This window comes from Rhinatrema bivittatum, chromosome 8, assembly GCF_901001135.1.
Source record: "Rhinatrema bivittatum chromosome 8, aRhiBiv1.1, whole genome shotgun sequence".
NCBI lineage: Eukaryota > Metazoa > Chordata > Amphibia > Gymnophiona > Rhinatrematidae > Rhinatrema > Rhinatrema bivittatum.
In genome coordinates, this window is record NC_042622.1 from 64,858,632 (window position 1) to 65,102,424 (window position 243,793).

General features: G+C 43.5%; 1 protein-coding gene across 1 annotated transcript; it reads right to left on the minus strand.

Annotated features, from left to right (window-relative positions):
• Positions 1-134,329: 134,329 nt before the first annotated feature.
• Positions 134,330-242,120, minus strand: CHMP4B (charged multivesicular body protein 4B). Its single transcript, XM_029613990.1, has 5 exons — positions 241,722-242,120; positions 167,712-167,889; positions 160,440-160,554; positions 155,750-155,876; positions 134,330-135,949 (listed from the first exon to the last, which is right to left on the minus strand). Exons 1-5 carry the CDS (start codon positions 241,900-241,902, stop codon positions 135,885-135,887), a joined length of 666 nt encoding a protein of 221 aa, XP_029469850.1. The 5' UTR covers positions 241,903-242,120; the 3' UTR covers positions 134,330-135,884.
• Positions 242,121-243,793: the final 1,673 nt, after the last annotated feature.

Genomic DNA, 243,793 nt, shown 5'->3' on the forward strand with positions numbered 1-243,793 from the left:
GTATGTATTTGCTTTTAAATTTTTAATGTATCAATATTGGCATGGAAGTACTCAATATCATAACACTGCAATTATGTAGAAAAGAATCACCCCCTATATTGTTGGTGACCTTTAGCCAATCATCGTTGTTGCCACCCCAATACCCTACCAATTAATATTTTAATTTTTCAATTTCACCAAATAGATTAAAAACCTTCTTAGCAAACATATATTTCCTCAAATACCCAATAGTATGTTCACTACCCAAGAAAAGGTTTATATTTTATTAAATTACCAACAAGGGGCCTTTGTTTCACCCTATAGGCTTCCTCGGGGTTTATTTATTCTCTTATTCCATCAATACCTAAGGGCATAAATGTAAACACAATACTTATCTCACTCATCATTCCAATGATATCACAATACCAGTCTCACTCATCATTTCAATGATGTAATCAATGAGTATTTTATCAAAGACAATTTCTTCCCAGCATTCAACGTTTCATATACATGTCATTCTCACAGGACAAGCAGGATGGTAGTCCTCACATATGGGTGACATCACAGGATGGAGCCCAATCATGGAACACTTTTGTCAAAGTTTCTAGAACTTTGACTGGCACCTACTGGGCATGCCCAGCATGGCACTAAACCTGCAGCCAGCAGGAGTCCCTCTTCAGTCTTCTTTTTTCTGCGCAGCAGCAGCCACACGGGATAAGGAGCTCCACAGAGATTCCTGACAGGAATTTTCCTCACGGAATTACTAAAAACTTTCATACCCCACAGGTACTCCGGTAAGTTTTTTACCCAGTTTCGATCGATTTCCGTCGAGTTTGGCCCTCGTGGCCTACTGGCCGTCGTCCATACCGCGGCTAAATTTTTCAAAGGCCATGGCGTCGGGGTTCCGTCGGTGCCCGAACTGTACTCACACCATGTCCATTACAGACCCGCATAAAGTCTGTGTAATGTGTCTCGGGTGTGAGCATGATGTCCTGACTTACACCAAATGTGCCTTAATGACACCAAAAGATCACAAGGCCAGAATGGAGAAAATGGAACATCTCTTCCATTCTCAAACTCCGACGCCGTCTATTGCATCAACGTCATCTGAACCGGCACCGTCCACTTCCCACCAGTATTGGCCACCGGCCGGTGACTGTCCAGCATCGACGACTTCTCGGCCTTCAACTACCTCTGCTCCCCCTCAGGACCGAGGAGATCATAGAGAGAAACATCGGCATTGACACCGCAAGTCTTAGACCATCGAGGAAGGAAAATCTTCGACCTCGCCATCGTCTTAACCACCATCAAAGAACCCCATCCAGAAAAGGCACCGACCCTTTCTGCGACAGGGTCACCGAAGCAACCCTCACCTGGACGGGTATCAGGAGCCGTGACTCTGCCTGTAATGGTGGTCCCTCTGGCTATGCCTCTGCCTCCTTCCTCCCTTCCGGAGCCGGGGCTGCTTGCTCCAGGTCTCCGTGAAGAACTAGACCGGATGGTTCAGGAGGACATCAATAAGGGCGATGCACAGACTCCAAGTTCCTCTGACACCGAAATCAATGCCGATTGTGGAACTGACCACCGATCCGATTCCGGCAGCACTGGCCACCGCTGCTCTCGAAGATGGAAGCATTATAGCCACTTTTCCACCGATGGATCTGGGTCACCGATGGCTCCGGTGCCCTCCCCGCTTACCCTGTCATCGGGAGGGGAAACACCATTCCGCATTCCTCCATCGGGAGTTCTTCCGATGCCGCAACCATCAATGTCGATGCTCCCATCAGCGACACCGATCCATCCATCGATGCCCTCGATGCCTGCACCGGTGCCTCCAGCACTTCCCTCAATGCCTTCGGAACCTAGACCAGGATCTTCAGGAATACTATTGTCTCATCCTTCTCAGGCTCCTAGAAGGGCAGGTCCTGATCCCTATGACACCTGGATCGACGATTCTTCTCAAGACACCGATGACTTGCCATCACCACCTTCTCTTACTGAAAAGCAGGAAGCGTTCTCCCTCCAGAGGACCTATCCTTCAAAATTTTGTGAAGGAAATGTCTGAATTGGTTCCCTTCCAATTGCAGACTGAACAAAATGATAGACATCAAATGATGGAGCTGTTACAATTCCTGGATGCTCCCAAGGAAATAACCTCCATCCCTATTCACCAGGTTCTTTTGATCTCCTCAAAAAGAACTGGGAAACCCTGGTTCTGTTGCTCCAGTCAACGGGAAAAGCTGATACCACTTATTTGGTCCAGTCAGGCCCCAAGTTTCCAGAAACCTCAGCTGGATCCACCAATCTGTGGTTGTAGAATCTGCCACAAAAAAGGGCAAAAAGATTAAAACTCCACTCTTCCTCTCCCCCTGGTAAGGAACAGAAATTCCTGGATGCCATTGGCTGGTGTGTTTTCCAGGGATTGATGCTTATCTCTCGGATCGCCTCCTATCAGCTATATAGACCCAGTACAACAGGGTCTTATTCAAGCAGATACAGGACTTTGCAGAGTCCCTACCTCAGCAATTCCAAGAATAACTTCTAACCCTAGTGCACAAGGGTTTTGAGGCAGGGAAGCATGAAATAAGATCTTCTTATGATATCTTTGACACCACTTCCAGGGTATCTGCAACTGCTATTTCGGCAAGAAGATAGGCCTGGCTTAAGTCTTCGGACTTGCGCCCTGAAATACAAGACAGATTATCTGATCTGCCCTGCATAGGAGACAATCTGTTTGGGGAACAGATTCAGCGGACGGGTGGCGGAACTCAAGGACCATCATGAGACCTTCACCAGCTCTCTTTGATGCCCTCTGAGTATTCCTCCAAACAGCCTTTCAGGAAGGATACTAAAAAGTCAATCTTCCGCCCAAAGAAGTCCTATCCACCACAGTCCAGGACTCGTTCCACGAGACCTTTCCAAAAAGGCCCAGTCTCGTCAACCTCGTAAACAAAATCCACAAGCAGCTCCTCAGCTAGCCCTGCTTCCGGTTTTTGACTCCTGCATAGAGAGCAGCAGCCAGTTTCCACTGCCTCAAATACCAGTGGGAGGTTGATTGTGCCATTTCAACAACAGGTGGCACACAATCACCTCAGACCAGTGGGTCCTTACCATAATCTCTCAAGGTTATCGCCTGAACTTTCTCTCCATTCCACCGGACTCCCCACCTCTACTGGCGTGGAGCACATCCGACCACTCACTACTCCTGGAGCAGGAAGTCTCCCTCCTCCTCCAGTCCAGAGCAATAGAACCAGTACCTTACTCTCAACAAGGCCTAGGATTCTATTCCCAGTACTTTCTAATCCCCAAAAAATCGGGAGGCGTTCGTCCAATTCTGGACCTATGTGCCCTCAGCAAGTACCTCCGACAAGAAAAGTTCAAGATGGTAACCTTGGGTTCCCTCCTTCCTCTTCTGCAAAGAGAAAACTGGCTCTGCTCTCTTGATCTCCAAGATGCATACACGCACACTGCGATAAATCCATCTCATTGCATGTTCCTGAGATTTCTAGTAGGCCCCAAGCACTATCAATACCGAGTGATCCCATTCAGCCTGGCATCTGCACTACGAGTCTTCACCAAGTGCCTTGTAGCAGCCTTTCTCAGGACTCAAGGTGTTCATGTCTACCCCTATCTAGATGATTGGTTGAACAGGGCTCCCACTCAGCAAGCTGCTCTGTCGTCCCTACGTCTTAATTTACACACTCTGATTTCGCTAGGATTTCTCATCAACTACGCAAAATCCTGCTTAGTCCCATCTCAAACTTTATCATTCATAGGGGCAGACTTGGACACCTTGCAGGCAAAGGCATTTCTGCCTCGACAGCGAGCTCTCACTCTCATCTCTCTCACACACCAGCCACAGTCTCAGCAACGCACGACTGCACACCACTTCCTCATCCTTCTGGGACACATGGCGTCCTCAGTACAGGTTACCCCAATGGCCCGCTTGGCCATGAGAGTCATGCAGTGGACTCTAAGGTCACAATGGACTCAGTCCGTCCAACCTCTATCAACCACTGTCCACATCACCGACTCACTCCGTCAGTCTTTAGCCTAGTGGAAAAAATCAGATCAATCTCCTCCAAGGCCTGCCCTTCCAGGCTCCAAACCCTCAAATAATTCTCACCACCGATGCTTCCAAGCTCGGCTGGGGAGCCCAATTGGCCGATTTGCAAACACAAGGAACTTGGTTTCCAGAGGAAGCCAAACACCAAATCAATTTCCTGGAGCTTCGAACAATCAGATGTGCTCTCAGGGTATTTCAGGATTGCCTTTCCAATCAGGTCATCCTGATTCAGACAGACAACCAGGTGGCCATGTGGTACATCAACAGGGAGGGATGGGCTCCTTCATACTTGTGTCAGAAAGCTGCACAGATATGTGCGAGGCCTTCTCCCACTTGATGTACCTCAGAGCCACCTATTTGCCGAGAGTGGACAATGTGTTGGTGGACAACCTAAGTTGCGCTTTCCATCCGCACGAGTGGTCCCTCAACCCTCAGTAGTGGATGCAATATTCCAACGTTGGTGTCATCCTCGCATAGACCTCTTTGCGTTCACCTCAAAACCGCAAGGTAGAGAACTTTTGCTCTCTCACTCGCAGCCAACACTCACAGCCAAGAGATGCGTTCTCCCTCTCATGGGCAAACCAGTCTCTTATATGCATTCCCTCCACTTCCACTTCTCTCGAAGACTCTCGTGAAGTTACATCAGGACAAAGGGTGCATGATCCTAATAGCACCCCACTGGCCTCGCCAAGTGTGGTATCCAATACTTCAGGATCTTTCCATTCGCAGGCACATTCCCTTGGGAATAGACCTGCTTCTGATCACTCAGAATGGCGGGTGCCTACGCCACCCCAATCTTCAAGCTTTGTCCCTGACGGCCTAGATGTTGAAAGGTTAATTCTTCAGCCACTTAACCTTCCAGAGCCAGTTTCCCGTGTCCTGATTGCTTCACAGAAGCCTTCCACGAGAAAATCTTATCTTTACAAATGAAACAGGTTTACATCATGGTGTTCTTCTCAATCCCTTGATCCCTTTACCTGTTCCTTCACGAAGTTTCTAGACTATCCCTGGCACTTGTCAGAATCAGGTCTAAAAACGTCCTCCATCAGAATGCATGTCAGTGTGGTGGCCGCCTTCCATAAAGATGTCAGGGATGTTCCTATTTCAGTACAACCCCTCGTAACACATTTTCTGAAAGGCTTGCTTCACCTCAAGCCTCCACTACACCCTCCGGCCCCTTCTTGGGACCTTAATCTGGTTTTAGGAAGGCTCATGAAACCACCATTCGAGCCTCTCCAATCCTGTGATCTTTGCTATCTCACATGGAAAGTGATTTTTCTTTTGGCAATCACATCTGCTCGCAGAATTAGTGAGTTACAGGCCCTAGTTACCTATCCGCCTTACACTAAACTTCTGCAGCACCAGGCAGTACTCCACACTCACCCTAAGTTCTTACCTAAGGTAGTATCGGAGTTTCACATTAATCAATCCATTATACTACCTACCTTCTTTCCCAGGCCTCACTCCAATCAAGGAGAATAGGCTCTGCATACCCTTGACTGCAAACAGGCACTAGTATTCTATCTAGACCATACAGATGCCCACAGGAAAAGCACTCAATTGTTTGTCTCTTTCCGTTCCACCAAATTGGGGCAGCCTGTGGATAAGCCAACTCTCTCCTCCCTGGTTAGCGGACCTGCATATCCTTTTGCTATCAGCAAGCAGGCATTCCACTTCAAGACCGTGATAAGGCACACTCTGTGAGGGCCATGGTGACTTCAGTAGCACACTTACGCTCGGTGCCACTTCCTGACATTTGCAGGGCTGCTACCTGGAGTTCTCTCCATACCTTTACAGCCCATTATTGCTTAGATAAGGCCGGTTGACAAGATTCCATCTTTGGCCAGTCTGTCTTGTGAAACCTTTTTACAACTTGATGTACCAACACCCTTTCGCCTGCCCATTAGGGTTCAGGATGCCCTCTACCAAATTCCTCCCCAATACTTGTGACTATTGCACATCTTGGGTACATTTGGTGCATTTCTTGGACATCCTCAGCTCGGTACTCACCCATATGTGAAGACTTCCATCCTGCTTGTCCTGTGAGAAAGCAAATGTTGCTTACCTGTAACAGGTGTTCTTACAGGACAGCAGGATGTTAGTCCTCTCAAAATCCACCCACTACCCCGCGGTATTGGGTTCGTTACGTTTCTTATTTTATTTTTCGGCACTGCCTGTAGCTTTAAACAAGACTGAAGAGGGACCCCTGCTGGCTGCAGGTTTAGTGCCATGCTGGGCATGCCCAGTAGGTGCCAGTCAAAGTTCTAGAAACTTTGACAAAAGTGTTCCGTGATTGGGCTCCATCCTGTGATGTCACCCATATGTGAGGACTAACATCCTGCTGTCCTGTGAGAACACCTGTTACAGGTAAGCAACATTTGCTTTCTCCAACCGTTTGGTCCAGAACACCTTTAATGGACTTGACTCTAAATATTATTCTCACCTCTGTCTTCATCAGGTTAATGCTCACCCAATTTGCCGTCCATTGCCACATTCCCAAGTTGTTACCACTTTGTCAGTATAGAGTATAGGGAGTAAAGTTTGTCTGTGCATGAAACAAGGGCAGGAACTGAGGGTATCTGACGATCTCATGTTGGCCAAACAGGTAGAAAAAGTGACAGCAAAAGCTAGAATGAATCTTGGGTGAACAGGGAGAGGAATAGCCAGCAGAAAAAAGGAAGTAATATTGCCTTTGTATAAGTTTCTGGTGACACCTCGTTTGAATTACTGTGTACAATTTTAAGTAACTGTTATGTCTCTCCCAATGCACCCTAGCATTCCTCTGGCACTGGCCACCACCTTATCACATTCCTTCACTATTTCAAGGTCATCAAATTATCACCCTGAGGTCTGTCTTTTAATTGATGCACATCAGTATCTCACTCCCGATCACATACTACTCCCTTGAATTTGTGTACCCCAAATGCATAAGAGATTTATTTTCTTTTAGCACTGAATCTTAACTGCCATGCACTCAACCATTTTTCAATCTTTCTTAGATAATTTCTTATTCTATCTAGTCCCTCAGGGGTGTTCATGCTGTTGCAGATCTTGGTGTCATTTGCAAAAAAGACAAACTTTTCCTTCTAAATACTCTGCTATATCATTCAAAAACAAAGATATTGAACAAGCCACCCCAGATAGATCTCTAAGAAACTCCATTAATCACCTTTCTTTCTTCAGAATGAATTCCATCACTACTCTCTGTTGTCTATCACCCAACCAGTATGTTATCCAATCTACCACTTTGGAACCCAAATCCAGGCTGCTCAGTTTATTTATGAGCCTTTTATGTGGGACAATATCAAAAGTTCTGCTGGAATCCATGTACACCACATCCAATATGCATCCTTAGTTCAATTTGCTAGTCACCCAATCAAAGAAATCAATCCATTTATTTGACACAGTTTCCTTCTGGTAAATCCATACTGCCTTGTCTCTTGCAACCTGCTAGATTCTAGATACGTTACTATCCTTGCCTTCAGCAGAGTCTCCATTAATTTTCCTACCATTGTGGTAAAACTAACTAGCCTGTAATTTCCAACCTCCTCTCTATCACCACTTCAACTCCCATTGAACTACTCCAGTTTATAAAAATCTATAGAACAGATCCTTCAACAAACTCACCAGAACCTCTCTAATAGGGTCATTTATCAAATTGCTATAAGGCGTTTTCTCATGTGTTAAGGTGTTTTCGCATGCGTTAAGCCCCTTTAACGCCTGTGAAAGCACCATAACGCATGGTGCGATGCAAATCTGAAAAAAGGGAGGAATTTGGGGTGTGATTTGTGACCAAGTGGGCTGGATTCACAATTTTCGAAGCTGTATCGCATGGCTTTAATGTATATTTTAATTATACCTTTTTCATTTGCGTAAAGCCGTGTGATAGGGCTTTATTGCACTTTGTGGTTTTTTTGCAGATGCCGTTTTTACCTCCTGGAGAGCCAGCCTACCTATCAGGGCCCTTCTACAACCATGGGGGGGTGGGGGAGGAGAGAGAGAGAGTGCCTAGCCATAATGCCCTCACACTAGATAGGTATTTATATCTCTATGGGAGGCCCACCTAGCAACTCGAGGAGAGGTTTAGGTATTAGTGTAGGGGTTAGGGGCCACTTTGACATTCAAAGTGAGAAGTACGAACAGAACAGTGCTCTCTTGTGAAGATTTGATGACCTTCGGAGTGAGGAAACTCACCCAAAGATGAGATTTTTGCAATGTTCTCTCTCAGGAAGGCCCTGATAGCAAAGTGGGAAAAAGTTATCACAATTTGTGCTAAGATAGTGCTTCAGATAGGTATTAGCGCAAATTGTGATAAACTGCCTATTACCATAAAACACACCCCTTTTCCTATCGCATGCGATATTTAGTGCATTTTGATAAATCCAGGCCTAAGTTCCCTTAATATCCTATACATATTTATCCCATCTCATCATTAATTAATGAGGGATTTATGTTGTAAAACAGTATTTTTGTACAGAAGTGCACACCTGATATGTGGGTAAACTTGTGTGTGTATGTCATGCTTGTGTATGAGTTTACCCAGACTAAATGGAAACATTCCTGGGAGAAGGTTTATAGTGGGGTTTGGATTTAAACAATTCTTTCTTTTTTTAAAAAGTATGCACATAAATTTCCTAAAACAAAAATATGTGTGCACATAACAGTAGGTGCTACTTGTGCAAGGTAGCTTGGTGAGAACATTCGTATATTTAATGCATGTTTTTGCCAACTTTCTTATGCGGGTTGGTTGAAAATTATCCTTCCTGGGTATAAGCCTTAAATTTGGCATAAAAGCTAAATTCCTTGTCAACACCAAGCATTTATTTTTGCATATTTTGGAGGTAGTTTGGCCAAGTCCTTCTATTTAGTCATTTGTCTTCATACCATTACCTGTTTTCATCAACCTAGCACCTAGCGAGAATTTGAAAAGAAGCTTGCTGTAGAGGCAAAGGCTCATAATAAAAACTTTTGCAAATACATCCTGAGCTTAAAGTCTGTGAGGGAGTTAGTTGGATTGTTAAATGATCAAGGAATAAAAGAAGCACTTAGGGAAGATAAGGCCATAGCAGAAAGACTAAATTAATTATTTGTGTCGATGTTTACTGAGAAGGATGTTGGGGATATACCCTGCCAGAAATGGTATTTAATGGTGATGATTCAGAGGAACAAACAAATCATGGTGAACTTGGTAGATGAAATAGGGCAAATTGATAAACTAAAGAATAGAAAATCACCTGGACCAGATGGTTCACTCCCCATGGGTTCTGAAAGAACTAAAATTTGAAATTGCAGACCTATTACTAGTAATTTTAAGCTATCAATAAAATTATCTGTTGTACCTGAAGATTAGAGGATGGCCAATCTAACACCAATCTTTAAAAAGGGTTTCAGGGGGTGATCTGATAAACTATAGAGCAGTGAGCCTGATGTCAGTGCCATGAAAAATAATAGAAACTTTTTATTTATTTATTGGTTTTTAGATACCAGTGTTCAATATAGAATATTGAATATATTGAATATAGAAACTATTCGAAACAACAAAATTACAGAACATATAGATATAGCTTAATGGGACACAGCCAACCTGGATTTTCTCACAGGAAGTCTTGTCTCACTAATCTGCTACTTTTTTTTTAAAGAGATTAATAACGTAGATAATGGTGATCAAGCTAAAAGGTTCTGCTTGAAATCTCTCCTTCTCACGCAGGTACTTACTTTCTGCTTGTTTCAACTGCTCTCCAAGCCAGGATCCAGGGCTTGGAAGGAGCTTGCCCCTTGGTGCGCCCTTTTGTGCGCCCTTTTTGTACAACCCTCTCCGCAGAAGCCTTCAGACCTACTTGCATCTCCGATGATTGACTCCAGGACCTCAACCTTTCTCTGTGCACCACTCACAACCATGACTCATTGGAATCCTCCCCATCTTCCTCTGCCCACAGCAAGAACTGTTTCACTCTTCTAACAAGTAACATACAATTGTCACCACTTTCTGAATGAACTCTCCACTGTACCCTTTGCTGCATTAATCACCGGTATTTATTACTACTTTGACACTTAGTTTGGTTATCTTTGTTATCTGAGTATTTAGTGCAGTCCTTTCACTTATATTTAGCCCAATAATAGCTCTGCCCTTTTATATTTTAATAAGTTCTGTGATATGCTTATTTAGGCGCAGCCTTCAATTAGTTGTAATCTCCTGCACTGTTTTTCCTGTAATATTGCCAATTCTGTTACTCACTTATTTAATTGCCTCTCCGCATTTCCTGCAGATTTCTCGCACCCCTCCCACCTTGTTAACTAAAATGTGTCACCTGACTATACCTATCTGGCACCAGCATTGTAGCAACATTTGCTGTTAACCTCTATCTCTTCTTATCCCTCGCCAATTTGCACTATACTATAATGTACCCTCTCTCCATCCCACGTTTACATCACCCCCCCCCACATACCCTTACCCCGCCCCATATCCCCACTCCCCAACTCACAGCAAACACCTCATACCTATCATGGTATCTCCCTTTGCACAATTCTTAGGCCTCTTTACCATAGCAATACTTCTCTTTAATGCTCAATCGATTTCAAAAAAAGCTCCGATTCTATTTGACCTGCTTACCGACACCAACCCAGGCATCTGTGCCATCACTGAATCCTGGCTTAAGGATACTGACCAAGTCTTCATCAATCAGCTACCTACCCAGTCCTACAATATTTTCTCAATTCCGAGACCCAAAAAAAGAGGTGGAGGCCTCATCCTCGCTGCAAAAAAACATCTCAACCTTAAACCTCAAAAGATTACTGCCCCCCATAAACTTGAAATTGGCCTCTTCAAAGACAAAGAGCTACAAGTTTGCCTCATATCCCCCCCCCCCCCCCCGAGGGCAGCTTGATCAGAATCCGTCCCCCCTCATCAAATTTTTATCAGACAACATCACTATAGACACCCCTTCCATAATTCTAGGAGATTTCAACCTCCACGTAGTTGCCCTCCATCTCTCCCCATCTTGTGAACTCTTCCTAAACACCCTTCAAGCTATAGGCTTCAGACAACTGATCACAACCCCCACACACAAAGCAGGTCATACCCTTGATCTTATATTCATTAATGCTAGCATTCAATCTTACCATACCCCTTCTACAATCCCGGTCCCATGGTCCGACCACTCCCTTATAAATGTCTCCTACCATAACCCCCCCACCCCTCAACCTACCCTCCCCTATAGCACTATCTCCTGCTGTAAACCCTGCTCTACTGAAACTCTCATTACAACATTCGAAGAAAAATCACTGAGCATTGACCTTACCAATCCTGATACCTCACTATCATCTTGGAACAATCTCACTGCCACTATAGCCAATGAATTCTGCCCTATAGTGAAAAAGAAAATTTCCCACAACAAGTCAGTAAAAAAACATTGGTTCAATACTGAATTAAAAAAGCTAAAAAATGAATTGAGAAATAAAGAAAGAGCCTGGCAAAAGACTCCATCCCCAGCTCACGCAGCTGCCTACAAATCTTCTCTTCACTCATACAGACAATCCACCCTAAAAGCAAAACGAGACTACCATTCCACCAAAATACATGATTACCAATTCAATTCCAATACTCTCTTTTCTTATGTCACTGAACTAACCACCCCCTCCCCCCCCCTCCCTCCACTGAAGAAAATGCCAGCACTAAATGTGAGGAACTTGCCAAGTTTTTTAGAAACAAAATCTCTAATGTCTTCCAGTGTTTCCCTGTTAATCCCTCCCCTGTCAACCCCCTCCCCACAAATTCAAGCGCTAACCTTGAGTCCCTTGAACTCACCTCTCCTAAACAGATCGAACGAATCCTCCTAAAGGCTAAACCCGCCACACATTCATCCGATACAATCCCCACTAAGACTCTTCTTTCCATCCCCGGCACCATTTCAAAATTCCTGGCTGACATAATAAAATGCTCCCTCTCACATGGCAAAGTACCCGACCCCCTTAAACATGCAGTAGTCAAACCCCTCCTAAAAAAAACCTAACCTCGACCCCAGTATCCCAGCTAACTATCGCCCTATTTTTAATTTGCCTTTTATAGCAAAAATAATGGAGAAAATAGTCAATATCCAGCTTACCGAATTCCTTGAAGAGCACAACACCCTTCACCCGGCTCAATTTGGTTTTCGTAAAGCCCGTAACACTGAAAGCCTCCTTCTTACCCTTTCTGACACTATACTCAAGGGATTGGACCACGGTCAATCATACATACTGGCCCTACTTGACATATCTGCTGCCTTTGACACCGTCAATCATACCATACTCCTCACCCGCCTTGCTGAAATCGGTTTCATAGGTTCTGCGTTGCAATGGTTCTCTTTTATCTCAACAATAGAAATTACACTGTAAAAATAGCCAATTGCGAATCATCCCACATTCCCCTCACACAGGGCGTCCCGCAGGACTCCTCCCTCTCTTCCACGCTCTTCAATATCTATCTCCTTCCCCTCTGCTATCTCCTCTCTGATCTTGGCCTAAAGTTCTTCATGTATGCTGATAACGTTCAAATCCTCATCCCGCTTCAAGAATCCCTCCCCAAAACTTTACAATTCTGGGATTCTTGCCTTACTTCAATCAACACCCTCCTCTCAAACCTACATCTCACTTTAAATGTAACAAAAATGGAGCTCCTCACAATCTCCAATCCCCCAGCTCACTTTTTCCCTGCCTGAAGCAACACCAACCCTCCACCCGACGCATTCACCTACAATGTGAGAGATCTCGTTGTCTATCTTGACCAACATTTAAATTTCAAATCTCACATCTACAACACCATAAAAACTAGGGATGTGAATCGTATTTCTGACAATTGAAAATATCGTACGATATTTTCAAAGTCATCAGAAATCGGGGGCTCCCCGAAACCGATAGGAAAACCCCACAAAATTGTTCGTGGGGTTCTCTTATCGTTTTGGGAGGAGGGTGGGAAAAATGGCACACTAAAACAACTCCTAAACCCACCCCGACCCTTTAAAACTGCCCCCTTAGCATCCCCCACCCTCCCGATCCCCCCCAAAATGTTTTAAAATTACCTGTGGTCAAGTGGTGGTCCCGGGAGCGATCTCCCACTCTCGGGCCGTCGGCTGCCACTAATAAAAATGGCGCCGATAGCCCTTTGCCCTTACCATGTAACAGGGTATCCGTGCCATTGGCCGGCCCCTGTCACATGGTCATCCAGTGCTCCTACCATGTGACAGGGGCCGGCCAATGGCATGGATACCCTGTCACACGGTAAGGGCAAAGAGCCATCAGCGCCATTTTTATTAGTGGCAGCCGACGGCCCGAGAGCAGGAGATCGCTCCCGGGACCACCACTGGACCACCAGGTAATTTTAAAACGTTTTGGGAGGGGGGATCGGGAGCATGGAAGAAGCTAAGGGGGCGGTTTTAAAGGGTCGGGGTGGGTTTTTTGTTTATCGGCTCGGACACAGCCGATAAAAAAAAAAACGATGGGACCGAACGAAAAAAAATCCACGATGTGAATCGGACCCGGAATCGGAACCGATTCCGGTTCCGATTCACATCTCTAATAAAAACAGATTTTTTCAAATTGCACATCCTAAAGAAACAAACCCCTGCTTTATACCCAAGACCTCCACATAGTCCTACAGGCAACTATCTTAACTAAACTGGACTATTGCAATTCTTTATTTCTGGGCCTCCCCATCTCCACTATCAAACCCCTCCAACTATTACAGAATGCCATGGCCAGAATTCTCACAAACACACATAAATCTGATCACATTACCCCTATCCTAAAAGACCTCCACTGGTTACCCATAGCCTCCCGCATAAAATACAAAACACTCACCATTCTCCACAATCTATTGTACAATCAAAATCACACTTGGCTCGAGAATGCACCACTTTTCTGATCATCAACCCACCCCTCCAGATCCAACCTTGCTGGAACTCTACACACCCCCCTCCCTAAAAACTGCTCACCATACCTCAACCAGAGAAAGGGCCTTCTCCATTGCCGGCCCTTCCCTATGGAACACCCTGCCCACGGCCCTCCGTCTAGAATCTAACCTGTCTAAATTTTAAAAAGGGCTCAAAACCTGGCTCTTTACATTAGCGTATCCAGATGTTGACCAAACTTAGCTTTCACTCTAACCTCTTAGCCCACTCACTCTCCTCTCCTCCTATCTGCCACTCTGCTTTCTCCCCTATTCTTCCCCCTAGCAAAGACTCCGAAATACAGTGCTTCTTCCCCCCCAAGCAAAGACTCCTAATTACTGTGTTATAAGTTCCCCCCCTCCACTTAAGCTTATTTACCCTGTTCCCTCCCCCACCCCCCACCCCCCCCCCCCCCACCCCCCCCCCCCCCCCCCCCCCCCCCCCCCCCCCCCCCCCACCTCTCCCTTTCACTGCCATCAATGGTCTGGTACCTACCAGCCCACCTGTACATATTGTCTATTGTTAATTTATATTCTTCAAATGTTCCTATCAAATTTCTCCCTTTCCCTATCTTTCCTACTGCTGTCCTCCCTCCTCCTTCATTGCTGTTCCCCTCTTCCCCATCCCTGTTTATTGTATTTCTCTCTCTTGTTAATTTGTTACAATGTAAACCGGCATGATGTTCCGATGAATGTCGGTATATAAAAATCAACAAATAAATAAAATAAATAAATCTGGTGGATCTAGTATATTTGGATTTTCAAAAGGCACTTGACAAAGTCCCTCATGAGAGAATCCTAAGGAAATTATAAAGTCATGGGATGGGAGCAATGTCCTTGTGGATTTCAAACTGGTTAAAAGATAGGAAACAGAGGATAGGATTAAATGACATTGTGGTAAAGGCAGTTAGCATAAGTTGTTAAAAAAAGGTTGGACAAGTTCCTGGAGGAATAATCTATAACCCTGTTATTATCTGTTGTGGTAGTAAACCCTAAAGTCGAGGCGAGGTTGGCACCATCTGCAGGGAGGAACCCTGCAGATCCTCAACATTGTCAGGCGGACCGGGCTGGAGCAGAGACCCAATGGGACCTTTACCAATACCAGCCCATGTTCCCCACAGGTTGAGCCCTTGGGTGCTGGGGCTAGCTGGTCTTAGGAGTAGGCCTCTGGATGGCGAAGAATCCGATGAAAGCTGGAGATCCACAAGAAGAGTTGTCTATACGGACTATAGTTGGATAGGCGGTAGGCGGAGTCAAGGACATACCCGAGGTCAAGGCAGGTGGCAAGCAGCAACGTTGAAGGTGAGCCAGAGATCGGGGCAGGTGGAAGATAAGCAAAGTCCAAAGGAGGTCTGAGGTCAGTCAGGAATCAATCCGAGAAGAGGGCGAAGTCAGGAGCAATCCAAGGTCCAAGCCAAAGAGACGATCCAAGGGATGAAAGGTGAAGAGTCAGGAGCCAAGGAATCAGGAGCCAAGGAGACAACTAGTCTGGGAGAAAGACCTGTTGCTGAGGTGTCTGATAATGGCCAGGTCCTGGTTTAAATACCCGTGCTCTGCTGACATCATGGGGGGGGGGGGGGACACCGCAGAGGTTTTCCTGCCACAGTTCCTTTAAATCTGTTTGCTGCACATGTACACCTAGGAGCACCCCCCTGCACAGAACAGCATCTGCAGTGTGGTTGGGCCCATGCGGCGGCCTGCCGCATCTTTGCTGTGGCATTGAGGAAAACTTCAACCAGAAGAGGTGAGAACAACCAGCTGTGAGACGAGCCCACAGCCAGCCAAATGTAACAGTACCCCTTCCTTTAGGGTCTCCCTCCGGAGGTTTGTATTTTCTGGGTTGAGCTGTGTGGAATGCCCTTGAAATACCCTTGTCCAGAGTGCTCAAGATGGGTTCCCAAGTGTACTCTTCTGGGCCATAGTCCTCCCAGGAAATCAGGTACTCCCACTTGCGATTCCTTCTGCATATGTCCAGCACCTCCCTGACCTGATAAACTTGGTTCTCCTCAGAGGATAGATCTGACGGTTTCAGCAGTCTTTAGGAGGGCCAAGAGAGAACTAAGGGTTCAAACTATGACACATGGAACACATTGTGAATCTTCAGAGAAGTGGGTAATCACAACCGGTAAGAGATAGAACCAACTTGATGCGTAATGGGATAAGATCCGATGTAACATGGTGCAAGTCTCATGGAGGGTACCTGGAGCTGGATGTAGCAGGTGTTTAGCCAGATTCTATCTCCCAGTTTAAATTGGGGAGCTGGTCGTTGATGAACGTCCACTGTCCTTTTGGCTCGTTGGCTGCCTTACAGATCATCTCCTCAGTTTGTAGCCAGAGGTAGTGTAGTTCCTTGGCCATCAGTTGGGCTGCAGGTGATGAGAAAGAGAGCAGGACTGGAAGAGAAGGAACTGGCTGTCTCCCATACATGATCAAGAATGGGGAGGAACCTATGGCAGCATTACCATGGGAGCTGTGAGAGAACTCAGCATGTGGGGGTAAAGTAGCCCAATTATCTTGCCATGCATTAATAAATGCTCTCAAAAAGGTCTTCAGGATACGGTTGGTGTGTTCCACCTGACCATTAGCCTGTGGGTGATAGGCAGTAGTGAATTTGAGCATAATATTGAACTTCTAGCAGAGTGAGTGCCAAAATTTGGCTGTGAACTGGATGCCTCGGTCAGAGACTATATGCTACAGGAGAAGTGCAGACAAAATGTGTGAGAAGTGAAGAGACGTGCCAATTCGGGTGCTGAGGGAAGGCCCGTGAGTGCCACAAAGTGAGCCATCTTAGAAAATTGTCGACTATGACCCATATAGTATGGCAGCCGTTAGAAAGAGGGAGGTCCACCACAAAAGTCGGTAGACAAATGGGTCCAGGGTTGCTTGGGGGCTGGCAACAGCTTTAACAGCCCCCAAAGTCATCCTACCACAGGTTTTTGCTAAATGCAGGTAGGACATGAGTCCAAATGAGCATCAACATCACCCTTCATCTGAGGCCACCAATAATACTGTTGGAGTAGTGCCAAGGTTCGAGCCCGCCCAGGATGTCCTGCGACATGAGAATCATAAGGCCACGCCAGAACTTTCTGATGGAGTCAGCTCAGGATGACCGTCTTTCCTGGGGGAACGGTCAGGGAGGTGGTCAAGATGATTCGAGTTGGTTCAATGATATGCTCCGGGGGATCGGGGAATGTCCTCTGCCAAGAAGGACCGGAATAAGTCATCCACACAGATATTCTTGTCTGCTGGCCGGTATCTCAGTTCAAAATCAAATATGAGCAAAAAACAGGGACAACAGTGCTTGGTGGGAGTTCAGATGTTGGCTTGGTGAAGATGCTCCAAGTTCTTATGATCAGTGTATATTGTAATTCAGTGTTGCACACCCTCCAACAAGTGTCGCCATTCCTTGAGTGCCAGTTTTATGGCTAGTAGCTCCTTATCCCCAATGCTGTAATTTCACTTGGCAGAAGAAAGTTTTGGGGAAAAGAATGAGCAGGGTTGGAGAACCCCCAAGCCCGCATGCTGACTTAACACAGCTCCCAAGCCCAGAGAGGAAGCATAAACCTCTAGAAGAAAAGGACATTTGGTGCCGGGTGGTGGAGATTGGGGTCCTGGAGAAAGGCCTGTTTTAGCTTATGGAAGGCCATGACTGCTTCAGGTCTTGGTATTGGCTCCTTTCTTGGTGAGTGCCATGAAAGGGGCAGCAATCCGAGAATAATTGGGAATAATGTGTAGATAGAAATTTTAAATCCTAAGAACCTCTGTAAGGCTCGGAGGCTGGAGAGTTGCGCCCAATCTTGAATATACATACTTTCTCCAGGTCCATGCAAAAGCCACTTCAAGAAATTATATACCTCAAGAAGGGTAGGCTCTTTCTTAAAGGAGCACTTTTCAAGCTTGGCATATGGCTTATGAGCCCGTAAATGCTGAAGAAACTGGCGAACATCCCGACAATAGGATTGAAGATCCTTTGAGAAGACGAGAATGTCATCGATGTATACTACTACCGAGATGTACAGAAGGTCCCTAAAGATCTTGTTCATCATGTTTTGAAACATTGCGGGGGCATTGCAGAGCCCATACAGCATTACCAGATATTCATAATGACTGTCCTGTGTTGAAGGCTGTTTTCCATATGTCACCTGGCTTGATGCAAATGAGGTTATGCACTTCGCGTAAGTCCAATTTGGTAAATATTCTGGTGCCCTGAAATAGGTCAAGAAGTTATGGGATGAGAGGCAAGAGGTACCAATCCTTTTTTGTTTTAGCGTTGAGCCCTCAATAATCAATGCAGGGGCATAGCATTGCATTCTTCTTGGACACAAAAAAGGACCCCACCCCTGCTGACAAAGTGGAGGGTCTGATGAATCCCTTGTCAAGGTTTTCTTGAATGTATTGAGACATGGCCGTAGTCTCCAGAAGAGCATGGGATACACCCTACCCCTTGGCGGGAAAGCCCCCAGCAGGAGATTAATGGCACAGTTGAAAGGCCAGTGTTCCGGTAAGACTGCCTCCTTTCTCTTGGAGAGCGCATCCACCAAGTCTGCATACTACAGGAGTGGGCCCACTGAGGTCGTGGCCACAGGAACAACTGTTGGGTGTCTAATGTGAGGAAGGCATGAGTCATGACAGCGGGGACCCCAATGAGTAACCTATAGTGTCTCCCAGTCGAATCAGGGTGAGTGATGCTGCAACCAAGGTAATCCCAAAACCATTGGGTGCACCGCCTTGTTGATGATATAAAATGTTATCTGTTCCACATGCAGAAGACCAGAGCGAAGATGCAGTGGAACAGTCGTCGTGGTGATTTGGCTGGGAAGTGGTTCTCCATGGTTGGAGGAAATGATAAGAGGCGTCTCCCAAGGAACCGTTGGTAGCTTCAGATGATCGGCCAGAGCTTTCATGAAGAAGTTTCCTCCCGCGCCAGAATCCACCAGTGCCATAGTGGAAAATTTGTGGTTCCCCATAGAGATTGTTACCGGAAGGGTGAGCTAGGGAGCTGAATTAGTACAGCCTAGGATTGTCTCCCCACTGGCTCCTAGGCTTGTTCGTTTCCTGACCTCAAGGGACAAAGGTCCAGAAGGTGCCCCTTCCCGGCACAGTAGAAACACTGGCCCAGCCTCAGGCGGTGGAGCCTCTCTTCTGCAGTAAATCAAATCTGACCCAACTACATGGGTTCCTGGAACTGGGCCAGAGCTGAGGTGGCCATAGCTGGTGGAACGAGGGGATGGGAAAACGTCGGGGCAATGGCACTTGCCTACGGGGACCCGTAACTCCCGAAGCCCGCTGCTGAGGACACCAGTCATCCTTCCGGCCAAATCAATGAGGGCATCAAGGGACTCGGGGGAGTTCTCTTGCCGCAAGTTCATCCTTTATCCATGAGGATAGTCCTTCAAGAAAGATACTGTGCAGGCTGTCCTCCGGCCAGTTCAGCTCTGTGGGCCCATGGTACGGAATTCAATGGCATAATCCATCAATGGCTGCGAACCCTGCCGAAAGCACAGCAGATCGGAGCCAAGGGAGGCCAATCTGCCAGGTTCATCAAATACTTGCTTGAAAGCCTGGAGGAACTGTTGTACATCTTGAAGCAGTGCATCTCCACATTCCCCAAATGGAGGAAGCCCAGCCCAGGGCTTTGCCATCCATAGAGAGGATGATTGAATGTGGTCTTAATAGAACTGCACTGGTTGGAGTGAGAAGTGTATCAAACACTGATTCACATATCCTTGACAGAGTTTAGGGTCCCTCGCATACAGGGGTGGCACCGGGAGGTGCGCTAAGGGAGACTGCCGTGGGAGCTGGAACAACCAGTGTCATGGTATTAGTCATGGTGGTGAGCGTGTCGGGATAGGTGCTGAGAGGATCCACGCCTGCTACTACTTCCAAACATTATTACTGCTGCTGAATCTTCTGTGCGAGGCCAGGTATAGCCTGCAGGCCAGAGAGATCTGCCACATCCATGGCCTTAGCAAACTGTTGAGGTAGTGGACCCTTAGTTCGAGGGCTAGGTTGGCACCCCCTGCAGGTCTCTGCCTCCAGTCCTGCAGGTCCTCACCGTCAACAGGCAGACCAGGCTGGAGCAGTGACCCAATGGGACCTTCACCAATACCAGCCCACATTCCCTGCAGGTTGAGCCCTTGGATGTCAGGGCTGGCTGGACATAGGAGGGTGCCTCTGGATGGCGAAGAATCTGATGAAAGCTGGAAATCCGCAAGAAGAGCGATCCGTACGGGTTAAGGTTGGATAGGCGGTAGGCGAAGTCAAGGACAATCCAGAGGTCAGGGCAGATGGCAAGCAGCAACGTCAAAGACAAGCCAGATGGGGCAGGTGGAAGATGAGCAAAGTCCAGAGGAAGTATGAGGTCAGTCAGGAGTCAATCTGAGAAGAGGACGAAGTCAGGAGCAATACAAGGTCCAAGCCGAACAGACGATCTGAGGGATGAAAGGCAAAGAGTCAGGAGCCAAGGAGTCAGGAGCCAAGGAGACAACTAATCTGGGAGAAAGACCTGTTGCTGAGGCGTCTGATGATGGCCAGGTCTGGGTTTAAATACCCGCATGCTGCTGACGTCATGGGGGGGGGGGGGCACTGCGGAGGTTTTCCTCCGGCTGCATTTTGTAATAATTGCAATGACTTAATTGTTATTGCTGGAAGACCAATGTATATTGAACTGCAATAATTGAGTGTTGGTAGGATTGTTTCTTGAACAAAAGTCAACTTTGTATAGATGATGCTTTAAGCTGCAAGGTACTCTCCATTTGTAAAAACTAGTCTTAATCATAGATTTAACATGATCGCGATGTAGATGAGGATCAATCATTACAGCAAGATTCTTTATGCTTGAACATACTGGAAATGTAATATCATCAATAACAATTGAAGTCTGTTGAATTTTAAAATGTGATCACTGTCTTAAATAAATTGCATCCTCATAAGATTTAGAAACAGTTTATAACCTGTGCATGTCGTTTAAGTGCAGGTTATAAAATCCTGCAGCAACTTTGCTGTACACTGGGTATATGGGCACTAGCGAGTAGCTTTGAAAGTTATCGTCCCTGTATTTTGTTTCGTTTTATGTATTTTAGTGTGAATGTTGTGATTGTAATCCACCTTGTACCTAAGACATGGAAGAGGCGGAATTTAAAATGTTTTTTAATAAAATAAATAAATACAAATAAATAATGGTTACTTGCGATAAGGAAACTTCAGTTCAGCAGTATTTTACTAAATGGTGCCTCGCTAGGGATATGGGCTCAGAGGTAGACTTTGTGACAGAGTAGTTAGCATTGGATTGTGGTCTACATAGCAAGGCATCAAAGGCCATAATGCAGTAGGGATGTGCAGAGGAGCCGCATACGTTTCATTCGGCATTCGTATTCGTCGGGGCCAGATACGTTGTACCCGTTCAAAGGAGCCCCCCGATCCGTTGATACGTGCCATTCTTATTCGTTTCCCTTTTAATTTAATTAACTATAATCCCCACCCTCCTGCCCCCCCCCCCCCAAGACTTTCCTAAATTCCCTGGCGGTCCAGCGGGGTCCAGGAGCGATCTCCTGCACTCGGGCCGTCGGCTGCCAGTAATCAAAATGGCGCCGATAGCCTTTGCCCTTACTATGTCACAGGGGCTACCGCTGCCATTGGTCGGCCCCTGTCACATGGTAAAAGCACAAGATGGCGCCGGAAGCCGATGGAGGGAGGGCAGGAGACACTCCGGGAACCCTGCTGGACCACCAGGGAATTTGGGAAAGTCTTGGGGGGGGTCAGGAAGGTGGGGGGGGTTTAAAATTGCCATTTCGATGGCGGAATGATTCGGCCGCGATTCGTTGTATTTGTGGGAAATCGCAATATGTTTCGCAAAACAACGAATACAACGAATCCGGCCATATACATGGCGGATTCGCAATACGTTGCAAACGAATGCACACCCCTATAATGCAGCACATAGTGTATGGGTGTTTCTAGGATGGGGTTATACTGTATACGTTCAGTGTTTAGAAATTTAGGAGTAAGTTCTAACACCCTGAAGTCAGCAAGGCCTGAGGGTGCATTACAAGTAATGCTTCATGACAGTGCTGCTCATGACCCAGAGATATGCTAAGGTCAAAGTATTTAGCATGAAGATTTGTTAAAGCTCAGATCAGAGACAGGGTCTTGCTGAGTGATAGGCCAATAATGTGGGCAGTGATGGAAACAGGACATAGACGACCATGTCAAATTCTCTCTAATGTCCATATCTTGAACTTGCCTCTGGCTCCATCCTGCTTGGCATGCTGCCAGTCCAGCCATATCTGATGCTTCCAGCGCAGCTCCTGGGCTACCTTCTTTAGGTCCCTAATCTATACAGAGAAATAGGAATACAAAGGTTAGCATGCACTATAGCAGTTGTTGTGACTTCTGTACTGGTATGTATCTATGTTTTCTACTGTCATTTGGAGTGAGTAACATGGCTCTTTGCACTCCCTTAGTGCACCTGGAAGTGGTGTGCTGCCACAAGGGCCGAAAGTACACCAGAACAGGGATATTCCATGAACTACCATGGTAACTCTTTTCATGAGGGAGCAAGCTAGACAGTCCAGCCAGTGGGGAATATCCTTTTCAGGTAATTGCTAATTAAAAGGAGCAAAACTAATTATAAACAAAAAACCATCCCACTAAGTGAACAATAACTGTATTCGTAGAGGTCACTTGGAATGGAACCAATTCTCAATGCTATTTAGGAAATAATATATAAATGTGGAGAAAATTGCTCATAAAACAGTTTACCGACAGTAGTGCCACAATCTCATCATTGTACCCCTCCACATATATACATATGGTCATCTGAAATTTATTTTTTTGTTATGCAAATAAAAACTTGAACTTAAATAGCAGTGTGTGCCTCCAATGAGTGTTTCAAATACTGTTTCTTCAGGAGTGTGCAAATTTCCAATCACTCTGCTCTCTCATGGACGCCACACAAAGTCATTGGTTGGCTCATGTGCAATTCTTTTAAAGTTATCCTCATGGTATGACTGCACAAAGAGCAAGGTAAGAGGGCTCTAAAACAGTATTAGGTATTCTTGAGGCAGCATTTTTAAATGTACTACACACAGGGACAGTAACTTTTAAACAGGCGCATGGGTGCACATGGATGCAGCCATTTTATAACACATGCGTGTGTACTAGTGCATGTTATAAAATAGCCTGAATGCGTACACACGTGCATGCAATTTTAAGTGGACATGCACCTATGCATGCAAATGCCACTTCTACCGCATAAGTGGGGGAATTCTAAAAGACACGCGCACTGACACCATTACCAGTTTTACAAGTTTGGTTCCAGTTCAGCCAGTTAAGGATTAGGACTTCAAACTCCCCCCCCCCCCCCCCAAATAGCCTCCCTTCTCCCCTGTTAGCCCCAACCCTTAAAACCCCACTGATCTGTCTATAAGTCTTTGTTTTATTACTTGCATGTCATCCGTAGCAGAAGTAAAGTTACGCAGCAGAGGACTCTAGCACGTGCCTGTGCACATAAGTATTTACACGCTAATCTCAATGTGAAATCCATGAACGCCATCTCCTGCCCAAATCATGCCCATGCCTCGCCCCCTTTTTTTTTTTTTTTTGGAACTTTTTATTTGTGTGCATAGTAGCACATAAACGCCGTATTCGGGTGGCTTTTAAAATCCGCTCAGCACGTGCCGGCCCAACTTGTGTGCGTATCTCCTGGTTTTGGCATGTGCCAGGCTTTTGAAATTCACCTTTTCGGTTGGCGGGTGTTGAAAAGCCATTTTAGATGCAAACTAGAATGGGCTTTCAGTTTTACACACTCACTGTTCAGTAGTCCATAGACCCTGTAAATTAGATGTCCCATGTCCAATTCCTGTAAACCTGGTGCATGTCGTATACATTTGTTCCTAAGCATCAGCCTGAATTCCAGTTTAAAACAGGTAAAGAGACTAATCGCCTCAACAGGAATGGAAAAAGGCTTCCTTTCACATTAATTTAAATCCAATAGCATTTTGAGAACTCGCAAGAAGATGAATGCTCCAGTTGAATGAAACAAAAATATTATTCTAGCTTTAATGGAAAGTAGATATTTAATTTGGATCCATATACTCTAATACAGCATTAAAGAACATTATTCTGTCATTGAGATTCCTGAGCATCTAATATTATCAAATATTAAGTAGGAAAAAGATTTAGTACCTTTCCAATTGAATCTATTTGCAGCCACTCAGCAATTTTATTGCATTTTGAGTTAGTTTAAGACTTGCCAGGAATATTCTGAAAATGTGTTGACACTGGACTGTCAGTATAGTGCCAGTACCTCCGAGTCATTAGCAAGTACCATTCCAGCATTTTAATTTGCAGTTTCTCCCAAAACTGAAAGATTCATACTCAAGGTCAGGTTCTTCATTTGTAAGGGAAAACAGGAGAGAATATAGGGAAGAATTTAATTGGATGACTCTAGATTAAATTCAAGTCAGGTAAGAGTTGTGGCACAGTTTGATGAAGTTCAGACTTTCCAAAATTTGAGCAACACTCATTGGAGAAGTACAGAAGTGGCCCCTGATTCAGGTTTTTACTTCATGTTTCACTGCTATAAAGGCGATGGAATAGCTCCCCTATGAGAAAAGGCTAAAGAGGTTAGGGCTGTTCAGCTTGGAAAAGAGACAACTGAGGGGGGATATGATAGAGGTCTTTTAAAATCATGACAGGTCTAGAACAGGTAAATGTGAATCGGTTATTTACTCTTTTGGATAATAGAAGGACTCCATGAAGTTAGCATGTGGCACAGTTAAAACTAATTGGAGAAAATTCATTTTCACTCTGCGCACAATTAAGCTTTGGAATTTGTTGCCAGAGGATGTGGTTAATGCAGTTATTTATTTATTTATTTATTTATTATTTTTATCTACCGACATTCGATCTGATATATCACATTGGTTTACATTCAGGTACTGTAGGTATTTCCCTATCCCCAGAGGGCTTACAATCTAAGTTTTGTTAGTGTAGCTGGGTTTAAAAACAGTTTGGATAAGTTCTTGGAGGAGAAGTCCATTAACTACTATTAATCGAATTGACTTAATAGCCACTGCTATTTCTGGCATTAGTAGATTGGGATCTATTTAGTTTTTGGGTACTTGCCAGGTTTTTATGGCCTGGATTGGCCACTGTTGGAAACAGAATGCTGGGCTTGATGGACCCTTAGTCTGACCCAGTATGGCAATGTCTTATATTTTTATTGGTGCCAAATAAAGATGTATATCAACTGGAAAAGCTAGAGGAGATGGAGGGTTATGTAAATCAAGTATGCTAAGAAAAAGCAACTTAAATTAGGAGCTCCCACACTCCATATATGTGCACATTTGTCTAAACCCCTCTGGAGTAGAATAGACATTGGTGATACTCACTACTGTCTAACAGCTCCTTTACTTCTGGTAACCACTAAGGTACAGGATCTCTTATTGTGAAAAGTTCACTCTGTTTCACATAAGTGTCTGAACTGTTCACAAACATCTGCAGGAACCTGTCCCTTTAGGAAATCACATAAAGGAGAGCACCTGATGAATTCAGCCCCGATTGTGGTACCTGAATAGAACTAGTAGAAATCAAATGGATTTAGGGTCCTATGCACTAAAGCTTAGCTTGAATGTGGCTAAGACCATGTAGAATGCACAAACAAAATGGTGTGCTATGCACATGATAAAGTGATCTAAAAGTGCATTGCCGTGTACATGCTAAAATTAGCATAAAGGAACATCAGAACATAAAGGAACTAATTTGCATCAGATGCAAATTAGGCTTTAACAAACATTTATTATTTATTTATTTTTCTATGACGATATTCGATTTGACATATCACACCGGTTTACATACAACAGAATGTCTAAGGCAAGTCTTATAATGACATGATACAGTATAACAGATTAACTGAGTACATATAACTTGCTTTACATAATAACTTTTCTAACAGTAATATGTTCTGATTTAACTTATTATGTACAGTGGCAGAGAGGGGAACTGGCAGTGCCAGGGGAGGGGTAGCAGAAATTACCTATCTGGAGGGAATGCTTTCCGAAAGAGCCAGGTTTTGAAATTCTTTCGGAAGGACGGAGATAAATAGCATGGCATGCTCTCCCCCAACTTAGCTTGCTAAGGCCTTGCTAAGACTTAATATTCACTCTATCTCCTTGGGCAAAGTATCACTCCTTTCACATCCGTTCAGTTTATGGATGTGAAAGGAGTGATACTTTAGGTGAGGAGGTAGAGTGAATAAGAGCCTGATGATAAACCCTGTCGGGTTGAGAATAATCGATCCATACTTTGATGAATTGATCAGTGAATATAGGCGTTGGTCGGCATTCAAACCGCTGATGACAGTTGCAGCTGGATGCTGTATGTCCCCTGATGAAGCCATACAGGAGAAACAAGGGCCTCTTGTAGGGTGATTTGTGAATATCATACAGGGAGATTTGTGAATCTTTGCTATCTGGAAATGTAAAGAGGCTTCAGCACTGACCACGATGACACAAAGTAAATATTAATTAAGGCCACCGTACAAAGCAAGCGTGAATCAAGATCACCGTAAAGATTAGGATTTATGGAGAAAATGGCTATCAATTAATAACTGAGGACATAATGGTGACCAAGAGTTTTTTTCAATTATTTTCTCTATTGAGATTTGTAAATGGCATAACTGCCATAGGAGTGTGTAATGGAATTATTAATGTCATATAGAATATATTGGGTTATTCTATGTGCTGTCTTGTACAATAGTGCTTACTAATAAGTGTTATATTGTAATTTTTTTATATTGAAGAATGAATGTGTATAAGTGTGAGTGAATCCATGCTATTTATATTTTTCATTGTAAATGCTATGTAAATTTTGATAATAAAGTTTGTACACTCTCATTCATGTGTATGCTTTAATGTGATGGATGTGCCAGGATTGACTGAAGCATCTTTTGATGTCAGTCCTTCTTCTCCTTAAAACATCTTAAACATGTTCATTGGTCTGATGTTTCTTCGTATTCACCTCTTCTCCTAGGGCCCATATGCTCTCTCGTTTCTGCATCAGCACTGGCAACCAGATGTATCTCATAGGCTTTCTGTTATACAGATTACTGGGCAGACTGGATGGATCAATTGGTCTTTTTCTGATGTCATATAAAATGAGAAGCTTGGTAGTGGGTGCCAAGGTAGTAGCATGGATTGCAAACTGGTTGATTGACATGAGACAGCATGTAATGGTAAATAGAATGTACTCTGAAGAAAGAACAGTGTTAAATGGAGTGCCACAGGGATTGGTTTTGGAACCGGTTCTGTTCAATATCTTTGTGAGTGACCTGGCGGAAGGGATAGAAGATAAAGTTTTTCTATTTGCGGATGATGCTAAGATCTGCAACAGAGTGGGCACACCTGAAGGAGTAGAGAGAATGAAAAGTGATTTAAAAAAGCTTGAAGAGTGGTTGAAGCTTTGGCAGCTGGGATTCAATGCATAGAAGTGCAGAGTCATGCATCTGGGGTGCAGCAATCCAAAAGAGCTGTATGTGATGGGCAGTGAAAGACTAATGTGCACAGACTGGGAGAGGGACCATGGGGTGATAGTGTCTGGTGATCTGAAGATGGCAAAGCAATGTGACAAGGTGATAGCTAAAGCTAGAAGAATGCTGGGCTGCATAGAGAGAGGAATAATCAGTAAGAAAAAGAGGTGATAATGCCCTTGGTGAGGCCTCACCTGGAGTACTGTGTTTCAGTACTGGTGCCTGTATCTCAAAAAGGATAAAGAAAGGATAGAGGCAGACCAAAGAAGAGCGTCCAAATTGGTGAGGGGTCAGCATTGGAAGACCTATGAGGAGAGGCTGAAGGATCTGGAAGAGAGGAGGTGCAGGGGAGATATGATACAGACCTTCAGACACCTGAAAAGGTTTTTAATGATGCACAATCATCAAACTTTTTCCATTGGAAAAAAATCAGTAGAACTAGGGGTCACGAAATGAAACTTCATGGAGGACGACTCAGAACCAGTGTCAGGAAATATTTCTTCACGGAGAGAGTGGTGAATGCCTGGAATGCCCTTCCGGAGGAGATGGTGAAGACGAAAACAGTGAAGGATTTCAAAGGGACATAGGATCCCTAAAGGCTACAGGATGGAATTAAAGAAAAGAGTGCATGGGGGTAACTGGGGGTAACTTGCTGGTGTGGCAGTTGCGACACTTAACAAATAACAGTATCAAGGCTTAATGCAACTCCACCATTGCTCTCTGATTCAATGGCAGTGGGAAAAATGGAATTGGTTTTAGACAACAACCATTGAGGGCCCCAACTTTTATGGTTTGGGGAACAAATAAACATGGGGTAACTTGCTGATGCAGCTTTTATTACCCTTAATCATTAAGCCTGTTACTTTTGATGCGGCTCCATCACTGCTCTCTGCTTCCACAGCAGGGGTTAGGGAAAATTGGATTCAGACATCATCTGAGGCCCTGATTTTTACGGTCTGGGAAACTAATAAGCATGAGGGTAACTTGCACAGTGCAGCAGATACTGGCATAAGCTTGCTGGGCAGACTGGGTGGATCATTTGGTCCTTTTCTGCCGTCATTTCTATGTTTCTGTGTTACAATATAATCCTGGCATTGTGCTACCAAAGTACAAAAAAGTAGCAACATGAGACCTGTAATGTTCCAGCATCAGCTAAGAAACAAGATCTGAAATGGATGGGTAGACCATGGATCTTAGCAGGTGTCACCTCCCAAAAGTTCCCAGCATGTGAGGGACTCCAGGATTTGCCTATTTTAGTAATACAAAGAGGATTCCCTGGACTTTCTTTTCTCTAGATGACCTTTTTCAAAGCCTAGTGAATCCTCTTTCCTAATGTGTTGAAATGCTCAAAAGAAACTACTAAAACTCTAGGGTCTAGCAACTTGGATATTACATTTTAGCTGCATTGTTGAGACTGTATTATAGGTACTATATCTAATAGGTACAACACCTTGTAATCCTTTACTTATCAGACCATCAGGACTGGGGATGCCGTGAAGGTAGTGTTCACACTCTTGCCAGCCCCATGAAGGACGATGGGGAGGAAATCCAAGCCATCTTACAATAGTGCCATTTATGGTTGGGATTCCAGATGCATGTGTACCAGATTGTAAAGTGAGTCACAGACTATTACCCAGGCCCCACCCCCATGAAGGTCTGTCCCTAAAGTATGAAGAGATTGAAGCTTATTTGGTATGGGAGGGGGAGGAATTCTGTTGGCTGTGAATGAAAGTCTATAATTACCTCAACTCTGAAACACCTCTCGTCAACATCCACCAGCCAGAAATAGTTGGAGCAGGTTTAGAGTGGGCTAGAAGCTGACTTGTGGAATAAGAAAGTTTGGACAAAAAACAAGGAGCTCACAGTCTTCCTGTTTTTTCTTGCAAAGAATATGAATAACAAAATCAATGATTATGATTCAACTATTGTCAGTCATGCATTACTCAAGAGATTAGAAACCGTATGTGCGTAGCTCTAGAAGAGATAGTCCCTATACATTCACACTGTAGTCATTATGTATTAAACGCTGTCCCAACGCTGTTGTAGTTGCTGAATACGATTTACCCAAACATTCCTTCCCTCACATAGAGGACTGGACAATATTGCCTGTCGCTCTAAAGGAAAGTTGCAAACTCTATTAACTTTGTACAGAAGCACAGTTATTAAGTAGCTTTCAGACTAAATGTAGGATTTTATATTTTAAGCCTTAGATCATACACCTTGAATGTTTCTTTGGTCCAAGCTCCACCAGTGGGTATCAGCCCTGCTTGAGAAAGTAATTGCATTCAGCTTTTTCTCCACAGCACCTCTGGCAATACAGCCTTCTCTGGAGACTAGGCATGCTGCCTCCTCTGATGTCTGGCATGTTTAAAAATGTATAAGACATCTCTAAGGCAAAGTTATGATGAAATCAGTAACCTGCTTCCTGGCATTATCTTTTCATTTGGAGCTTATTACACCAATTTGTCCAGATCAAAAGGAACATGTAATTGAGTCAGCATCAGAGGAATGTAACCATACATTATTTTTTCTTCACTCCATGTTTGATATTTAACAACAAAAAGCCCTGCAATTGTCATTGGATTCACTTAAATTTCAGTGCACGTGTGGAAAAATTACACTGGTAGGTTTGCTTTTCTGTTCTGCAATCAACTATCTTAACAGCAACCCATTTCTAATCTTTACCATGTAATACTTTTTTCTCCCCAAAACATTCTGTAATCTTACCTGGCCATTAGGGGAGTATAACAATGATTGCAAATGAGTGAAATAACATCCGATATTTCAATGTTGTCAGTTGTTTGATAGTTCCATCACTCTGCAGTTGTTCCATAGGAATCAAGTTTACTGTAAGATATCACAGATTGCCAGAGCTCTTTATTTATAAATTCTATCAGCATGTCAGGGAGAATTATAACTTTTCAGAGCAATACATTTCATCAGTTGTCACATCAAAGGACTGAAAGTATATCACTTTTTAATTTTAATACCATGTTTGATCTTCAGTAACCATTTGGCCTACGCAGTCTGCCCAGTTGCCTTTTCCTATGCTCTGGTGTTCCTTGCCTTTACTACTATAATCTTCTGCACTGAAGTAGATCTTTCAGCAGTCAAACATGTAAGCTCATGTCTGCAGGAAGATCCTCTATATCCTTCTGGCTGTTAGCAGGGTAAAGCAGCCAAGTTTGCACCTCATGTTAATCAGGCTGCCATTTCCCACAAGTATATCTGAGAGTCTACCAAACTCTACCACCGCTTCATTCCGATACTGCTGCCCACCAAACTTCTCATACCTTCATAAATCAAGGTAAGGGCAAAGAGGAGGAGGATTAGCTGTTTTCTTTAAACCCCACCTGAAATTCTCTATGCTTGATGTCTATATTCCTTCTCCATATGAGTTATGATGTCTGAAATCTCAACATATTAATCTGTTTGTCCTACTGCCCACCAGGCCTACTTGCCTATGACTCCTCCCCACTTTGTGAATCGATCTTTAATCTCAATTTAAATCTCGCTACGACCATTATTTTAGGAAACCTTCACCTTCACCTTCCGACCTCCTCACCCTCATCCCCCACCCAAACACTGTTTGATACCCTATCTTGTAGCTGGAAGCAGATCATTTCCTCTCCCACCCATAGTAAAGGCAATTGCTTAAATATGGTATTTATTAACCCCTCAGGCTTCCATGTAAATGAAGTTAATATCTCCATCATTGAAATTCCTTGGAGTGACCACTTCCTCATCTCCTTCACACTCATACACAAATCTCCTAAACAAGTTCCCCATAGAAATAGTACCACTTGCATTAAATGAGGCCATTAAGATCCTCAGACCCTGGCATCTAACCTTATACCTATACTAGACAGTAATTCCTGTAAGTCGCCTGAAGAATTCTTAGAATTCTGGAGTACCTCCTTAATGCCTATCCTTGATAAACTTGCTCCTTTAAAACCTTTCTCAAACAAAAGAACTAACTCAGCCCCACGGGTCAATAATACACTTCAAACCATAAAATGCGAGCTGAGGAGATACGAGAAAAAGTGGTGAAAAGACCCCACCCAAACAAACTACTCTATGATTGTAAACTTGCATCCTATCAAGATGCCATCACCTCTACTGTGAAAACATATATTTACATGAAACTGGCATTTATGCTAAACAGAGAATTATTTTCCTCTGTAAAGAAAATCATTATCCCCAATTCAGTTCCATCTACTCTATCATCCATGCTCCCTGAGATGAATATCGTGGAGACATTTGCATCATACTTTAGTATTAAGACGGAAACCGTAAACAATACCGTCAATAACTCCCTTACCGATGATGCAGATGACTTGAATGCTGATGGTCCAATCTGGGAACGTTTCAATAAAATCTCAACATCTGATACCACTGATCAAAAATATGAAACCATTGTTTAATCCTCTTAACCCATGTCATACCACATTACTCAAACGGATTAAATTTGTCATCACTCTTTTTATCACTAAATTCATTAATTCTTCTCTACAACATGGTATCATTCCCAACCTACTAAAACAAGCCTCAGTCCAGCCCACAATCAAAAAACCATCAGCTGACCCAACTTTTATCTCCAACTATTGCCTAATCTCTTCTTTATCATTCATGGCTAAAAGCATAGAAATAGCAGTTCTTCACCCATTGTGCAACTTTATTGACTCTAATAATATCCTTAATCAATACCAATTTGCATTTAGGAAACATCATAAAACTGAACTGCTGTTACTTTCCAACTTTGACACAGTGAGATGAGGATTCAACCAGCATTCAGCTTTCTTTCTATGTCTCCTGGATATCTCCTCAGCATTTGACAGAGTAAACCATCTCCCTTGGTATAACCGGATCTGTTCTGTCATGGTTCTCTTTATATCTCAACAACAGGACCCAACAAGTCCATATTGATTCCTCTACCTCTTCCATGATGTCATTTAACTCTGGGGTACCCAAAGGGTCTGCTCTCTCTCTCTCTGCTGCCTTATTTAACATCTATTTAACACCATTATGCAGCACCCTTGCTGGCCTTGGAGTTCTCTATAAGATCTATGCTGATGATATCCAATGCTTCTTCCCTCTGAAGGATACATGTGCCCTTACAGAATCGTTCTTTACCCACTGTCTCATAACCATCCAAAAATGTCTCCAATGCAGTAAACTAGCTCTCAACATATCTAAAATAGAAATCATTGTCCTATCACAATCCCCTATTGAAAACATACCCAACAATTTCTTATTCGACACTCATTCCATCACTGTCTCCCAATCAGTTCAAAACCTGGGTGTCACCATCGACCCCTCTCTCTCACTGCATGACCATATAAGAACCATTACCAACTTATCCTTCTACATGCTACATCTACTCCTTCACCTCAAGCCACTTCTTGAATACTCCGATTTCTATTATTCTCTGGTATTGATTATTGTAACTCTCTCCTAATAGGTCTCCCACTATTTTCTATCCTCCCATTGCAGATGATACAAAACTCAGCAGCAAGACTTTTAATTGGCAATCCTATCCATGAACACATCACCCCTATCCTCAAAACACCCCTATCCTCAAAACATTGCACTAGCTCCCAATTGCACACCGCATACAATACAAGCTCACCATGATCATACACTCAACTATTTACAACTTACACTCCCCCTGGATTTCCTTGATACTAAAAATCCACACTCCCTCAAGGTTCCTCAGGTCAGCAAACCTAATGCTATTAGATGTCCCATCTCCAAAGCTCATCCACCTTGATGAAACCAGAGCGCGTGCTTTCTTTTCTGCAGGTCATCTCCTATGGAACAGCTAAGCAAAGGAAGTCAGATGCCTCCTGGAAAGAACATTCTTTTAAAAAGCACTAAAAACTTTCCTCTTCAGAAAAGCATTCCCAAATCTAAGTGAGAATGGATAGCTCCCGGCATCTCGCTACTTCAGCAAATCCTTGATATCCTACTTTAGGCCCCCAATTAACTCTTCTGTTTTGCTGAAATTAACATCTATGTTTTTAATATGTTATCATTTGATTGGCTATGTTCTCTTGTTCAAGAATTTGTAATGTGTTATTTGATCTTGTTCTTCCCATCTATGTATGTTCATAATGTACCCCACCCTGAACGTATGAATAGTGGGTAAAAATATATTTTAAATAAATAAATAAATACAGGTTGACCTTGCTGCTTATGTTTGGGAGCTAGATCTTTATCTTTATCTTTATTCGGATTTATAAATCTCCTAAAACAGTACTCCAGGAGATGTACAAATAAAACAAACATAAAAAATACAAATAACAAACAAACACAAGAACAGATAAATTCAAATCATGAAATTCAGAGGAGTACCAGGGGCATTAATAAAGATAGCAATTATTCAGAGTCCTAAAAAGGCTAAAAATATGCCTGTTTAACCAGATTTTCAACAAAGTTTTGAAAGCTTTGACTTCATCAGCCAGGCGCAATGCCTCAGGAAAGGGGTTCCAGAGAATAGGTGCTGCAACAGAGAGTGCACAGTCTCTAGAACTGCTCAGTCTGGCATGAGGCAAAGAAGGTACATCCAAAAGTCCCCTTTGTGATGATCGCAGTTGGAGCATCAGACAGTACATATGCAGCAGGGCATTGCACCATGATGTATCAAAGGATGAGATCAATTTAAATACAATGACTGCTGTTTTGTACTGGATGCATTCGATAATTGGAAGCCAATGGAAATCTATTAACACAGGTGTAATATGATCCCTTCTTTTACAACCTGAAATCAGACAGGCAGCTGTGTCTAACAAAAGCTGGAGAGGTTTTAAAGTCACAGTTGGTAAGCCGATCGATGAAGAAGGCATTACAGTAGTTGACTAATGGCAGGATTGAGGCCTGTTCGACTATCCGAAAATCTAGCTTGTCTAAAAGATGTTTAAGACCATACTAAACCCTTAGCTTATAGAAGCCGGACTTTAGCACACTTCTTATGTGGGGACGGAAAGAGAGCAAAGGATCGATTAGAACACCAAGATTCCGTATACAAGAATTCAGTGGAAAAATGGTATTCTCAATTACAATTGTTGTATATTGAATTTTGGAGAATGGTCGCTGGATCAAAACACATTGTGTTTTGGCAAGATTCAAAGACAATTTATTAAAGAATAGCCATTTCTGAATGGTAGAAAGACATAAGTTCACAAGTTCTACAGTATCCTTCCAGGATGGCCGAACAAGTATGAAGAACTGGATGTCATCAGCATAAAGTTTGTACCCATCACATAGGCCGGCCAAGACCTAGCCAAACCACTGTCCTGTATAAGTTTGATTCTCTTCCCTTTGAGCCCACTACCATTTTAGGTTCATTGATATATTGGGGCAGATTTTCAAAAGGTGATGCGCGCCGGGCCTATTTTCAAAAGGCCTGGCAATGCGCGTAAAGCCCTGGGACGTGTGTAAATCCCGGGGCTTGCAAAAAGGGGAAGGGAAAGGGCGGGGAGGGGGCAAGGCGGGGTGGTCTGGGGTCAGAGGCTCCAGGTACAGTGGCCATTTGCTGCTGTGCTGGGGATCGCATGCCGGCAGTCGGCCGGCGTGCACAACTTACTTCAGCCCCAGGGCTGAAGTAAGTTTTAAAACAAAAGAAAAAAGAAAAAGGTAGGGGGAAAGGGCGGGGGAGGTAGAGGAAGGGAAGGTGGGGTTCGGGGGGGTTCGGAAGTTCCCTCCGAGGCCGTTCTGATTTCAGAGAGGCCTGGGAGGGAACAGGGGAAGGCAGCGCAGCTCGGCGCGGGCTCGGAACGCACAAGGTGCACAATTGTGCACCCCCTTGCACTCACCGACCCCTGATTTTATAACATGCGCGCGCCTGCACACGCATGTTATAAAATCGCACGTCCATGTGTACACGCCAGGTAGCACATGCATGGACGCACTCGTGCAAGGTTTAAAATCTACCCCATTGTGTTTTCATAACTAAACACCACCACCTCCACCTCCCTTCTTCCCTATTTCTTTACACTGCCTTTCTCTTCCCTTACCTCCACTCCCAGCCTTACTATCTGCCCGCTGTATCTGCCCCAAGCTCGCCTGAATTCTGTCATAATTAAACTGTTTTTATGTTGAACTTCTACAGTTAAAACAAGTTTCAAGCAATTTATCTTAACAAATCTGTGATATGCTGTAACATTAGCCTGGTTGCAGGCTTAACATATTGTTATTCACTTTTATTATGTTCATTTGTACCATAATGTACATGAAATGCCTACCATATATTGCCTTGTAGAAGAAACAGTAGATGTAACAAATACATGATTGTCTCCATTGTAACCAATTTGTCATTGTTCATTTTTTACTTGTAATTGTCCTAACTGTTAGATACTTTACAGCAGAAAAAAAATTGACTATCCTCTTTAACAAAACTAAATAAATGAACCAGCAGATCCACGCATATCTCTTTCTTCAATTTTCACACAAATTGTTCCCCAGAGAGGTGCTATATATCAAATATTTCCAGAGTATGACTTACTTCAATTTATATTCCATTTATTATTTCTGGTTCCATCCATTTCCTTTGTGTGGATTCTATCCTAAAGAATTTCATTGTAATTGTCCACTGTGCAAACCATACATTCTTGGATATTGCTAATGATATGTTGTCTTCGATGGTTAGATTCAAACCCTTGCCCACCTCTCTTGTATAGCAAAAGTTATATTTTACACTTATTTGTTAGCAATGTCAAAAATAAGTTTAAAAAAAAAAGAGCCTGAGAGTCCCAATAATTAAAACATATTAAACTATTTTTCACTGGATTTTTTCATTGCATGTAGAAAAGGTTGCAATATCCCAATAGTGACAACTGAAATGAATCCAAAAACATCTTTCCAGCCATTTATGAGAGTGAAAATAAAATCAGTTCAAACAATCCTAATGTCCAACTCAAGCCCAGTCCAACATCAGCCATTGTTTCAAATGAATGCCTCGTCGGAGCATGAAAAGAGAAAATATACTTATCTGAGAATGTTGTGGATAAGTGGGGGGAGGGGGGTCACTCAATTATCTACAGGTCAGTGAATGAGACATAGGTAAATCTGAATGACTGAACTGAGCATCCCTGACACCAAATTAAGGGCCTCATTTTCTAAAGTATCGCAGGCCTGCGGTACTTTAGAAAAATGTGGTAATGAGGGGCAGGGGGCCGAAACGGGGGGGCAGTCCTACGCTAGCCGGCAGTGATCGTGCCTTCTATGGTGTAGTTATTGGGCGTGAAATAGGCAGCGAAAAGGCCCTTACCTTTTGCTGTCCGCGCCGTCCTCGCAGAGTCGGCCCCGGTGACGCCCCGACTCCTCCTCTTCCGGGGCCAACTCCGCCCCGATGTAGGTAGCGCAAGCCTGCGATAGCCTTAGAAAGGGCCTTAAAGATCTCTTCAACGTCGATGAACCCCAGAATCCCAGGAATTCCGCGTGTGATGCAGTGGCAGAGACACTCATAGGACCAGGGTGTTGATAGCATCCTGGGAACTGTGTGGCTCCTTCATTCAGTCTACTCAAAACAAAAGGGGGGGGGGGGAAAGAGTTACAAAAGAGAATCCCCTCCTCTCTTTCCTAAAGTAGTCATTCTAATATAGAACCAGGATCAAACCAATAGAGCTCATTCCAATGGGAATTGACCAAGGAAACAGTATATTTCTATTGTTACTGACCAGGACTGGTTCAAGGGTATTAAGCACCCAAGGTGAACCTTCAGCCTTGTGGCCCCCCTCATCCCCACCTACCCATATACACAATGCAGCTCCAGCACAACATCTGCTATGCTCTCTCACCCTTCACCCTCTTTCTAAACCCCTCATCCACATACACACTTCTGAGCAACATCTGTTCTGCCGTAGCATCCCACTTCTTTCTCTCCCACCACTCTAGCTCCCACAGCAGCATCCAGATTCCCCTCACTCTCGCTCCCCACACCCACAACAGCACCATCCTCCATCCTCCCCACTACCTCAACCCCAGCAGCATTGAAACCCTCCCCTCCCCCCCCCCCCCCCCCCCCCCCCCCCACACACACACACACACACACACACACATATCTCTCTCACCACTTCCTACTGAGGGTGATCCATCACAAAAAGCTGAACTGCACAGCTCCTCTCTTTCTCTGCTGGGGAGTCCAGACACAGCAACTGAGCTGAAATGTTTCCAGCTCTTAGAAGGCAATGCTCACTCAGTGCAAGTGTGAGCTGGCTCAAGGCTCCTACAGAGTGTGTAAGCAATGTGCTCCTCTTTTTCCTGTCCCATGCTGCCAACTCTCTGTCCTGCTGTCCCATGCTGCCAACTATCTGCACCTCACCCTCTCCAGAGGAAGAGCATCAGGTTCTGGCCGCAAGCACAACATGATGCCATGGATAGTTACCCCGTTCTCCCCTCCCCCGCCCCTCTTCCCCCCCCCCCCCCCCCCCCATTTCCTGCCATCTCTGTCCTGGGTTGGCAGTCAATACTAGCTAATGGACTGACAATAGTCAAGCATGTGTCGGTCCTGTCCCTGCCACTGTCGCCCCATAAATTGTGGCACTCCAGTTCACTGCCTAGTTCATCTAGTCCTCATGGCCCTGCTTTTACCTTACATAAGCCCTCATTTAGAGAGGACTAAATATTTAGAAGGAAACAGCAAGTCTCTATGTTTCTTTAAGTAGTCCCTGTTTATTTATTTATTTAAAACATTTTTAGCCCGCCCTTCCCACGTTCAGAGCAGGTTACAATATAACATTCACAGTTTTTTTAAAAACAGAACATCAGAGTGTCTCATACAATCCTCCCTGAATAACAACAAGTAATCAAAATATTTTGGGCATGAAATTAATCATTAAATGCTAGCTTAAATAAAAAGGGTTTTAGTGCTTTTTTTAAAAAACCTAGGATCTTTCAGATTTCTCAGTTCATTTGGTAACGAATTCCAGAAAACTGGACCTGCTATTGATAGTGCCCTTTCCCTTGTTTCAACAAGACATGCTATTTTTGGGGAGGGAATATCCAACAGGTTCTGATTTGTTGAGCAGAGTGATCTCACTGGGGAGTGTATTTTCATGATGGCGTTTATCTATGGGGATTGTACATTATTGATAAGGGAATGAATAATTGTGGCAAGTTTATATTGAATTTGGAATGTTATTGGTAGCCAGTGAAGTTGCTGTAATACTGGGTCAATGTGCTCACAAATTGGTGTGCTAGTCAATAAATGAGCTGCTGAATTTTGAATGATCTGTAGTGGTCGGAGGATATATTTGGGTAAACCAATGAAGAGAGAATTACAATAGTCTATGCTAGAGAACAGCAATGCCTGTAAAACAGTACTGAAATAAGTGGAGTCAAGAAATGGTTTAAGATGACGTAATAACTTTAATTTGTGATATGATGACTGAATCAAACTTTTAATTTGAGCATTCATATTTAGTGATTGATCAGTTTGAATACCAAGATTTCGTACAGTTTTTGTCATTTGAATAAATTGTCCATTGAGAGTAAGATTAGAGGGAGCATTACTTAATGGAAATCTTGCTAGGTGTATTATTTCAGTTTTTTTAATATTAAGTGCTAATTTGTTTTGAGATAACCAGTTTTGGATATTGGTAAGAAAATTAGACAGGGCTTGTTCAGTTTGCGCCCATGTCAATTAAGGGGTAGATTTTCCACCATGCGCTCGCGTGCATACATGGACATGCCGATTTTCTACCATGTGTGTGCCGACATGCACATGGTGGAAAATCCATGGGCCATGAAATCATGCGCACTGGATTTTATAATCCATGCACGTGTGTGCAGGTGGCACATGCAAGGGGAAGACTTCTGCAATTTCAGTGTGGCGACGCATTCCGGCTTCCCCAGTTCCCTACCTAACTTAACTTCCCCTTCCCCTATCCTCCGCACCCCCTAAACCCTACCTTTTTTCTTCAGCTCCTGAGCTGAAGTAAGTTGTGCATGCTGGCAGCCAGGTCTCCAGGACAGCGAACAATGGCAATGTCCCAGCCCACCCCCCACCCAGAACATGCCCCCTGGCTCACCCTTTCGAAGAGGCCTGGCACTTATTCATGTACCGGCATTTATGCGCGTGGCCGGGCCTCTTCAAAAATTGGCCCATGCGTGCAAGGCCCGGCCACGCCAGGATTTTCACACACGGGCAGTTTAAAATCCACCCATTAATTGGAAAAAAAAATTGTATATCATCTGCATATAATCTATAATGTAGGCCAAGTTTTGCAAGTATTTAGCATAAAGGTGTTGTATAAATTTTGAATAACACGACTAATAACAGGGAGCTTTGAGGTACTCCAGACGTTACTGTCTGCCAGGACGAGATATATGACTCAGTCTTGACGTGTAGAGATCGATTTGACAGAAACAAAGTAAACCAAGCTAATACATGGTCTGTTAATCCTAATCTCTGGGCTGAGGTCCTCACTGAGGATTCCATGGGCCACTCTCAAATCCACAGGCTTAAGTTAATTACACTTCCCATACAATCCTCTTCTCTCTGTCTCTTTGAGTTCCAGGATTCCCTGTCAATGGGGAAATTATCCCCAAGGCTCTGAGCATTGTTAAGACAGTCTTTGAATACAGCAATAATAATCATGCTGAAAGTTGATTGTGGTTTCCAATTTAACTTTACTGACAATGGTTGGTGGAATAATGAAAATGACTGTTGCATCAGAGGTGGACCCTTGGGCTGAGGTGGGGTTGACGCAACCCATAGGTGAGGATTTACGGGTCCCCACCATCAGCAGGTGGAGTGGGCTGAAGCTAGAGGCTGCTGGAGCTTCACCTATACCAGCCCTCGTTCCCCTCGGGTTGAACCTTTGGGTGCCGGGGCCGGCAGGACTTAGGTGGGCCTCGAGGTTAGCGAGAGATGAGTAGCTGTACAGCCCAGAAACAGCAGTCGGTAGATGGCGTAGTTCTATCCTGGACTGGATTCAGTACAAGAGCTCAGATGCCAAAGGAACAATAGGGAACTGAAGGCACCTGAGCAAAGGAAGGCCTGAGCCTAGAAAGTCCACATCCAGAGGAATGAAGGCAAGGAGAGGCATCACTGACAGGATGGATTCGGAGCCGGCTGTGAATGGTAGTTGTGGCAAGCAATGAAGAACTCTGGACAAAGAAGAGTCTGTAGCATAGTCGTGCAAAGCAAGGGTCAGGGCATGGAGAAGGCAGGTATAGTCAGTCCAAGCAATAGTCATGATATGGAGCAGGCAAACATAGTCAGGCAAGGCAGTGGTCAGGGCACGGAGAAGACAGGTGTGGTCAGGCAAAGCAGAGGTCTGGGGCTGGAGAGAAGCTGAAGAGTAGTCAGGCATAGCGGAGGTCCGGGGCTGGAGAGAAGATGAAGAGTAGTCAGGTGTAGCGGAGGTCTGGGGCTGGAGAGAAGCTGAAGAGTAGTCAGGCATAGCGAAGGTCAAGTCCAGGGAGTCAACCCAACACATAGACAAACAAGAACTAGGAAAACAGGAACCGGGAACCACAGGAAGACAGGAACACACAATGAGATGATCCAAGGAAAAGCAACAAGTACAAGGAGTACAAGGAGACCTGTTGCAAAGGCAACGCTATGGAGCGAGGCCTGAGCTTTTACACGCTGAAGGTTCTGACGTCAGCATCCGGGTCCACGGCCAGGTTCCCACCACAGGCCCTTTAAAAGAATCACTGACGTGCGCGTGCGCGCCTAGGAAGGGGTGCAGCGCTGGTGGTGGTGTCTCTCCGCGGGCCACGCGGAAAGGCCTGACGAGCAGGGACATCCTGGTCGGCAACACTGGGCAACATGGCAGGGCCAGAGGCACCGGAGGGAACCTGAGGTCGGAGCTGGCGGCCCACTGCCGCCAGCGAAGAGGAGACAGCAGCTGGAGTCCGTCTGAAGAGGTGAGAGGGCCACGCCGCAGGCGTGTAACAATGACTATTTACAACTCTTCATGCAATCCAATCCATTTACATGTTTGGCTCTTCAATAAATCTGTGACTTTGTAACTCAGTCTTTATGCATCTTTTAATCCTTTCTCCCTGAGCCTTGGCCAATTGTAAAGGTAATTTAGAAGTTCCACCTGAATGTTAGTATTCAGTTTTCTCTTATCCAATTAAGTTGACACACTTTAGAATCCCATAAGGCATACCTTCGTCCAGATGAATAGAATGTACTTCTTACTTCCCAATTCAATCTCCTCACTGTCATTGTTGATACCTGACAAGTATCTATCCACTCTTCTCTTCACTATCCAGGTGACAGAATATTGGTTAACAGCAGATGGGTGTAACTGGTCTTCGCCAACGTCCAACTTCTCCTTTTCCCAAGAATGAATAAGGATTCACTTCTTCAGTGACCTCTAAAGATCAAAGGATCTCTCAGGGTGAGAAGCTCCTACACTCCTTTTAGATAGTAAACCTGAGTCTCTGGATTCAAAAGGAACTCAGGCAGAGGGTAAAAGTAAACTAGTTTCCAAAAGGTAACCCAAAATGAGGAAAGAAGGGTAATAGTACTTTTTCCTCCAAATAAAGGGGTTAAAAGCTGGAATTCTTAAAATGTGAGAGAGGCACCTTTTCTTCTGGTCCATACCCCAAATGTCTTTCCAAGAAACCTAAAGATCCTTTTCCCAAAAAAAACAAACATAAGTGAAAAGCAAGCATGAAAGCTTCTAAGAAGGGCAACTCAAAATCCACACCTACAAAATGGTGCTTTGGGATTTTGTAGGCAAGGATTCTACAATTAAATTCTCCCACATGGGGGAGTACAATCTAACTAAACCTATTCTTTTCTCTATCCCTTAGTTCATGGGTATGTTCTTTTAGCAGAGACTCAGTAGAGCTCTCTATACTTATGTTGCTACTCAATCTACCCCTGGAAAATAAATTCATGACTCCTTGGACTAGAAATTCCTTTCTGCTGAAAAGAATTCCTTGCTTCTTGTTCATTCTACCTTTGATGAACAATTTTGAAAGCCGATAGGTTTTGATTAATTTTACAGGGCCAACACAAAAGATGCTATAGTTCTCAAGCTTTCGAGACCAGCCCAGTCCCTACTTCAGACATGACCTCCAGGACCAGTGCAACTAATAGAAATTTAGACTTCAGGAATAAGCCATAAATATCACTTTCCCATTTGATAGACTGAGATACAATACATACCACAGTCTGTAATCATTGACACAGCAAGTACTCAATTAGTTTCAAGTCTTTGGGCCGAGTAAACAGCTGGTCAGTAAAAATCTTTTCACATATATCAGTCATTCCTGCAAGCTGTTAGCTTTTGATGCACAAGTGCCTAAAGGAGAAGAGAAGAATTCATCAGCTGGGTATAAGACAGAAGAGAATAAATGAGACTGCTAAAGAGGTAGAACAACAAGACAAGGACAGAATGATAGCAGATGTGGCCAAGTATACATATTATATGACACACCTAGAAATACTACTCAAAGAGTATGCAAGCTGCTGATACAAAATATTTTCACTTTAAATGATCAACACAGACAAAGAACACTCTTTTAATAAAGCACCAACTGCTACTCCAGTCCTGTGTAATGCCTAGGCCCAAGCCAATAAATGTTCCCCAACTATACATTGTCACTGTAAGAAAATCACCCCTTTTCTCCATATCTTGGTGCATGGACCTCAGAGGTATCCAACATATGAATACCAGCAGTGGCTCATTATTTCTATAATATTTCATCTTTGTGTTGGAATCTTCTCAAACTAATCTTTCTCCCTTCTCTTGTGCCAACATCCAAAAGGGTCTTGCAAGAAACTCAGCAGATTTGGAAACGAGTCTGCTTCTGTTGAAGGCACACTCCTTTCCTATGTGGATGTTCTATGGAAACTGTACTACTCTGTATACAGTGAAAGCTGGAAGACAAGCATGACTGTACTTTCATCACATGTGCAAACTCCTCGCACAAATACAAACACAATTGCACATTCTAGTTATTCATGTACAAACAGATACAAATACAGATAGAGGTTCAACCATGAATAGAAGTATACACACCCATACAGAACATACATGTGAATACATGATACACACAAGCATTTATATGCACGTACACACACACACATACACACACTCACAACATTCTTTCCCATAGACTGTACATTTTGACTAGACTACCTATCACATCACTTACCATTATCTTGTGCTGTATTAATTAAGGTGCATTGTGGAAAAAAGAGCCCAAATGTTGGAACAAGTCAACATTAATCAAAAGTGATTCTTTTGATGCAAGTTAAGAAAGAAATTATCATATTCAAAAGTATTTATTATAAGGGAAAATGTATTTGGCTCCCTGAGACACCCAGAAATAGTGCCTAAAGGACTGAAAAAATGTTACCTTAGGAGCTTCAGCAGCTCATTGTTTTATAAATGTCATATCATTAGGGAATCTTTGTTGACTTAATCTGAAATGTCATCTGCCAAAAAAGTATTCCATAATTGATGCTGGGCTTGGTGTACAATAAATTCACAAACTCCTGCTGTTTTATTTATGCTTAAAATGGGGTCCAAGGCCTGCCTGATGGTAATACTGCTATATGAAGGACCACAGTTACATTCCAAAGTGAGTTCTTACATTCCCTGGATTGGACAAGGCTGGGGGTACTGCACAGGCAGTGTTCACAACTCTTTAAGCGAGGGAATCCCAAGTGTGAAACTGGTCCCAGCATGTCCATACTTAAACTCTATCTGAGGATTGCTTATCCTCTATGCAGAGAACAATGATCTATATTTGTTCATACGGTAGAGTGGAAATAGAAGGTTTATGCCTTTCAACGGTCCGAGCGCAGGAGGTCGCTCCCGGACCCGCGCTGGACTTTTGGCAAGTCTTGTGGGGGTCAGGAGGGTCCCCCAAGACTTGCCAAAAGCCCCTGGTGGTCCAGCGGGGGTCCGGGAGCGATCTCCTGCCCTCGGGCCATCGGCTGCCAGTAATCAAAATGGCGCCGATAGCCTTTGCCCTTACTATGTCACAGGGACTACCGGTGCCATTGGTCAGCCCCCGCCACATGGCAGGAGCACAAGATGGCGCGGGCCATCCAGTGCTCCTACCATGTGACAGGGTCCGGCCAATGGCATGGATACCCTGTCACATGGTAAGGGCAAAGGGCCATCGGCGCCATTTTGATTAGTGGCAGCCGACGGCCCGGGAGTGGGAGATCACTCCAGGGACCCCCCACTGGACCACCAGGTACCTGTAAAAAGTTTTTTTGGGGGTAGGGAGGGTGGGGGAAGCTAAGGGATTAGTTTTAAAGGGTCGGGGTGGGTTTTTTGTTTATCGGCTCGGGCGCAGCCGATAAACAAAACCGCGATCGGGCCCGATGAAAAAAAAACCACATGTGAATCGGAACCGGAATCCGAACCGATTCCGGTTCCGATTCACATCTCTAATGTCTGATAGACGAGAAAGGAGGAGGTTGTGGTTTATAGTGTCAAACTCTGAGGAGATGTCAAGGAGGGCGAGGATATAAGCCTAGGCCTTTGAGAAGAGTGTCCGTGAGAGCGAGTAAGAGGATTTCCATGTTGAAATGCTTACAGAAACCAAATTGGGACTGGTGAAGAATATTATGGGTGTCAAGGTAATCCGTGAGTTGGGAATTAACTACCTTTTCCATGATTTTAGCTATAAAGGGAAGGTTAGAGATAGGACGGTAGTTGGATGGATCCTTAGGGTCAAGTGTGGGTTTTTTAAGGAGGGGTTTGACTACTGCGTGCTTTAGAGTGTCAGGGACATTGCTCTGGGTGAGGGAGCAGTTAATTATATAGTAATAGCTACTGGGTATAAATTATAATTATATAATTATTAATTATATAGTAATATCTACTGGGTATAAAAGGTAAGACTTGCAGTGAGTGAGTGTCTTTTTCTCAGTCCATTTTATCTGTGTTTTTTGTCAGCTAATAGCAGGTCAGCTGTTTGCTGTTCCTTTGCTCCTTGCTGCAGAAACCAATGGAGGGGAAACTTTTTCTCATGGAGGAAATAAATGAATTACTCTTCTCCTAGGCTTAAAGCTTAGCTTCTCTTTGAAAGAGCCCCTGGGAGGAATCAAGGATACAATAGAAGAAGGAGCAGTCTGCCTCACAGAAGTTTCTTCATTTATCTCAAGTGAAGAATAAGGAACTGAGTGAGTGATTTGTGCTGCTAATAGGGGAACTGCATCTGGCTTCATTGCCTTGTCTGATTCAAGAGTTTGTAATGGAATGTTTTCTTTCTGCAGATGATATACAAACTGTTGCTCATATTGATGGAAAACAGAACAGCTATTGGAAAGTTCAATAACTGTTTAAAAGCAGAATTGGAGTGGTTGCAGCAAGCTAGATTAATAATCAGCCCAAGTAAATCATAGGCCCTATAGATCAGCACATGAAGGAGAGAGATATCAGTTCTACTATCACTATGAGGGGTAGATCTTGTCCCTAGAGACACAGTAAAGAGTTTGGGAGTTCAAACAGATGTGCAAACAACCCTTTATTTACCTATTCCATCCCACTAATAGCCTGTCTAATCTCTGTTAGCATTTTACAATCTCTCTTTTCATCCTGGCCAAATGAATAGAAATATATCCCCACTGCTACTCTTCCATCACACATAGAATTTCTATTCATAAGGATTCCAGAGTTCAAATTGTTTCCTGCAGAACCTTTATCTTTCTTGACTCTTTGCCATCCTTAACATATAGTATCTCACCTCCACTAGTTTTGTCTACCTTCTCACTTTCATATAGTTTGTAGTCTGGAATTTCAGTGTGCCATTGTTATCCCCTTTCCACTAGGTTCTCTGAATGATGGCTTAAGCTCAGAGGGTGAGACAGTGTACTGGGAAAATCTATCATGGGTACGAAGGTCTCATGCATAGTAGTGACACTATAAATATACTCCAGAGGTAATATAGTGTGAATTATTTCATGTAACATACTGTACATGTCTCATGCATAGTCCTAGTACTACAAATTACGCTTTCTGATGTATGTTTGGGTGTGGGTTTGAGTTATAAGAAGCCCTATCCATTATGTTTAGCTCCTAGGATACCTTAAATATTCATCTCTCCCACACAGATGGAACAGGAGGAGCATGCCCACAGTAGCTTCAAGTATTTTTCCCTTCTCTGTGTGAACAGAAAGAGCTCTGGTATCACGCCAGATATTTTTTTCTCCTGGCTGTGTCAGATAAAATTTTGTTGTCCTAATTGGGGACAATTTGCAAACTCTCCATGTTGAGTCATAAGTCCACAGGTATCTTTTTACCTAGAGACCTTGTACCAATGTTCAAAGAGAAAGTGCATACGTACTTTCATTTTGAAACTTCCTGTGGATATAAAGTACCCATGGACATTTGCATCTTCTTTCTATGCAGGTAGATTTTCTTCTTAACACTTGAAAATGCAATCTGCACATGTCATTTTACTCCTTTTAGCTAAACATGCCTCCAGAAATGCCTCCTCTAAATGTAGATAAAATTATACTTATTGTAAAACAATTGTAAAGACCCATAGGAGTAGCACCACAAGGCAATGGAGAGGCCTCTCACCTTAATGGAAAAAAAAAGCATTATGGGTTCTTTTCCATTTTTCTTTTTCAGAGTGGAGAGTTTCCCCTTGTTCAGGAAAGATAGCTCATTCCTTCATGGATTTTTTTCCAGAGAGAGAACACCTGGCACACTGTTTCCTTGAATCGTGTTGCCTGGAAGCCTGCTAGGAACCTGCAACAATCTGCTACACCAAACTTTCTTGTGCAGAGGGAGTTAATGGGCCTGCCTGGAACTGAAGTCAAGGAGGGGTAAGGAGACAGTGCCCCATCCACTACTATCACTGAAGAGAAGTAGAGAAGTGATGCAACCCCTGGGCTGATATCCTCCCTTGGAATCCAAGGGCATTCCTCATATGTCTGGGATTTAATCTGTTATCCATTGTTTTCATTAAACTGTAACTCCTTTCACGATTCCCTGTAGAGGAGAGATTTCTCTCCCAGGCCCTGGGTATTGTCAAAGTTTATTGATTTCATTGATAATTTCTTAGTAAAAATAAAAAAATCATTTTGGAGGCCATGATGAGGTTCCAACACAACTTTACTGATAGTTCAATAAAAATTAATTATATCTTGATGTTACAAGTTCAATCTTCATACAATCTTTTACATAAAATTTACTTCATTTGGGTAAATCTGTGACTGTGTTAGTCTTTCAGATAGTTAATTTACCAATCCAGAATCCTTTCCAATTTTAGTGGCAATTTTGAACCTTCCTTCCAAACTTGGATGCACTTCTGGGTAGGCTAGATGATATACTTCAATTCCCAATTGGTCATATCTTAGTCAAGATGCCTTGGATAGACTTCTTACAGCTTCTCCAACCTTTTCCATTCCCTAGATAGTACCTCCCAGCTCCTGTCCTGAATATCTTGGTGATTTTTCAAGTGGCTAACTATCAAAGATATCGTGGCTTGGCAAACCAGGATCATCCCAGAGGGGAAGGTTCATACCTGAAGAGTAGAGGCCCAGGGGTTAGTTGGTGAAGAAGAAACAAAGGAATTTTACAGTGTATGAACACTTGAACAAGATAACTCTTCAGGAATACTAGAACAAGATGATAAAACAGAGCACTGGAAACTGATTAGAAGGTAGGAACATATTTGTAGATAGGCACAGTGAATCACAATTACCAGGCAGGAATATTGAACAGGGTTATCTCACAGGATCTCAGAAACAAGGTCATAGGCTGGGCAGGTAGCACTTCCACAGGATAGACACCAAGAAAGCTGTTGGACTGGTACTGTGTCTTCTTGGTATGCTTTAAATACTGATGTTAATTTGGGGCACAGCCAGTGTTTGTCCATTTGGGGTGGTGAAGAGGTGTGTCTATCTCTCCTAGGAATACAAGCTAAAAATGCTAGGTCTGCCAGGAAAGCCAGTAGTCTCCACAGCCCTGTCACATGTCCACAGCCTGCAAGCCCCAGGGTCATGCATTCAAACTCCATTGACCCTGACAGTATCAAGTAGATGCTACTATTCCCTTGTACTTCTCCTTTTCTCTTCAGGGACATTATTGGATGTCCCAGTCTCTAAAACGTCTGCAAATTGTGAGAGCTGAATTCCTCTGGTAAGTGGAATCCAGATGGCATACAAAAAAATAGTACAAGTTCTCAAAAATACAAAGAAATGGAAAAATGGATAAAACCTACTTTAAAAAAAATTGGAACTATTATTCTTTAACAAGTAGGAAGAACACCTTTTCTACTCTTTTCTGACTCCCAGAATTTGAGAATTATGTTTCTTCTTTCTCAAAATTAAAGGAAAAGGAGAAAAGAAACAGGAACTAAAATAAAAGCTGTTTCCTCAATAAAAGCTCCTGCTTCCTTCAAAAGTGAAATTAAAAATCTACAACTAACACAGGAGACTCTACTTTCTATAGCATAAGAACATAAGAACATGCCATACTGGGTCAGACCAAGGGTCCATCAAGCCCAGCATCCTGTTTCCAACAGTGGCCAATCCAGGCCATAAGAACCTGGCAGGTACCCAAAAACTAAGTCTATTCCATGTTACCATTGCTAATGGCAGTGGCTATTCTCTAGGTGAACTTAATAGCAGGTAATGGACTTCTCCTCCAAAAAATTATCCAATCCTTTTTTAAACACAGCTATACTAACTGCACTAACCACATCCTCTGGCAACAAATTCCAGAGTTTAATTATCATTTACTCCCATGAAAGCTGAGTGCAGTGCCCCTCCTTTGATGGAAAACCTGCAGTCCCACTCTCCACAATTCGATTGGGGATCGCTTCAGTTAATGAGCTGGGGAGCTCGTTGTCATGATGCATGTCTACTACGAATCAAGCTCCCAACAATTGTTCACTTGGCTACAACCTTGGTGGGACTGTCGCCTCAGTATGCGGATTATGCAGATATGTTCTCCAAAAGTAAGGCGGAGATGCTGCCCGCTCTATGTGCATTCAATTGCACCATTAACCTGGTACCTGGCACCAACCCTTCACAGGGAAGAGTATATCTGTGATTCAGTATATCAAGAAATAACTTGACCAGGGCTTCATCAGACTCCTGAAGTGGTCGCTGCCTTCCTAGAATTGAAGCAGGCCTTTCTCCATGAACCATGCCTCCACCATCCGGACCCTACATCCTAGAAGTTGATGCCTCCTCCTTGGGTGTAGGTGCCATGCTGAGCCAATGCTCCAGTACAGGAGTCCTCCACCCCTGCTCCTTCTTCTCCTGCAAGTTCTCCCCGCCAAGTAGAATTATGGAATTGGAGACAGGGAGTTGCTAGCCATTAAGATGGCTCTAGAAGAGTGGCGACAGTAGTTGGAAGGTATGCAACAGCAAATTACTATATATATATACCGGCCATAAGAATTTGTTACATCTCCTCTATGCCCAATGTCGGAATGCGTGCCAAGCCCCAGTGGTCTCTGTTCTTTGCGTGTTTTGATTTTGAGGTAAAGAATCGACCTGCTACCAAGAACGCTCGGGCGGATGCCCTCTCTTGATCCTTTGAGGAAGAAGTCATGCCGGATTCCCCCAGGCACATTATCAATCCAGCCCAGATTCTCTTGTCCTCTTCTGTGACCATCCCCCCAGGAAAGATGATCATTCCACGCCACCTCCGGTAGAAGGTATTAGAATGGTCCCACAACTCCCATGTAGCAAATCACCCTGGGCAGGCCCAGACTCTCACCTTGCTCCAGCCATATTACTGGTAGCCACAGATGCAAAGAGATGTCAGGGTCTATGTGGTCTCTTGTCCTACCTATGTTCAGAAAAAAACACTGGTGGGACAACCTTGGGGACTATTGCAGCCATTGCCAGACCCCAGGGAACCCTGGACCCTTTTGTCCACAGACTTTGTAGTGGACTTTCCCCTCTCTAATGGTTGCAGCACTATTTGGGTCATGATCCACCGATTCTCAAAAATGGCTCACTTTGATCCTCTCCTGGGCCTTCCCTCAGCACCTGAACTGGCCCAGTTGTTTACCACACATATTTTTTACCTGCATGTCTTGCCCAAGCATATTGTTTCAGATTGAGTGACCCAGTTTACTGCCAGATACTATTTATTTATTTATTTATTTATTGGTTTTTATATACCGCCGCTCATCAGAGATATCACGTCGGTGTACATAGAACAAAATCCGCAATTGCGTTTTACATAAAACAGTAAGAAAACAACTGAGAAAACTTTACATTAAAACGGTTAAATGCAATAACAGCAAAACAATTTATAAAATATAAATAGATATATAATGATAGTATTATATAATGTAGTTATAACATTACAATTTATAACAGAGTCAAGGGAGAATAAAGAGGGGCAAGGGAAGGAGAGAATAAAAACTTTGAGTAGGGGAGGAAGAGAGAAAGGTGTGAGGGGAAGGGATTATATACAAGTGGGGCTGCAAATGAGCAAATTCTTCAGTTTTATAAATGGAAAGGAAGGAGCTAGGGTGAAAAAGGTAGGAAAGAGCCTAGTGTTGGCTATTGTAAAGAGGAGGTGTGAGAGGTTAGAGGAAAAAGGGGGTGTCATCTTCAGAGTCTAAACTTAATGGAAAGGAGAGAGAGGAGGTAGAGGTAGAGAGGAGAGGGAAAAGGGGGTAAAGCAAGAACATGTGCAGATCATGTGTAGGCTTTTGTGAATAGCCATGTCTTGAGCCTTTGTTTAAAGGTTTTTGGAGACAGTTCCAGGCGTAAGTCAGTAGGCATGGAATTCCATAGCATAGGGCCAGCTAGGGATATGGCACGAGCTTTGGTGGATGCATGTTTGAAGAGTTTTGGTGAGGGGGTTTGCAGGGTGGCTATGTAAGGTTTTCTAGTAGGCCTGCTGGAGTTCTTGAATTGAAAGGAATTAGAGGGCCAGTTCTTGAGTTGAAAGGAATTGGAGGGCCAGTTCATTTCTGGGTTATGGAGGGATTTGTGGATAAGTGATAATATCTTGTACTGTATACGATAATGGATAGGGAGCCAGTGTAGCTCTTTAAGTATAGGAGTGATGTGTTCTTTGATGGGCGTATTCGTGAGGATACGAGCTGCAGTATTTTGTAAGATTTGTAGTGGGTGTATGGCATTTTTAGGCAGGCCCACTAGCAAAGCATTACAATAATCAATTTTAGAAAAAACCATGGCTTGTAACACAGTACGAAAATCGGAGAAGTGTAGTAGTGGTTTAAGTTTTTTGAGTGTATGGATCTTGAAAAAACACTCCTTGAGGGTAGCATTAATAAATTTTTTGAGAGACATTTGATCATCTAATACAACTCCAAGATCACGGACTTGTTGGGTGAAGTGTGTGTGTGATGGTATAGTGAGTGATGTAGGTATAGCCTGTGGGGGTGTAGGGGGTGAGATAACCATGAGTTCAGTTTTTGTAGCGTTAAGGGCAAGCTGAATAGAATTTAAGAGGTTGTTTATTGAGGTAAGAGTAGTGTGCCAGATATCCAGGGTTTTTGGAATAGATTCTGTGATGGGAATAAGAATTTGTACGTCATCAGCATACAAATAGTGTGGTAGCTTGAGGTTAGAAAGGAGTTGGCAGAGGGGTAGGAGGTAGACATTGAAAAGTGTAGATGAAAGTGAGGAGCCTTGAGGTACTCCCTGCCCAAGGGGGATTTCCTTAGATTCATGGTTACCAAATTTAACTCTGTAATGTCTGTCGCTGAGGTAGGAACTGAACCATTTGTGGGCGCGGTCGGTTATACCTATATCGGAGAGATGCTGGAGGAGAATCTGATGACTTACAGTGTCAAACGCAGCCGAGATATCAAGTATAACTAGTAGATGGGAAAATCCTTTATCTAAACTTTGCAATACGTAATCAGAGAGTGAGAGAAGAAGTGTTTCTGTACTGTGTAATTTGCGGAAACCAAATTGGGATGGAGAGAGGATTTGTTGCTCATCTAAGTAGTTACTAAGTTGACGGTTAATAGTTCTCTCTCTTAATAGTGCTCTCTGTGCCAGAAATTTAACATCACTTCGGATTATATTACTGCCTACCACCCTCAAGCCAAAGGCCAGGCAGAACGAACAAGTCAGACTTGAAAACCTTCCTAAGGGCTTATGCCAATGAATGCCAAGACAATTGGGCAAACCTCCATCCATGGGCATAATTCTCCCACAATTTCCACATTTGCTCCACTACAGTTCTTCCCCATTTTAGATTGTGTACAAGAAACAACTTTCCCCGCCACAGCCAGTTCCATTATTCATCCCCTCACCAGAAGTACAAGAGCTCCAGGAACTTTGGATTCATATTGAGGACATGCTGCAGAAGGCCGCACAGAGAGCCAAAAGGGCGATGGACACGCAACGGCGACCGGCGCCACAATTCAAACTGGGGGACAAGATGTGGTTAAGCACTCACCACATCCAGCTCAGAATGCTCTCCATAAGGCTCATCCCTCGCTACATTGGGCCTTTCCCCATTTTGAGGCAGGTAGGGCCCATGACCTACCAGCTGCAGCTTCCTGCCTCCCTGGGGATCCACAATGTGTTCCATATCTCCCTCCTCAAGGAGGGGGTACTGTTGCATTTGGCCAGCTGCAGGTCTGTCCCACGACCGGCCACTTTTACCTGCAACCCCAGATCAGGAGGGGCTACCCAGTGTGCCAACCAGAAAAAATGCAGCCAACTGCCACACAGGCTCAACACGGCCAGCAAGGAATACTGCTCAGTTAAGCAAGCATCTCTAGGTACACACATACGTGCGGCTGAGCCAGCTTTAAAGGTCCTACGGTTGGAAAAGTCCCGCAGCGCCTCCAAATGACATCACAGCCCTGCCACTATTTAAGGCCTGCTCTGCCCTATGTCAGACACCTCAGCAATAGGTCAAACTCCTGCGAGTAGCTGATTGCCATGCTGTTCCTGGTTCCTACTCCTGCTTACATTCCTGTGTCCTTTCTTTGATTCCTAGTTCCTGCTCCTGTGTCTTCGGTGGCCCTGTGTTCTCATCTGGTGATTCCTTGTCCGTCTTCCCTCCTTGCTGTCCCGCCTTGCCTTACTCCCTCTGGATTGACTCCTCAGCTTTGGACCTTGGTTCGGACTCTGGCTTCATCTTTGTTTTGGATTCTCGGCTGACCTTGGACCTCCTTTTGACTTCGTTGGATCGCTGTCCAGCCAGCTCTGCCTACCGATGGTGAGGACCTGCAAGACTCCTCCCTGTGGGTACTGCGCTAACCTCACCTTGGTCCAAGGGTCCACGCTTGCAACAGATCTGAAGAATCATTTCAGGAGGAACAATATAAGAATCATTGGGTTTCCTGCGGATTGTAAGGGAAACTCCCTCAGAATGCCTTAAAGGGCTGGCCATTCCTATCTGGCCCGGTCCGCCTTAAGAACCAACCGAGGGATTCAGGGCTGCAGGAGTCTCCCCTCACTACAGGAGAAGAAGCCAACACCAAGAAGAATTAGAGAGGCCCCAGGGAGAAGGCAGAAAGCCAGCCTATGCAAGAATTACCTATATTTGAGAGTTCTGGACTGATGCAAGAGACTGCTGAGGCAAGCAGTCTTAATGCTGTATTTTTTCCACACATGTAAATAAACTGTTGTTTGTGTTGTACCAGCCAGAGTTTGCTTAGTGGCAAACAGGAAAACTTTAGTTTTTGAAATGAGTCATTTATTTATTTTAGTTATTTATATGCCACCTAGCCCAGATGTCCTAGGTGGCCCACAAAATCAACATATATATCTTTAAACCAAGATTAGACAAAGGAAACAAATAGAACAAGCTTCCAATGCTCATGAATGGCTATAGTGCAAATTTGAGGGGCTTACTCTTTCACAGACTTGAAACCATGTACATGTACCAACTCAAATGATAGACCTATAAAAATGCCAATTAGATAAAGAATGTCTAGACATTCATGGATATACTGCACCATATAGAATTGATGGATAGTAATGCAAGAAGCGAACATCGCCCCCAGACTGCCCAGCCACACCCCCGGACCGCCCCACCACGCCCCCATCCCATTTGCCCTGCCCCCGTTCCACCCCGCCCCCTGCCCACCCATTCAGAAAAGCCCTGGGAAATATGCAGGTCCCGGGGCTTTGCGCGCGCTGCTGGGCCTTTTGAAAATAGGCCCGACACGTGTATCCCCCCTACACACGTAAATCCTCCTGGATTTACGCACATAGGTCTTTGAAAATCTGCCCCACTGTGTTTTGTTTTCAACTAAAAAAAAAAAGAGAGACAAACTGGGATAGGCTGGTTGAAAAAGTGCTTGCAAGTGATTGGTTCTGCTCCTTTCCCCTTCTGCCACTGGCTCCAGGCTGTCTGAGACAAAGTAAAACAAAACTGCATTGCTTATGCTTCCTCCATGGATTTTGGTGGCAATGAACAATTTTTTTATACAGTACTATTTTATGTCATTGACAGTGAAGGAAAATGAAAAATATTTGTCATGTTTTTCATTTTGTTTTGAAACAAATACAATCCCTACAGTCTTGTTGTTTTGGGTTCAGATTAATGTCTCATAGTCCAGAGCTATAATTAAATGTTTGACTATGGCATTGTGGCTGCTAACACTTGTTAAGTAACAAGTTTACTTGGCAGCTATTAAGCTTTAACTCTCTGTGGTAAAATATTGATATTTCTTAATGATGATATCAATTCATTATTAGACCTAAAGTAAGATCTAAATGTCTACTTTTTAAAAGGGAAACATATTCTGAAAACCAGTGCTAATTAATTATCCCCCTGCATTCAATAAATATATCAGGGTTTCACCTGCTATGTAGCCTCCCTGTGCCATGGTTCAGTCTGCGATGCAGCCTCCACTCTACCATGGGTCCTCAGCAAGCCCTGCTTTCAGCAGCATAAGTTACCTCCTCACTGATCTTCTGATGCCTCAGCCCCAGCCTTACTTAACCCAAGCTCTCCAGTCCCTCAGTGCCTCTTCATGGAGTCATTTTGGTTCTTTGACCTGGCCAGCCTTGCTACTCCTTGTCTTGTGGCCTACCCAGGCCTCCTATCTTGCCTTATGCCCTACTCAGCCTTTCTGCCTTGCCTAGAGGCCTGCTCAGGCCTCCTCTTTTGCCTTGTGGCCTATCTGGGCCTCCTGCCTTACTCTATAGCCTATCTTGTCTCCCTATCTTGCTCTATAGCCTTCTAGGTATACCTGGGAACTTTTGACTTCCAGTCATCCTGAGATTACCATGGACTGGGGTGGGGGAGGGGGCAACTGCACAGTGGGACTGGATGCTCACAAATTTGCTCTCATACACATTAACATTCTTACATGTTTACACTTACTTTCACTGCTCATTCTCTCACATTCTCACATGCTCATTTACACCTTTTCTTCTCCCATTCTCCCATCTACACATATACTCACTCACGTCTCTCCCTCTTCCATATACACATGCCCACTCACTTTCACACCCATGCACACTTGCACTCAGTTCTTTCCTACTCACCAACATACACTCTCAGTTCTCTTCTTCCTACACAAATACATACTCACTCTCACAGACATGCTCATGCATTCTCTCTCTCCCCCTTTCAAAACACACTTGCAACAGCAGCCTCTAACTTGGGTTCCTAGAGCAGCAGCAGCAGCCTCTTTCTTCAGGCTGACTCCTTTCCTCCTCCTCTTGTGCTGAGGAATTGGACGCTGCTAGTTTCTCACTCCTCATTTGGTGCACGGGCGGGAAATCGTATTGTCAATTGGCCAAGTTAAACAGGATGGCGCAGGCAAGTGGCTGGTAACATTGCATGAGACGGCTGTAAAGGCTGTGCAGGAGCAGGTGGTGAATGTCAAGAGGAAGCGAAGTTGAGAGTTAAAAAGGGGCTGGAGATGGTAGAAATCACTGTCGAGTTCCACCTTTTTCAGCTGCACAAAATCAATGACGCTCCTTTCTTCTTCCCAGGAACAGGCAGATTGCTTTTGCTGCAGCACCCAGAGTTTTCTGGTATTGGTCTGGAGACGCAGTAATTCTTTTAGAATTCTGGGCCTACTAGGATTACCTTGCCCAGTCTTGTGCCCTGTTGGCTTTCTTATTTCCTGCTGCCTGTCTAGTCCTTGTCCAATCCTGTCTTTGATCAGTCCTGTCCTTGCCCTGTCAAGTCCAGTTCAGTCCCTTATCTATTTCCTAGGCCAGTGATGGCGAACTCCAGTCCTCGAGTGCCACAAACAGGCCAGGTTTGTATGCAAATCTATCTCATGCATATTCATTGTGGATATCCTGAAAACCTGGCCTGTTTGTGGCACTCGAGGACTGGAGTTCGCCATCACTGTCCTAGGCCTTACCCTTGTCCTTGGTTTGAGCCCAGCCAGTACCTGTGTCCAGCCCCAAGCCAGTACCTGTATCCAGCTCCCAATCATGATGTTCGTCAGAAGGAAAGTCCTGCGGGGGAAGGAACTGATTAAGGCAGAAGACCAGCCCTAGTCCTGCCTTGCAACTCTGTGCTACATCTGTGGGGTTGCTCCCTGAGTCCAGCCTGCCAGACCATGACAAAATACATAGCAGAGAATAGCCCAACCAACTCCCAGACACATTACTGTGGCTTATAATTAATGCAACGAAGAACATTTTGTCTCCATTAGTTGATAATTAGGTTTTTGACTGTGTGCCAAGTCCCTGTTCTTTCCATTTTCAAATCTCATCTTTGAATTCCCAAACATGGGTTATTTGGCTCCCTCATTCCTGCAACATTTTGCTTGTCTTTCCTTCCCTATATGTATTGAATATCAATATTGTCTTCCCTTCAGGGTGTGAACTCGATGGTAGAGTCCTATAATCTGTGCTTTTTGTCTTTTCATTGCTTATGTTGTGAAACTTATTGACTTTATTTAAATCTCATGTTAAACATTTTAGATATGGGCAGTACTATGTACATTAATGCTAATTTTGTCTGGCTAACTTTGCAAGCTGCCAGTGGTTGAATATTACCCCAAAGTTTAGTACAGTCAATGTTAATTTCCAGTGTAATGGCGTGACAAAAATAGGAAAAAGCAAGCAATAAAGAGAGCTGTAAAATAATCACAAATCCAGCTGTTTTAATTGTTCCCTAGATTGCACTTGTAATATGGGGATTTCCTGGAAAAGGCCCTGGGAGTATCCTCCTCCTCTAGGATAAATCTCTTTTCCCTTAAATCCTTTACTGTTCCAGTGAAGCTCTTTTCCTCTCTTGAGTGGTGCATGGCAGAAACTGTTCCTTTGCCTTTCTTCACTGTACCAGGCCAGTACTATAGCAAATCTCCTCCTTAAAACCAATACAAATCTTCTGTAGAGGCTTTTTATAACCACAAGAAGCCTCTGAAAGATCCCTGCAGCCAAACAGACTATGGTTTTGACCTGCAGCCCACTGCAGGTCTGGAAAGGAAAAGAAAGCTTCCATCCCCTCTAAACTCCAGTTCCCTGCTCCATCAAAAAAAATGTGGATGGAAAACCCCAAGATTAGCGTCAAAAATAGGATATATTGTTTCCCTCAATGACTACAAAGGAAACAAAACAAACAACTTAACTTGTGAAACAAAATGAACAATACAATGCAAAAAGGCAAACCAAATGAAATCATGGGAAAAAAATCATTTCGTGTCATTAGCACCCCCTACAAGATTGCAGATCTGCTATATAAGTAAAAAATCAAGGAGAACATTACGTCAGCGAGTATTTTACTCATGAATGATCAAGTCACAGAACAAAGGAAAAATATTTTAATTCCTACACTATTGTGATTCATCGATGAACAATCAGTTCTACAGCAGGAGCCTGTGCTTTATTCACCAACAGTTCACTAATTAAAACTTATGAGTCCATTCTCATGGTGGCAAGGATCACCTAAGAATAAAATACATGCCAGCGACTTGAAATATAAAATGGAACTTCAGTACAAACACTTCCTCCCACAAAAGAAAATAGTTAATCTTCTGAAGTCAGAATTTTCTCTACAATTAGTGTCTCATCACCTTCTTTTTCTTCTAATATAAGCCATAATTGACTTCCGGTAATGACATCACGGTAGTAGGAAGCATTTTGCATTTACTCCCTAGGAGCTAGGGATAAGATAAAATAATTGTTATAAACTTGAGTCTGGACAAAAGTACTCACTGAAAATCAAAGTTAAGAACAAGGACAATTTCGTCATTAAACACCTGAGAGATATGGCAAATCAATCAAAAAGCACCGGAATGGATAAAAGTGTGCCTGTAGCAGAGGAGAAAATGGTGCTAGAGGTAGGCTCAAGCTTGGAGGGTGTCTCTGAAGTGATGATAAAAGAACTTATCAAGGCTGTCACAGCGGCGATCACAGATCAACGTAAAAAATTACAATCATTGGTAGATGAGTTATGAGAAAAATTTGAGATCTTCAATGCGTAAATCACAGAACTGGGAGAGCGTGTCACTGTACATGATATGTGTTTTGAAAGTACGGACATTACATTCACAGAGCTGAAAGCAAAAAACAAGAGCATGGAAGACAAAAATCGATGATCTCTAAAACAGAAGTAGACATAATAACCTGTATAAACTCAGTGTATCAGAAACACTACAAAATGAGGGGTTGTTAGAATTTTGTGGAACATGGCTACCAGAATCGCTTGGGCAATGCATTTAGGACAGAAAGATATTGGCAGAGAGAGCCCATTATGTGGGCCCAGCTGGCCAGCCCTCTGATAAACCAAGACCGATAATGGTAAAATACCTTAATTATATGGATAAAATGAGAATATTGACCGCCTTCAGAAAACATAATGATCTCACATTTGAAGGTAGAAAACCATTAATATTCCAAAATTTCTCTAGCAAAGTGATGGCAGCATGAAGAGAGTTTACACCCTACTGTACACAATTGTACCAAAGAGGCATACAGTTTTCTCTACAGTTCCCCGCCAGACTCTGTTATCTTCCATCAAGAAGCAATAAAAGTGCTCACTACTTGTAAAGGAGCACAAGACTTTATTGCTCAACATTCGAACTGATGGAATTGTCATATAAAAAGAATGGTTATTTGTATATTACAAGCTGAGTACTTCTTTTTCTATTATCACTGGAAAATAATTAAGTCAGAGTGTCGATTTTTGAATCTCATGCGACATGATATGTTTTCAACCGAAAAAGTATAAGTTGTAATGGTTCCTGACAGGGTGAAAACTGAGCTTGCATAAAGTGGGGTTGGAGATCTTCGAAGATTGTCTACAAAGTGGACAAGCACAAAGAACGAGCTCTACCTTTCTTTTGATTCGCTGGCTTTTAGGAAATAATTTTAGCCCTAACATCCGAGCTGATCATTAACAAAATACTGCAATAAAGAAGAGATCGGCCAGATTTACTGGCACGGACAGATGTAAAGCCAGGCAGAGATTCATATCTGCTTGTTGAAACGATTATAGTTCCAAATAGATGTTCTCTTTAAAGTTAAGATCATGCGCTTTTTTTCTTTCTTCTTATTGACAATTGAGCTAATAGGAATATCAGTTTTTTGTACTTAATGTGATGTGCCATGCTCTCAATTGGAAAGTTACAATCTGAATCAGATCTTGTCAGAGAGATCACTGTACACACAAAAAGTAATGTCTGTTGCTTCTGTGAACACCTGTAGCTCTGTATAATGTATGGACTGGATATTATTTCTTTTATTATGTCATCTTATATCTTGCTGTTTAATGCCCTCACATCTGAGTTGCTCTCATGCGAACTACTGCAGTAACAAAGTAACTTGTCTCTTGTATTGACATGGATGAAGTATAACTGGACATGGACTCAACATTAATAATAGATTTTTGCTGGCTCTCAGAGATATCTTGGATTGGGCGGAAGAGAGACCCACACATTTGGGGAAGAAAACACCCTGTGGATGCGGTGTCTTGTCTTCACCAGATTTTGGGGAGTAAAGTGCTTGAAGTGGGTGGGTGGGAGAAATTTTGTAGGGTTAAGGGATGGGATATAATGTTGGTATGAATGGATATGTGTGTGTGCGACCGAGGAGTTATAGGAAGTTTTCTTTATTCACCTCTTATTTTCCCATTGCTGCTTGCATTTGGCTGTCTGTTTCTGGGCTGGGGAGCCTAAGCTGGAGGACCTTCTTGTCTGCAACACATTTAATTATTTTTTGCAACAAAATCTTTATTATCTTGATTTATGGCTTCAGTACATATCTATTCATTTGATGTAGATGGATTATATTCCCCTGTTAAATGAAAAAAAGTAATAATGGGTTTTAAAAAATTAAAAATTAATATAGCATTTCTCCAAGAAACTCATGTAGATGATTCTGAACACATTAAATTGCATAGAGAGCAGGTCGAACAATGCTATTACTCCTCATTTTCTGATAGGCAGAGAGGGGTAGTCATTTTAGTCCACAAACAGCTACCATTTAGTTTGAAAATCAATTGATGGATGTTAGTGGGTGTTATATTATTGTCCTTGGGACTTTATTTGGTGTTAAATTAATATTGGTGAACGTATACGCACCAAATAAATATTCTCATGGCTTTTTTTTTTTTTTTACCTGGTGGCTAAATTATCCCCATGGTCACCATACACATGTATATATGGAGGAGATTTCAATATTACCAACAATCCCATTGTAGTTTGCAAGCCAGCTAAGCAACAAAAAGCCAATAGATATAGGTGTAGGATTTTTATCTCAGGAAATTTGTCATATAGATTCTTGGCATTTCATGCATGTAAATGATCAAGAATATTCTTATTACTCTAATGCACATACAGGCCGATACAATATCGGTGTGAGGAAAACAGGCGCTCATGACTGAGCGCTCACTCTCCTAACACGTACTGATCGACCTCTCTGGGGCACCCAATGCAATACGCAAATGGGTTGAGGCAGTAAAAAGGAGGAGCTAGGGGAAATTATGTGCCCCTAGCACCTCCTCGGCAGTGGTCATCCAGGAGAGGTGGTGTCAGTGGGTTAGGAAAATGGATGTTCAATTTTACAAGTGTCCGTTTTCCTAAACTGTGCATAGCTACAGGTCAGGAAAATGGACACTCATTAATTAAGCGTCCTTTTTCCTAACCTGACCACTGGCACACTTTTTTTTTTTTTTGGACAGCTCTTATTTTTTAGTTCCTCCGACGTAATATCACCACCATACTAAGCTGGAGAACATAAGATATGCCATTCTGGGTCAGATCAAGAGTCCATCAAGCCCAATATCCTGTTTCCAACAGTGGCCAATCCAAGTCACAAGTACCTGGCAAGTACCTAAACATTAGATAAATCACAAGCTACTATTGCTTATTAATTACCATAATAGCAGTTTATGGATTTTTCCTCTAGGAACTTATCCAAACCTTTTTTAAACCAGTTACACTAAATGCTGTAATCACATCCTCTGGCAATGAATTCCAGAGCTTAACTATGCACTGAATGAAAAAGAATTTTCTTCGATTTGCTTTAAATGAGCTACTTGCTAACTTCATGGAGTGCCCCCTCTTCCTTCAATTATCTGAGAGATTAAATAACCGATTTACATTAACTTGTTCAAGTCTTTCATGATTTTGTAGACTTCTATCATATCCCCCTCAGTTGTCTCTTCTTCAAACTGAACAGCCCTAACTTCTTTAGCCTTTCCTCATAGGGCAGCTGTTCTATGCCCCTTATCATTTTGCTTGCCCTTCTCTGCACTTTTGCAGCTATATCCTTTTTGAGATGCAGTGGCCAGAATTGCACACAGTTGGGTAGATTTTAAAAACATACGCTCGCGCGCACAGGGACACATGCATGCTCCGGCACGTGCATGTTATAAAATCTGGGGCACCATGTGCAAAGGGGGGGTTGAAAAATGCAATTTTCACATGGTAACGCATCGCAGCCTTTCCCAGTTCCCTCCCAGTCTTCTCCAATTAAGGAGCGGTGCGCAAGGCCCGGCAGCATGCATAACCCCTGTTTTTTACACGCGCCGGCCATTTAAAATCTAGCCAAGTATTTTCTGCTTTTCTGTACACTTTTTGGGCTCCTCAAAAATTAACACCTGCTCTGGGGCAGGCATTAATTTTGGAGAGTAAAAATGTGCATGTCGGGTGCACATTTTTTTTTTTTTTTTTTTGCAATGGGGGGAGTAGCTAATAGCCTCATCAATATGAATTTACATGTGATGAGCACTATTAGCTAAGCACGCGATTGGACACGCATTTTGGATGTGCTAACCTCAGTTTTACATTGGGAGTTATAGATACACATCGAATCACGTGTTGATCTATGCGCTGCCCACAATGCACAGTATTGCATCAGCCCAATAATGTGTATTATTGGATAGATTATATAATATTGTCTGAAAATTGATTTGCTAAAATTATAGCAAGTGACATGATAGAATGATCCAAGTATGGAACACCTATCATCTGTCTCAAGTTAACAATTTGTAGAGGTCAAGACTAAGAGGGTAGCATGGCGAATGTCACCATTGTTGTACTATAATAAAGATTTTCTTCAGTTTTTGAAAAATAAATGCAAGACTAGATACAGGATAATGAAACCTCTGATGTTAATGTCCCCATACTTTGCAATGCAGCCAAGGCTGTATTTTGTGGCAACATTATTTTGGTAAGAAAAAGCAACAAAAATAAAATATTCGATCTTATTAAAAAGCTTGCTGAAATGAAGCAGATTCATATTCATGAGCTTACAGCAAAAAGCAAGCAAAACATGGTAAAAATTAATAAAGAATTGGATGCTTTGATGGAAATAAATGCTTTATCAATATAAGCTTTTTTAGTAGGGAAAAAAGTCTGGAAGGCTGTTAGCTAACTTGTTTAAAATGACTAAACCAAAGTATATAGTGACAAGATTAAGGATCAAATGATAAAATGGTTTCCACAACTTTTGAAATATTACTAGCTTTTCAATCCTTTTACTCCAAATTGTATTCCCAAGAACATGTTGATGCTCAGATTATGGGGAAATATTTCTTAACATTACATCTCCCGCAGCTTTCCAAGGAACAAGCAGTAGCATTGGAAACTCCAATTCAAGATTTTGAAGTTAGATGTGCAATTAAACAATTTAAATTAGGGAAAGCACCTGGACCAGATAACTATGGACTTGAGCTGTATAAAATTTTGGGGGAACACTTCTTACTATCTTTAAAAGTAATGTATTTTTTGTGAGAGACAGAGAATTTTTTGAAACAGAACATAATTTGGCCACAACAGTGTTATTGCCTAAACTGAATAAAGATTTACTTATGCCAGAATTAAAGCAGCTGATATCCCTATTAAACGAAGATATTAAAATACTAGCATCAATCATGGCAAACAGGCTAAATGGGAGTTATGCAATCTATTGTTTCAGCTGACCAACACGGGTATATTAAAGGTTGACATTCCTCTTCAAATATACTCAAAACCATATTGGCTTTACATACAAACAAATTGAAATAATCTGACAATATGCTAATCAGTTTAGATTCAGAAAAAGCTTTTGAAAGGGTGGAGTGGCCTTATATGTGGTGGGTGTAAAACAGGTATGGATTTAGAACTAATTTTTTGAGTTGGATAGTTACTTTATGCTATACCTATGGCTCAAATTTTGGTTAATGGGGCATTGTCTCGTAAATTTGAGCTTTCAAGAGGAACTAGGCAAAATTGTCCTTTATCCCCACTGTCATATGTGCTTATTCTAGAATCATTAGCAATAAAGCTCCGAAGTATGGAAATTTTTCAGGGCATTAATATTGGAGGAAAATCTATTAAACTAAGTCTGTTCACAGACAACATGCTATTGTTTATCAACAATCCTTTCTCACGTGGAAGAGGGTGGGCAGTGGAGTGCCTCAGGGATCTATACTGGGACCCCTGCTTTTCAATATATTTATAAATGATCTGGAAAGGAATACAGTGAATGAGGTAATTAAATTTGCAGATGATACAAAATTATTCAGAGTAGTTAAATCACAAGCGGAGTGTGATAAATTGCAGTAAGAACTTGTGAGATGGAAAATTGGGCATCCAAATGGCAGATGAAATTTAATGTGGATAAGTGCAAGGTGATGCATATAGGGAAAAATAACCATTTAATCCTACTCTCTGTTTCCTGTCTTTTAACCAGTTTGTAATCCACGAAAGGACATCACTACCTATCCCATGACATTTTACTTTTCCTAGAAGCCTCTCATGAGGAACTTTGTCAAATGCCTTCCGAAAATCCAAATATACTACATCTGCTGTTTCACCTTTATCTACATGTTTATTAACTCCTTCAAAAAAGTGAAGCAGATTTGTGAGGCAAGACTTCCCTTGGGTAAAGCCATGCTGACTGTGTTCCATTAAACCATGTCTTTCTATATGTTCTGTGATTTTGATATTTAGAACACTTTCCACTATTTTTCCTGGCACTGAAGTCAGGCTAACTGGTCTGTAGTTTCCCGGATCGCCCCTGGAGCCCTTTTTAAATATTGGGGTTACATTAGTCACCCTCCAGTCTTCAGATGCAATGGATGATTTTAATGAAAGTTTACAAATTTTTACTAATAGGTCTGAAATTTCATTTTTGAGTTCCTTCAGAACCTTGGGGTATATACTATCCGGTCCAGGTGATTTACTACTCTTATCTTCTAGAATTATTGCTATTAATTAATTCTTCGGTTCAACCAGATCTACACAGTGCTGTATAAATACACACAAGTCAGTCCCTCCACTGTAGAACTGTTATGTTTCGACTCCTGTGAAGGGAGGAGTTAGCAATCTGTTATGAATCGGCTCCTGTAGAGGGAGGAGTTAGCAATCTGCTATACTCTACTCCTCAAGAAGGGAGGAGTTAGCAATCTATTAGGTTTTACTCCTGCGGAAGGGAGAAGTTAACAATCTGTTATGATCAGCTCCTGTAGAGGGAGTAGTAAACATTCTGTTAGGTTTTAGACTATGGAGTAGCAATCTGTTATGAATCTGTTGCTGAAGACTCCTGATGGGGAAGGAGTAGCAATCTGTTACCAGCAAAGTGCTTGGAGAGGGCACTCAGCTGTAGAGGAATGTAGATGGGTGGATCCTTGGGCCGATGGCAGATGACTGCACCCCCAGGAGGATATCCTGAGAGGGACCACCAGCTAAGCTTGGGTATGGAGACAGACACAGATAATGTATGTATGTATGTATGTATGTATGTATGTATTTATTTATTTATTTATTTAGCATTTTTATATACCGATTTTCCAGTAACAGAATTACTAATCAAGTCAGTTTACATTTTTAACAATAACCTTGACAAAAGTTGTCTTACAGTAAACAGGATGATAGAACTTGGATACAAATAACTGGGGATAACAATATAAAGTAAAAAGTTATGGGGCCTAATGTAGGCTGAATTTAGAAAAGATGTTAGGTTAGGCATGGGTTTTAAGAATGGACTGCATAGAGATAAATAGCAAGAGCGTTCTCTTGGAGGGGTTACCAATGGAAAGGGGTCATTGGTTGGAGTACTAATAGAATGTTAAAGTTAGGAGAATGCTTGGCACCAGAGGTGGCAGAAGTGAGCTGATATGCCCGGCCGGGCTGAAGTCCCTCAGGTACTGGAACAGCGATCCCAGGGTTGCTGAGCTGTAGAGAAATTATAGATAGTGAGTAGACAGGGTATGCTGTGTTCATAGCCAGAACTGGATGACAAAACTCACATACTGTCTTAAGGAAGCTCAGTAGCTGGAAAGGAGCTCGTGCTCCAGCTCGAGCTGGAAAGGAGCTCGAGCTCAAGGAGCGAGTACCTGGTTCCAGGGAAAGCTCTGAGAGAGCGATGGTAACTCACAAAAGTCTGTATCTGCAATAGCTTCCAGGCAGTAGAGAATCTTCAGAGTGTTCAGGAACATGGGCCCCCAAGGTTCGCGCCCTTGCTGGTACATCAATCGGAGCGCGCACCCTATGTCATCAGGCAACATGGCGGATCTGCAGCATCAAGCTGATCCGGGGACGCCGGAGGGAGACGGCAAGAAGGCGCCGTGGCAGCTAACCATCCATCAGACCCAGAGGGAGTTGCCACAGAGGTAAAGAGGGCAGAGTGAGGGCATCTAGCAGCGATGGATGCAACAAGAACTTACATTCTTGTCAAGGTATACAGGCAAAAATAAATGACTTCTGGTTAAACACCCATATGACCATAGTTGTAGAAAACTAGAACCAGGTGGAGTTTTAGATGGTATCAACTATGGGATTGATATTAAAAGTTTTGTCTGGCTAACTTTGTCAGTTAACTGGACAAACCTTGATTAATTTCTGCCCCTTCCCCTTCCCCCACCCCTTTCCCCTACTATCAGCTAAAGTTTGTATGGTCAAATTGTAGTCCCCACAAAATTTAGCTGGACAAAAAGCGGTGTCACTGAGGCCTAATTAAAGTTTGGCTGGTCAGTGCTGGCCAGCCAAAATCCTGCGGTAATGGGGGGGCAGGGGGGGCAAAGTGGGGGGCGGGCCTGTGAAAGCCGGCAGCGATCATACCACCGCGGTGCTATCCCTTCCGGCTTTCACAAATCAATAGCGCCACTGTGAAAGGTGGCGCTATTGCCCGTGTTACTGATGGCGATAAGGCTCCTTACCTTTTCGCCATCAGCGATGTCTTCGCAGCGTCTGCCCCGATGCCACCCCGACTCCTCCCCTTCTGGTGCGGACGCCACCCAGAACCTGCCCCGATCTAAGTATAGTCTTGTTTTTTTAATGATCATGCAGTGTATAAATATTATAAATTAATAAATAAGTGGAAAAAGAAGAAAGCAAGAAAAAAGTATAAAGAAAAAAGCCCCAGAAAAAAAAAAAGAGGCAGAATGCAGCAAAAAGTTGGAAAACTAATTTCTTTAAAATTGCAGTTAATTTAATTCCAGTTCCAGGGCTGGAGAAATGACTGTCCTGTTACCTTAACAAGGCTTACCAACAGTACCACTGCAGTAAGCAAAGGACCAGAAGTTATCTAATCAGAATGCAGAGTTCTCATAGACAGACATCAGTTCCATTTCAGTAATAACAAGGCACAGGTTCATATCAAATCCTGGTGCTAATTAAATAAATCTATATCCTAACTGTTAGCTGCTGATACTTAATAACTACAAGTAGCATGGTATGAGTCTTCTAGCAAACATATTGAAAATGTATTGACAGCAATAAATCATGGTATTCAATATAAGCAGGTGCTTTCCTGTTAATAAGGTGAAGTATGGAAACTTTAATGACCTGTTTTACACACCAATAGGGAACTGATGCTTTTTAAGAGGCACAGTCCAGTCTTGGTATAAATCATCTAAGCAGTTCTTCATGAACATTCTTGCAGGACTTCTTCCCATTTCATTATGTTTAACACATTGTGCCATTAGGAAATGACTGTCAGGTTGGTTATTCTTGTTCAATGATCTTCTTCAAATTGTACAGACAACCAAAGGTTCATTGTTTAGCTTGACTGTTTGATTCTGGTTACAATGGTGCAACAGGTCTTATTCTCACTCTCACAGGCTCTGTCGAACCAGTCCCATCTTAGCACAAACTGCGAATTTGGTGGAGGGTGCTTAAGTTTCTAAATAAAACGTGGGATGATATCTTACCTCTCTCTCCTATATATGGTAATTCACGCTTATCCAGTTGTACCTTTTCTCTGGTGCTTAGGACTTGGACAGTGCAAGGTTTGATCACCATTGCAGTTATGAGGGGATGATGGTATGGAGACTTATCAGATGCTTGTTGAAGACTTTGATCTCTCCCTGGATGGACTTGCTATTTATTTGTAGGTACGACAGGCTTTGTCAGAGCGGATGCACATCTCTGAACTATTATGGACGCTGAATGGATTGGATAGGTTTATTAGTACTCCAGGCATGGAAAAGCAGGGTATGGCTTTATCTTACAAGGGTTTGCTTATGGTAAATATGGGAATCAAACTTTGCAATCTCTTATTGATGCTTGGAACGGCGATCTAAATCTTCAATTGACGGATAGGGATTGGAAGCATATTTGGCGGGATGCGCACCAGAGTTCCATTTGTGTCAAATGGGTTGCCTTAATGGTCCAACTTCTACATAGAGCGTACAGAATTCTGGTGTTTTATGCCAAGGTTTTTCCAGGAGTACATCCTGATTGTTGAAGGGGTTGTGGTGAAACAGGGACCTATTTACATATGTGGTGGCATTGCCAAAGTATTTGTTATTTTTGGGGTGAGGTTATACAAGAGGTTGCTAACATCCTGGGATATGCTCTCCTTATCAGGCCTGCCTTGGGGTTACTGGCTAAATGGTCGGGATCTGGTATTCCTTTGAAAAATCAGAAGTTAGTGGGACATTTTTTATTAGCTTCCAGATTTACCATAGCTACTTGTTGCAAATCTAGTCTACTTTTGAGCTATTGGAGGCAGCAAGTAAGAGACATTGCAGATTTCGAATTGCTGAGGCACAACTTACAGAATACTCATTATAAATACTTAGCGGTGTGGAGTCCCTTTCTCGATTACTCTACGGCTAACTCTGTGTAATGATAACTCTGTGTTGCACAAGTTTTTGTATCTGTGTTTCCTTTTGCTATGCGTCGTGCACATTCTAATGCTTATGGATCCTCATTCCATTTTTGGCTTGTTGTAAGTTTGATGAAAAGTGTTAAATAAAGAGTTATTTAAAAAAATGGTGCAATAGTTGTGTGATCAATCAGATTTCATTTCCGCATATCTTGAAATTGGATATGGATGTAATTTCTGGAATTCCATGTGTTGCAATAACTGGTGCAACATTTGTGATGGGGGCATTTGCAGAATTCAGAATTCAGCAAGGCCAAGACAACTTCTAAACATTTGGATAATGAGTCAGCAATGAGGTACACTTACCCTTGGAACAGTTCTGTGAAAGTTATGTATTCATCATGTTTTCGTATGGGTGTAAACATTACCTCCAATGGTGTATTATGATAAGATTTACACATATTTTATTTCTTCATTCTTTTTCTGATCCTGCAACAACCAAGATTTCAAAGTATAGCTAGAAGTATGACCATAAGGAGTTGAAATATTCCTTGTATAGTTGCTATTCAAACTGTAAGCATGATACATGATAAGGCTTTGTGCATTCTTTCTTGACTTTTAGCTGTAAAGAGTCCTGGCTTAAGTCCACTTTCGGAGAAATTCTCTCTTCTTGAATTTAAGAGTTTTCTTGATCACGACGTTGTAGTCAGAGTTGCATACATCTTTATCTGGTTTTCCCCCACTATCTCTAGCACTAATGAAAAATATATTGCAGAACATTGAAACTAAGATTATAGATGTGTGGTACTGAATCTCATCTTATGTAAGCTTGTGTGTGTGTTTACACTTGACAAGAAGTTCAGGAGAGAAGAGGTACCCAGCCAGCACATGTTATATTGTTATGAAACACCTTTGCATTTCAGATTTCTAGGTGCCTTAAATTGAATGATTTTAAGGGGAAAATATTCCAACTGTCTGTTTTCTGATAAAGTCCTCAGGTTCTTTTTAACCTGCTGACTTTGCACCAAGTTTCAAAGAGAAAGTAGCGTGTGGATTTTCCCTTTGAAAATTGTGAATACATTTTTCCACCTGCTTTTTGTGTGCCTAGATTTCCTATGGAAAATAATATGCACATAGACTTGAAAATTCAATCTACATGTGTTACTTCCAACTCCCCCCCCCCCCCCCAAAAAAAAATGTCCCCAGACCACCTGCTCTCAATACAGTTAAAAGTGCTTTTAGTTGTATTGGGGGGGTGGGGCAAATTTCAGACACCCTAGTAATTTCTTTTGTAGTAGTGTAAATGGCTTTGAAAATGTTCATATATATATACACATACATACATATCCTGCAGAAAGATGCTCTCTCACAGACCAGAAAGGAACGATGCAATTATCAGTGCAATATTTAGTATAAGAAAAAAGGCAGTCTTGTTACTCAATCTGAAATTAAGCCCAGATTAAACAGAGCTACTGTGGTTTGGCAGATATGTTAAGCCTGCATCTAGTCTCTGATAGGAATGTGCATTTGTTTGAAACAAATGGGTAAAGTGCAAAAAAATGAGATCATTTGTGTTTTATTCATGGACCACGAAATGAATGGAAAGTACCCATGAATTTAAACAAAAATATTGTTTTTATTCAATTATATTTCCCATTCAAGTTTATGGCATATTGTAAAGCAGCAGTTGAACATGGGTCAGTCAGTCCTAAGACATAGGCGAGCGCCGTTCGGAAGGGTCGGGCGATGGCCTCCATCGCCCTCAGCCGATCGAAAGGGAGTCAAGTTCAGATCCCCGAACCCGGAGTGGCAGAGACGGGGGCCGCGAGGCTTCCAGTGCAGTATTGCAACCGATCCCGGAGAAGCCAGCGGGAGCCCCGGGGAGAGTTCTCTTTTCTTTGTGAAGGGCAGGGCGCCCTGGAATGGGTTCGCCCTGAGAGAGGGGCCCGAGCCTTGGAAAGTGTCACGGTTCTGGCGGCGTCCGGTGAGCTCTCGCTGGTCCTTGAAAATCTGAGGGAGAGGGTGTAAATCTCGTGCCGGGTCGTACCCATATCCGCAGCAGGACTCCAAGGTGAACAGCCTCTGGCATTCAAGGACTAGCAATGGAACAAGGGGTGGAATATTTGTTAGTGACAATGGATGTATCAGCTTTGTACACTAACATACCCCAACAACAAGCATTTGATACTATACAGCAATGTTTAGCCCACAGAATTGGTCATCAAAAGATACCCACTCGAGTGATTTTGCAATTGTTGGAAACTATACTCTTCAACAATTATTTCATGTTCAGATCTGATATTTATCTACAGATGCATGGGATCCCTATGGGGTCTCCTTTAGCCCCAACAACAGCCAATCTTTATATGGCTCAGTTTGAGGAGGATACTGTATATAAATCTGAATGGAGGAAAGATATCATCGTGTGGAGTTGTTATAGAGACGACTTTTTCATTTGGAAGAGCACGGTTGAAAGGTTGAAGAGTTTTCACAGTTGGATTAATTTGCAGAATGAACATCTTCACTTCACGGTACAATGGTCAGATTCTCAAATACCATTTCTTGATGTTTTGATACATGTATATAATGGTGAGTTAACAACATTCATGTATCGTAAACCTACTGACAAAAATAACCTTTTGAAGTTTCATAGCCACCATCCTTACTCTTTTAAATGTGGGTTACCCACAAGTCAGTTCTTTCGTATTAAACGAATATGTTATAATTCACAGGATTTTGAAGCACAAGTATTAATTTTGTGGGATAGATTCTTGGAAAGGGGGTACCCTAAAAAAGTTGTCAAACAAGCTTATAAACGAGCGAAACATTCTGATAGACAAATGCTACGTCAATACAAATCGAAAAAACAAGATCCCCATCTGGTTTGTGTATTTAGGCAGATGGTGGCAACTGCAACCATTGTGTCTTCTATCTGCCATCATTGGCATATCTTATCCCTACATGATGCCCTTAAAGAACCCCCGTTGATTGTGACGACAAGGGGTCCTAACATCAGGGATAAATTGGTTCATGCACAATCCTGCCCTGAAACACTTAGATCTGCACTTGGTCACCAGAAATGTGGCCAGTGTGCAAACTGCAGTAATAGCTTTGATGGTCCATCATAGACGGTACCATCCACCGGATATAGAATTACACGGAAGACTGAGACTACATGTAATTCAGATTATGTGATTTACGCTCTTGTTTGCCCTTGTTCCAAATTATATATTGGTAGAACGACCTGCAAAATTAGAATCAGACTTAATGAACACAAGTCAAAACTTCATACGGAAACGGTGGCTGCACCGATTGTTTCACATTGCATACAGTATAAACAATCATTTTCTCAGATACATTGGACTATCATTGAACAGATTGCATTGTCACCACGAGGAGGCAATCGCATGGTTATATTGAATCGGTGTTAAGCTTGCTGGATACTCACACTACAGTCGCAAGCCCCAGAGGGTTTAAATGAAGAATTAGATTGGGGTTCGTTGATTTAAAAGAATGCATGATGTCACAGATACGTAGTCCTGGATTGGTTGGTTTTGAGAGACGTTGGAGAGTATATAAGAACTGTCAGCAATGGAATCGAGTAAATGCTGAGAACTATCTGCAGCCTCGGCGAGGAGCTGAGGTGAACGTTTGAGAAAGTCAATGTGAAAGTCGTTTGAGAAAGTCGATGTGAACGTATGAGAAAGCCGATGCAGTTAAAAAGTTGACAGCCGTAAAAACAATTTTTGTGGATTAAAATCCTTGTGAATTAAGAGTGGATGCTGATATACTGACACTGTGAAGGAGCAAACATCCCCTGACGAAAGATCCTTCGGGATCCAAAATGTGGCCACGTTGGGCTACTATTGGAATCAGATAAGTCGGTTCATTTATTTGCTTTGTTGAAATTGAGACATTCACAGTTGTTTATTACAGCGTGGTATTTTGGAGTGCTAGAATATATCAGCTTTGCAGCATCAACTTTGTTGTAGAACTTTTGAATTGGTGAAAATCAGGACATTTACAGCTGTTTCGTTGAAGTGATTTTTAGAAATACAATTGGCTTTGCTGACTACTACATTTTAAAAAACATTTTCACGCAATATAAAAATATTTAAAAAACGGTTGGAGGTGGATCATTAATGATTACATCAGAGTGGATCACCCAGTGTTGGGGATAAAAGATCATAAATATGAAACTTTCCCATCCTTCCTTATAAAAAATTTTTCGGTGCTGATATTTGTTTGAACTATTTTACAAAGATATTAAACGAATGGTTAATTCAGTATTGGATATCCCGACATTGAAGTGATATATTTAGAAATAAGATTGAAGACAATTATTCAAGAGGTGATAATTTTTTGATTCAATATTGTAAAGTGTGCCACTAAGAAAGCTGCAGAAAGACTGGTAACTATAGCAACCAAACATTGCCGGTATGGGGTAACAGCTGGACAAGAGCCAAGGCAAGAGAAGGTGGCAAGTAGACAGGACAGGTAGCAGGGATCAAGATGGTGCCATAAAGAGAGGCTGAATTCAATTCACAGCATCTCCGTCTTTGAGCCAAATTACTTGCAATCTTTTTAGTCTTTACAGCTTGTAACAGTCATTGTCAGAAAAAGAAAGGGAGACCATGAACCTACCCTGTAGTGTCAGTGTCTCCTGTTTATGCTGACCTGATGGACATGTTTGTGGTGCAGAAACCTACTCAGTCTGGACCAGGATTGACAGAGATTGTGGGAGGGGAGTCTGTGCTCATATATCTCCCTGAATTGAACATCTCGCTCAGCCCAGAGCAGAGGCCACCCCCAGAAGATCCTGCTGTGAATCATCTCTCCTTGTTGCATGCAGATGATGTGATTGACTTGAAGATTGAGTGCAAGGAGGATTTCGGCAGGAAGAAGAGGTGCCTTCACTCCTTTGGGCAGTTCATAAAACTATTGTTGGTTCCCTTTGCAATACCCCACCCACACTCTACACCTTGGAGCAAGACATCCCAAACCTGTCCTAGAGACCCCACAGTAAGTCCGGTTTTCAGGATATTCACAATGTATATGCATGAGATAACCATATATTGAGTCTCCATGATATGCAAATTTATCTCATGCATATTCATTATGGATATCCTGATAAAATGACTGGCTGTGGGGTTCCCAGGACCTTGGAGATTTTAATGTCTCTGTGCTGTTTGTGACACCCAACCGACACTCCATGCGTAGGTTGTTTTGATGCGATTCCCCACACTATGGGGTACATTTTAAAAGAGAGCGCAGGCACGAACAAAAGTACGCTGGATTTTATAAGAAACGTACGTAGCCTTAGTACAGAGCAATGTACAGAGCGAGCCTGCGCGAGCTGCCCGTTCCCTCAGAGGCCGCTCCGAAATCGGAGCGGCCTCGGAGGGAACTTTCCTTCCATCCCCCGCACCTTCCCCTCCCTTCCCCTACCTAACCCACCCTCCCGACCCTATCTAGACTCCCCCCCCCCCCCACCTTTATCTGAAAAGTTACTAATGCCTCCGGGCAGTAGTAACTTACGCGCGCCGGTGCAGCAGGCCCCGACACAGGCCTCTGTGTCGGGGCACTCGGCCATGCCCCTGGACTGCCCACATGCCCCCGAACACGCCCCTGATCTGAAACCACGCCCCCTGGCCATGCCCCCGACCGCCCCTTTTTTGCAAGCCCCGGGACTTACGCACATCCCGGGGCTTGCACGCACCGCCGAGCCTATGCAAAATAGGCTCGGCACGCGCAGGTGGTTTTAAAAGGGTTACGCGCGTACCTTATGCGCATAACCCTTTTAAAATCCGGCTCTGTATGCCTTGGGAGGGTTAGATGCCACTCTGTACATTGCTGCCTTGTCTAATCTGCACCTACTATTAACTTCAGAGACAGATTACAGTGAACACCAGCCTGAGCCTTGTCTATATCTTCAATATGGGAAGAATCTAGTCAGAACTTTGAGAACTGAGGAAAAAGGTTTATACTTTCTTCAATATGATTAATTGGAAGGGATATGGAGCTGAATTAACAAGAAATTAGCTATTACAAATTCTGAAGACTGTTACTAAAAGAGTAAGATCACAAACTTATTAATTTCTTCCAAAATATACATCAATTGAATTTAATGTCAAAGAGCTGTAAAAGCAAGTTTGCTTACCGTAAACGGTGTTTCCGTAGATAGCAGGGTGAATTAGCCATGTTTTCTAGGGAGCGTCGACGCGACCAGAGTTTCTCTCTAATAGTGACAGAATTTTTGACTCTGTGTGTCTGCGCAGTCGTCTTCCCGTGCAATTCCATTTTTTCTCCTCAGTCTCTTTGTAACCAAGCAAGATGTATAGCAAAAAAGGTAGGAAGTAGTAGTAGTGGACTGTCTAGGGAGGTGGGAGGGATCACATGGCTAATTCATCCTGCTATCTACGGAAACACCGTTTACGGTAAGCAAACTTGCTTTTTCCTGTTGATAGCAGGCTGAATTAGCCATGCTTTCTGGGAGTCCCAAGCTCCCGGGTTGTGTCTGCACAGGTGTGCTTTTTAAGTTCAGGACGACAACCCATAGGTAGAGTAGACAGTCCTAAGTTTCAGGAAGGTTTGACAAGACTGCCGTGCCCAGTGAAGCATCTGAAGAAGCTTGCTTGTCAATGCAGTAGTGTGCTGTGTAGGTATGTAGAGAAGACCAAGTAGCCACCTTGCAAATGTCCAGTAGCGGAACTTTTCGTAAATGGGCAATTGAAGTAGCGGTGGCCCGTATTTGGTGGGCCTTTGGTTTGCTGCTAAGCATGGTAGAGCCCCTGTGACATAGTGAGGGCAAAGGCTAGTGCCGGCACCATTTTCAGAACTGGCAGCCGCTAGCCTTTGCCCTCACTATGTCACATATGACAAGGCAAAGGCGCCATTTTGCGCAAAATGGCGCCGGCCGTACGGCAACACGATTCAACTGCAGGAGGTCGTTCCGGACCCCCGCTGGACTTTTGGCAAGTCTTGTGGGGGTCAGGAGGCCCCCCCCAAGCTGGCCAAAAGTCCCTGGGGGTCCAGCGGGGGTCCGGGAACGACTTCCTGCACGCGAATCGTTTTTCCGTATGGAAAAACGATTCGCGGTAGGAGATCGCTCCCGGACCCCTGCTGGACTTTTGGCAAGTCTTGTGGGGGTCAGGAGACCCCCCCCAAGCTGGCCAAAAGTCCCTGGGGGTCCAGCGGGGGTCCGGGAGCGATCTCCTATGCTCCTGACGTCGGGGGACAAAAAACAAAATGCTGCCAGCGCTACCTTTGACCTGTCATATGACAAGGCAAAGGTAGCGCTGGCGCCATTTCTACAACGCACCGGAGGTCCGAGAGTAAAAGATCACACCGGGACCCTTCCTCTGGACCCCAGGTAATTTAAGGCATTTTGGGGGGATAGGGAGGGTGGGGGATTTATTTTAAAGGGTCGGGGTGGGTTTTAGGGTTGTTTTAGTGTGCCGGTTTTCCCGCCCTCCCCCTTCCCCTCCCCCCCACTGGACCCCAGGTAATTTAAGGCATTTTGGGGGGGTTCGGGAGGGTGGGGGATTTATTTTAAAGGGTCGGGGTGGGTTTTAGGGATGTTTTAGTGTGCCGGTTTTCGATTTAAACGATTTACACGATATTCACGATATTTAAAAAACCCAAACTGCGACGATCCGATTCCCTCCCCCTCCCAGCCGAAATCGATCGTTAAGACGATCGATCATACGATTCACATCTCTACTACCCTAGAGGGTCTGGAATTCAGCTTTCTACCTAAGAGCCTAAATCACATATAAGAGTCTTTTAATCACATATAATAATTTATTTAGCTTCTCTATGATCTGTCAAAAGGCAATTCATCTATTATGGAGGTAAATGGTCTCCCAACACAGATTGTGTTTTGTAAACCACTGTTTCAGGAGGGACCTTGCATCAAGGCTTCTAAACAGTTTGTTTAGGCAAGGCTGGATAACATCTTTATAGTCAACTCTGACAACTTGCACAATGATGATAACACATCAAAAGCCAGTCCCCAGACCTTACCCCAATCACATGGTTGGGGCGAAGCCAGGTCAGCATCATTTTGGAAAATGGCATACCCGGCCCCGACACAGGATCCATTTGAATTTTCAGGGGGTGTGGAGGATAGGGTAGGGCTTGTACCCTAATTATTGTATTTTCTGGCTTCCGTGGGGAGAGGGGATGGGTATGGGCAGGTGGGGCCAGGACACTATCTTTGACTTGGGGGTGGGAAGGGGAGGCCATGACACTCTTGGTTATTAAGGAGAAGGGGTATAGACTAGCAGGGGGTCTCTAGTATCACTTGGGATGAGGGAGGGAGTCTAGATTATTGGGGGGCTGTCACCATCAATTGGGGGGTCATCAGTTTGACTTGGAGTATGGAGAGGCCAGAGCCTTTATTTTATTGGTAGAATTTGGGGAGCTGGGACACTCACTTCTTTTATTGGACTTGGGGGAGGGGGAGGGGGAAGTGGGCTTGGATGCTATTTTTTGTGAGTTAAGCTCTGGGGGGGGGAGGCATCACGGTGCACCTACATTTTTTTCTTTTACTTTTTAGGGGTGTCGGGGCTGCCTCAACTGGCAGCCCCAGGTTGCGATGGCAGTCAGCACTGACCCCACTCAACCTCCTCATTTGCTGCAACTTATTTTTCAGACCAGTGGCCCTTTAAGGCAATGATGGTCTGTGAGGATGGGGCCACCATTGCGTTAAAGGGTCGCTTGCCGTATTCGTTTGCGCTGCAGTGTTTGGATGTGAGACAAAAGAACACACCATACAGCCATGATGCTTTTTGGGGGGAGGGGCCCCACTATTGTGGCAATACCCCCCCCCCCCTCCCCCTGCGACAGTGGGACCCCCTGCTGTGATAAAACATTGAAGCTTAGTGCATTCAGGGTTTAGTAAATAGAATAATATGTATCTGCTTACATTCTAATCAAAGTTTTCTCCTGACATTTCTCTCAGTGAATGTGTTGAAGTTGTCTAGAACAAGAGAAAGCTCATTCACCAGAATGGTCCCCTAACTGTGGAATACGTTGTCCTCTGCATTAACATCAAAACTCAGTTATGTGGCCTTCCCTAAGAAGCTTAAAACCTAGCTGTTCAATCATCTTAGCCTGATCATGCTAACATCTTTGTTTTTCATATGGGACTATTGGATTGTTCCTGTTCTCTGTTTAAGAATTATTAGAATATGGTATTTTGACTTATATGGCAGTGGCTCATTCTTGCAGGGTGTGGAAAGATTCATTCTAATTTAATATGGTAAAGATGGTGGTGCAGTCGCAGAATCATGGAGAATTTATTTTATTTATTTATTTACAAAATTTCTTTATCACAATCTTACCACTCTAGTATAAAAAGCAGTTTACAATATGTTGTATACAACTTTTCTTAAAAATCACAACCATAAAATAACAGAAACATTTAAAAATACAAGCATTAACATATTATAGGGAAATATTCCTAAAAAAAAGAAGGTTTTCAGGCTAAAACATTTATAATCAGAGATTGAACAAATTTCCAGTGGAAGCTTGTTCCATAAAATAAGAGCTATTTGTGAAAAGGCACGAGCTGAAGTTACTTTTAAATGTGTTTCTTTCTCTCCTGCTATTTTTAGTAACAGTTGGTTGGATGAGCGGAGGTTACGTGATGGGCAATACTCTTACACTAGATCAAGTAAATATCGGGGACACTTGTCATGAAACACTCGATGTAGTAACGCTAACATTTTAAATTGAATTCTATATTGGATCAGGAGCCAATGCAGCTCTTTCAATACTGGAATGATATAGGTTCCTAAATGTACACCTTGTAATCACCCAAGCTGCAGAATTCATTAGCAATTGCAGTGCTTGCAGGTGGTAATTGGGCAGGCTCACATAAAGCCCATTACAATAATCTAGAAATAATAACACAAATGCCTGCATTACTGCTCTAAAATCCCTCCTATTTAACATATGTATATCTCAGTCACCTAATTTTCCTTAGTTTAAAGAAACCTCTCTTTACAACAGCTTGTAACTTGCTGCAAGGTGAACTCTGAGTCTAACAGGACTTTTATGTCATGAACAAGATCTGATTCCTTCGCATTATCCACCCCTACCTGTAGTGACAGTTGATTTGTTTTTTTCCCCCATGTGAATGATATCAATAATGGCAATATCAAATAGGGATTTTGGAGAAGTACAGGTCTTACTGGCTTTAAGATAGTGTCATTTGGAATTTCCCTGTGGTTTGGACCACATTATTGATTAATTTGATGATTTTTTTTTCTTGTTGTATCATTATTATGTTTAGGTGTTATAGAATTGCAATTTGTTTCTGGGGTTTTATGGGGTTCGGTGGGTGGTTTTAATCCTGTCAGTATCCAATAAGAACATGGGACTTCCTGGATAAATGGAATAGAAATTCCAAGTTAAATTAAATTAAATCCAATAATTCAGAATCATTTTCTGAGAAAGTACTCCTTCTGATGACAGAGTCTAATAATCATCTGTGTTTTTTGCCTATTTATTGATCTAACAAGGTTATTGCATAGCTGTTGTATTCTCTTCAACTCAGCAGTACTAGCAAAACTAATTAATTCAGTTGGGAGCCAAGGCACATAAAATCATTAAGATTTCCTTTTTCATACTATTTTCTTTCTGAAGACAAATTTAATATTTAGCATGATTTTAAGGCTTGTCCTATCTAACCACTCCCACCATTATAAAGCTATGTAAATCAGAGCACTACTACACAGACACCACACTGAAACATTTAAAGATCATATAGAGAACAAGTAGCAGAGGCTTGACAGGAAAGAGATTCTTTAGAAATTTAGGAGCAGTGACCGTAATAAAACATGCACACTTTTATTCTAAAAAGTTTAAAAGTAAAACGTCAGGTTCCTCATGAAGACTCAAGAGACATTTAGAGGTTAACTTTCAAACCTGCTTGTGTGCACCCATTTATGCATGTATATGGGTGCATGGTAATTAGCTACTGTATTTTATAACCTGCGCACAAATGATATGCGCAGGTTATAAACACAAGTACATTTGTGTGCACATATGCGCGTGCAAATTCAGACATATCTAGCTAAACGCCGATTTATCCAGCTAAATAACAGCGTATAGCCAGAGAAGTCTGAAAAATGCTGCTTAGGCAGAAAAGTAGCACATTTCAGACTTATCCGGCTAAGGCCTAGATTTTCTAACGTACCGTGACGTCGTGAATCGCACGGTACAGGGGGGGCAAAGTGGGGGGTGGGCCTGCGATCGCTGCTGCTTTCGCACCCAATAGCGCCATTGTAAAAGGTGGTGCTATTGGGCGCAAAATTGGAAGCAAAAAGGCTCCTTACCTTTTCACCGTCCACTCTGTCTTTGCGGCATCCGCCCCAACTCCTCCTCTTCTGGGGCAGACGCCGCCCCGACTCCGCCCCTTTTTAGCTATCGCACGCGAAAAGGGACTGCGAAACGTCCTTTTTCGCATGCGCTAGCTTTAGAAAATGACCCCCTAAATTGGAATATAGCTGGAAAAATGCTGGTACTTATCTGAATAAGTTCAAATTTGTCCATCTAAGTAGGGGGACATGTGCTACTCAGACAAATAAGTTGGAAATTAGTCAGATTAGTGTGCACAACTCATATACCCACATATTTGTACTTCCAATTTACAAGGATATGCATGTAGATTTTAATCATGTTAATGTGATACTTTTACTTCTCAAAAGCTGTCTTTTACATGTGTAAGTCAGGGTATTTGATAACATGCACATGGCAATGAAATACCCAGTTTTACCAACTAGTCTACCAGTTCACACAGTCTATCTGCAGCTCATGTAGTCCCCCCATTGCAACTAGCCCCTCTATTCTGTCACTTTTTCATTTTTACTTGCACCTGATATTGAGCAGAAGTAAATATATGCAATTAAAAGACTCATGCATATCATTTTGATTGGATTTAAAATAGCAACTTTCAGCATATATATGTTGGCCATTCTCCAGAATGCCCCTGGCCCACCCCTTTTTCATATGCACAGTTTTACTCGCAGTCCCTAATGTTTGCGCATATTTTGTTTATAAAATAGCATATACTCATGTGTGTGCCATTGTATGTACACACGGGCTCTTTTTTGCACGTGCATCTTTTGAAAAACTACAGTTTAATGAGTCTCCTTAAAACCTACATAATACATGTCCTGTAGCTACTCCCATTTGCACATCTTATGTGTGCTTTTCCATCTTTGTACTGAGCTTCTAAACTCTGGCAAAGGAGGCTGACTTTCATTTTGCACTTGTATGAATTGGTTTGAGCATTCATTCTGTCCCTGTAGTAACTGATCTGTTTTAATCCTGTACAACACTGCATACCCTACAAGACATGAACAGTAAAACAGGAATAACAGAACCAGAGAACAGCCTTTGAGGCATCCATGTATGAGGCTTTAAATAAGGGCCAACACATTGCTTTGGGTACAGATGTGTGGTACAATTGTGCTTCCTGGTGGTGAGTTTTAATATTGCACAATTAATGGAAAACGAACATTTGTAATCCAGAGAAATAGCTCTTCTTGAATAGGTCTCTGTTTTTGAAGTTGTTTTCTCTGTATTTTTCTGTGTTTTTTACCAGGAAATTTTATGTTAACTTGTTTACTTCTGTTACATTCATTGTATTAAAAAGTCCATGGTTTTGTATATTTAAGAAAATGTTAAGATAGGAGCATTTTTCAGATCTTTGAGTTGAATCCAGAGGCAGGTCAGCAGCTGCCACCCTGACCTGTCATACTTGCAAAGTAGCAGAGAGCCCACAGTTGAAAGGGTCAGAGCACAGGCAGGAGGAAGGAAATACCCCAAACACCAGTCATCAGAGAAAGCAAATGTTGCTTACCTGTAACAGGTGTTCTCACAGGATAGCAGGATGTTAGTCCTCACATATGGGGTGACATCACAGGATGGAGCTCAGTCACAGAACACTTTTGTCAAAGTTTCTAGAACTTTGACTGCCCCTACTGGGCATGCCCAGCATGGCACTAACCCTGCAGCCAGCAGGGGTCCCCCTTCAGTCTTGTTTAAAAAGCTACAGGAAGTGCCGAAAAATAAAATAAGAAACGTAACAAACCCAACACCACGGGGTGGTAGGCGGGTTTCGTGAGGACTAAATCCTGCTGTCCTGTGAGAACACCTGTTACAGGTAAGCAACATTTGCTTTCTCACAGGACAAGCAGGATGGTAGTCCTCACATATGGGTGAGTACCGAGCTGAGGATGTCCGACTGTGTACCAAATGTACCCAAAGACGTGCAACAGGCACAACAACTGGGGTAGAATTTAGTAGAGGGCATCCTGAACCCTAACGGGCAGGTGGAAGGGTGTTGGTACATCAAGTTGTAAAAAGGTTTCACAAGACAGACTGGCCGAAGATGGAATCTGGTCTTCCGGCCTTGTCCAAGCAATAGTGGGCTGTAAAGGTATGGAGAGAACTCCATGTGGCAGCCCTGCAAATCTCAGAAAGCGGCACCGATCATAGGTGTGCTACTGAAGCCGCCATGGCCCACACAGAGTGTGCTTTAACACGGTCTTGAAGTGGAATGCCTGCTTGCTGATAGCAGAAGGATATGCAGTCCGCTAACCAGGAGGAGAGAGTCTGCTTACCCACAGGCTGCCCCAATTTGATGGAATGGAAAGAGACAAACAATTGAGTGCTTTTCCTGTGGGCAGCTGTACGGTCTAGGTAGAACTCTAGAGCCCGTTTACAGTCAAGGGTATGCAGAGCCTGCTCTCCTGGATTGGAATGGGGCCTGGGAAAAAAGGTAGGTAGTATAATGGATTGATTGAGATGAAACTCAGATACTACCTTAGGCAAGAACTTAGGGTGAGTGCGGAGTACTGCCCGATCTTGCAGAAGTTTAGTGTAAGGCAGATAGGTAACTAGGGCCTGTAACTCACTAACTCTGTGAGCCAAGGTGATTGCCAAAAGGAAAATCATTTTCCATGTGAGATAGTGAAGTTCGCAGGATTGGACAGGCTCAAATGGTGGTTTCATGAGCCGACCCAAAACCAGGTTGAGGTCCCAAGAAGGGGCCAGAGGATGCAGTGGAGGCTTGAGGTGAAACAAGCCCTTCAGAAAAAGTGTTACAAGGGGTTGTACTGATATGGGAACATCCCCAACACCTTTATGGAAGGCGGCCACCGCACTAACATGCATTCTGATGGAGGACGTTTTTAGACCTGACTCCGACAAGTGCCAGAGATAGTCCAGAAACTTCGTGATTGGACAGGTAAAGGGGTCATGGGATTGAGAAGAGCACCATGACCGAAACCTGTTCCATTTGTAAGAATAAGATTTTCTCGTGGAAGACTTCCGTGAAGCAATCAGGACCCGGGTAACTGATTCAGAAAGTTTAAGTGGCTGAAGGATTAACCTTTCAACATCCATGCCGTCAGGGACCACGCTTGCAGATTGGGGTGGCGCAGGCACCTGTCGTTTTACGTAATCAGAAGAGGGTCCTTTCCCAAGGGAATGTGCCTGCAAATGGAGAAATCCTGAAGTATTGGAAACCACACTTGGCGAGGCCAGTGAGGTGCTATCAGGATCATGGTTCCCTTGTCCTGACGTAACTTCACGAGAGTCTTTGAGAGAAGTGGAAGTGGAGGGAATGCATATAGGAGATCTGTCACCCACGAGAGGGAGAACGCATCTCTTGGTTATGAGTGTTGGCTGCGAGTGAGAGAGCAAAAGTTCTCTACCTTGCAGTTTTGACATGTCGCAAAGAGATCTATATGAGGGTAACCCCATTGATGGAAGATTCAGTCCACCACTAAGGGGTTGAGAGACCACTCGTGCAGTTGAAAGGCACGACTTAGCTTGTCTGCCAACACATTGTCCACTCCCGGCAAGTAGGTGGCCCTGAGGTACATCGAATGGGAGAGGGCCTCCTCCCATATCTGCGCAGCTTCCTGGCACAGTAGCTAGGAGCCCGTCCCTCCCTGTTTGTTGATGTACCACATGGCCACCTGGTTGTCCATCTGAATCAGGATGACTTGGTTGACGAGGCAATCCTGAAATACCCTGAGAGCATATCTGATTGCTCGCAGCTCCAGGAAATTGATTTGGTGTTTGGCTTCCTCTGGAGACCAATTTCCTTGTGTCTGCAGATTGGCCACATGGGCTCCCCAGCCAAGATTGGAAGCATCGGTGGTGAGAATTATTTGAGGGTCTGGAGCCTGAAAGGGCAAGCCTTGGAGGAGATCTGATTTTCCACCAGGCGAGAGACTGACGAAGTGAGTTGGTGACGTGAACAATGGTCGACAGGGGCTGAATACATTGAGTCCATTGTGACCTTAGAGTCCACTGCATGACTCTCATGGTTAGGCGGGCCATTGTGGTGACCTGAACTGAGGACACCATGGGTCCCAGTAGGACGAGAAAGCGGCGTGCAGTCGTGTAGCACTGAGACTGCAGCTGGTGTGCAAGAGACACAAGAGCGAGAGCTCGTTGTCGAGGTAGAAAAGCTTTTGCCTGTAAGGTGTCCATGTCTGCCCCTATGAATGATAAGGTTTGAAATGGGACTAAGTAGGATTTGTCATAGTTGATGAGAAATGCTAGCGAAATCAGGGTGTGTAAGGTAAGATGCAGGGTCGACAGAGAAGTTTGCTGAATGGGAGCTCTGATCAACCAATCGTCTAGGTAGGGGTAGACGTGAACACCTTGAGTCCTGAGGAAGGCTGCAATTAATATGAGACATTTCGTGAAGACTCATGGTGCAGACACGAGGCCGAATGGAAGCACTCGGTACTGATAGTGCTTGAGGCCAACCAGAAATCTCAGGTATTTGCAATGAGATTGAGTTATCGCAATATCAGTGTATGCGTCCTGGAGGTCTAGAGAGCAGAGCCAGTCTCCTTTTTGCAGAAGAGGAAGAAGGGAACCCAAGGTTACCATCTTGAACTTTTCTCGTTGGAGGTACTTGTTGAGGGAACGTAGGTCCAGATTTGGACGAACGCTGCCTGATTTTTTGGGGATTAGAAAGTACCAGGAACAGAATCCTAGGCCTCGTTGGGAATAGGGTACTGGTTCCATTGCTCTGGACTGGAGAAGGAGAGAGACCTCCTGTTCCAGAAGTGGTGAGGAGTCGGATGTTCCCCACGTCAGCCGAGGTGGGGAGTCCGGTGGGATGGAGAGAAAGTTCAGATGATAACCCTGAGAGATTATGGCGAGGACCCACTGGTCTGAGGTGATTGTGTGCCACTTGTTGTGGAAATGGCACAATCAACTTCCCACTGGTATCTGAGGCAGTGGAAGCTGGCTGCTCTCTCTATGCAGGAGTCAAAAACCAGAAGCAGGGCCTGGCTGAGGAGCTGCTTGCGGCTTTTGTTTTTGTATCTGACGAGACTGGGCCTTTTGGAAAGGTCTCATGGAACGAGTCCTAGACGATGGTGGATAGGACTTCTTTGGATGGAAGAATGACTTTTTAGTATCCTTCCTGAATGGCTGCTTAGAGGCATACTCAGAAGGCATCAGAGAGAGCTGTCTCAGGGTCTCATGATGGTCCTTGAGTTCCACCACTGTTCGTTGAATCTGTTCACCGAACAGATTGTCTCCTACACAGGGCAGGTCGGACAATCTATCCTGCACTTCAGGGCGAAGGTCCGAAGATTTGAGCCAGGCCCATCTTCTCGCCGAGATAGCAGCTGCAGATATCCTGGTAGCAGTGTCAAAGATATCATAAGATGATCTTATCTTATGCTTACCCACCACAAAACCCTTGTTTACTTGGGTTTGGAGCTGATCTTGAAATTGCTGAGGCAGGGAGTCTGTCAAGTCTTGTATCTGCTTAAATAAGACCCTGTTATATTGGGTCATATAGAGCTGATAAGAGGCGATTCGAGAGATGAGCATTGAGCCCTGGAAGACATGGCGACCAATGGCATCTAGAAATTTTTGCTCCTTACCTGGGGGAAAGGAAGTGTGAGGTTTTGATCTCTTTGCCCTCTTTTGGGCCGATTCCATGACAACAGAGTGGTGATCCAATTGAGATTTTTGAAAACCTGGGGCTGACTGTACCAAATAAGTGGTGTCAGCCTTCCTGTTGACTGGAGCAACAGAGCCAGGGTGTTCTCAGTTCTTTTTGAGGAGGTCCAGAAGAACTTGGTGAATAGGGATGAAGGTTATTGGGAGCATCCAGGAATTGCAACAGCTCCATCATTTGGTGTCTGTCATCTTGTTTGGTCTGTAATTGGAAGTGAACCAATTCAGACATCTCCTTCACAAAGTTTATGAAGAAAGGTCTTCTGAAGGAGAACGCTTTCTGCTTCCAGAAGGAGAAGGTGGTGAAGGCAGGTCTTCAGTGTCTGGTGAAGAATCATCTGTCCAGGTGTCATAGGGATCAGCATCTGCCCCTCTAGGAGCCCTAGGGGGATGAGGCGGTGGAATCCCTGAAGGTCCTGGTCTAGGATCCAAAGGAATCAAAGGAATAATTGTAGGCACCGATGAAGGCATCGAGGGCACCGGTGCAGGCATTGAGGGCATCGATGAATGGTTTGGTGGCGCTGGAATTATCAGCATCGATGGACGCATCAGCATCAATGGCTGAGACATCGGTAGGACTCCCGATGGAGGGATGCAGAATGATGTTTCTCCTCCTGATGACAAGGGCACCAGAGACCAGGGATCCATCAGTGGAAAAGCAGCGATGAGCGCTTCCATTTTCGAGAGCAGCAGTGCCAACGCTGCCAGAATCGGGTCAGCAGTCGGTTTCATGATCGGTACCGGTGTCGGAGGAACTTGGAATTGATGCATCACCTTGTTGATGGCCTCCTGAATCAGCCGGTCCAGTTCTTCTCGGAGACCTGGAGCAAGCAACCCCGGCTCCGGAACAGAAATGGGAGACAGAGGCATAGCCGGAGGGACCACCATTAAAGGCAGAGTCGCGGCTCCCAATCCCCTTTTGAGTGAGGGTTGCCTCGGTGACCCGGTCGCCAAAAAGGTCGGTGCCTTTTCTGGACGGGGTTTCTTTGATGGCGGCTCGGATGATGGCAAGGTCAATGATTTCACTCCCTCGATGGTCCGAGACGTCCAATGTCGATGGCGATGTCGTTCTCTACGATCCCCTCGATCCTGAGGGGGAGTAGAGGGAGTTGAAGGCTGAGAAGTTGTCGATGCCGGACGTCACTGGCCGGTGGTCAATACTGGCACGAAGTTGAAGGTGCCGGTTCTGACGACGTCGATGCAATGGATGGCGTCGGGATTTGAGCACGGAAGAGAAGTTCCATCTTCTCCATTCTTGCCTTGTAACCTTTTGGTGTCATTAGGGCACATTTGGTGCAGGTCAGGACATCATGCTCACATCCAAGACACATTACACAGACCTTATGAGGGTCTGTTATGGACATGGTGTGATTGCAGTCCGGGCACAGACGGAACCCCAACGCCATGGCCATGAAAAACTCGAGCCGCGGTACGGTCGATGACCAGTAGGCCGTGAGGGCCAAACTTGACGGGAATCGACCGAAAACAGGTAAAAACGTACCGGAGTACCGCGGAGTCAAAAATTTGAAGGAGGGACCCCTGTGGGGTATAATACTTTGTAATTATATTATAATCATATTATATTATATTATATATATTATATATTAATTATATTATATATATATATATAATATATATATTATATTATATATTATATATATATATATATATGATATATATATATATGATATATATATATTATATATATATATATTATAATCATGTTACCAGTCAACTTTGACTCCATCCTCCCTTGTATATAGTTAATTATCAGTCTCTTGTATATAGTTTACAATCAGATAATAACCTATTGTAAAGCCTGTTACTATATCATTTTATAGTGTGAACCATTATTTATATTCATTGTAAAGCTATTTGCTATGTTATGTTACACTGTGAACCGAGGTGATGTTTTGCTACGTGCCCCGGTATATAAAATTCTTTAAATAAATAAATAAATAAATAATAATTCCGTGAGGAAAATTACTGTCAGGAATCTCTGTGGAGCTCCTTAACCGCGTGGCTACTGCTGCGCAGAAAAAAGAAGACTGAAGGGGGACCCCTGCTGGCTACAGGGTTAGTGCCATGCTGGGCATGCCCAGTAGGGGCCAGTCAAAGTTCTAGAAACTTTGACAAAAGTGTTCCGTGATTGGGCTCCATCCTGTGATATCACCCCATATGTGAGGACTACCATCCTGCTTGTCCTGTGAGAAAAGCATTGCTTCTGTCAGCATTTACCTATTCTTTTCATGTAAACGTAAAAATGGAAGTTTTATAAAATGTTTTACAGATTCCTAAGCCTAAACTACAGGATTTATGTAAAATAAATAAATACAAACAGATTATGTAGAGTAAAAAAAAAATCTCAATGTGATAGAGTGCAGGAATACCCTTACAACAGGCGACACAAAACATAGGACATTTCAAATCACAAAGAAAGCCTAAGGAGCATCACAGTTTACAGTCACAATCCACTGTCTTCAAACCCCATTCAGTAGATTCTTCACTGGGGGTGGGAGGAAGGAGATAACACCTTGGGGATTGAAGGCTATGTCAATTAGGAGTTGGAAGAAGTAAAATTTTTGTTTCATTTTTTGTTTCTTTTTTTTTTTTTTTTAGGGTGGGGGTTCCTTGACAAATTTAGTTTCATTTAATGTTTATTTTGCTTATTTAGTTTAAAAAAACAAAAACAAACTTTTTTTTTTTTTTTTTTAATCCTAAAAAAGAAAAAAGAAATGGGGTCTCCCAAGGCCTCCCATCCCCACCACCCATCTCGCCCACCTGAAAAAATGCCAGGGCCAGGATTCTCCCTGGCCTACATTTACTCAGTCCTGGGGAATCGGACGATGAAGCTGCCCAGGCTCAGGCCGAAGCCTCGGTCTTGAGTAGGCCTAGGCCGCAGTAGGTCGTCGCAACTTTGGCCTAGGCCCTACACAAGGCCCACACTGGAAGGCCTGGCCCCGATGCTGGAGCCTAGGCTTAGTCCAGGGCCCAGGTTGGAGGATGGATCCTGATGCCAGGGTCTGGCCCAGAAGCCGGGTCACGATGTTGGGGCCCAGCCCAGAAGCTGTATCCTGAGGCCCAGACTTGACACTGGAGACTGGGCTGGAGAGCAGGTCCTGATGTCGGGGCTTCAGCCCAGACCTAAGCCTGAATCCAGATGCTTAGGCCTCAGCCTAGGCCCAGGCCCAGAGGGCAGAGTCCAGGCTTCAGTTTATTATCCTCTCTGTCTTCTTCTTGGAAATGAGGGTTTCCTCTGGGGATGCAACTGCCATATACCAAAATGGCGATCTCTACTGAAGAGGAAGGGGCTGGAGTTAGTTAACTCCAGCTTGTCCCAGTGGACATCATCTTTTTCAAGAAGAAGTCAGAAATGGATGATGTATTGAGGCCTGGGCTCTGATCTCTGGCCTGGGCCAGGTCCTGATTATGGAGTATTGTCCCAGGCTTGGCCCAGAAGCCAGGTCCAGAGACCTGGGCCCAGGCCCAACATCAAGGCCCAGTCCAGCGGTCAGATCCCAAAGCTGGGGCCTCAGCCTGGACCCAGATCCGAGGCCAGGTCCCGATACCTGGGCCTTGGTCTAGGCCAAGACCCGGGCCCAGGACCAGAGGTCAGGGCCCACACCTCGGTGTGTCATCCTCTTCTGTCTTCTTCTTGAAAATGACAGCATCCACTGGGGATGTAACTGCTGTACACCAAAATGGTGACCTCTGCAGAAAAGAGAAGCACCAGAATTAACTCCAGCTTCATCCCCACTGGACACCAACATTTTCAAGAAGACAGAAGAGGATGATGCACTGAAATGTGATCTCCAACCTCCAAGCCTGGCCTAGTCTGGGCCTGAGCCTAGGTCAAAGGCTAGGCATCAGGACCTGGCCTCCAGACCGGGTCCCAGCATAGGCTGAGGCCCAGGCATCAGACACAGCTCCAGCCCACATCCCGGTGTCGTGCCTGGGCCCGAATCTTGGCCTAGGCGAAGGCCCTGGCATTGGGCCTGCACTTTGGCCTCGGCATTGGATCCCTGATGGAGCAGGTAAGTGGGGACAATTTTTGGGTGTCACACTCAGGTTTAGTCCCAGACGCAGGGGTTGCCTTTGGGCAATGGCCTAGGCGAGGCCCTGGTCTCGAGCCTAGGCCCAGGCCCACACCCAGGCCTCAAGCCTAGGCATCGCACTCAGGCATAGGCCAAGGCCTCTGCTAAGTGAAGCCGAATATCAGTCTTAGAGTCTCTTGTAAATGGAACCTGATTAATGCAATGGTTCTAGTTGGAAGCTTTTATTTATTTCCACTTCTGTTTCTCTTTTGCACTGGTTAGGTATGTCCTTGACTCTCTGGTGTATACTAGGTAGGTATAAACAGAGTAAGAACCTTGTGGGTATCACCTCTATTCCTTTCTCTGCTTCCTCTAGACATTGGATGAGTATCCTCATCTTCTGCAAGATTAATGCTGTGTGTGCACAGATTTTCTCAGGCTGAGCAAATCAGATGGGAAGTAAATAAATTCCCAAACAGAAAGGTAAAAAGAAAAGTGGAAAACACTTCAAACTGAAATACAAAATTAAAGAGGCTTATCTAACCTTAGAAGATTGTTACATCCCCATTCCCAGAAGGGGGGAGGGAGAAAAAGCATGCTATCCTTAAAAAGAATTATAATAGGAAAAGGCAATGTAACCAGAGAATGTCAGAGCAAGACTGAAAAATAGGTGGGACTCACCTAAAAGGAGCCCACCCTTAACCGTAGCAACGTCCCCAGGCGTGGACGGAGTGGAGGAGGGGGCGCAGGAGTGCACTCCCTCCACAGGTGCATGCGCATCCCTCGGCCCTCTCCTTGGGAGAACAAGCAGCAGCGTCATAGCCCCGCCCAGGGCTATGACGTACGAAGGAAGCGACAGGGAAGGGACTGATGACGTCGCTGGCCCTTTAAAGGGCCGTGTCACCTGGGGGGGGGGGGCGATCCTTTTCGGATCCCTTCCGCCGAGAATGCAGCAGCAGCAGCAGCGGTACAGCGGCGAGCAGGAGTAGGAGAGAGCCTTGCTAGTTCACGGCGAGAGATAAGGTCTCCTAACAAGTAATTGCCGCAACCTCGGCTGTCCCCCCCCGGCCTGACACCTTCCTCCGGTCCGCCTCCAACTCCGTTCGCCGCTGCAATAATATGGCACGGCTTCCAGGAGCGGTTTCACTCCCCACAAACACACCCCCCACCCCCCACCCCGCCCAGCGTAGCCAACGCCGTCCCAGGCCGTGCCTTTAGAACCCACCTGTTCAGTTCCCGATGGGGTGAGACGCACCTCCAAAAATAAATAAATAAATAAATAAATATGGGGCATCTGAGTGCAGCCCCCACCCCCTGATAATTAAAAATAAATAAATAAATGAATGAACAGTGCCGGCACGGCTCTAATGAGCTGGCAGGCCCACTGCCCCAACCCCCCCCCCCCCCCAACGCTGTATGGGGGATTGGCAGGATTGTGGCCTTGCTGCCGCGAGGCTGACTTCAGCTGGGAACTATTAGATGTGAATCTGTGGTTGGCTGCTAATCCCGACTATCGTCTGTGGGGTGCAGATGCGGGAAGGATCAGGGAGGGAAGTTTAAAAAAAAAATAATAATAATAATAATAAGTGGATACCAGCTGGGAGTAAGCTAAGAGGCAGTCCATTACACACACACACACCCCACTCCCAAGTTACATGGGGGGATCCCGACGCGGGTTTTTCCTACCCCGGGCGTGATGGTCTACTGCAAGGCCATCTGGTGTGTGCTTCTATGTGGGCATGTAGGCGAATACCGGTGCGGGGACCTTATGCTTCACCCCCCCCCCCCCCCCTATCATTCCTATGGGGTTTTCCAGTGGGTGGTGATGGGGCCAAAAAAATAACCTACAGGTTAAGGCAGCCCCGCCGAACTGGGATGGTTTAGGTCACTTGGTGGGTCAGTAATGGAGCCCCCGATCACAGGGCCATGGGGGAACAGGCGGCCAAACTACAAGGGAGGGTGAGGTGTGCAGAGAGGGGAAGCCAGAAGCCTACGAGTACTAGTGAAAAACGTTCTGCAAAGCCAGGATATAAAAAAAAAAAAAAAAAGGGGGGGGGGATTCCCTATCATTACTTATATATACATATGAGAGAGGAGGTTATTAACATATTACATATCATTCACAGGATACAGTGATAAATTAATATGTCATCTGGTCACAATAGTATCACTTTAGAACCCGCCAGAGGGAGAGCAGAGCGGACGAATCTGAGACCACACACAGGACATTCAGCAAAAACAGGACAAAAAAGAGGGAAGAATAAAGAAGTGGGACAGACGCACACCAGTGCCAAAAGAAGAACAGCGAGCAGAGCTGACACGAACAGAGAAGAGCTCCAACACAGTGAGAATGCGGATCCCAGAGACAATCAAGAAATACCAGCGGCGCCCGCGCCCAACACGGATGAAGGTACAAGAGCAGATGGAAATACGACAGCAGCACTGCAGCAGCAATCCCTCGCTAATGCTATGACACAGGAAACAGCACATCACAGCACTAACGAAGGCCAACAGCCGCAGGCAGATGGTATCCAGGCACTAGCAGGAAGTAGTAGCCAAATGTGTCCACCTTGGCCGAACACGGACAGCGCCAACTGGTATTCAAGACCACCTTGGGTGCCAGGAGCGCAAGGCCCATACCCTGCATGGAACACCGGGAGGTCATGGGAGAGTGGGCCTTAGGGAGGAATAGGTAACCACCCTTTCTTCCAACCGCCGTGGTGGGCATGGCCGGCTATGCCACAAGGAGCCTACCAAAATCAGGGTGGACAAGCGCAGAACGCACCAATTCAACAAGGTGGACAAGCTCAGAAGGCACCAATTCAGAACAGCGAGAAGAGGCCGGTTATACAGAACGGAGACAATGAAAGTGAGCCAGCTCCTTCCAATGCGAATTCGGCACCCGTGAGAGAGCCGGCGGGCGCGGAAGCACAGAGAGATAAAGAAGAACGACAGGGCAAGCAGAGCATGGATGAGACAGTACAACCCAACCAAGAAGAGAATACACAGCAGATGGGAGACCATAACGCTGGTGAGTGCGGGGACAATAGTGGGGAAAAGGGGCATAAGACACCCGAGAAAGCCAATGCAGCGGGTGACAAGAGGCGCAAGGCGAAGCGCAGGCAAAAGTCGAGCCACAGCTCCGACAGCACCTCTTCCACCTCCATGTCTGACTCAGACACCAATAGCGATACACCAATACCGAACAAGACAGAAGACAAGACGGCCAGAGGTCCACCCGCTTTAACAACATTATCAGAACCATGGGAGGCGGTACCGAGATGCCTGAGAAAGAGAATAATAAAAAGGAAGTACATTGACATTTTCAGCATCTTACAGGGGAGACGCAAAGCGGCTGATAGGAAGAAATCCAAGGAAGGGGCTACATCAAGGGAAAAAGAGCAATGAATCCCCAAGACAGTTGCCAATTGGATCACCACTTTCCTGCACATGATAAGCGTAGTGGGGCGCCGTGACCCGTCACAATATGGACCCATGCTAACTTATGCGGTGAACATCATGCAAGCGTATAAAGATCATGACAACTGGGCATGGCTGAATTACGAAGAGAATTTCAGGGACAAGATGGAAGAAAACAAATTTATGACATGGGGCACCCAGGATGTTAGCTTGTGAATACAACAAATGACCCGAAAAACCACGAATCACCCACGAAGCTCCAGAAGACCATCACCTATCAGATCTCGCAAGACTGCCACAATCACAGGACAACACCTGTTGGAGATATAACAGGGCGACATGTACGTTTCCAGAATGTAAATTCAAACACGTGTGTTCTTTGTGCGCAGCACAGCATCCTTTAACCAGATGCCCCAAGAAGACCGTGTCGGGGAGTAAGCCTAAAGCTAATTGAGAAGAAACACTTCAGGAAAGCGTGCTCGCCCATCAACTTGGAGAAGATGCAGCCCTGGCTAAAAGCCTACCCTAACCGACAAAAAGCTGAGAAGTTAACACAAGGCTTTTGGGATGGATTTATCATACCAATACAAGGTCACATCAAGAACACAAAGAATAACAACGCACAATCAGCAACTAGACACGCGGACTTAGTCCAAGAAAAAGTCGAGAATGAATTGGCACTTGGGAGAATAGCAGGCCCATTCCAGGAACAACCATTCAAGAACATGTGCCTATCACCACTGGCAGTGATCCCCAAAAAAGAAGAAGGAAAATACCGTCTCATCCAAAACTTATCATATCCCCCAGGAACCTCAGTCCAAGGCTGGGGGAATTTTAAAGGCAAGTGGGTTTGAAGCCCAGGTGGATGTGGGTGTAGTAATTTTTTTACAAAGGAGCAGATTTGGAGAGGGAGGAGAGGGACTGGCTCCCCAAGATTTAAAACTTAAAAATATTCTGGATGATGATTACTGTACATATTATTTTATCTGTGTGTTTTACTAAATAAATGATTTAAAAAAATTTTTGAAAATGGGGTTGGCTCTCCGATGGGACATGTGGTCTTACGAGACACCTGGATTTCTTTTCAATCTTTGGGGAGAGGCATCATTCAAACACAGACCCAGGAGTATCAGGATGTGCGTTAGCATCCTGACGCTCCCTGGAGAAGTTAGCTACAACTCCAGAGCTGTGGCTAACTTTCATGAAAATAACAGCTTGTGATTTTACAGACAAATTGCCTTATTTTATTTCCATGAAATTGACTAGTAATGAGCTATTTTGCATGCATTTGCAAAGCATTTACATGCAAAGCAGCTGATTACCATTTTGACTTTATTGGGATCAAAATAATGCATGATATTTAAAATACTGCTTGTTATCGCTCATGCAAGGCATTTACTCCACAGTAAATGCTTAACACAGCTTTTTATATCACTCTCTAAGTTTGTATGTGAGGCAATGGATAGTGAAGTGACTTGCCCAAGCTGTCAAATATCAGTGGGATTTTACTCCTGGCTTCCCTGGTTTACAGCCAGCTGCTCTAATCACTAGGCTACTATATACCTTTCTATAAGATATAAAACTATATATATTTCTACACTATATTAGCGAACATATTTGAGGGTGCTAGTGCCAACAAAATACCACAATATAGAAAAGAAAGAAATCTTATATTCCCCTTGATCCAATATAGTTGTCTTCCCTGTTTTCTTTTTCCCCTCTGTTCCTCAAGTTTTACCCATTTGAAGAAATGCAATGGGGCTGGTGGGTATTGTTGGCCATAAAGACGGGATCTGTTGAATCCAGACTGCAGCTGCCATATCCTATGCTCCACTTCCATTCTATTGCTGGATCCACTCCCTTTCTGCTGGGTCCATGCCCTCCAGGGGGACTAAATTCCATCTTTTGATCTGCCGCTGGGGTCCATGCCCTCCTAAAGCACATAGCTCTAATTTTGATCTTCCAGTGGGGGTATGTGACTTCCTAGTGGACCCAACTCTGCCTTCTTATCTCCTGATTGGGTCCATCCAAACTGATGCTGGGGTCTGTGCCCTCTTGGAGAATCAAGCTCCATTGCTGTCCACACCCTCCTGCAGAGCCCAACTCTACCTCTTAAATCCTTGCCCTCTTGGGGGACTTAATATTGCCTCATGATCAGTCATTGAGTTAGTGTTATCCTAGGAGACCTACTCCACCTCCCAATCAGGTGCTGGAGTTCACATCCTCCTGGGAGACCTATCTTTCTCCTAATCAGTCACTGGGGGTCCATGTCCACTTAGAGGACCCAACTCCGCCTCTTCCGAGTCAATGTCCTGAGGTTTTCTTTCTCTGTGGAAAGAGTTACTATTGCTGGGTCTATAGCTCATCTAGGCTAATGGATTGCTCATTTTTCATAGCCTAGTGATTCTAGTATAGCAGAATCCACAATCTATTTTGTTTCTATCCAGTCAGAGGGTCCACCCCTCTCAACCACAAGACTAAGAGCCAGGCAGGATAATAGAAAGAAAACAAGTGCAAACTCTCACAACTTGCCTGACTTTTTTTCTTTGCTCTGAAAACCAGGTACCCAAAGGTTTTGACTCCCCTTTGCATTCTGGGTGACTATCTGTTTGATAAGACTGTCTCTGAATTAATTTCCCTCAGTTTAGGACTTTGCAATAATTTGTTTGTGACATGATATTTCCCTGTAATTCAGCAGTAATAGTCAAAGTCCTGTCATATGCAATCCTGCAACCTAAAACTGGAATCTTACCTCTTCAATGGGGGATTAATCTCCTTCACAATAGGGGCCTGATAACATAACGCTAGCTGTCATCACTCAATGCTTGCTTTGTCCGTCGAGATACCCCTATACCTTATAATCATCTTGTGTTAGCCTTTTTCCCTGTTTCATAGTAATCACTCTGAAACTGATGTTGGTTGAATAAGGCCGCAGCTTTTATTTTGTACATTTATTTATTTATTTATTTTATAGCTTTTCTATACCGATGGTCCTGTAAAATATACATATCACAACGGTTTACAATGAAACAACAACTTTCGCTCAGGGCGATACAGAGAACATAGGTGTTATTAACAGTAAAACGGGTCATAACATCACATAAACCTAACATTATATCATCAAAAACCCTTCATAGATACCCGGGCCAGTAATCTGTGTCCCCCGCTGCCCGCCGTGGTAACTGAGCAAGGCAGCATTAATCCTTTTGGCCCCCTGCCTTGTCCTCCAGCAAGGGGGCCCCACCCATCAGCACTTTCGACTCCGTCACCTTTTTGTGCTTTCCCAGCGCTAATCGGCTACCCAGCTGTCTTTCGCTACCGCCGGCACCACTTGCCATAGGCCCCAACCGGCCCGGGTTACCGCCAAGGCACAAGGTAGGGAATACCCTTGCCTCGTGTCCCCCCAATTGCTCATTAAGCTGCGGCCTCTGTGTTCTGCCTCTGTTATGACAGGTCTCTATGGCTTCCTGTATTACATTATTAAAAATGTCATAACCAATGTCTGACAGGTGGACCCCATCCTGCCTGAAAAGGCCTGGGCATTCTACTTCGGCCCATCGGTGACTAATCTGTTCTCCCCTCTCCTGTATCCATTTTCCAATTTGCCTATTTACTTTCTTCCTACCCCTATTCCATAATTTTGAGTCTTTCCACTTTGTACAAGGGATTATTTCCGACCAGAATATTGCTGTTTGTGGGAATAGTTCCATAATCATATTCATGTTTTGTTTTGCTGCTTGTATAAGTTGCTTGCATGTGGACGGTCCTAAATCGTTACCCCCAGATATATTACCAGCCCGTCCGGCGCTGCCCGTGAATCGCTCATGTGCCGCAATAGAGGTATTAGTTGCTCCCAACGCATACCTGGTTTACCTATCCAGGTGATGTACCATCCACGTGATGCCAGCCCTAGATGCTGCCCGTATGTTCTTTCTTTTGCCATTTTCGCGGCCCAACGCACATAGGAGTGTCCCATGATCCAGGCCAAGTGCCGTGTCACCCGTAGATCTGTGAAAATACAATACAATCAATGCTCCTGGTTACCCATGTTTACCTTATCTAGCCGGACATATGTGTTAACTGCATTGGAGCGCCACCGTCCAATTCTTTTTATGGTGGACGTTTGTAGCCTGGCTTGCGCTGCACTTGTTACTGCCCCAATTCTAAACGAATGTGTCGTGAATTTTTTAATATCCAGCTTCATTTCTTGTATTGAAGTTTTTAACACTGCCGCAAACTGGTACTTGGTGAGCGGTGTACCATCCTTGTGTATCAGTAAGTGTATGCCTTTGTCGGGCTTCAACTGCAGATACCTCTGCACGTTGTATATAGGACAAGTCTTGCACCCCTCTACCCGTTTTAATAACAGCGTAGCTCCTTTTCCTTCTTGATCTGTTTTTTATTTTTGAATTGTTATGGCTAGTGTGTCTGTCGTCAATGTCACATTCTTTAGCAGTAACCCGCTCTGGCCGTAGTCCTCTTTGTTGGCGGCAACCAGTTCGCTCACTCGCATTGCCCCAAAGAATGCGAGTGAAAATGCCAGGCAAAATAGTTCCCGTTTGAAATCCGAGGAACATATGGAAGAGAGGATCATCCAGAGTGATCGCAACATGTCATGCGTGATGGGATGTCTTCTGTCACTGATATGGCCAACTTTCTTCGCCCATTCTGCCAACATCTTCCTCAACATGAAGGACTTGGTTGGATCCCCCCAGCCCTTCGCCTTAAAGAAGAATGCCATCCCTGCCAAGTGTGTTGATACGGCATATCTCGATACACCTCTTTCTTTCGAAGTGGCTACATACTTGATGATCATGTCATCGCTGACCGGTCCATGCCTCCATCCATTCTCTCTGAGGAATGTAATTATGTTATCGTATCCTCTGCAATACGCCTTCCATGTGGATGGTGCGACTGATCTGCACACTAGGTCCAAGGGGGTCTCCAACCAATCCTCCATAAGTGCGTGGGCATGACTGTCCCTGTTTCCTCTGCAGTTGGTACATGTTTGAAAAACAAATGCCATTTAACTCGAGACAGCGCATCTGCTGCACCATTGCTTGCCCCAGGAACATGCTTAGCTCGCAATGTAATGTTGTCACGTAATGCCATCAGCACCACCTCCCTGAGAAGATTGACCACTCTTGAGCACTTTGTTGACTGTGCATTCAATACTTGGACCTCTGCTTTGTTGTCGCACCAAAAAATAACCTGCTTATTCCGCAGTCTGCCGCTCCATAGAACCAGAGTGACCAGTATGGGGAACAGCTCCAAAAATGTTATGTTCTTTGTGAGGCCACTGTCTCTCCACTCTGTTGGCCACAGTTCCGCACACCATGCCTGCTGGCAGATGGCACCGAAACCCCAGCCTCCCGATGAGTCAGTGTGTATTTCCAAGTCTCTGTTGGACAGCAGAGCTTCTTGAATAACGGACACTCCGTTGAAGTCTTGCAGGAATTCCTTCCAAATCCTTAAGTCTTCTCATATTTCCTTCGATTTTCTGAGGAAATGGTGTGGGTGTCTTATCCCTGCAGTTGCTGATGCCAATCTTCGCATAAATGCTCTTCCCATAGGGATGACCCTACACGCAAAGTTCAACGTTCCCAGCATGGATTGCACCATCCGCAAGGTAATCTTCTTTTTTAACATTGTCTGCTGTATGGCCATGTGCAGTTTTCTTACTTTCTCCTCCAGCAATTTTGCCACCCATTCTGGTGGAGTCCAGCTCAATACCTAGAAATGATAATATAGTTGTCGGACCTTCCGTTTTTTCGTGTGCCAGCGGTACTCCGAATTCCTTAGCGACCGCCTGAAATTCTCTCAGCAAGTAGTGGCATGTATTTGTGCCTTTAGGTCCGACGAATAAGAAGTCGTCCAAATAATGTATCATGTTTTCTGAATTTGTCTTCTGTGCTGTGACCCAGTGCAAGAATGAGCTGAACATTTCGAAGTACGCGCACGATATGGAGCATCCCATTGGCATACACTTATCGAAGTAAATTTTTTCTTTGAATGTGAACCCCAACAGGGGAAAGCTGTCCGGATGCACTGGCAGAATTCTGAAAGCAGATTTGAGGTCAGATTTTGCCATCAATGCGCCCTCTCCACATGTCCTGAGCAGGACCATCGCCGAGTTGAATGACACGTATTGAACTGTGCATTCTGCCTGCGACAGCATATCATTGACTGGGGTTCCCGGGGGATATGATAAGTTTTGGATGAGACGGTATTTTAGGATTAAAGTTAGAATTGAAATTAGGTTTAGAGTTAGTATTGGAGTTAAAGCTAGAGCTACAATTGGGTTTAGATTAGGGTTCAACAGAGGAAGGGCTAGAGATAGAGTTAGGAATAGGGATAAGGTTAGAGTTAGGATTAGGGTTAAATTGAGGGTTAGTAATAGGATTATTGGAAAGATAGAGACAGAATTAGAGGTAGCGTTAATTTCTAGGGTTAGGGTTAGAAGTAGGGTTAGGGTTATGATAACAGTTAAAGATAGATTTAGGGTTAGGATTAGGATCAGAGTTAAGGTTAGAGGTAGAATTAAAGAAAGAGATGGAGTTAGAGTTAGAGTCAGAATCAGAGTTAGGGATTGAATAAGCATTAGAGTTAGAGTTAAGGAAAGGAATGGGTTAAAGTCAGAGTTAAGGTTAAAAATGAGAGTTACTTTTTCAGTCAGGTTTGGGGTTAGGAATTGAATTAGGGTTAGGTTTGAGTTAAAGTTGGAGTTGGAGTTAGTGTTAGAGTTGAGGTTAGGGTTAATGTTGTATTTAAAGATAAAAATAGGGTAAGGATAGACTGTTAGTTAAAGTTAGGGTTAGATTTAGGCTTAGGTTTAGAGTTAGGGTGTAAGTTAGAGTTAGGGCTAGGGATATAGTCAGTATAATGGTTAAAAAAGAGGGTTAAACTTAGGGAGAGAGAGTTAGGTATCAGGTTTGAGTATGGGTAAGGGAAAGGGCTAGAGTTAGAGTTAGGGTTTGAGTAGAGATCGAGTTAAAAATAGGGTTATACTTAGAGTTAGGTTTAGGATTAGGGACAGTGTTAGAGTAAGCTTAGAGATAGTGTTAGGTTTAGAAATAGGATTAGAATTGGGGCTAGAATGAGAGTAAGGGTTTGAGCTGCGGTAAAGGTCAGGGATAGGGGATAAAGGCCTAGATTCGCTATGTTATTGCTGGGGTTGAAGAGAACTCCGCAGAGATAAAGCCGGGAGGCAGCATGGAGCCGGGAGACCAAGCAGAAGCTTCGCCACAGGAAGCCTGCGATCCCCCCGGGAGGAGCCCATGAAGACCTGGACCGCTGGGACTTAGGAGTGGTCTCCAGGAGCAGAAGTCCAGCTGAGTGGAGAACAGTCCGAGGATCTGGACTGGCAGCAGGCAAAGAGAAACAGTATATGAACCAAAATCAAGAACCAGGAAATCAGTCCGATGGCTGGGAAGCTGAAACTGAAGCAGAGGCTGGAACAGGTGAGGAAGCTGGATCAGGAGCAGAGACTGGAACAAGCGAGGAAGCTGGATCAGGAGCGGAGGCTGGAACAGGCAAGGAAGCTGGATCAAGAGCGGAGGCTGGAACAGGCGAGAAAGCTGAATCAGGAGCACAGGACCAAGGACAGCAACAGTCACTCCTTAGAACAGGGGTCGGGAACCTTTTTGGCTGAGAGAGCCATGACGCCACATATTTTAAAATGTAATTCCGTGAGAGCCATACAATATGTTTAAAACTAAATACAAGTAAATGTGTGCATTTTATGTAAGACCGACACTTTTAAAGTACAATAAGTCTCTGAATTCTTTTTAATAACATTGTTATGCTGTTGCTAACCAATGATGAATAAAGTACTTCTTACCATTAATGTGACTTCTGGTGCTGCATGGTTTTGCTGATGGCTTTGTAGTCTGGTTGATACGTGGTGAGGTTAAGCTTCATGCAGGCATTGAGACTTCCATCTGTTAAACGTGATCGTAGGTTGGTCTTAATGTTCTTTAGATGTGAGAAAGACTGCTCACATATATACGTAGAGCCAAACATTGTCAGTACAGCAATACTCACACGCTGCAGTGTGTGGTATGTGACGGGAAGCGCGTTCCAGGTTTTGAAAATCAGCTGGTCCGCGGGTTGAAGTTTTTTCATTTCTCCCCACTTGTGTTTGCTCGCCAACTCTGCTTGCTGTCGCGCAGGTCTTTCCAAATCTTCATTCAGTGACTTGAACTTATTCACCCACATGTCTGAGGCCTTCAGGTCAGAAGCTTGTAGCTCAAAATCTCTGACGGAGACACCGGGGATGTAACTCAGGTCGGCGCTGTCCACTGCACACTCGTGTGGATGGGTGATGAACTTAAAAAGACGAGTGCACTCACGAAATTCTCCAAAGCGCACTTTGAATAATGCAGGAGATTAGATGTGAAGCCCACTAGCTGCTGAAGATCAAGATGTTGAGCAGGGTCACTTGCTGTGCATGCATCTTTAAACTCTCCCAGTTTTTCAAAGTGTGGTAAACGACCTGTTTCAATGTCGGTGATGAAGAGTTTTAGCTTGTTTTCAAATGCAAACACTGCTTGTTGAAGAGATAAGACTGTATTTCCAACGCCTTGCATTTTCACATTGAGCTGGTTCAGATGTTCAGTCATGTCCACGAGATTGTAGAACTTCAGGAGCCACTCAGTGTTAGCTAACTCAGGATGCTTGACATTTTTCATTTCAAGAAAAGTCCGGATTTCACTCAGACAAGCCGCAAAACGGCTGAGCACCTTCCCTCTTGACAACCAATGCACATTGCTGTGCAGAAGCAGACCAGGATAATTATTCCCAACTTCATCCAGCAGTGTTTTAAACTGGCAATCATTTAAAGCTCGGGCAACAATAAAGTTGACCACCCGAATGACCAGTGACATCACCTCACCAAGCTGCTCGCCACACATATGAGCACAAAGCACCTCCTGATGTAGGATGCAGTGAAAACTTAGGATGGATCTTTTTTCATGTTCACGAAGAAGCGCTACGAATCCTCTGTTTTTCCCCACCATGCATGGAGCACCATCAGTACACACCGAAATAAGTTTATCCATCAGTAGATTTTTTTCTTTAGCGAGCTCAGTGAAAGACTTGAATAAATACTCCCCTCTTGTTGTCCCTTTCATAAGCAAAACAGCAAGACTTTCCTCACGTAGTGTGTCACCGACAGCATACCTTGCAATAACGCTGAACTGGGATAAATGGCTTACATCTGTTGACTCATCCAAAGCGAGAGAAAAGAATGGTGCTGCATTTATGTCCTTCACTTGTGTTGCCTCAATTTGATTTGCCATCATGATGGTACGATCGTGAACAGTTCTTGCTGACAGAGGCATGTCTTTTATTCGTTTGATTATCTTGTCTTTATCCGAAAAGTCATCAAAAAGTTCATTGGCAACATCAAGCATGAATGTTTTGGCATACTCCCCATCTGTGAATGGCTTTCCGTTTCTCACAATTGCTAAAGCACCAGCAAAGCTAGCCAAATTCCAGTCACTTTGTTGGGTCCAAACACGGAGTTGCTGCTGACTAGCTTGCACTCTGCACAGTAGCTCTTGACATGCTTTCTTCCTGCTGTCCTCCACAGGATATTTCGATGCAAATGTAGTATGGCGGGTGTCGAAGTGCCGCTTTATATTTGACTGTTTCATCGATGCAATTTTATCATTGCATATTAGACACACTGCAGAACCTGCTCTCTCCACAAAGGCGAATTCCTCTGTCCATTCCTGCTGAAAAGTATGATACTCCTCATCTTTTTTTCTTTTAGCCATCTTCTTCGATAAAAGGGTTTCGGCAATTAGCTAGCTGACTACTTGATTAAAAGGAGGGAAGTTTACTTCCTGACCTCACAACGACCCGTGTACGTTACGCATTATCCAATAAAAATGTGGTGTTGTCCCGGAGGACAGCTGTGATTGGCTCCAGCCACCCGCAACCATGAACATGAGCGGTAGGAAATGAATGGATTGAAATACATAAGAATGTTTTATATTTTTAACATTTTTTTTTTTTTTTAATTAAAGATTTGTCTGCGAGCCAGATGCAGCCATCAAAAGAGCCACATCTGGCTCGCGAGCCATAGGTTCCTGACCCCTGCCTTAGAATGAACTCTGTTGCAAGGCAACGTCTTCAGTCAGACGCCGGTTTTAAATATCCTGCCAGCGTCTGACGTCATCTCGGGGGCCGGCCTCAGTTTCACACCACTGCACCTCCAACCGCCTTCCCCTTGTGTGCATGCAGGTCTAAGGGGGGCGGAGCTCTGAAGCAGAGCTCGGCGGCGTCTCCCGCGTGGTGACGCTGCCATGGAGAGGGCCGAGAAGGCCTGAAAAACGCCGGACCCCATCGCGCATCCCTAGGGCAGAGGAAGGTAAGGACCCAGTCGCAAGTCCAGCGACCAGGACCGCAACACACTAATACTGACAGGCTCTTTGAATCATGCGGTACAGGGGGGCAAGCCGGCTTTCACACCCAATAGCGCCATCATAAAAAGTGGTGCTATTGGGCACGAAATAGACAGCAAAAAGGGTTTTTACCTTTTCGCTGTCCAAGATGTCTTTGCGGCGTCCGCCCTGACTCCTCCTGTTCCGGTCTTGATGCCGCCCTGACTCCGCCCCCATTTAGTGATCGCGTACAAAACGTCCCTTTTCATGTGCAATCGCTTTGGAAAATGACCCCCAAAGTTAGGGTTAAGAGTTAGGGTTAGGATTAGGATTGAGAAAAGGTTAAGGTTGGGTTGGAGTTAGGGTAGAGTTAGGGCTAGCATTAGGGTTAGAGTCATGTTAGAATTTGGGATAGTGCTAGTGTTAGTATTAAGTTAGCATTGGGTGAGGGTTAGGATTAGGTTAGAGTTTGGAAAAATGTTAGCAATAGAGTAGGGTTAGAGTTATGTTAGAGTTTTGGGTAAGGGTTAGGGTTAATGTTAGCATTAGCATTAGGATAGGGATAGGTTTAAAGCTAGGGTTAGTTACGGATAGGTTAGAGTTAGGGTTAGGATGAGTATTAAGATATGGGTTAGCATGAATTATAGTTTAGAGTTAGGGTTAGATTTATGTTTCTAGTTAGGAATATGGTTAGGTTAGAATTAAGATTCAGTTAGATTTCTGGTTAGGTTTATGGTTATAGTTAGGATTAGGGCTAGGATTACAGTCAGAGTTAGAGTTAAGTTTAGGAGAGGTTATAGTTAAGTGGTTCAGTATTATCTTTTCTGCCCACCAACCAGGATGCCCAATGATTGTATCTTCTCGTGAGCCCTCATCAATTCAAGACTGTTGCCAGATTTCATAGAAAAATTTGTCTTCTTGAAAATCAAATCTGTCCTTGCTGAGTTTTCCAGAATTTCCACTTGAGTGGCAAGATGACTAAAAGCACTCTGAGGGTCTTGCTGCTGCTCTGACTAGCTGCTATGCCCCTGACACTACACTTTACTGCTATATCCCTTATGCTATTCCTTGGGGGGCAGATCTTGCTGGCACTCATCCTTGCTGCATAGACACTGTTTAAAATTACCATCCTTGAGGCCTGGATAAAATGTAATTCCATGCATTAAAAAAGATCAAAGGAAAATCAAATGACTGCCAGAATGGTTTACTAGTGAAGTGAAAGAGACAATTACAGCCAAAAGAGCATTATTTTAAAAAGTGAAAATAGATCCAAATGAGGATAATAAGGAAGAACATAAGCACTTATAAATTAGATGTTAAAAAAAAAAAATATTATTAAAATCACAAAAAGAATTTATTTGAAATCTTTTGTATACCGCTTATACAAAATAGAGGTCTAAGTGGTTTACATGTTGTAACATACATAACTGAACAAATTGAGATGAACGACAAAACAAAAAAATATTTAAAACATTCAAAGATTCTATGATCATTAAAGTCTGATATAAGAGGAGAGTGTATCAAAGTACAGAAGTGCAAGAATTTTGAATCTACTGTTCTCTTGTGCGCAATGGGCTTCAGACAGTCTCAGTCAGAAGCACAAAATATCAAATAATTTAAAGCTTGAGAGTTTAAATGACACAGCACAGGAGATAAGTTTTCCTTCTGATATTTTGTGAATTTTTGATAATTATTGAATAAAATAAATTTTAATTATATTTTTTTTTTTTTAGCTTGGAAGTACATAGTGAGGAGTTTGGTAAATAATTGATATTTTGTTCTTCTGACTGACACTGTCTGAAGCCTATGGCAGGCAAGAGCCAGTATTTTAAAAATTCTAGCACTTCTATGCTCTGATACCACTTTCCTCAGACTTGATTGATCATAGAGGTTTTGAATGTTTTTTGTTTTGTTGTTCACCTTTTTTTGTTTTGTGATTTTCATCATTGAGTGGTATTTACTCTTTTCACCTAGTAAAAAAAATAATAATTAAGGAGTCTTAGAGAAAATTTGAAAAGAAGCTTGCACATACAGGTAAAAAAAAAAGTAATAAAATTTTTTTTCGAGTACTTTCAAAGCAAAAAGCCTATGAAGGAGTCAATTAGGCCCCTAGATGACTGAGGGGTAAAAAAAAAGAGGGATCAGGAAGGACAAGGAGGTAGCAGAAAAACTAAATGAATTCTTTGCCTCTGTCTTTACTAAGGAGGATGTTGGGAGTCATACAAATACCAGAAACATTTTTTGATGGTGATGATTCTGAGCGACTAGATGGAATCAGTGTGAAACTGGAGTACATAACAACTCAGATTTACAGGCTAAAGAAAAACAAATCACCAGAACTGGATGGTATTCACCCCAGAGTTCTGAAGGAACTAAAAAATGAAATTGAAGACCCATTTCTGGTGATTTGCAATCTATCATTTAAAACAGCCATGGGGCCAAGAAACATGGAAGGTAGTCAATGAGATGTCAATTTTAAAAAGGGCTCCAGGGGTGATCTAGGAAACTATCAACCGGTAAGCTTGATGTTGATGCTGGACAAAATGGTTTAAGCTAGTTTTAAAAACAAAATTACTGAGCACATAAATAGACATGCTTTAATGGGGGAGAATCAACATGGGTTTTGTAAATATAAGTCTTGCCATACCAATTTACTAGGAATTCCATATGCAGTAAGCCAGCTAGCACTGACATAGCTGGATAAATGCAATCATTTTCATAATGAAAAATTTGTCTGAATAGGTGTAAATATCCAGCTAGCTGGATAAAATTTTAGACAGCTATTTGGCACTCCAAATATCATCAGTTAGTCAGATGTTGCAGGCTATTTAGAAATCTATTATCAGGTACACTCTAATGCATTATTTATTAGAGATGTGAATCGTGTCCTCGATCGTCTTAACGATCGATTTCGGCTGGGAGGGGGAGGGAATCGTATTGTTGCCGTTTGGGTTTTAAAAATATCGTGAAAAATCGTTAAAATCGTGAGCCAACCCCCTAAAACCCACCCCCGACCCTTTAAATTAAATCCCCCACCCTCCCAAATGCTTTAAATTACCTGGTGGTCCAGAACGGCGGCGGTCCGGAACGGCCCCCTCAATTGAATCCTTTTGTCTTCAGCCGGTGCCATTTTGCAAAATGGCCGCCGCAAAATGGCGGCGGCCATAGACAAAAACGATTCGACGCAGGAGGTCGTTCCGGACCCCCGCTGGACTTTTGGCAAGTCTTGTGGGGGTCAGGAGGCCCCCCCAAGCTGGCCAAAAGTTTCTGGGAGTCCAGCGGGATTCAGGAAGCGATTTCTTGCCGCGAATCGTTTTCCGTACGGAAAATGGCGCCGGCAGGAGATCGACTGCAGGAGGTCGTTCAGTGGGGGTTCCGGACCGCCACTGAACGACCTCCTGCAGTCGATCTCCTGCCGGCGCCATTTTCCGTACGGAAAACGATTCGCGGCAAGAAATCGCTTCCTGAACCCCGCTGGACTCCCAGAAACTTTTGGCCAGCTTGGGGGGCCTCCTGACCCCCACAAGACTTGCCAAAAGTCCAGCGGGGGTCCGGAACGACCTCCTGCATCGAATCGTTTTTGTCTATGGCCGCCGCCATTTTGCGGTGGCCATTTTGCAAAATGGCGCCGGCTGAAGACAAAAGGATTCAATTGAGGGGGCCGTTCCGGACCGCCGCCGTTCTGGACCACCGCTGGATCCCCAGGTAATTTAAAGCATTTGGGGGGTTCGGGAGGGTGGGGGATTTAATTTAAAGGGTCAGGGGTGGGTTTTAGGGGGTTTTAGTGTGCCGGTTTTCCTGCCCTCCCCCTTCCCCCGATTTACGATTTTTTAACGATAAATCGGGGGAATTGGTATTGTATCGTGGCCCTAACGATTTTTGACGATTTAAAATATATCGGACGATATTTTAAATCGTCAAAAAACGATTCACATCCCTATTATTTATTGATAAGACTAGGATTCAGACCTGTATGCCTAGTGCCCACCCATGTTAGCCTTGGACCCCTCCAAGGTTCCGATACAAACACCACACCAAAATGGTGTGGTGTTTGTATCGGAAGACTTATGAGGAGAGGCTGAAGGATGTAAATATGTATATTTTGGAAGAGAGAAGTTGCAGGGGAGATATGATACAGACCCTCAGATACCTAAAAGGTTTTAATGTTGCACAAACTGTAGAACTAGGGATCATAAAATGAAACTTCAGGGGGATGACTCAGAACCAACATCAGGAAATATTTCTTCACAGAAAGGGTGGTGGATGCCTGGAATGCCCTTCCAGAAGAGGTGGTGAAGATGAAAACAGCAAATTCAAAAGAGCATGGGCTAAACACTGTGGGTCCTTAAAGGCTAGAGGTTGGAAATGAAGAAAAGGGTGCATGGGAATAACCTGCATGAAGCGGTAGTTACTACCCTTAACAGAAAGCATGGGGATTACTATCCTTAACCAATTAACCTTGATGCTTTTAAAGCAACTGCAACATTGCTCTCTGTTTCAACGGGAGAAAAAGGGAAATTGGTTTCAGACAATAGCCAATGCTGGGCCTTGACGTTTTGCTCCAGGATACTGATATGCAGACTTTAAGAAAAAGCACAGGACTGCTTCTACAGCCCAGTCCAAAAGTAAAGCACATTTAAGCAGCATTGTCTGAATTATCAAGTAGGCTGCTCACCCTGTAAAAATGTTGCAAGCAGTAATTTTGTTTTGGGTTTGACAGTTGCATGGTTTTGATTGAAAATATTACTACCCTTAACATAAAGCTTGGGGTAACCGGCGTGGATTGGCAATTACTACCTTAAGAAACTTGCTGGGCAAACTGGATGGACAATTTGGTCTTTTCTGCTGTCATTATTACCTGCCCTCAGCCATCTCTTCTCCAAGATGAAGAGTCCTAACCTCTTTAGCCTTTCCTCATAGATGAATCATTCATCCCCTTTATCATGTTGGTTGCCCTTCTCCATACGTTTTCTAATTCTGTTATACCATTTTTGAGATATGATGATCAGAACTGAGCACAGGAATCAATTTTAAAACCCGCATGTATACATGGACATGCCGATTTTATAACATGACAATATAAAGAAACCTGATCAATAGCATGACATGAATGAATCAGAACAAAATGAAAAATATTCCGCTATATGCAATAGGCTTATGTTAGATTTATCTAAATGTAAGAACAGTGTCCATCATACAGCGCTCTTTGTTACAAGTAGCTTGTAAGAAAGCTTTTTTTAAGCGCTGGGGCTTTTTAATCATAGGATATGTTCAGTTATTTAAATATTCCCCCGAATGGGAGCTATATGATGCACTGATCTTTGAATATATTGTCCACAATGCAGTGAGTGCTGAATCCTTCCCAATACTGCAACGTTTAGGAGTCTTTTAATTCCTTCTTCAGGGAGCTTTGAACTGAAGACAGCAGTGGATCGATCTGTGCAATGAATGGAAACAAAAGCCTTTAAAAACAGCATTTAGCTTGTTACATAAATGATGGCTGCAGTTGGTAACAGGACAGTTACTTTTTTGAGAAAGTGCGGTCAATTTGCTAATGGATTAAGGTCGCTGAATATAATGTAAGCCATATAAAGCATAGTCAACTCTAAAATATTCTTGGGACATTTTGAAAAAATACCATCTGTGCGGACAGTCAGTGTACTTACTTCATGGTGCCGCTGGCTACCTGACAGCATGCCTCCCCTTCATTGACAAATGGCTTTGAGTAAGACACCGTTTTTAAAGGGAACCCCGTCATCAGTATAGATTGACAGCCAGAAATGATGGGGGTAACCATACCAAATATGGTGAATGACATCAAAAGGTGGCTAACTTTGATCTTGTACAGTCGACATCTAGATGTTTCGGAGACAGGCTCCTTCTTCAAGGGCTGAATATTATCAAGAGAGACTCGTGGAACACTATATATCTGTGTGGTGGTGGCCAGATTCATTTGTCAAAAGTGGACTGTCACGCTATCAATGCGGTCTGAAAAGCTCCGTGTGCTGAAAATGGCTGCTCCTAGGCCAGTAAAAGGAGCCGCTAGGAGCAGCCATTTTCAGCACACGGAGCTTTTCAAACCGCATTGATAGCGTGACAGTCCACTTTTGACAAACGAATCTGGCCACCACCACACAGATATATAGTGTTCCACACGTCTCTCTTGATAATATTCAGCCCTTGAAGGGCTGCTACTCCAAGCCACTCTTGCTACATTTGGACAATTCTGCCTCTGCTCCAGCTATCTGCAAGGTTCTTTTCAAATTCCCTTCCTTTATGATACTTGCCTAATCTTGGTCTTGCCCCGACAATCCAATACTTACCTAGTTATTGTTAATTGTTTCATGCTCTCATGGACTTGTTCTTCAAACTCCCTTCCCTTCATAGTTCTTAAGACTATTGGTTTCATCTGGTATTCAGCTTTCCATGGATTATCCCACAGCAAAAGACAAGGGCAACAGAAGTGCAGCACTCAAAATCAGTATGGCACCCCTCCATTATTAGTGCTTCTCAGGTAATGAAGGCAGTATTTACAAAAAGTGATTCAGAAGAATAATTGCATCCTAGATTCCCTGAATGACAAGGTATTGAACAGCTAATGGCTGAAGAGAATTTGACACCTCTAGTTAGTAGCATCTTAGCCACCAGTGAGGAGGTGGAGGAGGGTAGATGATACTGACAAGGCTATTATATACAGGAAAGGGGAGGATCAACTCCAAGTCTAAACAGCTAGCTGCCTCCCCTAATGATACCATACAAAATTACATCAGACCTCCTCCCAGGATTTCCTCTGGCATTTTCCTGCCTAGGGCTTTGTACCAATTTACCAATTTGGTTGGTGCCCTTTGCCCCTCCATTTGGAGCCTTGGTGTGTCCTTGCCACTATGGATGGCTGCTTTGTGCCTCATGATACTATGAGGTCTTCATGCCACCATTTCTACTGCTTTGTCCCTCTTTTGCTGTTTTCCCCCCCATCATGGTGCCTTTATCTGTTCATGCCACACTTAGTACTGCTTTGGTGCAACCTAGGGGATTCATGCCACTGTTATTAGTGCCCTTGGCTCCACTTTTAGAGCCTTTGAGTTTTCTGGCCACTTTTGCTGCTGCTTTGCTCCTCTGATGGTACTTTAGAGAACTTCTGCTAATGCTGGTAGTTTTTTGCTCCATTTCAGGTCCTTGGGCTATTCAAGCCACTTTTGGTGCCACAGTGACATAGTCTTGATGCATTGGAGTGCCTTCACATTTCTGAGGATTTCTACCTATAAGTTTCATTAGAAATAGACAAGGCCAATTTGGAGGCCTAAAATAGCCTGCACGTTTCCCCCATAGGCTTTAATGGGAAACAAAAACAAATAAAATGATAATTGTGAATTATGAAATGAATAAATAAGTGAAACAAAATGTTTGCCTCTGTACCACCCTACAAGCCAGTTGTGTTTATATGGTACAGGGTTCTGTGGGTCTAATGACAACCACCAAGAGGTAGTCACTTGTGACTTTGGAGAAAGCCCAGAGCCCTTTTTGATGGACTCCCACATTGAGGTACAGTCCAATAAGCTCTGTAGTTTTGTGCCTACAGAAGCATTAGAGATGTATGAATGGATGAACATTAGTGAAAGTTAAACGTCCCATGTCCTGGTTTGTTGCTTGTAGGTCTTCCTAAGCGTGTATGGGTTCACTTAGCTTACTTGGTTAAAGTAATTTGATCAGGAATACCACCCCAATGTTTAAAAAATGGCAGTGTCAAAGTTGGCCATTTTTGCTAAATTGTTAGATTCCATAATTACAGCATAATTTAAGATTTTTCTAGAACGATCAAAAAAGGTAGATCCCACTCAATCAGGCTTCTGCCACCAATTTAGGACAAAGATGGTGTTAGTTTTACTTACTGAGGACATGCAGCTGCTGGCTGCTTACAAGACGGTTCTGGCCTTTTGGTCCTCCTTGACCTTTTATAAGCCTTTGACACTGTTGGACGTCAGTTGGTAAAGCAAGGGGTGGAAGTGAAAGCACTGAAGTGGCTTGCGTTATTTCTAGCTAATAAGAGTTGAATGATTTCAAAATCCTCTTACCTTCAAGTGCCTTCACTCTGAAGTTCCACCCCACCTCTCACTATAACCGTCCTCATGAACTCCACTCATAAGGCAAGTCACTCCTATCCCTACCCTAGTGTCATATCCCGACTCCATGCATTTTGCCTGGATAACTGTATGCTTAGAATAGTCTTCCTGAGTTGATGCACTATAATCCCACTCTTTATTCAAATCCAATCTAAACTCCCAACATTTTGAGGCTGTCTTTAAATCTTAACCTGATTATCCTCCTTATAGCTTTATTGATTTTAACCATTCTCTGAATAAATTAAATTCCAAAAATGTATTTTGCCCTGTAGGTTTGTCTTGATTGGACTGCGTAATTGTCCATTGTATTTTTATACAGCAAGTAGCGCTATAGAAGTGATAAGTAGTAGTAGTAGTAGTAGCAGCAGCAGAAGTAGTAGTAGTAGAAGAAGAGACATGCTCCTCTGATCCTTGGCTTATCATCATTACTCCTTCAGGGCTCACCCATTACATATTTTGTTCAATTTCTACATTTGCCCCCGAACCTTAGAGACTAAGGGGTGAGTGTTTACATCTATGCAGATAATAGTCACATTTTAGGCTCATGGCAGGGTTCCTGGCCAGATTCTATTAGCAAGCTAAATGCTTTAATTGCACAAATTGCAGATTAAAACTCATCCAATCAATTAAATGAGAATAAAACAGAGATGCTAGGACTAGGCACATATGCTTATCTAGAGCAATTTTCAGAATTCTTATTGGGAACTCATTATCTGAGCTTTTCACAAAAATAAAAAGTTTGGGGATTCTTACTGACTCCAAACTTATATTTGAAAGCAGGTGTCAGTAAGTGCAAAAGTCTTCCTTAGCTTACAATTTGTAAATCACCTTTGATCATTCCTGTGCCCTCTGGCTTTGAAAGCAGGGATATAAGCCTCTACTTTCCCATCTGGATTACTGTAACTCAATCTATTTGGGCCTATCATAAAAAAAAATGGGCAGGCTACAACTGGTCCAAAATACTGCTGCAAGAATTTTTTTATTAGTATTAAACTTGACATACAGTAAGTCAGGATACCATTATGGGTGTCAAGTGTGGGAGCAAGCCACACCATTGCTGTTCTATCTTCATTGGTTCCTTTTATCTTTAAGAGTACAATTTGAAATTTCAATTTTGGTTTTGCAGGTGTTATCAGGGATCATGTTTAGGTACCTGATGGAGAAAATATATCAATATACACCAAGACAAACTTTACATTCCAGTCAATAAGTCAGACTAGAGATTCTTTCTAACATCATTATGAAATCCAACACCACCACATATAGCTTTTCAGAATAGTTTACCGGTTTCACTTAGAGATGTGTTATAAGAACATAAGAATATGCGATACTGGGTTAGACCAAGGGTCCATCAAGCCCAGCATCCTGTTTCCAACAGTGGCCAATCCAGGCCATAAGAACCTGGCAAGTACACCAAAAACTAAGTCTATTCCATGTTACCGTTGCTAATGGCAGTGGCTATTCTCTAGGTGAACTTAATAGCAGGTAATGGACTTCTCCTCCAATAACTTATCCAATCCTTTTTTAAACACAGCTATACTAACTGCACTAACCACATCCTCTGGCAACAAATTCCAGAGTTTAATTGTGCATTGAGTAAAAAAGAACTTTATCCGATTAGTTTTAAATGTGCCACATGCTAACTTCATGGAGTGCTCCCTAGTCTATTATCCGTAAGAGTAAATAACCTATTCACATCTACCCGTTCTAGACCTCTCATGATTTTAAACACCTCTATCATGTCCCCCCTCAGCCGTTTCTTCTCCAAGCTGAAAAGTCCTAACCTCTTTAGTCTTTCCTCATAGGGGAGCTGTTCCATTCCCCTTATTTTGGTAGCCCTTCTCTGTACCTTCTCCATCGCAATTATATCTTTTTTGAGATGCGGCGACCAGAATTGTACGCAGTATTCAAATTGCGGTCTCACCATGGAGCGATACAGAGACATTATGACATTTTCTGTTTTGTTCACCATTCCCTTTCTAATAATTCCCAACATTCTGTTTGCTTTTTTGACTGCCGCAGCACACTGAACCGACAATTTCAATGTGTTATCCACTATGATGCCTAGATATCTTTCTTGGGTTGTAGCACCTAATATGGAACCCAACATTGTGTAATTATAACATGAGTTATTTTTCCCTATATGCATCACCTTGCACATATCCACATTAAATTTCATCTGCCATTTGGATGCCCAATTTTCCAGTCTTACAAGGTCTTCCTGCAATTTATCACAATCTGCTTGTGATTTAACTACTCTGAACAATTTTGTGTCATCTGCAAATTTGATTATCTCACTCGAGGTATTTCTTTCCAGATCATTTATAAATATATTAAGAAGTAAGGATTCCAATATAGATCCCTGAGGCACTCCACTGACCACTCCCTTCCACTGAGAAAATTGTCCATTTAATCCTACTCTGTTTCCTGTCTTTTAGCCAGTTTTCAATCCACAAAAGGACATCACCACCTATCCCATGACTTTTTACTTTTCCTAGAAGCCTCTCATGAGGAACTTTGTCAAACGCCTTCTGAAAATCCAAGTATACTACATCTACCGGTTCACCTTTAGCCACATGTTTATTAACTCCTTCAAAAACATGAAGCAGATTTGTGAGGCAAGACTTGTCTTGGGTAAAGACATGCTGACTTTCTTCCATTAAACCACGTCTTTCTATATGTTCTGTGATTTTGATGTTTAGAACACTTTCCATTATTTTTCCTGGCACTGAAGTCAGGCTAATCGGTCTGTAGTTTCCCGGATTGCCCCTGGAGCTCTTTTTAAATATTGGGGTTACATTTGCTATCCTCCAGTCTTCAGGTACAATGGATGATTTTAATGATAGGCTACAAATTTTTACTAATAGGTCTGAAATTTCATTTTTTAGTTCCTTCAGAACTCTGGAGTGTCAAATTATGTTTTATTCAACAGCAGTTAAAAACTTGGGTATTTAGTAAATTAGGGTCAACATAATTAAAATGTAGCAACATCGATCAGTTTTAATAAATGATTATTTTCTAAGTTTGTAAGGAGTAATTGATTGACTGTATATTAAAAAATGTGATTAATATAATAGGTCATTTAGATCAGGGTTGGGGAAATCAGATGAATGGGTATCTGTAGTATTAGATTTTATTGGATTGCATCTTATGTCTTATATTGTGACTTTTTGGATTTTATGCACCAATTGTATCTTAGGCCAGCTAATGGTTTATAATTATTGTAATGTACTTTGAAAGGATCACAATAATAGTTAAAAACCTTGGAAAATGGAAATTTGTAAATTAAATTAAAGCAGCAGAGTTTGAGGGCTGTAGGAAGGGGTGGAGGAGATAATGCAGCATTCACCGTGCATAGGAGCAGCGAAAGACAAAATGTATCAGTCTTTAGAACAGCTACTCGTTTTTCGATTGGGGATGGATTATCATACTAAGGATTATTATCTGACTTGGTCTTTGCTTTGAGAATACTTTTCTCTCATGCTGAACTCCAAATTGTCCTAAGAACATAACATATGCCATGTTGGATCAGACCAAGTTCCAGCAATTGGAGCATCCCATCTCTGACAGTGGCCAGTTTGGGGCACAAGTAACCAGAAGATCCCAAAAACTAGACCTATTTTTTTGCTGCTCATACCCTAGGATAAGCGATGACTTTCCCAAGTCTAGCTGGCTAATAATGGTTTATGGACTTTTCCTGCAGGAATTTATTCAAACCTCATTTAAATTCTGCTATTCTCTTAGCCTTGAACACATCCTCTGGTAACAGATGCCATAGTGAAATTACACACAGAGAAAAAAAAATACTTGCTACAATATTTTAAATGTGCTGGTTGTTAATTAACAAGGAGACACTCCAGGCAACTTAGTTGGAAGGGTAAAGCAGAATTGCTTACCTGGTGTTCTCTAAGGACAGCAGGATGTTAGCCCTCCCACATGGGTGACATCAGCGTCAGATGGAGCCCCGACACAAAACGTATGTCAAAGTTTCTATAATTTTGACTTGCCACACTGAGCATGCCCAGCATGCCCTATACCACACATCTACACAGGGTTCCTCTTTAGTCTTATAACATAGAATTAGACAAATCAAAAAAGAGGAGAAACCTAATTCCGGGGGGTGGTGGGTGGATTTCACAGACACTGACTGGGAGGAAGGAGGGGTGACCAGATCCTCTTCGGAACAGAGAGAATGATCAGTGACTGGCACCTGGACCAATGTAGACTGTCGCAGATCCACGGCACCAATGGAGGACTGCCACTTCGTGCTGCATGGTCATTTCGGGGGCATCAGCATGAGCTGGCGTATTTCATGTCTGGCATGCAATGATGGACACTGCTGCTTCTTTTGCTTCGCTTGATGCTCAGTCTTTTCCTGGTGCCGAGGCCGATGACAAGGAATCCATCATCCTTGGCCTAGAAGAGCCAGATAATGGTACCCCTATCAGCCAATGGCACCAACAGAACCAACTGTCCCAATTATGTCAAAGGTTTGATGTCCAGCACTGCGGTTTGTGGCCCTTCGATGCCGATGCCAGTTGAGAAAAAATGCATATAGCAGAAAAGGGAAAAACTGTGGAAGTTTTCCAGAAATGGGCCAAAAGGGCCAAAAAAGAGCAAGGCACACAAACCACACTGCTGCAGCTCCTTGGGAAAAAAAAAGACTGAAGAGGGACCCCACGTGGGCACGTGGTACAGGGCATGCTCAGTGTGGCAAGTCAAAGTTCTGGAAACTGGAGCTGCCAAGGACTTTAGCCATCTGCCTCCCACAGCCTGCTTTTCTTAAAACATAAGAACATAAGAAAATGTCATACTGGGTCAGACCAAGGGTCAATCAAGCCCAGCATCCTGTTTCCAACAGTGGCCAATCCAGGCCATAAGAACTTGGCAAGTACCCAAAAACTAAGTCTATTCCATGTAAATATTGCTAATGGCAGTGGCTATTCTCTAAGTGAACTTAATAGCAGATAATGGACTTCTCCTCCAAGAACTTATCCAATCCTTTTTTAAACACAGCTATATTAACTGCACTAACCACATCCTCCGGCAACAAATTCCAGAGTCTAATTGTGCGTTGAGTAAAAAAGAACTTTCTCCGATTAGTTTTAAATGTGCCCCATGCTAACTTCATGGAGTGCCCCCTAGTCTTTCTACTATCCGAAAGAGTAAATAACCGATTCACATCTACCCGTTCTAGACCTCTCATGATTTTAAACAACTCTATCATATCCCCCCTCAGTCGTCTCTTCTCCCAGCTGAAAAGTCCTAACCTCTTTAGTCTTTCCTCATAGGGGAGTTGTTCCATTCCCCTTATCATTTTGGTAGCCCTTCTCTGTACCTTCTCCATCGCAATTATATCTTTTTTGAGATGCGGCGACCAGAATTGTACAGTATTCAAGGTGCGGTCTCACCATGGAGCGATACAGAGGCATTATGACATTTTCCGTTTTATTCACCATTCCCTTTCTAATAATTCCCAACATTCTGTTTGCTTTTTTGACTGCCGCAGCACACTGTACCGATTTCAATGTGTTATCCACTATGACACCTAGATCTCTTTCTTGGGTTGTAGCACCTAATATGGAACCCAACATTGTGTAATTATAGCATGAGTTATTTTTCCCTATATGCATCACCTTGCACTTATCCACATTAAATTTCATCTGCCATTTGGATGCCCAATTTTCCAGTCTCACAAGGTCTTCCTGCAATTTATCACAATCTGCTTGTGATTTAACTACTCTGAACAATTTTGTGTCATCTGCAAATTTGATTATCTCACTCGTCGTATTTCTTTCCAGATCATTTATAAATATATTGAAAAGTAAGGGTCCCAATACAGATCCCTGAGGCACTCCACTGTCCACTCTCTTCCACTGAGAAAATTGCCCATTTAATCCTACTCTCTGTTTCCTGTCTTTTAGCCAGTTTGCAATCCAGAAAAGGACATCACCACCTATCCCATGACTTTTTACTTTTCCTAGAAGCCTCTCATGAGGAACTTTGTCAAACGCCTTCTGAAAATCCAAGTATACTATATCTACCGGTTCACCTTTATCCACATGTTTATTAACTCCTTCAAAAAAGTGAAGCAGATTTGTGAGGCAAGACTTGCCCTGGGTAAAGACATGCTGACTTTGTTCCATTAAACCATGTCTTTCTATATGTTCTGTGATTTTGATGTTTAGAAACTTTCCACTATTTTTCCTGGCACTGAAGTCAGGCTAACCGGTCTGTAGTTTCCCGGATCACCCCTGGAGCCCTTTTTAAATATTGGGGTTACATTTGCTATCCTCCAGTCTTCAGGTACAATGGATGATTTTAATGAAAAGTTACAAATTTGTACTAATAGGTCTGAAATTTCATTTTTTAGTTCCTTCAGAACTCTGGGGTGTATACCATCCGGTCCAGGTGATTTACTACTATTCAGTTTGTCAATTAGGCCTACCACATCTTCTAGGTTCACCGTGATTTGATTCAGTCCATCTGAATCATTACCCATGAAAACCTTCTCCATTACGGGTACCTCCCCAACATCCTCTTCAGTAAACACCGAAGCAAAGAAATCATTTAATCTTTCCGTGATGGCCTTATCTTCTCTAAGTGCCCCTTTAACCCCTCGATCATCTAACGGTCCAACTGACTCCCTCACAGGCTTTCTGCTTCGGATATATTTTAAAAAGTATTTACTGTGAGTTTTTGCCTCTACAGCCAACTTCTTTTCAAATTCTCTCTTAGCCTGTCTTATCAATGTCTTACATTTAACTTGCCAATCTTTATGCTTTATCCTATTTTCTTCTGTTGGATCCTTCTTCCAATTTTTGAATGAAGATCTTTTGGCTAAAATAGCTTCTTTCACCTCCCCTTTTAACCATGCCGGTAATTGTTTTGCCTTCTTTCCACTTTTCTTAATGTGTGGAATACATCTGGTCTGTGCTTCTAGAATGGTATTTTTTTTTAACAACGACCACACCTCTTGGATATTTTTTACTTTTGTAGCTGCTCCTTTCAGTTTTTTTCTAACAATTTTTCTCATTTTATCAAAGTTTCCCTTTTGAAAGTTTAGCACGAGAGCCTTGGATTTGCATACTGTTCCTTTTCCAGTCATTAAATCAAATTTGATCATATTATGATCACTATTGCCAAGCGGCCCCACCACCGTTACCTCTCTCACCAAGTCCTGTGCTCCACTGAGAATTAGATCTAAAATTGCTCCCTCTCTCGTCGGTTCCTGAACCAATTGCTCCATAAAGCTATCATTTATTCCATCCAGGAACGTTATCTCTCTAGCGTGACCCGATGATACATTTACCCAGTCTATATTGGGGTAATTGAAGTCTCCTATTATTACTGCACTACCAATTTGGTTAGCTTCCCTAATTTCTCTTAGCATTTCACTGTCCATCTCACCATCTTGACCAGGTGGACGGTAGTATACCCCTATCACTATAGTCTTCCCTGACACACAAGGGATTTCTACCCATAAAGATTCAAATTTTGTATTTAGTCTCATGCAGGATGTTTATCCTGTTGGACTCTATGCCATCCCGGACATAAAGTGCCACACCTCCTCCCGAGTGCTCCTCTCTGTCATTGCGATATAATTCGTACCCCGGTATAGCACTGTCCCATTGGTTATCCTCTTTCCACCATGTCTCTGAGATGCCAATTAAGTCTATGTCATCATTTACTGCTATACATTCTAATTCTTCCATCTTACTTCTTAGACTTCTGGCATTAGCATACAAAAATTTCAAAGTTTGTTTTTGTTTGTATTTTCATTCTGCTTTTTAATTGATAGGGATAAGTTAGAATTTTTTAGCTCAGGTGAGTTTTTAGTTACAGACACTTGGACTACTTTTCTAATTATTGGAACCTCACTGTCGGGATGCCCTAATTCTAATGCATCATTAGTATCCTTTAAAGATACCTCTCTCCAAACCATGCGCTGCTGAGCGACTGTCGGCTTTCCCCTTTGTTCTAGTTTAAAAGCTGCTCTATCTCCTTGATCTCTTGATCATCTGTTGCCATGAAGGTCCCAACTGAGCTGCTTCTGTCGTCACTCTTCTGCACCAGGGCTCCCCTTCAAAATACAGCACTCTGCAGACAGTTGAGCTGCCGAGGACTTTAGCCATCCACGTCCCATGGCTTGCTCTTCCAGATCATCTGTTGCCATGAGGGTCCCAACTACACAGATCCTGACATCACTCTTCTGCACTAGGGCTCCCCTTCAAAATGTGGTGCTCTTCAGAGAGAGGGGAGCTGCCAAGGACTTTAGCCATCCGCCTCCTGGGGCCTGCTCTCCCAGATGATCTGGTGCCATAAGGTTCCCAACTTCACCGATTGTGAAGTCACTCTTTTGCAGAAGGGCTCTTTCAAAACACGGCATCCTGCGGCGTGAGACTGTGCTTGTTGAGCCGGTTTCAGTAGGCCATTCTAAACGTTCATCTGGAGTACCCCATGCTCAGCTGACTCTGCTTTTTGGTTCCTTTTTCTCTTGAGGTTTTTTGTTTATGGGTAAGCGGGAAGGGCGGGGTGGAATATTGTCAGCTCCTCCTCCACCTTCCCAAGGAATCATACCGCAGGGAAGGTGGAGGGGGGGGGGGGGATTTTTTTCAGGGGATTCCCTCGTTGTTGGTGCAGTCACAAGAATCAGACATCCACCAGCCAGAGGATGTTATCTTTTGAGTCCTGAATGCCGTTTTCCCACCACTGGTGCCAGTCTCTAGGAGTTGTTTCATCTCCTGTGCTTTCTTCAGGACAAGAGGTCAGCGGTGTTTGAACCCAGGTTGAAGATCATCTGCAGGAGTTGCCTGTATCCTCTTTGCCTCAGAAGCTGGCCACTATAAATCTGGAGGATGATTGTCTGGCAAGCAATAGTCAACTTGGACAAAATGGTGCATAGTAAGTTTGCTACTATTTCTTCTAAAGTAGAGTTTATGCAGGGTCAAATTTCTACAAATCAGATGACTGGCTGCTCAAAATCGAGACTTCAAGTTTTGGAGTCTCATGGTTTGGCATCTCAAAGGTTTCAAGCAGCTATTATTAAAGATACTGGTGCCATTAACAGGAAATTAGAAATTTTAGAATAAATCTTGTTCTTAAATCTTTGTTTTTAAAATTTTCCTGTCTTCCTTATTTGGGAGGGGGGGGGGGGAGAGAGGGGGAACAAGCTTCCTAATACATATCTGAAAGAGATTTTGTTATCTCTGAGTATTCTCTTCCTGTATTATATTACATACCTTTTGTAAAGAAGGGGAATTCTGTTTCTGGAACTGAGTTTCTCTCTTCTACTAGTCTTAATTTGACCAGTTTTCTAGAGCAATCGGAAGAAAATTTCTGAATGAGCTACCTTGATAATTACTTGTGGATCCGAGGCTGTTAAAAACTTAATTTTTCATATATATTTTGCAACAAGGAAGCTATTTTTTTGTCAAAATATTAGGATTTTTCCCAATATGTGTAGACAGAAACAGATGAGAAGGAAATAATTCCTATCTTTTCATGAAACCTTTATTGAACCAGGGGGGTCTTTTTTCAATGTGATATCCTGCAAAGTGATATTATTAGTATTGATAACAGATATATTTTTTTTTATCCATCTCAATTGAAGTGTCTTTTAGATAGTAGGACTGCTGTTTTGCCTACATCTTCTCTAGTATTGTAAAGTACGGTTCATTAAGAATATTTTTTCCCATATGTAACCTGTGTTCCTTTACATTATTTCGTATTTGATTGTACCTAGAGTCCTTTTTAAGCTCTTTTTTGTGGACTAAGATAGGACTATGTAGAATTAATCAAATTGCTTTATATTTTCGATTGTTGTTTCATAGTCCTTTTTTCTTCTTTTTCAGAGATTGCTTGGATTGTATTATTTTGAAATTGATAAGAGTTTAAAAAAAAAGTTCTAGAAACTGACAAGTGTTCTATGTCGGGGCTCCATCTGATGATGTCACCCACATGCAAGGACTACATCCTCTATTTATTTATTTATTCTAGCCCATTCATGATTTTATAAACATCTATCAATATCAGGAGTTCTCATCTCTAAACTGAAGAACCCTAATCTATTTGGCCTTTCTTGACGAGGGAGTTCTTATTTTTTTTTATTTATATTCTGCTTTTCACACTTTTTTTCAGCACTTCAAAAGTGGAGTACATTCAGGTACTATAGGTATTTCCCTATTCCCAGAGGGCTTAGAGTCATTTTCAAAGGCTTATCGCGTGCAATAACATACTGGGGGCAGAGTCGGGGCAGCAAGGGGGCAGACTCAGCAATGTCTTCGCTGGCGGTGATAAGGTTAGTAACCTTATCGTCGCCATTAGCGCGCCGAATAGCGCCACCTTTCACTGTGGCGCTATTCGGTGCAAAAGCCGGCAGGGAAGACACCGCAGTGGTGCAAAGGCTGCCAGCTTTCAGAGGCCGCTACCCCCCGTTTTCACAGGATTCATCATTCTGCGATAGAATGATGAATCCAGGCCTAAGTTTGTTCCATCTCCTTCATCATTTTTGGTGTCCTCTTCTGTAGTTTTCTAGTTCAACTATGCCTTTTTGAGAAGTGGCACATTTCTTTCCCTGTCTCACCCTTACATTGCACCTTTTCTCACAGCTCAAAAACTGGATTCCAGGAGAAAGTGTGTTCAATACGTGCATTGTAACTTTGGTAAAATTCTCTGTGCTAATTAGGTTGTTGTGGGGGTAACTCACTTGTTTCTCTGATTTGAAATAGTTATAAAAACAAACCAGATTCCGTTGAAGCCATGATACTCTTTGGTGCAGCAATCTAAAAGAAGTCAAAAGATGTAGCACATGAACTAACGAGACCATACAGACCTTTTCTTCTAGACTATGTCATCATTTAAAAAAAACCAACAAAAAACATGGAACCAACCTTCCATCCCCTAGCTCTGGTCCTGCAGCACCAAAATTGAGAGCCCATGCCAGTTTATAAAAGGAGGGTGTTCTCACCCCCTTACAGCAACCACTTTCATTATATTAACACACTGCCTATATCACAAAGCAGCTTAATAATTAGGGAGATGACTGAAATAACTCCCTGACATTTTTCCCTGATGAAATTAAAGAGCATAATGAGGTAGAGTAATAAAATGACAAAAGCAGTCCTTTTCTTCAACATAGTGCTTCTTGCCCTTGGAGGACTCTCTCACAGATTGGTTGCATCATGTATCATTATCATCACACAACTGAGATTAGATTTAATTACTCCTCATCCATATCAAAACTTCCTTCCCTGGAAAGCTAGGGCATTAAATGTAATAAGAAGGTTAATAAGTATTAGACTTATTAAAATAAAGTACTAAGTAATTAACAGTGTAAAAGATCAGAGAATGAAATATACTGTAATATACACCAAATGCAGCAGAGACCTGGCTTTATTGTGAACAAGAACCAAATTGGCATTTAACTGGGTTTGCACTGCTGCCAACAGCATGTACTCTGTAACTCAGATTATCGCATTGTTTGCACAATCTTTACATTAGTTCCTAGACTCTGCATTTGTTAAAAGCTATATCATTTTCAGAAGCCTTTGGCACACCCAAACCACCAGCAGCAGTCCAGGAAACACAAGCACATTTCTGAAAGTTCTTGGATAAATTGCTGCTCTCTGCTCAGCAGGGCTGCCGACCAAAAAAAAAAAAAAGGCATTCACAATCCATATTTATGAAAATATAAACAAATTTCAACTCCACTAAAACTGGAGGTGAAGGGTTCACTTAATGGGATAAGGGTACACAGCTCCCGGTTATAATAGAATGAGCCTCTAAAAATTAGTTATGCAGCAAGTATAAAGAGCAACTGGAATTGTGTATGGGTGGTGGAAGGAAATCACCATCTTCTACTTCAGAAGTTAACAAGAGGGACAACCACAATGCTTGCACACAGGATGGCTGGATAGTTCACAGACTTAACAGAGGGATTCAGAATCTTTCATTTGTAGAAATATAAGGCTCAGAAGAAACAATATAGATACTGAGCTTTCATATTTTTCACTGTGGAAGAGCTCTTAACATCTAGGACCGGATGGATCAGGACACTGGTATAGGGATAGAGGATAAAATAAAAATACTTATTCATATTATTGCTATTGAATATATGATGAGCATTCAAGTATAATAGGTCCCTGCCCCAGGAAGCTTATGATCTAGGTGGGTACAGAGGAAATAGGAGGAGACTTGCTCATGGGCACAAGGAGTGTCAGTGGGAGAAGTATAATGAACAGTGGTTTTCCTGGCTCCCAGCCCATTGCTCTAACCTCTAGGCCACACCTTCTCCTCCCAAACATCACACATCTAAGACGGGTGGCTTAGGGAATAGCATAGGGCCCTCACTTCTAAAATTGATAAGTCTGGGAATAGAAAGCCTCTTAAAATTTAGGTTTACATGACAGATTAGCAATAAAAGCTGCAGGAAGTGCTTTCTCCAGGCTGCTGTTTTTGCTTTCTAGCATTCTTTATGAAACAAAAAGGGCTTATGTTTTCAATCTGTCCATCTCTGAATCTGTTACAAGCAGACATCAGTAGTAGGCAGCAGATAGAGAACAGAAAGGATTCGGGGGGGGGGGGGGGGGGGGGGGGGGGGGCAGGGGATGAATACCTGCTGAAATCGTAATTAAGCAGTACAAATCCTGCCAATCTGCTGCAGACTCAGCAGCACATATTTTTGCCAAGGTTTTCCAAGTCCTGCCAGCCAAAGTTGAATACCACTGAAGCATTACGGCAGGATCTGGTGGCAGCAGAAAGCAAAGTTGATTACCTGCAACATGTGTTCTCCTAGGTCAGCAGGATGTTAGTCCTCACATATGGGTGACATCAGATGGAGCGCAGCACGGAAAACTTCTGTTTCTAGAAACTTTGACTGGCACATTGAGTGTGCCCAGCATGCCACTATCCATGCATCCATGTGTTGGTCTCTCTTCTGTCTGAGTAGATTATGAAAAAAATAAAACAAACCAAGAAAACCCAACTCTGCAAGGTGGGGGGCAGGTTTCCTGAGGACCAACATCCCGCTGTCCTAGGAGAAAACCTGTTATAGGTAAGCAACTTCGCTTTCTCCTAGGACAAGCAGGATGGTAGTCCTCACATATGGGTGAATCCCTAGCTACAGACTGGACCCAAAATCCAATAAGACCAATAGACACCAAACTAGGTGCCAACGGGCACAACAACTGAGGTGCTGGTGGTCACAACAGGGACAGTCTGAACCCAAAAATAGGCCATACGCAGAATAGTTGGGTTCACAGCTGGAAGAGATTCCTGAGGACAGACTGGCCAAACCTGCTATCCAGCGGCTGTCCCTGACCAGACAATAATGAGCTGCGAATGTGTGAAGAGACCTCCATGTCACAGCCTTGCAGATCTCGCCCATTGGGGCTGCACACAGGTAAGCCACTGAGGTCACCATGGCTGTAACTGAATGAGCCATGACGTGGCCCCCAGCTGCAGTCCCGCCTGGTCACAGCAAAAGGAGATGCAGTCCGCTAGGCAGGTGGAAAGAGTCTGCTTAGTCACAGCCACCCCCAGCCTGTTTGAGTCAAAAGAGACAAAGAGGTGGGAAGACTGCCTATGGTCTGCCGTCCGGTCCAGTTAGGTCAATGCTCTCTTACAGTCGAGTGTGTGCAGCACCCTTTCGCCTTGGTTGGAATGAAGCCTAGGGAAGAAAGTAGGCAGGATGATGGATTGGTTAAGATGGAAATCTGTCACCACCTTTGGCAGGAACCTAGGGTGGGTACGCACAACCACCCTGTCAAGGAAAGATCTTGTGCAGGGCAGATAAGACACCAAGGCGTGCAGCTCACTGGCCCTGCACATCAATGTGATTACCACCGAGAATATGACCTTTCAGGTCAAATACTTGAGCGCCGAGAAGCGCAGCGGCTCAAAACGATGGTTTCAGCAGCCACGCCAACACATTAAGGTCCCAGGACATCGCTAGGGTCTGTAGAGGAGGCCACAGTTGAAGTAACCCACACATGAACCACCCCACAATTGGCTGCACCAATATGGGTGAACTATCCACCCCCTGGTGGTAAGACCTTATGGCACTGAGATGCACACAGAGTTGGTTTTAAGCCCAACCTCAGAGAGGTGCAGCAGAAAAACCAGAAGGTCCTGAATCGGGCAGAAGGGGGTCAAGCTTCTTCTGCTCACAGCAGACGTTAAACCTCTTCCATTTCAATGCATAAGACTTCCTCCTGGAAGGCTTTCTTGAAGCTACGTGGACTGGAAATACATCCTCCGAGAGGTCAAGAGGCTGCAAGATAAACCACTCAACATCCATGCCATGAGGGGCAGGGCCTGGAGGTTGGGGGCTGTGTAGCCTGCTCTGATCCTGCATGAGGTCTGGGGCAGTCTTGAAACAGATTAGGTCCAGCCAGGAGAGCTCCTGCAAGAGTGGAAACCAAACCTGTTTCGGCCCAAGGGGGGCTATGAGGATCATGGTCCCTTGGTCCTGGCAAAGCTTCAAAAGAGTCTTCGCTACCAACGGGAGTGGAGAGTACGCATATAGGAGGCCCATGACTCAGTGGAGGGCAAAGTTGTCCATAGCTGGCTGGACGCCTGTTCTGGACAGGAAGCAGTACTGAGGAACTTTTCTGTTGCAGGGGGCAGCAAATAGATCCATGCCCAGGGTTCCCCAGAGAGGGAAGATTTGATCCACCACGTCCTACTTCAGGGACCACTCATGGGGACAGAAGATGCCACTCAGCTTGTATGCCAGCATGTTTTCCACCCTGGCCAAGTACACCACCCAGAACAACATCCCCTAAGCCACAGCCCAGGACCAGATCTGCATCACCTCCTGACAGAGGAGGAAGTATCTGGTGCTGCCTTGCTTGTTAATATACCTCATGGCAACCTGGTTGTCTGTTCCAATGAGGACCACGTGGTTGGTCAGGTGATTCCAGAAGGCCCACAGCACGTACTGGATTGGCCGCAGCTCCAAGAAATTTATCTGACACCGGGCTTCTTGGGTGGTCCAGAGACCCTGGGTGTGGAGGTCAATGATGTGGGCTCCCCAACCTAGGTGAGACATCTGTGGTTAAGAATAATTTGGGTTGGGGGAGTCTGAAATGGTATACCCTGCTCCAGATTGGATGGGGATCTCCACCAAGCCAGGGAATCCGAGAGCGGGGGAAACCTGGATGCGGACGCAGAAATCTTGGATGGAGAATGCAGGAACCACTGGGCTCGGCGCATATGCAGACGGCGGAATGGGGTGACATGGACTGTTGTGGCCATGTGCCCCAGAAGCTGCAACATGTGTTGTGCCAGCACTAGTTGGCTCTCCTGAATCTCCCCTGCCAGGGGATGCATCGTACAGACCTTGTCGTGGAGCAAAAAGGCCTTCGCCTGTGTCGTGTCCAACACGGCTCCTATGAAATCCAGCCGTGACGACGGACAGATGGGATTTTGGGTAATTGATTAAAAACACCAGGTGTGCCAGTACCTGAATGGTCAAGAGTGTTGCTCTTGACCAACCAGTCATCCAGGTATGGAAAGACCTGGATCCCCAGCTGATGTAAACAGACACCCACCACGACTAAGCACTTTGTGAAGATCCTTGGTCAGAAACCAGGCCAAACGGGAGTACGCAATATTGAAAATGCCGGCAGCCCACCACAAAGTGGAGATACTTCTGCTGACTGGGAGAGATCTCGATGTGGGTGTAACATCTTTCAGGTCAAGGGAGCAGAGCCAGTCCCCTCTTTGCAAGAGGGGAATAGGGTGCCTAAGGATACCATCTTGAACTTTTCCCTTTTGAGAAACCTGTTCAAGGCTCACAGATTGAGAATGGGACGGAGACCTCCTGTTTTCTTTGGAATCAAAAAATAACGGTACTAAAACCCCCACCCTGTTGCTCCCAAGGAACAGGTTGTACTGCCCAGCTATTAGAAGGGCAGAGAGCTTCACTACAAGCAAGTCTGGATGTGAGATGGGACCCCAAAGTAGGCTCAGGAGAGACAGTCACGAGACTCAACCTGTAGCCATGCCGGATGATTGACAGTACCCAGTGATCTGACGTCACAGACTGCTACTGGTCCGCAAAGAAGTGGATCCGGCCCCCGACTAGCAGGTCTTCTGGCACTGGTCGATACCACTTGCTCATGTGCCCTTGCAGCCAGTCAAAACCCCATAACAGGGCTAGCCTAGGATGCTGGCTGACAAGATCTGCCCCTAGCGCTTATCTGCTGTGGTTGAGAGCGAGGGGCAGGAGGGTAGTACTCCCATTGTCTGTAGAAGGGCCTCCTCAGCCCAGGCCGGGAAGACCTCTTGGAAACCGATGGAGAGGGTGAGACAGTGGCTGACAACTGCTGGAGGGTCTCATGGTGATCCTTCAGCTGTGCAACTACATCCTTCACCTTGTCACTGAAAAGGTTATCCCTGCTGCAAGGCAGGTCAGCCAGCCGGTCCTGAACCTCAGGGTGAAGGTCTGAGGCACGGAGCCAAGCAAGAGGCCTCACTGAGATGTCTGAGACAGCTACACGGCCCGCTGTCTCAAAGATGTCGTAGACTGCACGCACTTTGTGTTTCCCACACTCAAGGCCCTGGCGGCCAATAGGCATAAAGGCTTCTTGAGGCTGCTGGGCAAGGCCATCCACAGCCTCCTGGACTTACTTCCAGAGATTACAGGTATATTGGATAATGTAAAAGAGGTAGGAAGTGATACGGGCCACCAACATGGAGCCCTGGAACACTCTCCTAGCCATAGCATCCCATGCTCTATTCTCCTTGCCAGGCAGAGCTAAGGCATGAGTCTTCGACCTCTACCACCACAGCCTGGTGGGGAAGCTAGCACTTATCTAAGCCTACAGCTTGCTGCACGAGATACACTCCAGCAGCCTTCCACTTCACTGGGGCCATGAAGAGTGGGTGCTCCCAAAGTCGAAGGAGCAGTTCATAGAGAATCTCATGGACGGGGACCACCACCACTTCCTTCAAGGCCTCCACAAACTGGAGAATCTCCAGCATTTTGTGGCAGGCATCCTCCTCCATCATAGGTTGGAAGGGTATGGCTTCAGCCATAGCCTTGACAAACTCCATGGTCAGGTCCTCCAGTAGGGACTGACCCCGCTCCTCCGGAGAGGATTCTGATGGAAGACCACTGGAATCCCCCTACAAGGTAACAGAGGTATCCCTTCCCCAAGGGTCCTCAGGCTCATCACGGTCATCCAAAGGGGTAGGCTGAGGAGCACTGGGCACATCCTGGGGCAAAAGGGGGACCCGAGGACCAGGCAGCGGCTCCAGCAGCACGGGGAGTTCCAGTGGTGTGGAAGGCACTGACAGTCCCTCGTACCGACAAGGACTGGCTTGGTCACTTTACTCTTCGGTGCCTGCAGGCCACCAAGGAATCTTGGGGTGCCAGCAATAATTGTGTCAGGAGAATACTGAGAAGGATGTCAAGACGATTCAACAATGGTTCCAAGCCGGATACCACAGGCATAGACATTGGCGCAGGCACCAGCATCTGATAACAGTGGAGTCAGGGAAGGCATCGGTGGCAGGAGCACCATCTCCTTGTTGTGCAAAGCGCATTCCACCACCAGGCGCACCTGACGCTCCAGTTCTGCCTCAAAAGCCTCCGCTGAAAAGGCAGGCTGAAGGGAGACACCAGCTCCTTCTCAGGATGCTGAGGAGGGTCAATGCCTGACACTGGGATTAGTGAGGATGGCCTTGGGCCACCAGACTCTAGGAAGGATGGGGCCTCCTCTCACCAGGGCCACTTCAGGGGCAAGGCGGCAAGCACCAAGGCCAGCTCAAGTCTGGCACCGTGTGAGGACGGAGACCATTGGTGATGTTTCTGAGACTTCCAATGGTACTCACCCCAGTCTTTCCCCAGAGCCAAGGACAAGGATGATGATCCAGAAGTCCGAGACTTTGAGGAGACTGACATGGGTTGATCCCCAGAGCCTTTCTTCCCCGAAAATCTCTGGGAAGGAGTGGCCACCAAAGGATCGATGATGAAGGGTTCTCCCTGGTACTTGGGCATTAATGGCATTGATGCTGTGGAGGAGGAGTCATACTTAACTGAATCGAAAACCTTCTCCATCTTAACCAGCTTGGCCCGATAGCCCTTTGAATTCATCTGTGCGCACTGATCACAGCCCCGAACATCGTGTGATGCCCCCAGGCACAGGATGCACACTTCGAGAGGATCCGTCAAGAACAGAGTCCGGGGGCACCGACAGAAGCCCGACACCACCAGGAGACGCACTTAAGACCACAAGGGCATGACGACCAGCAATCACTGGAGACAAAAAACTCACGACTAACGAGAAAAACCAACAGGGAACCAGAGACACCCAGTGCAGAGCAAAAATGAACTTGATGGAACTTTTTGCACAAAAAAGAGCAAGAGCTCCACCACCGTGAGGCAGTAGCTCCGTGGAAAAGAAGAGACTGAACAGAGACCCCATGTGGACAGTGGCATGCTGGGCATGCTCAGTGTGCCAGTCAAAGTTTCTAGAAATGCATTCCACCACTAGAAACTGACAGAAGTTTTCTGTGCTGGGCTCCATCTGATATCACCTATATGCGAGGGCTACCATCCTGCTTGTCCTAGCAGAAATGCACTCTTTTCCAATCTCCTTTCCCTGGGTCACAACCATCTTGTGCTCAGCTGCAGCAGCAATAGACTCAACAGAAGCCATCACAGCCTTATGGAATCTCAGCTATGGATCTAAAACCACAGAACATTGTGCTAAGCCCCAGTACCAAAGTATATGTAGCTTACTGACTGCATTGACTTCATTCAGGAAACATTTTGCATCTAAGCTCCTAATGAAAACCGCTCAGTTTGTATTACTGCCCCACTTTGCTTTTACTTTCTTCATTAATAGACTAGATGTTTTATAGAGATGTAGTGCCATAACCTCTTTGTGTCTTGCTCATGCTCCTACAGTTTGGGAAGCAGGTGTGATCTAGTATTTAGCACACAGAACTGTCAATCAAGAGATCTCCTGGCACATTTTTACTTTCAATGCCTGCCCACCCATTAGCTGTGGAACACATTTTTCTCCCTTTACTACAGTTAATTCAATGGCTATTTTACTCCTTCTCTTAAAGGAAGTGAAATGCAGAGTTCAAAGGAACCTGTAATACAATATCTACTAGACAACAGTGGCTTTAAGAGAAGAAACTGTGGATTAGAAATTCACATACTGCAAGATAAACTTGTACACTGTGTACAATGCACAAACACTAAACATTAACATTTACTGTTTAATTATTTCTGCCAAGTCTTTCCCTCAACCCAGCCCCAATTTTTCCCATTTTAATCTCCACCCTCCCCAGCTGAGGACTGGAGGAGGAAGTATCCTCTGGCACTAGCCCTTAACACTGCTCTTGTACCAGCAGGTGTCACTACAGCAGCAGCTGCCTTCCCTTGTACTCATGGTCATTATTTTTAAAAACATTTTCAATTTCTTCTCTATCATTGCTCAAGAATTCTTGAGAGAAGTCCTGCTAGAAGTCTCTCACATTATCACATCTGACACATGACCAGACTGGTGCATACAGAATGTGCTAGCACCAGTAATAGAATTGCCAATATCCACAAAATGGATCCAGTACAGAAATTGTAGGAAAACTGAAAAAAAAAGTTCAAGGTGGGGAATTTGAGCTCTGACAGAAGCTAAAAAATGACTCCTGTGTACTAGACAAGCCAGACAACCCAGAGCACCAGCCATAGAAGCAAATTGAGATGATGTACTCAGGGAAAATACTTAAGCATTCCACTAGCTGGTCCAAGGGTGACCCCTGCTGGAAAAGAATCAAACAAATCAATCATGGAGATTTTGCCTCCAGGGCACAGATTTGAAGCACTTTAAGAGATCATGGGAGACCAAGCAACTTAGAGCTTAAAGGAATGAGCAGGAAATTAGGACACTCGAATTAAAGTCAGGCTCCTGTGTCACTCACAGTAACTTTGGACTGTTGCTTTATTTCCTGTTGCATCAGGTATACAGGCAGACTTAAGTTCTATTGGGCCAGGGATTCATTGTCTCTATGTAACTTCTTATAAAATACTCCAATTTGGAGAACCACATAAAAAAAAAATCCTAAAGAAAATACAAAAAGCAGGGGTAAAGCACATGCAGAAAAAAATTTCTCATGCTTAGTACACATATTAGGGCTTTATAATATGGCTTTTGTATCAATACCTCATAAAAAGGAAGCTACATTGTCTGTTAATATTTCAGTATTAGCTGAATGCTGTAACATACTGACTTAAAACATAATTCTAATTTGCATAACAGATGGAGATTGTTTCCTCCTGTGAAGGAAAGTCGGAAAAGAGACCCTTTCCTGCGAGTGGGCCTCTAACCATGTTGATACACACTCGTCCCATATTTATGGACAGCTGAAAAATGCAAAACAGCACGGTAAACAAAATATACAAAATTTTCACTCTTTAGAGCAAAGCTGGACACTGTCAGCAGCAGTATGAATGTACCATGCTCCCAGTGGCCTTGCCTGCTTAGGAGGGGAAAGGAGGTAGGCCTGGGATTTTCATATTAGTGATAAGGGAGAGAGTGTCCTTGGGCCGCTATGGCCAGCACCTTCTTTTCATTCTTTTATGAGGGAGAGGGCATGGCTGTCAGGCATTATGCTCTAATTTTTACTTCTTTTGAAGCATGTAGGATTGGGTGCACTAGCCTAGAAATGTTTAATGTTGAACTATTACATATTTAATATAATCTACCTTATAAATGGACTCTGACTGACGGCCCGCAAATGCGCAGTAGAGAGCAGCTCTACCGCGCATGCGCGGGCGAGCACTTCTGTCAGAGCGGAGCGTGTCTGAAAAAAATGGCGCTGGGAGGAGCAGGAGCGGCGGCGAGGAGCAGTAGCAGCGGCGGCGCACGTGAGGGAGGGAGGGACCCCCCCTGGAGATTTTCCGTCTGCCAGTTGTGGATGAGCTGAAAGGGGAGGGGATTGAGAGAGGGGGAGTGACGGGAAGGGGGAGGGAGTGAAGGGGAGGGGATGGGGGAGGTGAGAGGGAGGAGACTAGAGGGAGGAGGTGAGAGGGAGGGAGGGAGAATGAGGGGGAGGGAGTGGGAAGGAGAATGAGTGGGAAGGAAATGGACTGAAAATTTTTTTTTAAATGTAGCCCGTTGTTACGGGCTTAACGGCTAGTTAATTATATGTTGAATACTGCAAGTTTAAAAATAATCTGGATATATGCACCCAGGTAACTTTAGGAGTGCTCCGAGGCAGTTCTAAACTTATCTGGATAATGCTGAATACTGGTGTCATTCAGCTAACTTTAAATTGCACTAGCTAAATTGTTAGCTGGCAGACAACTTAGCTGGATAACTTGAGGGCAGTAAATCAGGCTGGAATCAGGCAGTAAATCAGGCTGGAAATTTAGAATGCTGGGATTTGTCCATCTAAAAGTGCCAATTTAGCCTTTGGGTATAGGCTTCCATATTCTCTGGGTGAGCGAATATACTAAGAGGATATAGAATGAATGCATCTGGTTTTATGTGCTGATTCTTTAATAAATGGAACTTTGTGCACTAACAATAATCCTGTATTCTAGAAAAACATAGCAGCTGAATCCCAAGTATTTTCTGAGAACCCACAGTAGCTGTAACAGGGCTTCCGAGTCAACCAAATAATATTTCTTCACTATGGGAGAAACTGGATAATTGGAAAACCAAAATTTGCTATGTTTTAAAGAAACATTGTCCATGGAAAATATACACCTGAAGTTTATACAATGTCACAAAGTATTCAATTGATTAATAGATGAGCAGTGTGTAATGTTCTACTCAAGAAAAGGAAAAGGAAATCTATCAGAAGCCTTGGGTGTAATTCCATAATGCATAACAAATAGTATTTGCTGAAACACTAGCCAATGCTGGATATTCAAAGGATACTCATGCCAGTGAAGTGAGCACTGAATTACATACTGTTACCAGTTGCTGTTCATACAGCTCAACCACCTTTTTGTAGAAAGTTGGATTATTATGAATTGTTGCTTGGAGAATAGTCCTTTCACAATATTTTGACAAAGATAAGCAAAAAATATATGGATGACTAACTCAGTACATCTGTGGTTACTTTGACAGCCATCAGGTCAGTGAAGAGACAGCCCAATTATACTGGGTTTAAATAGTACAGAGTCAGCTATGCATTACAGAGAAGAACAAAGTGACAGCGCAGTAGGCAAACATTTCTTTAAAGAAGATCACTCTCTTAAGGACTTCAGAATTAGACAAGAATGGAGAACACGTGCAATTATCAAATACTTTACAGTCAACACAAACTGACTTAAGATCTTCACCTTTTCACCCATTATCAGTTGAAGTTTGCCCACTTTGATTTAAAGCCAGTGTAACTCTGATGCAAGCTTAGCAGTTCTCAAAAGCTTCTCACCGATGCACTGAGTTAGTCCAATAAAATGGTATTATATACGGCTTGTTTGTTGACCCTTATTTCTATGTGAAAGAGCAAAACAGTACATAAAAACAGACAAAATATGAAAAATCAACATTTAATGGAAAGTGCAAACCAGTTTTCATTTGATTAAACTAATGTATGGATCGCAAGTCATCACTGATAGCAATGGGCACTGCAGCTCTAGGTTTCAAAAAACCCAAAGAACACATTTCACACCTATAACTAAAACAAAAACCTTTCCTTATCTGCCAAGCATCATTTGTCAATTTCAAATTTGTTTTTACCAGCTTAAAAAGAGTTGACATTAAACAGGAACATTTATAGTGAGGACCAAAATGGGCCCTCATTCAAGCTTAAATGGAAAACAATTCATAATATACAGACAAACGAGAAAGCACAACTTCTCCTTCCTAGATCAGGGGAAGCCTACAGCTCCATGTTTTCAAACGCACAACAATTTTTTGAGAAATGTGGTATTTTATATGAATTAAAAGAAAGTGTGCTCTGTGCAAAGAACAACGGACAAGTAATTATATGGTGCCAGCAAGAAATCAGAGCTTCTTACCTGCAACAGGGGTTCTCTGAGGATACAAGGATGTCTATCCTCACAAATGGCTTGTCACCACTAAAAACAGTTTTTGCCCACTGGCATTGTTTGGGGGCGTTTTCCCCATTTTTTGTCCAGGGCAGTCTGTATCTAGGGATTCCCCATGTGTGAGGACAGCAGAAAGTCAGCCTTCACAAAACCTGCTTCCCCCCCTTGGATTGAAGGGGGCACTGCATGGATACAGTAGTATAACATGCTTCATATGCTCAGTAAGACATGCTCAAAGTTTCTAGAAACTCTGAAATCAAATTTCCAGCACTGGCTCCATCTAATGATGCCACCCATGTGTGAGAACTGCCATCCTGCTTGTCCTCTGAGAAGAATCTTACCATTAAAATAAAATTAAGCAGCTCTTCCTGGATTCTTGGAAGCAGCCATGCCAGAGAGCAACACAACTTATCTCTCAGTCAACACAGGTCAATTGGACCCAGTGGGTAGGTCATCACAAATGATCTCACTAGGTTAACAACACAGCCTGGATTCTGAGTCAGATAATGGGTATTATGACCATAACCAAACCTGTTCCCAGGTATTTGGTAGGAAACAATTTAAAGAATTTCAAAAACAATGAATCAACAGTAATATTTTCAAATGGTGGAGGGAGAACATTTTGTTTGAATGAACTTTTGAAATATTGATGTTAATACACAAAGAATACAACTTTCTTTTAAAATTGGGGAAAAAAACATCTATAAGTTGTAGGCTAGTGTGACCACACGAAAAAAATCCCAAGTGCCAAGACAAAAAAGGGTTTTTTAAATACCTAGCTTCTTCCTCTTTATATTTTTTTTTATTTTTTACAAAGTCAGCATTAAAAATTGCAGTCAGACGTCCTTTGTTTTATTTTTAGTAGACCATGCTATACAGTATTCAGCAATGCAGCCCCACTGCTCTGGACTAAGATTAAGAGAAAAATATTTTGCTTAACGCTTTCCTCCCTCCCCCACCACACACCATATGTACATCCACAGCAACAAGTGACAAAAGTCTGTGTTTCTATACACAAGCCAAGAGTTGTTCTGGTGGTTACATTGAAGCCCAGTTTTCCAGCTCCTTCATATCATCATCCTCCTCCTCTTGTTTTTTCTTGGCTATAAAAAAAAATAAATAAATAAATTGCAATTTAAGAAACAGAAAAATTATCACCATTTGTAATGAATTTGTTTTAACAAAGCCGTCAAAATCATAACCTTGCTAACTATGAAAAACACACACTACAGAGCATGTAAAAGCCAAAAAAGAGAAAAAGGTGTTCTTACTAGCTAAGAACTCCATATTATATTATTGGAGACCCAGCAACTCTTCATCTGTAACTCAGTAGAGAAATATTTTGCATAATTTCCTAATCATATTACAATTTGCTGGGAGAGAGGGGTCTTTTAAGAAGAAAAAGGCAGTCAGATACAGTTGTGATCACAAGTTTACATACCCCTGGCAGAATTTGTAAGATGTGTAGCATTAAAAAAAAAAGTGCTCAGAAAAAAAACATTTATTTTTAATGTTTTTCAAATTAAACTACTATGCGTTACAGAATAGCACAATCAATAAACAAACCATAGCAATAAAGGAAATAAAATGGTCCTGTTCAAAAGTTTGCATACCCTTGAACGTTTGGGCTGATTATATACACTCAAACTGACACACACAGGTTGAATGGCAATGAAAGGTAAGTATCCACACCTGTACCTTGTCTGATTGTAATTAGTGTCTGTATATCAATAGTCAATGAGTTTCTTAGCTCTCGAGAAACCCTTGTGCATTTCATTCAGGGCTGCACTGACACTGGTGGTTACTTAAGTATGGGGCAAGCAAAAAAATTGTGAAAAGATCTGCAACAAAAGTAGTGCAACTTTATAAATAATGAAAAGGATATAAAAAGATATCCAAAGATTTGAAAATGCCAATCAGTACTGTTCAACTCTGATCAAGAAATGGAAAACTATGGGTTCTGTTAATACCAAGCCACAGTCAGGTTGACCAAGAAAGATTTCAGATACAACTGCCAGGAAAATGTGTTGGGATGCAAAGAAAAACTCACAAGCAATTTCTACTGAATACAGGCTTCTCTGAAACAAAGCAGTGAGGGTGTTTCTACATGCACAATCAGGAGATACTTGAACAAAAATGGGCTGCATGGTACAGATGTCAGAAAACTGACATTGCTGCACCAACACCACAAAAGAGCCCACTTACAATATGCCAAACAGCACCTACAAAAGCCTCAAAACCTCTGGAACAAAATAATTTGGAGTGATGAGACCAAAATTGAACTTTATGGCGACAACCATAAACACTTTGTTTAGAGAGGAGTCAACAAGGCCTAGGAAGAAGAGCACACCATCCCTACCATGAAACATGGAGTTGAATCTCTGCTGTTTTGGGGGTGGGTAAGCTACAGTGGCAAAACTGGTAACATTAAGTGTCGGTTGTCTGACCCATTGACAGCCACCACTTCCGTTAATAAGGAGGTGCTAGGGACACGCTAGTGTCCCTATCGCCTCCATATTAGCGCGCAGCCTCATTTGAATACAAAATTGCGCGCCCAGAGAGCAGGTGCTCGACTCACAGTGCTGGCTCTCCCGCACCTCTTATTGCCTCGGCTGCAACAAGACTTTCCAATATCACAATGATCTTAAACGATAAGGCCAAGTCAAATCTTCATTGGCTGTAGCAGAAGAAAGTGAAGGTTCTGGAGTGGCTATCAGAGTCTCCTGACCTCAGCATCATTGAGCCACTTTGGGGAAAACTCAAACATGCAGTTCATGCTAGACAACCAAAGAATTTACAGGATCTGGAGGCTTTTTGCCAAGAGGAATGGGCAGGTTTACCACATGAGAAAATAAAGGGCCTCATTCACAACTATCACAAAAGACTACAAGCCATCATTAATGAAAAAAGTGGGAAATTCACAATATTAAGAACTAAGGGTATGCAAACTTTTGAACAGGATCATTTTATTATTTCCTTTATTGCTATGGTTTGTTTACTAATTGTGCTATTCTGTGATGCATAATAGTTTAATTTGAAACATTAAAAACAGAAATATGTTTTGTCTGATCACTCATTTTCTTAAAATGGTACATATCTTACAAATTCTGCCAGTGGTATTTAAGCTTATGAGCACAACTGTATATAGCAGCAATATATTCAAGCTCTCTCTCATGCTGCTAAAAGTTAGTCCTCCTTTGGTATCTATCAGGCCGATACAGTAAGGAGCTGTAGGAAGAGGTGCGTTACGGCCGGGCGCACCCGCGTTTGCCGCACGCACAGTTCGGATCACCTACCGCTCGATACTGTATTTAAATAGCTTGCAAATGCAAGCCGCGTCCATGAAGCGTTAGGCCCGCGCAATCCATTTTACTGTATAGAGCGCTATACAGCGCCTATACAGTATCCTGGGTGCGTTGGTACTTGTCATTTCAAATGTCATTTCAAATGACGTGTGAAATGACAGGTACCAGGGGGGTTTGCGAGTCCTCTCCCCCACTCCCAAAGCAAGGCAGCGTGAAAATTAAAACAAAAGTGAATAAAGTGTAATAAGAGTAATAAAAGTAAACTTACTGCATGTGAATTTTCTTTGAACAGTCCTCTCTCTCTCTCCTTCCCCGGGCGGGCGAAAGCGTACGGGTGAAAGTGAATGAATGCAATTTGGGCGCTCAAGGCAGTGCATTAGCGAACGCCAACGTCACACGCCTTGAGCGACCAAATTGCACGCACAGGCACACATTCATTCACCTTCGCCGGCGGGGGCTGCTGGAAGCCACTTTCGCCGCCGGCTCCCTCCGCTGGATGGATGCATGCACGCCCGCCGGCGAAGGTGGGTGAGTGAATGAATGCACGCCGGCTCCCACCGAGTACGGGCGTGCATTCATTCGCTTTCGCCGCTGGCTGCCCCCGGGAGGCAGGGGAGCCGCAGTACGCGCCTCGGGAGGAGGAAGAGAGAGAGAGAGGACTGTTCAAAGAAAATTCACATGCAGTAAGTTTACTTTTATTATACTTTATTTACTTTTGTTTTAATGACATGTCAATTTTCGCCCTGCTTCGGGAGGGGGGGGGGGATTTTGACCGGAGCCTGCCTATTGCTGTCACACCACACTAACGCCAGGGTAAGGGTCCCGGGGGGTGAGGGAGTCGTTTGCCCATGAAATTTCGTCTCTCTGACCAGACGCTCCACACCAACGCAGGGGTAAGGGTAGGCAGTAAGTTAGCAGGTTAAATGTGCGGCAAAACTACAGGTTAAAAAGGAGATAATCGGGGCGCACATTGCTGTATGGGAGGGAATAGCTAATTGGAGCGTTTACATCTCATATACATGTTGCGGGCGGAAAGGGTTACCAGTTGATTTAAAGAAGCAGTAAGGATGAGTTTAAAGGGGTACTGAATCGCGGGTTGGACTTACGCAGCCAAATTGTGAGTTAGAAGCGGGTTAGAAGCAGGGTAACCGCGGCCGCGCTTTACTGTATCGGCCTGTATGATAGGAAAGAGGGTGGGTTATTTCATTCCCCCCCCCCCCTTCTTGGATCTAGGATTATAATGTATGCTGAACATTTAGCCATAGATAAGATGGGAAGGGGGATAGTGCTAAAAGTATGAATATTGTTTTACCATCATTTTGTTTCTCAATATGTGAAAAATGGTGTGTGTCATTGGCTGTTACTCATTGGATATTTCATTGTTCATAATAATAAAAAAAAGGTTTAAATCTAAAATAGTATTTTACCTGCAGAAATCAGGGCTTTGATTATTGCCCAAACTGTATTGTTCAATAATTTGTGTACTTTTATCTGAAGTCAGCAGAGGCAAGATTTGAGGCAAGGAGAGATGGGCCAGTGAACAAAGCACATAATTTTATATAATCAAAACTGTGCGTCATCTCTGAGGGGAACATTATGTGCAGAGAAAGCAGATGCAATCTAGGTGCAATATTTTCCCCTGAGGACAATTGTTAAAGTAGAAGCCTGTGCAGACTTTTGCTTTAATGTGCAAACCCCGCAGGTAAAAGTACCTGCGGGGTTTGCACATTGTGAGGTGTGAGGGTTCGAGTCCTGCTGTCGCTCCTTGTGACCTTGGGCAAGTCACTTTACCCTCCATTGCCTCAGATACAAATTTAAGATTGTAAACCAAGTGCAAAAAGTGGAATATAAACCTAAATAAATACATTATTGACCCCAAATCATGTTCTTCTTGAAACCAGGTTCCTTACTCAACTGGTCTTTCCAATGATGGACCTCGGGTGTATCTTACTGTTCAGATTAAACAGAGAAATATGACAGCACAAAGATCGAATGTCCTATCCAGTCTGCCCATCCGCCCAACTAATTTAGCTTTGCAATTCTCATCAATCCCTCAGAGATCCCCTATGTTTATCCCATGTTTTCTTGAATCCAGACATTGTTTTTGTCTCCACCACCTCCACTACACTCTCTAAAGAAATATTTTCTAAGATTACTCCTGAGCTTACCCTCTTGATCTAGAACTTCCTTTCCATTGAAAAAGGCTTGCATCTTGTGCAGGGAAACACTGGAAGTATTTGTCTATATCATATCCTCCCTATCTTGTCTTTCCTCCAGAGAAAGTCATGTAGCCATGCTTTTCTATCTTTGCGGCACATAGTACAGCTATACACATAAATAAACTCTAATCCCAAAATTTCAGTGTTTAGGGCCAAATTTATGCAAAGGACACACAGTACCAGGGCTAAGTCCCACTTCACAAGCACTCTGTTCTTTCAACACTGGGGCATGGATTCTTTGAGCAAGGAGGAGAGGGGGTTGAACCTGCAGGGCCAAAGGTGTACAGAGGAAAAAGTCTCTCTTGCTCACCCTCCAAAAAAAAAAAACGAAAAAAAAAACAACACACACACACACACACACAACTCCAAGCTATTATCATCATCCTGCATTTTTAGGTTTCCAGTTCAATAAGAACCAGCTTCAGTTTACCTGGATTTTCCCTTTATTTATTAACCCTTCCCCATAATGATGGTTCATAAGTCATAAGCAGCAAATCCAGCCCTGATAAGCAGAAGCCATATAACAGGGTGGCCAACTCTGGTTCTCGAGAGCCACAAACAGGCCAGATTTTCAGGATATCCACAATGAATATTCATGAGAGTGCATGCAAATCTCTCTTATTTCCAATGTCCCTACCCATTCCTTCCCTTCCCCCCCCCCCCCCCCCGCCGATAACAAGAAGGGAGAGCAAGAAAAACAAATGTTACAACAATAGGTTCACCGCTAAGTGATCAACAAATAGTGGCCCCTAGATGGTCAGTATATTTGAGGAAACCCCCTAAAACCCTATAGTCTGAAGTTGTCTTAGGTCCTATGTCATTAGATTGGAGCTGAGTGTCTCCAGGCCAAGTAGGGGTCCCAAATTGAAGAGAATCTGTCGAGTCTGTGGTTCTTGGCCGCCGTGAGTCTATTCATGGTGCAAACTATCTAGGCGGAACGCCACGTCTTGGCTCATGGGGGCATATTTCTCCTTCCACTTTGACACAATCTCCATTCATGTTGCGATGCATATTTGCTGAATCAGATGTTGGGTAGTTGAATTTACATCTGGAGCCAGAACGTTCAAAGCAGCTGTTTCCTTTGGCAGATTGATTGTGCTTTTCAAAATTTTATGTATTATGGTAGACCCCTGCTGCCATAAACACTGTACAAACTGACATTCCCACCACATATGGAGAAATGATCCTGAAGAGGAGCAACCCCACCAACATAAGTCAGTCAATTGGGGGGAAATCTTGTGGAGCTTTTCTGGAGTGTAGTACCATCTGAACAGCAGCTTATAGCTGTTTTCAACCAACAAGGAGGATATCGAGGATGCTTTAATTGATTGAAAAATAGTTAGCTACTCCTCAGTTGAGGGCAACTTTCCTAAATCCTGTTCCCATGCTCTTATGTGGGCAGGTTTGACCCTTGGGTTACCATTCAATAGTATATAAATCTTAGAAATTATGCCTCTTATATGGTCAGCCTGTGAACAATAACCTTCAAAAAGGGATTTAGCATGTGCTAGATCTGATTTTGCTTGTATGTCCATTATAAAGTGTTTGATCTGAAGGTAAGATACAAATTCTGAATGTGGACGCTAATATGTGGATTGTAGGTCACTAAAGGAGATCTTTCCATTTAAATATACATGTTCAGTAAGAGTCAGCCCTCCAAACTTTAAAGGCTTGGTCAGGTATACTGGGGGTAAAATGGATGTGGAAAAGATGAGTGGAAATATGACGCAGAACCCACAAGCTGGCGTTTCCAATTAGACCAAATTTTTAAAGTGTGTCATGTGGTGGGTGCCATTGCAGAGCATGGGCGCCAAGAGCGGCGCAGCTGCCATATTTATTTATTTTATTTATTTATTAACTTTTACTATACCAATGTTCGTGGACACACAACACACCGGTTTACAAAAAACTGAAGCAGGCAGAAAATTACAATGAACAGGGAGGGGTAGAAGGAGCAGGTAAGAAAAGGGTGAGATGGGGGAGGAGAAAGAGCAGCGAGAAGGAGAGAGGGTACACGAGAGCAAATTGATAGGAATAAACAATAATTGAACAGTGAGAGATAACAAAAAAGAAAAACTTTGATAAGGTTGCTTGAAGAGGCATGTCTTCCATCCAAAACTGCTCTAATTGGACCCAGCGTTTCACTGTTCTGGTATTATACCAGTCTATAATCTGTTGTCTTTAGGCTATGTAATACCATAATAAATTAGGTACACCTAGTCCTCCATTTGATTTGGATTGGTAAAAGACCGACTGAGCTACTCTGGGTGGTCTCTGTTTTCATATAAAACATACATTTCTTTTGCCAGATTCTTAGCTTAGAGTTGGGAAGCCATATAGGGAGGGTCTGAAACAGGTAGAGGAACCTCAGTAAAATATTCATTTTAATTGTGGATATTCTGCCCAAACAAGTTAGAGGGAGGTGCTCCCATCTATCCAGGTCCCATTGAATTTTGTGAATAAGGGATTGTAGTTTCGTGAGTAGAGTAGAGTTAATTTAAGTTTTTATCTATATGGCCACCCAGGTACTTAATTTTATGTGGGGCCCATTTGAAGGGGTGTTGCGATTTTAAGTGGGATTCTAGCTGTGCATTGCAGGTGACATTAAGAAGTTCTGATTTGTCCCAGTTGATTTTGAAGCCAGACACCGAGCTAAGTATGTCCAAGTTGGATTCAATGGCTAACAGTGAAATATGTGGCTTGGTGATAGTGAATAAGATGTTGTCTGCAAATAGGAATAATTTAAAGGACTGGTTGCCAAATTGAAATCCAGATACAAGCGGATCCTCTGATGGTAATGACAAGTGGTTCCAGAAATAGGGCAAATAAAAGGGGTGAAAGGGGGCAGCCTTGCTTAGTTCTCCTCTGTACTTCAAAAGCATCAGAGTAGCCTCCATTAATTTTGTGAGAAGCTGTAGGCTTGTGATAGAGAGATATAAGCCAATTTTGGAAGAATACGCCAAAGTCCATTTTATCTAACACACGGGCCGATACAGCAAACTGCACGCACAGTTCGGATCACCTACCGCTCGATACTGTATTTAAATGGCATGCAAATGCAAGCCGCGTCCATCCCGCGTCCATGAAGCACAATCCATTTTACTGTATAGGCGCTATACGGCGAAGGATGAATACGTGCACGCCTGTACGTCCAATATGGGCACCCAAGGCAGCGAAGGCGCATGCGCACATGCCGTGACCGGCTGGACGTCGGAGGTCACGGCATGTGTGCATGCGCCTTCGCTGCCTTGGGCGCTGATATTGGACCTACAGGCGTGCACGTATTCATCCTTCGCCGGCGGGGCTGCTGAAGCCGCTCTCTCTCCACGTCCTTCTACTTCTACTGCTGCTGCTGGGGGCTTGCGTGGCCGCGGCCAGGGCAGGTGAGTGCGGGCTGGGGGAAAGTTTGGGACTGTGAAATTTCGTCTCTCTCTGCTTGGGCTTGGATTGGGTTGGTTTGGTTTGGGACTGGGCGGCTAAGTGCGAGAAGCATTTTTTTTCTGTGGATTGGGTTGGTTTGGGACTGGGCGGCTAAGTGCGAGAAGCATTTTTTTTCTGAGGATTGGGTTGGTTTGGGACTGGGCGGCTAAGTGCAAGAAGCATTTTTTTTTTCTGTGGATTGGGTTGGTTTGGGACTGGGCGGCTTTTGGTGGTAGAATCAGATAATTACATTCTTGTGAATACAGACAGTGCAATGGAATGTATGGGATCATGCTGAGCAACCAGTGAACCACACTAATGCAAGGGTCAGGGTAGGCGGTAAATTAGTAGGTTAGAGACGCAGCAAGATAGCAGGTTAAAAAGGCGATAGTCGGAGCGCACTTTACTGTATGGGAGGGAATAGCTAATCGGATCGTTTACATACATATACATGCCGCGGGCGGAAAGGGATACGTGTCGAGTTAAAGAAGCGGTAAGGATCGGTAAAAACAGATAGTGAATCGCGGGTTAGACTTACGCAGCGAAATTGTGAGTACACAGCGGGTTAGAAACGGGGTAACTGCGGCTGCGCTTTACGGTATCGGCCTGACAGATGGCCAATGGACCATATCAAACACCTTTTCGGCATCTATGGCGAGTTGTAGGGTTTCAGTCTGGTCTCTGTGGGCTCCCCAAATAATATTAAGGATTTTTCGCACATTGTCACTAGCTTTTCTGCCTGGAATAAATCCAGCTTGGTCTTGGTGAATGAGCTGGGCGGTCAGCTAGTATTTTCACTAGCAATTTTATATCTAGATTTATCAGTGATATGGGCCTATAAGAACCACAGATGGTAGGGTCCTGTCCTGGTTTAGCAATAATTGTTATAACGGCTTTATTGGAATCTGGTAGTAGGGAGTCTCCACTACGTAAGAAGTTAAATACTCTGTAGATGTGATACTAGAAATGGGGCTAACTGCTTGTAAAATTTGGCTGTCAGGCCATCGGGTCCAAGGGATTTACCTAATTTGAGATTCTTAATAGCCAACAAGATTTCAGGAGTAGATATTTCACAGTCTACAGCTTCCTCTGTCAAGGATGTTTAAGCTACCTTGTTCAGGTATTTTGTTATTGCTTCCTTAGAGATAGTGGGATATGAGCTATATAATTTCTGGTAGAATTTAAGAAACTGTTTCCTAATATCAGTGTTTGTAGTGAGCATTTGGCCTGCTTCGTTTTTAACCTTTAGTATATGGTTTTGGGAGGTAGCCTCTCTCTCAATTTATTTGCTAGCATCTTTCTAGCTTTTTCCCCTCCTTCTAAATATTTATGTTTAGCCAATTCCATTTGAAAAGCTATATGTTCAGTTTCTAAATGCCATGATCCTCTCTAGCTCTGAGGGAGGAGGAATAGTCTAGTGGTTAGAGCAGTGGGCTATGAACCAGGAGACCAGGGTTTGAGTCCTGCTGTCGCTCCTTGTGACCTTGGGCAAGTCACTTTATCCTCCCCTGTACCTCAGGTACAAAACTTAGATTGTAAGCCCTCTGGGGATAGAGAAATACCTACAGTACCTGAATGTAAACCGATGTGATATCTCAGATCGAATGGCTGTATATAAAAATAATTAATAAATAAATATTAAGCTGTGCTAGGCTTTTTTTGGACCTATGCGTGGAGGGCTGTCTGGTGAGGTATTGTATTTCCTGGAGGAGTTTAGTTTTAGCCTCCTGAAAAAACACCCCCCCTAATGGTAGCTTTGAAACAGTGCCAAATTATAAGTGGGGAGGATACTGAGCTCTGATTGTTAAGGAAGAACTCCTGAATGATGGAGGTAGTAGCTTTGGTATAGGTCGGCTCCTGTAAGAGCGAATCATTAAGGCGCCAGAATCTTTTCCCTTTATCATACTGGTCGAAGTGCATATCTAAGGATATTGGGGCATGTTTGGACCATGAAATAATTCCCACCTCCGCCTTTAAGTTATGAGTCAAGGATTTATCTATTGGCAGGTAATCTATTCTTGAGTATGAGTCGGGTGCTGCCGAATAGCATATATAACAGCGTGACTTTGGATATCAGGAGCGCCATATATCTATTAATTGGAAATCTTCCATGAAATATCTTAAAGCTGCCGTCTGAGTTTTATCCAAGTAAGAGGTGCCTTTAGATGTATCAAGGCTACTCGTTAGGACTACATTGAGATCGCCACCCATTATTAAAAATCCAGAGCTGTGCGTGAGGAGTGTTTGGTGTAGTTTTTGGAAAAAGGTTGCCTGATCTTTGTTAGGAACAAACATTTACTAGTGTTTAGATTTGGCCATTAATCAATAACCTTTCTTGTGGGTCTGGTATACACAGGGTACATTCACAGATAAAATCTTTGGATAGCAATATACACATCCCTGTATTCTTGGCAGAGATTCTACGGGGTGTAAAAAATTGATAGGGAAAACTAGGGGATTGGAGCAGATGTTTGTAACGGCGGGATAGGTGTTTTTCCTGGATGAATATAATGTCAGCTTTGTTGAATTCAAGCTCACGAAACAGCTTCCTCTTTTGTGGGGAGTTAAGCCCCTTGGCATTAATGGAGAGGAAACGGCATGACATCATCTGGTCAAGTTTTGGTTCTTGGCAAATGGTACAAATCTACCACCTTTCTCATCCAGTAAAAATAATGCTGTTACCCCATGAGCTCGCCTTCCGTTGAGAAATAAACCTAGATATGACCCGAGAGTGGGTTGTAAACGGGATAAAGTTAGGATTAACCATATATAGGTCACACACACTTTAGCGGTTGCAAATTCTACTTTTGTTAATAGGGGAAAAAAATATTACAGCAGCATTCACCCCTCCCTGAATAACCCTCCTTCCCCTGGCCTGAATCTGGTCCACAGTCACCTCCACACGGGCCATTACCACGCCCTGCTGTGGAGGAATTGCAGACATCACTGGAGCAATGTCCCAATTTCTCCCATATGAAGATAAGAATCATATCTACCTTTTTAAATACAAAATATTATGATTAGTAACTCAAATGCCAAATGTAATTGGAAGTCATAATTCTCGCGTATTAATGCCCTTCATTTAGTGGGGTACCTGTAGGTACCTAGTGAAGTTACAGGGTCCAAGTGTCTGGTATCAGGTTGTTCCTTGGCTGGATACTGAACCTCCTGAGTGCCTGCATAGCCTGCTGTTGCACTTCCCTGTTCTCTGCCAAGCTGGAGGTGTGTTTCTTAAGTTAGTCTTGGGTGGTGCCCGGGTACTGATGAAACCCTTGGATGTTAAGATTGGTAGTGCCTCCTTGGGGGCTTGTAGCTTGTATGCAATTCCATCTATCAAGGAGGAGATCCCAAATGGATGTAATCACCTATAACGGGTGTTTTCTTTCCTTAAAAAAGTGATCTTCCTAAAATCTTGCTGGTTTTGAAGGGTGGCCTGAGAGAGATCCGTGAAGATAGAGATTTCTTGGCCCTCCCATTGCCAGATTGCTTGTTTCCTTGCTGCTTGTGCCACCATTTCTTTCATGCTGTATTCGAGGAAGCAGACCACGATATCTCTGCTTTGGTTGGGAATAGGAGCACGCAGGGCTCGGTGGGCTCTATCGAGTTTTATATCAGGTAAAGCTGGTATTTCTTCTGTATTTGACGGTGTGAGAAGGAAGAGACAAAAATCGGGTGATTAGCATTCTACAGTCCTCATTTCCCTCTGGCTCTTTGAACCCCCGAAAACGTAAATTGATTCTTCGGGTTCTATTTTCTAAATCAGCAAGCTTAGCTTTAAGGATCTTGTTGTCTGTTTGGAGATCGGTGCACGTTGTATTGAGGGTTTTGGTAGTCTCAATCTGGCAGTCCAAACGTGTGTCTATGTCATCCGCTTGATGGCCCAGGGACGCCATCTCTTCCCGCATCTCATCCATGTGCTCAAGCATTTCTTGGTGGTACATTTTTATATCTTTTCTCAAGCTTGCAAACCATTCACGAAACTCTGCTCTGGTAGGCATGTCCGAGGAGATAGGCGCCTCCGGGTCAGAGTTGGATGTTTCCTCTTCAGGTGGTTTCATAGATCCACCATCTTGTGTGATGCATATTTCATTGTCGGGGCCTTCGATTTCAGCTTCTCCTTCATTGCAATACGAGAATCGACGAAAGTCGATATTTACACGTTTAGAGGACATAGCGCTGGTTTCTGCGTGCAAGTCCAGCTGGAATATATAAGGGCAAGTGCAAGATCGGCTTCGATGGAGGTAAATAGTTGTTTTGGGAGCAGCAGCTCTCGGTTTAAGCTGCCATCTCCAATGATGTCACTTTACCCTGGTTTAGACTTTTTAACCTGGTTTTATATCTTTGAGATAAAGCTTTTTATCTTCTACCCACCCTAGAGCCTGTGCAACCTTTCCTGTTTTGCTTGGTATTTCTTGGAGAGACATCTTTAGCAGAAAGATGCCTGACCCTATTTTAGTCCTAGTGTGCACAAGGACTTGTTCCTAGCTTCAAGGATCTGTGATTATGGCCTTTCAAAGTGATATATGGGAAGCCTAACGTGAAGACTTTGGTTCACTCAGCTTCCCAGAACCCGTTGCTGTCTCTGGCCTAACCAACTCTGGCATGAAGACCTCAGACTGACCCTAGCTTTGAAAGACTCTGGGAGACATCTGGAATGCATTTGGAGCTGTTCCAATATGATGGAGGGACATGAGGTCACAAAGCCCACATGGACGAGGCCACATTCTCACAGAAATACCGTCTCGACTGAGGGGCCCCAGTGAAATTAGAGAGTCCTGGAGATCCCCCTGAGCTTAAGAGAATGAAAGACTGACAGGACAAAGAACTAACAGAAGATTGACAGTAAGCAGCAGACACGTGGGTCTCAACTAGGATCTCAAGGTGGTAGGAGAGACAGGCTACGTAGATTTAGTTTGTCTTATTTGGACACAAGACACGTGGTATGTGATGCTCCCATTCATGGATTCCTATTAGGGATTATTGTATGTTTTATCTATAAAAAGCCAGCACTCACTGACATACGGTAAGACACACAGGAATAGCTCTAAAAAGATGGAGCTATTACTCCGTGCCTTCCAGAGGTCCCATAATTGCCTTTTGATATGCAATAATAAACTTAAATTTGTTCCTGCTAAATTTGGTGTAGTACCTCTGTATTCATGGGGCAGCCCAGTTAAGCTGATTTTAAAACTCTACAAAAGAGGAGCATTTAACTGAGAAATTTCTTTTCTCTCTTATGAATAACTGTGACACGAATACCAATATGAAAGTAATGTTTTTAGTTTTAATTTTCTTCACTTATAAAGTTTTATAGTTATGAAGAGCTCCTAATATCACCAGCACTTGAATAGAACCTGCAGATGAAGGCCTGCTGCTTTTAACATGTTTCTATTTAAGAGTCAGACATCAATCTGATAGAGAGCCCACAGTTAAGCACTATAAAAACTATTTAAAATTGCAAATGCAAACTACATTTAGTATTTGAAATACCCCCTTCAAATTCATGGACTGCCATCTTGCTTGCGCTCAGAGAAAAAGATTTTTCTATTATGCATTACTACTCACCTACAGTCACTATATATTATACTACACAGATGTCTTGTATCAGTTTAACTAATCAAATCTTCCAGCCAATAACCATAGGTTCCTATGTGTAGTATCTGCAAATTATATGTATGTGTCTGATGTTTCTACAATACTGTTTCCAAGGTACCTAACAAGCAACAAGATAATCAGCATTTACTTTTCCTTATACAAATAACTAGATATAGACCTGTACTTATTTTATTTGTTTTTTATATACCGATATTCAACTAGAGTCATCACATCGGTGTACATAAAGTTAGAAATGTTACATTGTAATAATCATAACAGTGAGAAGACTAAATGTAAAGAGAAGAAAAAATAAAAAGTGTGAAAAAAGTAATGAGAAATAGTTAAAATGAGATTAGAAGACGAATACGATTTATCATGTTGAGTATGCTTTTTGAAAAAGCCATATTTTCAGTTCTTTTTTAAAAGATTGTGAAGAAGGCTCAAGTCTTAAATCAACTGATATAGGTTATCTAAAGGTTATCTATGGATATCCACAAACACACATAACCCAACAAGGATGGCTTTTATTACTATGTCAAATAAGTGGTCTCTAAGCATCAGCTTCTGCACGATAGTCTCTCTGAATCACCACCTTTTCATCCTAGCTGTTATTTAGGGTGGAATTTAAGAAGTCACACTGTACATCAAGTCGCTGTCAAAATAAAAACAGCTGTCCAAAAATCCATTGCCCTGTACAGAAAAAAAAACTGTGCTCTGATATATACTATTCACCGAGGGCCAGATAACCTCATGACTATTTATAGTTTGGTTTCAGTGTTCTCCACAAATGTATAAGGAGACACTATTTTGGTGCCACTTTGCTTTCTAACTTTTAAAGTCATATAAATTAAGCTAGTTCAGTACACATTATGCTGGGTGTAAAGACAAATGAAAGCTAATGCTTTTTATAAAAGAACAAGTGGAGAGGGTAGATAGACTTCTAACTTTCATTTAAATATATGACAAAAGTTCATGGGAAATCAGATACTTAGACTGCCAATTCTCTGTCTATGGGAAAAGGCCTTGATGAATCAGGCCCTCAGTCATAGTTTTTGCACACTTCTGTTATAGTTTAATCTACATTGATAGTTTACATAACGCAGGGTTTATTCTGGACATACACTTTATTTTTACACTAAAACCAGAAAAAGAAAAAGAGGATGGGGAAGAGGATTTTTTTCTTTTTGTTTGTTTTTAAATACTGTTCTAAAATGTAATAAAATAGCCACATGGGCCTCTACTCTTCAACATTGCCTAAAGCCACAACATTTGACTGTGCTAGCTGCTAAATGGAGTAGAGATCTGGGGAACCAGATGAAGGAAAAGGATATTATCGCAATCATTCTCACAAGTGTACACATATATCAGCAGCCAATATGAGAGAAATAACGTTTAAGTTGCTTCACAGGAGCTATGTGACAAGGGAAAGGGAGTTAAAATGAAGCTCTGGGATACTGATATTTATGTAAAATGTGGTATAGACAGTGGAACACTGTCATATGTTTACTGGTTGTAGCCAATTACAAGAGTTTTGGCAGAAGGTGTGTGATTATACAGAAAAAATAATCGCCTGTACTAGGGGTGTGCATTCGTTTTCGCCGTATTGGCGATCCACAACGTATATTGCACTATTCGTAGTATTCGTGGGGAAGCGAAACGTATCGCAATTCCTCACGAATACACGAATCTTCGCCAAATTATATGGCCACCTAAATAAAAATTTAAACAAACCCCCCACCCTCCTGAACCCCCCCAAGACTTACCAGAACTCCCTGGAGGTCCAGCAGGGGGTCCGGGAGCCATCCCCTGCGCACTCACCCTCGGTGCCGGTTTCATCATGGCACTGACAGCCTTTGTCACAGGGGCTACCGGTGCCATTGGTCAGCCCCTGTCACATGGCCATCGGCGCCATCTTGTGCTCCTACCACGTGACAGGGGCTGACCAAATGCACCGGTAGCCTCTGTGAGATAATATGGGCAAAGGCTATCGGCGCCATTTTGAGTACTGGCATCGGACGGCCGGCGTGCAGGAGGTCGCTCCGGGACCCCCGTTGGACCCCCAGGGACTTTTGGCCAGTTTGGGGGGGGGGCCTCCTGAACCCCACAAGACTTGCCAAAAGTCCAGCGGGGGTCTGGGAGTGACCTCCTGCACGCCGGCCGTCCGATACCAATACTCAAAATGGCGCCGATCGCCTTTGCCCTCACTATGTCACAGGTACCGACCGTCGACCCCTGTGATATAGTGAGGGCAAAGGCGATCGGCTGCCAGTAATCAAAATGGAGACCAGGGTTCGAGTTCCATTGTCGCTCCATGTGACCCTGGGCAAGTCACTTTACCCTCCATTGCCTCAGGTACAAACGTACAGGTCAATACAGTAAAGTGCGGCCGCGGTTACCCTGCTTCTAACCCGCTTTCTACTCACTTTTCGGCCGTGTTAGTCCAACCCGCGATACATTATCCCCTTTAACCCATTCTTACCGCCTCTTTAAATCACCAGGTAACCCCTTCCGCCCGCCGCATGTATATTAGATGTAAACGATCGAATTAGCTATTCCCTCCCATACAGTAACACGCGCCCCGACTCGCTTTTTTAACCTGCAGTTTTGCCGCGCGTTTAACCTGCTAACTTACTGCCTACCCTTACCCCTGCGTTAGAGGCAGGGGTAAGGGCAGGCGGCAAACTTTCCCCCAGCCCCCGCTCACCTGCCCCTGGCCGTGTCCATGGGTGCTGGTCCCCGGGGCAGCCCCAGTCCTCTCTCCCCTCCTCCCGAAACAACAAAAGCGGAAAAATCAAAAAAGCGAAAAAAAAAAAAAAAAAAGTAGTAACGAAGCGACTTACTTTTCTTGCAGCCCTCCTCCGGAGACTGACCGTGGCTCCCCTGCCTCCCGGAAGGGAAGCATTTGTGGTTTTTGGAAAAACGTGTTTGCCAGGGCCACCGGGGTTGGCTTAAACTGTGCCTCTTCACAGACGCTACATGTGGTAAACTTATTTCTGCCAGGGCTGGTACTACCCCCGTGTCACTAACCATGCTCCCATGAGGTCTGGGCTGCCATCGCCGTACCAGCTGTTCTTGGTGGTCCCAGTAATATATGAGGGGACACACTGGGGTCTGGGTCCGAAAGCCAAGGCTGGATCCAGTGCCTTTTGCTCAACATTCAACTCACCTTGCTGGGGTGAGTGATTCTCTACACCATTAAGCTGCTTAGGCTTTAAGGCTCATCTCTAGGTATTTCCTGGCAGTGTCTCCCATCGTACGTTCTAAATTTCAGGAAGACATGGCGGTAGGGAGGAAGAGGACAACAAATACATTCACTGCTGCCAGCGTAAAGCACCCCTTGTTAGCTCAAACAAGGCCCCATGCAGGTCCAGCCCTCTGTAAAAGGACTCTGATTGCAAGCAAATCAACGAGTCTCCAGCGATCACGGATCCTCCGGAGACGGACCACGGCTCCCCTGCCTCCCGGAGGCAGCTGCCGGCGAAGATGGATGCCTGCACGGGCAAAAGCAGCCCCTGTGCGTGCAATTTGGCCGCTCAAGGCGTGACGTCACGACGTTTGGCGTCACGGCATGTGACGTCACGCCTTGAGCGGCCAAATTGCACGCACAGGGGCCGCTTTCGCCCGTGCAGGCATCCATCTTCGCCGGCGGGGCCGCTTTCGCCGCCGACTGCCCCCCCCGGGAGGCAAGGGAGCTGCGGTCCGTCTCTGGAGGAGGGCTGCAAGAAAAGTAAGTCGCTTTGTTGCTTTACACTTTACATGTAGTTTCACCAGTCCTCTCTCCCCAACTCCCTGCGCCTTGCTTTAGGAGGAGGGGAGAGAGGACTGGCAATCCCGAGCGTAGGAGAACCGTCCTCTTCCTGGTACCTGGTTGAAATGACAGATACCAGCGTGTCTGTGAAGCGTTAGGCCAGCGCACCTAGGATACTGTATAGCGCTCTATACAGTGAAATGGGTTGCGCGGGCCTAACGCTTCACGGACGCTTCTTGGACGCAGCTTGCATTTGCATGACATTTCAATACGGTATCGAGCGGTAGGTGAGCCGGACTGTGCGTGCGGCAACCGCGGGTGCGCCCGGCACTAACGCAGCTCTTCCTACCGCTCCTTACTGTATCGGCCTGTTAGATTGTAAGCTCTCTAGGGATAGGAAAAAACCTAGAGTACCTGAATGTAATCCACTTTGAAGTGCTGAAAAGAGTGCAAAAAGCGGAATATAAATCTAAAAAAAAAAAAAAAGTGATGCAGCGTATCATCCCTGAGCTAGGCAATGAGAACAAGAGGATATTAACTATGGTACAAGATATATGAGACTGCAATTATAGTTTTGGGATGTACCAATTAACACATTCTGTTACTATGCCATATACTTTCTGAGAAACAGGTGCTCAATACAAAAGGCACTTTGTAAAATGGTGTATGGATGTACGTATGGGAAGAGGGGAAAAAAAGAGAAAGAGCATATGAGTTAAAGTAACAGGTGTTAAGTTTACTGTTGGACTGTGCTGAATATTACTACTGGATATTGCGTATAATCAAATCTCAAATAAACAAAATAAAGCTATATAAAAAAAAAAGACAGAAAAAAAAAGCAGCACTCATCACACTGCCAAGTTTAAGGACACTGTGTCAGAGTTGGCAAAGTGGGAATTTCAAAATGTTTAAATGATTCTTAATATCCCAGTGTTACCTGTTATCAACCCTACAGTCTTTTCAGCTGATGTCTTTTGTCACAAAGAGGATAAAGGTATTTCAGGTCCACATGTGCCACACAGAGTTGTCTCTTTCTACTGCTGTACCATGACTTGAAAAACTAGAGCAAACGAGACCCAGCAGTTCAGCAAGATAGGCTGATCCTGTTTTTATCTAGCATGTATTTCCTGCTATACGTTTGTCAACAAATTTTTAGAGATTTTTAAATTCTCATTTCACCAGCTCTGGCAGTATCCTTCTACAATGCAAGTTTTTTTTTTCAGATGGTGACAATGATTAGCCACAATCCATTCCAATTAGAGGTATTGTTTTCCATTTATTTCTTACAGGCAGGAAGTCTCTGTGGAGGGACACATCTGTGCTACACTCCTTGGGAACAATGAACTTTACTTAAAAATCGGCCATGCAGAGTGAACTATATTTCCAGTGCATAGCCAAAAGACTACTGCAAAGACAGCTGAGGTACCTCAGCTTGCGCATCTTCAGCATTTCAACATTTTCAGAACAAACCTTAAATAATATGGTTAGTACTATAATATGTATCTCAAACTCTGCTCATTTCTAGGGTTTTGTCAATATTGCTTCCGAAAAGTACATCAGATACAGATTACTGGTTATTTTTCAAGCTAAGCAATATCAAATAGCATTAAAGAAGTGTAAAATCTTCACAAATACGTCATTAAGTTCCCAGAGCTGCACCCCACCTCACAATCCCTTACCAAGCCCCAGGCACTGAATTAAAATAAACTAGGTAGGAAATTTAGCCTATTTAGTTTCTGATGCTTGCAGGAAGAGACAGAAAATGTTGAATGTAAAAAAAAAAAAAAAAAAAAGAAAACATTTAATAAATGTATATGGAACAGTGATACAACATAAAAGATGGACCCATAGCTCACAAAATGGTCAGACTGTAGTAATAAAGGACTATATTCATAAGGATATAGTACCACCACAAAATACATTAGAAAGGAAGAGACACAGATGGAACATGTTACTGTTGTAGGCCACACATGGGAACCTTTTTCTCCATGTACAGTTATCAAACATTCTGAGACAAAATTATAAAAGTTTTAAACAGAATATATGCATCAGGACTACTAAACCTACACCATAGTTTTCTTTGGCTTCCCCCTGCCCTGGTACAGTTCACATATTTTGGGTTCTATTGTGCACACTCATACTCAATTATCCCTGTCTAAGCAGGGGAGATGGGTTAATGGCACACCATTAGCCCATGTGATGTGATGAAACCTCATCCCAGCTAACGTGCACCACATCCTTCATCTACTTTATTAGAGACTGGATACAGGAGTTAGAAAAAAATGCTACTACTTGAAAAGCAGGTAACAGAGAGAGTTGTGAACATTTACAAAATACTAGATATTTTCTTTAAATATATGCACTTCTAGATGTTACGGAATAGAAGATGTACCCAGGTGTCTCTGTTAAAAACTTTGAGGTTCAAATTGCTGACTGTTCAAAGGATAATATGAATATACGGCTGAAAATAGTTTGCTTCAACTTTAAAGGATTTTTAAAATAAAGTTAATTAAAATACTGGATAGCTCACCAAAGTCTCTTTAAATGAAACCAAATTTAGAAGTTATCAGATCACAGGAACTCATCACTTGTTTAAGAGCACATTATTTTGCTTACTTGGCTTGGTGGGTAGTGATACAGAGGGGACACTTGGTAAAGGTACAGTTTCTGGACCCTGAATCTCCAACAAATTCTTGTCCAGTTCCTCTTGTTCTAGTTCTTCTAGCTCTGCCATGAGGTCATCCTAATATCAGAAGAGAAAGCCCATGTGTGAGACTACATACATTTCCAAAACCAGATAAAAGCAAGAAGCTGGTTTTAACCATTTTCCATAATAAATGAAACTCATAAGAACATAAGAAACTGCCATGCTGGGTCAGACTAAGGATCCCTCAAGCCCAGCATCCTGTTTCCAACAGAGGCCATACCAGGCAATCACCCAATAACCAAGAAGATCCCATGCTACTGATGCAATTAATACCAGTGGCTATTCCCTAAGTAAACTTGATTAATAGCCGTTAATGGACTTCTCCTCCAAGTATCTTACTGGCCTGTTTGCTTTGAAAAGATTGTAAGTTATACAGAAGAGAGACCATCTCTAATGTATATCTGTATAGCATTACTTAAGTCTAATAACACTATAGAGAAATGTAGTAGTAGAAAGACATTCCAACGAGGAGATATTTTACTTCCCATTCATGTCAGGAAAAACGTCAGGTCCTATTGCTCACTGCTAGCCGATTTTATTGCTGGGCAAATGAAATTTCATGTTTAGTCCATTGGCACAGGAAAGCAGAGTTACTTACCTGTAACAGGTGATCTCCCAGGACAGCAGGATGTTAGTCCTCACAGATGGGTGACATCTTCAGATAGAGCCACATCACGGAACACTTTTGTCAAAGTTTCTAGAACTTTGACTGGCACACTGAGCATGCCACCAACCACGTGGCCACACAGGGTCCCCCTTCAGTCTCGTTTCAAAGCAGAAAAAATACAAGAGAAAAATAAAACAAAAAAACACAGACGAACCCAACTCAGCGGGGTGGTTTCGTGAGGACTAACATCCGGCTGTCCTGGAAAAACACCTGCTACAGGTAAGCAACTCTGCTTTCTCCCAGGACAAGCAGGATGATAATCCTCACAGATGGCTGCAGGCTACCTCCGGAACATATTAGGCCAACAGGCATGCAATAACATGCAACAGGCACAACAACAGGGGTGCTGCTGGCAACAACGGGGGCAGTCTGAACCTCATACTGGGCCCTAGGTAGGAAGAGTTGGGTTTTCACACTGGAAATAGGTTTCGAAGGACAGACTGGCCAAAGCTGCTCTCCTGTCGACTGACCTTGTCCAGACAGTAATGGGCTGTGAAGGTGTGGAGGGAACTCCACGTCGTGGCCTTACAGATGTCAGCAATGGGGACTGCCCGGAAGTGTGCCACTGTCGCTGCCATGGCCCTTACTGAGTGTGCTTTCACTCTGTACCCGAGTGGAAGGCCTGCTTGCTGGTAGCAGAAAGCAATACAGTCCGCCAACCAATTGGACAGGGTCTGCTTGCCCACTGCAACTCCAAGTCTATTTTTGTCAAAGGAGACAGAGTTGGGTGGACTGCCCGTGGGCAGCGATGCGCTCTAAATAAAAGGTGAGCGCACGTTTGCAGTCCAAGGTATGCAGAGTCCGCTCACCTGGATGAAAGTGTGGCCTCAGGAAAAAGGTGGGCAACACTATGGACTGATTCAGGTGAAAGTCAGTCACTACCTTAGGCAGGAATTTAAGGTGAGTGCGTAGCACCAACCTGTCGTGGAGGAACCTCGTGTAAGGCAGATAGATCACGAGGGCCTGCAGCTCACTGACTCTGTAAGCAGAAGTAACCACCACTAGAAAGACCTTCCAGGTGAGGTGCTTCAACTCGCAGGAGCACAGGGGCTCAAACAGAGACCGCATGAGCCACACCAGCACTATGTTGAGGTCCCAAGCCACAACAGGGGGACGTAGTAAGAGGCTCCAGTTGAAGTAAGCCTCTCATGAAGCACCCCACTAAGGGCTGCACAGAGACCGGAGTCTCGCCCATTCCACGGTGGTAGACGCTGATGGCACTCAGATGCACCCGGATTGAGGAAGTCTGAAGTCCAGACTCCGAAAGGCGCCAGAGGTAGTTCAAAAGCCTAGGTGTGGGGTAAATGAAGGGGTCAAGACCCTCCTCTGTGCACCAGGATGAGAATCTCCTCCACTTTGGTAGGTCTTCCGTGTGGAAGGCTTACGTGAAGCTACAAGGACTTGCAAGACATTGTCCGAAAGTACTAGCCTTTCAATATCAAGGCCGTGAGAGCCAACAATCAGAAGTTCGGGTGGTTTAGCCTGCCCTGATCCTGCATGATGAGGTCGATCGAGGTGCCCAGGTGAATGGACTCCTGGACAGACAGGTCGCGGAGTATCAGAAACCAGACCTGACGTAGCCAATACGGGGCTATGAGGATCATGGAGCCTCGGGTCCTGTTGTAACTTCACAGGAGTCTTGCTTATTAGCGGAATCGGAGGGTATGCATACAAGAGACCCGCACTCCAGGAGTGGGCGAAGGCATCCACGGCTGGTTTCTGTCCTTCCTTCTACAGGGAGCAGAAGCGGTCCACCTTGTGGTTCTGCGAGGAATTGAGGAGATCTTTGCCTGGTTGACCCCACCGACGGAAGACAGTGTCTGCCACCGAGAGGTTTAGGGACCACTCGTGTGGGTGGAAGGTCCGACTGAGGCGGTCTGCCACTACATACTTGGTCCCTGCCTGGTAGATGGCCTGTAGGAGCATGGAATGTGACAGGGCCCAGGCTCAAATCTGCGCCGCCTCTTGACAGAGGAGATAAGAGCTTGTGCCCCTGTTTGTTCACATACCACATAGCCACTTGGTTGTCCGTCTGGATCAAGATGACCCTGTTGGACAGGCAGTCCTGGAAAGTGTAGAGTGCATACCGCATCACTCGGAGTTCCAGGAAGTTTATCTGGCATCTCGCCTCAGGCTTCGACCAAACCCCTTGTGTGGGGAGGCCATTGACATGGGGCCCCCAGCCTAGGTTGAAGGCATCCATGGTCAGGATCACCTGAGCAGCAGGGGGCTGAAAAGGAAGTCCCTTGCTGAGGTTGGATTCCTGCACCCACCAGGCGAAGGAGAGCTGGAGTGGTTTGGTTATCTGGACCAGTGTGGAGAGTTCTTGAGAGGCTTGGTGCCAATGGGACAGTAGGGCCCATTGTGTGACCCTCATGGCCAGGTGGGCCATTGGGGTGATGTGAACCGATGCCATGTGACCCAGCAACTTCAGGAGCAGGCGGGCCGTGGCCATCCGCCGGCGACGAAGGGACCTGACAAGCCCAGTCAGGATTGCTATGCGTTCGCTGGGAAGGAACGCCTTGGCTACTGTTGTGTCCAGATCAGCGCCGATGAAGTTGAGTCAGCTGGGATTTAGGGTAGTTTACAAGGAACCCAGTGATTGGAGGCGGCTAATTGTCACGTGCAGGGACTGAAGAGCTCCCCACTTTTGAAGAACTCTTGATGAGTCAATCATTCAGATATGGGAACATGTGCACCCCGTTCCGGCGCAAATGTGCTCCCATCACTGCCAGGCACTTTGTGAAGACCCGGGGTGTGGAGGCTAGCCCGAAGGGAAGAACCCTGTATTAGAAGTACTGGTGGCCTACTACGAAGTTAAGATACTTGCAAAGAGGTCAAAAGATGGCAATGTGCGTGTAGGCATCCTGTAGATCCAATCAGATACCAATCAGAGCAAATATCCCCGACTACCTGTTGCTTTCTACTTTCAAGATAGGACTGAAACCATTTTAACACCACCCCAGCAATCCCGATCTCCTTGAGATGGCAGAGGAGGTTCTTGTGATTGATTGTGTCAAATACTGAGAAAATATTCAGAATGATAAGGACTTATGTTTAACCACTATCAAGACCTCTCCTTAAAGAATCAAGGAGAGAAATTAATAAGTTTCTGTACTTAAAGATTTTCAGAAGCCGAATTGAAACTGGTGTTACTTCTGATGGTCATTTACAAAATAGGCAAGTTGTTTCAGCACAGCAGATTTTATTACTTTTGCCACAAAGAACAATGATAATATTGGCCTATAGCTAGCCAATTCGACTGAGTTTAAGTTGGCTTCTTCAAAAGTGGACAAACCGCTGCAGTTTTTAGAGTGTCTGGCATTTCTTCATTTTAGTTTTCAGTTATTGCTGCTGATCTAATTAAAATATTTTGCTCTGGATTTGCTACTTAATTTGACTTTAAATAGCCTGTTACCCTGCTCAAGGCTCCCCATCCCTTCTAGAAAGTGCACGGAGGCGTTGTGACCTATACTGGGTCACAACGCCTGGGTCACACTATTCAGAGGGGCAGCATCTCTGCTCTAGTGGTTATTTAAACAGGCCTTTCCATAAACCTCAGAGCCCCCCCAGCTGTTACGAACGATCACTCAACAATTTGTAAATAATTGATACATTTATCTAGTTACTGTCTGCTATGTCTTCCTCTTCCCAGTTCCGTCACCCCTATTCATTGTAACTTTTGTCTTCTCTATCCCATGTTAATAGTTAGTTAGGTTACAACCCCTGTTTTCTGTAAACCGACATAGGATATGATATGTATCATGAATGCCGGTATAAAAAAGCACTAAATAAATAAATAGTGTGGCAAAAAGGCTATTCAACATATCAGGGTGACACACCAATAACACAGTGAGGACTGTCTGGAATTGTTAAAATTGATATTAAATCCTAAGAAAACATAACACAACACAAGAATATGAACTCCTTACTTCATCAAAATCCTCGCCAAATCCTACGGGTTTGGAAATGACTTCCGAGATCTCCTGTGCCAGATCTTGCTGATCTGCAATATCTTGCATAAGCTCATCTACTTTATCAATGTCCCTAGAAATAGAAAAAGCAGATATCACAATTCCAAATTCAGTAGAAAATTGAGGGGGGTTAATGTAAAATTTAACCTTACCTGTTTCTTTCTTTTTCTCGAATCCTGCTAGACCAGTCTACACTAGAGGGATATCCATATTCTATAGCTGCAGTGATAGAGGACAACCCTGATTATAAGGGAGGTGTGGTCCTAGGCAGTTGCAGAAGCTTTTTGTCAGAGTAGTTAGACAATCACCAAACCCAATTTTCAGGAAACTAATTTAAAATGAAACCCAAGAAAGGGGATTTTCTCTAATTCTTATCTGTATATGCCTGCCTAATCAGTTTGAAGGGAGGGCCTATTAGGGCTTCCAGTACCAGGTTGAGGCTCCACTGAGGGTCTACCGGGGGAAGGGGCATGGATACATTTTACTCATCGTAAATAATGAACCATGTCCAGGTGCGCAGCTGTCATCCTTTAATTGTGCCCCTATAACAAGATATCCCATGGCTACCATGTGTACCTTCACTTTTTGAAGGAAACTCAGATATGCGCCATATCTGCTTTTCCATGGTGATGTTTTGTAGCCATGATAGAACTCCTCAAACATATGCCAGATCCAGATATAAGTTAGGGATGTTTATGTTCTTCATGCCTTCAGCATCGAAAAAATGACTATCTAGAAGTAACCTTTCCTATATAGCTGCTACCTTTCAAGGGCCAGGCCATAAGAGAATGGAATGGGCTCTTCCATCATGACTGGGCCCTGCCATAGCAGTTCATAACCGTTGGGAAGACACTGTGGTGGGCTGTCCAGGAGCCTCACAAGGTCCACATACCATAGCTATCTTGGCCAATCAGGGGCCACCAGGATCACTGTGGTAGGATTATCCTCCATCCTCTTTAATACCCTGCCTATAAGTGGCCACAGAGGGAACCATACAGTAGGGAGTCCCTTAGCCAAGGCTTGATTACAGCATCTATTTCGCTGGATCCCCATTCTCTCCTTCTGCTGTAGAATCTGCTGGCAGAAAAAGACCAAATGGTCCATCCAGTCTGCCCAGCAAACTTCCCACGGTAGTAACTGCCACTCCGTCCAGGTTACCCCCAGGCCCACAACCCCATGCCTCTTTTCATTCATTCCCATCCTCTAGCCTTTAGGGATCCAGTGTTATCGCATGCCCTGTTGAAATCCTTCATGGTTTTAATCTTCACCGCTTCCTCCTTTGGTGTTCATTCTGGTCACCATCAAGTCCCTGAAGGGAGGACTCCACCAGTTCATTATCTGCTGGAAGGCCTCCTCACTGAATTCCCAATCCCCTGTGTCCAACCTGTTCCTGCTGAGAAAGTCTGCCTGGATATTCTCGCTTCTTGCAATATGGGCTACTGAAAGGCACAATAAATTGTTTTGCTCAGATAAAAAGATGATTTGCCTCTTCTGCCAATGATGCTGCAAGTGCCTCCCTGCTTGTTCATGTATGCCACTGCTGTGGCATTATTCAACAGAACTCTGTTTTTCCTTTTTCATGGGTAGGAAGTGTCCTAAGACCAGTATGATAGCCCTTGCTTCCAACCTGTTTGACCAGATTGATTCTTCTACATCTAGCCACCCTGAGCTGTCTAGTCCTAACCCTTTCTTGAAGATTCTCAGGATTCAACCACCAGATCAAGCTTTCCTTTGCTTGTTGAAGTACCAGAAGGCAGGACTCGTAGTCCTGTGAGATGGGGAAATGATGTAATGGGATGCATGTGTGCCCCAGCCCAAGGGACTAAATCTAATGCTGATGTCAAATTCTAGGAGTTGAAAATAATCCTACACTCTGGAAGCTTCTTGTGCCTGGAAGACCCAATACAAGTGATGACTTTTCTGATCCTTTTGTGAGTCGACAAGACTCGACCTTCCCTGGTATAGAAGAGGGCTCCTAAAAACTCTTAGGACTGAGAGGGTGTGAGGGCAACCCAGTCCAAACGCTCTAGGAATTGGACTACTGAGGCACACACTCACTGGCTTTCCTGAAATGACTTGGCCCTAATGAGCCAACTGTCCAGATAAGGGTGTACCATTATCTCCTGCTTGCATAGGGCTACTGCTACAATTACCATCACCGTGGTAAATGTTCTTGGGGCAGTTGCTAGCCTGGAATTGAAAGTACTTGTCCAGAATACGGAACTGGAGAAACCTCTGAACAATCTTCCAGACAGACATATGGAAATAAGCCTCTGCTAGATCTAGAAAGGTGAGAGGTTCCCTTTTCCTTACTTCCGTCATAACAGACCAGAGAGTTTCCATCTGGAAACAAGATATATGAAGGAATATGTTGACCCCTTTGAGGCCAGGACAAGTCAAAAGAACCCATCTTTCTTTGGTACCACAAAATATACTATGTCCCTCAAACTTGCTCTAGAGGTGGCACTAGAATAATGGCCTGTAGGTTCTGTAGCCTTGTAAGGTTGACATTTATAACCTCCCTCTTGGACAGAGATATATAGGGGGAAATCATGAAAGTGTTTGGGACTGGTATAGCCAGTTCCAGTCAATATCCTCTCTCCACAATATCTAGCACCCATCTGCCTATGGTGATCTGTGTCCATTCCTAGTAAAATAGTAAGAGGCGGGCACCAACCAATATAAATGCCGGTGGGACCCTTTGAGTGTCATTAGGATTGGTGACCACAGGCTATTGCCATAGCGGAGTCCCCTTTAGTTTTCTTAACCCCCCCAAAAAAGTGGGCCTTGTATTTAGTTCCTGTGCCCCTGCTCTTAGGAGAATGGGCTTTGTGCCATGTTGTCCTGTGGGTGGAGAACCCAGAAGGGAAGGAACAGGGCTCAGGCTTTATAGGAGCTGTTCTGCTCTTATGTCAGCCCCCTTTGGGGCCTGCAAAGACAGGCCTCCTGCTTGCTCCACGTTTTCTGGGAAGGAAGGGGCTCTTGGACTGCACAGTAAAGCCGGCTCCAGGTTGCGGTCACATGAAGCTGGTGACACTGGGTAGCATTTGGTGCCATAGACAGCTCACATGCAGCCCCGCATTCTCTCTTTTTTTTTTTTTTTTTTTTTTTTTTTTTTTAATTAAAACATGCTTCCAGTCCTGCTCTGGGAAAACTAGCACTGCTGCTGTCAGTGGCCTCATTATAGTGTCCTATTTCCCTTCCTAAAGACAGACTTGGCTACTCACCACCTCCAGGCTATCAGAGTCCTGCCTTCCCTCAGAGCTCAACTCAGCTTCCCAGCACTCTTGGATCATTTTGGTTTTTTTTTATTTTAACCAGCGGGGACAAAAGAGCAGAGAGAAAAGAGGAAGCAGAAGGGGCTTCAAGCTCCCCCAAGTCCAGGACACCTTGCAGATTTCCCAGTTGCGTACAACCGGGGACCTTTCCACCAAGGGTGATCCACCAGACTCCTAGACTTAACTGGGATACAGCTTTGGTGCCTACAACCAGAAACCCTTGGAAGGCAAGCACAACTGGGGAAATCAGCCCCTTTGGGTTGCTGACCCAGGAGCAGGAGTTGCTCGACCAGGCAGAGGCATAACCTTGGCTCTGGGAGGTTTTTTTTTTGTAGTCAAAAAGATCTCTGGTGTCCACAACTGCTGGAGTCAGAGACTACTGGCAATTGCCTAAGACCACATCTCCCTTATAGCCAGCAATGAGTTCACAAAGGGGAAGGGGGGGGGGGGGGGGGAAAGAAAGAGGTATTTTCTGTCTCTGGAAGCTGTGGAACATGGATAGCCCTCTATAGCAGACTGGTTGGTCTAACAGGAAGAAAAAAAAAAACATTTTGAAAATATCCAGATGCAGTAACAAACACTTTATAAAGCAAACAGCTTTATGAGAAAATGTCAGCAACTAAGGCTTAGCCACTTTGTGCTAAGGTGAATATCTCCTTATACTGCAGTACCCCTTTTACTTCAGATGAAAATATATGGGCTGGCAGGGACCACCCAAAAGAGCAACTATTTTTTCTTAAAATAAATATATATTGGGCCTGATTTTCAAAGCATGTTCAGGGCTCGATAGCTGGATAAGTAGGACTTATATGGCTATCTTGTGGGCTGCGAAATATCCAGTTATACATAGCAACTGCTAGATAGCTGAGTAAGTCATTTATCTGGTTATCTTTTAGCCGGTCAATTTGTGGGAGGACAGGATCAGTTAAGTTAACTGGATAAAGATATTCACTCCTATCTGGCTAAGTTAATCGGTTAAGTTAGACCAACTAAGTAGCGAGATATACGCAGATATTCAGTGGCATAGCTGTGCCACTGATTGTCCCTTGTAACTTAGCCAGATAAAGGTATATCCAGCTAAGCTACTTATCCAGACAGCATTGCATATTAGGCCCATAAAAATTAACAGCCCACAAATGTTAACTTTACCTCAACAACAAATTTAGGTAAGAACATAAATGCCCATCAACCACTGTTTCCATCCAGCACAATACACACATCACTCATAGAACATAACTATCTGCTTAGAGAGCACAGCATAGTAATTCTACCTCTCAATATAGAAAATACAATCAGAAACAGATCTCTCTCTACAAAACAAAACCTTACAGAATGGAGACAGCCTGCAAGATAACATGTTTTATACAAAGTTTTATACAAATGTTTTATACAAAGTTTTTACATGGATTTGTATTCTTTCAGTTTTAATGTTATAATGTAAAGCAATATGCTGAATTAATGTTTGAATGTAAACCGTGGTGATGTTACTTACGTGCCCCGGTATATAAAAAAACCCGTAAATAAATAAATAAATAAAGAATGTTTTACAAGTTGGCATCTAGGCACAGTGTAGTCTACATAGAATAGCACAAGACTAGTTTCTTAACTTGGTAGTTAATGTTCTCTGATGCTGAAGGGGAGACTTGTGGACCATTTCCAGTTAAAACTCCCTTTCCATAGTCTGTGTATGTTGCTAAAATAGCAGTCCAAGTAAGGAGGCACCAGAAAGTACATTTTTAGGGAATGCTATCCTGCTCTCATTCCTTGTAGGTGATTGAAGTAACCAATTAGCAAGAGTGGAAAAATATTTAGAAACTTGGATGTCAGACAAAGTTTTTGGAGAGAGAGTAAAAGATACTATTTCTCCTTATAAACACACATTCAATTTTGTTTCTCTCGGTTTTTTTTTTGGGGGGGGGGGGGGGGGTTGTACCCATCCAACCTTAATCTTCCCTCTCTCCCCTTCCTTCTCTCTCTATACAATCTTTTCCACTTTCCCTTCACCAGTCTGTTCCTCGCTCCATCAATCTAGTTCAGCGATTCTCAACCGGTGTGTTGCGACATACCAGTATGTCGCCAAGCACCAGCAGGTGTGTCGCAGCTTCCATTGCCCCACTTGCGCTTCCCTCTCTCTCCATCGCAGCGAGACACATTCTTCCACTAAAACTGCTGCCCTTAGTGGAAGCTGTTAAACATCAGCGGTATGGCCCTTTCTTCTTCCCACCCCCACAGCCCGGAACAGGAAGTGATGCACAGTGGGGCATGTGGGAAGTATCATAAAGTAGCGGCTAGAGTGCGGGCCCAAACTTAAATGAAGCACAGCTGGCGATCAGTGATGGAAGAAAGAGCAGAGTTAGCCCCGCAACCGATGGGATTCTTCATTTATGGGCCACGGGGACTTGAGGAGGAGGCTAGTACAGCTGTCATTTGCTCGGGGGGGGGGGGGGCGCGATTCTTGAGTGAAGGCAAGCCAGAGAGAGAAAGAGGATGTGGGTGTGATTGATAGTATATATAAGTAAGAGAGTGTGTTTGTGCAAGCGTGATTGACACGTGTGCGATTGAGAGACAGACAGGTCAGGGAGGTGACTGATGTGTATGAGACACAAACAGGCTGGTTAGGCATGTGACTGGTGTGCAAGAGACAGATTGGTTGTGGGTTGTAATTGGTGTGTATGAGTGAGAGACTGATTGTGGGCCCTAAGGAAGAGGACTTTGAGTACAGAGCTTCAGCATCCACTGCTGCTTCTGGCAAGTGCTATTGGCCTGCAAGGAAAAGGAGTAGGAGAGCTGCTGGAGAGAGTAAAAAATGATGGTTTTTTAAGTTAATTTTTCTTGATTGACTGCCATTTTAATTATTGGGTATTGTGATATGTGCTGTTTTAAAATATTTTATTGCTGTTTGAAGAATTTTCAATAATTTTTATGAATTTTTAATTGATGAATGTTATTCTGTTTATCAGCTGTTTTGTAACCAGCATTAGTATAGTTTTACAATTATTTCTGTATGGGGATCTATAGCAGCTTGGCTTGTTTTTCCTAATAGGAGGTGAATTAGTGTTTAGGGCCTGGTTTAATATTTGTGGTGTTGCCTTTTCACAGATAGGATAGTTTGAGTGTGTTCCACAATACAGGTGTAACTTTGTGCATATTAGTGTGTGCATTATTGCAGATCCTGGGCCTATGTTAGGTGCTATATTTCTGTTTCCATTTCTCCAGTTTTGCATTGCATGCAGAGTGGCTTTTTTGGTTTCCATTCTAGTTTCTGCCCATATTTGTAATTTGTGGTCTTTCTGTTCTTGGTGAACGTCAGTTTTGTGTATATGAACTGAAATATTTTACTTGCATGTAGGCATTTGTATCAATCTTATTTGTGTTTTTTTCAATAGGACATGCACTGGTGGTAAATTACTGTCTTTTCATAAGGGGGGCTATTTTACCTGGTAGTAGAGGGAGTTTGCTTTGCTGTTATGGAGATGACATCATAACCAGAATATCATTTTTTTTTTTAATATGGTGAATTGTTGGGGAGGGTTGAGTGGTTCCTGTGGATGCAGAGTGTATGTTTACATTTAGCCCCATGACTGTCATGTGTTCACTGAGTCACGCATGTGAGAACCATCTGTCAGGTGTGTCCCGACCAAAAACAGTTGAGAACCACTGATCTAGTTAATCCTGCTGGCCCCAATGTCCTAGTTCCTCTTCCCTACAGCAGGGGCGTGAGGTTGGATTTGGCTGCAGCAATGGCAAGCGCCAGGAATCAAACTGTAGTCATCCATGTGACAAGAAGCCTGCCCTGACACATACCGGGGGGGGGGGGGGGGGGGGGGGGGGGGAACGGGACTTCAGGTTGTATATAATAACTTCATGGTGTGAGACAGAATATAGTTATTGATTAGTTTTACATTTGTCTATGGTGTGAGAATCAAAGCTCGGCCAAGAAAAAATTTCATACATGTTATCATGAGCAGCTTTCATGGCTTTGGCAGCAAATCCCATGTTCTTCAGCACTTCGGTGTTCGTGTTGGCATTTTCCAGTGCTTCCCGCTGGAACTCTATCGTGGACAGTGTACCATCTATCTGCGCGAGCTGTTTCTCGTACCTCTTCTTCCGCTTTAAGGCTTGAAGAGCAGCTGGATAAAACAAACATGAAACTATGGATATGAAAACGGTCAATCAAGCCACATAAAACTAGCCCCCAGAAGGTAAATGTGCACAATTTCCTGAGAGCTCCAGAAGAAGCATGTATGGTCTTTAATACTTTATTTTCAAATCTAGCTGACCTTCAAGTCTCTCAAAAACAGATATAAAATTTTCTGAGGAAAGCCTCTTTTACAGACCTTAAGTACTCAAAACGATGAGGAGCTCATGTTTTCTGCATTTGCTTCACCTGCCTATCTTTGGTGGCTTTTATAGAGAAATTAGTCAATAAAAATACATACAAGTCAGTTAGAAACCTCCAGATGACTCAATGGGAAAAATCAAACTACTTCAATTGCAGCTGTGGTTACAAACAACCAACATAGATGCTAAGACAAGATGAGGTGCTTTATTTTGCTTGTGGTTTTGCATCATGAAAACAAAGTTGAAATGGTACTACAGTGTCAGACCCCAAGGTGACTCAGCTGGTTTTCTAGCAGCACAGGATTTTAATTTGATGCAGTTGATATGATAAGATAGTATGATTTAAAAAAAAAAAAAAATTTGGCAAGATGTAAGTGGTTTTCATTTTGAAATGAAAATACATTCAAATGGTGTTGGGCTCCATGAGACTGCAGATCACAACTTGTTTATCCAAATCATCCAGTTGTGTTAAATTTATTGAAGTGTAACTATATAAAAAGCAATAATCAGGGATTACAGACTTTTCAGTCTCAGACTGATTACCAGCAGCTGCAGGTGTTTAGTATGGTAATTAGAATGTGCAGTCTCTATAAAGAGTACATTTCTAGTCAAACCCAATCCTGTTCTGCCAACAAGATGTACTCCGGTATCTATTTAATTGATTATCTGAAATGCTTCTGATTTCAGTAGTAGTTACAGATAGATATTTTATCAAACTGGCAATACATTTTGATTGAACGTACATACCAATGCTTGTATATGAAGGTATCACTGCTTCTGAACTTCTAACAGCCAACATAGCTAAAAAATGGGGGGGGGGGGGGGGGTTTGTTGTTTTTATTACACAGTGGACACCATTCCTACTGAGGAGTTTCTTGCTATAATTCAAACCTGCCTTGGTAGGCCAGAGTTGTTGCTCTAGGAAAGACAAGCACAGAGAACAGTGTGTACCTTGACAAACAGTGACTTTTCTGGCAAAGTCATCCTTAGCCTGGTAACTCATCTATCCAGAAAATCAAGCTAAAAAATGCAAAAAGTCACCACCTCAAATCATCCATACTTCTGCAAAGTATTGTGACTCACGCTTATGGATTCATTCTTTATTTTAGTGCTCATAACCAAACTGTGGATGAACTGTTTTACCTAGACAGTTTCTTGGGTTGATCTGAAGTTCTTAGGTCCAGAGATCCCACTACAGGTTTCTGGGAAAGCTCCCAAGTTCTTTAGATCACAGTAGCTTATGCTATACTTGAGATACTACTATTCTCCAGTAGTAACAGCAGGAGTGCAACCAATAAGTTGGGGAAAGAAGGAAACATATGAGTGTACAAGATGAAAATGTTTCCTGCCTATTACCATGAGCCATCCTAAGAACATAAGAATTGCCATGATGGGTCAGACTAAGGTCCATCGAGGCCCAGCATCCTGTCTCCAACAGCAGCCAGTCTGGGTCACAAGTACCTGGCAGATCATGAAAAGTAGATCTATTTCTTGTTACTCACTCCCAGAGACAGCAATGGCTCTCTTAAAAATAAAGATATATATAGTTCACCTGGCTAATAATGTTTCATGGATTTTTCCTGCAGATATTTCAAACCTCAAATCCTACTATGCTAGTCATTTTGATGACATTCTTTGGCAACAACTCCACAACTTGCTGTGGTTGTGCAGTACGTCGAGGTTTCACTTCCAGGGAGGTTATTGTAATACAATTTTATTTTAACAAAGAAGAATTTTTGATTCAATAAGAACAAATGGACTTTTCAATTGAGAAGTTTATTTTCAAGTGGATCAAATTTGGGCATCAAATGGGGATGTTTCTTTGCTAATTGACATTTTTTGTCTTTGAATTCATATTAGTCCCAATAGAGTTTTTATTTTCTCATTTCTTCGAGTCACTGCTTCAAATATTCGTCTGATCGGCCACATCATCCTTTTAAAAGTGTCGGGAAGGAAGTGGAACCGGCCGCAGCCATTTTTTGATCCATGTAGACTTCACATTCTAGAGAGTTTCTGTAAGTAAGCATTGTGTGGTAAATAGTTTCATTTTTATCATCAAAACTTAAAAATAATTGGTTTTTTTCACCAGGCACTATGTATAGTCTGGACTGTTTCCCTGACGCAGCCCATGGAGGGTGAAACACTGTCAGCGTCGGAAGTAGATGTCCAGTACAGGTGCGCACATGTTATAAAAATCGGGATCAGCGCGCGCAAGGGGGTGCACAATTGTGCAACTTGCGCGCACAACACCCGCAGCCTTCCCTACCCCCTAGCCTGACCTTCCTACCCCTTCCCCTAGCCTATCTGCCCACCCTAATCTAACCCCCCCCCCCCCCCATTTTTATTTTACCTGTGCACCTGCTGGAGGCAGGCACAAGTAGAGTGCGCCAGCACCTTGCGCATAACCTTTTTAAAATCCAGGCCATTATACGTTTTGCTGGATGATAAGCTACCAGCAAGATCTCATGTGCGAACGTATCTCTTAGGAGTAAGTGGGATCCCTTTCAATTCGGATAACTAAGGTGGCATCCAGGATACGGATCCTAGGTTTATACCAATATGAAAGTTTGTTTCTTCTTCCCCAATAACTCTTAGTTCATTCTCTAAGGTCATGGGTTTAAATAAAAACTTGCAACATTGTTTAAGAGAACAATATAGTGAGAAATTACTACTTACCTGATAATTTCCTTTTCTTTAGGACAATCAGATGAATCCAGAACAAGTGGGTTATGCACCTCTACCAGCAGATGGAGTCAGAGCAAACTGACGTGTCAGTACATATTCCCCTCTGTGACATCAGCCTGCCAGTATTCTCTTCAAAAGCAACTGTGGACAGATTAAAGCTTGATTAAAAACAGATAAACCATTTCAATACTCAACCAAGAATGTATTAACACTAGCCTAGGGACTGGGCCAACACTTGTAATCCCTGGCCACCCAGAATGACCACAATACAATCAATCATTCGGCAGCCAAGAGAGGGAAGCTGGATTCATCTGATCATCCTAAAGAAAAGGAAATTATCAGGTAAGTAGTAATTTCTCATTTCTTAGCATCCAGTCAGATGAATCCAGAACTGGCATGTATCCAAGCTACTCCTGAATAGGATGGGAGGCTGCCCACGGTCCAGTCAAAACCACAAGTGCAAAGGCTGCATCCTCTTGGGCTTGCACATCCAGATGAGCCTTAGTGGAATGAGACCTTACCTGACTAGGTAACAGCTTCCCAGCATCAACATATGCAGCCATAACTACTTCTTAATCTAACAAGCTATCATGGCCCGTGAGGCCAGCACTCCCTGCCTAGTACCGTCATGAAGGACAAATAGGCGATCCGTCTTCCATATAGGCTTAGTAACTAAGATACCTGACAATGTGTCTCTTGACATCCAAGGGTCGCAACAGACTATACTCCTCTATATCTCTCTCTGTCCAGAGACAGTAGGGAGATGGACTGATTCAAGTGAAAGTCATTGACCACCTTTGGTAAAAAGAAGGAACAGTATATGCAGCTGTATCACCCCCAGAGTCACCCAGAGGAATAGCTCCCAACAAGACAGCTCAGAAACTACGTGCAGAACAAATTGCCACAAGAAACACTGTTTTCAAGGTCAGTATCTGCAAGGACAGGATACATGTATAACCGCTAAAAATTCAAACACTACTTCCAGAGTCGCCACTATTAAGCCAAGTAGTTGCAGGTAGGACCATACAGTCAGGCGCAAAGTGTTCATCAACTGGCAGAGCAGTGCCAGCAACTTCTGAATTCGAGCTTTCGGCAGAAAAAACCTTGCCCTGCTTCAGGTCGAACCAAACCGCGAGGTTATTCCAATGGACTGAGCAGGCTGAAGGCTGCTCTTGGCCAGGTTTATCACCCAGCCAAGCTCCTGCCCCAGACAAATCACCTTGCAAGTCACCAGGCAGCTCTCTTCCAGCGACCTGGTGCGAATCAGCAGTTGTCCAAATACGGATGTACTAGGATCCCATCCTCTCTCAACTCTGCCGCTACTACCATTACCTTGGAAAAGATCATGGGAGGAGTGGCCAGACCAAAGGGCAGCACCCAAAACTAAAAATGTCGTCCCAGAACTGTGAACCACAGAAAGCGTTGATGTTCTAGTCTGAGGAGAAAGTGAAGATACACCTCAGACAGATCCAGATAGGTCAGAAATTCCGACTGCACAGCCATTATTTACAGAGTGTAATGTTTCCATGCAAAAATGCTTCACTCACAAATAACCGTTTACATCTTTGAGATCCAGGATGGGACGAAAGTAGCCTTTCTTCTTGGGCACAATGAAATAAATGGAATATTGCCCAGTCTTTTCTTAAGACATGGGCACTGGAATCACAGCCCTCAGACTGAGGATCCTTGCCAATGTAACCTCCACTGCCTGCTGCTTCTGGGGGGTGTGACAGGGAGACTCCATGAACAAGTTCCGAGGAACACTGCGAAACTCCATTGCATATCCTTCTCTTATCACCTCCAGGACCCATTGACCTGATGCAATTTTGACCCATCTCCGATAAAAGAGAGCGAGGCAGCCCCCTATTCTCCTGTTCCTGGGGGTGGGTCAGAAAACCTTCATAGGGAGGATAGAGAGGTAGCACCTCCTGATCCTGTGCCCCCTTTCTGGGTTTTCTGGGACAGAAGGACAGACCTACCAAAGGGTAGAGTCCTCTGAAAGGTCACTCCTCTATAGTGTTGAAAACACTTGAATCCTCTAGCAAGACCTCTCATGTTAAAGGAGCACGGCATCTGCTTCTTACCCTCTGACAAATGAGGAACCGGTGATTCGCCCCATTTACTAGCCAGTTTCTCCAACTCACTCCCAAATAAGAGCAAGAGCTTTAAAGGGCAATTTGGTGAGGTTAGCCTTGGAGGTCGCATCGGCCGACCAATTTCTCAGCCATGATGCCTGGCCGCTATCATCCAAGCCACCCCTCTGGCTGAAGTGTGGACCAAATCATAGCCTGCATCTGTTAAGAAGGTAGCAGCTGGTTCTATAACTGCCCTGGAGTTCATCCCAGAGTCAGAGTCATCGACCTCTTCGGAGAGAAGCAAACAAGAGCGAACCACCAAGGATCGACAAGAAGCAATCTGCAAGCTTCTGACACTGCTTCAAATGTTGCTTAAGAATAGTCTCAATCTTTCTATCATGACCATCCTTCAAGGCCGCTTCTCCTTCCACAGGAATCGTGGTCCACTTGAAGACTGCACATACAATGATCCCTTACCACTGGATCCAGAGGGTACAGGCCTTCCAAAACGTGGCTCCCTTTGAAATTAACCTCTGGGGTGCCCCACTCAAGCTCAATCAATTCTTATATGGCCTCCATTACAGGGAAAAAACAAAAGGCTTTACACAAGGAAACCAAAATGGGATTTCTCTTTGGCTCAGAAACAGAATCTGCCCCAGAAACCCCAAAGATTTTCAAGGTTTGGGAAATCAGAACTGGCAGTTCTTCTCTATGAAAGAAGCATAACATAGTCCTATAACTGTTTTAGTCCAGGAGCAATTTCACCATCCTCAAGAATCAGGATCGGCATCATCATCCTTGCCATCCGGATCTCTATCTGGTAGTCCCGCTGCTGCTCTAGGAGTACTCCAGTGCTTAACAGCAGGTCCAGGCAAGGTTCCTATACTTGCGACTCTGCCCTGGGAGCACTGGACAGGGTTAGTGAATTACAGGCCTTAGTCCACTACCCACCTTATCTTCAATTTTACTATGACAAGGTGACTTTGCAAACTCACCCCAAATTCCTACCAAAGGTGATTTCCAGTTTCCATAATCAACCAAACCATAGCCTTACCCATTTTTCAGCCAAAACCTCATGCAAATGATGAGAAAAAACTCCACACTTTGGACTGCAAGCGTGCACTTGCCTACTATAAGCAGCACACCCATTCACCTACCAGACCATCTCAACTTTTTCTTTCCTTCAATCCGAACGCACAAGGACTTCCAGTAACGAAAAGAACTTTATCCATCTGGATTTCCAATTGCATTTGCTTCTGCTACCAGCAACGCTCGCAGTCTCTACCTACAACTCTGAAGGTGCACCAAGTACGTGCACTCTAGGAGGTTTGTGTGTTGTGTCCTTTCAAAAGCAGTCCATAGACCTTAAGTCGTTAAGTGATCCAGATGAGCTACCCAACCTTTGGGGGATGCAGCCATGGTGAGTATTATCTGATGACGAAGGAGTCGTAGGGGTGAGCCCGTCTGTAGCGTTGACTGAGAAAGCCACCATTGGAGGTCTTTTCTCATACTGTCTGTTATGGCAATTGGGGTAGACAGTGGATGAAGGAATTGGATCCATTGTAACTTCAGGCCCCATTGCAGATGACGTATGTGTAGGCGTGTGGGAGTGAGAGAGAGAGTCTGTGTGTGAGTCAGACAGCATGTGCCAGTGAGAGACTGTGTATAAATGATTGTATGAGAGAGAGCATGTGAGAGTGAGAGAAAGCATGTAAGAATGAGAACCTGTTTGAGGGAAGAAGATAGATGGAGAGAAAAGAAAGAAAAAAAGACAATATAAAAGTAATTGGCAAAAAAATAAGAAAGGGAAGGTGGAACAAAAAAACCTGTAACCAACTGATTAGAAAACTAATATCAGACAGCAAAGGTAAAAAAAAATTACTTTTTATTGATTGGCACATGTAATCTTTGGTAATGTGCAAGAGTAGCACTTTCTCTATGCGGATCTCACAATGTACGAGATCAGCATGGAGGAAGTGGAAACCCATGGGGCCTGCACAGAGGAGGCAGCAGAATGGGTTTCAGTGCCAGTAGCAGCAATCAGCGCCTTCCCAATAGCCATGCGGCAGCAGTGACAGTGGCAGCAGAGGAATGAGAGAGGCTCTGAGGCTGCTGGCAAAAGAAAGAGAGGGGGGTCTGCCTTTAGTGTGTGCATGTGTATGAATGGGAGTCTGCCTCGGGGTGTATGTGTGTGAATGTATGGGTGCCTGCCTGAGGGTGTGTGTTTATGAGAATGAATGGGTGGTCTTCCTGGGGGTGTATGTGTGAGAATAGGTGCCTGCCTTTGTGTGGTGTATGTTTGTGTGAGAATGAATTGGTGCCTTCCTGGGGGTCTGTGTTTGAGAGACTGAATGTGTGCATGCCTGGGGGGATGGTGAGGGAGTGGTGTGAAATGAATGGGAGCCTGCCTGGGGTCAGTTTCAGTGTGTGAGAATGACTGGGAGCTTGCCTGGGTGTGTGTGTTTGTGAGGGAACCAGAGAGAGTGAGAGCATGAGTGTGTATGAGAAAATCCAGGGGAGTAAGAGTTTGTGTACGTGGGGGAGGGGTGTGTGAAGGGGGAGAGAGTGTCTTAGAGTGTGTCAGTATCTGTGAGAGCGAGAGGTTATGGTGGATATAAGAGCATGAATGTGTATGTATGTGACAGTATGTGTGAGAGAGAGGATAACCTCCTAATCCTCGACAATATCAGGGTGATTGGAAATTAGAACTCCACGTATGATAGCAGGGGCTTTTTAAAATCCTTATTAGTTTTAATTATTGGGTGTTATTTGATATATGTGCTGTTTTGAAATATTTTATTGGTGTTTGGGAAACTGTAAAAATGTATATGATTTTAATTAACAGAAATTCTATTTATCAGTAGTTTTAAAATATTCTTTTATTAGTATAGTTTTACTATTATAACTGATGCTTTATGTTTCTTGATTTTATTTGTTTTATGAGGAATGATGGTTCTGGTTTTCCATTGTTAATACACAGAGTCTGGCTTCTTGTGGTTTCCATTTCAGTTTTTGTCTAATTTGTGCTCCTTTATTTTGTAATCTGTATTTGGTGAGGGTCTGTCTCTGCTCTGAATGTGACCATGATGAGAGATTCTGCTAGCATAGGGATCTATAGCAATCTGGTTTATTTTGTTTCCTCAGTAGGTGGTGTATTTGTATTTTAGGACCCAGTGTAATATTTACCCTTGCTTTTTCACAGGTAGGGTTATTGTTGTTTGAGTCCTTGGTGTTATTACTGTTGTTACAATGGGACTGCAGCATAGATTTTGAGTGTCTTTTTTGCGGGATTTTGTGTTAGTTCACAATGTGTCTGGCAGTGGAAGGTGTTTGTGCTGCTGTTACTGTGAGGTGACACCAGAATTTGAAAATATCTTTTAGTATGATGAGCTGTAAGGGAAACATCCCAGCTCCATTGTTTGGGGGAATTTCAGTGAATCACAAAGTTATAGAACTGGAGGTGCAGGATTTATATTGACATTTTGTCCCTTCCTATAAATTCCAGACTTCACTCTCATAGCCATACAGAATTAGTTGAATGAGGCTATCAAATAATTTTATAGTGTGAAACTGGCCAGCTTTTTAAAATTACGCAGAAGACCCTTTGGACTTTTTTTATTAACACCAAATATTCAAAAGCTGTGTTCATCCCATCAAGCTCATACATCTCATTAAAGAGGTAAATTGAATAACACAATAACTTTGTTTTATTATTGTTACTCAAATTATAACAATAACATTAATCTTGGAATATTATATATTTTTAATATAAATGAAAAGTTTTCAAAAGATAGGTTGTGCTGTGAAACATTTTTATGTATATATTTAAGGAAACATACATAAATTGTCAAAATACATTTCGTTCGTTTAACCTTTAACCTCTGGTTTGCTAGTAGACTGAATTACTCTCACGAAATTATGTTTGTCTAAAAAGTGTGTCACCAACATGAAAAGTTTGGAAAGCTCTGGGTTAGATCTCTACTTGGGTCTATAATAATGTTGACTACAGATGTGCTTCGGGTAAAAATTTCGTGTCGGGCTTTGTTTCGGGGCCCCCTCCACACAGGAATTTCATTTTTCCCCCTGGTTCGTGGGTTTTTTTTTTCCCAGGGATCCCGATTTTCGGGTTAGCATGCACTAACCTGGCAGAGTTAGCTCGCACTAACTCAAAAATGAATTTTTTCCAAAATTTCGGGAAAAATAAATCAATCTTTTTTCGGTTCTCCTGAACCATTCCGAATTAGGCAATTTTGTTGACATTGCCTAATTCGGGAAAAACGATTGCACATCCCCTAGTGTTGACAGCACTTACTACCAAGTGGTAATCCAAAAAAGATCCTAGTTGTGTAATCAGATGAGAAGAGAAAGCATGAGAATATACATTTGGACCATATACATTGCAAAACATTTCTGATTATATAAACACCCACTCACAATAATAAATCTTCTGTCAAGAGTCTTTCACAACTATCTGGCAGAACAGGTAAATCTTTATGAAATAAAATTATAACTCCCTTTTGCCTGCTAGAATATGAAGAGAAAAAAAGATACTGTCCCACTCATTCATGTTTAATTTTAAGATGCTTATCTGTTAATGAGTTTCCTCTGGAAAAAAAAGCTATTTGGATTTTCCTTAAAATAAAGTTGGGTTTGTTTTTTTTTATAGAAAAGTGGATACCATCTACATTGAAGGAGGCAAACTTAATACTAGCCATAAGGAAGAACAATATCTATTACATTAAATTTGCCAAATCAGTCCATCAAGTGTCAGAACCAGCTTAAGCAACATGACCAGACAATAGAAATATCTGGAAATTTCTTGTAACAAAGAAGTACAACACATTGATATTTACCAAATCCATCCAGTCACCCCTTACCTATTCATCAGCAACACTTCCCTCAATCACACATATTCACAACTTAAGACAACATAGTACAAACACCTAAACTCTCCAGGGGACTGCACCAAGTGAAGCAAAATCTTAATTTTCTTCCTTCTCCTTTACCTGTGGTGCACCCTATGGGATCAATCTGTTCCAGATTGAAAACTCAGGAAAGTCAACAGCTGAAAAGGTAACTTTTCCTAATACCCCAAAACAGTATGAAAATATAAAGCACAAGCTTAAACCTCAGATTTAAAAAATGAACTCAAGTTGCAGACATATTAGGAGTCCTCAAAATAGAAAGATATATAAAACTGTTTTAGTCTCCTGGGCTGAATTTAAAGAAATAGCAGTGCTCAGCATTAACAACTTGCCAGGAATAAACATAACCAGGCACTTAACTTTCATGACTACATTAAGTCCAATATTATTACCACCAAAACTGTATTGAACAATTAGCAAAATAACATTTGTCTCTATACAAAATAGACTGTCCACTATTAAATCCAATGACAGACAAAATAAAAATGAAAAGAAAACCATTAACAATTACTTGAGCTGGAGCAGGATGATACAAGTCAAGGGTCGTATCTGCTTCTTACACAAGTGCTATAGTTCATTACCATCCAAGGTATTAATTAAAAGAAAAGTTAGATAGGCACCTCAGCAAAAATGAAAACAGAAAAAAGGGGAAAAAAAAAAAAAGAGCACAAAAATCAGGTAGAGCAAGACCAACACTCCAGGTGTTATGCCCGGTCGCAGACGGCTGCGACCACGCTTACATCCTGCACTGTTCTCCAGCCCTCCCCGGGTCTGCTCGCGGCACAGGCCAATCTCTACCGCCACATTCCTCATGGCAGCCGAAACGCCGCTGCCAGCTACGTTGTCTACGGGCCTTCCTTTGAAGCCTCTTTGGCAGGAACCTCGGTGGGGTCCCTGGTTGATGATGTCATTGGATCAAGGTACTTAAGCTCCAACTTCGCCCTCAGCTAGCTGACTTGGCAACAAGTTCTGTACATCTCTACTAGCTCCTGATCCGTGTTCCTGTGGCTACGCTATTGGACTCTGTTGGACCTTGGCCTGTCTGGTACCCGCTACTCAGGGACCAGTTGAAGGGAGTGGACAGTGGAGTGCTTCATGATCTGGAAAGAAATACGACGAGTGAGATAATCAAATTTGCAGATGACACAAAATTGTTCAGAGTAGTTAAATCACAAGCTTCCTTGTACACAATGTTCCTTGTACACAATGTTCCTTGTAAAGGCTTTGCCTATATATATCCTTGTTTTAAGTTATCTGTAAACCGGCACGATGTGCAAACGGTTGCCGGTATATAAAATTAAATAAATAAATAAAAAAAATAAAAAATAAGCAGATTGTGATAAATTGCAGGAAGACCTTGTGAGGCTGGAAAATTGGGCATCCAAATGGCAGATGAAATTTAATGTGGATAAGTGCAAGGTGATGCATATAGGGAAAAATAACCCATGCTATAATTACACAATGTTGGGTTGCATATTAGGTGCTACAACCCAAGAAAGAGATCTAGGTGTCATAGTGGATAACACATTGAAATCGTCGGTGCAGTGTGCTGCGGCAGTCAAAAAGCAAACAGAATGTTGGGAATTATTAGAAAAGGAATGATGAATAAAACAGAAAATGTCATAATGCCTCTGTATCGCTCCATGGTGAGACCGCACCTTGAATACTGTGTACAATTCTGGTCGCCGCATCTCAAAAAGATATAATTGCGATGGAGAAGGTACAGAGAAGGGCTACCAGAATGATAAGGGGAATGGAACAACTCCCCTATGAGGAAAGACTAAAGAGGTTAGGACTTTTCAGCTTGGAGAGAGACGACTGAGGGGGGATATGATAGAGGTGTTTAAAATCATGAGAGGTCTAGAACGGGTAGATGTGAATCGGTTATTTACTCTTTCGGATAGTAGAAAGACTAGGGGGCACTCCATGAAGTTAGCATGGGGCACATTTAAAACTAATCGGAGAAAGTTCTTTTTTACTCAACGCACAATTAAACTCTGGAATTTGTTGCCAGAGAATGTGGTTCGTGCAGTTAGTATAGCTGTGTTTAAAAAAGGATTGGATAAGTTCTTGGAGGAGAAGTCCATTATCTGCTATTAAGTTCACTTAGAGAATAGCCACTGCCATTAGCAATGGTTACATGGAATAGACTTAGTTTTTGGGTACTTGCCAGGTTCTTATGGCCTGGATTGGCCACTGTAGGAAACAGGATGCTGGGCTTGATGGACCCTTGGTCTGACCCAGTATGGCATGTTCTTATGTTCTTAGTAGTCACTCTTCGGGGACCTAGTCTCCTGGCCTCCCCTGCTCCTCGGGGTGGCCCTGCGCTTCCTGAAGTCCTACTCTGCAAGGCTCCCTGCTCCTCAGGGCTGCCCCCTAGAACACCTTACCACCCAGGAGTTTACTCTAGCACTTCCCAGCTCCCCGGGCTTGTGCCTACATGCAGTGTTGAACGGTCAGACTTCTCCGCTCATCGGGGCTGCATCCTCCTACTTCTCAAAAGACTCACTGCACTGTCCTGCTCCTTGGGACAGTGTCTTGTGCTTTACTGTGACTGACCACGCCTCCCCGCTCTTCGGCGTTGCGCTTACGTGCTACAGGACTACCAGCGCTTCCCCGCTCCTCGGGGCTGTGCTTCTCTATCATACAGAGACTGTCTGCGCTCCCTGCTCCTCTGGTTCTATCTACGTCATCATCGGAGACTGGACTCTGGCTTCCCTGCGTCACTACAACTGCACCTCCCTCGCTCCGCAGCTCTGCCCCTCGGGGGTGTCACTCCACTATACCTCCTGCACTCCAGTCTCAAGCCTTCCACTCTACGGCCTGCCCGGCGCCTTCCCCTTCGGGGGGGTCTCAATCAAGGTATCTTCAGCCTGCTTGTCTACTGGGGAATTCCTCCTGACTCCTCGGGATCTCTCCAAGGTCTTACCCAGAGCTCCCTGCTGTGCCTGACCTCACCTCCCGACATCTTAGGCCTGTGGGGCTCCTCCCCACAGGTGGTAACAACTCATACCTCGGGCCAAGGGCCACAAACCCACAAACCATTACACCAGGTTAATAAGCTGTCATTTTTGTTAAGGCTTCTATCTACAGCATGGAGGCTAGGTAAATTTCTTCTAGTGTTCCCACAACTTGGTCTGAGGATTTCAACATGACAACTTTACTGTCTTTGATTACTCAATTTTGGGCAGGAAATAAGAGGGGAAACGTAATGCCATTACAAAACAGCTCAGTACAAGTTGGCACTAAAGCCCTGCAACTTAGCCAAATAATCATTAAAATCCAGGACCTTTTGTCCAAGGTATTCCAAATTTCTGTTCTTCTTAAATGCAGACATAATTCTTATCTTGTCTGCATAATTGAATTTGTAAGCAACCACCAGTCGAGGCTTTGCAGGCGGTTCCTTGGCCACACCCAGCCAATGCACATGTTCTATAAGCCAAAGAGCTCGGTCTCTAGGGATAGGCAAAGAGCCTCTGGTAACCAGATTTGCACTAGCTGAAGAAGTCCCGAATCTTTTACAGACTCTGGAATCCCTATAAAACCAATATTTTATCTCCCACGATTTTCTTGGTCCTCAATTCTTTCTGCCAGCTTGATGTTTTCTTTTTTCAAATGTTTCTAGTTGCAAAGTAAAGTAATCCGACGCCTTTCCTGGGTAAGCATTCTACCTTCCAAACCAGAAAGTGGGCTAGTATGTTTATCCAAACTCTCGCATTTCTTTTGCGGTGACCGAAGTTTGCTTAAGCTGTCAATGTTGCCAATACATTTTTGGATATTTCCTTAAGTCCTTTTTCAGCTCTATTAAAACACTCAGATTCTGCTGCCATTTTGGGAGATATAAAGTGAAGTTTTTCTTTTGTAACTCTCAAACATTTTTGACGACATACCTCTCAAAGAGGGCTTTGTAAGCCAGACATCTTCATTTAAGTGAAAAACATACACCACTTCCACTCAAACATATTTGCATGCAGATGGAATTAGATTTCACCGGAGCCCACCCACACGTCTCCTCAGCTGGCCAGCATACCAGAAGTCCTCAAAATATCTTTATTCACAATATCAAATGCTATTAAATCTAACATAAGAGACCTGAATCCCTTGTTGATCTGCAGCTGAATCCCACAGAACATAGCAGTTCCAAACACATTTAGAATTGCCACGTAGGCAGCCGAGCCTGAGCGAGGAGGGAGCCATTCGGTGAGGAAAAGAACTTTGAAACTCCCGCCCCGTTTGACGTCATCTGAGGGGACAGCGCCTACAAAATCGGCGCGTTGAGACGTCCAGGCTGCAGCCGAGCCTGAGCGAGGAGGGAGCCATTCGGTGAGGAAAAGAACTTTGAAACTCCCGCCCCGTTTGACGTCATCTGAGGGGACAGCGCCTACAAAATCGGCGCGTTGAGACGCCCAGGCTGCAGCCGAGCCTGAGTGAGGAGGGAGCCATTCGGTGAGGAAAAGAACTTTGAAACTCCCGCCCCGTTTGACGTCATCTGAGGGGACAGCGCCTACAAAATCGGCGCTCCACGGCGCACCGCAGCCGCTGGCGCGCGGCTTTGTCCGGCTTCGTCCGGCGCGGGACGGAAGGGCGACCAACCTCTGCCGGGCTCATCTGCCACTGAGGCTCTGACATCACAGTTGTTTAGCACATAGCGTTTCCTGAAGTAAGTGACTTTTTGATTTATTATGCCTCCTAAACGCAAGGGGAGGGTAAGGGTTTACCCCCCGGCACCCCTCCCCTCGCCTATACAACAGGAAATAGTACGCTATATGTCTAATGTAGCTCTGAAAACTCCAGTTGCCAAAGACTCTGCAGACTCAGTTTTTGGGGGAGAAAATACTGGGACACTAGACGAGGCATCACTGAGTCCTAATCTGAGACTTCCACCGAAACAGAGGGAAAGTGATGCATCTACCGGCAGTATAAAAGAACTGATAACACCCAATGAAACCAGGGTTAAACTGGTTGAAGTGGGTGAGAACCCCTCAGCTACGGGAGGCATGGATCTAGAGGTTATGCCAGCCCGTTTAACAACAGTGCCATCGTTGAATGAGACTGGGGGGGGATATCCTTGCTACCGGAAGTGAAGCAATTGAGATCATAGCACGCCCTCAGGTGGTTACATTAGATCTGTTGTGGGATCTGATGACTAAAATGAATGCCAATATGAAAGGGTTGGAGAAAAAGATTGATAACATGGCTGGGAATAATTTTCAGGTTGTAACAGCAATTAAGGAGGAAGTAAAAAAGTCTGTTGAAAGAATTCAAAAACTAGAAGATTTGGAGAAAAAGAATCAGGAGTTCCATGTTGTAGTTGTGAAGGATAGAGAATATATGTATAGACGTTTGGAAACCTATGAAAACAACTCTAAACGATTAAATTTAAGATTGTTAAATTTTCCTAGGGTGGTTGGGCAAACGCCCATGGAAACTTTACAACAGTTTCTTCAGGAAGTTCTATTATTTCCAACAGGAGAAATACCTGTAATAAATGCATGTTATTTCTTGCCAAAAAAGAACCCTGTAGTAAATACTTTAGAGTTGCCGTTCCAAGGTAACCTATCAAATTTTTTGGAGAATTCAGAAAGAATAATAGATAGGGGGGTATTGTTAGTTACTTTTCAAAGTTTCCTAGACCTTAATAAGGTAATGAAAAAATATTTTGCTGCCTACCCTATCACCTTTTGTGAAAATACGGTGAAAATTTTCCCGGATTTATCATATCCTACACAACAAAAGAGAAAAGAGTTTTTGCAATTCCGGCAGGAAGTATTAATCTGGGATATTCTTACACCCTGAAATTCCCATGCAAATGTATGCTTAAAAAAGAACAGGATGTATTTATATTTTCTTGCCCGAGCAATTAAAGAATTTTATCGAGCAAAGGAGGATAGTCACATCATCCCCACTTTCTAATGAATAGAAGAAATATAGTCAGAGCTTAACTGTGAATGAAATTAATTGAAGAGATAATCTTAATTTGTTTAAGTAAACTCCCATATTCTTGAAGCCTCAGTTAAGTTTGTTGATGGGTAAATATTTCAAATATTGATGAAAACAGTAAGGGAGTATTATGGAAGTATAATGGTGTGATTTATTTTGTGAATGTTGTGGTTTCTGTATTAATTTGTAAAAATCAATAAAGATATAAATTAAAATAGAATTGCCACGTAATGCAGATGGAAAGTTTGTACTTCATCCATCAATATTGGATATATGAGGGTACCACTCTCTCAATAACTTTGGAAAGAAAGGATAAATCAGAGATAAGGTGATAAGGTATTGATCCAGAAGAGATATCCCATTATCTTGGGATAGTGCCAGAAATTATAAGGTAGGTATTACTGTGCCTTCATGCTATTAATTACCACTAACAAGATTAGATTCCTTGTTTCCTTCCACTTGCTGATGAAACCTACTAGAGCAGGGGTCGGGAACCTTTTTGGCTGAGAGCCATGAACGCCACATATTTTAGAATGTAATTCCGTGAGAGCCATACAATATGTTTAAAACTAAATACAAGTAAAAGTATAATAAGTCTCTGAATTCTTTTTAACAACATTGTTATGCTGTTGCTAACCAATGATGAATAAAGTACTTCTTACTATTAATGTGACTTCTGGTGCTGCATGGTTTTGCTGATGGCTTTGTAGTCTGGTTGATACGTGGTGAGGTTAAGCTTCATGCAGGCATTGAGACTTCCATCCGTTAAACGTGATCATAGGTTGTTCTTAAGGTTCTTTAGATGTGAGAAAGACTGCTCACATACATACATAGAGCCAAACATTGTCAGTACAGCAATACTCACACGCTGCAGTGTGTGGTAAGTGACGGGAAGCGCGTTCCAAGTTTTGACAATCAGCTGGTCCGCGGGTTGAAGTTTTTTCATTTCTCCCCACTTGTGTTTGCTCGCCAACTCTGCTTGCTGTCATGCAAGTCTTTCCAAATCTTCATTCAGTGACTTGAACTTATTCACCCACATGTCTGAGGCCTTCAGGTCAGAAGCTTGTAGCTCAAAATCTCTGACGGAGACACCGGGGATGCAACTCAGGTCGGCGCTGTCCACTGCACACTCGTGTGGATGGGTAATGAACTTAAAAAGACGAGTGCACTCACGAAATTCTCCAAAGCGCGCTTTGAATGACTGCAGGAGATTAGATGTGAAGCCCGCTAGCTGCTGAAGATCAAGATGTTGAGCAGGGTCACTTGCTGTGCATGCATCTTTAAACTCTCCCGTTTTTCAAAGTGTGGTAAACGACCTGTTTCAATGTCGGTGATGAAGAGTTCTAGCTTGTTTTCAAATGCAAACACTGCTTGTTGAAGGGATAAGACTGTATTTCCAATGCCTTGCATTTTCACATTGAGCTGGTTCAGTTGTTCAGTCATGTCCATGAGACAGTGGAACTTCAGGAGCCACTTAGTGTTAGCTAACTCAGGATGCTCAACGTTTTTCATTTCAAGAAAAGTCCGGATTTCGCTCAGACAAGCCGCGAAACGGCTGAGCACCTTCCCTCTTGAAAACCAAAGCACATTGCTGTGCAGAAGCAAACCAGGATAATTATTCCCAACTTCACCCAGCAGTGTTTTAAACTGGCGATCATTTAAAGCTCGGGCAACAATAAAGTTGACCACCCGAATGACCAGCGACATCACCTCACCAAGCTGCTCGCCACACATCTGAGCACAAAGCGCCTCCTGATGTAGGATGCAGTGAAAACTTAGGATGGGTCTTTTTTCATGTTCACGAAGAAGCGCTATGAAGCCTCTGTTTTTCCCCACCATGCACGGAGCACCATCAGTACACACCGAAATGAGTTTATCCATCGGTAGATTTTTTTCTTTAGCGAACTCAGTGAAAGACTTGAATAAATACTCCCCCTCTTGTTGCCCCTTTCATAAGCAAAACAGCAAGACTTTCCTCACGTAGTGTGTCACCGACAGCATACCTTGCAATCACGCTGAACTGGGATAAATGGCTTACATCTGTTGACTCATCCAAAGCGAGAGAAAAGAATGGTGCTGCATTTATGTCCTTCACTTGTGTTGCCTCAATTTGATTTGCCATCATGATGGTACGATTGTGAACAGTTCTTGCTGACAGAGGCATGTCTTTTATTCGTTTGATTATCTTGTCTTTATCCGAAAAGTCGTCAAAAAGTTCATTGGCAACATCAAGTATGAATGTTTTGGCATACTCCCCATCTGTGAATGGCTTTCCGTTTCTCACAATTGCTAAAGCACCAGCAAAGCTAGCCGAATTCCAGTCACTTTGTTGGGTCCAAACACAGAGTTGCTGCTGACTAGCTTGCACTCTGCACAGTAGCTCTTGACATGCTTTCTTCCTGCTGTCTCCCGCAGGATATTTCGATGCAAATGTAGTATAGCGTGTGTCGAAGTGCCGCTTTATATTTGACCGTTTCATCGATGCAATTTTATCATTGCATATTAGACACGCTGCATAACCTGCTCTCTCCACAAAGGCGAATTCCTCTGTCCATTCCTGCTGTAAAGTACGATACTCATCTTTTTTTCTTTTAGCCATCTTCTTCGATAAAAGGGTTTCTGCAATTAGTTAGCTGACTACTTGATTAAAAGGAGGGAAGTTTACTTCCTGACCTCACAATGACCCGTGTACGTTACGTATTATCCAATAAAAATTTGGTGTTGTCCCGGAGGACAGCTGTGATTGGCTCCAGCCACCCACAACCATGAACATGAGCGGTAGGAAATGAATGGATTGAAATACATGAGAATGTTTTATATTTTTAACGTTATTATTATTTTTTTTATTGTTGAGATTACTTACCTGATAATCTCCTTAGTGTAGACAGATGGACTCAGAACGAATGGGTATAGTATCCGCGTGCTAGCAGTTGGAGACGGATCAGACGTCAGCACGGGTGTATATATACCCCCACAGGAAGCGTAGCAACTTAGTAATCTTCCTTGCAAAAGCTGTTATGGATGTGTGTACTGACGCTCAGTGAAAAGTGAAACAGGATTCCCCCGACCGATTGATAGTAGCTGGAGACCGCCAGCATTCCCAACTGGAAGGCGTTGACACCTGGTAGAGTGTACGCTCTTATGGAAACAGATGACATGGCTTACCTTGAATCTGTGAAACCCATGTACACAGGCAGCTGGGCGGGATGCTGAGTCCATCTGTCTACACTAAAGAAAAGGAGATTATCAGGTAAGTAATCTCAACATTTCCTGGCGTGTAGCCAGATGGACTCAGAACGAATGGGATGTACAAAAGCTTTACTCCCAGCCTGGGCGGGAGGCTGCCTGAGGACCATGTAGTACCGCCCTCGCAAATGCTGAGTCCTCCCTGGCCTGGACATCCAGACGGTAGAACCTGGAGAAGGTATGGAGGGAGGACCACGTCGCCGCTTTACAGATTTCTGCAGGCGACAGCATCCTGGATTCTGCCCAAGATGCCACTTGTGCTCTGGTAGAATGAGCCTTGACTTGTAGAGGCGGAGACTTCCTGGCCTCCACGTAAGCTGCTCTGATAACTTCTTTAATCCAGCGGGCGATGGTGGGCCGAGAGGCCGCTTCCCCTTGTCGTTTCCCGCTGTGCAGGACTAACAGATGGTCTGTCTTTCGTACGTCCTGTGTCATGTCCAGATATCTGCCGTTTTTTTAACCCTACATAGACAAAGTAAAACTAAGCTAGCACATCCATCCACATACACCACATTAAAAATATTGCATGAAGTTTGGCAAAATTAATGCATAAATGTTTCTTTTATGTTTGTATAATTATACATTCAATATTTTAAATACAAATATGCAAAAAATCACGTATATAAGAATTCAACAAGTTTGAAATTCATCTGTAATAGGTCCGACAAAAGATATCTTCGTTTCGCCTCTGTAGTCTTGAGGCTTCCTCAGGGACTATTTTAATAGCGTTATACTTGCAGTCATGCACTGCAAAAAATAACAAAACCATTATAGATCTAAATAGATACTATATCATAATGTGTTTAACTCACATATAAATATTCCAACCTTATAATTCCCACCAATATTAAAAAATATATTTTTAATTATTTATAATAAAACATTTTTTTAAGTAAATATAATAAATCAACTCATACACTAAACTGGCCCTATAAAGCTACAACCATTTACTTGAGCAAACCCTATCCCTACACGCACTTCTCTTAAACACTTTCACAGCCTGCGTTCAAGCCACAGGCTGCAGCTACAGCAGCCTCATATCCACAAGTACAGACAACTTAACATACTCATTGTTAAATTGTATCCATTAAAGTTCAACTCACATTGCCATGTTCAATTCACTGCCGCCGAATTCGGACGCCCGAATGTTGCAACATATCTATAAGAAGGTATTATGAGAAATTGGATACTTCAGAACTGCCGTTCCTGTGGCGAACATATTTCACTTTGTAATGCAGTTGCGCTTTCTCTTGACGATAAAGCAAAAAACTCTTTTTTGCCACATCAACCGGCCCACATATTCAAACTGTCATGACGCTGTAATAATATAAAAACCAAAGTATTAAAACCTACCTCGACAAGCTGGTATTTTCAAGGATTACTAAAACACCATGCCACCACCATTGTCCCGTACTCACGTTTCCTCGGAAGTGATGTAAATCAACGTCACCCACAGCAATACGAATTTCAAAACATTGAATCAACTTTATATAGGGAACACCATTCCCTCTTCACAAATCACAATTCAACATTACTGCCGCTTCACATGGAAAAAACTAACGTAATTAGTAAAAAAAGACCATGGATAATCCTAATGAATAATCAGCAAGCTTACAGAAAATTACAGCATAATCCTACGTCCACATTACATTCACATGTTACCGAACTCTTGGAGATAGCAAGAAAAGATAAGGTGATCACTAATAAGGAACATCAATTTTTGAGCGTGTCTTTTCCTACCACGGCACACTTATACATATTACCGAAAGTCCATAAGACTTTAAATAATCCTCCCGGTAGACCGATTGTAGCCGGTATAGGCACTGTGCTGGAACCTCTTGCTCAAATGATAGATTATTATTTACAGCCTCAAGTGACAGCAGTACCCTCTTATGTGAAAGATTCCACCGATTTCATAAATCAATTAACAGAGGTACCTGACATTCAATCTGATTGGGTTTTATTGACTGCTGACATTACCTCGCTATACACTTGTATACCTCAGCACGAGGCATTTGAAATAATCAAGATAGAGTTGGCTAAAATCGATATGAGTTCTAGAAGATTAAATTTTCTTAGTATGATTGCAGAAATCGCATTAACGCAAAATGTGTTTAGTTTTCAATCGGATTACTTTTTACAAATTGAAGGCATTCCAATGGGTTCGCCCATGGCCCCCAGCGTCGCTGGGTTGTATGTTGCCCAGTTTGAAAATAAACATGTTTATCATTCGGTATGGTATCCGTATGTAAAAACTTGGAAGCGTTACATTGACGACCTGTTTTTTGTTTGGAGTGGGGGGAGTAATGAATTAGATCTGTTTATGCAATTTTTAAATTCTTGTGATCCACATTTAGAATTCACGTTCACTAAACATAATCAATCCATCGTGTTTTTGGATATGAAGGTACAGATCTATAATGGGAAATTGATCACGAGTGTCCATAGGAAGAGCACGGACAGAAATACCCTATTGCACTACCAGAGCTTCCACCCTAAACAGTTAAAAGATAACATACCGGTGGGCCAGTTCCTCCGGTATAGGCGCCTATGTACCTCTACTGCAGAATTTAAGATTCAGGCTATACAATTGAAGGAGAGATTCCTTGCTCGAGGCTATTCGAGGTCTGTTATTAAAAAAGCATATAAGCGTGCATTGTACGCTAATAGGGACAACTTACTGATTTATTCACCAAAGGAACCACCTACTAGACTTATTTGCACTATTCCATTTTCATCCAGAGTCAATCAAATTAAAGAAGTCATTCGCACTCATTGGCATGTTTTGTCTTCATTACCTTGCTTTACAGACAAGCCTATATTTGCCATCAAAAAGCGCCACTCATTGTATGACAAATTGAAAGGTCATCAAGTAGTTGAAGATTTTAATTCTCCTCATGGACAGGTTCCATGCGGTTCTTGCTCGGTGTGCTCTCTCACGCTGCAATGTCAGTTTTTTGATCATCCGCATTTAAAATATCCTTACCGCATTCCCCAAGTATTTGATTGTAATACAAGTGGGGTGATCTACGCAATTGTCTGCCCATGTAATTTAATTTACATTGGACAGACAATAAGACCTATACGTTATCGTATTATTGAACACCGAAGTCGGATAAAATCGGTCCGTGAACATGCTCCTTTAGTAAATCATTGGGTAGAAAAAAATCATGTTGTGGAGGATATACGGTTTTTCGTGATCAAACAGATCACGCTGAAGTACGGAGGTGACTTGTCAACATTATTGCGAAGAACAGAGCAGCGTTTTATTTTCAGTTGGCACACCGAGAGTCCAAATGGGTTAAATGGACCGATTGAGTGGAATGCTTTTTTCTAATTAGGATTATCCATGGTCTTTTTTTACTAATTACGTTAGTTTTTTCCATGTGAAGCGGCAGTAATGTTGAATTGTGAAGAGGGAATGGTGTTCCCTATATAAAGTTGATTCAATGTTTTGAAATTCGTATTGCTGTGGGTGACGTTGATTTACGTCACTTCCGAGGAAACGTGAGTACGGGACAATGGTGGTGGCATGGTGTTTTAGTAATCCTTGAAAATACCAGCTTGTCGAGGTAGGTTTTAATACTTTGGTTTTTATATTATTACAGCGTCATGACAGTTTGAATATGTGGGCCGGTTGATGTGGCAAAAAAGAGTTTTTTGCTTTATCGTCAAGAGAAAGCGCAACTGCATTACAAAGTGAAATATGTTCGCCACAGGAACGGCAGTTCTGAAGTATCCAGTTTCTCATAATACCTTCTTATAGATATGTTGCAACATTCGGGCGTCCGAATTCGGCGGCAGTGAATTGAACATGGCAATGTGAGTTGAACTTTAATGGATACAATTTAACAATGAGTATGTTAAGTTGTCTGTACTTGTGGATATGAGGCTGCTGTAGCTGCAGCCTGTGGCTTGAACGCAGGCTGTGAAAGTGTTTAAGAGAAGTGCGTGTAGGGATAGGGTTTGCTCAAGTAAATGGTTGTAGCTTTATAGGGCTTGAACGCAGGATGTGAAGGTGTTCAAGAGAAGTGTGTGTTGGGATAGGGTTTGCTCAAGTTAATGGTTGGAGCTTTATAGGGCCAGTTTAGTGTATGAGTTGATTTATTATATTTACTTAAAAAAATGTTTTATTATAAATAATTAATTAAAAATATATTTTTTAATATTGGTGGGAATTATAAGGTTGGAATATTTATATGTGAGTTAAACACATTATGATATAGTATCTATTTAGATCTATAATGGTTTTGTTATTTTTTGCAGTGCATGACTGCAAGTATAACGCTATTAAAATAGTCCCTGAGGAAGCCTCAAGACTACAGAGGCGAAACGAAGATATCTTTTGTCGGACCTATTACAGATGAATTTCAAACTTGTTGAATTCTTATATACGTGATTTTTTGCATATTTGTATTTAAAATATTGAATGTATAATTATACAAACATAAAAGAAACATTTATGCATTAATTTTGCCAAACTTCATGCAATATTTTTAATGTGGTGTATGTGGATGGATGTGCTAGCTTAGTTTTACTTTGTCTATGTAGGGTTAAAAAAACGGGGGGTTTTCTATATTAATAAACATTAACTTTATGTTATATGTCTCTCTATCTTTGTTATATGTTGTTATAGTGATATAGGGAGTTGCACTTTAAATTGCCCTTAGTATTGTTATACCATGTCCAGATATCTGGGCAGCAATCTGCCAATGTCGAGATGGCGTAGCAAACGCCCTTCTTCTGATTTCTTCAAACCCGCCGTGGTAGGCAAGGATATAGTTTGATTAAGGTGAAATTGTGAGACCACTTTAGGTAAAAAGGAGGGAACCGTGCGAAGATGGATAGCCTCTGGAGTGATTCTCAGAAAGGGATCACGGCAGGACAGTGCTTGTAGCTCTGAGACGCGGCGTGCTGAACAGACCACCAATAAGAACACCATCTTCAAGGTTAAAGAACGGAGAGACAGGCCCCGAAGGGGTCTGAAGGTGGATCCCGCGAGGAAATCCAAAACAAGGTTGAGGTTCCACAAAGGCACCGGCCACTTCAGTGGCGGACAAATGTGCTTAACTCCTTTCAGGAAGCGAGACACCTCTGGATGCGTGGCAATGGTCTTGCCATCCCTCCTGGGACCATAGCAAGACAGTGCTGCCACTTTCACTTTGATGGAGCTGAGGGAGAGACCCTTCTGAAGCCCATCCTGCAGGAAATCCAGAACAATAGGAATTGTGGTCGCATGTGGATTGGTGCCATGAGTGTCGCACCATGCCTCGAATACTCTCCAGATCCTTACGTAGGTGAGAGAAGTGGAAAACTTGCGAGCTCGGAGGAGTGTATCTATCACGGGCTCCGAGTAACCTCTTTTCTTCAGTCTAGCCCTCTCAATGGCCAGACCGTAAGAGAGAATTGAGCTGGATCCTCGTGGAGGATGGGACCTTGACATAAAAGGTCCCGGAGAGGAGGCAGGGGAAGGGGCTCCCCTGCCAGTAGTCTTCTCATGTCTCCATACCAGGGTCTTCTTGGCCAGTCTGGTGCCACTAGAAGAACTAGGCCCCGGTGTTTCTGAATCTTGTGGATGATGGCGCCCAGCAGAGGCCACGGAGGAAAGGCGTATAGCAGAGTCCCTGGAGGCCATGGCTGCACCAGGGCATCGATTCCGTGGGAGAACGGATCGCGCTTGCGGCTGAAGTATCTGGGTACTTGAGCATTGGACTTGTCCGCCAGTAAATCCATGTCCGGAATCCCCCAGTGATCCACAATCATCTGGAAGGCTGTGGGTGACAGCTGCCACTCTCCCAGATTTAGGCGTTCTCTGCTGAGAACAATGGATTTAGGCATTCTCTGCTGAGAGCAATGTGGACGGCGGAGATGTCCTGAAGATTCGCCTCTGCCCAAGCCATCAGTGGGGCGATCTCCAGAAATACTTGTCGACTTCTGGTTCCGCCCTGACGGTTGATGTATGCCACCGTGGTGGCATTGTCGGACATCACTCTGACTGCTCTGTTCTTCAGTCTGTGAGCAAATCGAAGGCATGCCAATCGGACTGCTCGAGCCTCTAGACGGTTTATGTTCCATGCGGACTCTTCTCTGTTCCACCGCCCTTGTGCGGTAAGGCCTTCGCAGTGTGCACCCCAGCCGCTCAGGCTGGCATCTGTGGTGAGCAGAGTCCACGTGAGGGAGGACATCTTCGACCCTCTGCTCATGTGGTTGGACTGCAACCACCACCGTAACTGGGTCCGTACTCTGGCAGACAGAGGTAGGTGCGTGGAATAGTTCCGTAGACGGGGACTCCAGCGAGAGAGCAGGGAGTGTTGTAGAGGTCTCATATGGGCCCTTGCCCAAGGTACAACGTCCAGGGTGGATGCCATGAGACCGAGAACCTGCAGATAATCCCAAGCTACAGGCCGACTGGTGCCCATCAAGTACTGGATACATGTCTGAAGTTTTAACCTTCTCTTGGTAGTGAGACTGACTGTGTCTGCCTGGGTGTCGAACTGTACTCCCAGGTATTCCAGTGACTGGAAAGGCTGAAGGCAACTCTTGCTGAGGTTGATCACCCAGCCCAAGCTTTCCAGAAGGGCGATCACTCTGTCGGTTGTCCGATGGCTCTCCTCTCGTGATTTCGCCCTGATCAGCCAATCGTCTAGGTAGGGATGGACCAGAATTCCTTCCCGTCAGAGCCGCTGCTACCACGACAACCACCTTGGTGAAGGTCCGCGGTGACGTGGCCAATCCGAAGGGCAGAGCCCGGAAGTGGTGACCCAGAACCTTGAAGCGTAGGTAGCGCTGATGATCCGGATGGATCGGGATATGCAGGTAGGCTTCTGACAAGTCTAATGCCGTGAGGAATTCTCCTGGCTGTACTGCGGTCTTGACGGAGCGCAGAGTTTCCATGCGAAACCTCGGGACCCGTAAGTATCGATTGGCTGACTTGAGGTCCAGTACAGGCCGAAAGGTGCCCCCTTTCTTGGGTACCATGAAATAAATGGAATAGTGTCCAGAATTCACTTCCCAGGCAGGTACTGGGATGATGGCTTTCAAGGACAGGAGCCTCGCCAAGGTAGCTTCCAATGCCGTCTTCTTGTGTATGGGACATGAAGATTCCACAAACTTGTCCGGAGGGAGATGATGAAAGTCCAGATAATACCCCTCTCGGATGATGGCGAGGACCCACTGGTCCGACATAATCTCAACCCATCTGGGGTAGAAGAGGGTTAACCTGCCCCCTATGGCTCCATCCCCCAGATGAATCGGCGGATTCTCATTGTGAGGCGCGGCCGGGACCTGAGCCCGGGCCTGCTCCCCTCTTGTGCTGTTTGGTCCGAAAGGACTGATTCCTGGCCTGAGGACGCGGCGCCTGGTAGCGACTCCTGTAAGGAATGAAGCGCTGTGAACTCCTGCCCCTGGAGGGCCTTGGAAAGGCGCGCTGGCTCCTTCTGAACCGATCTTCCGGCAGTCTAGGCACTGGAGAGGCGCCCCATGTACTGGCCAGTTTATCAAGGTCGCTGCCAAATAGGAAAGAGCCCTTAAAGGGCAATCTAGTGAGGCGTGTCTTTGAAGGCGCATCAGCTGACCGTTTCCGGATCCAGAGCTGCCTCCAGGCGGCTACGGAGGATGAGATCCCCTTGGCTGTTGTCCGGAATAGATCTGATGCAGCATCCGTGAGGAACGAGAGAGCGGACTCCATGTCAGCTGCTGGAGCGTTGTTCCTGACCTGTGACAAACAGGCACGCGTCACCACTGTGCAGCAGGTTGCAATCCGCAAAGAGAGAGCTGCCACCTCAAAGGTCTGTTTCAGAATGGCGTCCAGTCGCCAGTCATGAGGCTCCTTGAGGACCGTCCCCCCTTCAACTGGAATGGTAGTGCGCTTGACCACAGCGCAAATCAAGGCGTCCACCTGAGGGCACGCCAGCAGGTCCTGGATAGCCGGTGCCAATGGGTAGATGCCCGTCAGGGCCCGGCCCCCTTTGAAGGAAGCCGCTGGTGCCGCCCATTCTAAATCTATCAGTTGTTGTGCTGCTTGCAAGAATGGAAAATGGCGGGCTGTAGGACGAAGACCTTCCAGCACGGGGTCCTGCGCCGAGGGTACCGTATCGCTGGGACCTGTAATATCCAACTCCGCCAGACACTGAGACACCAGGTCGGAGAGATCCTCCTTAGGGAAGAACCGCCTCATGGTTCTATATGGCTCAATCCCTGGGGGAAGTTCCCCCTCGTCCGGGAGTTCGGACTCGTCCTGTGAAAACTCCTGGTCTGACTGATCTGGGCTGTCCAGCGGCGGGAGGTCCCACTCACGATAAGGGCGTGAGGGTCCAGGAACAGGAGCCGCCACCGCAGCAGCCGCCGCAGCCACCGCAGGAACCGCAGAAACCGCAGGAACAACAGGAACCGCAGGGCCTGGACGGGAAGCCGTTTGCATCTGAACAAAGGCATGAATCCCCTTAAAGAGATCCACCCAGGAAATTGAAGCAGCCTCTAATCGCCGGGGTACAAGATCCCCCGGGATTCCCGATTGGTCGAGACTGCCCACTAAATCCGGGGTAGCCCCTGGGGAACTGTCAGCAAATCGTGGCTGAGACTGGTCCCAGGGTCCCACGGCCTCCTCACATTGGGCACATAGGGAGTCTGGCTCTTCACTGTGCGTGGCTCGAAGCTGGCATGCAGAGCAGAGGCCGAGGGCTTTAATGCCGGAGGCAGGCGGCGCCCCCGCTGAAGACGCTGAGGCGTTCTGTTCCATTGAAAAGTATGCGCTGAATGAAAAGCGGCCACAATATACGCTTAAGAGAACAGGCGCACAATAACAATATGCGCTTAGTACGACAGGCGCTTAATAATATGCGGCAGCAATATGCGCTTAGTACGACAGGCGCTTAATAATATGCGGCAGTAATATGTGCTTAGTACAACAGGCGCTCAATAATGTGCGGCAGCAATATACGCTGAATACAACAGGCGCACAATGATAATATGCGGCAGCAATAGGCGCTTAATACAACAGGCGCTCAATAATATGCGGCAGCAATATACGCTGAATACAACAGGTGCTCAATAATATGTGGCAGCAATATACGCTGAATACAACAGGTGCTCAATAATATGCGGCAGCAATATACGCTGAATACAACAGGCGCACAATGATAATATGCGGCAGCAACAGGCGCTTAATACAACAGGCGCTCAACAATAACAACAATATGCGGCAGCTATATACGCTTAATAGAACAGGCGCTGAAGAATAATATGCGGCAGCAATATTGCCCACAGGCGCCTAGCCCTATGCGGCTCACAATATACGCACAATGATAAGCAATATGCTCTCAGCAATGTGCGGTTAGCAATACACGCTCAATGGCTTTCAATAGGCTCTCAGCAATAAGCGGTTAGCAATACACGCTCAATGGCATTCAATAGGCTCTCAGCAATAAGTGGTTAGCAATACACGCTCAATGGCATTCAATAGGCTCTCAGCAATATGCGGTTAGCAATACACACTCAATGGCATTCAATATGCTCTCAGCAATAGGTGGTATGCAATATGCTCTCAGTAATAAGGCAATATACGCACAATGAGGAATATAATATACGCTTAGTCATAGAGCTGCGCCTATTACGGGCGCTCAATACCTGAACAAGGCCCACAAAATGGCGCCCTCCACGGCGTGCCACGCCGCCGATCCTCTGTTCCTCGGAGACCAGAAATAAGAGATGTACGCCTTACCTGATCCTCGGCGCTTCCCGGCTGGAACCCGGGCGGTCTCCGGCTGCGGGGGGAGAGGGCAAGTACCTTCACCGCTGCGTTTGAGGATATGCACCCGCTGCCTCGTCCACGCCGGGACCGAGGCGCCTCGTATGCCTCACCCGAACCTCGCCCAGAGGCTATGTCCCTGCCGCAATTCGGCCACCGGACCAAGGACTTAAACCTCCGGGGGATCACGGAAATCACCCCGGGAAACTCTACTGGGGGAGGGACCTTAGGGTATCACCGCAGGAGTGCGGGGCTCGATGTTGTAGTTGAAAGAAAGTAGAATGTAGAAAATAGAAAGTAGATTTGGAAAACACGCTCAGCGAGCGTGCAGGCTCTCCAAACTGCTTTGGAGACTGAAATTACTAAGTTGCTACGCTTCCTGTGGGGGTATATATACACCCGTGCTGACGTCAGATCCATCTCCAACTGCTAGCACGCGGATACTATACCCATTCGTTCTGAGTCCATCTGGCTACACGCCAGGAAATAAAGATTTGTCTGCGAGCCAGATGCAGCCATCAAAAGAGCCACATCTGGCTCGCGAGCCATAGGTTCCTGACCCCTGTACTAGAGTAGAGGATCTCAACCCAGTCCTTGGGACACATCCATCCAGTCTAGGTTTTAGTGTATCCACAATAAACATGCATAAGATAGATTTGCATATAGTTCCTCATGCATATTCTAAAACCCAGACTGGCCAGGTTTTCCCCCAAGGACTGGATTGAGAACCACTGTACAAGGGATGTAAAATATTAAGTTAACTAAGTGAAATCTTACTGGGTAGTCCATTAACCATTTAATATTATTGAGTCCCACCGCAGGTCACTTTAGTGTTTCAAGTCTGCTAGCTGTGCAACTCCCGTGCCCACCCCTATGGAACTCGATACTCAATAAATGCTCGCACGATTTGATGATTTTAATCATCGAAACTACCAAAGTCAGTCTTGGAGAACTGACAAAAGATATTGATCTTGAATTGGAAAAAATTCAGAATGATTTGTCAACAGATACATTATCTAATCAGATGAGTGAGCTACAAAAACAATTAGATGAGTATCGTGAAGAAACTAGAAAAATAAAAATCAGCAAATTTTTTAGAGACGAGAAGGATTATAATGGTGGTTATGTATACCACTGGATGCAAATCAATAGAAAACAGAGATTCAGCCAAAGAAAGGGCGATTTTTCCTCATCTGATGACTCTACAGACGAAGATGTACAAAAAGAAAAAAATAAAGATAAGCGCCAGGTAAGGTTTGCAGAGGGAGAAAGTTCTAATGCTAGTCATGAGCCCCACCAACACACTGATTCTCATTTTTTAGAGCAGCGGGCCCGTGGAAACAGGGGAACACGGGGGTCCAGGTTTCAAAAAAACAGACCGTACAGTGCCAATTACAATCTGCGTCGATAGACCATGACACAGGTGTTATGAGTGATACCTCTGTGTTTAATTTGTCTGATAAAGTTTTGACTAAACCCATGTTAGAGGTGTTGAATAAAGGTTTTTCATTTAGTCCTGCCTGTCGATATGATTCGTTTGTGACTCGGGTTGAACTTCAGAAATTTTTCAGACGTCTCCATATTAAGGAGTTCTTTATGGATGAGGTAAGCTTAAGTAATAGGGATGGGCTTTACAAACCTTCAAAATGGATTCCACCTATTCCCCCCAGCCATTTGCTTCAAACCTTTCAAAGTTTGGTACTTCGAGATCTGAATCAAATGGAAGATCAGAGAGATTTTATTAAATATAATCTCTCTAAGGAACAGTGGCAAGCTATGAAAATTTTGCGGGAAGATAGTTCTATACGGATAATGGCCGCGGACAAGGGAGGTGCTGTCGTGGTCATGAACCAGAGGGACTATGAAAATGAAGTGTATCGTCAATTATCTGACAGACAGGCGTATAGAAAATTGAATGAAAATCTGACGCCTGTGTTGCATCAGCAAGTTATGGAGATTTTAGAAAAAGCGAATAAGGATAAAATTATTACTAATAAAGAACATCGCTTTTTGCAGGTAGCATTTCCCACTACGGCTCATCTGTACATTTTACCAAAGATCCATAAAACACTGATAAACCCGCCCGGGCGACCGATTGTGGCGGGAATAGGGACTGTTTTGGAGCCCCTTGCACAGATGATTGATCATTATTTGAAACCCCGAGTACAGAGTGTACCTTCATACGTTAAAGATTCCACTGATTTTATTAATCAGTTGACAGGTCTGCCGGACATACAATCGAATTGGATTTTACTTACAGCGGATATATCTTCGTTATACACCAGTATACCTCAAAGGGAAGCTTTACAAGTGATTGAAGGGGAGCTAGTGAAGCTTGATATTCCGCAAAGGAAAGTACATTTTTTGATGACCATTGCAGAAATTGCTTTAACTCAGAATTGTTTTAGTTTTCAGTCAGATTACTTTTTACAGATTCAAGGCATCCCCATGGGGTCGCCAATGGCTCCCAGTGTAGCTGGGTTATATGTGGCAAATTTTGAGAGCAAATGGGTTTATAAATCTGATCTATTTCGATATGTAGTATGTTGGAAACGCTATATCGATGATTTATTTTTTATTTGGAGTGGTAATGTGGTACAGTTAGAGAAATTTTTGGATTTATTGAACTCTTGGGATCAACATTTAAAGTTCACTGTGGTTAAACATAAACATTCTGTGACTTTTTGGACATGCAGGTCTTTGTTCATGGTAAGAAGTTGGACACTACGGTGTACAGGAAAAGTACAGACAGAAATACACTTTTGCATTATTGTAGTTTTCATCCGAAACAACTGAAGGATAACATCCCCATAAGTCAATTTTTGCGATATCGTCGGTTATGTACGTCCACGGCCGAGTTTAAAGTTCAGGCATCTCAGTTAAAGGATAGATTCATAGCTAGAGGGTATTCTAAGTCTGTTATAAAAAAAAGCCTACAAAAGTGCACTATATTCGAACAGGGACAATTTGTTGATTTATAATCCTAAAGAGACTTTAAATCGGATGATCTGTACCATCCCATTTTCCATGAAGAGCACTCAGATAAAAGATATTGTGTTAAACCATTGGCACATTCTGTCAACTATACCTTGTTTTACAGAGAATCCCGTATTTGCCATGAAAAAACGTCAAACTTTGTATGATAAACTTAAGGGTGGTAAGGTATCAGGCGAGTTAGGTTTGACATATGGACAAGTGCCTTGTGGATCGTGTTCTGTTTGTCCTTTGACGCTGCGGTGTCAAATGTTTTGTCATCCTCATTTGAAATTTCCCTATAAAATTCCAAGGCTGTTTGATTGCAATACTAGTGGAGTGGTATACGCTATTATTTGTCCGTGTAATTTAATCTACATAGGACAAACGACGCGTTCTATTCATTGCCGTATTGTTGAGCACCGAAGTCGTATTAAGGCATTACGGGAACATGCTCCTTTAGTAAGCCATTGGATCGAGAGTAGTCATACTGTAGAAGACATTCGCTTTTTTGTGATTAAGCAAGTAATCCTTCAACATGGGGGAGATCTATCCCTCATGTTAAGAAAGATTGAACAACAATTCATTTTCAGTTGGCGGACCGTGATACCGTTAGGACTCAATGGTCCTATAGAATGGAATGCGTTTTATTAACAGGTGGGTTGGTGAAAGTTTCAGCAGGGTCTATTATGTTTTGATTAGAATAAAAGTGGATTGGAGTGGTTTGTTCCTTGGACAACTATGTTGAGGTTTTGAAATGATAATTGACAAGTGTGTCTAATTATTAGTGTTCGCTTTATATAAAGTTGTTTGAACAAGCATGACTTTCATTCTTCAGTGGGTGACGACGTGGTACGTCACCTCCGGTTTGAACGTGAGTATTGGAAGGTTTCCTGAACATTGCAGTAGTTGGTGGTGAATGGTAAGTGAGTTCCTAGGTATAAGGATAATTTGTGGGTTATATCGTTACAGGATATGTTTTTTGAGAGCACAGGTTGGTGTGTCTTATAAGGTCTTTGAAAAGCTATTGAAGTTAGTACCGGTTTGCAACATTGAACGGGAATACCGATTGACACGCCGTGAAAAATGAAGTGTTTGAATTGATGGCTCCGGATGTATTGAAATATTGTGAGGAGTGGCGTTTATAAGAAGTTATTGAAGTGAAACATATGATGATTTATAACTCAAGGTAGGTATGGCCGTGATATATATTTGACCTGAGTTTTTCAGGGGTTCAGTACAGGTTAAAGAGGAGAAAGAAAAAATCTTGTTTGTTATTATTTGATCGTAAAGGGTTTGGTTAAAGTATAGGGTTATAAAGGGAATTTGGAGATATTTTTAAATTAAGCTTGGTGATGGTGAATTGGGCTGGGTTTTAATGTTATAAAAAAGTTTGTAATTAGAAAAGTTAAAAAATTGAAGAGATATTTTGATTGGCAATGAGTGATAAGGGTTCTTGAGATTAATTTGGAGGGTAATTCCTGTTATATTGATTCCTTACAGTGCGGTAGCATATGTAACATATGTGAATCACATTGGTCCCTGAGGAAGCCCCTCGTGTGAGGAGTGAAACGAAGAGATCTTTTGATCTACTTTTGTCGGACATCAGGAATTAAACATCTTAGTTGAAGAAAACTCATGGCAATATATGAGATTACATTGTTGATTGTTTGTATAGAAAGTATATATGTGTAATATATTTGTAGTAAGAGACTGCATTTTGTATGTGATATCTCAACGAACATATTTTTTAATGTGTTGGTATGAATGTGTGAGTGTGCTAGCTTAGCTTTTATTGTCTATATAGGTTGCTGGTGGATTTAAATAAATTTTGCATGTTTAATATATTTAATTTGGCTCTCTGAATTTGTGTAATTTTATGACAAGATTATAGAGAGTTGTATTTAATATACCCTTTGTGTAATTATACACCCCTATGTTGGGACAGGCCGGGGTGTTATATGCCAGCTCGGGACCATGCGTGTCAGTGCATCTGGGGAAGGGAGCAATTTGATGGAGCTGCCTTCAGTCTCACAGTTTAAAAATAAATCGCTTACACTTCAGTAATTTAAAGGGTTAACTATTTTTTTAAAATATCTAAATCAACTACTTGCATCAACGCCATACAGTGATTTCTGGCACTCTTATAACACAAAACACTGGATGAATCTCTCATTTTTACTGGGTGTTGCTCTTTCAGACAACATTTGTCATGCAAACCTGTTACATAAGAATAGGGTCCTTCATTTTCGATGAGAAAAAAAAAAATAAATTGAAAAAAAAACCCAAACCCTCATTTTCCCAGGTATCAGGAGTTTATTTTGGACAGAAGCCAGAATAATAAAACATTATCAGATTCTCCCACGCACCCAGCAGCATCCCCATCTCTATCCCTTGTCTAACATGCCCCTCTCTCATCTCCCTCCCCCATTCCATTTCCCCTCCACACACTCTAACGTGCATCCTTATCGGTTGTGACTCCTGGCTTATTGTCTCCTTTGGCAGCATGCTTACTGAGACTTCTTTCTCTCTGCAACACTGCATTTGTGCACCTATGCAGGGCCAGGGATCCCGCCAGGAGTTGTTTCTGGTGGATAGGGCCTGCTTGAAATGCATTCATGGCACCAGTCAGGCACTTTGGCTGTTTGGGTAGGACTTGAAACAAGCATGGGTGGCATTGGAAGAAGAGTGTTTTCAGTGGTTGAGGGTGGGACTTGAAACATAGCATGCGTTTTTCAACAGTGGCTGGAGGTCTTAAAATGCAGCATCTGCAGCTCTAGAGCAGCTTTTTCATCATCCTAAAATTAAGGTGAATATCAGTTTAAACCGAATGTCACCTCTGGGAAAAATCCAGGAATTAATGGTGAAAATCAGTTTAAAGTGAAAACAAAGGACCCTACACCTGGGATACAATTGTGGCTTTACTTTGTTTTGAAAACATCATATGCAAACACTTAGTGTTAGACTAGTGCCTGAATTGCTAAAACTAGTAAGAAAGGTTATAAATAAATTTCACATTTCCCCTTCCTTTGTCTCGTCTACCCCTACCCCTCCCTTATTTACCTTATTTATCTTATTTTTCTAGTTAATTGCTATGTTACTGCGTTTATGTTACACACTGTTCCTTGTAAAGGCCTTGCCTATATATCCTTTGGTTGTAAGTTATCTGTAAACCGGCACGATGTGCAAACGGTTGCCGGTATATAAAACAAAATAAATAATAACAAATAAATACATGCTTTTGGAAATTATGGTTGACATTGTACCAAAAATCCATCATTAGTGGAAACCCTATAGAGTTTCTTGACAAACCGCAAGTTCATATATACTAAAGTTTATATTTAAGGAAATGTAACTCAGTTATGCCCCTTAAAATGTAAAAGCTGCAATGTTATCACCAATTTATCGATGCACAGAGGTGAATGAACACCTGAAGCTAAATTCAAATTAGAAATAATGGAGAAATGTGAAGCTTACCAGCTAATTTCCTCTGAGTTTTGCCAGACCAGTCCAGACTCATAGGTTATGTCCCTCCTACCAGCAGATGGAGGAAGAGAACAAATCTTAGAGCCAATACCTTCCTCTATATACAATATTCTGATGCTGCCAAGGACGCCTTCAGTAGACTTACTGAGCGCGTGGTTGCATTTCCCCAAAACCATTGTGAATTCTTCCTCCTTTATTTCCTTGCATCCTAGTCTATTCTATATCTCTCTCTCTTTTTTTTTAAATGGACAATTATATACCTTGGCATTCTTCCTTCCCCACACTGAATTTCAGCCTATATGTATAAATCATTCCTTTGCCTCCCCCATCTAAGAAGGGAGAAGAACAGGGGAAACCTGAAAAAAGAAAATTTTTCTTCCAGTACCTGCTGTGTGATCAGTAATATTTTTTTTTTTTTTAATTATGGGTGACCTCTGAACTGGTCTGGCAAGACTCAAGGAAAGGAAATTAGCTGGCGAGCTACAAATTTCTCCTTGTCATCCAGCCAGACCAATCCAGACATGTGGGATGTACCCAAGCACTGTCTAAGTCCAGGCGGGAATCAGACAAAGCCAACTTGAGGACAGACACACCCTATACACTTCTTTTCTCTGCATATCCAGCCTGTAATGCTTTCCGAAAGAATGCAATGAGACCCATGTTGCTGCCTCTTGCTGCAGGGAAAGCTCGTGCTCCTTGTAAACATCAACAATCAAATTATTTCAGCTTACACCAAATGAATGTGTTAAAAATGGCTAGTTGTGGTATTCACTAACATTTTAGACATTTTATGCCTAAATACCTTTATTATTTGTGGCTGGCTAAAAAGCACACACTGCAATAAACATTTGATATAGTGAATGTTCTCTCTCTCAGCATCAAGATGATCAAACCTGATGTGTAGCAAAGAAACCAGACAGCCTTGTTTTGGGCTGATTAGGAAAGCTGATAATGTGCAAGTCAAGGAGAAAGGAAGGAGTTACATGTGCCCCTAGTGAACAAATGGAAACAAAACAGCCAGCAAAAAGTGCTCATACTGTAAAAATATATAATGTGTACAGAACAATTCTTAGCCAATTTAGAATATATTCTCTAAAACTAGTGTTTATTCTATTTGATATGTTTAAGTTTAAAAATGTTTTGGGCCTATTTTTTCACAATTTGTACAAGGGGTGAATAATGCCTAATACCTAGATATTGCTACTTTTATATGATGGGTACTGAACTAGGGGACAGTTGAATCCTCCTCTTTTTAAGGGTGTTTAAACTGTTAAATTCATAAATTGCATGGAAAAATTTTTTCATAAACTCAGGGTCACAATCCCCAATACAGAAATAATTCAGATTATTTCTGAGGGAGTTAGAAGTTTATAAAGCCAGTAATTGCCAAGAGTTGTTAAAATTTTAATATGCTCTGTTCACCTTGCCTCTCTCTGGCTTCCTATTTTCCAGTTTAATTAAAACTTGCAAGGCTGTAATCTGTTGAGCAATAATAACCAAATCCCAACGGACCACTAATTTAATCGTCCGGACAGTTGACAATCTTAAAATACTCATCCAGAAAGCCAAGCAAATCTTCTTCCAACTATGTAGAACAGAACCAATATGTTATTCATTAGACAAATACACTTTAATGAAATATTTTAGACATAACTGTCAAGCAATTAAAATATTGGCAACAATGTTGAATTGTTGAAGCAAATGTCTTCTTTTAGAAAGGATAATTTATGCAAGGAGACTAAAAAAAACCCAAACACAAGCATTCATTTCTCCAATCCTTCACAACGATGCATCATTGACCAATGCAAAGAAACCTACCTACAAACGTAATTAAAATAGCATGGTTTAATATATCCTCTCAATGGCACACAAGCTTAAAAGTTGGGAGAATGATTTCACCATCTTTTCTTAATAAATTAAGAATAAAAATCATGAAATATTGAAGTCTGTTTGTTGTAGAAGGTTGTTTGATGGAGAAGATAAGGTACATTTACATAATGCACATTTACCTTGGGCAAGTTACTTTACTCTCCTTTGCCTCAGGTACAAAATTAGGATGCCATTTTTCAAATCACGATGGGCCGTTATCAGGTCATTAGGGCCATAACACACGTGATGACTACATCCTGATGTTAAAATGTAAATGAGGGAAAGGGGAGGAGTTTGAGCGGGGTTTAGTAAAATGAGGGGCCGGGCAGTGCTGCGAGCAATGTTTCGCTCATTATCACTGGCAGTAGTGCCGGAAATACCTATACCTTTTCTACTGGTACCACAAGGGCGAAAGTGTTCAGCACCGCTGTGATGCAGATAGCTGCACACTTTCACCCCCACCCCCCCACCCGTTTTTTGGCTACAAGTGCTGCGGGCAATGTTTCGCTCATTATCACTGGCAGTAGTGCCGGAAATACCTATACCTTTTCTACTGGCACAAGGGCGAAAGTGTTCAGCGCCGCTGTGATGCAGATAGCTGCACACTTTCACCCTCCCCCCCCCACCCCTTTTTTGGCTACAATTATAGCAAAATGATAAATCTAGGTCCAAGATTGTAAGCCCTCCGGGTATAGGGAAATACCTACAGTCCCTGAATGTAATGCCAAAAAGTGGAATATAAAAATCTAACAAAAATAAAAAATTTTACATACCTCATACCATATATAAAGCAAATTAATTCTCCAATATAAAAATCAGACAGAGTACATTAAGACCCCCATCTGTTGCTTCTAAATCAGTAGAAAGAACCAGTGCTCAAGCCAACTATTTTAAATTTCCTTATTTTTGTTCACTGCTTTCAGTAAAACAAATGCCCAAAGAAGAGATGCTAATTTTAGGTGTAGATAATTTAAAATAAGGTATATCAGTGGAAAAGGCAAGTTTGCTTACCATAAATAGTATTCTCAGACTGAATTAGCCATAACATGTGGATGTCGACATGCGACAGCGCCACACAGATCCTCCTCTCTAAGCTCAGAGCTTTTGCGGGAATTCCTGCAAATGTGTTGCCTCATGAGAGGGTGGCTTGAGGGAAAGACAGCTACTACCTACTACTCCAACAATGCTCTATGCTTCAACGGCAAGAGGAAATATGGAAAAAAGGATTTGCATTCACAAAAAAAACGGGGAGTAGCTTGCTTGTTACAGCGGATACTACTCAAAACCAAACAAGCCTGATACTTCACTTTCAATGCATATGCATATCCAGTGTAGCTCTCTGCTTCAACAGCAGGGGGGAATGAAGAAAAGATGATTTTATATTCAGACAACAACAACCAAGGACTTAATTGCACAGGCTGGGTAAACAAATAAGCATGGGTGTAGCTTGCATGTTACGACGGTTAATACCCCGAAATCAATTAAGCCTGATACTTCACTTTCAATACATTATTTATTATTTATTTAGAATTTTTATATACCGACGTTCTTGAAAAAGATATCAAATCATATCGGTTTCCATTTAAACAGAGCAGTCGCGGCTATGGCATTATATTGAACATTACATATCCAGCAATACATATCCAGATAGCTCTCTGCTTCAATGGCAGGGGGGGGGGGGGGGGGGGGGGGGGGGAACGAAGAAAAGTGGATTTATATTCAGATAATAACCAACAAGGACTGAATTGCACAGGCTGGGTAAACAAATATGCGTGGGAGTAACTTGCTTATTGCGGCGGTTACTACCCCCTAACCAATTAAGCTCGATACTTCACTTAGAAGCAGTTCCAGCACTGCTCTCTACATTAATGGTGGGGGTGGAAGGGAAATAGAACCAAAAGGTTACTAAAGGCCAAGATTAACAGATAAGTATGAGAGATTAAAAAAAAAAAAGTGTGAAAGCTTGCTGGGCAGACTGGATGGGCCATTTGGTCTTCTGTCATTTCTATATTTCAGTCAATATCAGAACTAAGATCAGCTAAGCAGTCTACTCTCCAGACTGGTGGGTGATATTAGTATGGTTAATTCAGTTTATGAAGAACATCATTTACAGTAAGCAAACTTACATTCTCAATCACCAAGCAGGGCTGAATTAGCCATTACATGTGGGGAGTCCCAAGCTGAGAGTTGCAGCAAATCAATTACTGAATAAGCAACCCAGACCACACCATGGACAGTAGACTACTGGGTGAACAGGCTATGCAAAACTGCTTGTCCAAATTTTGCTATCACTCTTTGAAAGATCGTCCAGAGATTAATGGGACTTGAAAGTGTGCACAGAGGACCAAGTTGCGACTTTGCAGATGTCTTCAATTGGTACTGCTCTCAGATGAGCCACTGATGCAGCCATGGCTCTCACTTGATGAGCCTTGATAGAGTCCATAATCTGGATGTCTGCTAAGGCTTAACAACATGCAATGGTCTGCTAGTCAATTGGACAATATTCGTTTGGTTGCTGCTATGTGCAGTCGGTTAGGATCACAAGACAAAACTGTGAGATCTGATCATGTGGTCAAGGGGTTTTTTGGGGGGTTTGTTTTTTTAATAGTCTAAGGCAGGGGTAAGTAGCTCTATACCTGGAATGCCACAACCAGATCTGGTTTTCAGGATATCCACAATGAATATGCATGAAGTATACTTGCATTCACTGCCTCCATTGGATGCAAATATACTTCATGCATTTTCACTGCAGACGTCCTGAAAACCAGACCTGTTTGTGGTGCTCCAGGACAATGTTGCCTACCCTGGTCTAAGGAATGAAGAGCTTTTTCACCTTGCATGTGGTCTTAGAAAGAATGCAGGAAAGATAGCAGCTTTAATATGGAAACCCAATAGCACATTTGGTAGAGACTTTCAATGCATGCAGAGCACCACTCTACTGTAGAAGAATTGCATATAAGGAGAATAATGAATTAAAGCCTGGAGCTCACCGACTCTTCTGGCCAACATAATTCCAACTAGGAATAATATTTTCTTTATGAGAAATTTGAGAAATGCAGACTCCAATAGTAGCTTCATTGGTTGTGCCAGCACCACACTCAGGTCTCATGGAATAGGCAGTAGTATGCCATAAGCCTATCATGAACTTGGATACCAAGGAATGAATGGAGATTGACCTACCCTCAATTTGAAGATGGTAGCAAGCCGCTGTGGCACAGAAATGTATCCTCACTGATAAGGTACTGAGACCCAAGGAAAGAAGAGAGAACAAGTACTTAAGTAGCTCTTTTGGATCACATGCAAATGGGTCCAAGGATATCTGTTGAGCATCAGGGTGAGAACAGTTTCCCTTTAAATCCATTAGCTCTTCTAGTAGATGGCTTCCTGGCAGACACTACTATATCTTCAGCCTCTTTGGTAAGGAAAAATGGGTGATCAGCGAGCATTCAACATCCATACTGTCAGGTTGTTGGAAGGAATGTTTGGATGATATAGATGTCCCTCCTCTTGAGCAAATAAGGATGGAAATGCCCTGAGATGGCTCTAAGGGCTGCTGGATAGCTGAACCAGGTACACAAACCAAACCCTTCTGGGCCACACTGGAGCAACAGAATCAGTCAGGCCTGGTCCTTGAAAACGTTTTGCATCATCCTGGCTGTCAATAGAATTGGTGGGAAAAGCATTACATCAGATCTGCATTCCAACTGAGCAGAAAAGCATCCTCTGCAGATCTGAGTTCACTGGGAAGATTGGAACAAAATCGTTCCACTTTTCTGTTTCCTTCTGACATGTATGTGTCAATTGCTGAAGTCCCTAGACTGAATAGTCCAACAGTTGATTGTTGCCGGATCCATTCGTAGGGATGAGATACTCTGCTGAGGCAATCTGCTAATGTGTTGGAACTCCCTGGAAGGTAGGTTATTGGCAAGTCAACTTGATGATTGCATACCCATCCCATATCTTTATTGCCTCTTGGCAGAGGGTCCATGACTTCATGCCACCTTGTTTGTTCATGTACAACATGGCTGCCTGGTTGCTGGACTGAATGAGAATGCTCTTCCCCTGGAGGACATGTGTGAAAGTTTTCAAAGTTTATCTGACTGCATGTAGTTCTAGGATATTGATCTGAAATTGTCTATTAATAACCAAGTCCCTTAAAATTTGGAAAGAGCCTCTATGGGCCTCCAATCCTTTTTTGGAGATATCTGTCGCCAATGCTACTTGGTGAGGAAGCAAACAAAGTAGTGCCTTTTCCTGAAGGATGTAGTGTTGTAACCACCAGCGACCCTCCTGTTTCATTTCCTACGAGACAAACACATTATTCATCGGTCCCATTGGGAGCTGCATGTGACGGTGGGTTGGTGAAACTACAAGAACTACTGCTGTGTGTCCCAGAAGCAGAATTTCCCTAGCTGTTGTCTGATCTGTGTACAGCAGTTGATACACAAGGGTTCTGAGAGCATTTTTCAACCATTCTGACAGAAAACGTTTTTTCTTGCAGGAAGTCTACCCAGGCTCCTATGAATCTGATTCTCTGGGTGGGAATTAGGAATTAGAAATCATTATTTTTAGAAATTCACCAGGAATCGATGACTATAGGAGTTGAACTGATTTCTGCAGGGATGTGAGAACATCCTCCCAAGAAGTCACCATCACCAGGGTAAGGGAACACCTGGCAGCCTAACAATGAATGTGTGCTGCTACAACAATTTATTTGGTAAAGACCCTCAGTGCCACTGGTAGTCCAAAGGGGAGGACTCCGTACTAGTTACAAAAGAAGTCCACCAGGGATGGATGGATGGGAATATGAGCATAAGCATCCTTCAAGTCTCAGGCACACATCCTCTCCCTCTTCTGGATGAAAGGGAAAATTGCATAAAGGGGGTTAATTTTGAATTTCTCCCGAAGCAGATTCTTGCTCAGAATTCTTAAATCCAGGATAGGTCTCAATCCCCCAGTTTTCTTGGGGATAATGAAGTAGTAGGAGTAAAACCCTTCTCTATGCTGATGGAATGGAACAGATTCTATCACTTACTGACTGAGGAGAGACTACATTTCAAGCTGACTTGTGCCGAGTGAGACTGATGAAGATTAAAGGATGTGCAATGAGGAAGCATGGGATGCTGAGAGGAACATAAATGTATCCAGATTCCACAATTTTCAGAACCTAGTGGTCTTTAGTAATCTTGCACCATTCCTTTAAATAGAGTTTTTTTCTTCCCCCTACTGGAGAGGACGAATGTTGGGTTTGGAGACTGGTCAAAAACTTGGTCCAGGTTTGGGCTGGACCGGTTGTGTCACTTTTGGTTGACAGTATTCATGTTGTCAATTTCAAGTTGGAAGTTGCTGCTGAGGAAGCAGAGGTGGGATTCAGTATCTCTGAAATTGCCGGAAGGGACGTCTGGAAGTATGATCTTTTAAATGCGCAGTAGGGCCATCATGGACTGTTGCTCTGAGGGACTGGACTGCCATGTGTTTGCACCTTAATTTGAGTAACTATTTCTCTGAGCCTGTCCCCGAAGAGGTGGTATCCCAAGTAGGGGATATCAGCTAAGTTATCATGGAAATCTGGCTCTCAACAAAGTCCCGCATCGTGCTCCAACGGAAGCTGAAGAGCAGGCTGTCGTACTAAGCGCTTCATAAACTGATCGAATAAGATGGCATACGCATTATGTGTGTAATGTTTTTGGTATGTGTTTTTTGCAAATGAATTTCTTGTATGTCTTTTGGATGTATGTTTTTTGTTAGGTTAAGTGTGTGGTTTTATGTACAGTTACCTTTTCTGTGAAGTGTTATATTTATCTGAATTTTTTTTTTATATTAAAGATCAAGATCTACATCCTAAAAGGAAGGAAGGAAGGAAAAGCTTTAATTTTTTCATGTAATCATGCAGATAATATTGAACCATGTAGAACTGGTGAGATGAAATCTGTGCATTAAGCATGGAGCTCTGGATCACCTTTTTCTGGTGGAGTATTTGAAAATATTCTTGGTTTCTTTTCTCTTTTAAGAAAAAAAGACTCCTCTATAAACCGATTGATGAAAGTTGTACTACTTAAAAGCCTGGAGATTTCTGTATTCTATACTTTAGACCTAATTTCCTTGCTACTGGGGCACAGAAAATCGGGTTCTCCCACATTCTTATTTACAATTCTCACAGAATATGATGGATTAGCATGGCTGTCTGTTCTGGCCAGGTCTCCAAAATCCAGTTAAGGCTGAAGACCTTAGCACAAGAATCCTTGCCCTTATGAACAGTGACTGAGCACTGTACCCAACTTGTCCAAAAGCCTGGAGTAAGAAAGGTTCTCAGGTGGCTATGAGTGTTCCAGAGGCTCAGGAAGGGGACTGGTGTCACGGAGTGTAAGTCTTTGGGCTGTGTCATGGTTAGTAGTGCCCAACATGTGGACATAGATGTGCCTAGATCGACAGCAAGCGGACGATGCTCTGGGCTAGGACTGAGACGAAGGCTTCACCTATGCCAATTTCTTCCCCCGTAGATTTAGCCTTTGGGTTCTGAGCCGCCAGAACTTAGGAGAAAGTCCAAAAGCAGAGGTGCGGTACCAGGATCCAGACAGGCTGTGGACAGATGGCATCAAAGTTCAGGCAAGGGTCAAGGCAAGCAGAGGTCAGGCAGAGTCATTAAGCAAGCGAGGGTCGAAGCAGGCAGAGAACAGGCTAGGTTTGTATCCAGGCAAGGGGCAAGGCAGGTCGAGGCACGAGAGATCAGTCCAAGATGGCCAAGATGGAGAAAGGCAAGGAATCGGGACAAGGCAAGAATTAGGAAAAGGACGACAAAGAACGACAAGACAAAGGCAGGAGGATGAAGCAGGAGCTGATACAAGACAAGATAAGTTACAGGAACGAGGCAGGAGGAAGGCAAGGCACTATAATGAGGCAGGGATCCGCTGGCAACAAGCACTGCAGTAGTAGAGGGACCTGTTGCTGAGACATCAATGTAGTGCAGTGCTTAAATGTCTCCAGGCTGCTGACACCAGGAAAGTGTGCCATGGAGCTGCTCCTGCCATGGGCCTTTCAGAAGGAGGAAGTCTCACACATGCACCTACAGCCAAGTTGAAGCAAAAGCATCGGCTGAAGCAGCATGGTGGCGGCATCCCAGTGCCTGGAAAATAGTAAGGTACATCGGCAGCATGATGAGCACTGCGACCAGAGTACTGTTACAACTGGAGGGTATTCCCATTAAACCCGCCTCAGATCAGAGAGGGGAAGAAACACTAATCAAAGACCCAGATGATGAATCATATGACTGAGGAGACGTCCATTCCTGGTGCACATCCTCTAACTGGCTCAATTCTGCTGCAAATAAGTGTTAGGGGTCACTTCCCAGGGGGATCTGTTGGAATACCTGTCAATTCATGGAAACTGCAACTTCTTCCTATAGGAGTAAATCTTATATTTTGGAAAAGGAGGGGTTGAAGGTTACCCTTCCTTATTCTTAGCCACCAGAAAGTTAAAGAATTTTCACCAACTCTACCACTTGGTTCAGGGGCTGATGTATCCTCTGGCAAGGCGCTGGTGGTGGTATATCCTCTTCAGATACTAGAATAGAATCTCCTTGGACATCCTCTGGATTTTGCAAAATTTGCACCGGGGATTGATTAGAAATCAAGGGTACAATCTGGTGTATCTAGTCAAAGGCCTTGCTCCAGCAACCTCAATGTTGATATTGTTCTGGAGATTAGTGAATCATATCTCCTGCTGCCCCAACCTTCCCCTATGTATAAACAGTAAGTTAGTGAATAGTTGCATCGGAAGCACCGGGGCCCAAGGCATTGATGGTGGAATAGCTTGTTCCAATGCTCGATGCATTAATGCTGTCAAAGCTCGATGCAATGCATAGAAACAGAGAAATTATGGTAGATGACGACCAAACGGCCCATCCAGTCTGCCCAGCAAGCTTTCACATCTATTTGTTTTCATACTTATCTGTTACTCTTGGCCCATTATAAGTAACTTTTTGGTTCCAATTTCCTTTCACCCCCACCATCTATGCAAGACAGCAGTGCTGGAACTGCATCTAAGTGAAGTATCTAGCTAATTGGTTTGGGGTAGTAACCTCCGTAATAAGCAAGCTACTCCCATGCTTATTTGTTTACCCAGACTATGTAATTCATTCCTTGTTGGTTGTCTGAATATAAATCCTCTTTACTTCATTCCCCTCTGCCGTTGAAGCAGTGAGCTGCGCTGGATATGTATTCCAAGTGAAATATCAGGCTTAACTGATTCGGGGTAGTAACCGCCGTAACAAGCAAGCTACTCCCATGCTTATTTGTTTACCCAGACTATGTAATTCATTCCTTGTTGGTTGTTGTCTGCATATACATCATCTTTTCTTCATTCTCCCTGCCACTGAAGCAGAGAGCTATGCTGGATATGCATTGAAAGTGAAGTATCAGGCTTATTTGGTATGGGGTAGTAACCGCCATATCCAGCAAGCTACTCCCCTGCTTTTTTGTGGATGCAAATCCTTTTTTACACATTTCCTCTTGCCGTTGAAGCATAGAGCAATGTTGGAGTCGCATTATTTATTTATTTATTTAACATTTTTCTATACCGAACTTCATGACAAGCTTCATATCAGGCCGGTTTACATCAAACTTAGGGATTAACTGAACTGAAAACATTACCATATAACAGGAAGGCCGAAGCGCAGTTACAAATAACAGGGAGAATGAACTTGGGGGCTAGAGTAGCCAGGAAATGAAAGACAGGAAAGAAACTGGAGAATGAGAACGTATGAATATACAGTGGCTGGGTCGATCATTTAGTCTATTGGGCTAAATGAAAATACTGTTGCAATGTTAGGCTTAAGGGAAGGCTTGGAGGAAAAGCCAAGTCTTGAGTTTTTTTCGGAAGGTAATCAGGCAGGGTTCCAGTCTTAGATTGGTCGGCAGGTTATTCCAGATGGTGGGGCCAGCTGTGGAGAATGCCCGTTCTTTCGTGGAAGTTAGACGAGAGGATTTAGTTGGGGGGACTTGAAGGGTTCCTTTGTGTGCCGCTCTGATGGGTCTTGCAGATGTATATAGTTTGAGTGGGAACTGAAGGTCTAGAGGTAGTTGGTTGTGGATGATTTGTGGATAATGGTGAGTGCTTTGTGCAAAATTCTGTATTTAATAGGTAGCCAGTGTAGGTTTCTAAGTATAGGAGTGATATGAGTTCTCCGGTTGGTGTTGGTTAATATCCTGGCTGCTGAGTTCTGGAGCATCTGTAGTGGTTTAGTAGCAGAGATCGGGAGTCCTAAGAGGAGAGTGTTACAGTAACTATGTTTATTGAATAAGGATATTAATCTCCAGGTAGTAGCTGTCATTCCCGCAAGCAAGCCACCCCTGTGCCTCTTCTCTTCATTCACATCCTCTAGACTTTATGGATCCACAGTGTTTATCCCACGCCTCTTTGAAATCCTTCACAGTTTTGGTCTTCACCACTTCCTCCGGAAGGGCGTTCCAGGCATCCACCACCCTTCTCCGTGAAGAATACTTCCTGACATTGGTTCTGAGTCTTCCTCCCTGGAGTTTTAAATCATGACCCCTGGTTCTGCTGATTTTTTTGTAACGGAAAAGGTTTGTTGTCTTTGGATCATCAAAACCTTTTAAGTATCTGAAAGTTTGAATCATATCACCCCTACTCCTCCTTTCCTCCAGGGTGTACATATTTAGATTCTTCAATCTCTCCTCATAAGTCATTTGATGAAGACCCTCCACCTTTTTGGTCGCCCTTCTCTGGACCGCCTCCATCCTGTCTCTGTCCCTTCAGAGATACGGTCTCCAGAACTGAACACAGTACTCCAGGTGAGGCCTCACCAAGGACCTGTATAAGGGGATTATCACTTCCCTTTTCTTACTCGATATTCCTCTCTCTATGCAGCCCAGCATTCTTCTGGCTTTAGCTATCGCCTTGTCACATTGTTTCGCCAATTTCAGATCATTAGAGATTATCACCCCAAGGTCTCTCTCCTGCTCCGTACATAACAGCCCTTCTCCCCCCATCGAATACACTTTTTTCGGATTTCCAAACCCTATATGCATGACGCTGCACTTCTTGGCATTGAATCTCAGCTGCCATATCTTTGACCACTCTTCCAGTTTCCTTAAATCCCATCTCATTCTCTCCACTCCTTCCGGCGTGTCCACTCTGTTGCAGATCTTAGTGTCATCCGCAAAAAGACAAACCTTACCTTCTATCCCGTCCGCAATGTCGCTCACAAAAATATTGAACATTAACCGGGTGTATGTTTATTGAATAAGGGTATTAATCTCCAGGTAGTAGCCGTCATTCCTGCAAGCCACCCCCATGCCTCTTCTCTTCATTCACATCCTCTAGACTTTATGGATCCACAGTGTTTATCCCAAACACCTTTGAAATCCTTCTCAGTTTTGGTCTTCACCACTTCCTCCAGAAGGGCATTCCATGCATGCTCTAGTGCTCAATAGGCTGGATAAAGGAGCATTGACAGCTCTGAGGCAGGACACTTTTTTGGCACCAGGTATATCACCACCTCAGAAGAATGGGGCTGCTTCTTAGTAGCCTTCTGTTTCTGCTTGATCAACCTCGAGGACTCTTTGTTCCACCGGGAAGCATGAAGAGCCTCCGCTCCATGCCTAGGATAGATTACAGTTTTTCAGAGTCCAACACAGCTCCTCCACTTTCCAGGCCCTGGACTTCTGGGATTGCAGAGACATCCTGCCACAGTGAATACTTGCCTGGCTGTGGTTTAATCCAAGGCAGTGGTTACAGAGGCCATGTCTGTCCATAATGGATTTTTTACTATTGCATATACAGTCTCTGAAACCACTAACTATTTGGGGGCTGCCAAGGCAGTGAGGAAATTTAATTGAAAAAGTTTACAAAATATTAAATATTGAAGATACCAATGATGAAAACTTTTGCAGAGATATCGCGTGCACGCCCTTGCTGATGCTCAAAAGAAAAAAGAAGACACAGTGGGCTCCCAAGGCAACACCCATGTGGGAAATTCTCACCCATGTTCAGCACAGCAAAGCTCTATGAGCTTAGACAGAAGGGTATGTTTGACGTCCTTAGATGATGTCACCCAAGTGTCCTGGCTAATTCAGTCCTGCTTGTTGATGGAGAATATTAAATTAAAAAGACATTTCACTGCCAATAGGAAATACAGTGCATTCAGAAAGTATTCATACCCCTTCACTTTTCCATATTTTATTTTACAGCCTTATTCTAAAATGGATAATATGCATTTTTCCCTCCTCGATCTACACACAGTACTCCTTGACGACAAAGTGAAATCAGGCTTGCAGAAATTTGTGCAAATTAATGAAAAATAAATATCACACTACGTAAGTATTCAGACCCTTTACTCGGTACTTTGTTGAGGCACCTTTTGCAGCGATTACAGCCTCCAGTCTTCTTGGGCAAGATGCTACAATCTTGGCATTTGGGAATTTTCTCCCATTTTTTTCTGCAGATTCTCTCAAGTTCTGTCAGGCAGGATGGGGAGCATCGATGCATAGCTATTTTCAGGCCTCCAGAGATGTTAAATCAGGTTTCAAATCCAGCCTCTAGCTGGGCCACTCAAGGACATTCACAGACTTCTCCTGAAGCCACTCCTGCATTGTTTTGGGTATATGCTTAGGGTAATTGGCCAGTCTGAGGTCCAGAGCACTCTGGAGCAGGTTTTCATCAAGGATCTCGCTATACTTTGCTCCATTCATCTTTCCCTCAATCCTAACTAGTCTTTTAGTTTCTGCAGCTGAAAAACATCCCATAGCATGATACCTTCCCTATGATGAAGCATAGTGGTTGCAGTATCTGTTAGATGATGAGCAGTGCCTGGTTTCCTCCAGACATGACACTTGGCATTCAGGTCAAGGAGTTCAATCTTGGTTTCATCAGACTAGAGAATCTTGTTTCTCATGCTCTGAGTGTCCTTTAAGTGCCTTTTGACAAACTCCAAGTGGCTTGTCATCTGTCTTTTACTGATGAGTGGCTTCCGTCTGACCTCTCTACCATAAAGGCCTAATTGAAGGAGTGCTGCAAAGATGGATGTCCTTCTGAAAGGTTCTCCCATCTCCACAGTGGAACTTTAGAGCTGTTAGAGTTATCATGGGTTCTTGGCCACCCATGACCAAAGCCCATCTCCCCCGATTGCTCAGTTTGGGTGGATAGCCAGCTCAAGGAAGAGTCCTGGTGGTTCTGAACTTCTTCCATTTAAGGATGATGGAGGTCTCTGTGTTCTTTGGAACCTTCAATGCTGCAGCAAATTTTTGTATCCTTCCCAGATCTGTGCCTCAACACAATCCTCTTCTGGAGATCTACACACAATTCCTTTGATTTTGCTCTGACATACACTGTCAACTGTGGGTATTATACAGACAAGTGTGTGCCTTTCCAAACCATGAACAATCAGTTTAATTTACCACAAGTGGATTCCAAGTTGGTGAAACATCTCAAGGATGACCAATAGAAACAGGATGCATCTGAGCTCAACTTGAGTGTCATAGCAAAGGGTCTGAATACTTATGTAAATGTGATTTCAGTTTTTTATTTTTAATTAATTTGCACAAATTTCTACAAACTTGATTTCACTTTGTCATTATGGGGTATTGTGTGCAGACTAAGGAGGGAAAAATGCATATTATCCATTTTATAAGGCGGCTATAATGTAACAAAATGTGGAAACAGTGAAGAGATCAGAATAATTTCTGAATGAATTATACATGCTTGAGCAATCCAATACACACCAATACTCAGCAAATGACAATCTAAACCTGAGAGGGTCGACTTGTTCCTCTATCTACAAATAGCAGGCATGGACAATCACAAAATTTTCGCCAGCTTCTGAGACAGATAGGCATAGTTCTAAGAAAGTCCCCCAGCTCGCTCTCAGAACACAGGCACATGCACATGAGGTCCTGAAAACAAACAATGAATATGATAGCAGATGGTGACTACAAGGCCCATCTAATCTATTCCTATTCTCCCTTCCTGCTGCAAAAATAATACAGAAGAGTAGAAAAATATTTTAGCAAACAAAACAGGGTTCTCTCTCTTTTCAAATTACTTTTAAAGGGTTTGGGTTTTTTGCTCTTTAACTGTGTTTGGTTTCAGCTTATTTTGCCCATTTTTGTTTTCTTTACTTCTCTCCCAGGCCTCTTTATCTGTACATCCTCTTTCACACCAGAACTATTCTCCCTCCAGCCTCTTCTTTCCTCCCCAAAGCCTCCCCTTATCTCCACAAGCCATATATAAAACAGGATGCAGAAACCACACTAAAACAGCAGGTGCATGTCCTTCTCCACTGACCTGATAGGGGCCATGCCAGGATGGTTTCCTCTCTCTTTCTCTTCCCTCTGGCTGCACATGCACTGCACAACATTAGGAAATCCTCTTCCCCCCGATTTGGGGAAACACACCTTTCTTAACATGGCAGGGCTACACAGCAGCACATCCTCTTCAATATGGCCCAGAAGGGACCATGTTAGGCAGGTACCACCAACAGTCAGTCATCTCTGGGCATGCAAGATTTCCCCACCTCTGCTACATATCCTATTTCATCTTTGGTTTTACCTTTAATACTTCACCATAAAGGGATCCCCTGTGCTTGTCCTATTCTTTCTTGAACTGTTACAGTTTTTAGCCTTACCACTCTCATTGGTAGGCTGTTCCATGCCTCCATCATTCTTCCTGTGAAGAAATGCTTCCTTGTATTATTTCAGTCTGTCCCCCTTCAGATTCATATCAAGACCCCTTGTTCTATAATATCTACACCAAAAGTCAGATAAGATAAGACTTAAGGACCTAAATACAGTATGAATACCCTACAGCAGGGGTGGGCAATTAATTTTCCCATGGGGCCGCATGAGAAATTGGGATGCTTTTAGAGGGCCGGACTAATATAATTAACTCAGTTCTCAATAGCCCTACTTATGAAAAGACAGCAGTTTACCACCAATGCATGCCCTCTGAGAAAACACAACAAATAAGACCGATACAAACGCTTACATGCTAGCAAAATATCTCATCTCGGTAACAGACACAGAACCGACCTAACATACTCCCAGGATCTGTAGTAATGCACATAAACTAATCCACACACAGTTACACCTGTATTATGGAATACAAAACAGGAGCAACCCTATCTATGAAAAGGCAACACCACAAATATTAAATCAGGTCCTAAAAACCAATACACCTCTTATTAGGAAAACAGAATAGCAAGCAGCTATAGATCCCCACACAGAAATAATTGTAAAACTATACTAATAAGCAGAATAAATGTTTCAAAACAGCTACGAACAGAATAACATCCAACAATTAAAAACTCATAAAAACTATTAAACATTCTCCAAACACCAATAAAATATTTCAAAAAAGCAGACATCACACAATTAAAATGGCAGTCAAGAAAAATAAACTTAAAGCCATCTTTACTTACCCCCTCCAGCAGCTCTCCTACTCCCCTTCCCTACAGGCCGTGGCACACACCAGAAGCAGCAGTAGAAGCTAAGCTCTATACTTATGGTCCTCTTCCTTAGTGCCCAAGTCTCTCACACACACACCATACCAGTCATGCCCCCATGACCAGTTTCTGTCTCTCATACACCAATCATCTCCCAAACAGTCTTTGGCACACACACCAGTCACCTTCCTGAACAGTTTCTCTCATGCCATACACACACACAGGCTTCCCACTCCCGTGTTCTTCTTACATATATGGGCTTCTCACTCTCATAATCACTTTCTCTGTCTCTCTCTCTCTCACACACACCCCCACACACTCACTCGTCTCTCACTCCCATGCTTGTTCTCTCCACATGCACAGGCTTCTCATTCCCATAATCACTTTCTTTCTCTCTCTCTCACACACACACACACAGGCTTCCCACTCCCAAGTTCTCTTTCAGATATACAGGCTTCTCCCCCCATGCTGTCTCACACACACCCAGGTTTCTCACTCTCATGCTCACTCTCTTCACATGCACAGGCTTCTCATTCCCATAATCACTTTCTCTCTGTTACACACACACCAGTCTCTCTCTCATTTCCATGCTCGCTCTCCACTGCACAGGCTTCTCATTCTCTGAATCACATTCTCTCTCTCACATTCACACACACCAGTCTCTTTCTCTCACACACACAGTCACCTTACCAACCAGTCTCTCGCTCTCATGCATGCACACACACACACACACAGGCTTCCCACTCCCATGCTGTCTCACACACCCAGGGTTTCTCACTCTCATGCTCACTCTCTTCACATGCACAGGCTTCTCATTCCCATAATCACTTTCTCTGTTACACACACACCAGTCTCTCTCATTTCCATGCTCACTCTCCACGTGCACAGGCTTCTCATTCCCTGAATCACATTCTCTCACATTCACACACACCAGTCTTTTTCTCTCACACACACCGTCACCTTACCAAGCAGTCTCTCTCTCTCATGCATGCACACTCACCCAGGTTTCTCACTCCCACAACACCAGGCTTCTTACGCTCATGCTTTCCCACATACCCAGACTTCTCACTTCCATGCTTTTTCTCTCTCACACACACACACACATCAGTCACCTCCCTGACTAATGTCTCACACTCTCACATACACATCAGTCATCTCCCTGAGCAATCACTTTCATTGTCTCTCACATACACACACACATCAGCTCTCTGACCAGTCAATCACACACAGGCTGGCTGGCTGCTTCTCTCTCTCACTTCCTCTCCCCCCCACCGGAGCACAAATGGGAGCTGCAGCAGCCCCCGAAGGCCAAGAAAGAAGAATCCCATCAGCTGCGGGAGGCTCATGCTGCTGACTCCTTTCTCGATTACTGGCTGCTTCAATTGCTCGGGGACCGACGCTGCAGCCGACGTGGCACGGCTCTTTCTCCTTCCCGCGCACCGCTCCGTGTATCACTTCCTGTTCCGGGTCACGGGAGGGGGGGTGCAGGCGCGGGAAGAAGAAAAGGCCAGCCGCGGGTACCACAGCTTCTAACACTGCTGCTGTTCCCACTGGGCTTGAATGTGCTGACAGCCCAGCGGCAACGGCAGTGGGAGAGACCGGGAGCGCGCGCCGCGGACCGGCAAAAAACTCCCGCGGACCGGTGGTTGGGGACCCCTGAAAAAGACCACGAAAGGCGGAACTGGTAGGTAGGTAGGAAAGAAACTTGAGCGAAGACATGCTGCCCGATTGGCCGGTGCTGGGCAAGGCTTGCCCAGCACCGGCCAATCGGGCAGCGTGTCTTCGCTCGAGTCACTCCCTCCCCCCCCCACCGAACGCTGTAAAAAAAAAAAAACAGTTCATTCTCCGCTCCCTTGCTCCCCGATTGGCCAGCCAATCGGGGAGCGGAGAATGAGGCACGCTGCCTTCCCTTCAGAGGGAAGGCAGCGTGCCTCATTCTCCGTCTGCTCTCAGCAGTGGGCGGGCCGGTCACAGACCGTAGGCGGGCCGGATTCAGCCCGCAGGCCGCCCCTTGCCCAGGTCTGCCCTACAGGAAAGGAAAGAAAGGCAATATGACAAATATTCCAATAACTCAAAGAGATATAAATAATGCAGAAGGAACAAACCTTGTTCAGAGGAAATAATGCTCTTGAACAAGACTGTCACTGTACGAGGATCCAAGAAAACAAACTCATGAGCAACAGAAAATATTTCTTCATCGAAAGTGTAGTAAATACATGAAATGGCCTCCCTATTCAAGTTCAAGAAAACATGGGTTAAGAACAGAGGACCCCTTGATGCAAAGGGGTGACAAGGAAGCCAGATTAACTGGGGTCTATAGCTATGCACCAGGAATGAAACAGGGCAGACTAGATGTGCCTTATCTACCATCATTTTCTGTTTCTATATCCTTTCAAATTAATAAAGTTTTCCATTTCCACACTATTTATACCTTGAGATATCTGAGCTTCTTAGTATTTATACCACAGAGAAGGAGCAAAGAACAAGACAAAGGTTTGTAATTCTCACTTCAGGAGGGTTTATGCAACATTTTGGTAGACTTCCTCTGTCTTTATGCTTTTGGAGAGGAATCCACCAGAATTAGCACAATACTCTAGATGGGGTTTCAAAGATTTCCACAGTAGTATTAACACCTCCATTTTTCTTCTAGATATACTGTTCTCAACGCATCATAGCACACCACTGCCTGCCCCACGGCCTTGCACTGTTTGGCAACATTTGAGATCATCTGATAGAATCAACCCAAATTCTCATCAGTACCTCTCATTCCCACATATATCTCCTCCCATCCTCCTCGGCCCTTTATGTATTGCTCCAGTGGGTTTCTGCACACCATGGCTAAAAACTATGACAATTTAAAGTGTGCAAATTCTTGATTACCTTTCAAATTTTATTATATTAATCTTCACTTTTTCCAGTCCATCTGGCTTGTCAACCCTGTTGCAGATCACAGCATCTTCTGCAAATAAATATCGTATTTTTCGCTCCATAAGAAGCACTTTTTTGTCCCCAAAAGTGGGGGGAAAATGTCTGTGCTTCTTATGAAGCAAATGTAGCGTCTCTCCCTCTCGCGCACTGTCCCCCCTCCTCCTCCCCCCATCTCAGCCCAATCAGTATGGCGCAGGTCAAACATCAGCTGTTTGAACCGCGTAGCTATGGAGGCCCCTCCAGTTCAAACAGCTCCCTGCCGGTCTGAACTGGAGGGGCCTCCATAGAGCACGCGGTTCAAACAGCTGATGTTTGACCTGCGCCGAGCTTCACAGTAAGATGCACCCCGGGAACAGCAGGGAGCTGAAGCTCTGCCGGCAGAAGACGATACATGGCATCAAAGTTAGTACAGGCCATTTCCTTCTCATTTGTTTAGATATATTAGATTTTCATGCATTTGACCTGCGCCACCATACTGATTGGGCTTGAGTTGGGAGGAGGAGGGGGACAGCGCGCGAGAGGGAGAAACACTACATTCGCTCCAGGGGGAGCTCCGTATAGAGCCTGTCATGGGGACCTTAATTTTTTTCTTATTTTCCTCCTCCAAATCAGAGGTGCGTCTTACGGTCAGGGGCGCCTTTTGGACCACAAAATACGGTACTATGGAGGGACTAATAGGGATGTTATCACTGACTAGGGCTTGAATAATCTCAAGTGCCTGCTGGGCCCTGAGACATCTGACAAAAATGATAGCAGTTTACCTTGTCGTGGTCAGAGCCAAACATCTGTAACAGACCTCATGGGCATCCGTTATTGACATCTGGCGCCTATAGACACAAAACCTGAAGCCGCTGATGACTGGCTTCTTCTTGGGCTCCTCTCTGAACATAAAGCTATGCAAAAGGACTTTGTTAGCACATAAAAGTATTTTTGAGTTCAAAACGAACCTCAGTCAGGCAGAAAAGAATATACATACATATATATGGAAAAAAGATTTTTTGAGAAAGGTTCACATGTACATGTCTAAACTCAGACTAAACCAAACTGAGGGGCTCACAAGGAAGTGCAAGTACAAGAGCCACTGTTTACGGAGCTCAGAGAAATGGGTCTGCTCGATGCCATCAGATGATGTCACTCCATGTGTCATAGCTAATTCTGTTTGTCAATGAAGAATTAAATCAGGTATGGATTCAACAGTTCAAAAGCAAAATCCAGTGCAGCAAGGCCTAAGTGTCTTTAAGGCGGCTCCATTTTATCATTATTCTATTCCATTCCCGTTTGCCTGTGTCCCTTGTCTCCTGCATATCATGCCAGATAAACTTTTAAAAACAGTAATTACAGCCACAAAAAAAACAAATTTAATAACAGACTACTGCCAAAACTATACAGTATATTTTAAAAAAAGCTTTTTCTCCAAGTAACCAGTAGACTTTGGAAGCCACATATAGTTCTTTAGAGTCCTCAATATAGCTCTGTCACAACATGGTAATTTTAAGAACAGAAAATGGAAATACTCAAAGGTTAAGTTGAAAATACACATGAAATATGGCTGCTTAGCTGCTAGGTTACTCTTAGTATCTCACATGGAGACAAACTTGAATACCACTAGGATACAGTTATTCTATGTTACAAAGTGGTTTACTACTCTTTGTATTTCTTTTTTTCTTTTTCCTTTTTATTCTCTGTTTATTAACTTTTCATAGATATTACAAGACATATCTTGGAAAAGAAATAGAGCTTGGTACATATGTGAAAAAAGAAAATATCATTAGAACAAAACATTTAAATGTTTATAACAGGCTCCATTAAGTCCACAAAAAAAAGATCCACCCCGATTGTATGGTTTTGAATTTTTCTTGCCATCAAAAAGAAAGTTTTATATGGCTAAGCGATCACGGATATTACTTTATAAGACAGATAGCCTACTAAAGGAGAGTCAGGAAGAACAGATAGCTTCAGTATTTAAAAGAAAAGGTTTATCACATAAGAAAGTAGAGTTGAGAAGGAACAAGAAATATATATCTTAAATCCTTATATTTTACTATGCATTTGCATGGAAATTTTAGAATAAAATGTTCCACCAATCTGCAATACTCTTTGATGCATTAGAAGAAACTGCCATCTTTTTTTCTGAGTTTGACTAGATACATCAGGATAGATTCTAATCTTCATCTGGAGGAAAGGTTGCAATCGATATTTGAAAAAAAAAAAAAGAGAAGAACCCATTCCCAATCAGCTTCAAAAACAAAAAGTAACAACCATAGTAGCAGGCTGCACTAAGGCTGTATCTGATGTTTCTAATATAGTAGAAATGTCCAAGTTAGGAGAAAGAATATCCATTCCTGACTTATCTTGTTCTCATCTCTTATAAGGTGGTATATAAAAGATCTTGGAAGCAAGGGGAACAGCTTCTTCAGGAATTTTAAAAATGTTCAATCAAATATGTCAAGTTAAGTTATGTCAAATATCAAATGTCTCAAGTTGAATTAGTTGCCTCAATGTTTCTTCCTACTCTAAATTATTGTAAAGCCTGTTGCTATGTTATGTTACATTGTGAACCGGGGTGATGTTTTTAACGTGCCCCGGTATATAAAAAACCCTTAAATAAATAAAAATAAAATAAATACTTCTTAAACATATCTTTAGCTCCCATCTGAGGGAGTTTAGGAAAGTTCACGAAGCGTAGATTTCTACTACAAATTGTATTCTCCATGTTTTCAATCTTTAGTTGTAACAAAGATTTTTCTTTAATCCAGTGCTCTTGAACATTAACAATCTGCGGGGACTCCTTCTGGATCTTTAGCAAATCTTCTTGAGTTTTCTTTTTAAACTGTTTCAAGCAAGAGACAGTATTCTCTATTAAATTTACTCTTCGTATAATAGGATTCAATTGTTGAGTAATTGAATTTCCTAAGTTGGTTATTGTATCCCATATATTTTCCAAGGTAATATTTGAGGGTCTTATCAGCGTTGGGGCAGCAATTTCTCTCAAAGGAATATAACTGTTGCCTTGAGAAAGTTCCTCTAGCACAGTGGTTCTCAACCCTGTCCTGGGGACCCCCCCAGCCAGTCGGGTTTTCATGATATCCACAATGAATATGCATGAGAGATAATTTGCATGTTATGGAGGCAGTGTATGCAAATTTTCTCTCATACATATTCATTGTGGATATCCTGAAAACCCGACTGGCTGGGGGGGTCCCCAGGACAGGGTTGAGAACCACTGCTCTAGCATCTCATACTCTCCAGTAGGCCGACTGGCCAAGCCCTCAACGGAGCCTCCAACGGTTCTCTCTCCTGAGATCCTGGCATCTCCCAACCCCACTTCAAAGGAGCAGCCCATTCCAACTGGTGTCCCCGCTGAAAGGAGACCCCTGTCTCTGGTGACAGCTGGGTTTGCCGGAGGTTCTCTATCGGGGACAAAGATGTAAGTCTGGAGACCAGGCAGCCGAAACCTTCTCAGCCCCTCTCTCCGAGGACAGATCACTCTACGCTGCCCTCCGCAATACATGCGCGTCCATCAGCCCCAAAGGTATAGAACCCGGAGGAGCCGCGGGGTTGGCTCTTTCTTTCGCCCATCTTTTGCATGCGGCATCACACGAAGGTAAAGTAGTAGGAAAAGAATCAAACGGAGCCGAGCTCACGCCATCCGCTCAGCCGGTGCCATCTTGGGCGGGTGTTTGTATTTCTAAAAGTAGAAGTGTTCTATAGGAGTTTGCAGATTTTTATTTTGAAGCATTCCACATCTTGACAAGAGAGATTACATCATCAGGGGCCAGTTCACCCAAATTCTATTTGACCTGGACAGAAATAGGGGACAAACAGTGGCAAAATCCCAAAAAGCAATAGTCATAGAAGCTAATATTCAGGAAATACTCACCAAAAAGCAAACAAACATAGAAATGTGACAGCAGAAAAAAAAAATGGATCTTATCTGCCCATCCAACCAACAAATTTAAATTTACAATTCATATAGAAACATAGAAATGACGGCAAAAAAAGGACCAAAACGGTCCATCCAGTCTGTCCAGCAGACTTATGGTAGTATCTGCCGTGCCATACAAGTCAGCCCCATACTATCAAAGTCAGGGCCCTTGTTGGTTGCTGTTTGGGTCCAATTCCCGTCACGTCTTGCCATTGAAGCAGAGAGCAATGTTGCTCTTCTATTTCCCCTAGAGTTTCCCCATCCAGCTGACTCCTTCAGGTACACCCCATTTTAACAGTTTTCCTGAAGTCTCCTATGCTCTAATACTGAACCACAGTATCCAGTGATCACTGGATCCCAGATGATCGCCCACTACAACAGAGATGATATCCCCATTGCTAACACCAGGTCTAGTATTGCTCTTTCAAAGAGTTCCATTACCAGTTGACAGAATTCTGCAGAGAATTCAAAATCTTCCTGTTTCTAGAAAACACTGCAACCAGGATGTCAATCAACATCCGGCAAACTAAAATCACCTATAACACTTTTGCTTTCATAACAATTTTGGGAATAGCCTTCATTAAATCTCTAACCATTTATTTGGTCTATGATAGAGGTCTGATTATTAGAACAATATAAACAGATGTTCCATTCCTTCTTTCCAGATTAAATCACAGTGCCGCATCCTTACCTCATAAGTCCTACTATCCTGTCACTTTAATATTATATTTTTTATATATAGTACTACGTCTTCTCCCTCCCTTGCCCTTTTGAATGGACTGTAGCCCAGTATAACTATATTCCAGTAATGGTTTTCCACATACCACCTCTCTCTGCATCAGCCAGTACATCCAAATCAGCTTCTTCCAGGACTTTATTTCCTATATTTTGAGCAATAGTGTACTTATATTTTCCAGTTGTTGCCCTTTTCCCCCCATTTTTATGCAAGTATTTAATATTTTATTTACCTTAGGGTTTTCTTTACCCATCTCAGTAGTTTTGCCAGTCTGTGTTGGAAAACACTACACCCTTTCTTTGTTAGGTGGACTATCTCTGCTCAGTAGTCCTTGAATCATCCCATTGTCCAGGCAGCAAAAATACTTTCGTCGACACCATTAACGCAGTCATTTATTCATCTCCATATGAACTTCCTTGCCTGGGCAGTTACACTTGATTGGAAGGATAGAGAAGAATACCACTTGTGCACCTATCTGCTTAACCCTCTCTCCCGAGCCATGAAGACAATTTCGATAAGATCTATGTGGTATAATTTGTGCCAACACGGATGAGCAGCATCAGATAACAGTTAGTAGGTTTTAGAACTTTCAGCACTCTCTGCATGTCATTTTGGATTTTTGCTCCCAGTAGACATTTCCCAGGACATGTCTGGTCAGCAGATGGATGCCTTCCTGCCCCTCAGAAATGAATCATTATCCGCCTCCTGGGTGCGGCGATTGTTGAACCCACAGCTTTTGGTTCCTTCCCTCATCCTGGGATGGTTTCTCCTCCTCTGTTTCAAGGGTTGCATACTAGTTCTTAGGTAAAGGGAAATCAGAGTTGTGTGTAGGGTCTAGTAGCTGTTGTAATTTAGGTCCGAGCTGTCATTTTATGGCACAGTTTTACCTTACCCTCTTCTTTTGGAGAGGGGGGTGGGGTGAAGATTTTACAAAGTTTTCCATCTTTGACACCTTGATAAATATTTAATCAATGTAGTCCTCATTCTCCCAGATGTTTTGTAGTCTTGCCACCTCCCTGCTGAGTTATGCCACCTGTTTCCTGAGGGAGTTATCTGCTGACATCTTTCATACTCTACTGCTTCCTCACCTTGGATTAGGTCATCTGTCTGGACAGTTGCAGAAGTAGTAACCACAGCAACAGCTTTGGTGATATGATGTTTCCCGACCATCCTTCAGTTACTAGGAACTTCTGATACTTGTTGAAAGAAATGAGAAAGACCTACCTACCAAAGGTCCTAACTTTTTCTCAACTGTCCTGCAAGTAAAATTAGTTAGCCTATGGAATCTAACTTCCATCTCCACACTCAAAATCCCTGCTTGTGGTCCTGTTTCCTTGATACTTGATGCTTAGAAGTATTAAGTGTCTTGTCTTATTCTTTCAGACTAAGAAATATATTTATAAATCTATGGAGGTATGTAGTTTTGTGCTGTTCCCTTTGTATTCTTTTGAGGCTGAGGATATAAGAGTGTGAGAGAGATTACTCTGTGCAACTTTGCTTACTGCTCCTATATTCCTGGGTAGTGGCCTGGATTGGTCTAGCAGGACTCAAGGGAAAAAAATTATCAGCTAAGAACAATTTTACCCTACTTTTCTCTCCTGCTAGGATTAGTCAATTGCACTTGGGAGATAAAAACGCTATCCCTTCGGCTGGGAAGGAGGAATACAGGGCTGCCTTAAGGATCCCAGACCCAAAGGATATTTCTTCCTATGCCAGTAGTGTTTGGAAAATGAGTGCAGGGATGACCAGGTGGTGGTCCTGAAGACTTCCCCTACAGACATAGATGATGTTTCTGCCCAGGAAGACGCCTGCGCTTTCATAATGTGTGCATGGAGTGCCATTGGGGTATGTCTACCATTGAATATATATATGCTGAAGAGGGCTTCTTCGATCCATCTTGTTATCAAGGCCTTGGAGGCTGCTTCTCCTTTTCATGGTCCCTCGCACAGCACAAATAATCAGACTTCCTGAAGGTTTTTGTCACTTTTGGGTATATTAATATGAAGCACACATTCAGTAGATGAAGGCTGTTGTCTTTCCCCCTACATCCCTCCCTCCCGAATGCTGGCAGTGACACCACCTGATTTCAGTGGAAAGGAGAGACCACCTTTGGGAAAAGTGAGGGTACCAGTTTGAAGGTGACAGAATGAAGTGAAATTACTAAGTATAGCTCCCTGCATGAGAGGGCCTGCAACTCCAAAATGCATCTTGCAGAGAAGACTGCTACCAAAAATGTCATCTTTAATGATAGATCCTTAATAGATGTTTGCTTAAAGGATTAAAAGGATTTCCCTACTAATGCTCTTAGGACCAGGTTAAGGTCCCACTGAGGATCAGTCTTAAAGAGTGGTCAAATATGCTTCACCCATTTTATAAGAACATAAGAACATGCCATACTGGGTCAGACCAAGGGTCCATCAAGCCCAGCATCCTGTTTCCAACAGTGGCCAATCCAGGCCATAAGAACCTGGCAAGTACCCAAAAACTAAGTCTATTCCATGTTACCATTGCTAATGGCAGTGGCTATTCTCTAAGTGAACTTAATAGCAGGTAATGGACTTCTCCAAGAACTTATCCAATCCTTTTTTAAACACAGCTATACTAACTGCACTAACCACATCCTCTGGCAACAAATTCCAGAGTTTAATTGTGCGTTGAGTAAAAAAGAACTTTCTCTGATTAGTTTTAAATGTGCCCCATGCTAACTCGGGGATCTGTATTGGGACCCTTACTTTCAATATATATTATAAATGATGTGGAAAGAAATACGAGTGAGAAAATCAAATTTGCAGATGAGACAAAATTGTTCAGAGTAGTTAAATCACAAGCAGATTGTGATAAATTGCAGGAAGACCTTGTGAGACCGGAAAATTGGGCATCGAAATGTTACATGAAATTTAATGTGGATAAGTGCAAGGTGATGCATATAGGGAAAAATAACCCATGCTATAGTTACACAATGTTAGGTTCCATATTGGGTGCTTCCACTCAAGAAAGATCTAGGCGTCATAGTGGATAACACATTGAAATCGTCGGATCGGTGTGCTTCGGGCAGCCAAAAAAGCAAACAGAATGTTGGGAATTATTAGAAAGGGAATGGTGAATAAAATAAAATGGAAAATGTCATAATGCCTCTGTATCCCTCCATTTTGAGACCGCACCTTTAATACTGTGTACAATTCTGGTCGCCGCATCTCAAAAAAAGATATAGTTGCGATGGAGAAGGTACAGAGAAGGGTGACCAAAATAAAGGAATGGAACAGCTCCCCTATGAGGAAAGACTAAAGAGGTTAGGACTTTTCAGCTTGGAGAAGAGACGGCTTAGGGGGGATATGATAGAGGTGTTTAAAATCATGAGACGTCTAGAACGGGTAGATGTGAATCGGTTATTTACTCTTTCAGATAATAGAAAGACTAGGAGGCACTCCATGAAGTTAGCATGTGGCACATTTAAAACTAATTGGAGAAAGTTCTTTTTCACTCAACGCACAATTAAACTCTGGAATTTGTTGCCAGAGGATGTGGTTAGTGCAGTTACTATAGCTGTGTTTAAAAAATGATTGGATATGTTCTTGGATAAGTCCATTACCTGCTATTAAGTTGACTTAGAAAATACTGGGTCAGACCAAGGGTCCATCAAGCCCAGCATCCTGTTTCCAACAGTGGCCAATCCAGGCCACAAGAACCTGGCAAGTACCCAAAAACTAAGTCTATTCCATGTTACCGTTGCTAGTAATAGCGGTGGTTACCATCTAAGTCAACTTAATTAATAGCAGGTAATGGACTTCTCCTCCAGGAACTTATCCAATCCTTTTTTAAACACAGCTATACTAACTGCACTAACCACATCCTCTGGCAACAAATTCCAGAGTTTAATTGTGCGTTGATTGAAAAAGAACTTTCTCTGATTAGTTTTAAATGTGCCCCATGCTAACTTCATGGAGCGCCTCCTAGTCTTTCTATTATCTGAAAGAGTAAATAACCGATTCACATCTACCCGTTCTAGATGTCTCATGATTTTAAACACCTCTATCATATCCCCCCTCAGCCGTCTCTTCTCCAAGCTGAAAAGTCCTAATCTCTTTAGTCTTTCCTCATAGGGGAGCTGTTCCATTCCATTTATCATTTTGGAACCAGGAACATAATTAGCACAAAATCATTTTGCTGTGTCTTCATAAAACCCATTCCTCTGCTATGACCTACTACAACACCACACCCTGCAACTGTTTCCATCTGTTTATTTATAAAGGGGCCCATGCCATAAATGTGCGCAGAAAATGGGCGTTCAGTGCTGAGCGCCCGTTTTCCTAACACTCGCCCAGCCATCTCTCCTGGACTCAAGATCCCATATTAAATTGAGGGGTCGTGCTAAAAATTTGGCACTAAGGACAAATGTGCATCCCTAGCACCTTCTCGGAATCTGGCACACAGGAGAGGTGGCTATCAAGCCAGATGGGAAATCTACGAGCGCCCGTTTTCTTCTGCTACCGACATATACACAAGACACAAGATGCACGTTCCAGGCTGTGTATGTGTATTGGACATACAAAGTTTTTTGGTTTGTTTTTTTTTTTAAATAAATACTGCTTTATTTGGTTCCTCCTAGTACTGCTATGATACAATTAGGAAGAATCTCAGAAAGCAGGATTTTTATTTTTTTGCAATGCGCCCTTGAGCATGGCATACCTTTATGACAGCCTCTGGGAATTTATTGGATCGCAGGAGTTAGCTAATAGCATCATCTAGATGGATTTCCATATGATGAGCGCTATTAGCTACACAGAGATTTGAAGGCTTGTTTTGGATGCGCTAATCCCCATATTGGATCAGGGATTATGGACAGCGGCTAGCCCACGGTATTGAATCAGTCCCAAAATGTTTCTATTTCTCGTCCCTTCTTGTAAATTCACTGATGGCAAGATCTTCTTTTGCATAATCTGCTTGTGTGACAAGAATTGATCATTCATTGTACATCTGTGTTGACATATCCAGGTTTGTACACTTAACATATCAAAATTTAAGTCATATGGTTATCACCTTGACTTAAGGATTAAGACAGTGATACTACTGAACAAGACACCAAGGAGCTAGAAGCCCATTAAGCTGAAATCCTTACCAAGTTCAAAGAAATATCAGCTCATTTTAGAATGTCCTAAAGCTATTTTTAATATCTTGTATTTTATTATATGCACAAATAAATGTTTCTCTTGATTTGGATTACATATAAAATCAATATTTTCGTATATTTAATTTGGAGGACTGATAGGAGTTATATGGTAAAAGTAAATAATTGGTCAATTTTCCCAGAAAGTCCTTAAGTCTGCAGATTGATTAGAGAACTTATCTGATAATTTTGTTTCCTTAGTGTAGACAGATTATTCAGAACCAGTGGGTTATACTACCCTGCCAGCAGATGGAGACGGAGCAAGCTGAAGTCACAGTATATATACTCCTGCAGTGACCTCTCTCTTCAAAAGCAACTGTGGACAGGCTAGCAAAAAACTTGATTAAAAACAAGCAACTGTAACTGTACTCAACCAACAAGAAAACACTGAACTCACGTAAGAATGTAGGTACCCCAATCTAGGGGACTGGATGAACACTTACCAGCAATTCCTTGGGATCCAGAGCCCCACAGGGGAGCTGATGACAGTCATGCGGCAGCCGAGGGCAGGAAGCTGAATCCATCTGTCTACACTAAGGAACACAAAATTATCAGGTAAATAATTTCTCCATTTCCTAGCCTGTTGACAGATGGACTCAGGACCAGTAGGATGTACCAAAGCTATTCCTGAATGGGGTGGGAGGCTGCCTGCATGTACAAAAGCTGCGTCCTCCTGGGCCTGCAAATCCAGACAACAAAACCTGGAAAAAGTGTGTGAAGATGACCATAATCGCAGCTTGGCAGATAACGATGGGAGACAACAATCAAACCTCTGCCCATATTATTGCCCGAGCCCTAGTGGAATAAGCCTGAACCTGAGTAAGCAACAGCTTCTCAGCATCCACCTTAATCCAGTGAGCTACTGTAGCCTGCGAAGCTGCAGCGCCCTGCCTACTTCTGCCACGAAGAACAAAGAGGCGATCCATCTTATGGAAAGGTTCAGAAACCTCCAGATACCATAAGACAAGTTTCTTGTAATTCAATGAGCACAACAGGCAATACTCCTTCGTATCCCTGACCTTATCCAGGGATGGCAAGGAGATGGACTGATTCAAATGAAAGTCCAACACCACTTTGGGGCAAAAAAGATGGAACAGTACACAGCTGTAATGCCCCTGGAGTCACTCAAAGGAACAGCTCCCAGCAAGATAAGGCCAGCAGCTCAGAGATTTGACACACAGAACCTATACCCACTGTCTTCAAAGTTAACTGCAAGGAAAGGCTACGCAGCAGTTGGAATGTAGAGCCCACCAAAAAATCCAGCACCAAGTTAAGACTCCACAAGGGAACTGGTAACCGCAAGAGAGGCCGAAGATGCTTCACTCCCCTTAAAAAAACGGACCACATCAGGATGGGACAACAAGGAATCACCATTCACCAGGCCCCTAAAACAGGCAAGAACCGCAACTTGCACTTTCAAGGAATTGAAGGCCAAACATTTATTCAACGCATCCTGCAAAAAATCCAGAATGAGCAGGATCTTAACTGAATGAAGAAGAACGCCATGTTCCTCACATCAGGCCTAAAAAATTCTCCAAACCCATATATAGGAAGTGGAGAACTTTTGAACGCAGAGTAAGGTGGCAATCACCTCGGAGGAACATCCATGCTTCAACAGGCGAGCCCTCTCAAGGGCCAAACCGTACGACAGAACAAAAGTCTGATCCTAGTGAAGATCCTGCTGTAACAGATCCATGTGTGGCAGAAGATGAAGGGGATCTCCACCAGGAGTCTCCACTTACCACAGATGCCTGGGCCAGTCCAACATCACCAGGAGTACTAGCCCCCTGTGGCCTTCGATTTTGCGAATTATTCTGCCCAGCAACAGCCACGGAGGAAAAGGCATAAAGAAATCTGTCCTCTGACCAGACCTGTATGATAGCATATATGCTCAGGGACCACAGATCTCTCATGTGACTGTAGAATCAAGGAACTTTTACATTGCGAGAAGTCACCAACAGATCAGGAACAGAAGGCCCTAGTGATCTGCAATCAGCTGAAACGCCTCAGCTGACAAAACCCATTCTCCTGGGTCCAGACTCTCCCTGCTGAAAAAGTCCCTCTTACGTTGTTCTCGGCCTCGCACATTGCAGGTAAAGACATCTGTAGATGTTCTTCCGGCAATTCTATAAGCTGGTCTATTTCCTGTGACACTTGCTGGGTCTTGGTTTCTCCCTGATTATCGATGTAGGCCACCGTCAGACATCACGTGGACCGCCTGACCCTGCAGCCTGTGGCTGAACTGCAAGCATGCCAACTGGCCAAGCTTCCAGGCAACTGATGTTCCAACAGGACTCCTCAGCATTCAAACACCCTTGGGCCGTCAGCTCTTGACAGTGAGCCCCCCCCCCCCCACCCCTGGAGATTCACATCTGTCTTGAGTACCAACCAGGCCGGGGAGGACAAGGAAAATCCCTTTCTCAGATGAGCCTCCTGCAACCACCACTGGAAGCGAGAGCAGACTACCATTGGCAAGTGGAGCCAAACCAAATAGTCCTGAGACTGCGGGCTCCAACGAGAAGAGGACGCATATGCACCCTTGCCCACGGCACCACTTCCAGGGTTGCTGCCAGCAAGCCGAGCATCTGAAGATAGGACCACACCATAGGGCAAATAGTGTTCATCAACTAACACACCTTAGTCATCAATTTCTGAATCCGAACTTCCATCAAAAAACTTTGTCCTGCCCCATATCGAATTGAACACCCAGATAATCCAATGACTGGGATGGCTGAAGTCTGCTCTTGGCCAGGTTCACTACCCAAAAGAGCTCCTGCAACAAGGGGATCACCTTGTGAGTCACTAGGCGGCTCAAATCAGCCAGTCGTCCAAGTAAGGGTGCACCAGGATCCCTTCTCTTCTCAAGGAAAACATTTTGGGGGCGGTGGCTAGACCAAAAGGCAGAGCCTGAAACTGATAATGGCACCCCCCAACATCACAAAATGTAGAAAACGATGTTCCAAACGGATGGGAATTTGAAGGTAGGCCTCAGATTCAGGGAGGTCAGAAATTCCCCCGATTGCACTGACACTAATCACAGAGCGCAAGGTTTCCATGCAAAAATGAGTCACTTTCAAAATGACGGATGACCCTTTTGAGATCCAGGATGGGATGAAAGGAATTCTCCTTCTTGGGCACATCAAAATAATTGGAATATCGCCCCATACTTTCTTGAGACATGGGCACCGGAACCACAGCCCTCAACCTGAGGAGCCTCTGAAGCGTAAACTCCACTACCTGCTTCTTCTGCAGGGAGTGGCAAGGAGACACCATGAACATGTCCCAAGGAATACTGTGAAATTCCAGTGCATATCCTTCTCGTATCACTTCCAGAAACCACTGGTCTGAAATGATCTCGACCCACCTCTGATAAAAGAGAGGCGCGCACGCGCGCCTGCCCCCCCCCCCCCCCCCCCATCTCTTGCTCCCGAAGGTGGGTTGGCAAACCTTCACTGGGAAGCTCGGGAAGATCCGCCACCCGAACCCGCTCCTCTCTTGGGCTTTCTTGGACGAAAGGATGGACCTACTGAAAGGCCGGCCCCCTGTAGAGACAAAACCATTTGGAACCTGGAAACAACCCCTCATATCAAAGGGGTGCTGTAACTGCTTATCCTCCGGCAACTGAGGAACCAGAGATTTGCCCCACGTACTGGCAAGTATCTCCAACTCATTCACAAACAAGAACGAGCCTTTAAAGAACATCTTGGTAAGATTAGCTTTGGAGGCTGCATCAGCTGACCAATTTCGTAACCAGAATTGGTACCTAGCGGCTATCACTGAAGCCACTCTTCTGGCCGAGGTATGGACCAAATCGCAGCCTGCGTCTGCTAAAAAGGTGGCAGCAGGTTTCATAACTGCTTTGGAAGACCCTCCAAAGTTATCAATCTTCCAAAAGAGAAGCAGATGATCTTGCCACTAGGGCACAACAGGAAGCGATCTGTAAAGTTATTGCCACTGCCTCAAAGGCTTAAGGATAGCCTCAACCCTCCTATCATGTAGATCCTTCAAGACCACACCTCCCTCCACGGGGAAAGTCGTCCACTTAAGAGACGGCACAGACCAGGGCATCCACCTTGGGAAAACTCAAATGCTTTCTCACAGCTGGATCCAGGAGGTACAGGCCTTCCAATGTCTGACCCCCTTTACAATGTGCTTCTTGAGTGTCCCATTCAAGATCAATCAATTCCTGAATGGCATCCATCACAGGGAAAAAAAACAAGAGGCTTTATGCAAGGAAACCAAAATGGGATTCTTCTTTGGCTCAGACATGGCATCCGTACCAGGAACACCAAGCTGTTTCAAGATCTGGAAAATCAGTGCCAGCAGTTCATCCCTAAGAAAGAACCTCAACATGGTTCAATATGGTTCCAGTCCTGAAGGAATTTCCCCATCTCCCAGGGAATCAGGATCTCTCTCATCATCCGTGCCAACCAGATTCCTGACAGGAACACCCACAGGGAGCAGAGGAAAGCTCCAGCGCTGAAGCCTAGGACTTGAAGAGGAGGAGTCACTGGCTAAGGATCCAACCTGACAGGATTGGGTGAAGCAGAAGACTGCGCCTGAAGAATGGCTTGTAGCCTTGAAAAATATTCCACCCAAGAAAAGGCAGCTGGATCCAAACCAAGCCCAGAAGAACTGGAGCTGATCCCATAGAACTGCCCTTGCCTGTGGAGGAGCTAGTCAAGGGAGAACTAAGGTCTGGTATCCCTCCAGTCAAAGTTGTAACCAACCCATCATCAGAATGGGAAGAGCCAGGCTTAGCAAAATCCAAGAAAGATAACTCTCCCTGAGCATATGAGCAATGCTGACACAAGTTAGAAGTCAGGTTAGGAGAAGAAGCCCCAATATGACAAGCAACAAAAATAGGAAGACACTTAGGCTTCTTGTTTACTGGCACCATCGCAGCGGTACATGTGAGTCTGAACGGCCTGCGCTCAAAAATTTAAGCACTGCAGAAGCAAGCACAAGGCGCATGCACAACTTATATGCCAAGTCCCGAAGCATGGAAAGACTAAAAATTGTGCGCATAAAAGGCTTGCCCAAAAATGAGTGCCCAACATGTGCACAGAGCAAAGGCACTTCGTACACAGACTGTCTGTAGAGGGCAGCAGAGCACGCACAGGAGCATGCGAAAAATGCCACCGCGGCCTACTATGTAGCGTGCAAGGAAAAAGCCTAACTACGGGACCCAGTCCACCAGAGCCACTCAACCCACCAGGCTGCCCAGTTCCCTCAACCCCAACAGGAGCAAGAACAAACTTCGGTTCAGCAGGCTGGGCACGGAGACCTGAGGAAGTCCTAAAACCCCTCAGTGTCTGCTTAAAAAGGTAAAACTTTTTTTTTTTAAACCTTACCTGAGCTCAGCGCTTACAGGATGAGTACAGAGATGGTCTCTGGCTGAGGGGGGGGGAAGAGGGCATCTGCTATCACCTCCGCACTTGGCCTTCAGCACCCGCTGCCTTTCGGCTGAACAAGCAGCCAAGACCACACCAGGAAACCTGGCAAATGGGCCAAGGGACACCTCTGAGGGACCATGGAAATCACCTCAGGAATTCTCAACTGCGGGAGGGGCCTTTTTGTGTCGCCACAGGAGAGCAGGGCTCTCTTTTCTTTAAATCAGAATTTCAACTTTCTCCTTCCAAAAAACACGAAACAATACCCACAGAGAGATGCATGTCCACCATCTGCTGAAGACTGAGAATACTGGCAGGTTGGGGGTCACTGCAGGAGTATATATACCGTGACATCAGCTTGCCCCATCTCCATCTGCTGGCAGGGGAGCATAACCCATTGGTCCTGAGTTCATCTGTCTAAACGCTAGGAAAAGCAAGAATCTTAATCAATGGCAGAGGAAATACTAACCATTTTTCCCATGGACAAAATGGGAAAACCTATTATCATCAGGTCCAGTAACAGGAAGCAAAAGATTGACCATTCCATTTCTTAATCACTAATGTGATGTACAAAAGAAAACATACATAATTGCAATTTGGACAAAAGACATTTCTTCCTAATATGGCAAGGCTGCAGCAGTAAAAGGAAAAAAAAATACCAAGTTTCAACTGTCTTTATTTCTGATGTCCCTCCTTGCTCTAAATTTAAATTAGTATCACTTGCTTGCAGATAACAGCAGCACTTAAAATAGACCTTGAAAAATTCTCTCTAGATCTAGAAGCCAGCAGCTGGCGTAGGGTGAGGAGAAACCCTTCCCAAGGTCTGCCACAGCTCCTTTAGTGCCTGATTTATTAAAGACTTTTTCCATTCTGTGTCCATGGCAAGGGGGTAGGGGTAATTTAGTAAACTGGGTCCTTAATTTCAGTTTAATACAGGTCTCTACCAGTCTCATTCTCTCTCGGTTCCTTCACAGCCAGCCTCCCCCCACCAGATGTCCTCTTCCTCTCCCCCATGGAGTTACTTCCAAGCAAGCCAGCCTCAGCCAGACAATCCCAACTACCCAGCTCTATTTAGTCACCCACCCATGTCCCTACCCAGCCTACTTCAGCTAGCAGCTTCCCCAGACTCCAACTAATTACCCCTCTTACCTTCTGCTACCCCACTGCCAGTTGGGATCTGCATTGCTTGGATCTCAGCAAGTCTAAACCATGAGGTACCCGAACGCCTGCTATGGATTTCAAGTCTTGCAAGATAGGTGCAGGAATTCAGGTACTTTGTGGATCAATCTTACTGAGTATCTCAATGTGCAGTTGGCTGCTGCATTGTGGCATAAAAACCCTAAATGCCATGGCAACTAGGATTTGTCAAGCCTTAAGAGTCAAGATAAAGAATCTCACAAAAAGAATATTGTAACCATTCTTAAAACTCAATAAAGGTGTCATTTCTAATTTGATTTCCTTTTTTTTTTTAAACTTTTACTTCATTTCAGTATTTAACACAAGCAGAAAACTTGCTTAGAAAATGGACATCATGTTTGAAAAGAATGAGAAACACAGAAAATGTATATATCCTTTGATTCTACAACATGAATGAGATCCAAAAAGGTTCTGAGTTAGAACTAAGAAATGACAAAAAAGTCTAATAACAGGATAAACAGCAGTGAAATATGATCAGTAAGAACCACACAGTTATCACATCAGTTCCTTTAGATTGGTTTAGAATCTAGGGAAAAACTAATCTAATTAAGGAATTAATATTATATATAAACATTACAATTAGAAAGTCTGCTTGCCAGTAAATCTGCTTCAAAACACAACTTTAGACTAAATACATTAATTTTTTTGCTGTTGTGGGTGAGTAAAGGAGTACTCTGAAAAGCTGGACCACTCTTCAAATGAGAATTAATTTTACTGTTTTGATAATGGTCATAACATAATTCTTTCTGACCCACCAGTATCAGGGCAATAACTACCCAACAACAAAAAAAAGTTGTACAGGTTCTCAATTCCAGCCAATACACCAAGAAGAGTTATTTTTAAGAACTGTTCTCGGCTCACTGCCCAGATTACACTGTACACTTGATCTTGGACAAAATGCCAAGAGGTGACCATCTTCTGGAAACAAAGTAGATGTTCCCAGGACCTCCTGAGCACTATGGTAGTTTCAAATCAGTATACTTTTTTTTTTTTTTTTCCGCTTTACTGCCATGCATTAGTGGTAATCTGAAAACTAGTTCAGAAAGAATTAGATCATTTGAGATAAAAAGAAACAAAAAACCTTATTGAATGTAAATCATTGTATTTGTTCAGTACCATTAACTATATGGTGGTTCCTGAGCCATAAGTACAACTTTGGAAATAGCTGTATATTACACATTTCTCGTTTTTGGTATGTAATTGTTTTGATTGAAAAAGACTTTTTGTTCAGTACAAAGTTAAAGTCTCAGAAAAACAAAGTTTACAGTCAGGAAGGTGCTAAATAAATAAAGTCCAGGTATGCAAAAGTGTTCCATGGAGTTTTACTCTTGTGCACTAAGCTAAACATGCACTGGGGCCTGCTTAAATATTTTTGTAACATGAGAAAAAAAACAATGCCACAGGCCAAATAGCCCCAGACTCTATTAATTCATGAATTGCATTATTTCATATTGAAATCCCAAACTGTCAAGATTTAGTGGGGAAAAAAATTAAGCCAATTTTATGAGAATAGACATCACACAGAACTGATTTTCAACATCTTTGTGCCAGTTTCAAAAATGCATGAGCTACACAGAAGTGAAAAATGCTTCCCAAAGAAAGGATAGACTAGATCTGTGGATTAGCAGAATACAGATTTTTTAAAATAAATAAATCAACTACACAGATAGGAGGAAGGGCTCTTCCAATTGTTCTGAACAGTCTAAGTAGCCTCCTTAGCAGAAAAAAAGGACAAAGTAAAAGCAGATCCCCCTTGGTGGAAAAGTGTTTGTGTCTTAGGAAAAAAAAGTTGGTATACTAGAAAATAAATTGGTTGTCAGATTCTGCAAGATAGAAATGCTTTTTTTGAGGCAGGAAGACAAGCATCTTTTTAATCAGCCCTAGCTTACTCGACCCACAGCATCCCCAGGCTGCCCTATGATAATATTCACTGAATAGTAAATTATGATACCTTTGCATGCTATTTTGTAATTAGTTATTTTTTGTATAAATGCAAAATTCTGTTCCATACTATACTTGTGCATCATGCAAGTTATTGTTTTCCTTTAGTTATTCTACCTGTCCTTTCACCCCTGTACTTTGCTCTCTACCTTTCCCTCTGCTCCCCTTCCCTGTTTTTTGTATTTTCTCTCAGTTACATGTAAACCGATATGATGTACCCACGAATACCGGTATAAAAAAGTTGTTAAATAAATAAAATAAATTAACCTATCGCCTTACTGAAATACAAGTATCATACAGAACTAATGGCGCTTACTTTCCAGACACGCACGTCCGCATCTGAATGGATCCGTAAAAAATAAGTTCTCCACACCTTAGAATTTGGTGTGGATATGACACGAAAGAGAAAATGGAGTTTGCATTTTAGCCAATCGATAACAGCATTCTCCGATTATGAATGCAAAGTTTATTTATTAGCTTCCAAAGGCTGTACTATGGAAAATTTACACCCTCTCAATTTTAAAACACTTTTTGCTTCATAGTCCACTGCTGCTCTTCATGGCCAGAGGTCGCTACTCACTGCGTGAATTTAGGTGAAAGAAGCACTTTTTTAATTAAAAATAATTCTCTCCCCAAGCATCAAGTGATTATATCAGCTACTAGGATACGGCGGACTGCTTCACTTCTTTACCTCCAAAACACTCTCTCCTCAAGCAAGGGACACATTTCTTTAAATTATGCGTTAAAAAATAAAAATCATTCAGACACTCTCGCCCCTGCCCATGCTCCTTCCTCCCGGAATGTTCTTCTACCCTAAGGACTGACTCGTAACCTGCCTGGGCTCCTCAGTACCGCCACTGAAGAAATGCTAGACCCACGGGCGGCGTTACCTCTGAACTCCATACCCTGGAGAACCTGCAGAACCCACACACACACACCTCGCTTGTTTTTTGTGCCGTGCTTTTTGGCCGTCTGAAGCTCCTGCTCGATTTTCTTCTCCAAGAATTCCTGCTTCTTGGTAAGCATTTCCTCCGTCTCCCGCAGCCGCTGAATAGCCTCCTGCGCACTCGGCGTCTTGCCGGCCTTGCCGGTGCCGAAAAGCTTCCCAAACACGGACATGGCGGCGGCTAGGGCCGAGGGTCACACCGTGAGAGGAAGCTCCAGGCCGCAACGACAGTTATCCAGCAGAACGTTCCGTAGCGGCTACTTCCACCTCCGCCGCGCCCGAATCTGCAGGCCACCGTGACGTCACCCTCAGCTGAGCCTGACTCACCCACACGTTCCACTGAGACGGAGAAGCCGATAGCGCAAAAACCTCTGTGACGTCATTCGGGAAGCATAGAGGCGAAGCGCCAAACCCTAGAGAGTCTCCTACTGATGGTTGATCTTCCGGGTATCTGTTAGTCTCCATGGCTACTGTTGGAAGTAGTTTTGTTAAGCCGTTTAGAGAAAAATTGCAACAAACAAGTTATAAGTGATGCTTAAAGCGCTGTAAAGTAAGTATTTATTCGTTTTGGACCTTCTGTTCAATGGGAACCAGAGTTGGAATCTGGAGCCATACACCTTCATTCGCAGCTACCGAGGTTCCCGTCTTCTTTTTTTAAATTTAATTAATTAATTTATTAAAAGATGTGTATTCCGCTCATTCCACGGTTCAAGGCGGATTACAAATGAATATACATAATAAAAATGAAACAAAACTTAACTGTAAAAAATTAAATATCAAATATAACCACTAAAAACATGCTTAAACATAAATGATATGGCGATAAAAAACATAAGGTAACGTAAAAACCAAGGGGGTCATTTATCAAAGTGCTATATGGCGTTTTCTCATGCAAAAACACCGTAACGCATGGTGAGATGCAAATTAGGAAAAGGGGAGGAGTTTGGGGCAAGATTTCTGACCAAGTTGACTCTCTACCTGGGTAACATCAAAAGCTAGTTTGAGAGAACATTGCACAAATCCCATATTTGGGTGGATTTCCTCACTCCGAAGATCATCAAATCTTCACAAGTGTGCACTGTTCTGTTCGTACGTCGCACGCTGCATGTCAAAGTGGCCCCTAACCCCTACACTAATACCTAAACCTCACCTCAAGTAACTAGGTGGGCCTCCTATAGAGGTATAAATACCTATCTAGTATGAGGGCATTAAAAAAAAAAAAAAAAAAGTAATGACATGAACAGAAGGAAAGTCTAAAATGAAAAACTATCACTTAAAGCTGGGCTAAATCACTCACTTACTTACTTACTTACTTACTTATTTATTTATTTATTTATAGTCTTTTATATACTGAGGTATAGCAAGCTGCCTTCTCTCCGGTTTACATTTTAACAACTCATTACAGATAAAGGACAATATAACCGAGTAACTTATTAACTGAAATCCTTATTACCTTCTAAGAACAAGCATAGGTCATGCAGTGTGCGGGTAGTGTACAAACAGTGTACAAATAAGTATTGATACATTAATTAATCAATGCCAAATGCCTACTTGAAAAGGAAAGTTTTTAAGGCTTTTTTAAACAACATAGGATCCTGCATACTCTTTTTTTTTTTTTTTATATATTTATTTCTCAGTTTTCATATCTTGATACATTGGAAATAATCATACGATACATTAATAATATATAATCCTTATTCCAACATTTACAATACTGTTTAACTCAAATTCAAAGAATTTTATCCAAAAAAGGAAAAAAAAAATACACAGCAAATGTTGTTAAGCTAACCTTATATATAACTGAATTGAATTGAATAATAATTTCTCAGGAATATTAAATATAAACCTGAGATCAATGGAATTCACAATTTAGGAGACTAAAAAAAGAAAACATTCCTCTATTTCGTATGGCACATTATTGCAGTCCTTGTATTTATGCTGATACCTCAAGGTGCTATAGGGGAAGAGGCAACTGGCTCTCTTGCCTCTACAAATTGGGTTAGATGTTCTATTTGGGAGAAAATAAAAGTCTCGTTTCCCCGCTTGATTATGCATCGACAAGGA

Bases quoted from the DNA above. Each gene is read 5' to 3' on its own strand.
- CHMP4B (XM_029613990.1), bottom strand. From the start codon at position 241,902: ATGTCCGTGTTTGGGAAGCTTTTCGGCACCGGCAAGGCCGGCAAGACG. The intron at 167,890-241,721 runs GTGTGTGTGTGT...TGTTTTATCCAG, and splicing joins CGGCACAAAAAACAAGCGAG to CTGCTCTTCAAGCCTTAAAG. The intron at 135,950-155,749 runs GTAAGCAAAATA...TTTTTTTTATAG, and splicing joins ATCACTACCCACCAAGCCAA to CCAAGAAAAAACAAGAGGAG.